Source organism: Aotus nancymaae, unplaced genomic scaffold (assembly GCF_030222135.1).
Source record: "Aotus nancymaae isolate 86718 unplaced genomic scaffold, 86718_ANA_hifiasm-v0.15.2.pri h1tg000010l, whole genome shotgun sequence".
Taxonomy (NCBI): Eukaryota; Metazoa; Chordata; class Mammalia; order Primates; family Aotidae; genus Aotus; species Aotus nancymaae.
In genome coordinates, this window is record NW_026988421.1 from 6,435,853 (window position 1) to 6,721,607 (window position 285,755).

The 285,755-nt window shown below is 51.0% G+C and overlaps 3 protein-coding genes across 7 annotated transcripts; 2 read left to right on the forward strand and 1 right to left on the reverse strand.

Moving 5' to 3' along the window:
- Positions 1 to 795: 795 nt before the first annotated feature.
- On the reverse strand, positions 796 to 152,572 carry LHPP (phospholysine phosphohistidine inorganic pyrophosphate phosphatase). Its single transcript, XM_012453399.2, has 7 exons — positions 152,413 to 152,572; positions 131,002 to 131,189; positions 126,816 to 126,969; positions 117,291 to 117,354; positions 116,286 to 116,378; positions 95,586 to 95,677; positions 796 to 1,556 (listed from the first exon to the last, which is right to left on the reverse strand). The coding sequence occupies exons 1-7, from the start codon at positions 152,535 to 152,537 to the stop codon at positions 1,460 to 1,462; spliced, it is 813 nt and encodes a 270-aa protein (XP_012308822.2). The 5' UTR covers positions 152,538 to 152,572; the 3' UTR covers positions 796 to 1,459.
- A 10,999-nt stretch (positions 152,573 to 163,571) lies between these two features.
- Positions 163,572 to 166,078, forward strand: NKX1-2 (NK1 homeobox 2). The gene is made up of 2 exons (XM_012453400.3): positions 163,572 to 163,785; positions 165,363 to 166,078. Exons 1-2 carry the CDS (start codon positions 163,572 to 163,574, stop codon positions 166,076 to 166,078), a joined length of 930 nt encoding a protein of 309 aa, XP_012308823.2.
- A 23,476-nt stretch (positions 166,079 to 189,554) lies between these two features.
- Positions 189,555 to 211,929, forward strand: OAT (ornithine aminotransferase). Of its 5 annotated transcripts, none has more exons than XM_012453401.3 (11): positions 189,555 to 189,649; positions 195,160 to 195,246; positions 197,524 to 197,751; positions 201,016 to 201,240; positions 201,376 to 201,471; positions 204,705 to 204,832; positions 206,347 to 206,469; positions 207,143 to 207,271; positions 208,323 to 208,436; positions 209,186 to 209,330; positions 211,133 to 211,929. In XM_012453401.3, exons 3-11 carry the CDS (start codon positions 197,553 to 197,555, stop codon positions 211,291 to 211,293), a joined length of 1,320 nt encoding a protein of 439 aa, XP_012308824.2. In that variant the 5' UTR covers positions 189,555 to 189,649; positions 195,160 to 195,246; positions 197,524 to 197,552; the 3' UTR covers positions 211,294 to 211,929. The 5 variants fall into 5 exon arrangements, with proteins under 5 accessions (XP_012308824.2, XP_012308826.2, XP_012308827.2 ...); XM_012453403.2 differs by having other exon boundaries at positions 195,160 to 195,229; XM_012453402.3 differs by having other exon boundaries at positions 189,621 to 189,639.
- Positions 211,930 to 285,755: the final 73,826 nt, after the last annotated feature.

Genomic DNA, 285,755 nt, shown 5'->3' on the forward strand with positions numbered 1-285,755 from the left:
CAGCCCCTCCAGGCCGCCACAGAACTGCAGCCGCCACCTGAACGTCCCGTGTGGTCTCCTGAGCAGCTGTGATCGGGGACTCCATCGAGGGGCCAGCCATCCGCATGTTCTCAGCAAAGGGGCCAAATGGCCCTCCCTCAGATCCAGTAAGTAACACCGGCCTGGCTGGTGGCCTCTCGTCTTGATGAAAATACTCAGTCACCATTTCCCCTGATTCTGACTGAACAGTGGCCGGCCTTCCTAAAGCTGCCCTCACCCCGGCTCGGGTCCCACACTTTCTCATCGTCCGCCTTCACGTAATGGAAATGCTGTTACAGGGACCCCTGGCTTCGCTCAGAAGCAGCGGTCTCCCAAGGGTTGGCAGTAGCTTCTGAACTGATTTGGGGAGAATTGGAGCAATCGAGTTATCTGTTCAGCTGATGGATTCTGAAACCTGAAACTTGCTCCCAGGGGCCCCGTGGGAAGGCCGCTGCGCCCTTGGTCGGGAAAGCAAAGCTTATCACCACCCACCACCAGGCTGCAGGCTGCTCCGTTAGGGAGGGCAGCGCCAAAGTTTGCCCTGGACTGCCTTGTTCCAGATGGGGCCAAAAGCAGCTCACTGGCCCCTCTGGGCCTCAGTTTCCCCATCTGCTAAGTGAAGGGGTTGCAGCAGGCAAGGTGTGTCAGGACCCTTGTCCCTTGCCCCTCTGATAGTCAGTGGCTGAAGCATAAGGCAGGACAGGGACAGTGGCCCAGACCCTGTTGGTGGCCTCCCCCATCCAGTTCTTCGTAGCAGTCAAAGCCTGAGTCAGAGGCTGCTGGTCAAGGCAGAGTTTATTGAACTGTTAATTTCCTCCTGCACATGGCAGGCATGACACCTTCAAGTCCATCCAGCAGTGGCTCCAGAAAGTACCCTGTGTGCCTTGGACACAGGCTGCAGTTCTTGCTGTGGCACTGGAGCCTCCACAGTGCCCTCGGGAGCTGCCCCTGGTCCCTGTCCTCAAAGGTGACTGTGGGGATAGAAAGTAGCGGGCTGGCGCTATTTCGGGGGTGGGGTGGTGGGTAGTGTGCTTGGGCAGTTGCAGGGAGGCTGACGTGGTTCTGGGCTGCAAGATCTGTGCACAGGAGGCCCCTGGTTTATTCCAGGCTCTTCACTTAAATGCAGAGATCTGAGGAGGAGGCAGTGGGCGAGTGCCTCTGAGTCCAGTTAGGTGGAGTTTACTGCGGTTAAAGGACCAGGTGCACATGGTAAGTGAGTGAGTTCCGGGATTTGGGAGATTCCCAGAGACCTGACAGGTCTGTCCCACCCTCCTGGACTTCACTACAGGGAGCTGAAGTCAGGGCCCAAGCGGGAGCAGGCCACCCAGGTAGGGAACATATGCCTGCCCAAGCAGGACAGAAGGCAGAAGGCAGGGCTGTCAGGGCCTTGGGTGGTCTGGGCACTGGGGCGGGGGGAGGTGGGGCTCTCCCAGGAGGCCAGTCACTTGTCCACGTGCTGCAGCAGCAGGTCCACAGCCTCTGCGAGGTTGTCCACGTACCCATCAGCCTTCACTTCCGGATGGTGTTCGTCACTGGGCCTGGAGAGGATGGTGGAGGTTAGTCCATGCCCCCATGTTGACCCCTCTACAGCTACACCCACCCAGCATCTAGCACAGGCCTGGCCTCAGCTTGAGGAAACCAGGTCTTGCCAGGCAGCCTGACCTGTGACCACTGGCCATCCCCCTCTTCCCCGTCCCCTACTCAGGCACACACGGCCCCTCCTGACTGTGCCCTCAACCTGGACACCTCCCCAGACCTGTCTCCCATTGGGAGCCTGCTCAGCCTCTGGGCGCAGTGACAGTGGCCCAGCGCCCTCGGGTCTCCAGCACAGGCATCTCACCTTCGATGGTGGGGACGTGAATGTACGCTGCTCTGGGCTCCCCGGGGGCTCACCCTGCATCCCTGGCCTGGCCTAGTGCCCGGTGGGAGGAGCCCAGGACATGTGCACTGTGGGCACTGCTGGGGGAGAGCCCCGGAGCTCCTGCCTGCCCTACCTTGAGGCCTCATCCACCCGACAGAGGGGGCACTGGGCTGCTGGGTAAACTGCCCTCTGGCTGGGATTCTGGGGGCAGGAACCTCCCCAGAGCCTTCAGCCACTCCCCAGGCATCTCCCGAGGTCTCACTGATGCTGAGGACACAGGAATGATTCCATGAGGCAGCATAGAAGCCTCTGGGCCCTGCCAGGCGACTTTGTGGAAGACTGTGGGATGAGTCCTGAAGGCAGGCGGGGGCTACGGGTAGACAAGTGTGTGGGAGAGGAAAGCCCCAGCCACAGGAAGAGGTCAGGTGAGTTAATGGGGACATCCCAGAGCCTTTTCTTTTTTTTTTTTTTGAGACCAAGTGTAACCCTTGTCCAGGCTGGATTGCAGTGATGCGATCTTGGCTCACTGCAACCTCCACCTCCTGGATTCAAGTGATTCTCCTGCCTCAGCTCGTGAGTAGCTGGGATTACAGGCTACTTTTGTATTATTTTTTTAGTAGAGACAGGGTTTCACCATGTTGGCCAGGCTAGTCTCGAACTCCTGACCTCAAGTGACTCCCAAAGTGCTGAGATTACAGGAGAGAGCCACCACATGCAGCCTGTACCCCAGAATCTTGACAGTCATTTGAGGAAGTGGCACCTCATCGTAGGGGCTGTGAGCCAGAAGACCCCTCCCCACAGCCTTGCATCCACAGAGGGGCTGCTGGAGCTTAGCAGGAAGTGGGGACCGGCCTGTCTGCAAACCTACCACTGCCGAGGGAAGTGTTGCTCGGATCACCCCATGGTCTGGCCCAAGCTCACTGAGAAGCAGGGAAACTGCAGCCTCCCAGCTGTGCGCCCCGCCTTGGAAGCTGCCACCCTGGTCTAAGAGGACGTGCATGAAGTTGGTTCCCACAACATCTAAAAGTTGTGTTGTCCCTTTCAAAGCGTTTGCTTTCTGCAAAGGGCTTTCTCTACCCTAAAATGACTGTCAGGGGCAGGGCTTTTTCTTTTAAGGGTTCTCAGCCCAGTGGCCTGGAGGCTACTCCTCCACTCAGGGACTGCTAAGGCTGTGGACCTGGATGGGGCCGCAGGGGCAGTCCCTGGGAGAGGAGGGCAGTGTGGTCTCCCCTGTGACTGGGGGGTACACCTTTTGGCTCTTGTCCAGGTCCCAAGGGAACCCTGTCCCCTTGCTCGGCCACCCACTTGTACGGAGCTGCGGCCACTTCCCCTCCTGCTGTCTCCGAGCACAGCACTCAGGCCTCACATCCCTCGCTTCCTTACACCCTCCAAGGAAGAAATGGCCTCCCCCATCTTGAACAGGTGAGGAAACAGCTCAGAAAGGTTCAGAGACCAGCTGAAGGTCACACTGGGGAGAGCAGAACTGGGATCTGACTGAGTTCTACTCCCAGCCTGGTTCTTTCGAGAGCTTCCACCACTGCTGGACCTTCCTGCCCCTTCCAGCAAAGGGTGGCTGACAGCACCCACTCCAAGCAGAGGCACCCACAGATGCCAGAACCAGTGAGTGTCGCTCTGTTGCTCCTGAATGAACACACACCAAACTAAGAGCCTTGGGGACCAAACAAGGACCAAACAAGTGTGTGGCGCCCTCACCTGAACTCCCACCCATACCCTCACCCACACCCCCATCCTCACCCACACCCGAACCCTCACCCACATCCCCGTCCTCACCCTCACCTGAACTCCCACCCATACCCTCACCCACACCCGAACCCTCACCCGCACCCCCGTCCTCACCCACACCTGAACCCTCACCCACACCCCCGTCCTCACCCACATCCGAACCCTCACCCACACCCCTGTCCTCACCCACACCCGAACCCTCACCCACATCCCCATCCTCACCCTCACCTGAACTCCCACCCATACCCTCACCCACACCCCCGTCCTCACCCCCACCCATGCCCTCACCCACACCATCTGTACCCGCACCCTTGACTGCACCTGCAACCCCACCAGCACCCCAACCCTCATTCACATCCTCAATCACACCCTCACCTGTACCCTCACCCGCACCCTTGCCCACTCTAGCACCCTCACCCACACCTTCACCCTCACTCCCACCCTTCCCTGCACCTCTCCCGCTTCATCAGAACCCCAGGCAAGAACAAAGAACAGCTCATGTCAGTCTCGGGGCTCTAGAGGCCTCGTTCTGTTCATGCCATTCTGTGCGTTCTGTGATGGCATAGGGTGTCCACGCTTTAGGAAAGGTGGCACTGAAGACGGGCATGATGCCACATCGGTGCTGAAATCTGTTCTGGGCACCGTCACAAGGTCTTCTGTGGTATGGGCCACTTTGGAAAACTGCGTGCCGATATCCCCTAACAACCTGCAGTCCCACTCCTAGGTATGTACTCGGCAGAAATGCGTCTGCACATTCACCAAAGGCACATACTAGAATGTTCCACACAGCTTTAGTTGCAATAGCAGAAGTCAAACACTGGACAAATGCCTGCCAGTGGGAGGATGGGAAAACAGACGGTGGCAGAATTGCACGCTGGAACGCTCCGCAGTGGCTCAGCCTGGGGTGAGCTCCCGCCGCACGGCAACGTGGGAGCCCCAGACCTGAAAAGAGCAACCTAAGCCACGTGAGGAACACACAAGGCGTGGCCGATCCACAGACAGCTCCAGAGCTGGCAAGGGCAGGCTAGTGACAGAGGGTGGGATGGCGGTTTCCTCACGGAATGGTGAATGGGGTGCCAGGAATGTTCTAGATCTTGGCCAGGGCGGGGCTAACATCCTGCTCTTCACTTTTAGAGCACTTTACTAATGTTATTTCTAAGATTTAATTAAAAAGCCACATATGGGCCGGGCGTGGTAGGTAGCTCATGCCTGTAATCCTCGTACCTTGAGAGGCTAAGGCAGGAACATTGCTTGAGCCCAGGAGGTCAACACCAGCCTGGGCAACATGGTGAAACCCCATCTCTACAAAAAATATAAAAATTATTAGTCGGGTGTAGTGGCAGTCGCCTGTAGTCCCAGCTATTCAGGAGGCTGAGGCGGGAGCATTACCTGAGCCTGGGAGGTTGAAGCTGTGGTGAGCCGTGATCACACCACTGCACTCCAGCCTGGGTGACAGAGTGAGACCCTGTCTCAAAAAAAGAAAGCCACATACGATGCTCACAGATGCTATTATGTAGCCCAGAGGGCCAATCCTACCTGTGGCCTGTTTTTATATTTTTTAAGGGACGTAAAAAGAAGAGAATAATACCCAAAAGAGATCACATGGAAGCCTGCAGCGTCTGCAGTGGTAAGGATCTGGCCCCTGGTCTGGCCTGCCCACTCCGCTGTACCCCAGGTCTCCGGACAGGCCCTCCTGGGAACAAGTTCTTGCTCTTGGGAGCCAGTGCTTCCACTCAAGTGCCCCTCGCCCGCTGCTGCAGGGGATGCGGTGGCTCTGGGCTGGGCAGGGCCGGTCCCGGTTTCCTGGGGCTGCCAGCCACGCCTGGCTCCAGACTGTGCAGATACACCGTGCCCTGGTACAGAACAAAGGGTGGGCAGGGGTACAAGGTCCCCTCAAGGCTGCTGACGCTCCCCTTCTTACTCGGGTCCCTCTTGGAGGACAGATGCCAGAGGGGAAGTGCTGCTCCCCTCGGCAGCTCCACCTCTGAGACTGTGCTGGCCCTGGCCGAGGGTACGGCAGGGTGGGTGGGCAGGTGGGCAGGAGGGGCCCCCTGACTGAGACAGAGACAGCACCAGATCAGCTGGCCGGCTCAGTAGATCAGATCAGCCCCCTGGCAAAATACCTCTCGGCCTCAGTTTCTTCATCTGTGCCTTGAGTCCCCTACCAGCCACGTGGCCTCAGGCAACTTCCTGAGGCCCCTATGCCTTGGCGTCCCCACCTCTAGACTGAGGTCATAATAGCATGCGCCACGGGCCCCCGTCAGGAGGGCAGGAGCCGACATTCGTAGCAAGAACAGGTTGGTTGGTGCAGGCGTGGGCGCAGGCGTGGGCGCTGTTGTGGCTAAAATCAGGAACTCAGCAATGCTGTCTGGGGAATGCACCGTGGGCTGGGGCTGGGTCGGCCAGGGAGGTGGCTTGTGACCGGCCTTAAGCCTTCCCCTGGGCACACAGGCTGGGTGGTGGGGACAGGCAGGCAGGCGGATGGACACACCCTGGTGTGTGCGGTACAGCGAGGACAGGGTGAGGTAAGTGGGGACAGGGTGAGCCCACCACAGGCTCTGGAGTGGGGGGGTCAGGAAGGCTGCAAGCAGGATCCTAGGGGACGTCCCAACAGCCTGGAGTCCCAGCAGGCCTGGCACTAGGGAGGGTGCCTGCAGGCTCGCTCCTGCGCCACGGCTCTGCCCCTGTGGCACCACGCCTCCCTGGGCTCACCTCTGCCTGGCCTGTGTGCATGGCCTGGGCTCCCCCGGGGTCTGGGAAGATGAGCTCGGAAGCCTGCTCGCTGCCACCGAGTGTGCCCAGCCACACTACACAAGGAGTCCAGCGCTGAGGCCTCGCCGGTACCAGTTCTCTCAGCCAGCTCCCATCTGATTCCCAACGTCTCTCCCCATGGCGGGGAGAGGTCTGGGCTCCTCGTTGCCCAAAGCGGAACAAACATTTTTCCAGCAAACACTGCCCACAATTCATCATCCAAGCCCCCTGGGGACTGGCCCCCAGGACCCCCTCCTTGGGCACCTCCCGAGCCAGGCTTACTGTCCAGGCAAAGGAAACCAGCCCCGAGGCTTTGTAATGAGAATCCAGCCAGCCCCACTCGGTGCACGTACCTAGCCAAATGGTGTCCATGGCTAATTATGTTTAATTACATATTTAAATTCAAGAATCCACTAAAAGAAAGGATTGCATTAGCACCCGGCCAGTGTTTCCCCACACGCAGCAGAAATCGTGGACTTTTATGTCTTAATGACGTGACGCTGCTGTGGGCTGCGGCTCCCAGGGAGTTGGGGTAGGCGGAAGGGGACCGTTCCTGGCCTGCTGGCCCCAAACCCCTGAAGCCGCTCTGCCTGGTCCAACGGCCTGTGCCAGAGTCATCCCTGCCCCACACTGGCCAGTGCCCTGTGACCTACGGGCCTCAGGATGCCATGGCACAAAAGCTGAATCAAGAAGCCCAGCAAAAGTGCGCCCTTGGTGGTGGGGACAGAGCCGGAGGAGGAAGAGAGACAGGAACACGGCCACACACGGAGGGAGGGAGGGCAGGGACAGGAGGGACTGCAAGACAGGCAGAAACAGGGAGAGAAAAGAAACAGAAAAGGAGGGCGGAGAGGGCAGGTGGGTAGAGACAGACACACGGAGGTGACAGGCCCGGGACGCAGGAACAGAGAGCACACCATGTGCAGGGCACAGGTCTTCACCAGGCAGGGAGGCGTCGCTCGGGCCGGGGCTGCCCCGGGGTTCTGTGTCCAGGCCGTGTGGGCCTGCGTAAGCCCCTCTGCCCTTCCCTGGCTGAGGGCTCCCTGTGGGGGTCCCAGCACTACTCCTCCTCTGCCCCAGGCCCAGCCCAGGCCCTCACACAGGTGAGCACCCTGCTCTGTCCCCAGTGAACTGCATGGCCCAGGGCACGTCTCTTTACCTCCCTGAGCCTCGGGTTCCTCATCTGTAAAGTGGCAGGGGGCCTGGCTCCAGGGGCCACTCTGAGATGAAACTGAGATGAAACGGGGCGAGACTGAACATGAACCTGGCATTTCCCCTGCACCTGGGGACTCTGCAGCCCACACTGGCGCTGGCTCCTGCCCCCATCCCACCCCCACCCTCTGCCCTCCAGGTTTCACAGGCCAGGTCCACACTGACGGTTCTCATCACTGCTGGGAAGGAAAGAAAAGGGCCTGGAGTCAGGGCACTGATGGGAGAGGGGGGAGGGGTTGGCAGAACTGAGTGGGGACGTTTCCAGAAACGGACATGAAAGCGAGCACCACTCCCATCCATTGTCCCTGCTGCTGTCCTGAGAATGGCGTGGAGACACCAGGCCTTTGCAGGCGGCTTCCTCTCCAAGCCAGAGTGCCCGGCCCTCGGGGCCTGGCTGGGAGGTGGAGTCAGTGGGAGATGTCTCCAGGTGCACCGAGTGGCTGTGGGCTCTCCTCTCCTGGGTGTGGCCTCCCTTGGGCTGCATTTGGGTGTCTCTGGCTGAGGACCTGCTTCCGGTGTGGGGCGCCCTCCAGGTACCTCCCCCATCCTTGCGCAGCACCCTGCAGGTGGGTCCTACAGTCCGTTTCGGAGGTGGAAGTGGAGGGACATGGCAGTGAAGTGTGTGGGCAGAATGACCAGGAGGCTGGCCTGGAGCTCACATGGCTTCCTCAGGCCCCACAGGGTGACCTGGGCCCCTTGGGCCCCTTGGGGACAGGAGGTCTTCTGCTAAACCCTCTTCCTTTCCTCCTCCCCCTCCACTGGCTTGTCCATCCAGCCTGGCCCCCTCTCGTCTCTTTTGCAGCCAGAGTAGCTTCCCCAAATGCTCACCTGCTCCCGCCTCCCCCTGTAAACTGCTGTGGCTCCCTACTGTCCACGTCATAGCCCAGTTCCTCAGCATGGCAGACGAGTCCATCCTGCCTGGGCCTTACCTGCGGACCTCCCTTCCCATGCTAGCCACTCAGTGCCTGGGCCGCCGCTCCACAGACGTCCCAGCTCTCCCTGCCACTGCCCATGCTATGCCCTAGAATGCTCTTGAAACCTGCTCCACCTGCAAACTCCTACTCATGCTTCAAGACCCTACTCACTTGTCCCCATCTCCAATCTATGTTCCTTTCACTGGGCAAGTTGCTGTCTCTTCTGCAGAATGTGCCCCCCACACCACCCCACGCCACCACAGCTGGGTGGTGCTGTGCCGCTTCACCTGCAGGTGATGGCGCTGACTTCGCTTCCTGGAGGGACAGGCCAGGTTTCCTGCACTCGGTGCTGCCCCCCGCAACCACAGGCCTGGCCCAGAGCAGGCACCCAGGAAGTCTCCACCAAATGAGTGAACAAAGGACCCCAGCTGGGCCAGGCGATTCCTCCCCCATGCCCTGTGAGTTGAAAGCAGGGAATGAGTGAGTGAGAGGCAGAAAACAAGGCGGTTCTGTGCCTGGCCAGCTTCATAGGGACAGTCTCAATCGAAGGAAATGGTGGCCAGACCCCAGCAAACAAGCCTCATGAGGGCGGTCTCCCTGCCACTATCTCCAGGGCACATGCAGGCCAGCACCGCCTCCTGGGCAACATTGACCAAGGGGAGACGGCGGCCTCTCCCAGAGGGGCTCGAGGGTCCTGCCCTGCCTGGGGCTCCCACCCTACAGGGTCACGGGCAGGGGCAGGGTGGGGAAGAGGCTCTCACAACTGGAGGCCGCAACAGCTGCCTGCCCGTGGAGGGCCACGTTCCCCGTCCCCAGTTGCTTTGGAAAGGCAGTAACTGAGAGCCAGGTGCTGGGGGCGACTGCCCAGTGAACTCAGGGATCCGAGCATTGGCATCAGAGGGTGACGTCAGCTCGGCCGTGCTGACAGGCTTGCAGAATGAAGAGGCTGCCGATTCATGAGGTGGAGGTGGCAAGGCCGGGCATGGGGCAGCCTCCGTCGGAACCCCAGGAGCCCAAGAGCCCTGGGGCCTGGGGGGTTGTTTCTAGAAGGGTGTTCACCAGAGCCTGGCCCTGGCAAGTGCCGGGAGGATGTGGCTGGGAGGCCTGCCTCCACCTGCACATCGCAGCTTCTCTGAAGGCTGATTATCAGATGCCTGCAGCAGCGCAGCACAGACACTAGGCCTGTGCCCACGGGGTTCCCTGCTGTCCACGTGCTGCCTCAGCACGGCCACCCTCAGGACAGCAGCTTGCTGGGGCCCGGTGATGGGGGAGAACAACCCACATGCCACCCGTGACCTGGCCTGAGCTGGGCTCCTGGCAGATGCCCGAGGGTCAGTGACCTCCTTACGGGGTGGCAGGGCCGGGGGTCGGCGGCGGGGTGGACATGGTCACAGATCTCAGGCAGGCTGCTCCAACCCCTCTGTTCCCTGGGCTATCACTGGGCCTAGGTTCTGGAAGTGTTTCGGGGGCTGTGACATGTCCAGACCCAGGTACCTCTAGAAAGGTGCCGTGTCCTGCTGCTTACAAAGAAACCCGAGCCAGGAGCTCCTTCCCATGGAGCCTGTGCATCCAGCCGAGGCCTCCGGCCCAAGAGGGACACAGGACTCTGACCTGGTGGCTGCTTGCAGAGATCACATGGTGCCCGGACCTCAGAAGGTGCTGGGGACACAGGCTCCAGCGTCAGCTGCCTCGCCTCACTCGGGGACTGCTCAGCCTCAGCCTGGCTCTTCCCACAGGCCTGGGGACTGCTGTGAGTCAGCCTGGGGACCCTGTAGCCCAGGGCATCTCCTGCCACGGAGGCCAGCTGGGTCCAGGTGGGAAGACCAGTCTGGAGGGACCAGAGGGTCAGGCCACATGCCAGCTCCACGGCAAGGACTGCAGGGAGGCTCCCATCCTGGAGACCTGCCCTCCCCTTGCCCCCCCACCCCCCGCTCACACATGCGGGAGCTTCTTGGGCTACCTCAAAGCCACTTGGCAGAAAAAAGAAATCCAAATAAAAACCCAGGCCTGAAGGAGTCCTCGCCCTGGGCCTCTCTGGGGCCCTCAGCCCTGTGGCCAGGAGCAGGGATGGGGACACACTTCCCCCACTGGGCCCTCCCTTGGAGGTGCCATGCTCCCTTTCCCACTGGCCCAGCCAAGAGCAGAGCAGTGGCCGGCTTGGGGGGACCACGTGCTGGTCCCCCATCTATCTGGCCATCTGCTCCTCTGCAACCAGGAGGGGTGGGGTGGGAGGAGGTGACCTGTCCCCCGGAGCCCCTACCCATAGCATCTGTGTGTGACTGGGAAAGTTGTGCACCCTGGCTGAGCTTGCCCAGCCCAAACCACTCATGCCCGTCCTTCCCCCCACCTAGGGTGAGCCAGACACCCACAGAGGCTGGGCATGAGGGCACTGCAGATGTCCGGCCAGGCTGCAGCCCCCAGGTGGCACTTCGTACAAAGACAGCCAGGGCAATGGTGAGAGGCCTGGATTTCCCAACTCTGTCCTGCCCCGGCCTGGCCCAGCCCCAGTGCCCCTCCCAGGGGCTGTAGCTGGCCACGCCCACCCTGCCCCACCTGTCCAGGAGGTCTGTCAAGGATGTCTCAGAGCTAAGAGTGAGGTGGGGTCCTGTGCCCCCAGCCGAGAGACACACCTTCCCTGTGTGCACGTGTGTGGGCAGGTGCAACCCAGCGATAGGAGAGGGCTGCACCGTCTCCTGCCCCTCGGCCTTGGGTCCCTATAGTGTCCTGGTGGTTTGACACCCCCATGTGGATGTGTGAAGAGCTGGGGTGGGGGCAGGGCTGGGCTAGCTGAACCACAATTTTCTTCCATTGTGAGGGCAGTGCTGCCTAACTGAACCCCCTTTCCTTCCAGTGGGTGGTACCCAGAGCCTGCCTCTGCTGACCTGTCTTCTAGCTAGTAAGTACAAGAGTCTCTCCTCGCAGAAGGAGGCACTCACTGGGCTGTGAGCCCTGGTGGGTAAACTGAGGCACAGAAGGGCCTTGCCCAAGGTCTCACACATCCCCGAGAGCCCCAGACTCACTGGAAATAGGCCTTGCCTGCCGCCTGCAACCCAGAGCTCTCACCAGCCAGTGGGCAGGCCCTGGGGTGCAGGTGAGACTGCTCTAGCTAGCAGACGCATGGCCGCCACAACATCAGCAATACCACAATCGGCCCACACCTCTGCAGCAGGCCAGCTGTGGGCGGCATCTCCACGTGCTCTGCACAGCACGCCGTGGGGTGCGTACTGTGATCCACTTCTCTGAGATAAGGAGACAGACCCCAGAGAGGAAGGGCTACGCCCAAAGTCACAGCCAGAGGCAGCGAGCTGGGGTTTCAACCCAGTTGGTCTCCCTCCCACAAGAATGGAAATCTGGGCTCACATTAGTGATTCCTCCCTGGGCACATGGGCATAGCCTGCATCTGGGGGTCTCTGATAGGCTGGTTGGCTCTGGCCAGACCTGGAGACCTGTGGGTAGGGGTCTCCCCTCCCAGCCACCCCCAGATGGAGCCAGGGTGCTAAGAAGAGGCAGTGGAGGGGCAGCCTGCGTGGAGGCCGACGGGGACCTGGAGAAGAGGAAAGGTGCATGCTGGGAGTGCACGTGGGGCTGGCAGCCCACAGCCTCCCCATGGCTGGTGCTCTGCATGGGGCAACCCAGATGCCTGCGTTCCTTGGGATCTGCCGCCTGATGGTCAACAGGACCCAGGGGCCAGGGCTGAGGCAAGGGTGTGTGAGGCAAGCCAGCCAGAGGGCAGGGGGGCCTGGGCAAGGCTTTAGGCTCCCAAGCTGGAGCCTGGCGGGGAAGGGCTTTTGCTGCGAACTTTGGAACCCGCCAGTCCCTGTCCACAGGGAGGAAATGGGGCTTATTTACGGCTGGGTTTAGCCAGGTGGCACCCTGTCAACCAGAACTGACACCGTGGCGCCAGCTATTTCCTGCGCGGTCCTCACCGCCCCAGTGACTGAGGCCGAGGGCAGACGTGGGACGCGGTGATGCTTGGCTGCCCAGCAGCGTACGGTGGTCTCCAGAGACTCCCTCACGTGGCAGATGTGGTCCCTTGAATCCCCGACCCTGGCTGGAGTGTGGGGCAGCTGCTACCACCCACCTGTCTTCACCCGATTCACGTACACATAAGGCCCCGGTCAAGCGCACAAAACCAGAGCTTTTCAAAACCAGAAGCTGGAAATCTGGCTTCTTGAGAAAATCTGAAGACCCCAGTATGGGTGGACAAGCCACGGGCAGCATTGTGCCGCAGCGTGTGATGTGGCAGCTGTCCCCTTGGAAGGGGCAAGGCGCGCCCGGCTGCCACGCTTCCCACCATTCTCCCACGTCTCCCCATTCCCACACCAGGCACGCGTCACTCTAGCTCACTTCCCCCTGCCCTGAGGTGTCTCTGAGTCTGCTGCCCGGCCCTAAAGCTTTGGCTACCTGAGACCCATTCCCCGGGAGCGAGTCACCTCCTTGTCTTCCCTGAAGCCTTCCTCCAACCCTCACCTCCTCAGTTCGGTGCCCGCTCTGCACTCCACGGCAACTGTGTGGACCCCGTCACAGCACACATCGGTCTCTAGAATCTTTTGGTTACCTGTGTGCTGCCCACTCCACACTGAGATCCCTGAAATCAGGGACATTCCGTTGGTGGCCTCATGGCCTTGGCTCGTACTGGGCACAGGAGCAGTCAGCCAACTACCTGAGTGGATAGGCAGGCAGCCTCCTTCCTCCTAACCACTGGGGACTGTGGCTCCCTGTGAGCCCCGACCCTCCTAGAAATATGGGCTGCGGGGTAGTCCCTCCCCATGACTGGAGGGGTGATGGGCAGACAGGCAGGCCCCTGGGGCTCAAGGCCTTGGTACCCTGGCCTGACTTCACCCTTCTGGTCCTCCCTAGAGCCCAGCTCCAGCACAAGGGGCCACATGTACTTCACCTCCTTGGGGGAGGCCCCGCTGCTTGAGACCCCGGACACCTAGGCTGCAGTACCGGTACAGAGAACTGCCTTCTGGAGACTAACTCCCTGGATGGAACACCCTCTCCCACATCCAGACTGGGAGGTGAGAGCATGCTGGCCACCCCACCCAGGCCAACACCCAAATCAGGCCAGCCCTGTTTATGGCCAGCGAAGCTGAGCCCTACGCGGCAAGCCCCCCACCCTGCCCCGGCCACCTGCAGCCCTCTGTGGTTCGGTGAAGCGGGCATCAGTGCTCCGGGGCAGGGGCCTAGGAAGAGCCGAAGGCGCCAGTAACGGAAATGAAAGCTCACAGAAGCCAGGGCGGCGCCAAACCAGCAGCCAGAGTCCTGGAGGCCTGTCGGGGAACCCATCACCCCAAGGGGCCCCACTAGCAACCGGGCCAGACCCAGTCTCCCTAATGTGGCCCACAGGGGGCCCTGGACTGGCCCCTGCTTACACATCAGCTGCCCCCCTCCCCACCCCCCAGCACTCACCTGCCGCTGCCTCACCTGGTGACTTTCTCAGCCACCTCCTCTGCCTGGTACACCCTCTCACCTGCCTCCCTCCACAAGCCCCAACTCAGAGATCCCTGCCCCGTGGTCTCCAGGACCTATCCTACCCCCTGAATAAATGCATGCTAAATGAACGAAGACCTGGAGGGTCTCTGGGACACAGGCCTGGGGATCTAGCTGGAACTTCCAGAATGGGGGCTGGCAGGGAGGAGCACCCCCAGAGTGGGTGGCTCTGTCCACAGAGCATGACACCCGGTTCAGGGCCACAGCGTAGATGCAGCTCCTCGGCACCCCAAGTCAAGCCCAAGCAGTTGGCCATCACATCCCCCAGGATGCCCACAGGATGTCCAGACAGCAAAAGTGGCTTCTCTTTTTCTCCTTTTTTGTTTACAGGAAGCTTTGAGAGCCAGGCCTCCCTAATTCCAATGACTCGAGGACTCGGGCTCCCACAGCCTGGCTGCTCCACCTGCACACCGGGAGGCGGGGCTGGCGGAGGGGCCTGGGCTTCGGCCATGGGAAGGGCTGGCCCTGACCTCTGTGTGACCCTGGCCAAACAGCCAGTCAGAGCCTCCCGTCTCTCATCCTGAAAGTAGGGCTGGGAAGAGCCCGTCCTAGGGCTACAGTGGAGATTCACGGAAATGATGCAGGTGGTGGCCACGGCAGGTGCTCACCAGGGTGGTGGCTGGACAGGTGGATGGGGACGGACAAATGGATGGTTGGAAGGATGAACGGATGGGCAAGGATGGATGGATGGATGGCTGGGGACGGATGGGTGGGTGAGTGGATGGGTGGATGGACGAGTGGACAGATAGATGGATGGGTGGATGGAGATGGATGGATGGGGACAGAAGAGAAGGGTGGATGGCAGGCCCTGCATCAGGGTGGACAGGTGGAAGAATGGACAGGGGACAGATGGATGGCAGGAACTGCATCGGGGTAGACAGGTGAACAGAGACAGATAGATAGATGGACGGATGGATGGACAGGTGGGTGGGCCGCTCCCAGCAGGTCCTCATACTGGCCCTGGCCTCATCAGAACTCACATTAGCCTCACTGTCTGGAGAGCAGGCTCCATCTCAGGAGATGGTGGGCAGGTCCAATGCCCAAACACCCCAGGGGGCTTTCCCCATGGGGCTCTCAAGAGAACCTCAAGGCCACGCCCAGCCAGGCCACCAGGCTCAGAGCGCCGCACTCCTGGCCCTCAGTGCCAAGCAGGCCCTGGACAGCTGACGCCCAGATCCTGCAGAGACACCTGTGTGGCTGTGCCCGGGAACCAGTGGCAAGGGGCCACCCTGGACTCGGAGACAGAGAAAGGGAAGCTCCTGTGGGTGCAGAGCCAGCCCACGTCCCCTCCAGGCTGATGGGACACTCCTCTTAGAACACTATTGGCAGTGCCAGTCACAGAGAGTCCTCTCCCTGGGGACCTGGTGAGGGGCTGTCACACTTCTGCTCACTTGGTTTTCACAGCAGCTGGGGAGTGGGTGCCTCGCCCCATCTTACAGCTGACCAAATGGAGGCTCAGAGCCGGTGCGGGGAGCCCTGCCTGCCCTGCCGCCATGCGCTTGGAACTGCCTGCAGCCTGGGCCAGGGCCCACCAGAAGCTGGGGCCTAGGCCAGCAGGTGGCCGGCAGGGCTCACCTAAAAGACTTTGGCAGAGGGATGGACCTGGGCACAGGGCCTCAAAGCAGAAGAGCTTCTTGCAGCTGTTCACAGTATTTTGATAAAAACATGTTAAGCACCTGGTGTGTGTTTAGATTTAAAAGAGCTGACTCCGCCCCTCCCAATGTGCACTACAACAGCCAGATCCCCCAGAGTTCTGCACGCACCCTCATCCAGGGGCACAGGCTGGGCTCAGGGCGGGGCACTCACTTGAACTGCCCCAGAAGTGCCACCCCACCTCCTCTCCTTTTCAGGCCAAACCACGTGGGGGTGGAGAAGCCCCATGTCTAGCCTGGTGGCCCAGGACAAAGCAGGGGTGCAGAGAGGTGGGGCCGTCCTCTCCCAGGGCTCAGTGTGCCCCTGCTGGTCCTGGGGACGCTGGAGTCACTCAGCTCCACTATTTCAGAGCCTAGTGTCATCACCACCACCACTCACAGACCCGAGTGGTAGGCTGGGGGATCTTTTTGACAGGTGGCAGTGACACTGATGGGGACTTGCTATCCTGGGCGGCGACCCCCATGTTCTGCCCAACGGGCAAAGAAGCTGAAGCTGAGGGACGGGTGAGGGGCCTGCCTGGAGCACTACGCTGCTGTCTTAGGCAGGACTGACGGGATGGATGTCTCTGTGAAGGGAGCTCATTAGGAGAACTGGCTCACACCGTCACAAGGCGGGTCCACAATAGGCCGCATGCAAGCTGGGGAAGAGAGAAGCTGGTAGTGGCTCAGTCCGAGTCCAGAAGCCTCAAAAGCAGGGAGACGGGCACTGCCCAAGCGTTCCCAGAAAACCACTGGTGCAAGTCCCAGAGTCCAGAGGTCGGAGAACCTGGAGTCTGACGTCCAAGAGCAGGAAACATCCAGCACGGGAGACGGATGAATGCCAGACGACCCAGCAAACGAAGTCTCCACCGCCCTCCACCTGCTTTGTTCCAGCCGTGCGGGCAGCCGATGGGATGGTGCCCACCCACACGGAGGGTGGGACTCCCTCTCCCCGTCCACCGACTCAAATGTCAGTCTCCTCTGGCAACACCCTTTACCAGCCCAGCCATCCAGGCCTCTTTCAATCCAATCAAGCTGACACCTCATATTCACCAACACAGTGGCAGGGCAGGGCTCACACCTGCAGCCTCCGTCCTGGCCTGTTTGTGGGGAAGCAGGTCCCTGACAGTCAGGCCTCCCCACCACCCACCCGGCTTCATGGTGCCCCCTGCTCATGGGCCAGGCTGCCCCCCAACCCGTGTTGTTTAGGGTCTAATGTGTAGAGCCCTCATTCCAAGAAAAGCTCGGCCCCTGCTTAGCGATGTGGCTGCGCTAACTCCACGCTCTCCAGGGATTCACACGGGACCTCTGCGGGTGTCGGCCCACTCTGCATGTGTCCACCTAAAGGGATTCATGCAGGCGCCTCAGGAAGGAAATGACACTACTACACGCCCCCCTGAACGGCCAGTGTGGAGAGGTCCAGCCACACCGTGTGCTGGAGAACGCACAGTGCCGTGGGAACTCGGGAACTGACACGAGGCTGATGGGAGCGCATCATGACACATCGGGCACGCTGGACAAACATTTGGCGAGAATCTCCCACAGAAACACATGCACACCACGGGACCCCGCAGCCCCGCTCCAGAGTCACATGCATGAAATGAGGCTACGTCCACCAAGAGCCATGGACAGGCCTTTTCTGATCAGCTCTGTTCACAGGGACCCCAAGCCAGAAACCGCCCAAGGGTCCAGCAACAGTGAAATGATGAATACATCGTGGTCCAGCCTCGTGATAAAACATTGCCCACGGATGCCGCAGGACGGAGCCTGTACTAGGACAGATCCAGAGGAAGTTTGAGGGGTGGCTCAGAAACCGCAGTAAGGAAGAAAGGAGGTATCCACACCAGGGGCCTAGGAATTTGAGTAAAGAAAACACTTAGCTTTGAGTTCCCTAGGAGCCAAAGCAAAGATGGAATCCCTGTAGGTTACACAGAAACAGAAACTGTTTAGGAGGGACAGCCTTCCCAGCAGCACGGGCCAGGGTGTGAGGGGCGCACGTGGCCTTCTGTGGCAGCCAAGGCTCCGGCACAGGCTCTGGGAGTCAGAAGCCATTCTTCCCACATGGGCAGACCCCTGGCCATCTCCAATACATGCAGACTCGAAGGTGCCTGCCGTGGCTCCCTGGGGGACAGCTGGGTTCTGGGCCCAGATTGCAGTCCTCCTCCTGCCCTTGGCAGCCTGCTGGGTGCCCTCCTCATGCCCCCACCCAGGTTGCAGTGGGTGGGGAAGAACAGAGCTGGGGCTCATCCCTCTCCAGTGCCCACCCTTACAACCCTGCTCAGCACCCCCAAGCAGGAGAAGTCACTCCAAAGGCCAGTGTGATGGCAGAGGGGACCAGAGGCCCTCACCTGGGGAGGAGTCATTCCAGCAGAAAGAGGCAGGCCCAGTCTCATTAAATGACATGGTGTATTAGTCTGTTTTCACACTACTAATACAGACATACCTGAGACTGGGTACTTTATAAAGGAAACAGGTTTAACGGACTCACAGTTCCACATGGCTGGGGAGGCCTCACAATCACGGCGGAAGACAACAGAAGAGCAAAGGGGCCGGGCGCGGCGGCTCACGCCTGGAATCCCAGCACTTGGGAGGCCGAGGCAGGCGCATCACTTGAGATTAGGAGTTCCAAACTAGCTTGGCCGACATGGTGAAACCCATCTCTACTAAAAATACAAAACTTAGCCAGGTGTGGTGGCACAGGCCTGTAGTCCCAGCTACTTGGGAGGTTGTGCTCCCTGGTGAGGGTCCCAGGGTGAGGGCCCAGCACACACTAACCATCCCTGTGGGTGATCTGAATGTTGCTGCTAAGATCCACAGGAAGACCATGCTCTTCCACGCGCTCCTGGAAGTCTTTCCCAGAGACTCGGCTCTAAAGGGATCCACCCACAGCCTGGGATGTGGAAAGTTTTCCATGAAGTTTCACTGAGACAATTATTATTTGTTGATTAAAAATAAATATATTTTTAATGTAAAAGTTTACTGAATTTGGCCAGTGATGGTGGCTCACACCTGTAATCTTAGCACTTTGTGAGGCTAAGGTGGGTGGATCACCTGAGGTCACTTCTAGACCAGCCTGGCCAATATGGTGAAACCCCATCTCTACTAAAAATACAAACATTAGCCGGGCATGGTGGTGGGTGCCTGTAATCCCAGTTACTCGGGACGCTGAGGCAGGAGAGTTGCTTGAACCTGGGAGGCAGAGGTTGCAGTGAGCCGAGATTGCACCACCGCACGCCAGCCTGGGCAACAGAGTGAGACTGTCTTGAGGAAAAAAAAAAAAAATGTTTACTGAATGGAAGGAAAAATGCCATAGGAATTGCGGAGATAGTTACAACAGGAAAGGAGATGTTTAACCCTGGGGAGTAATTAAGGCTGGTAGAGTTTATCTGTTCTGCAAAATATTATGCAGCTACGAACAATGAGCAGGGTGAGGGCGAGGAGACAAGGCTTATATGTGCCCGTGCCCACTGGAGGAAATAACAGCTGTCTAAGCATACACTTTTTTTAAAAAGTTCCCTTGGCTACAGCGATGCTTTTTTTTTTGAGATGTTGTCTCGCTCTGTCGCCCAGGCTGGAGTGCAATGGTGTGATCTTGGCTCACTATAACCTCCGCCTCCTAGGTTCTTGCCTCAGCCTCCCGACTAGCTGGGATTACAGGTGCATGCCACTATGCTCGGCTAAGTTTTTGTATTTTTAGTAGAGATGGGGTTTCCTCATGTTGGCCAGGCTGGTCCCAAACTCTTGACCTCAAGTGATCCACCTGCCTCGGCCTCCCAAGTGCTTGGATTCCAGGCGTGAGCCACCGCGCCCGGCCAATGCTGTCTTAATGTGTATAATAACCGCAAAATCTCTAGTTTGGTCGTGGCGCCATTCCACAAAGGTACTGAGGAGGCTGAAAGGTCAAGGGTGTCCTGCAGCCCCGCCAAACTCGATGAGGGCCTGGTGCTCGACGGCCATGGGAGGGACGATCCAGGCAGCCCTGGCCCTGGGCAGCGCAGGCATGGCAAATGTCACCTGCTCCACAGACCATATCAGTAAATTATGGAGTGAGGGACAGCCCTGGTCAGCCTTGGAGGCCCTGGAGCCGGTGAAACCTCCTGCGTCAAACACACATGACGTGGAGACTGTCCAGGGCTCGTCCTCGCCCCAGACCCTCTGCTCAGCCACGGCCGCTGGGAACGTTGTGTTTGGGTCCCAAGCCCGCCACCCTCTGGACAGGGTGTCCCCGGGGTCTGTCCAGCAGGTCCATGGTCGCTCCTCACTCGGGGCCACTTGGGGAAGACCTCACGTCACCCCACCCCCAAGAGGAGGACATGGGAGGAAAGCTCAGGTCATGTGGCCAGCACACGGGGGCTGGAACAAGGAGCCCAGTGTGACTCCAATGCTGGAAACAACTGCAGGGAAAGAAGAGTGAGCCCCCAGCCTGAGAGCTGGAGGGCCTTAGGGTGCCACTCCTCACATCTCAGATGTGGAAACCGAGGCCTGAGAGGGGCAAATGCCCACCCAAGGCGGCCAGGGACGCTGCATCTGAGACAATAAGTCCGTGTCCCGCCCGAGAATGCAGCCTGGCTCTGGGCTGACAGGGCTACCTGCCTGCCACCCACGGGCTGCAGGACCCAAGCAGAAAGAGGTGCTCTCGGCTGGCTTCCCAGGACGCTCCCTCCTGCCTGGACTTGCAATCCAGGGGCCAGGACAGGGGGCATGTGCTGTCTTCATCAGTTCCTCCACACAGATGGGGAGACTGAGGCATAGCACAGGGACCCAGAGCAGGCCAGTGGGGAGGGCAGCACCCTCCCCCTGTATTTACCCAGCAATTTGCACCCGGTTCCCCGAAACGCTGACTGAGGCCACCTCATTAATCATAGCTGCAACGTCATCACCTCATAAATTGTCAAAGCGGCCCAGTGAGGGTCCATTCATTCCGGCCCCAGGGATGCCAGCCTGCCCGGGGCGGTGTACCCCACACTGGGCCGATTGTGCCCGCAGGGACCCCATCCAAGCTGCCCCGGCTCCTGGCGGGCCGCCGTGTCCTGGACGATTCCTAGACGGAATCTTGTTTTCTCCAGTTTTCATCTCCAGGCCAGGGAGACAAGCTGCCCTCCAGGGCACTCAGTCAACACTGCGTTGCTTTTCCTCAGACCTGGTCCTGTCCCACCATTTACTGGGAAGCCATAAACCAAGTAAGACAGCCCCGGGGCCTCCGGGAAGGCCTGGACGCAGCTCCACAGCTCCCACATCCTGGCCGCCAGCCATGGGCGTGGTGGTGGTTGGGGCTCAGTGGTCCTCAGGAGGGCGCCGGAGAGAAGGGGAAACTGAGGACTGGAAGGGAAATTGGGTACTTGGCAGCAATTTAGGCTCAGGATTCTAGGCCAGGGCTTTTCCCAAGTTCGGGGAACACCCCAGTGACTCATTTTGCCCGCTAGTGACCTTAGGGTCTCACCATGAAAACTCAAACCTGGGCCCTAGGTCCAGTGTGCTTTAAGGGCTGTGCTATGCTGCAATTCGAGCTGACAGGGCCAGCCTGGGGCTGGGTGAGTGCGGCTAAGGGACCTCCCTCTTCGGGGTGCTAAGAGGGTTGAGGCTCCATCAGGCCCAGGTGCCATCTGCCAGGTTTTGGCTTCCCAGTGAGAGATGCAGTGCACAGAGCCTGGCGTTCCCAGGCAGGCCACCCCTCACTGTCCCTCACCTAGTCACGTGCCAGACCACACCGTGCCAGCAAATGGGGCTTTATACTGCAGTTAAACATCCACAGGACTCGCCCAACCCCAAGATTTCATTTCTTGACTAATTTTACTTGCTTATTTAATCATATAAATTTGAGTGCTGACTCACTCAGGGCGCATTACAAGGTAGGGAGGAGAAGGGAGGAGAGCAGATGAACCTCCTGGCATCTTAAATTGTCCCTAAACAAAGTTCTTCACCACCAGGCAGTCTAATTTGCTCCTCAGAGCCCTCAGAACCGGGAAGTGTTGCTAGCTCTATTGTGAGAGACCCAAGATCAGAGAGAAGATGAGAATGTTTCTCAAATGTGGCTGCTCTCTGGAATCAGCTGCAGAGCTCAGAACAATTACTCCTGCCTGGTATCAGAAGTTAGGATGCAGCTAAAGCAGGACTCAGAGGGAAATTCATAGCACCACATGGTTGTTAGAAGAGAGGAAAGATCTGAAATCAATCACTGAAGTTCCCATCTTAAGAAAGTAGGAAAGGGGCACAAATAAACCCGAAGCAGAGGAGGGAATAACAGAGACGCCGGCACAATGCCGGCCACCTGCTGTGTGGCCTTGGGCAAGTCCCTTTTCCGGGCCTCAGTGTCCACAGTGACTGTCCTAAACCTGATGTTCTCTGCCTGGGCTTCCTGGAACCCCAGGCTTCCAGAGAAACCAGGGGTAGGGGGACAGCCCAGGGGTAGGAGCCAGGCTGCCTCGTCCTCAGAAGCCCGCCCCCACACTGCTTCCATGGTGGGGGAGGTGGGGTAGGGGGTGGTGTGGACTCTGTCCTCCAGCCCCAGGCCTGCACCTGTGGGAGAGCCCCTGACTGCCCTAGCTCTGTCCCACCTTCAGGGGCACCCCAGCTTTTGTCTCTTCTCCCTGAGGCCCTCCCCTTCACCGGCTGCTCAGGCCATGCCTGTTGGAACCCTAGTAGCCGCAGGCCGCTGGTCGGGCACGGGAGTCTTCCCTCCCTGCCTCACCCCGGCTGACCCTGAAGCAGCAGTTAACACCCACCCGCCGTGCCCCTTCCCCCAGCTTATTTCCTGCACATTCCACACCCGCTTTGGGAGGCTGCTCTGCGCTCCCCACTCGAGAGAGTTGAGGAAACAGGAATTCCTCACGTTTGGGTCTGGTGGAAACTTCACAAAGGAATGATGCTCTCAGGCCCCGGATGGGCGAGACAACTTCTGTCTGGGACGGGGATCCTGTTTCCTGGGAAGGAGGCCCATGGCAGTGTTTACCAATGACACAGTCCCAGCTCTTGAGTTGACAGGGCACAGCCAGATGGATTCAAAGCCATCCTGCCCCTCCAAGTGTGCATGCTAATGATCTGGCCTTTGTTTTGTGGACAGAGAAGCAGGCTGAGGAAGAGGACATCGCTACCCTCAGTCACAACGAGGCTCAGCTGAGGCTTGTTGGCGCCTCTGTGGGAAAGGTGCATTGTGCGGTAGGGAACGTCCTGGGCAGACAGGACCAATTCTGTCCCCTCACCTGGAGCTCCGAGCCTAGAAGTAACAAGTACAGCCATGACACGGGACAGGTACTGCGTGGGGTCTTGGCAGGAGAGCCAAGTCCCCTAATGGGGTCACACAGGCTTTCTCGGGGCAGCCTGGAGACGTTCCCCATCGCCCATGCCTGCATCAGACCTCCACTCAGAATACTGGGTCAGGAGACATCTTTTTGGCTCAGAGCATGAGAGGCACCTTCAGAGCCCAAGAAAGTTGCCCTCAGGCGTAGGGTCTCAGCACTTCCCCGTGGTCAAGAGTGGGAGCCGCTCCCGAGCAGCCTGGCAGTGGGGTGCTTTCCTTTGCAGACCTCGCCCAAAGCCAATGCTTGTTCCGCACCCACCCCGATAACGCTCACACACCATGTTCTCCCACTTCCATCTCATGTGGCTATGGAAGGAGAGAGAGAGGGACTGGGAGCGGGACGTCACGTGGACGAGCGAATGAGCTGTTCACACTATTCTGTGGAAAGAACCATGGATTGAAACCTGCAAAGCCACTCAATCACACATTTATTTTTCTAACGGCGGGGGGCGGGGTGGAGTGGTGGGATGGAGAGAGCTTTCCTGAAAGGACTTGGCCTTGGAACGTGAAGTCAAACAACTGGATTTGGCAGGCTGACAGCTCCCGGGCCCCGCCAGCCCAAAGAACTGCCAGCCTGGCGGCCAGGGCGAGCTGAGAAATAATGAACTCATTCAGAGCTGCGCGGGGCTTGAGAGCGGGGCTGCACGCAGGGCCTTCCAGCCAGAGGGGCTGTGGCACCAGGGACCCTGCAGGCCTGAGTGAGAGCCGACCTCACCCCTGGAGAGTCAGGAAAGACGGGTCTGCCCGGGATGGACAAGAAAAGGTCTTCTTGAGTCTCTAACGCAGCAAGGAAGTCCCAGAGAATGGGAGTGAAGGAGGCCAATCTCAGATGGGTGATGAAAGCCGGGGGCCGAGGAGCCCTGCCCACCAGAACCTGTACACTGAACCTGGCCCTGCTCTCCTGGCAATGGTCCCACTCCTCCTGGCTCATTTTGCTGAGCCTGCGTGGCCACCTCCAGGACCTTCTCCTGGGTGGAATCCCGCCGTGGGCCTGCAGGGTTGTGAGCTGCATCTCAGCAACTCCATGGCTGAGCCCGTATCAGCTTTATGTATTTTTTATTTATTTTTTTGAGATGGAGTCTTGCTTCGTCACCCAGGCTGGAGTGCAGTGGCACGATCTCAGCTTACTGCAAACTCCTTCTCCCTGGTTCTAGCGAGTCTCCTGCCTCAGCCTCCCGAGTAGCTGGGACTACAGGCACACGCCACCATGCCTAGCTAATTTTTTTGTAATTTTAGTAGAGACAGGGTTTCACAGCGTTAGCCAGGATAGTCTCGATCTCCTGACCTCATGATCCGCTGGCCTCAGCCTCCCAAAGTGCTGGGATTACAGGTGTGAGCCACTGTGCCTAGCCCATGTCAGCTTTTTAAAGCCAAGTTTTCATTTTCATTGCCTTCCAGGTGGCTCAGAAGTCTGAATGGTGGCAGGGCTCCAACCAGCAGTGGAAGCTTTTGTGGCTGGAACAGATAAGGCATTAGGACCTGTGGTACACGCTCCAAGTGAGACCAAGGTCCCATGTCTCAGGCTGCGAGCACAGTCACCACCAAGGAGGTGCTGTAAGCTCTGAGATGCTTTATGCAGAAAAAGGCTCCTGACATTTCTGCAGGGACTGTCCCCAAGGCTGCCTGACCTTGCAGCAGCAGGAACAGGTTCTGCTAGAGTCCTGGCAGAAGCATTGGTTCTTGAAGGTGACAGGCCAGCTTTCTCTGGGATGGTTCAAGGGAGGAGCACCATGAGATCATCTCGGAGCCCTCACAGCCTCGCTGCTGGGGACAGCCTTGATTTGTGGGCCCTCCACCAGGCCTATAAATAACTGCGCTGCACCGGCTGTGGCTGGTCAAGAAATTGACGTCTGGTTTTCCCTAACCTTTGCCCTTCCTTCCTCGTTGCCAGGGCACTGTGCAGCATGTGTGGAGGGTGGGCCATTGCCCTCTCCAGAGCCTCCTGGACCTGACTGTCAGAGGAGGGAGGAGACATGGGAGGCCTCGGGGTGGGGCAAGTCTCCCTTGGAAAGCAGTGTTGGGGGAGCTGTGTCCTCTCTGCAGCTGCTGTCACCTCAGATCCTGAGGAGCTGGGACCCACCGATATGGATATTTTTGTGCAGACATTTGTAAAAATTTGCACTGATTTCAAAATAAAAAAGCAGGGCCGGGTGCTGTGGCGTATGTCTGTAATCCCAGCACTTTGGGCGGGCAGATCACATGAGGTGAGGAGTTTGAGACTAGCCTGGTCAACATGGCAAAACCCTGTCTCTACTGAAAATACAAAATTTAGCGGGGAGTGATGGCAGGTGCCTGGATCTCCACTTACTACTATCAATTGTAATCACTGAGGAGGTCTTAGGTGATTAAAATTGACAGTACTAAGTGGAGGCCCACGGCTCCAACTCAGCTACTCAGGAGGCTGAGGCAGGAGAATCACTTGAACTGGAGGTTTCAATGAGCTGAGATTGCGTCACTGCACTCCAGCCTGGGCAACAGAGTGAAACTCACTCAAAAAAAAAAAAAAAAAGAAAGAAAGAAAAGAAAAGAAAAGAAAAAGCACAAGTGGCTGCTCCAGAAAGCAGTGCTTCCGGTCAGCTGGATCCAGGGTCACCCTGGAGGGCAGCAGAGGTGGCAGGGCTGAGGGACGCATGCTGTGCCTGTGGCCACATCTGGGCCTGATACATTGAAGCCCCGTCCTCAGCAAGTGCCTGTTCACTGGGTCCTGTCTTCTCAAACTTCTGCTCTCCGTACAGAGCACCTGTGAGTGTGGCCTGCCTGGAGGGGGCAGTGGCAGTGGGGCTGTCCGTCAAAGCTGGCAGCCAGTGGAGGTGGGCACTGCCGGGTGAGGCTGTGTTTATCACGGCCAGCAGCCCCAGCTCAACCGGGTGGGTCTGGGGTCCCCACCCTTACAGAGGCCAGCAGCCCCCGTCCCCAACCTGCATTCAGCACTCGGCCAGGGCCTCCCCATCCTCATCTGTGGGAGGCATGGGAGCTCCGTGGCCACCCCGAGACAACCCAGCAAGCATTTCTTAGCGTTTTTCTTTTAAACTCAAGGTGGGTTTTCATTTGTTTGTCTTGAGACGGAGTCTCACTCTGTTGCCTCGGCTGGAGTGCAGTGGTGTGATCTTGGCTCACTGCAATCTCCACCTCCCAGGCTCCAGTGATTCTCCTGCCTCAGCCTCCCGAGTAGGTGGGATTACAGGTGTGCACCACCACACCTGGCTAATTTTACCTGGCTAATTTTTGTATCTTTTAGTAGAGATGGGGTTTCACCATATTGGCCAGGCTGGTCTCAAACTCCTGACCTTGTGATCCGCCCGCCTTGGCCTCCCAAAGTGCTGGGATTACAGGCGTGAGCCACCGCTCCCAGCAATTTTTGTATTTTTAGTAGAAATGGGGTTTCATCATGTTGGCCAGACTGGTTTTGAACTCATGACCTCAGGTGATCTGCCTATCTTGGCCTGTCTTGGCCTCCCAAAGTGCTGGTATTACAGGTGTGAGCCACCGCGCCCAGCCTCAGGGTGGGTTTTGGCCATGTTTGCAATAAACGAGCAAAGACCATGGAGGCAGAAGTGGAGGGGACATGGGCTCCTGGGAGGCAGCAAGCAGAGCTGGCCCTGGTGGCAGGGCCCACCTCCTATTGGCACTGGCCACAGCGCTGTCCTGATCACCCTGGCTAAGCAGGGAGCCCTGGCCTCTGAGGTGATGGAAGGAATGGAACAGTGGTGACTCAGGAAGTTCAGACTAAATTGAGACACTGAAGGTCAAGGTATAGGGGCCGGTGCCAGAGGAAGAAGTGTCATGGAGTCCCCCAGGAAGCGCCCCCTGCCATGAGGTGTGGAGTGGGGGGACCCCTCCCTTGCTGTCCAGGTCCGGTGTCCCAGCCTGAGGATCCCTGACATCTGGACAGACCTCCTTACTAGGAGGAGTCCCTGGTGGTCAGGAGGTGGGAGAACCAAGGCGAGGGCTGTCTGGGACCCTCTTAAGCACGGCCAAGGCATTGCTGGGGGTTGCTGTGGGGCCTGAAGCCACGCTGGAGGACTGACAGCCGGAAGGGGCACTCTCTGCGACTCTGTGTGCCAGCTCCGATGTGGGCTCCAGCTGGAGTTGCTCTGCCACATGGTCACAGAGACCCAGGCCTCAGGGGCACTGCTGGCAGGGATGAGGGTCCAGAGGTTGAGAGCAGAGATGTCTGACTTGGGGCAAATCTCCCGACCCCCAAAACCTTGTGAACTTCTTGCGCTGTCTGCCAGATACCAGGCAACCCTTTCAGAAGGAAACGGGGGAGTATCAGAACCTGGAGAAGGCTCCTGCTGGGCGGCCCTTCTCACACGGTGAGGACTTCCCTGCTCTTTCTATGTCCTGCCCTGCTCTTCTCTGCAATCCACACAGAAATCCCTTTGCTTTGTCCACTGCTGACCTCAAGCTCTGCAAAGATTAGACAAAAACAGTCCCCTCTCACATCCATACAGCCTTCTCTCCCAGGGCTGTGTCTGCACCTGGAGATGAATTAAAACCAGTTTCGCCCCAGAAAGAATCACGAGACCACATGCTCCTCCTTAGAACAAAAACAAAAGGGGCTGTACACAGCGGCGTGCGAGGCTGGCTCGTACAGGAGGGCGGGAGCTGTCGCGCACATCTCTTCACTCCCTGTTCAGCGACATCACAGTGGCTGCTTGAAATCAGCCACAGTGGGAGTATTTACGCCACGCAAAGTGGCAAGCGCTACAAATTAGGGCTTCCTCTACCCCAGCCTGAAGAATTGTTTGTTACATTCGAAGTGCACCACTTGAACTTGATAATACCCAAGTTCATCTCTGTTAAAAAAAAATCCATGAGATGATGTATATACACATATATATAAATAAGTCTGTGCTCACAGGTCCACAGCGAGGCAATTTCCAAGATAATGACGATAAAAACCTAATTACTATTAATCCAGGGAAGGTCTGTTTAATTGAGCAAACCTTAAATTATATAATTTCTTAAATAATTAAAATTGATAGAACTGGCCAGGCATGGTGGCTCACGCCTGTAATCCCAGCACTTTGGGAGGCTGAGGCAGGCAGATCATTTGAGGTCAGGAGTTTGAGACCCGCCTGGCCAATATGGCAAAACTCCGCCTCTACTAAAAATACAAAAATTAGCTGGGTGTGGTGGCATGCACCTATAGTCCCAGCTACTTGGGAGGCTGAGGCAGGAGAATCACTTAAACCCGGGAGGCAAAGGTTGCAGGTTGCAGTTTGCAGTGAGCCAAGATCGTGCCACTGCACTCCAGCCTGGATGACGGAGCAAGACTCCGTCTCCAGAAAAAAGAAAACACACATCTAGCCAGGCACAGTGGCATACTCCTATGGTTCCTGCTGCTCAGGAGGCTGAGGCAGAAGGATTACTTAAGCCCAGGAGTTTGAGGTCAGCCTGAGCAACAGTTCTTTTTTTTTTTTTTTTTTTTTTTGAGACAGATTCTTGCTCTGTCACCCAGAGGCTGGATTCAAGCAATTCTCCTGGGTTCAAGCAATTCTCCTGCCTCAGCCTCCCGTGTAGCTGGAACTCACATGCTCGAAGCCATGCCCAGCTATTTTTTGTATTTTAGTGGAGACGGGGTTTCACCGTGTTGCCCAGGCTGGTCTTGAACTCCTGAGCTCAGGTAATCTGCCTGCCTCCGTCTCCCAAAGTGCTAGGATTACAGGCATGAGCCACCACCGCACCTGGCCTATATCTCCATTTCTTAAAAAAGAAAAGAAAGATTAAAAAAATCTAACAGGAATGCAGTCCCATTTATAGCAGCTCAAAAAGAATAAAATAGTAGTAAATTTAACAACAGAAGTGCAAATTGCATATTTTAGCGTATATTGTTTATATTGTATTACAGTTTATATTGTGAACACTACAGAATACAAGAATACCTTATCAAAAATGTGTGGGTCCAAAAGTGTTTCGAATTTTTCTCTATATATATTTTTGATTCCGGAATATTTGCATATACATGAGAAATCTTGGAGATGGGACCTAAATCTAAACAGAAAATTTATTTGTGTTTCATATATGCTTATGCACATAGCCTGAGAGTAATTATACAATATTTTAAATAATCTTGTGCATGAAACAAGGTTTTGATTGCGTTTTGACTGCGAGCCATCACGTGAGGATGGGGGTGGAATTTTCTACTGGTGCTGTCATGTCAGTGCTCAGAAAGTTTCGGATTTTGGAGCATTCTGGATTTCAGATTTTTGGATTAACACTTGTTAAAAGAAATTAGGCCAGGCGTGCTGGTCTATGCCTATAATCCCAGCACTTTGGGAGGCCAAGATGGGTGTATCATGAGGTCAGGAATTTGAGACCAGCCTGGCCAATATGGTGAAACCCTGTCTCTACTAAAAACACAATTAGCTGGGCATGGTGGTGCATGCCTGTAGTCCCAGCTACTTAGAAGGCTGAGGCAGGAGAATTGCTGGAACCCGGGAGGCAGAGGCTACAGTGAGCCAAGATTCCACCACTGCACTCTAGCCTGGTGACAGAGCGAGATTCCATCTCAAAAAAAAAAAAAAAAAAAGGAAAGAGAAAGAAAGAAAGAGAGAGACGGGGGCTGGGCACAGTGGCTCATGCCTGTAATCCTAGCACTTTTGGGAGGTCAAGGCAGGCGGATCATGAGGTCAAGAGATCGAGACCATCCTGGCCAACATGGTGAAACTCCATCTCTACTTAAATACAAAAATTAGCTGGGCATGGTGGCACGCACCTGTAGTCCCAGCTACTTGGGAGGCTGAGGCAGGAGAATTGCTTGAACCCAGGAGGCGGAGGTTGCAGTGAGCCGAGATCGCGCCACTGCACTCCACCCTGGTGCCTGGCGACAGAGCGAGACTCTGTCTAAAAAAAAAAAAAGAAATAAGAAAAAAAGAAAGAAAGGAAGGAAGGAAGAAAGAAAGAAAGAAATTAAAGAAGATCTAAATAAACAGAAAAACATCCCATGTTCATGGAGCAAAAGACTTAAGATTGTTAAGATGGGAATAGGAATACTCCCTGCTATGGTCTGAATGTCCCCCCAGAATTCATGTGTTGAAACTAACCTGGTAACATGATCATATTAAGAGGTGAGGCCTTTAGGAGGTGATAAAGTCATGAGGGGTTTGCTCTTGTGAACACGATTAGCAATTTATATATAAAAGGGCTGCTATGAACACTGTTTGTCCCTGTTTCTCCTTTCCCTCCTTTGCCATGTGAGGACAAACCACAAGGCACCATCTTGAAAGCAGAGAATAGCCCTTTCCCGACATCAACCTACTGGTGCCTTGATCTTGGAATTCCCAACTCCAGAACTGTAAGGAAATAAATTCCTGTCATTTTATTATTTGTTTTTGAGACACTGTCTCACTCTGTCGCCCAGGCTGGAATGCAATAGTGGGATCACGGCTCACTGCTACCTTGACCTCCTGGGCTCAAGTGATCCTCCCACCTCAGTCTCCTGAGTAGCTGGGACTACGCTACCACGCCTGCTAATTTTTTGTTTTTTGTAGAGATGGGGGTCTCCCTATGTTGCCCAAGCTAAATTTCTCTTATTCATAGATTACCCAGTTTCAGGCATTTTGTTATAGCAGCACAAATGGACTAAGACACTCCCCAAATTGAGCTACAGACGTCACACAATCCCCTTCAGAATTCCAGCTGACTTCTTTGTTGAAACTGACAAACTGAATCTAAAATTCATATGGAATTATAAAAGACCCAGAATTGCCAAAACAATCTAGAAAAAGAAGTACAAAGTAGGGGGATTCATACTTCCTAATTTCAAAACTTACTACAAAGCAACAGTAATCATGTCAGTGATCAATGAAATAGAACTGAAAGTCTAGAAACTTTGGATTTCTAGAATATTTGTCCCCACCCAAATCTCATGTTGAATTGTAATCCTCCATGCTGGAGATGGGGCACGGTGGGAGGTGTTTGGGTCATGGGGCAGATCTCTCAGGGCTTGGTGCCATATTTGCGATAATGAGTGAGTTCTCATGAGATCTGGTCATTTAAAAGTATATGGCACCACTCTTGCTCCCATTCTTGCCATGTGAGATGCCTACTCCTGCTTTGCCTTCCACTATGATTGAAGCTTCCTGAGGCCTCCAAGAAGCAGATGCTGCTATACTTCCTGTGTAACCTGCAGAACTGTAAGCCAATTAAGTTTCTTTTCTTATAAATTACCCAGTCTCAGGTATTTCTTTATAGCAGTGCAAGAACAGCTTACTACAATGGTCAACTGATTTTTGACAAGTGTGCCATAACCATTCAAAGGGGAAAGAACAGCCTTCAACAAATGCTGCTGGGATAACTGGAGAGCCACATGCAAAAGAATAGAAGTTGTACCCTTACCTCACACCATATGCAAAAGTGAATTAACAATGTATCAAAGACCTAACTGTTACAGCTAAAATATACAGTTCTCAGGAGAAAACACAGGGGTAAATCTTCATGGCTTCAGATTTATCAAAGGATTCTTAGAGATGCCACCAAAACCATAAGCAACAAAGAAAAGATAAAATGGACTTCATCAAACCTTTAAAAACTTATGTCCTTTAAAGAACAACATCTTGGGAGGCTGAGGCAAGTAGATCACGAGGTCAGGAATTCAAGACCAGCCTGGCCAAGATGGTGAAACTCTGTCTCTACTAAAAATACAAAAATTAGCCAGGTGTGGTGGCACATGCCTGTAATCCCAGCTACTCAGGAGGCTGAGGCAGGTAAATGGTTAAACCTGCAAGGCACAGGTTGCAGTGAGCTGAGATTGTGCCACTGCACTCCAGCCTGGGCAACAGAGTGAGACTCCATCTCCAAAAAATATATATAAAAAATGAAAAGACATACCACAAAATGAGGGAAAATACAGATGACCCTTGACAATTGGGTTTGAACTGCATGGGCCCACTTATACGCAGTTTTTCTTCCACCTCTGCCACCCTGAGACAGCAAGACCAGCTCTCCTTTTCCTCTGCTTCCTCAGCCTGTTCACAGCCTACTCAATGTGAAGACAATAGATAAAGACCTTCATGATGATTCACTTCCACTTCATGAACAGTAAATGCATTTTCTCTTCCTTATTTTTTTTTTTTTTACTAGAAAGAGGGTTTCACCATGTTGCCCAGGCTGGTCTCAAACTCTTGAGCTCAAGCGATCCACCTGGCTTGACCCCGCAAAGTGCTAGGATTACCGGCGTGAGCCACCACACCCAGCCCGTTATGCTTTTCTTAACAACATTTCTTTTCTCTGGCTTCCTTCACTGTAAGAATATAGGGTATAATACATATGCAAAATATGTGTTAACCAACTGTTTATGTTATCAGTAAGTCTTCTGGTAAACAGAAGGCTATTTGTAATTAAATTTGGGGGAAGTCAAAAGTTACATACGGATTTTCTGCTGCACAGGCGGCAAGTACCCTTAACCCCCATGTTATCCAAGGCTCAGCTGTACCTGTAAATCATATATTTGATAAAGCCCTAATGTCCAGAATATGTAAATAACTCTTACAACTCAATGATAAAAAGGTAACTAATCCACTTTTTAAATGTGCAAGGGAGGCTAGATGTGGTGGCTTACACCTGTAATTCCAACACTTCAAGGGTCCTAGCCAAGAAGATTGCTTGAGGCTAAGAGTTTGAGATCAGCTTGAGCAACATAGCAAGACCCCATCTCTACAAAAATAAAAATAAATATTCACCAGGAATGCTGCTGTATACCTGTAGTCCTAGCTACATGGGAGGCTGAGGCAGAAAGATGGTTTGAGCCAAGGAGTTCAAGGTTGCAGTGAGCTATGATGGTGTCACTGCACTCCAGCACGGGTGACAGAGATCCTGTCTTTTTAAAAAATAAATATATAAATTAAAATGTGCAAAAAAATCTGCATAGACATTTCTCCGAGGAAGACAAACAGATGGCTAATAAGTACAAGAAAAGAGGTTTCACATCACTAGGCATCATTGTAGGGAATTGCAAACCAAAATCTGAATGAGATACTTCAGCCTAGGACGGCCAGAATTAAAAAGTCGAAGAAGCAGCACTGGTAAGGGCATGGATAGATCAGCTCTCATACACCACTGGTGGGAATGGAAAATGGTAGAAAATATAATAAGGGATCATAAACAAAGTAGAAAGACCAACCACAGACCGGGAGCAGACGTGTGCACCACACATCATGGACAAAACAGTGGGAGTGAAATGCATAAAGAATGGTTACAAATCAGTAATAAGCATTCCACAGTGAAGCTACAAAGGATATGAATAGGTAATCCACAAAAAGGAAGTTTCAGTGGTCAAGGTCATCAAGCATTTGAAAAAGTACTCAAGCACAGTAATAATATCGCGAATGTGGATTATGTTACAACATACCATCACAGCCTTCAGAAAAGAAGTTTAAAAATCTCACAATACCAAGAACTGGCCAGGATGTTAGATAATGGGACTCTTTCCCACTGCTGGAGGGGACAGAAATGGCACGTCCACTTTGGAGTCATCAGCAGTGTCTATCTAATTAGTAAAACAGAACATGTACATTTGCTCCAGTGAGCTCTTCCGCATCAGGGCTTGCAAACTTCCTGGACCACAGGAATCAGTTAAGTATCTGCTGAAAGAAAGAAAAGATTCCTGGGTCCAAACATCAGACCCGCCAGAGCAGACCTAGAAATAAGTATACTTAACAACCTTCCCTAGGTGACCATATTACCTGGCAAGTTTGGAGAACGATGCTCTGAAGAACACCTAGCACCATATTTGCACAAGGAGACACATCCAGCGCTGTTCACAGTGGCGTGATCTATGATCGTGAAAAAACTGGAAACCGCCTACCTGTCCATCAACAGGAGACTGGAATATAGATTGTGAGACAGCCATACATTGAAATGCTACAGCACAGCTCTGGCCTCCTTCCTGGCCAGCGCTGAAATGCTGACTTCCCAGCCAGGCCTCAGAATGAATAGGTGCTATGTAAGTTTCCCCTGTTGGCACCGTGTCCACAAATGTAGTCAAGGGGAAACTGGATGGCGCTCAGTGCTGGGATTCTTCTGCCTTCCCCAGGGTTGACTGCCTCCCAGGCAGGACTGACTCAGACTGGCCAGCGCCCCGGTGGCGGGCTGCCTGCTCAGAGGGCGCTCAGAACACTGGGTCCAAGAGATGTTCTTAGAGAGGGGCTGTTGTTAAGCTCCTCTGGGGAATGAGATACACACCTGCTCTCAGCTCATTACAGCATGTATCTGCTTGCTGGTAACTGGGAAGACCTGCCTTACAGCCACTCCAACATAAAGACCCAGTGACCATGCCTGGAACAGCCTCAGGGGCTGCAGGCAGAGGAGTGTGCCAGCCTCAAGCAGCCAGTATTTCCCAGGCTTACACCATGGACCCCCCTGTCCACGCTATCCTGCCACTGGGAACCCACCCCTTCTGGCCTCAGGCCTCCCAGCCGCCTGAGATGGGTGGGGCCGAAGCTAAAGCAGCACTTAGGGCTGTGAAGAGCTTTCTTCCAGTCAGGACAAAATGTAGCAGGCACTGGCTCCTGCCCCGCAGGTGCTGGGCTGCACTGGGTGGTGGGGGTGCAAGAAGGAGGGCGGAGATGCCGCTTAGCCCCTGCCAGCTTCTCATGCGTGGCACAGTGTAAGCCCTGCAGCCAGCAACTGTGCCTGTGTCCCCTCAGCTCTGTGCCGCCACGGCATCTGCCACACACAGTTATGTCCTTCCTGACCCTCTCCCTCCGCACCCTGCCAAGGCAGGGTGAGATGTCACCTCTGAGCTCCCCCAACCCCCGTGCCTCCTGATCAGAGCCTGTCACACCAGTGATGGCTCAGAGGGTGATCAGAACAGTCTACGTCCTGCCCTTCCTTTAGAGCAGACGTTCCCCCTAAGAGGCACTCAAGAACCCCTGCTGAATGAATGAATGAATGAATGAGTGAGTGAGCAGATAGGAGAAGGACACAGGAGAGCCAGTGACACAGAGGACCCCAAACCATGCCTGTGCCCCGTGGTTCACCTGTCAGGTGGAGACTTGCAGAGCTGCCCCTGAGGCGGTCACGGGGTGCGTGCTCAGTACACAGCCAGCAGTCTCTGTACTGACTTAGTCTGTGTTCTCCTCCCTTGCAAATGCCCTGGGAACCAGGTGGAGGATATCAGCAGGGAGGAATCTATGAAGGCTTCCTGGAGGTGACAGCATCTGGGGGGGCCTGGGAAGGCAGTGGGAACGCCAACTGTGCCTATGGGAGGAACAGCGACTCAGGTGTGTGCCGGACCGCTGTCCTGGGCTTTGGAGAGCCAGGCTCTCAGCTGGGGCCACGCTAGCACCACACCTGGCACAGAGGAAGGGGTCTGCCCAGACCCCAGAAAGCACAGCTAGAGAGAACCCGGGTAGCACTCCAGGACATGGCTGGGTGTGCTGCTGCACCAAGGTGGGGACCAGTGTGGCCCCACCTCATCTCAAGGAGCTCAGAGCCTGGGGGCCAAGTGGTCACATGAGGAGATGGAGTAGGTACGCAGAGATGTGAGGGGCCACAAGGCTCAAGTCCCAATGTTGTCAGGGTGGGGAAGGGGCAGCCCTGAGGAAGGCCTTCCCTTGAGAGATAGGGAGGTGAAGGTATGTACATGTGTGTGCACATGTGTGCATATGTGTGTGCATGAGTATGTACATGTGTGCAAGCATGTACATGCATTTTGTGCATGTGTGTATACATGTATGCATGTGCATGAGTATGTACGTGTGTGCGCGTGTGCATGAGTATGTATGCATGTGTGGGCATGTGTGTACATGTGTGTGCACACGTGCATGCATGTGTATGCATGTGTGCATGTGTACACACGTGTACATGCATGTGTGCAGAGTATGTACATTGTGTGTGCATGTGTACGTATGTGCATGTGTGTACATGTATGCACGTGTGTGCATTGTGTGCATGTGTATGTACACGTGTGTGCATGAGTATATACATGTGTGTGCGTGTGCATGTGCACACGTGTGTGCATGTATGTGTATGCGTGTGCACACGTGTGCACATGTGTGCACAAGCACGTACATGTGCGTGCATGAGTATGTACATGTGTGCATGTGTGTGCATGAGTATGTACATGTGTGCATGCACGGGTGTGTATGTACACACGTGTGTACATGTATGTGTGTGTACACATGCATAGGATGGGGCAGAGCTGGTCAGGGAAGGAAAGGTAACCACAGGGCGACATTTCAAAATGAGGAAGGCAGGGTCAAGGCCTCTAAGGTCACCTGGTGCTGGCTGAAGACGGACCTGGCTGTCCACCTGCCTCAGACTCCCTGGGGAATCTGAAAGCCAGAGGTGTGTCCTCTGGAAAGTCTCAAGTGACAGTTTAATGAAGCTAATGTTTTTTCTTTGGATCAATAAAATCTCAGGGTGGGCTTATTCCAAGGGATGTCTTGCTTTAAAGAAAAGGTTAGATGGGGAAAAGGCTATGTGGGTTGGCTGGGGGTGGGACATGACCTCTGTGTCCAGGAGGCTGGAGTGGTCCAGTCTTGGGCTGGCGGGGCTTGGCTGAGCCACCCCGGCCTCGGCCATCGGGACACACAGCCTGGAGGCCAGGAGCACAGGCTCGGGGCCCATCAGCCCACCTGGCTCTTCTCCTGGCCCAGCACAGACCCGCTTGGGTAGGTTATGGAAACTTTCTGGCCTCTGTTCTCCTAGCTCTGAAATGGGATGACAAGGGTACCTGCTTCCTAGGGTCTGGAAAGACTGAAGTCAGCACAGTGTCCAACAACAGTATGCACTCAGAGACTATCACTCAGTGTCCTTGTCCTCAAAATGCAAATCACAGTGCCTGCTTTATTTCTGGGTCGAGGCTGTTGGGTGGCTGGAGCAATGTACCTGGGCGCTAAGGATCACAGCTGGCCAAGCCCCCTTCTGGAGGCAGGATATGAGGGGGTCTGGGGGTAGCTAGTGGAAGGAGTCTGGGGTGGGATATGGGGGTGCGTAAGGGGGGCCTGTCCCTGCTGCCACCCCAGCGCCCCCACTTGCTGCCTCACACCCCACACTAGTGTGTAGGTTCCTGATGGGTTTTTCTTCGAACGTGTTTCTGGGAAACCTGTATTCTCACTCCTGCCTGAGCGCTCCCTTAAGCAGTACAGTCATAATCTCACATGAAGTTGCCCTCAGCAGCTGATAATCAAGTCCGGGGTGTTCAGTGAACACAGAAGAAACTGGACAAAGCAGAAACGACCAATCCAAGGGGAACCCCCATTTCTTTTGGCTTATACCTTTCTCATGAGCCCCTCATTTGTATGCATCACAGCAGACCCCAAGGAGTGTGAACCTTTCAGGGGGCCACCAGGCTGCCCAGACCCCCCACCTGGTACCCAGGTCCTCGCCCAGCCCTGGCTCTCTGCCATCCAGGCATGTCACGCCCCTGCGAGCTCGCACAGCCAACGTGCCAGCCTTTCCTTCACTCACTCATCCACATGCACGATGCCTTTGGGAGTCAGGGTGTAGGGGACCGGGACACAGGTTTGAGGCGGTGACAGTGGCAGTGGGTCCAGGGAAGCTGGTGCAGGGAAGGCGCTGCCGGAGTGGACAAAGGGGGCCAGGATGAGGGGAAGGACCACACAAGGGCCGGTCTGACCTGCAGACACCGACGGAGGTCTCTGCTCAGAGCCTGGACCCAGGAGCTGAGGTAGGAGCCAAGAAACGCTGTAGCTCCTGCCCCCAGGAGAGGCTGCAGGATGTGGGTGCAGGGGACTGTCACAGAAAATCAGGGGCTACGCATCCCAGGAAGAACAAAGCAGGGGTCTGGCAGGAGAGGACCTGGAGCTTCTGCCTCAGGCAGCCGGTGAGGGCTTCTCCAAGCAAAGGGTGCGTTAGGGAGTGAACTGTGCCCCACCCCGGCTGAAGCCCCAACCCCCACTGCGCCTGTCCTGGGAGATGCGGCGGCTTCGTTTTGTCTGATGCCCCCCATGGCGAGGCTGAGTGGTGCATTGGGGGAAGGGTGCCCGCTGGGGGTGAGCTGCCCTTCTCAGCACACCAGGAACGCCGGCCACCTCATGACTGGTGCCGTGAAACTTGGTCACCGGGCCAAGCCTGTGTCTAGCAGGATTCTCCACTGTAAACCTCCTATTTTGCCCTTTGTAATTGTTAAATATTTGGGGTGAAGGGAATTACTTTAAGACTCTGCAAATATTCTGTTTCTGCTTAAACTCCCAAAGGGCTGTTTTGAGGCTGCCAAGTTTGAGATAGTTCATGATGGCAAGGGGGAGGTCACGTGGCTGCCAGTAGCAGCTCCTGAACTCAGGGGAGGGCCCGGGCGGAGGCAGAGGCTGGAGAAGCATCATCTGGCTGGTTTTAAAACCACAGCCCAGGTGGGTCCCCTGGGGAGAGAGTGGAGGAGGACAGCAGCGGGCTCAAGCCAAGCCACCCTGGAGCCCACGACATAGAAGATCAGGAAGGGACGGAGGCTGTAGAAAGACTCAGGGGCGGTGCTTCAGGACGGCGGCCCCTGTCCTGCCTCTGGACCTCCAACCATGCCCTCCCCAGGCTTGGGCTCCACTCCCTCCTGCTCTGTGCCTACAACCCCCACTCTGGCCCTACAGAGCCAAATCAGAGGCTGCGCCTCCAGTGCCATTCTAGGCACCCTCGGTGCAGCCGAACTCAGGACTTTGGTTGACCTTTGGGTCAGCACAGGTGCGGAGTGCGAGTCAGCCCAGGAGCAGCTCCACATTGGAAGCTTTGCAGCCCCCAGTGCCCACTGCTTCTGCACACAGCACCTCCCACAGATCAAAGCTGCGCTGAGCTTCCGCCCATCTTGGAGCCAGGCTCTCTGCCTGTGAAGTTCTGGGGACTCGAGGGGATTGTGCCAAAGGCCCTCTGCGGGGCCTTGCTCTGGGTGGCGAGTGAATCCGAATCTGTGAGTGCCCTCATGGGGGGTGGCACTCCTGCTGCTGGCGATGCTCCTGCCTCCCACTCCCCAGCAAACCTGCGCCCCCGGCGCCACGCTGCCTGTTTGCTGTGGCTGCGCACTGAGATCCATATGTCGGAAACGACTAACTGTTCTGTACAGCAGCAAATATTTTGGCAGGCGGGTGTCACACATGTGCACGCAGACAACACGTGGTCTGATGGGAGGCAGAACTCACAGGGGCACTGGGAGGAGCCAGCACGGGGGGGCCTCACGTCCCCTGTGCCATGCCAGGCGTTCCTGCAGTGGCTCCAGGGAAGCTGTGCCCCTGGAGGCTGCGGGGTGGCTTTTTGATTCTCAGGCCTCAAACATAAACTCGGACCCGTCTGAGTCTCAGGTAAACAAAATCAGTGTTTGGGAACAAAAATTGCCGGGTGTCAGACATGGCAACCTTTGTCCCCCCACAGCCGCCACAGCTAAGCCTTGCTTTCCTCAGCTACACAGAGGCTGGGTTGGCCTAGGGGGCCCAGAGCTCCGTGATGTTGCCTGGTCACACTGCTCAGCAATGGGGGACAGTGGGGCCCTGTCTCCTGTGGGATGATGATGTGGCACCGGGGATCAGGCCTGGTATTCCCACTCCAGGGACTGTACCTTAAACAAACAGTCACACAAGTATACAGAAGTGTATGTTTACAGTAAAATCCAAATAAAGACTGGACATAGTGGTTCACACCTGTAATCCCAGCACTTTGAGAGGCCTAGGCAGGAGGACCCTTTGAGGTCAGGAGTTCAAGACTAGCCTGGGTAACAGAGTGAGACCCCATCTCTACAAAAAATAAAGAATTAGCTGTGCGTGGGGGCGCGCACCTGTAGTCCCAGCTACTTGGGAGGCTGAGGCGGGAGGATCATCTGAGGTGGAGACTGCAGTGAGCTATGATCTGCACCACTGCACTCCAGTCTGGGTGACAGAGTGAGACCCTATCTCAAAAAGAAAAAATTCCAAATAAAGTCTGATGTCCCATTAATAGTGTAGGTACCAATGTCAGTTCCTTGGCTGTGACAAATGTACCATGGATGTGTGAGGTGTTCCTAGAGAAAACTGGGTGAAGAGTGGATGAAAACACCCTAACTCCACAACTTTTCTGTCCATATGAAATTATGCCAAAATAAGCTTATTTTTAACACACACACATTTACATAAGGATGTTCACTGTGTCACTAAGTAGTGACAAACTAGAAGGGACAATGTGCACCGATCTGGGAACTGTGAGACACACAATGGCACAACCGCATTACACACATTGTGCAGTTGAGTGCGAGGCAACTCCATGTGCACCGACACGCCCCAAGTGCACGGGCGTCACCTCTGGGAACCAGGAATTGGTGGAGCCGATACTCTGCCACGATTCCAGCAAAGTACAGAGTGTATGTTTCCACACACGACGGAGACCGTAGGGCTGATGTCGGATGGGCCAGCAGCGATTACTGCTGGGGAGCGCAGTGATGAGATGACGCCCACTGTCAAACGTCTGTATTTCTTTATTACAGGAACAGAGTATTTTCTTTATTTTTTATTTTTTTGAGATGGAGTCTCACTCTGTTGCCCAGGCTGGAGTGCAGTGGTGCGATCTTGGCCCACTGCTACCTCCACCTCCTGGGTTCAGGGGATTCTCTCTTGCCTCCGCTTCCTGAGTAGCTGGGATTACAGGCACCTGCCACCATGCCCAGCTAATTTTTGTATTTATTTATTTATTTTTTTTTGAGACGGAGTTTCGCTCTTGTTACCCAGGCTGAAGTGCAATGGCGCGATCTCGGCTCACTGCAACCTCCGCCTCCTGGGTTAAGGCAATTCTCCTGCCTCAGCCTCCCGAGTAGCTGGGATTACAGGCACGTGCCACCGTACCCAGCTAATTTTTCTATTTTTAGTAGAGACGGGGTTTCACTGTATTGGCCAGGCTGGTCTCGAACTCCTGACCTCAAGTGATCTGCCCACTTCAGCCTCCCAAAGTGTTGGGATTACAGGCGTGAGCCACTGTGCCAGGCCTCCTGAACACAGTATTTTCTTTGCAGCATGTACACGACTCGGTGCCGGTGACCGCCACCACTCCGTGGGTTACTGCAAAAGCCTCCTGAGCCATCCCCCTGCTTCGCCCTCATCCCACTGTGACCTTCTCTCAAACAGCGGCCAGAGGGACCCTTTGAAACCTGAAGGAAGTTCATGGGTGTCCTCTGGCAAGGCCCGTGATGGCCAGCCTGGCAGAAGAGAGGCAAAAGCCTTCGGAAGGCCTGCCAGCCCCTGGCTTCTCCCTGCCCAATGCTTACCCTCAGCCCTCCAGCCACTGAGAGTCTTTCTCCAGCACCCGAGGGGCTTTGCAGTGGCTGCCTCCTCACCTGGAATGTTCCTTCCCCAGAATTCGCATTAATCTCCCTTTCTCAACCCCTCACGCCCCCAGGTCTTGGTTTAAATCTCACAGTTCAGTAAGACCCACCTGAACCCACCTGTGTAATGACAGCCCTTCTCATCCTCCTACAGACACCCACCCTCCTCCTCCACCACCATCTCATCTGTCTTCCTCTGCTGGCACGTGAGGCCACAGCAGAAGCCTGTGTCTCTCGCTGATGATGCCTCCTGAGGGCCAGTGTGGTGCTGGCAGGGTGGCCACGCAGGGAATGCGGTTAAGGAGCAAAAGACTCAGCAAAACACAAAAACACCTGTAGTATAAGAGGTCCAAGATCCCACACATGAAGTAGACGGCATTACCAGAGTCACATTACTTAACCTTTCCATCTGAAACACGGGGGGCTCTGCCCTTTGCCGGTCCTCCTCCAGGCAGAGGGGCCACAGCTTTCAGGAAGCACATCCTGGACGCCTCGTGCAGGGCATTCGGCCAGGCCCCTAAGAGCTCCCATTCAGCCTGCTGTTTGGTAGGTACATTTCCTGAACAGAAGCGAATAAACGTGGTTTCTTCCTTGCGCATTCCTATCCAGTCTTTAAAAATGGCCGCTCGTTCTTCAAAAAGTTAAGCATGAATTACCACATGAGCCAGGATTTCCACAACTAGATATATATCCAAGACAACTGGAAACGTGTCCACACAAAAACCCATACGTCAGTGTTCACAGCGCCACTGTTCACAGCAGCCAACAAGTGGAAGTGTATTAGACGGTCTTCATGCTGCTGATAAAGACATACCAGAGACTGGGCAATTTACAAAAGAGAGATTTATTGGACTTACAGTTCCACATGGCTGGGGAGGCCACATAATCGCGGTGGAAGATGAAAAGCAGCACGTCTCACATGGGCACAGACAAGAGAAGAGAGTCTGTGCAGGGAAACTCCCCTTTTTAAAACCATCAGATCTCGCGAGACTTCTTCACTATCACGAGAACAGCACGGAAAAGATCCGCCTCCATGATTCAATTACCTCCCACCGGGTCCCTCCCACAACACGTGGGAATTCAAGATGAGATTTGGGTGGGGACACAGCCAAACCGTATCAGAAAGCAACCCAAATGTCTATCAACTGATAACAGATCAACAAAACGTGGCCTATCCACACAGTGGAATATTACTCAGCCACAAAAAGAAGTGAAACTGATGCACACCAACACACAGATGAACGGCGAAGACATGATGCAAAGCGAAAGGAGCCAGACACAAAAGGTCACATATTGTTTGATTCCATGTATATGAAATGCCCAGAGCAGGCGAATCCACGGAGATTGAAAGAGGCTGGAGGCTGCTAGGGGCTGAGGGTGTGGAGAGTGGGAAGTCACTGCTAATGGGTACAGGGTTTCTCTTTGGAGTGACAGAAATATTCTGAAATTAGAGGTAACAGTTGTACAGCATTGTGAATATATTAAAAACCTAAAGACAACCAGATTGTGTGTTTTAAGAGGAATTTTATGGCATATGAATATCTCAATTAAAAAATTTAAAACCTGGCTGCTCACAGGGTCACACCTCTGATTTAGCGACAATCTCAGCTCACCGACTGTCCCCTTCAGCCCACAGGCCCTTGGGCCAGCCCAGTGCCCAACTCGCTTAAGCACCTAAGGAATTCTGGCTGCACTGAGCTAAACCAGGCAGATCCAAATTAAGGAGCTGTGCACAGGTCAGGGGGAGGGCCCAGAGGACGGCTGTGAGAGCCACTGTGGGTGCCGTGGGGACAGAGGGGGGCTTTTCCTCCAGTCCCTCCTAAGATTAATCCTGGAAGCCCCCAAAGAGATTGAAGCCAGGGAGGGACTTGGTCAGATCTGCTGTTACCAACATATTTTAAACCAAAATTAACAGTCACAGTTTTTCCCCGGAAAAGACCCTCCTCACCTGCTATGAGGAAGAGAGGAAGTGGCCAGGTGGCCTCTGCGCTGCAAGTCAGGGCAGTGGTGACCTGGGGTCGGGGGGAGTGACTGGGAAGGGGCACGGGGAAACTTCCGAGGGCTAGAACATTCCACATCTTGATCTGTGTCGGGGTTACATGGGTGTATGTATGTGCAAAAATTCACCAGACTGTACACTTGATGTCCTTTACTGGGTGTTACCCCTCGATAAACACGTGGAAGAAAGAACAGAGAAATCTTGCTTGTGACTAGCGACACTCACCAGCCCCATCACGGTGCCGCTGCCTTCAGGTCTGTTTACCTTCACAGCCATTGTGGCATCTGTGACGGTGGAGGTGGCAAGCGTCTCTCCCCTCCAGGCTGTGTGCTTTGTGAGACACACATCCCCGAGGTCCCCCAGCCCTGGTTCAGGGCCACCAAGCCACTCGGCAAATCCTGGTTGAGTGAATGAGTGGCCTGGGACAGAGAGTGTGTGTCCCGGCTTCCCTGCCCGCTGTGTTCCTGTCTGCCTTTTCCATTTGCTTTGGAAACGCTGCCCTCCCAGCTCTGCCCTCAGACTTTCCGCGACAGAACTCAGCGCCTGGCCCAGGACAGCAGAGCCAGCAGGCCCCGAGGCAGCGCCTGGAAGAGACAGCTGCTTTGCGGGCTGCCCCGAGGAGCCACCGTGCAGTGCAGCCCGACAGACAACTGACGGGGCAAAAGGCCTCATTCCTACGCTTGCACAACCTCAAAACCTGATCCAAAACCAGGGAGAGAAAAAAATCCCCACTTGTGCAAGAGCCTGGGCCTCCCAGCAGCCTGTCTCACCATCTCAGGCCAGGTCAAGCCACCAGCAGCTCCCTCCGGGCAGAAGAAAGCCAGCTATTCCTGATCTGGGGCCCTGCCCGCAGAAATGGGCCCCACCCGGCAGTGTACGTGTGGAGGGGACAGGAGCCCAGGGCACAGACCTGGGGCCTATCAGACCTGCCGTGGAAACAAGGCATACCCCTCACCCCCATCACCAGCAGGTCCTGTGCTGGCCACGCCGAGCCCGTGTCTTAACAGCTCGAAGCTGTGGGAGGGCGCCGGGAGTGGTGCAGGCAGAACGCGCTGGTCGCCGGCACAAGCTCATTACAAATACCTGAGGGGCATCCTAGTGTCCCTCGGCACCTGCCTTCACTTCTGCAGAACACAGAAAAGTTAAATTAAATGAAATGAGGTGTGTAAAGGGGAGGTGAGAGTGACCGCTCCAAAGGTGGCCTCCTCCCCACTGCCCTGGGGACAACAGCCTCCTGCACAGAGCTAGGATGAAGAATGCCAGACAGAGAAGCCCAGTGCCAGCACATGCCAGCATCTCACTGTACCACAGGACCTGTATGAGAACATTCCAGATCCCATTCCACGGTCCGGCACTGTAAGCCTCTCCTGGCATACAGAGAAAGGGCATAACTCAACACGCCTTGGAGCGGAAGAAGCCACACCTCCCCACAGCACCACAGAGGGACTGTGCAAGCGCAGGGCTGAGCAAAAGCAGGCAGACACGAAAGGGTCCTCACCGCATGGCTCCACCTCAGTAAAGCAAAGGAGCGAACACTGTTTTCCCAGGGGCAGAGGCCAGGGAGCGGTTACCCCTGGGATGGGGGTGGAGGGAAAAGGGCAAGAAGGGGCAGGAAGTGTCCTGCTTCTCGATCTGGAGCTGGTTTCAGGATGTCTTTCACTCTGTGAACACCTATCAAATTGTACCCTTATGATATGCACACTTCTCTGTAGGTATGTTATTCTTCAATAAAATTAAAGAAATAAAAAAGAACCGGCCAGGTGTGGTGACTCATGCCTGTAATCCCAGCACTTTGGGAGGCTGAGACAGGCGGATCACGAGGTCGAGAGATCAACCATCCTGGCCAGCATGGAGAAATCTTGTCTCTACTAAAAATACAAAAATTAGCTGGGTGTGGTGGTACACACCTGTAGTCCCAGCTACTTGGGAGGCTGAGGTAGGAGAATCCTTGAACCCAGGAGGCGGAGGTTGCAGTGAGCCCAGATTGCATCACTGCACTCCAGCCTGGCAACAGAGCAAGACGCTATCTCAAAAAAAAAAAAAAAGAAAAAAGAACCATGAAACATTACATAGCTATTAAGACCACGCATCAGAGCAGATCATAGTGAGCCGCTGTGTCTGTGTACTCATGTGTGCACGTGTGTACAGTGTAGGAATATGTACATGTGTAGTGTGTATGAGTGTGTGCATGCATGTGCATGTGTGTACAGTGTATACTGTGTGTGAAGTGTGTGCATACATGTGCATACGTGTCCATGTGTTTGTGCACTGCATACATGTGCACATGTGTAAGTACATTGGTGTACATGTGTGTGCACATGCATGTCTAACCGAGGAGAGTAGCAGCTCAGTCAGCCACAGATCACAAGCCACAGGTGGGAACACCAGTGGCTGCTGTGGCTGGCTAGGCTGCTGACCAGCAGTGTCAAGCCAGAGCGTTGCCGAGTGGTCACTCGGTGAAATTAAGAACTCCCACAGCCACAAAGGACGCCTCCACTCATAACACTGGTTACTATCTATCAAGCATTGCTCCGAGCCAGGCGCTCAGCCAAGAACCTCACTTATATTTTCTATTCTCTTATTTATTCCCACTCATGAGTGGCGGGGACCGAGGCTGAGAGGGTCGGCCAGGGGTGCGTGAAGGGCGGTCAGCGGCCAAGCAGGGATGTGATGCCCACAGCCCTGGTCGGCCCGGGCGTGCGCTCACTCCCTGGTTTGTGTCTTCCCTCTGATTTAGTAAATGCTCACCACAGTTTGCTCTGCCCAGGCCTGTGGACACAGCTGACCATGACAAGGCCTGCCCACCCGGAGCTTCCAGTCCACTGCAGGGACAGGTCCCGACACGATCACAGCAGAGATCTGGACAAAGGGCCGGGGCACCCCAAGGATGGGGCTGCAGGGACGCCCGCCCTCAGGACTCCTGGAGCAGGTCGAGGGCCTGCCTCTGAGCTCCTGGAGTCCCGGAAGTCCCCACAGCTGGCCTGCACCCCTCTCTGCAGGTCACCTGGACCCCCCCCCTTCCCTCTACACTGGGAGCTCTGCAGGCTGAGCAGGGCCTGCCTCTGCGGGGTCCCAGTACCTGGAGGTGCCATCTGGAAGAGAGCTGGATGGTGGCGGGTGCAGGCTGCTCACAGGGGTGTGTGACCAGCACTGCCAGAAATGGGGCCTGACCTTGGTAGGGAGATTCCTGCCCCTGGACAAAGTGCAGGGAAATCCAACAGAACCCCAAATGGCCCCCCAAGCCCGGCTGTCCCTCAGACTCTCAGCCTCCTCCCTCTGTCTCAGGTGCCCCCGACCTCCCACCGCACAGCCTCACAGTGGCCAGGCCAAGTGTCTGCTGGGACTCCATCCATCAGCCTGCATGAAAGATCCCACAAGGCAGGAGTGTGCTGGTAACTGGCTCTCCAGGGGGCTGGGGGAACCCTGGTCTGTGCATTTGCCAACCTCCATGGTGTAAATACTTCCACCATGGCCAATTTCAAGCTACAGAACAGAGTTGGCAAGAGACGTCACAACTGACTCCTGCCAGCTAGTCCAAGCAGGCTCCAATACCCCAAGGCCTAAATCACAGGCATCCACATGCTGCTTGAGGCCCCGACTTGGTGACAGTTCGGGGGACACCAGAGGAGGCTGGGCAGAAGCTGCAGGGGTGGCCAGCGCCCGCAGTCTTCCTGCCCTGCACCCCCAGGGGTTAAGTAAGTGGTGTGTCCCCTGGGGAGAAACACAACCCTCCTGAGAGTGGGTCTCCTGGGGGTCCCATGGTGCTACCCAGACTCCCGCAATCGGGAGGCGCCAAGAAAAACCACACGCCCGTTCTCCAGGCCCTGGCCCGTGTCGAGTAACCGGAGAAGGTGCAGCCGGGAGTCCAGGCTGGGCTGGAACCGCCGGGCGCTGCCACACCTGTCCCTGCTCTTGCTGCCGCCTGAGTGGCATGGCAACTGCCCACAACAAACACTGCGGGGCAACCAATCCCAGCTCTGCGGGCCACCCAGGGGCAGGTGGACGCCTCCAGGCCACCTCCGTAAAGGCCCTCCGCGGACTGCAGGGGGCACTCTCCGCTCTGCTTCCCCCATCTGAGGGTGTCAACCCCGATTTCTCCTTAGCTCCCGCAGTGACACCCCTTCCCCCTCCCGGCTCCTCCGCTGTAACCCAACGCCGGGCTGGAGCAGGGCGGATCCACAGGGCCCTCGCCAGCCGTCCCCATGCCTTCCTGTGACCTTGAGCAAAGCCAAAACGCCCTCCAGGTCCCCAGCTGCACGTTGGGATGATGGGAACCAGGCTGCTTCTGCCTGTGCCGAGAAGTGACACCAGAAGAGACCTGGAAATTCTTGGGCGACAGTGGCCGCCTGGGGCGCATGGCATGGGGCAGCATTCCTTCCCTGTCAGGCTCCATCCTGAACAATGTCCTCCCCAGGGCGTCCCCAAAGGGCACAGGGTCAGACTGATACCCTAGGCTGCACGGCTATTGATTTATGTCCTTTCTAAAACTAGGCATCAAATCCGGAACCCCAGCTCCGTTGATCCTCCTCCACCCAAACTAAACCGAATCCTCAACATAAACGGCCACAGAGACTCACAAGTGAATTCTTGGGGACTGTGGCCTGCACGCAGAGCCTGGAGACACCTGTGTTTCTCGATCCTCAGTAAGGGATGGCAAAGGAGACCAGTCCTCTCTTCTGCAAGTAGATGAAGAACACACACAAGAAAGCAACAAACCACAAACAAAACCCCCTATCGCAACCAAAAAACGCCTTCTCACGCTTGCTTCTCAGCTTCCGCAGAAGCTCAGGTTGCCGTGGGAAGGCGAGCTTCGGCTAGTGGAGCCCTTGAGTATCTCGGGCGGCCTCACTTATTGCTGGGCGCTGTGTTTTTGAACATCAGAGCAGAGTGCATAAAGATGCATGGGGCCTGGCACGGAGCGCCTGCTGGATAAGGACACCACTGCTGGACAGACACACGGGCTCCTGCAACAGCCTCCACGTCACTCCCGCATGGACACGGCCTCCTGGCTTATTGCCTAGTGGGAGGACAGGCTAGAAGAGGTGGGTCTGGCCCAGCTGAGGATGCAGGTGTTGGAGAAGTGCAGGGAAGAGCCCCAGCAGCAAAATGGCCAGAAACAGTTTCCTTCCACCCTGGCAAGTCCGACCCTAGAACCCAGAGTGGCTGTCAAGTGACTTTCTAGAAACTCGGTGCACCCTACGAGCTCCTTGAGAACGGCTAGCACAGGAGCCTGACTTGGCCCATGCTCCTTTTTAAATATATGGCATAGCTTTTATTTAATTTTGTTTTTCCTTAAGTTATTGGGGTACAGGTGGTATTTGGTTACATAAGTTATTTGGTGGTGATCTGTGAGATTTTGCTGCACCCATCACATGAGCAGTATACCCTGCACCCTATTTGTAGTCTTCTATCCCTCGCCCCCCTCCCAATCTTCCCCCAAGTCCCCAAAGTCCATTGTATCATTCCTATGCCTTTGCGACCTCATAGCTTAGCTCCCACATATCAGTGAGAACACACGATGCTTGGTGTTCCATTCCTGAGTTACCTCACTTAGAATAATAGTCTCCAGTCTCATCCAGGTCACTGCAAATGCTGTGAATTCATCTAAATACATGGTATAACTTTTCCATCATAAAAATGTAACATAAGCATGACAGACACTGGAACTTAAGAGATATGAAGAAAAACTCTCCATAATTCCACAGCACAGTGCGCTGCCCCCTGCCCAGACTCAACATCCTTCCCCGTGCCTGCCTCCTGATGCATCCGTCTCCCACTGGGGAACCAGGAGCTTGTGCTCCGAGTACTCATGCCTAGCAGCGGCTCTGTTCATATCTGTAGGAAGGACGTCAGGAGACTGATGTTCAGACAGATAGACCACTAAATGACAATCCAAGGCTGGGCACGGTGGGGCACACCTGTAATCCCAGCACTTTGGGAGGCTGAAGTGGGAGGATCACCTGAGCCCAGGAGCTCAAGACCAGCCTGGGTGCCATAGTGAGACTCGTCTCTATAAAAAAAATTCGAAAATCAGCTGGGTGCTATGATGTGCACCTGTAGTTCCAGCTACTCAGGAGGCTGAGGTGGGAGCATTGCTTGAGCCCAGGAGTTCAAAGTTGTAGTGAGCCATGATCATACCACTGCACTCCAGCCTGGGTGACAGAGTGCTCCATCTCTAAAAAAAAAAAAATTGTTGGCTGGCTGCGGTGGCTCAGGCCTGTAATCCCAACACTTTGGGAGGCCAAAGCCGGTGGATCACAAAGTCGAGACCATCCTGGCTAACATGGTGAAACCCAGTCTCTACTAAAAATACAAAAAAATTAGCCAGCCATGGTGGTGCGTGCCTGTGGTTCCAGCTACTTGGGAAGCTGAGGCAGGAGAATCGCTTGAACCCGGAGGCAGAGGTTGCAGTGAGCTGAGATCCCACCACTGCACTCCAGCCTGGCGACAGAGTGAGACTCCATTAAAAAAAAAAAAAGTTAAATATAAAAAGCAAATGTTGGACGTTGATCCATTCCAACTCCCCACCCCCACCCCGCTGCGTAAGCATCTGCCTGGGTGTGCAGCAGCTCCCAGCCTCTTCCTCCCAGTGGCATGCTTGTCCCGGAGTTGTCATTGCTCTGAACAAAGAACGCCTGTCATCAGCTCCTGCACTTATCACGGGCATTCTGGGTTGCTAGGTATGCAGGCTCTTCTTGTTGCACTGTTGTTTTAGTAAACTTTTAATTTGGGGATAACTGTAGATTCACATGCAGTTGTAAGAACACTAAGTGACTCAGTTTCCTCTAATGGTAACATATCGTAAAAGTATAGAATAATATCAAAGCCAACATACCGACATTGATACAGTGAAATAAAGAAGCTTTCCATACCACCAGGACACCTCAGGCTGCTCTTTACAGCCACGCCCACTGCCCTCCTGCCCTGCCCCATCCAACAGCATCTGTGATGCACGATAGATTTTTGTCATTTTTTTTTTTTTTTCTTTTTTTTTAGAGAAAGAGAGAGAGAGAATAGGAAGGAGAAAAAAGGATGAGAAAGAGAGAGAGAGAATGGGGAGGAGGGAGAAGGAAAAGAAAGAGGGAGAGAGAATGGGAGTATTGCTTTCTTGCCCAGGCTAGAATGCAATTTAGTAATGGGTATTGAAAACCTCTTTTATACTGATAATTATACTTAATGATGTAATCAGGAAGGAGTAAGGGAAGAAGATAACAAACAAACAGCCAACCAATATTTAATTTAAACCTATGAAATGCTATGCGATTACTGAGGAGTGATTTACTTCCAATTATATAGTCACCTTTGGAATAGGTGTGAGGTGGTAATGTATGTTTTGTGTATTTGAAGTGGAGAGTACTATAAATATTTATTAAGTTTACTTGTTCCGGGTCTGAGTTCAAGTTCTGAGTATCCTTGTTAATTTTCTATCTCGTTGATCTATAGAATCGTTAGCTCTTCTTGTTGCATTGATCCTTTTGCCATTATGTAATGTCGTTCCTCGCCTCTTTTGATCTTTGTTGCTTTAAAGTCTACTTTATCAGAGGTGAGAATTGCATCTGCTGCTTTTTGTTTATTAGTTTATTTTTACTCTCTGTTCAATTGGTAAATCTTCCTCCTTCTCTCTGAGTCTTTGTGTATTGTTTCATGTAAGATGGGCCCGGATGCAGCATACCGATGGGTTTTGGCTTTTTATCCAATTAAAATATATGTAAGTTTAATACCAGCATTTGATGCTAGCTGGCTGTTTTGCCCATTAGTTGATGTGAATTTTTTATTGTGTTAAAGTTCTTTGCTTTTTGATATATTTTTGGAAAGGCTGATATTGGTTGTTCCTTTATATGTATAGTGCTTCTTTCAGAAGCTCTTGTAAAGCAGGCCTGGTGGTGGTGAACTCTCTAAGTACTTGTTTGTTCGCAAAAGATTTAATTTTTCCTTCGCACATAAAGCTTAGTTTGGCTGGATAGGAAATTCTGGGTTGAAAGTTCTTTTCTTTAAGGATGTTAAATATTGGTCCCCACTCTTTTCTGGCTTGTAGGGTTTCTGCTGAGAGATCTGCTGTAAGTCTGATAGGTTTCCCTTTATGGGTAACCTGAACTTTCTCTCTAGCTGCCCTTAGTATTTTCTCCTTCATTTCAACCCTAATAAATCTGGCAATTATGTGCCTTGGGGTTGGTCTTCTTGAAGAATATCTTTGTGGTGTTCTCTGTATTACCTGGAGTTGAATATTACCCTGCCTTGCCAGGTTGGGAAAATTTTCCTGAATGATATCCTGAAGAGTATTTTCCAACTTGGATTCATTCTCTTCATCACATTCAGGTACACCTATCAAACGTAAATTAGGTCTTTTCACATAGTCCCATATTTCCTGGAGACTTTGCTCATTCCTTTTTATCCTTTTTTCTGCAATCCTGTCTTCTCGTTTCATTTCACTGAGCTGGTCCTCGACTTCTGATATCCTTCCTTCCGCTTGATCAATTCGACTGTTTAAACTTGTGCATGCTTCGCGAAGTTCTCGTGTTGTGTTTTTCAGCTCCATCAATTCACTTATATTCTTCTCTAAATTGTCCATTCTCATTAACATTTCGTTAAACCTTTTTTCAAGGTTCTTAGTTTCTTTGCATTGGGTTAGAATAAGTTCTTTTAATTCACAGAAGTTTCTTATCACCCACGTTTGGAAACCTGCTTCTGTTATTGGAATACCGGTGTAATCTATTAAGCCTTGTTCCGTTACTGATGAGGAATTGCAATCCCCTGTAGAGGGAGAGGCATTCTGATTTTGAGTATTCTCTACCTTTTTACGCTGGTTTCTTCCCTTCATTATATATTTGTCCGTCTGTCGTCTTTATAATTACCGACTTTCTAACTGGGTCTCTGACGTCCAACTTGTTGATTCCCTGCGCCGAAATCTGAGCAATCCACTGAGCCGGCCAAAAGAGCGGTGTTAAGATTGATGGTGCTTTTCTGCCCGGGAATATCCGGACTCTGCACCAAGAACTGGCGTGCTAAGGCACCAGCAAAACCGCCACGCCGGCCACAAGAGTCGCCCTGGCGACCCGTGGAGCTCCTCCACTGGGAATCTCGTGGTCCGTGAGCAACTAATATTCGTCTGAAAGTGTGGCGTCCTCTCGTTCTTTGCGCTTTCACTGGGAGGTACGTGCCCGAGCTGCTAATCATCAGCCATCTTGGATCTCGATTTTTGTCATTTTGAGAATGTTCTATACATGGAATCGGAAAGTACATAGCCTATTAGGATAGGCTTTTTTCACTGGGAATCCATCCAAGTAATTGTGAGTATCAAGTTTGTTTCTTTTTTGTGCAGTATCTGGATTTTATGCAAAAAAAAAAAAAACCAGAGAGTGTGTTTCTTTTTATTGCTGAGTACTATTCCATGACGTGGATGCAGTTCCTCTCATCACCCACTGAAGGACATTTATCTATCTGGGTTGCTTCTAGTTTGGGGCTATTATCAATAAAACTGCCATGAAATTAAAAGTTATAATTCACACAAAACCCTATACACATAGGGGCAGTTACCTCTGATAACTGCCCAGGAGTACCCTGCCTGAGTTTTAAGACATTGCCAAGCTACTTTCCAGAGAGTTGATATCATTTTACCTTCTTACCAGTGATGTGTGAGCGATCCAGATTCTCATTGTTCTCACTGGTATTTTTTAGTTTAGCCATTTTTTTTTTTTTTTTTTTTTTGAGATGGAGTCTTTCTTGCTCTGTTGCCCAGGCTGGGGTGCAGTGGTGTGATCTTGGCTCACTGCAACCTCTGCCTCCCAGTTCAAGCGATCTTCCTACCTCAACCTCCCAAGTAGCTGGAATTACAGGTGAGTGCCACCATGCCTGGCTAATTTTTATATTTTGAGTAGAGACATGGTTTCACCATGTTGGCCAGGCTGGTCTCGAACTTCTGGCCTCAAGTGATCCACCCACCTCAGCCTCCCAAAGTGCTGGGATTACACGTGTGAGCCACTACCCCCGGCCTATTTTAGCCATTCAGATAGGTGTGTAGTGATATCTCATTTTTACTTTAAATTGCTTTGTGACACCTTTCTATGTGCTTTTTTGCCATTTGCATATCATATTTGGTGAAATGTCTGTTCATTCTTTTCAGTCTATTTTTTCTCTGTTCTGATTGGGTCATCTCTATTTTTCTGCCTTCAAGTTCACAGACTCTTTCTTCTGTCCCCTTGATTCTGCTGTCAAATCCAACCATGGAGTGTTCTATTTTGGCTACTGTGTTTTTCAGTTATAAAATATGCATTTGGTTCTTCATTTTATCTTCCATTTCTTCGTTTGTTTGAGACAGAGTCTCATCCCGTTGCCCAAAATGGAATGCAGTGGCATGATCTCAGCTCACTACAGCCTTGGCCTTTCAAGCTCAGGTGATCCTCCCACCTCAGCCTCCTGAGTAGCTGAGACTACAGGTGTGCACCACCATGCTCAGCTAATTTTTTAATTTTTATAGAGATAGGATCTCCCTATGTTGCCCAGCCTGGTCTCGAACTCCTGGACTCAAATGATCCACCCACTTCAGCCTCCCAGAGTGCTGGGGTCACAGGCATGAGCTGCTGGGCCTGGCCCTATATTTTCTATTTTTTTGCTGAGATTTTCTACTTTGTCATTGGTTTCGAGCGTGTTTGCAATTGCTGGTTGAAGCATTTTTCCAGTAGCTGCTTTAAAATCTTTGCCCTGATGTGAGTCAGCTCAGTGCTGGCGTCTGCTGGTCTTTTCTCATTCGCGTTGAGGTTTCCTTGGTTCTTAGCATGACAGGTGGTTTTGTATCACAAGCTGGACGTTCTGGGTGTGTGGTGTGAGACTCTGAATCTTCTTGAAACCTTCTCTTTCAGCTGGTCTTCTCTGGACACAACTCTGGCAGGGGAAGAGGGCGGTGCTGCCTTACTCTGCTTGGGTGGGGTGGACATCCGGGTTCCCCACTTGGCCTCTGCTGACACTGAGGTGGGGGAGGCGCTCTCATTACTGCTGGTCAAGGGGGTAGTTTTCTCCTGGTTGGGAGGTGCAGAACCCCTCATCACTGTGTCCCATATGAGCTCCATTGACACTGTTGGGGGGGGATGGCCTGGTGACCTCTGAGTGGCAGTGGAGTCCTGACTCTTCAGTATGACACAGCCCATCCAGTGGGAGAGGAAGGGATGTCTTGTTCCCACTGACTGGGGGAAGCACAGGCTTACCATGTGGTCTCCACTGATGCTGCAGTGAGGGCGCCTCACTCCCACCCTGCTCCTGGCTACCTCCTTGGCCTTCTCTGACGCCCCCCAGTGGTCGGGGTTCATTTCAGCCTGGTGAGTGCTTTGGTGCAGGCTCCCCACTGAGCCCTCGCTGACACGGATGGAGGTGGGGCCGCAGGGTTTTCTGCGGTGTTTGGCTGGAGTACCACAATTACTGCCTAAGTGTTTTTTGTCTCACCAGGTGCCCCTGGCTTGGTCCTTCGGCCTGGGAGAGCAGGCTCCTGCAGAGGCTCTTGCTGGCTTCTTCAGCTCCATGTCTGAGATGTACAAGGCACAAAGGAAACCCAGGGAACTCAGCCCTCCATGGATCCCCAGGTCCTGAGGTCTCTGGCCAGTCGGCCTTCTCCTGTCTTCCTTTCAGCCTCTTCAGTTTGTTTCATAACTGCGTCCAGGGTTTTTCGTTGCACTTGGCAGGAGGAATAAGGAAAGGCACTTGTGCTCCACCTTGCTGGAAGTGGGAGTCTCTAAGTTGCTCTTCATGGCTTGGATTTTCTCCTCTTGCAACCAGGGTGGGGCTTGGTGAAGCAGCATCGTGTGTCTGACAGATGATCCCCTGAATGTGTTCATTTTGCAGAACACCCTGGAGAGCCCCAGAGGGGCTCCTCAGGCAGCAGCTGAACCCCAGGCCCCTCTGTAGCTGGGCCGGCTGGGCTCCAGCCCCTCGTCCCCGGCCAGTGTCCCTGCTCACCTGTGAGCCTGAGTTGGGAGCACGCCATGTGCTCTGGAGGCAGAAACACCACGGAGGCCCACTCTGAGTCATGGCTAATTCCGCTGTATTGACAGGGAGGGGAGCAAGAGGCCATGTGCTCCCTGAGCAGGCCGCCGAGAAGGGTATTTTTAGATTTCCTTCTCCTACAGCTTTAGCTAAGACTCAGCAATCTGGTCTTTTCCCTGCAGGCCAAATTGCAAACGCAGATGGGTCTGTTTCAAAGCTAACAAGTACATGCTATAAAATTGTACATAAAACACAATTTCAATTATGTTTAAGAAGTCCAGAAAAATGGGAGTGTGGGAGACTGAAGGAAACAGGCCACGTGTTAACTGATGTTGCGGGTGGATGAAAGGGCTTTTTTTAGCTGCTTCTTTTTGATTGTTTATAATTTCCAAATTTTCCATGTTAATATATTACATTTATAAAATTAAAAACAAAACTTAAAACCAAGAAACAGTCCTCTTTCCGTACACAACAACATAGTGACCATATGAGGCCATCACAGGCTGCGTGTCTCACCTGGACCTGGGCTTACTCCTTAAGACCACGAGCTGTGTCAAGGCAGGACTCCACTGCCGTGGCACAGGCAACACACCAGATCGCAGGACCTGGAAAGTGGAAATGATGGCTCTTCTCGGCTCCTGAAAGCTGCTGTCCTGCCCTGCCCCAGGGCTTTCTGGTTTGGGTGGCACCTCAGGTGACACCACCACTGCAGGGAGCACTGGGCAGCTCTGCCCAAAGATGTGCCCGATTCCATGGAACCTACTGTCTGTGGACTACTGAGCCAGTGGCACACCCCAGACAGGTGCCTCAGGCCTGCAAGAGACGGCCTGTGCCACCAAAGGACCAAAAATACAGGAAAGCCAGCACTTCCAAGAACTGATCTCTCCAGCTGTGGCTTACTCCAGGCTGGCCGAGGAAGTCCTTCAGGACTGAGAGAAAAGAACCCACTCATTACCCTACATGACACATGCAGCAAGGTGGCTTCCAGTCTGGGCAGCTGAGCTTTCGAGTGTCGCGGCATCCCCAGCGTACATCCTGGACCTCACCACCAGATGCCCTCTGTGGCCAGGGTGGTGGCTTCTATTTCCACACAACTCGAGTTGTGACTTCGCTGGTAGGGCGTGGCCATGGGGAAGCCAGGCAGGTCCGTGGTTGGGAGCCTGGGACCCAAGTGTACGCCAGCGCAGGTCTCTGGGTGTAACCGAGACCAGCTGGTAGGCATCACACAGGCAGGTGCTCTCAGAGCCTGCCCATGTTCCACCAGCAGATGGTCAGCGCCAAGAGAGCCAATGGGCTCAAAAGAAAGGATGCTTCCAATATCCAGGCCAACTCAGCAAATATTCCTGACCTCAAGCTCATCTTCAGACGGCACTGTTTTGCCAGAAGCCACCCCTGTAGCGTGTCCTCTGCTGCTCCTCTCCCTCCTTGAGGCTCCTCTGCCCTTAACTAGCCCGGGATGGAAACCTTCCCCTCTGTACCTCTGCTACCCAGACATCACTGCCAACTTCCCTGCACAGAGGCGGGGGCCACAGCCCAGCCCTTGTGCTTGGTAACTTCTGCAGAAACCACCAATGGTCAGTTGGGAGAACAAGGCCAGGCCTGGCACTGGGGCTGTCCCGGGAGCAGGAAACCAGCCGCATCTTCTAACTCCTTTTACTTCTAGTGTTAAGACCCCATAATTCCAACAGAAAAGGCCGAGAGAAAAAGGAACGCCTTGATATTCTTTCCAAATATCCTCCCAAAGAATGCGTGGCAAGAAGGCCTGGTCTCACCGTGCGTGGGCGTGTCTATGGCCGCAGGGCCCTGCTCCGATGGCCCCCATTTTTGTTGGCTGAGACATCTGTGTCCCGCTAGGCTTGACACTGCGACTATAAAGTAAAACAAAATGTGGAAATGGGGACTCCAAGCTCTACCAAAAGAAAAGTGAGTCCTGAGCCCATGTGTTCCACGCTGGGGATGCCGTAGCGGGTCAGGTAGCATGGCGAGTGTCCCTGCCCACCGGCTCTCAACCCCAACAGGCTGACCAGTGTGCCCGCTCAGGGCTTCCACCCAGGTCTGTCCCTGCAAGCCTTCTGGCTTCTGAACCAGCGACGCAAGGGCACACACTCTTGGGAGAGGCTGAGACGCTCCAACGCCAAGGGGCGACAGAGCAGCTGGGAGGGCCACGCCCAGGCTCAGAGCCTCTTGCCTGTGGGACCTTGGGCAAGTGACTGATGCTTCCTCCTCCTGTCACCCTCATCTGGAAAGTGGGATTCCAGTAAGGGCTGTGCACAGCTACATGCGGCTCTTGGCACCCACTGGGAGGGCCAACTAGATGGTGGCTGGCTGGGGACGGGGAAGCTGAACAATCATTAGAGGACATCCACTCAGGGAGGCTGCAGGCAGCCTTTCCAGCTGCTCCCTAGCCGGGGCTCAGCTTCCAGACTAATTACTATGACTCCCTGCCACCAGAAAGGCACTTCCTAGTGGAAGTGGCCGGCCACCCCCAGGTCCGCTGGTTCAGCTGTGGCACAAGAATATGGGACCACACGGCTGCTTCTCCCTCACAGCCTGGTACCCCCTCTACTGTCACTGAGAGTCATCAGGGTGCCTCTCTACTGTGACCACAAAGCACCAGGCAGACGGACAGGAGAGGCAGAGATGAAGCAGGTACAAGAGGACAGGCTCCCTGTGACCATGCACAGTGCCGCGGTGTCAGGACACGCTGACATGAAGGAGCTGAGGCCACCCAGGCTGCAGGCAGCGCACCCCACCCCTGCCATGCCCTAAGCTCCCTAGATGTCCACAGGCTCATGTGTTGAGGCGACATGCTCCACCACTCAACCCACGGCCCCCAGGAGGGGTCCCCACCCTGGATCCCCCAGGTCTGCTCCCGTGTAGCCACCCCTCCCCCGGTGTGCCCTGAACCCCTTGGCCAGCCTCACCCAGCAGCACGGTGACTTCCACAACGGCCCCGCAGTGAGTGAGCCCACCAGCAGGGTAACCACAAGCCCACGAGAGGCTTCATTCCCAGCCTGACCCCGAGCCCTGCGTCCCCCGCCCTCCTCTAGGATGGAGATTTTCCAAGTGGACTGTGATTTACTCTGAGACAAAAATCATTTTATTACGTATCCTTGTCTCTTGAATTCCTGAGGATACAGGGATTTGGGTAAAAAGTCAAACGAAGCTATGTAGTGACTCCTACTCCAAACACAAACAAACAGGGCTAGTGTGTCCCAACAACGTCCCTTTGGAACTAGTCCAGTGGCTCTGGTTTGTAGCTTACCCAGGTTACCTGGGCACCATCTCTTGTGCAACAGGCATTTGCTGAGCACAGCTGAGCGCCAGGCCCCGGGGAGGCCCAGCTCTGCCAACCGTTCGCGTGAGCCTTCTCTCTCTATCAGCTCAAAACCAGATCTGCCTACTGAACATTCAGAACTACCCACACCACAGCCACCCAAACCTCCTTCCAACTGCACACCAACACCTCGTGGTACAGCCCAGAAAGTGAAGGTTTCTGGTGGCTGAGGGACCTCCCAAAGTCATGCTGCTAGAAAGTGGCCGAGCGGGGATTTGAATCCTGGTCCCTGTTGACTCCAGGCGGCCTCACCACTTTGAGGGAGTTGGGACTAAAATGTGATTTCCTCGGCCGGGATCCTCGTGAGCATCGACTGCCAGTCTCGTGTGCCTGAAATTAATTTGCCAGCATCTTCAGGCGGGTGTCTGATTGGTTAGAGAACAAAAAAAAAGAAGAAGCATCTTCTCCAGAGAATAAATGAACCACAGACTCGGCGCTCCATCTTTGATGAAATGCAGATTTCCCATTAAAGAAAAGCCTTCATTTAAAAAACATACAATAAAGACTAAGAAAGGATATGAATATGCAATTTACAGAAGAAACAAATATCAGCGACTGAGGAAGACAGAAAAAGCCTTTAGTCTCATTATCAAAGAAGATCCCATTTTTTCCTATCAATGGAAGCACATTTTCAAAATGACACTACTCCTCCTTGGTGTTATTTGTTGGTGAGTGTGTGGAGAGCTCCAAGATTAGCCACAGTGCAGACGGGAGAGCAACTTAATGTCTGGAGGGAGAATTCTGCAGAAGCACCAAAACCCTTAGCATTTGCATACCCTCTGACCCAGCAATTCCATATGTGAGAAGTTATCTTAAGCAGAAATCCAAAATAACTGCAAAGCCACGCTGTGAGAATGAGCAATGCAGTCGGGTTTACAACAATTAAGAACTGGAAGCAAATGCAACATGCAACCATAATAATGAGGGACTGTTTGGGATGTGCCCACACATGGGAGCAGGGTGCAGCCATTAAATGGGGCCCCGGAGAATGTGTGGCGGTGTGGAAGGGTGTTCTGGAACCAGGCCCTGGGAAGAGACGTTCCCCAACAGCACATGGTCCCGACCCCACTGTGGAATAGAGCACAGAAGGCACATGTGAGCACAGAGTTTGGGAGGGGGACACCCAGTGGTATCAGAGGTCACCTCTGGATGGGGGGCTGGTCGGTGGTTTACTCTCTGCCTTTCACTTCTTCAGTTTGCCCAAGTTTTCAACAGGGAACACAGACACAAGTTTCGGGGCCTGAGTTTGAATACCGCCTCCGCCACCTCGTAACTGTGGCCTCTGCAAGGCTATAGGGACAAAATGAGCCAGTGCGTGTAGGTGCTCAATAAACACTGGGCACTGTGGTCAACCAGCTAGCGCCCAGCCTGGATGCACCACATCCCAGCTGCGTGACCTCGGGCCAGTGACTTCACTCATCTGTAAGGGAGAATAATGGCCTGGGGACGGGGTGTGCAGGATCAGCGAGGTCACATCTGTAGTATGTGCAAACAGCTCGGGGCAGAGCTGGGCCCAGAACAAGAGCTCAGTGATGTCAGTGGTTTTATCATCAATAAGAAAAAATGCAAACTATGATACTGAAATTTTTTTTTGAAAAATAAAGAGGCTAACAGTCATGATAGACAAAGTACCTTAAAGCAACCAGAAAACCCAATGAAATACATGAAATGATGACATTCAGGTCCCGCATACAGGCAGCGCAGGACTAGGGGCCAAGAAAGGAGGGACTCGAATGAGGCCAGCCTTATAGGTGCCCTCTGCAGAGCAAGGGGACCTACCCCATGCTGACCTCACAGCTGCGGGACCCTTCCCAGACTGAGGGAGGGTCCAGGAGATCAGACGGGGACACCAGTTGGGTGGGCAGGACAGGGAATAGTGCAAAGCGCTGACACACCAGGACCCAGTCGGGCTTTGGACAGGTGGTGAAGGCCAGGCCCTGTAAGACAGGGACCCTCCCTTCCTGCAGGGAGGAGCTGTGCCTTCTCCTCTAGGGTCTCCAGACTATGGTCCTTATTTCTCCTGACAAGGGTGGCCTCCTGCAGGCCTGTGGCTCTGATCCAGTCAGGAGTTCACCCACCCCCCCTGTTCTCCACTACTGGGGTGAGGGAACACGGACACACTCACCCCTCACCCAGCCTCCCTGGCCCACCCAGGGAGAGAGCAAAGGATCAGAGCCCCCACTCGGGAGGCAGAGAGCACGAAGGCATTGAGAATGGCTGGCTTCAAATCCGGGCCCAACTGTCCCCTTGCTAGACGAACTCAGATCAGAGGTTCAGCCTCTTTGGGTCTCAGTTTCCTCAACCTAAAATGAGACTAAAATGCCAGCCGCATCAGAGTGTTGTTGGGAATCAGTGAATTATGCCTGTGCAGTGCTTAGCCCAGAGGCTAAAAGCACACAGTAGGTGCTCAATAAATGACAGCTGCTATTTTGAACAATCTCCTGTTCACGTTTGCCTCATTCCTCCATGAAAGAACCTAGTCCTGTCTAGAAATTTGTTAGAGCTGCAAAGTCTTTGGAAAGGTCCCGAGGCCCAGAGAAGGAAAAGTGTGCAGAAATGATGATGGGGGAAAAGTGAGCCCTGGGACCCGCCAATAACAGCCTACCCAGGAGTCAGCATGCTGCAGACAGCCCGCCTGGCCCCGCCCACCCTGCCCGCCTGGCCCCGCCCCTTCAGCTCCTCTAGGGCTGTCAAGGACAGTCGCAGCAGCAGCATTCATGAAGCAGTGATTGCACCAGGCACTATGCTAAGCACTTTATGCACATTATTAAATTGCCACATCCCCATTATAGAAACTGAGTCCAGGCCAGGTGTAGTGGCTCACGCCTGTAATCCCAGTATTTTGGGAGGCCAAGGCAGGAGGATCACTTGAGCCCAGTTCAAGACCAGCCTGGGTCACATAGGGAGAACCCGTCTCTTCAAGAATTTTAGCTGGGCACGGTGGCTGAAGCCTGTAATCCCAGCACTTTGGGAGGCCGAGGCGGGTGGATCATGAGGTCAGGAGATCGAGACCATCCTGGTCAACATGGTGAAACCCCGTCTCTACTAAAAATACAAAAAAAAATTAGCTGGGCATAGTGGCGCGTGCCTGTAATCCCAGCTACTCAGGAGGCTGAGGCAGGAGAATTGCCTGAACCCAGGAGGCGGAGGTTGCCTCCTGCACTCCAGCCTGGGTAACAAGAGCGAAACTCCGTCTCAAAAAAAAAAAAAAAAAGAATTTAAAAAATTGGCCAGTGTAGTGACGCACACCTATACTCCCACCTCAGGCATGCATCCTGCCCAGGAGGCGGAGGTGGAAGGATCGAGGAGGTCAAGGCTGCAGTGAGCCATGATTGTTACCACTGCGCTCCAGCCTGGGTGACAGAGCAAGACTCTGTCAATAAAATAAATAAATGAGGCTTAGAGAGGTTGAAAAACCTCTACCTGGCCAGGTTGTCCCAGCTGTAAATGTCAGAGCCTGAATCCAGGCAGCCCAGGCTGACCACCAACTCCCAACTAGAGGCTCGAGGCCTCCCTCTATCTGCAGTGGAATCCCTCGCAGCAGACCCACATGGAGCTGTCCACAGGAGTGCCCAGTTCCCAGAGCACGGTGCTGCAAGGACAACAGGGGGGCTCTGTCCCTCCTGGAGCAGGAAAAGAACAGATGCCAACAGCTTAGCCTGCGGTAAGGGCCGCTTACCTCCTCCCATGGACAGAGGAGGGGCCTGGCCAGGAGGTTTCTCTCTGCAGCTCCCAAGGTGACAATATCACCGGGAGCCACACAACATTGGAGAATGGATGTAATCCTGGCCCTTTAGTGCCACTGTTGGGATTTTCCTGGGGTTTCAGGGCAGTCTGAGCTCAGGTGCATCCCGGCTGCAGGTGCAGGGGTTGGGTGGGAGGAAAGCGCCATATTCCCCCCACGTGAGAACCCCACTTGGGCTCCGTCCCGGCTCAGCACATGGATTTCTCGTTCTCTTTCTCCAAGTTCCCCTTTGTTGGCCTGAGTCCACTGAGCCAGAAAATCAGCAGCATTCCAGGGACGGTCATGTCACAACGACCTGGCTTCCTGTGGTGCTGCCACTCATCGGCTGGGTGCCTGTCTCGGAGTCCCAGGGTGCTAACAGCAGGTGCTGACCCCGCCACATCAAGGTCCCCAGAAGGCCCCCTTGTGCAGAGTAAAGGAGCGCTAGGAGGCCGTGGAGCACTGAGCGGTGCTCATTATCAGCTCAGAAGGCCAGCTTTAAGGATATTCCAGTAATTGCAAGGTTTTTTGTAAATGTTAATTACAGTTGCCTTAATTAGCTCCAAACCCATTGATCTATGGATTATATTAAGTTTATAGGTGTAATTACCTTAACAGGCATATGGATTACAATTACGCTCCAATTAAACCCCAAACGTATAGCATATAAATTAGCAAAGGGATTGTCCTGATTGTCCAGGGTTAGGCTATTGAAATGTTGCCACTTTCAGGGCCTCACGCTGGGGCTGGTCCTTTGCAGGCTGCGAGACTTTGAGGAATTTGAAGGTTGAGGGGGCGGTTCAGTCTCTCGCAGTCACGCGTCCAGTCCATCTAGACCCGATTTAGAAATGACTATAGGGGCGGGGCTGGCAGGCCCTGCCTGGCGGGGGAGGGGGGGCAGTGGCTGGAGGATGAGAGCTGTGCCTGCTCAGCCCCTGTCTTCTCTCAAAGAAAGCAGGACACCCAGCAGCCCATTCATGATGTCTTCACTGCTGTCCCTCCAGGTGGAGATGGCTTTCTCGCCTCGTCTGGGGAGGGGCAGGTGCCCCTCTAGATAGCTCCATGTGGATCTGTGGAGAGGGATTCCAGCACTCACAGGAGGCCTGGTGTCCGTATATGACGGAGGGGTGTGCAGTGGCGGGGTGGTGATCAGCCTGGGCTGCCTGGATTCAGGGCCTGCTCTGCCACTTACGGCTGGGATGACCCTGGTCAAGTAGCTTTTCAACCTAAGACTCTGTTTCTGTAATGGGATCCGGCAATTTAAGAACGGGCATAAAGTGCTTAGCAGAGAGCCTGGTGCAGGGTGACTGCTCCGTTAACAATGCTGCTGCCATTAACGTCATTAACTCTCTTTCAGGGTGAGGAAAGGCCCCGTGATTTGGTGAGGGAAGTGAGGGAGGGGCTGGCAGGAGGGCAGGGGGAGCCCGGAGTGCCAGGCCCTGCCAGCCTCCCAGCCCCTCTTCTGACAAGCAGGGAGGGGGCAGGGGAGGGACACTGGGAAGCCCCATGAGGCCCGACAGACAGACAGGTGACAGGTGGAGAAGGGGAGGGGAGGGAGTGCCTGTGCCCAGTGGGGAGGCTGTGATGGGTCTCAGCAGGGTCCCTGGTGGGTCAGTGCTGTTAGGAAGCTGCCACCTGGGGCACAGAGCCGGCAACCCCGCCCTGGGGCCTGTGGGCATCCTGCATGTACCTCCACTTGAGCCAGGCTGCAGCGAGGTCAGAGGTGGCAGCCCTGGGCCTTGCCTGGTGCTCCCTGCGGCCAGCAGGTGGAGGGCGCTCTGGTTCCCCACATGCCCTGCATGAACTGCCCTCCAGCCGTGGGTTTTCTTCCCAGGGCGGCCAGCCAAATCTGCAAGGGCTCAGGGGCCACAGCACTTCCCCCACCCTGGCCGAGGCCTCTCTCAGCCCCAGGGACCCTGGCCCTCGACTTGTTGGGCTCCAAAAGCTCTGGGTCTCCCACTCTGAGACCCCTGCTGAGGATGGCCTCCCACCACGTGACCCTTACCTCCGCACACACTGGCCTCCACCCCGAGGGCCCCGTGATTTGGTGAGGGAAGTGCGGGAGGGATTGGCAGGCTCTGTCCCCTACAGCGGGCAGCGTGAGCAAGGAGCCCACCGGAGCCTGGGGAAGGGGTGCTGGGTCAGTGTGAGGGCAAGGATGGGTGTCTAGAGAGGCTGCGGGTGCAGGGCTTGCTGTGGTGAGTGGGACCACCCAGGGCACAGAGGGAGGGGTGGGGGTGAGTCCAGGGCCCTGGGGGTGCCCCGACAGGATGGGATCGGGCCTCTCTGGGGCAAGCTGCTCATCAGTCCAGCTGCCTTCCTTTCTGCTCAGTCTCTGAGGCACGGAGGAGGTGAGGCTGGGGGAAGCTGTCTCCCCAGGAACCCCAGCTTCATGGAGAAAATGGCGCTGATGCTGGTGGAGATGCCAATGCTGACAACAGGTCTGGGGAAACGCTTGATTTCGTGGAGGTCGTGGCTCCAATGGCCCCACTGGGCAGGGCCTCTGCACCCAGGCCAGCAGGAGAGGAGCTCTCATCCACCACCTGGACCAGCCCCCTCTGTGGGACCCAGGGCTGGTCCCTGCTTTGGAGCATGGATGTTATCCTGGGGATACACGGGGATGGCAGAGCCGTGAGCAGGAGGGCTCAGCTGCCTCAGACCTCTGTGGGCCTGCCAGGTCCCTCCTGGCTGACGGGGCTTCCCTGCCCCCAGCTGGCATTCTAGAGCCTCCTTTCCAGAGTCGCTGGAAAAGGGAAGCAAGTCTACCCTCCCCACGATCAGCCAAGGCAGGGAAAAGCACGGGGCACATGCCTGGGTGAACACATTTGTGCACCGGTGTTCACACGCCGGACAGGAAGGGAACGGCCCTGTGCACGCAAACACGCCGCGGCTCTGCCTCTCTGGGGCCGCCTCCCACGCCACTGCAGCCAAGCCACCCGGCGCATGAATGCTCCACACCCTCCCCCACCCACACGTTTTCAGAAATCCTAGGAAGAAACAAAAGCAGACGCACTCACTTTGAATGCAGTGCCGCGGGGCGCGGGGGCAGTGTGGGCGCGAAGGAGGACGGGCCCTCTCTCCTGACAGCTACAAGAAAGGCTGTGCCTTGTGTGAGGGGAGTGACAGTGGGGACAGTCACCCTCCAGCAAGGGCAAGGGCTCAACAACCAAGACGGGGGTCACCCCACAGCTGCCTGGGGTCGGAGGTCACGAGACACAGGTCAGGAGACAGAGTATGAGGATACCGTGCCGACAGCTGACCAGGCTCCCTCGGCGAGGACTGAGCCCCCTGTCACAGGAGGTGTTCAGGCCCAGTTCACAGGCACGCAGAGGAGTCCATTTGCAACAAGGAGGCTCAGAGGACCTTAGTTCTCTAACCCCTGGGCCTCTGAGATCCAACACCAGCTGGAAGCCTGGCCCATCCACCCTGCATGCCAACGTCAGAGCATCTGTGCCACCCAGTCCCTGTGAGGCCAGTGTCGTCCTCACGGCCACCGATTACCTTCCCAGGTGCTTCACAGATATGACTCCATTTTATTTAACATCCAACTAGGTAGGCATCTCCTCCCTCATTTACAGATGAGAAAAGTAAGTCCCAGAAAGGCTGTCATTTGTCCCAAAATGCCCCACTAGGCTCTCAGCCAGGATTCAACCCAGGCCTCTGATTCTGGAGGCCATGCCCTTCCCAGCCATACCGACAGGGCCAAAGACAGGCCCCGCCTGGCAGACCTTCCCTGGACATCACACCAACGGGCCACTGTGGTGATCCCAGATGCAGTGCTCACATTAAGGGAAAAAAGGAAAAAATGATTTCATCTATGAACTGTAAGGTTTTGCTAATGAGACTGAAGTGGAGAAAGAAAAAAGAAAGCTTTTTCAAAACCAGGGCTCAGAAATTAGGAGTTCCTTCCTTGCTCTTAAATAGCCCAGTTTAGCTGATAAAACTCATTGGCCAAATCTTTTTTGTTTTTTTGAGACAGGGTCTTGCTATGTTGCCCAGGCTGGAGGGCATGGCTACTCACAGGTGTAATCATGGTGCAACCTCCAGCTTCTGAGCGCGAGTGATCCTCCTGCCTCAGCCTCCCGAGTAGCTGGGGCTATACGTGCTCACCGCCATGCCCTGCTAATTAATTTCTTTTATAGAGACAGTCTCACTATGTTGCCCAGGTTGGTTTCAAATCCTGGGCTCAAGCAATCCTCTTGCCTTGGCCTCCTAAAGTGTTGGGAGACAGATGTGAGCCACTGGACCTGGCTGTACATTCATCAAATCTGTATGTCCACAATGCATTGTGGGAAAACTGTGGGAAAAATCTAATTAGATTTTCACTTTAGACTTACTAGTTCCCATTTAGGTCTAACCACAAGAATCACTATTGCTACTTAAAAGTTAATAGATGTCAAGTGTTTTACGTGCATATATTTATTTTACAATGGCCCACTGGTTGCCCCCCTTCTCCACTGTCTTCAGGTCAGGGAGACTTCAAGGCTACCAAGGCTGTGATCCGAGCATGCCTCAGTGTCTGGGGACCCGGACTCCTGCCGAGACTCTGCCAGACAAGCTGTGTGGCCCTGGGCAGGCCTCAGGGTTTGCTGAGCTCGGCCAACCTGTCCCTTGGAGCTCCATTCTCAAAGATCCACCTGCTCACCCGCTAAGGTCTCCACCTGGGCACTAACAGGCCTCTCGATCCGAGGCACCCACAGCAGGTCCCGCTCAGTGAGCAGCATCACCACCCATCCCCTCCTCCCAGCCAGCTGGGCTGGCCAAAGCCAGAACCCCAGAAAACATGTCCCAGCCACAGAGGCACAGTGGGGACCCCGAGGCAGGAGGGAGCAGCCTGCAGTTCTCACACCCACCCACCTCGACAGAAGGCCTCTCTGGGGTCCAGGCTGATCGATTACACACTGCAGACAAAAATCAGTAGAGCAAAATCGGGAACTTTGAAGGAGGTGACTGGAGCCCTCCCTTCCCTGGTTGTGATGGAGCTCCCCGGAGCCCTGGGCAGGGGGTTCCAGAGAGAAAGAGAGGAGAGCGAGGCTAACACCAACCGTCCCCCTCAAGCAGGAACCTGAAGATGAATGAACCGGAGGATCATGTTCATGGTAGACAGAACCAGCGTGGAGCCCCCACTCATTTTACCGTCACAGAATTTTCCCCACTCATTTTTCCTTGAGTTCTGGAGTGGCCCAGGCCCTGAGAGAAGCAGTCTCACCATCTCCAAGGCTGGTCGGATTTTCTGAACTTTTGTGCTTACAGAGGTTTTCTGGGTGATCCTGTGGTCTGAAAGCATTCCGCTTTACCTCCCAGGAACTCCCCCAGAGGCAAAGGTAGCTTGCTGACCAGGAAACTCCAAGCATGTCCACCCACAACAAACAGACCCCAGCCCAGACTCACCAGGCGCAGAGGCACCAGGCGGTGGGGGGAAGCCCAGAGGCTGCCCTGCCTGGGCCGGGCCACATGCAGAATTCTAAAGGGACAGTGTGGCCTCCCCACCTCCACTCACTGCTAGAAGCCAGCATCTGAGACTGTGCAGTCTATGTGGACAGCTGATAACCAACACTGACCACTCAGTAGTTTAGAAGCAAGGAAGGTACTGTGTCCCTGGAGGGCGATATCCTGCCAGGGCCCAGGATGCCCGATGGTCCTGCTGGCCAGGCCTGGGTCCAGCCTGAGCAGCCCTACCCCTGGACTGTTTCTCCTGGAGGGGTAGGGCCAGCCCTGACCTCCGCGAGGCAGCCAGAATTCCTCCGCTTTCAGGCAAGACTACAGCATCCAGGCCAGGGGCCTCAGGCACCCAGGGAGGGACCTTTCACTCCCGCAGCGCAGCCCCAGGGAGGCCCCGAGTGGAAAAGACACCCAAGAGGCAGGAGGCAGAAGCTCGCCCTCCCTACGTGCTCGCACCTCTGTGGGTGTGCAGCGGGGGCAGGGGGTGGGAGAACCAGCCCAGACTCTCCCACAATTTCTCCTTCCTCCACAAAGCCTTATACTAACAGACCCATTCACAGAATCTAAAGTTGCAATACTTACGAGAAATTAGAAAGTTTAAAAACATGAAAAGAAGTTAAAGAAAGCAAATCTCTTTGTAATGAAAAGGGTAAAAAAGGGAGGCCGTCTAAACATCTGTTGACAGGGGAGTGCAGGGAAGAGCTGGAACTTCACACTGAGGACCGGCGTGCAGCCACCACAGCTGGCAGCCATCGGGATGCACGAGGCCCTGCTTCCGCCGGTGACTCGGAAGCGGGTATCTGGGACGTGCCATGAAGTGAAACGGGCGAGGTGCAAAGAAGAACAGGTCCATTCCGTTTCTAAAACCAAACGGGACAGCACTCGCTTCGGCAGCACATATACTAAAAACCAACAGGACAACCTCCTGTGTGTGTGCACACGCGTGTGAGTGTGTGTGTGCGAGAGCACCGAAAAAGATGCCTGAAGGGTTAACAGAGCTGAATGGAGGGGTGGGTAAGAGGGAGGGAGGTACAGAAAACATTAAAACCATCGTAAGAGAGTAACATATGCATGACATGATGCTCCTGGAAAATGTAGAATACAGAATTCTACCTGTATTATTTTTGTGTCTAAAAAGTGATATAAAACAAAGTATGTGTGTGGACAAACAGCAAGAGAAGCATGGTGAGGCGGGGAGCACGGAAGACGGGCTGGCAGGCGGGGCACAGAGAGATCCGCCTTACCCACCAAGACACAACCGCATGAGATCATTCATTGTCTTCTTTAGTTAATAACATGAGCTCATATGAAAGGGAACAACCAGGGCCTGGCAGGGGCCTAGCACAGGCCCTTGAGAATACGTGAGTGGCTGCCACCCAGCAAAGGTCACGTGTTCAGACCTGGCATGGCCCCAGCCACAGCTGGTGCTAACAACCCTCCCACCCTGCCCACCAGTGGCCAGGGATGGTCTTGGAGGGGCCGGCAATCCTTAGGGTCTAGGGCGCACCCCTTCCACCTCCCCCGCAGGCTGTGAAGGAGTCTTGTGCACTTTGGCGAGGGCCTTCCCACCAGCTTGGCAGAGGGAGGGAGGACAGCACCCTGGCAAGCCTCGGGTTCTCACTTCACGTGCCTGAGCTGCACACCTGGTCAATACCACCCCCCACCTCTGCTCTGAGCTCCGTCAGCACCGTGACTGTCGCTAGCTACCACTGGACTTAACGACAGCAAAAGCGCTGCATTTTCCCCCAACTGAACTTCCCGGCCTCTTTCGCCAGAAGGACAATTGACAACATTGGCCTTTACAGACCCAAATTATGCCTGTGGTTGGTTTGTATTGATTTTTGGAAAGATTTTAAAAAATCAAAAACTATAGGAGACACATTTAAAAAACTCATCTTTATCCTGCAAGCGTGCACACTCACATTCGCCCTAAGACTCCCAGGCCCCCCTACACACACCCACTGGGCCTTTCACGCCCACACAGAGTTCAGCCCTTCCCCCTGCTACCTGGGGGCAGCTGCCAGCCGCTGACAGCTCAATAGGCGCCCAGACAGTCCTGTCGCTAACGAGACTGCCAGGCTCGCCCACGCTGCCCCTGCACAAAGACCCTCCTGCACAAAGCGGCTTCCTGCCTGGGCACATGGGCAGCCATGGGCACCAGTCCAGGCTGAAACACCAATGTGTTTGGATGCGGCAATGATCATTTGGGGAGCTGTGACCAGGGGCCAGGCGCAAGTCTATGTTATGGGCATGATCTCATGTCATCCTGGGATGCCCTGGGAGGTTCGCACAGTCCCACACCCCCACGTTCCAGATGAGGAAAGGAATGCTTAGAGAAGCGAGGGACCCAGCCGAGGCCCCGGCATGCAAACCTGGTTTCTGTCCATCTGAAGGGAGCTGCACATGGGAGCCCCCCTTTACCGCAAAGGGGCAGTGGGGCCAGCAGAGGCTGTGGCCCTGTAAGGACTGCTCTGCTCCGGGGGTGGGGCTGCTGGGGAGGTGGCAGACAGAGCTCTCCTGGAGAAGTTCCTCCTTCACTCGGCTCGAAGCACCCACATCCCTGGGTTGGGGGGCAGAGACAGGGAGACGCCCACTGGGGGAGACGCCCACTGGGAGCCACTGTCCTCCCAGGCAAGCGGAGAAGGAAGCCAGCCCAGGCTGCCCATGCACAGCCCTGCACACATGCACACGCACTGCAGTGGCCAGCACACTCGACGTGATCGCCTTCCACGTACTGGTGTTTGCGCCAAGAGGGATGGCCTCACCCTGACCGGGCCTGCTGGGCCCCACACCTGGGCCTGCCCTGTCCCCACTAGAACGATAGCTCTGGGATGGGGACAGACCAGCCCCTGGGCCGACCGGGGGTGTCTAGGGTCTGGAGGACAGGCAGTGTCTGCCCTCAGGTTGGCCACAAACTCCTGTCCCTCTGGGGCACGCGCCCTGCCGCCCCCATGGGGGCCACACAGGAAGCAGCAGCCATGCAGCTCACCACCTTGACCCCACAAAGGTGGAGTTTGGGAGGACGGAGGCTTGTACTGCCCAGGCTGGAATGGGGACATTTTCTCTCTTGTTCAACCCTTGGAAAAGGGCCTGTCCATGTATCTATCCCTGACAGGTACAGCCTGAGGACCCACCAGGCCCACACCCTGAGATGGGCATGGGTGGCAGTGAGGTGTGGTGCAGCAGGCCCCACTCCCAGGGCACACGCAGCACAGTGGCAACAACAGATGCTAAACCCAGAGCAGCTGCATCCCCACTGCAGCAAGAGCCACTAGCAGGCAGGGATGGGGAGGGCGACCACCACGGGGCCCAGATGCACAGGGCCCTCAGCCCTAGTCAGGGAGACAGCTGGACACCACTGGTGAAAGGCAGGCAGGCGCAGCCACAAGACCCCATGAATGTGAGGGGAGGTGAGACGGCAGAGGGGAGGGGAGGAGCAAGGAGGCGATCAGGAAGGGGAGCAGTGTGGGGAGAGCCCCTGGAAGGAGGCAGGGAGGCAGGCTTCTGGGAAAAACGGGCCTCCAGCCTGGTTGGGCCCCAGTGTGCAGAGGGCCGGGATGGGGGCCGGGGTCTCCCAGTAACTACCCCTCCCCCAGGCTGACACCAGCCTGCCCCTCTTGGTGCTGGTCAGCCCTAACTGTGGTCCCAGGCACAGTGGGAAGGTCACGGAGGCAAATGTAGGACACAGACTTTGGTGAGGCAGCCACTCAGTCTGCAGGGGCTTCCAAACCCAAGTCTCAGCTGGAGATGTGTCTCAGGAGAGACCCCTCCTACTGTCCGTTTCATGTCTGGACAGGGACAGTGTGGCCACAGGGCACTCTGCCAATGAGCAGATGACAGTATCTCCCCAGGGCCTAAGGAAAGCAGCACCCCTGCAGTGGGGAAGTGGGGTGAAGGAAAGGTCACCCCATCTGGGCCAGGGCCTGGCCCACCCGCCCACCCCACTCTGGTCTCCAGCATCACAGATTTGTGCAAATACCATGAGCTCCCTCCCTGATGTCCAGCGTGTCTGTCCTGAGAAGCCCTGGTAGCTGGTACTGAGGGATGACGCCATGGGAGCTCCGCCCACTGGAGCCCTCCAGGGCCTCAGTGCCCCCTTGAGTGCCCAAGGTATTTCCCTGGCAACACACTGTCCCCACAGGTGGTCCCAGGCTCATGCGGGGGTCCTGCAGACAGGCATGAGAATTTTGAGCCTCAGCCTGCCATTCGAGATGGCCAGAGACACCAAACGCCCAGGTGGAATTCCTCGGGGTGGCCACGGGCCCAATCTCCATTAGGTCTGGGGCTGGCAGAGGGTGGCTCTTCTGCCAAGTCTAAGTTCAGGAATTGCATCCCATGTGGCCATTTTGAGCCACAGACAATGTTCCTGCAAGGTGGAGAGCTCCTTCCTGGGCTCTTCCCATGATGAATGCTCTCTGCAAAGCAGCCCTCAATCAAAGTCAGCCTCCCTTTCATCAAGTGTGGCTCCAGCCCAAATTGTCCCTCCTGGCACCACAGGCTGGTCAGGCCGGCTGTCTCCTCCCAGAACAGCGGGCAGGGGCGGCGGCCCACCTCCAAGCTGTCTCCTGGTGACTCTCCATTCCGGTGGCTCAGGTTACATCACACTCCAGGACTCAGGCACGCCTCATCGGTATGGCTGGCTCTCAGCCGGCCACCCCAATGCCCAGGGCCACTTCGGGATTTTGGGGGCCCCTTCCTCCATTAAAAAGCAGTTAAATAATTTAATAGATTTTCATAGGCCTTGAAAATAGTATTTCTAAAGTGAGAAAAAACATTAAAACATTTTCTTTGGCCCTAAATGTTCCAGAGACTTTTTCCTTCTAATTTTAAAAGAAATTTAAACATTTTCATGAGCCCCTAAAGGCATCATGTGGCCAGAGCCTGATAGGCAAGTGAGCCCGGTTTCCTCTGGCCCCAACTCCTGGGAGATTTGGAGCCTGGAGCCCAGACCTGTGGCCACAACTTAGGAGGACTCTGTCCCTGGTCTTGGTGGCTGTCTTGGTGCAGCTTTCGGGGTCCTGGGGCTGTGTGGGTCCGGTTGGAGAGGATGCTCTTTCTCTCTGTGGCCCCTGGGACCCTGCCTGTGAGAGTCAAACCAGGGCACATTGTGAACCCCAAGCCGTGTTCCAGGCAGCCAAAGTGCAGGGTGTGTGAGAGGCGACTCCAAGCAGCCCCGGATCCCCAGCAAAAACGTCACTCGAGGGGCCAGCAGCGGTGGCTCACGCCTGTAATCCCAGCACTTTGGGAGGCTGAGGCAGGTGGATCATGAGGTCAAGAGATTGAGACCATCCTGGCCAACATGGTGACACCTCGTCTCTACTAAAATACAAAAATTAGCTGGGGGTGGTGGTGTGTGCCTCTAGTCCCAGTTACTCAGGAGGCTGAGTCAGGAGAATCACTTGAACCTGGGAGTTGGAGGTTGCAGTGAGCTGAGATCACACTGCTGCACTCCAGCCTGGGCGACAGAACAAGACTCTGAATCAAAAAAAAAAAAAAATTCACTCAAACTGCAAAGACAAAACTAAGCCAAAGGGAGCAGACTGGTGGGGCCGGAGTGAGGCTGCGCTGCACTGCAGGGAGGGCTGCACCCAAGGGAAGGGGGACCGAGAGCTCGCGGTGGGCTGGTGAGCGAGCAGCTCCAGGCAGTGGTGAAAAGGCCCCTCCTGCACAGCTCCCGGGCCTGAGCCTGGCCACAAAGCAGGAAAAAACAGGCTGGGTCCAGTTTCCCTGGTGGGAACCCACAGCCACGTGGACCCAGAGGGATGGGGCAGGGCTATGTGCCTGGGCTGGGGGGCCCTGCATGGGTGGGAGTCCACCTTGTCTCTGGAGGCCACAGCACAGGGCACACCTGCCCACCCACCCACAGCATCTCCACAGAGGCATACAGGCACAGAAACAGCACGGCGCTGCAGGAACAGCTGGGCCAGAGCACCTGGAGGCAAAGCCCTCCGCTCCTCACGGTTATCTGGGGCCACAAGTTTCCCCAAATAATCACACTGATAAGAACACCGAGACAACGAGCAGAAGCTGGCATCGGCTGAACCCCCGCTGTGTGCCAGGAAGTGCAGTGGGTGCTTTCACGAGAGCTCACTCTGGTCTCCCCAGCCCCAGGTGGCAGATCCTCTTATTGTGTCCATTTTACTTTATTTTTTTGAGACAGAGTCTCACTTTGTTGCCTAGGCTGGAGTGCAGTGGTGTAATCTTAGCTCAATGCAGCCTCAACCTCCTGGGCTCAAGCAATCCTCCTACCTCAGCCTCCCAAGTAGCTGGGACTACAGGTGCGTGCCACCATGCCTGGCTAATTTTTGTACTCTGTCACGCAGGCTGGAGTGTAGTGACGCGATCTCAGCTCACTGCAACCTCCACCTTCCAGGTTCAAGTGATTCTCCTGCCTCAGCCACCCAAGTAGCTGGGATTACAGGTGCACACCACCACACCTAATTTTTGTATTTTTAGTAGAGGCGGTCTCAAACTTTTGGCATCAAGTGATCCGCTCTCCTTGGCCTCCCAAAGTGCTGGGATTACAGGCATGAGCCACCATGCCTGGCCAAATTTTTGTACTTTTAATAGAGACAGGGTTTCATCACATTACTCGGGCTGGCCTCAAACTCATGGGCCCAAGCAATCTGCCAGCCTTGGCCTCCCAAAGTGCTGGGATTACAGTCATGGACCACCTCACCTGGCCAACTTTGTCTATTTTACAGATAAGGAAACTGAGGCCCAAAGTACCCTGAGCAGGAAGCGGCCTTGGGCGAGCAGCTCCAGAGCTGGGCTCATCTGAAAGATATGCCATGCCTCCCCTTAAGCATTCCAGGTCCACACCCTGGAGAACGCAGGATGAGGGGAGTCATTTTGGTTTCCTGATGGCAGATGAGCCACAAGAAGAACTTGGGGGTCCGGTGGTATGCCTCAGGATACCCCACATTTCCTCAAATCACCTGATCCTCTCAATAAGAGGCCCCGAATCACCACTCTCCACTAGAAGCCCATCTGCCAGCGTTGCTGCAAGCTGATTCTCTGATCCCTTGAGGCTGAACTAAAAATAATTTAACCCCTCCAATATTTAGAGAAATGAAGTGCCCTGAAATGTCGGGGGAGGCGGCACAAACCCGAGGAAGTGCTTCCCTCCTCTGCCACACTGCGGCTGCAGGAGCTGAGTGACTGTGAGGGCCTGCGCCGGCCGGCAAACCCAGGCTCTGAGGACCACAACTGTCCAAGCAGCTACGACCTCTGGGCAAGTCAGAAACCACTTTGGGTCTTATGTTTCTGCAAAATGGGATGGGAGAGAAAACGCTAGAAAATTCCTAGGATTCTCCCAGGCATGCGAGTCTCAAAACAAATGGAATATCCGGCAACACAACTGCATCCTCCGTCTCTTCCGGGTCTCAGCAGCACACTCTTTGTGGCAGCTACACGCCCAGGGCATGGTGCGTGGCCCCCATGTGTGGAGCCGCAGCGGGCAGGGGGTGCACCCCACCACTCAGGGGAGGGAGGCCTGTCCACTGTGTCCCCTCCGGCAGGCACAAGGTGGAACAGCTCAGAACGAACAGCCAGCTGCTCCTGTGAAGCCACCGGAGTGGGCAGTGCAGACGCTCCGTGGGATCAGGCCTCCCTTCCTCATGCCAAACAGCCCACGGGGCAGAGAGAAGGCTCCCAGGAGACCACGCTGCCAGGAAGTGGCAAGGCAGCAGCAAGGCTGGGAGCTGCTCAGGTTCAGGGAGGCTTACAGACCCCAGGGAGACCGACCATGAGTGGGGAGGTACTCAGCAGGCCCCTGTGACCCCATGTGGTGAGGCCTGCAGGGTGAGCCCCGCCTGGTGACCCCTGCAGATGGGAGGACCCAGCAGGTGGCTGGGCCTGGGGTGAGAGGCTTGGGAAGGGGAACTGGAATGGCAGTGCCTTGGAGCAGCGCTCAGTCAGAGTGAAGGGGTCAAGGACACCGCCGACCCCCCAGAAGGTCTTCTGCCCACCTTGGCCCCTTGGCTGTGTCCTCCACTTTCAGCATCACTCGTGGGCCCTGTGGCAGCACGACAGGGACACAGACCACATACGTTCATAACAGGGCGACTCGAGCCTGCAGCTTGTGTCCGTGCAGCCTAAATTAGGCACGCCCGCTAGAGCTCTGAGGTCTCGGGTGTCATTGGCCCAGGCCCGCCTCGGGTACTGCAGTGGGGTGCACAGGAGCAGGAAACAGGAAAGCCAGCTCCTGGGCTGGCCTTTGCACCAGCCACCTGGCTCTCTGGCCTCAGTTTCCTTGTCTGAGAAGCTGGGACAGCCGAGAATGGGTGCCCCGTGGGGACTGCCTGGCTGCCATCACTCACAAGTGCGGTCCGCAGACATCATCTTGTGGGGCTGGGGAGGGGCTTTGGGAAGTTTGGGGCTCATGGTGTCTGCTGCAGGCCTGGTGCTGGAGAGTTAACTGAAGTCTCCACAGTCCTACCGGCCTTTGATGGAGCCCGGCCTTCCCGCATCGCCAATGGCACAGCTTGCTCCAGGCTGGGCCTGCCTGCCGCCCACTCTCTCTCAGCCCTGATTCATGAGGCTACCCACAGCCGCCAGTCCAGCAACTTCCGGCAACAAGGAGGCTCTCAGGCACATGGGCGGAGCCCTGACACCCCAACAGCTCACTGGGCCCCATGGACCCCACAATCGCCATGCTCCCAGGACCTCTCAAGGCAGCTGGGAGGCGGCCAGGGCAGGCAGGGAGACTGGGAGAGCGAGGTGGGGCTGCCAGCATTGGTGCTGGAGTCGGCCAGGCTCTGGGAGCACCAGGTTGCAGTGAATGTCTCCGATTCCCAAATTCTTTACTTAAAACCTGGAGACGGCGATATTTACCTTCAGGCTTGCTGTATAAGAAAAGTGCTTGGATGCTCCCTGGTACATTCTAAGTGCTAGATTATTTCTGAAAAGATGGCTGCTACTTTCATGGTTTATATACTACATATGCTGTGTTTATTATTTCTGTTGCTGGAGAGGCTGGGGAGCCTGGGTAACTGGCATCCTACAGCAGAGCCAGGCCTCCGTCCCTCCATCTCTCAGCAGCAAAGGGACCTCAGAGGGCTCCCAGCACGGCCCACCAGGAGCCACAGCTCCAGCCAACCTCCCCAGTCTGTCTGGCTCCCTGGGCTTGGCATTACTGCAGGGAATTCGTTTTATTAAGTATATCGGGATCCCAGAGGTCTTCTGCCAATGGGGTGGGGGAAGGGGGGCGTCTGTCCTGATTCCTGCCTTCAGGTGTCCCTTCCAAAATGACACCAGGCACCTCTCCCCTCACTCTAACCTGGAAGCCCTGCCCTGCCCATCCCTGGACACACCCTCCCCAGCCTTCTGGCCCACAGAGCCCTCAGGGAGGTTCTACTCTCACTCTGGGACACACAGCAGGGACTCTGGGTCCCTGCAGCTCGGTCTCCCTGGAGCCCAAAGCCTTGGCCTGCCCATGCCCTGCCCTGGGCCACCAGGCTGGGGGCTCTCCCAGGCTGCAGGGAAAGGGGCGGGAACAATGGCCCAGCCCCAGAGCTTCCATCCAGGAGCGCAGGAGTCTATTTGGGACACTGCTGCTTCCTCTTTCCTGGTTCCAGACAAGTCAACCCCTTCTCCCTCCCAAAGGCTCCTGCCAGGACAAAACAAGGGCAGACTTCCAGCTGCAGGCAGCGTCCCTGAGCCATAGGCCTCTGGGCAGAATACTCGGAGCAAGCCCAAGGACAGGCCCAGGCCCAGGCCCAGGCCCACGGATGGCGGCGAGGCCAGGCTGCAGCATGCGCGGGGGTGGGGGGAAAGCCGGGGACACGCAGCCGGCGCCAGCCTCCGCCTCGCAGGCCTGCTCCGCCCCAGCTTCCTCGCCTGTAACAGGGCAGGAGATCAGTGGTTCTCAAGCCTTCCAGGAGTTTTAAAGCAGCAGAACCTCCCACCCCAGCCCAGGCGAATCCTGCCAGGAACCCTGAAAGAGATGAGAGCTGCTCTGGCTGAATTAGGGGAGGTCCAGGAGCCCCACATTGGTCTCCCCAGTTCCCTTGAGGGAGCAGAGCAGAGCTGGGGCTCAGGGGCCCACAGCCTGCGGAGCCGGAAGCAGCTGCTCTCTCAGCCCTGAGGCTCTGCGCTCCTTCAACAGGCACGAGTGTCTCCTCCTGGCACCTGGTCCCTGGCCCACAGGTCTTCACAGCATCCACCCCTCAAGGCCAGCACGACTGAAAAACCCGCTGGATTAGGCCAGGCATGGAGGCTCACACCAGGCTAATCCCAGCACTTCGGGGAGCTGAGGTGGGAGAATCATCTGAGGCCAGGAGTTCCTGACCAGCCTAGGCAACATAGCAACACCTTTGTCTCTACCAAAAAAAAAATTTTTTTTCTTTTTTTTTTTTATTTTTTGTGTTTTTTGAGATGGAGTCTCACTCTATTGCCAGGCTGTAGTGCAGTGGTATGATCTCTCCTCACTGCAACCTCTGACTCCCTGGTTTAAGTGATTCTCCTGCCTCAGTCTCCCGAGTACCTGGGATTACAGATACATACCACCACACCTAGCTAATTTTTCTATTTTTAGTAGAGATGGGGTTTCACCATGTTGGCCAGGATGATCTTGATCTCCTGACCTCGTAATCTACCCGCCTCAGCCTCCCAAAGTGCTGGGATTACAGGTGTGAGCCACCATGTCCGGCCAAAAAAAAATTTTTTTTTAATTAGCCAGGCATTGTGGCATGTGTCTGCAGGTACTTGGGAGGCTGAGATGGGAGAATCACTTGGGCCCCAGAGGTCGAGGCTGCAGTGAACTATGATCGCCCCACTGCACTTCAGCCTGGGTGACAGAGCGAGACCATGTCTTAAAAATAAAACCAAACCACAGGACTAACTTAAAACAGTGTGGAAACACGTGGACCCAACAGTAACCACCGCACGTGGTGGAGTGGATCAGAGCGCAGATGACGGAGTTAGACTCCCGGCGTTCAAAGGCTGTGTGACACTAGGCAAGTCACTCAACCCTCTGCAAAGTGAGGACAATGTCAGTTCCATCGCATACAGACATCTGGTGGGTAAACGGGCTCATGGAGCAATTTCTGGTGGAGCGGGTCCTGCGTCTGTCGCTGTGGCAATCGGTGTTTTCCCAACAACCTTAGGAAGAAGACAGGCTGCTACCACCATCCACAGTGGCAATGCTGAGGCACAGAGAGGTTAAGTAGCCAGCTATGGCCACACAGCCGAGCGAAGTTTCACCTCCAGGCTGAAGCCCCGGTGCCTGTGTGCTCTGACAATAGGCGCCGAGGACCCAGGATGAAATGTTTCCCATGAGGAAATCTTTCAGATGGGGTCCAGGACACCTGAGAAAACGCCAGATTCCATCACTCTTTCTTTTCCTTTCCTTTCCAGGCCTGGAACTGTTTGTAAGGCCTCACTGCTGCCTTATGCAGTCAGGTCAACGAGATCCTCCCAACCCCGTGCCAACCAAAGCCACACCACCGACAGCGCCAGCCTGGGCAGGGCCGCCCTTGCCGCAGCAGTGCCCCAGCCTGAAGCCCTGAGAGCGCTCAGGCACCTGCCAGGCACGGGAGGGAAGGACCGGTGCTCATGGCGGGCTCGCCTGTCCCCACGGGGCCCTCGCCCGGCTTTGGAGCTTCCTGCAAGGCCCTCATGTGATCCGCTTTTCTAGACAGGAAAGGAGGCATGCAGGGGTGAAGTGGCCCAGGCAGGTCACCATTAGGTGGTGGGTCCAAGATCTCATCCCCTGCCCTCCACCCCAAAGCCTGGCCTTTCTCCGGCCCTGGGCCAGGGCTGGTCAGGCTGAGAGCCCCAGACCTCCCGTCTAAGCCGTCCTCGGCCTCCGAGGAGCCAATGGTGCCCTCTTCCCGCCGCCAGCTCTCTGCACAGTCACAGATACAGGAGATTAAAACAACAAACTAAAAGACAAGCCCCCTGCCCTGCGGTGGTAGAGAAAGAATCCAGCACCTGCCTCCAGGGGCTGAGCTCCCCAGCACTGGAGGAAAGACAGTGATGCCAAATTCCCGGCAGGGGCCGCCAAGCCTGTGACACGCAGGGCACCTTCTCTGCTATGGTAGGCGGCCCTCGCAGTGGCACTCTCCTGCATCACACTCACTTACCAAGCCCTAGGGCCTCCGAGGGGTTTCTGACACAGCAAAGGCTCTGCTCTGCCCGGCCCACTGTCCCTGAGCTCCCCTCTCCAGCCCCCTGAACCCCCAACCCCAATCCCTAAACTCTGCCGTTAGAGCCTGCACGGGCAGGGCATCAAGCAGGGCAGATGTGGTCTCTCCAACCCAGTGAGCCCCGACTCATGGGATGGCCCTGAGCCCCTGCGCCCCCTCCACGCCTCAGCCCTGCATTCCGCATCTCACTGAGTCCTCCTGAGTCACCCCAGGCTCACACTTGTGGCGCAGTGCTGGGCTGGGGGCTCTGCACTGCGGGACCCTTGGGGCCACGTGGTCTTGCACATCTCATCACCCTGCACGCTGCTGAGCACACGGCAGGTGCCTGCAAAGCTGGGCTGTGTCTCGGATGCAGTGCAGGTGGCAGGAGCAGCCACCTGGGCAAGGACGGGGGGTTTGTTCACTCACACAGGGGCAAGGGAGGACAGAGGCAGAGAAGAGCCATCCCCTCCTAGCCATGCTGTAGGCCCTGACCTTTATTTATTTAAATGAAAAGTCAACTTTTCCAGTCAAGCACCTATCCTTCTGGGAGAGGCTGGTCCCCAAGGCGTGCCACACTCTGCCCGGGCCACGCCAACTGGAACAAGGTCACGAGCGGCAAGGGAAGCCTCGACGCTGTGCTTGGGCAGACACTCTCCACTCCCCATCTGAGGACACAAACTTCTGGGTACCAAGATCCACCCACCCTCTACTGACACCCCACCCCACCCCGCACAAAGTGAAGGCAGGGAGCCACTCTGGGGGCTGCATCTTGCAAATCAGAGCACATGGTCGCTGGTAGAGTTTCCCAAGCCAAGCGGCCCCCTTGATGGTCTCAGTTTATGTCCCAGTGATTCTATCCAGGAGTATAGGCCCCACTGAATCTGCCCTCAGGAATATCTCAGGTGCCTGCAGAGGCCAGGCCGACAGCCCCAGGCCGGGATGCCCCTGGCACTCCACCCCTCCCCTTCCCTGAACTTCCTCCTGCAGTCAGGTATTCACAGAGCTCCTCTAATAAAGGCGCTGAGGATACCCAGGAAATAAATCCAAAACAAATCCATTTTACAGATGAGAAAACTGAGGCTCAACAGTTTTCCTGCCAGCAAGCAGTAGGGCCAAGATTTGAACCTGGGGTTCTTCTCACTTCCAGAGTACAAGTCCTTCCATGGTAGTCCCAGCCCAGACGAGCACCTGGACATCCCAGAATGCCCCTTCCCTGGGACACTTTGCCACCATTTGGCTAATCTTCCATAGGGGCCATAGGGACAATTGGGGCAGATATGCTGGCACTGTCCCGCAACACCCTTGCCAGCTGGGTGACCCTGGGTGAGTCTGCTGCTTCCCTGGAAAACAGAGAAGACTTTCTGTGCCTACCCACGAGGCTTGGATGAGAACCACAAATGCAGAAATGGTCTGGGAAGCTGAAAAGACGTCTCCCGGTAGACAGAACTGTTGTTACTCAGTTTAACAAATGCCGAGTGTCCACCACAGGCAAGGTCAGGGACTTGGGTTACACGGGATGGAGCAATAAGCAGATGGAGAGAGAATGAGGATGGAAGGAAGGCGCGAACGTGTAAAGGCACGAGGTGAGAAGGGGCCCTGTGCTGCTGGGCTGGAATCAGACGCACTGGTGTGAGCTCGAGGTTTTGGGTAGGCCAGGTGGGCCGGGTCAGCATGGGCACGTGCGTGTGTCATGCCTCCATACCATGCCCACCTTTCCTGCCTCTGTCCACTGCCAGGGCAAGAGCAGCAATGCCCAGAGACCACTGGAAGGAACTGTGGCTCCCTGAAGGAACAGCTGATTCTGGGGCTGAAGTAAAGACAGAACAAATGCGCCTGAAACATCTTTTTGTGCCAAAAAGCAAGGAAGAGCTCAAAGAATGGTGAGGACTGCCCACAGGACGCAGGGCCAGCTTGGAGGGGCTGCCCGTGTCTGTGTCGGGACCTTCGGAGTATCCCAGTGATGATGCTAACAGATGATAACCCACTGAATTACATGGGAAGCCAGGAGCCCAAGCCGGCAAACGTAGATCAGTGGAAAGAAGAGAACATTCTTCTTTAAAGTAAGATGCCAGGAGTAAATATGAGGAATGAGAGTTACTTGGCGACCATCAGATAAATCATTCAAACAAGAAATATTAAGGGCTACTAAAACTGGCGGATGAAGTGGGACTTCGCATCGCCTCAAAGCATCTCCCCGCAAATATGTATCAGTCACAAAGGGGAAAAACACAACATTATGTGGTCACCATTAAATAAGAGGTCAAAGTTAACATCACCAGTATCTGGGCAAGCCAACATCACGGGCCTGTGAGAGCAAGCACAGCACCACTTCCACGCCATTCCAGCCCCAAACGCGCCACCTGGGTTGCATCGTGAGAAGACATCTCATAAAATGACTGTCTCGTAACCTTCAAAATTGGCAATCTCTGAGCGCTGAGGCGAGGACAAGGAAGTAACCTGGGGCAGAGTGCAGAGACAGACCACAGAGCTGCCCGGCCCTGGACGGGGTCTTCCTCTCTCTAGAGGAGTTCATGGAATAATTGGCAAGTATGGGGTCTGTGTCTAGGAGAAGGGCTTATGGGATTTCTTTCTATTCTGGAAATCTGAAAAATGATTGGAAAACAAGAAGGCTGTGGGAACTCCAGGGAGTTCCAGGTAATTCTTCTGGAGGCGAGACCATGTATTGGGTGTAACAGAAATGAGCTTGGCACAGCAGCCAGCCCCCACCCCAGCTCGCACGGGATTAGCACATGGCCTTGAGATGGGCTGGAGGGTTGGGGGAACAGCGGATTCCTCAGGCCCTTGTGATTGGGAGGACTTGGGAATTCCATCACCAGGGAAGGCCCTGAGGACACGGCAGGCTGAGGAAGAGGTTGCGGGACAGGTGAAGGGCGCAGACAGCACGCATGAAGGCTCTAGGTGGGATGGGCAGGAGGGGAGCTTGGTGGGTGGGGGGAGCGCAGGGAACACTGGGAGGCCTCCAACACCCGGAGCGTGTTCTCAGGCCTCTCTCTGAGAAGGTGCCAGGGGGACAAGGAGGATGGGCTGGTGAGGCTGGTGAGGCCGGTGAGGCTGCCTGGGCCCCTCTGCCTGCTTCAGGCCGTGGGACTCCAGGGCTGCAGGACTCTGATGGTGTCCCTTGGCCCTGCGAGCCATGGTGTTCTCCACACTCATTGTCTATGCCTGTGAAATGTGGCAGAGGAGAGCCGGTGTCCCGAGGGGTGGGCAGGCTTGAGGAGGCCTCAATACAGCAACCCTGTGGTTCTTGGAACCGGAGCCTCCAGGACCATGGGAGGTAGAGGGCACATGAGGGCACAAGGGCACGGGGGAGTCTGTGAGGGAATGAGTGGGGTGTGAGCAGGCCCATGTGTACGGCCTGGGGTTTGGGGGGGCTGGGTGTGACAGTGTGTATATGTGTGTGTGTGTATGCAGTATGGGGCCAGTGTGAGAGTGGGCGCCTGTGGGTGTGTGGCCTGGGCCTGAGAACCCGTGGGACCTGGCACGTGCACCTGTGGATATGGGAACATGAGGGCATGGGGGCCCCTGGTGAGCACACGTGGGCTTGGATGAGCCTCTGTGGCTGCGCATGCATCGGCCTGGCTCCAGCAGGCCCGGCCTGTCCCGTCTCCGGCAGCAGGGCGCCCTCTTGTGGCCTGAGCAGGCGGTGTGGGGAGGAGAAAAAGAGTGAACTCTGAGACCTCACCAGGGTGGGACGCAGGAGGAGGGGTGGGGCGGGAGGAAAGAGGCGGCAGGGAGGATGCCAGGTGGGCATTCAAGAAAGCCGGATGCACACTGCCCTAGGGGCCTAGGGATCCTTGCTGGCCCCTGCCCACCACTCCTGGCTTCACCAGGCTCCTCCCTCCCTGCAGGGGAGGGGCTGGGGGGGTGTCCTCTCTGATGCAGGGCAGGCGGGCTTGGACGGCCTCATGGGAAGCGTGTGGGTGGCCTGGGCCCTGTGGCAAGGCACCTCTCCAGTCGCACCCACTTGGGACCATACTGCCAAGACCAGCGTGCCAGGGCTGCCCCTCACACCGCATCTGCAGGGCTGATTTGCTGCACCCCTCCCCTGCTGGGGCAGCTGGGATCCTGCCCTGCCCCAGGCCAAAGAGAGAGCACGTGTGCATGTATATGTGTGTGTGTATGTGTGTGTGCATGAGTCAGGGTCTATGACCCCCATGTGAGTGTGGCACGAAACGAGGCCATCCCTGCACGTCTCCGGGGAGGGGGACGCTGTGACAGAGCACAGGGCACAGTCCCTTGTCCTTTCCCGGCATGGATGGCTGTGGCCCAGGAGATTGTGTTGAGTCTACAGTCACGGAGCCCCTGGCCCTGAGCTCCCGGATTAAACCTTTGTAAAGTGCAGAACACTCCCTGCACGAAGCTTAGTAATGAGGACAGATGTGGGGGACATTGCAGTCAGAGCGCAGCCTCAGTGACACTGACGGGGCTGGCTGGGAGGTTCCTCACTAGGAGGCCTATTCTTAGCAACTTTCCCTCGCCCGTGAGAAGGGGCCCTGGTCAAGTGGGAGCTGTGCAGGCTCGGGAGTGGTGGGTGTGTGGGTGGGTTTCTGTTTTTAAAACCAGGTGGTTTTCCTTTTTAAGAATCCCCCAAATTCACAAACCCAGGGCAGGTGCGATTGTGCCATAAAAAAAAAACTCTTATTCTTACAAGAGTGTTATGAGGTAGCCTCAGTGTCACTCCAGGGGACCAGCAGAGCAGAGATCTGAGATGCTGGGAGGCCAGCCAGGCGTCAGGAGAGGGGCTTGAATCTCCCTCCCTGGAAGGAAGAACAACCACATTCACTCCATCCCCACATCCTCAACAGCGCCTGGCCATACATAGTAGGTGCTCAGTAAACATCTATGGGGACCAGGGAGCTGTGGGGAAGGCCAGGCACTGTGATTCATGCCTCTATTTCCAGCACTTTAGGAGACTGAGGCGGGTGGATCACCTGAGGTCAGGAGTTCAAGACCAGCCTGGCCAGCATGGTGAAACCCCATCTCTCCTAAAAATACAAAAATTAGCCCGGTGTGGTGGCACGCACCTGTAATCCCAGCTACCTGGGAGGCTAAAGTAGGAGAATCACTTGAACCCAGGAGGTGGAGGTTGCAGTGAGCCGAGATCGCGCCATTGCACTCCAGCTTGGGTGACAGAGTGAGACTCCAAGAAAGAAAACAAAAGAAAAAAAGAAAAGAAGAGAAAAAGGCAGGCAGTAGGGAAGGTCAAGTCTGCCCTGAAAGCCACCGTGACCTTCTAGTGAGCCGCACCCATGGGGTGGACAGCACCACAGAGGCGGCGTACGTCCCGCCAGCCCAGTCTAGCAGGATAGGCCAAATGGGAACCGTCAGGGAAGTGCGCCGTGTGCAGTGCAGCAGCCACACCATGGCGCGCCCTCACCCTAGGGGCCGAGCTTAACCCGCTCCGGTCCAGCCCGCACAGCTGGGGCTCAGCCCCCCTTGACACGTGAGGAAACCAAGACCCAAGCGAGGTGAAGATCGTGCTCAAGCCAGGCGCGGTGGACCACGCCTGTAATCCCAGCACTTTGGGAGGCGGAGGCGGGAGGATCACTTGAGCCGAGGAGTTTGAAACAAGCCTGTGCAACACAGGGAGACAAAACTATTTTTAAAATTTAAAAATTATCTGGGTGTGGTGGTGTACACCTGTTTCCCAGCTATTTGGGAGGCTGAGGCAGGAGAATCCCTTGTGGCTGGGAGTTCGAGGCTGCAGTGGGCCATGATGGTGCCACTGCATCCCCGCCTGGGAAACAGAGCAAGACCCCATCTCAAAAAGAAAAAACAAAAAAAGCACAAAGAGACTATGTCTGAGTTTACATGGCTAGCACGTGGCAGACGACTGGGTCACACACCCAGCTTCTAGGGTGCTCTTGGGGTCTCTGTGCGGCTGGGCTCTTCTGTCTCCCTGCTACTCTGGTTTCAGCCCCCGGGCACAGGCAGTCAGAGAGAGACCCGGGGCTATCAGGCTGGGCCTGCGCGCAGGGCACTCCAGCCTGGAACTACGTTTGGAGGCTGGAGTGGGGACCTTGTCCCTGGCTGTCCCCAACCTGAGGACAACGGGGCTAGGGGAGCACACTGGGTCCACATCCGGGGCTCACATCCTGGGTCCCACCCGTGACACAGAGGAACTTGTGCACAAATACAACCACTGTTACAAGATGGTTGAAAATGAGAACTATGTCAAGCTGTGTCTGCGAGGGCAGGAGTCGGGGCTCTGGGCCCCTTTCCTTCCTTCTTCACTTTTCCAGGCTGGAAGAGATGTAGCAATGAAAGGATGAAAAATGCAGGTTCCCTGATGGTCAGAACGCAGCAGCAACGGTGGATGCTGTGGGGGACATGCCCTCTGCGCCCTGGGCAGTAAGTGCCACCAGCCCTGGCCTCGTCACCGAGCCGCAGCGCAGCAGCAGAATGGCAGAGGCCAGCCCTGGGGCAGCGAGAGGACTCAGGTGCGACTCCAGGTCTCATGGGGTGGCTGTGGCGGGCAGGCCCTGGGCCCTGGGCGCATCCAGCAGAACCCAAGTGGCCCAGGTTCAGGTTAAGGTTAGACGGCATTTTGGGCAGGCGGCCAGCCCGGCCAGGACGGTGGCCACAGCGCCTCTGCAGGCTCACCGCGGGCCCTTCCTTCCCTGCTTGCTGTGGCCCAGCCAGCTGCCCAGACCTGCCCAGGTCCCCTCCCACCTTGACCCACACACTGGAGAGCACTTGGGCTCAGTGGACTTTAACCACAAAGGCAGTGACAATGGGACTCCTGGGGCTGTCACCTGTCACGTCTCCGCCAGGCCCTCAGGTGGGGGTGGGTGGGGTCAAATGACCGACCTCAGGGCCTTCCCTAGGTCAGAAGTCCCCAAAGCCAGGTCCCGCTTACGTCCAGCTCAGCAGCAGGTTGTGTGTGAGGAGGGGGCCAAAGCGGGGGAGGGCAGGAGCTCACCAGCCCTGTGACCCCCACACTGGCTACTCGTTTCGTGAGGCCTGGTCCTTGCTCAGCGCTCCGGCAGGACTTGGCTAATTGGGGGGTGATTTGAGAAGGTTCAGGGGCACAGGCCTTGGAGAAAGGCAGAGGTGGGTTCGAATCCCGACTCACATTGGCAGGCTGTGCGGCCTTGGGCAAGTTACTCCACCTCTCTGAGCTTCCATTTGCATATCTAAATTGTCGGGGTAAGAAGGTGGGCACCTTCTCTGGGTTGTTGCGGGGGGTAGATGAGCCAAGGCCGGGTGTGTGAGCGTGAGCGCTGGCCCCGCCACGAGGCACACAGGGAAGCGGGATCCCCCTGCGACTCCTGGGAACACGCTTCAGGGAGTGTCTTGGGAGGAGAAGAGCAGTGTGAGCACCAGGCCCAGAGCATGCGCCTCGCGACGTCTGTTGAGCAGCTCTGGGGAGATGAGAGGGCCCTGCAGACCCTCCCTCAACCCTGTCCCACCACTCCAGAGCCTTCCAGGACCCTGGAGAGACCTGCATGTCCCCAAGACGCAAATTCCTGGGGCTGGGAGGCAGCCTACAGGGGTCCTACCTTCTGGGCCAACTCCAGGCTTTGTGGCCTCACTCTGCGGCCACCTCCCAGCCTCCACCTGGGACCCCCTTCCTCAGCCCAGAGCCCACCATCCCCCAGCCTGCTGGTTACCACACAGGCCACACGAAGCCCAGCAGGGGAGTTCAGGTTTTAAAATCTTTCCCCTTTTGCCCTGGACACAAAGCAGTCTTGGTCAGGAACCAAGAACGTTAATGAGGGTCAGGAACCAGAAGGGCGACGGTTCCTCATCCTGTCTCCCCCGCCCCAGTGCCCCAACCAGACAGAGCCATGGGGGCCATGACAGGGTGTCTACCCCAGCTTCACCTGCTGAGCCACGTGGACCCACCAGCCTCGTCTCACACGCCTGCCTCCACCTCAGGTCTCCTCCCCGCTCTCTCAGGAGGCCCAACGTCCGGGACTGCTGGGTGCTGACAATGCCCAGAGACCTCCCAGGACCGTAAACTGGGAGGCACACGGGCCTCCCTCCCAGAACAGCCAGTGGTGGCCGGCGCGGGGAGGGGCACATACACTTCTCCATGACCCAGCACCACCACCTCTCAGCAGATCTGCCCCAGAAGGACATGCCCACGTGTGCAGGAGACAGAAACCAGAACGCTCCTGGCAGCCTGTGCAGACAGGCCGAACTGGGACCCACCCAGATGTCCTCTCCAAGGGATGGGCGAAGAGGGGTGTTCGAGCCACAGAGGACGCGATGAATAAGCCACAGCTCAACGGTACAGTGTTGGATTCCATTTGGATAAAGCTCAGAGCAGGAAGAGCCAGCGCCATGTTTGAGGGAAGCGGCCATGTGGGAGAACACAGCAGACCCAGTCACTGTGGCCACCGTGCCCGCAGCGGGACGGGGCGTATCAGTCAGGGACCAGGCCTTCTGGGGCGCCAACAGCCTCCTAGCTCTCGACCTCAGAGTGTTCACTTTGTTATTCACTATGATATGCATTCAGATTTTATTCACGTCATATCACAATTGTTTAATGGCACACTTTATGTTATATGTATTTTATCACAATTTATAAAATTTCCTTTTGAGACAAGGTATTGCTCTGTTGCCCAGGATGGAGTGCAGTGGTATGATCATAGCTCACTGCAGCCTCCTGGACCTTTTGGATTTAAGAGATCCTCCTGCCTCAGCCTCCCAAGTAGCTGGGACCACAGGTGGGTGCCACCATACCTGGCTAATTGTGATTTTTAATAGAAATGAGGTCTCACTATGTTGCACAGGCTGGTCTCAAACTCTGGGGCCAATTTTTTTTTTACATTTTTAAAATGAAAGTATGACATAAGGCCAGACTTTCATGCCTGTAATCCCAGCACTTTGGGAGGCCAAGGCGGGCGGATCTCCTGAGGTCAGGAGTTTGAGACTAGCTTGGCCAACATGATGAAACTCCATCTCTACTAAAAATACATAAATTAGCCAGGCGTGGTGGTGCACATCTGTAATCCCAGCTACTCGGGAGGCTGAGGCAGGAGAATCGCTTGAACCTGGGAGGCGGAGGTTGCAGTGAGCTGAGATTGAGCCACGGCACTCCAGCCTGGGCGACACAGTGAGACTCTGCCTCAAAAACAAAAACAAACAAAAAAAGTATGACATAAAGTAGACTAGTGATTGTCGGGGGCTGGGTGGAATGTGGGGGGGTGCTTTGCCAGTAACAGCTAAACGATCTGAGGCTTCTTTTTGGGGTGATGAAATGTTATAAAATTGATTGTGGTGACGGCTGCACAACTCTGAATGCATGAAAGCCACTGAGTTATACAGCATGGGAATTATTTCTCAGTAAGTCTGCTACAGAAAGAGACAAAAGAAAAAAGTATACAGGCTTAAACTGGGGTGTGTACCCTTCTGTGCGACCTCAGGTGCACTACGTGACGCCTCTGAGCCCAGAAGTGCCCACCCACACCCCAGAAGCCATAGCCTCTCCCGGGCAGGACCAGAGCGCCACCTCAGGGATGTCAGGATTCATGGACTCACTGCACGGTGGATTTTTCTGCAGGCCTGTTCCCTTGCCCTTCCCTGCACTACCAGGATGAGTACCTGAGGAACCTGGGGTGAGCGCCCAAGCCCAGCACTGGCCCTTTCTCTCCACCAGGGCTGGCTCGGACTGCCCTGGCTGGTCTGTTTACACACGAGGACAAAAGGAGGGTCCTGACTCCTGGGAGACTGAGCAGGGCCACCAAAGCCTGGACCCCCTGCCTTTGCTAGCCACTCACTTTGACATGTGACTGCTGAAAAGTGAACACCAGATTCACTTCCTTCCCTCACACTCCATGTGGCACAGAAGAAAAATCTGCCGTGTTCCAAAGAGAATCCACAGCCTTCTCTGAACAGGGAACACTGTGATGTCAGTTGCTGCGAAGTCTGGGAAGACCCAGGACAAGGTGCTGCTTTGACGGCAGTGCTTCCAAGGTCAAAGGCCAGGTGTGGGGGCACTCTCCCTCCTGACCTGCCCGCTCCGCAGCCCTGCAGCCCCTTATTGTCCAGCGTGGTGCAAGGCGGCTGGAATCCTAGATCGGCCAGCCGCCCCACTGGGGGAAGCCCCTTCATCACCGAGACCCCAGCTAGAAGGGACTTTGCAGTACAGCTGGAATCCCGGTCCAGGAAACTTTCCCTCTCAGGAGGGCAAACTGTTTGTCAAGAATGTTCTGGCTTATAAAACATCTGCCAGACTTGGGTAAACAGTAAGAGAAGACCCAAGGCGAGTTCGGCGTAGCTGGTTTATTTACACAGCAGCTCCATGACCAGCATGGGCGCTTCTCAGGCAGTGGCACCTTTGTCCGTGCTCAGAAAACAGGGTGGTGGCTGCGCCGTGTGGCGTGGAACAGGGAACAGAGTGATGGCGGACAGCGAGGGGCGACACTGCCTGGTTTCTGGCATGTCCGTGGGAAGACGGGGTTGGTGGGGAGACATGAGGCAGGAATGGTCTGCGGCTCAGACGTGCCGGCAGCTCTTCCTTCGCCACTGAGGACAGAGAGGGTACCTCGGAACTGGGCAAGACGTCCCTTCCCTGTATTCATTTGTCAGAATGGGAGGACACAGGGTTCCAGCCCAGTCCACCCTTCAAGGAAGACGAGGGCTGCCTTGACAGCAAGAAAGCAAGGAGAGGCGACAGTGCTGGGGGGGCATGGGCGACAGTGCTGGGGGGCATGGGCGACAGTGCTGGGGGGGCATGGGCGACAGTGCTGGGGGGCATGGGCGACAGTGTTGGGGGGCATGGGCGACAGTGCTGGGGGGCATGGGCGACAGTGCTGGGGGGCATGGGCGGCAGTGCTGGGGGGGCATGGGCGGCAGTGCTGGGGGGGCATGGGCGACAGTGCTGGGGGGCATGGGCGACAGTGCTGGGGGGGCATGGGCAGCAGTGCTGGGGGGCATGGGTGACAGTGCTGGGGGGCATGGGCGACAGTGCTGGAGGGCATGGGTGACAGTGCTGGGGGGCATGGGTGACAGTGCTAGGGGGCATGGGCAGCAGTGCTGGGGGGCATGGGCAGCAGTGCACTTCCTCGCTGGGCCCCGCCTCCAAACACGGAGCCCGCCTGGGCCCTGGAGTGAGGCCTGGCCCTGTGGCTGCTGCGGAATGTGCCCCAAGGGCAGGACGTTCCAGGAGGGAAAAGTAGCTGCCCAGGGGAGGGGCGGCCAGGCTCCAATCCAGCCTCTGTGAAACCTCACCAGGACGACGCTGTCCTGGGGAGCAGGCCCTACAGAACATTCCCTCTGCAGCTAAGGCCCAACCCCGAGGCTGCACTCTCTTTGGGCCGTTTTATAATAAAAGTGGAAGAAAGCAAGAGGAATGGATACATCCACGGTGACAGGGAAATCTCATCGCCAGTGAGCAGCCGAATCCCAATCCTCAGCCCCCTCTCCGCCTCTCAGACTCCTGATGGTCGCCTCAGAAACACAATGGTGTGTGCGTGTGTGTACATGTGTGCACATGTGCATGCTCCACACTAGAAGACCTTGACTGAGGGCACACCCCGCAGCAGAACCAGTGGGAAGCCTCAGTAGGCCCCTCGGGCTTCCCTCCCTTCCCGGTGCCAGTGACTGGCAGGACTGGCTGAACTGCCCCCATCTGCCAGTCGGCCCAGCCTGGACCGCCTCCCCATCCTGCCCTGGCCTCAAACCAAGTGTGAGCGCAGCTACTCACCACAGGGCTCTCTGCCCAAGACAAGGCCACTGCCCCTCCCTCTTCACTCTCCCAATTCAGCCAAGGCTAGGCCAAGGCCACCAATGGAGGACGGAGCCTGGAAGGCCGCCCGACGCCCAGCTGACCCAGCCAGTGCTCACTGGCTCCTGTAAGGTCTCTCTTTGGAGAGGAGAGGCGCAGCACAGGGTTGTGACAACATGTCTCTGCTGCAGCAGGGACACAGCTGCTGCCCCTGGAAAGCTCACCTCAGTGTGGAACGGGGCTGTGCTGACCGTCACAGCTAGTGCTGCCCCTCACAGAGGTGCCAAGAGGGCTGGGCGGTGGCCCCAGAAGGGCGAGGTGCTGCTTCATAGAGCCTGGCTAGGGGCATGTCCTGGAGGGAAGGGACTCTGGCCCAGTGGCAGGGTGCCCGGCTGACTCCAGAGGCTGTTTGCTGGCCCCGGGCCTGCCCCACACCCACAGGGAGCACCACACAGGCACTTCCAGTCCCAACACGGCCCTCCAGAGAGCGAGGCCCCATCAGGCTCTGCAGCCCGGCTCATCCAGGGCCTCGTGCCCCTCCAGCGCTCCAGTGCATCCGTGCACCGAGAGTGCCATCTGGAGGGAGAAGGGGACAGTGCAGGAGGAGGGCAGCTGCCACCTGGGGCCACCAACACCCTTGCAGAGGCCAGCGAACCTTTTCTAGTAGCCACATTAACAAAAGTTTAAATAAACGGGTGAAATTAACATGAAATTTCAGCATTTAAACACGTAGCCAATATAAAAAACTACTCAGGAGCTCTTTCACAGTCCTTTCTCCCCACTCAGTCTCTGAAATCCAGTGTGTGTTTTACACTTCCTGCACGTCTCACTGTGGACGCGCTACGAGTCACCCCCTGCGGCTCGCAGCTACTGTGTCTGACACAGCACCTGGCCGTTCCGGGGCTGCCCCCAGCCCTCTGGCACCTCTGTGAGGGGCAGCACTAGCTGTGGCGGTCAGCACAGCCCTGTTCGGCACTGAGGTGAGCTTTCCAGGGGCAGCAGCTATGTCCCTTCTGCAGCAGGGGCAGGTCCAGAGAGTTGCCAATGGCTGGAAGACCTCCCATCCCTTTAACCGGGGCACACCCACACACACAAAGCCCCACCACCTTCGATGCCCGTGTGGTCCCCACCTTAGCCAAGCTAACACTCTTCTCCCTTTGTCCTGCATGTTAACAAGGGCAGATGTAGATCCTGACAAACACATCCAAAGAGCTGATGTTTTAAATCTCTTTAGGAACAAACAGACTAAGTTCCATCCTCTTCAACCGAGGCAGGTGACTCCATTCCTGGAGCTAGGCAGACAAGGACGGTAGTGGCCACACATGCTCCCCACCCTGGCCATTTGCTGAGGGCTTCCTGTGTGCCCGGCACTAAACTGATTACTTTCCTATAGCACCTGAACACATGGACGCACAGGATAACACACTGGGGCCTACTGGAGGGTGGAGAGGGGAGGAGGGAGAGGATCAGGAAAAATAACTAACAGGTACGAGGTTTAACACATGGGTGATGAAATAATCTGTACCATAAACCCCATAACACATGTTTACTTATGTAATGAACCTGCACACCCTATACATGTACCCCGAACTTAAAAGTTAAAAAAAAAAAGAAAAAAATGTGGTATATTTACACTATGGACTACTACTCAGCCATAAAAAGGAACGAAATCATGGCACTCACAGCAACCTGGATGGAGGTGGAGACCTCGAGGAATGGAGGGGCCTCAGGTCTCGAAAAGGAAACGTCGCATGTTCTCACTTCTAAGTGGGAGCTACATTATGAGGACGCAAAGGCGTAAGAATGATACGGTGGACTCTGGGGACTCGGGGGGAAGGGTGGGGGGGTGAGGAATAAGACTACATATTGGGTACAGTGTACACTGCTCAGGTGACGGGTGCATCAAAACCTCAGAAATCACCGCTAAAGAACGTATCCATGTAACCCAAAACCACCTGTTCCCCAAAAACTACTGAAATTTTTTAAATTATCAAAAAAAAAGAAAAAGATGAAGATGCTTGTAGAAAGATGCCATAAAACAGTGTTCAGGAAAAAAGGAGGCTGCAATACAATATCATCTCATTTTTTTTTTAAGAGAAAAATCCAAAATATTACCAGTCTTTATCTACACAGAGAAGGCAGCGTGGAAGGATTCAGCAAACCATTGATAGTTTCTCTCTCTGGGGCCAGGTGCGGTGGCTCACGCCTGTAATCCCAGCACTTTGGGAGGCTGAGGTGGGTGGACCATCTGAGGTCAGGAGTTCAAGACCAGCCTGGCCAACATGGTGAAACTCCATCTCTACTAAAAATATAAAAATTAGCCAGGCGTGGTGGAGCACATCTGTAGTCCCAGCTACTCAGGAGGCTGAGACAGGAGAATCGCTTAAGCCTGGGAGGCAGAGATTGCAATGAGTCAGGATTGGACCTCTGCACTCCAGCCTGGGTGAGAGAGGGAGACTCCATCTTAAAAAAAAAAAAGTTCCTCTCTCTGGAAGACACCATCATGGGGATGCCCACCCCATACTCTTCTTTAAATGGCACGCAGGTAACTGGAATCTGAAAAGCACCAACCCTTGCTGGTGTAGGGTGGGCACAGCCCCTCCATGGCCACCTGCTCATTCGTGGGCTATGGGGGGCCTTCTTCAGAGGCCCATTCTCAGTTTATAGGGGCACCTGGCCTAGGCTGGCCACAAAGACCCCAACTGAGGTTGCATTCAGGGCAGACATGTTTTTCCTCCAAGGAACCGGAAGCAGCCCAGTGCACAACGCTGTATGGTTCTCCCTCCCTCTCCACCTGCTGCCAAGCCACACCTCTGTGTTCCCAAGCAGGGAGGCCTCACTTGTGCTCACGGGTCACAGATATGAGCTGGGCTGGTCTCCTGACGGCTGACGCCAGGCAGCACCCGGCATCGACTATAGGGCCCCGAGGTCTGATGTCAGTGGGGAGCCCTCACCTGGGAGCAGCAGCAGGACCAGGCTCTGCCACTTTGGCAGGAAAGGCAGGAATGGGGACCTGGGGGCCCTGGCTGGCCTCTTGGAAAACATGTTCCTGTGGCTTGTAAGTGGGTCTCCCTCACTCCCTTAGGCCAGGCCTCACCACCGGGAGCCACGAAACCAAACTTCAAGGAAGAAAGAAGGCCCATATGTCACGGACGTCAGAGGCTCCATGAGGCCCCCAAGCCTGGGAAGGTCTGGGAGGTGGCTGGAAGGGACCAACTTCCTGACCCTAGACCCAGGTGCGCTGAGCCTTCCTCACTCACCTTGTACTCAGCCACGGCCCCCAACCCGCAGGAGAGCCCTCAGAGCGATGGTTGGGCCCTCTGCTCTGTCTTCTCTGGTCCTGTCTAAGCAGATCTCTCAGGACAAATGCAACCGCCCCTTCCCCAAATTCAAGTACTCCAGGTAACCATGTTTCAACCAAGTTTCCCCAGCATCTACAAAGATGTACTTTCTCTGAATGGCCATAATCGAAACTATCGAGCATAAGGCAAGATGACACTCTGATGTCCAAGATCCTCTCTACGACAAAGCAAGCTGGAGCCCGGGCACCACAGGGCCCTCCACATGCCCCAGAGCTCCCAACACCTGGCGGCTGCTCCAGACCAGGCAGACTTTAGACCCCGCAAATAAAACACAATCTTCTTCTCAAGATGGGGGTTCCGTTCCAGAGCACCCCTGAGCACCCTCGTGTCATCTCCAGGCTCTCTGTCTGTCACCAGTGGAGAAGGTGAACACAGGAGACGGAGGCTGTCCAAGGGGCTGGAGTGCCCATAGCTGCAACTGCCACAGCGCAGGGTCTGATCAAACTTTAGAAAGGATAGCAGCACAGATCCTCCCAGCTCCCCGGTGGGCGGCCGCCACGATGAACAGTGTCTTTGCTTATTTCTCTCTGCACCGCACACCATTTCAAAACTCAGACCCTGTATCAAAAGCCACGCTACCTTATCACTGTCTGCTATGAAAGACCACCCAGCCCTGTTCTCAGAGGTCCGTTACATACGACATAGTGAATGCCCACACCCTGCTCTTTGATTTGGAAAGAATACCCCCTTTACTTTGAAAAACAAAACAGAATGAGAACGTGGCCATCCCCTGGAAGGAAGGTGAATGAGTGCATCCAGCTGGCACTGACCTGAACTTCCCGGTCCGCACCTGCAGCGCTCTCATTCCACACCGCTGAGCACCGCCGACGTCGCCCACGATATCGTCCCCAATCATGACGGCCTGTCACGGCAGTGAAATATGCTCAGAAGTGATGTCAGGAGAGTTTTATTCCTGAGCTCCTTCATCTTCTATTTGACATAATAAATGGCTTGATTTGATGTTTAAAACCACCATCATACAAATTAAACAAGATAATATTGTCATCGTATTGATTAAAAGTCAACCCACCTGGAATATATCTCACACTGCCCCCGGAGGCCATGGCTTTGAAAGGTATATATTTGTGCAATTTGAAATCAATCAGCAGACATCAAAGTGATTTGGCACCGCAAGGACACGTGGGGATGCTGAACGCTGCCCTGGCCTCTGCTGAAACACAGGCTGAATTTTACCTGACCCTAAAGACTCTGTAGCCTGGTTATTTGCCTTGGATTCTATGAAAGTGAAGCAAATCTCTGGCAAATCTTTGTAAGTCTGGCTTTATATAGGTTTTGCTTTCAATGGTGAAGATATTGCCGTAAAAAATATATTATACAGCCGGGCTCGGTGGTTCACACCTGTAATCCCAGCACTTTGGGAGGCCGAGGCAGGCAGATCACGAAGTCAGGAGTTCAAGACCAGCCTGACCAACATGGTAAACCCATGTCTCTACTAAAAATACAAAAATTAACCAGGCGTGGTGGTGTGCGCCTGTAATCCAAGCTACTCAGGAGGCTGAGGCAGGAGAATTGCTTGAACCTGGGAGGCAGAGGTGACAGTGAGCCAAGATGGCATCACTGCACTCCAGCCTGGAGGACAGAGACTCTTGTCTTAAGAATAATAATACTAATATACAAACCAAAATACACACATGCACACAGATGAAATGCTCACAGCCTATCATTTTAAAAAGTAGCCTCTAAGATACACTCTCCCACCTGAAACACCCAGAAAACCAAACTATGAAACAACAGCTTTCAGGACACTGGACATCAAGCAGTGAAGGACAATGACTTCCGAGATGCAGGAAGCAAGCGAGGTGGCGCCTGTGACTGCCCCCAGCGTACTGCCTTTGACGCTTCCAGACTGTGGGCACGGGGGGATGGACTGAAGTGTGTCCCCCACAAATTCATATGAAAAAGAAGTGCTAGCCCGCAGTATGACTGTATTTGGAGGCAGGGCCTGTAAGGAGGTAATTAATTAAGGTTGAATGAGCTCAGAGAGGGTCCTGATCTGAAAGGACTGGTGTCCTTATCAGAGGAAAAGGCACCGGAGTACCCTCTCCATGCAAGCACAGAGGAGAGGCCATGGGAGGACACAGCAAGAAGGCGGCCGTCTGCAAGCTGGGGAGAGAGCCCGCATCAGAAACTGGACTTGCTGGCACCCTGATCTCAGGCTTCAAGCCTCCCAAACAGTGAGAAAAAAAGTTTCTGCTATTGTATGACAGTCTGAGCTAATACAGAGGGAAATGCAGGTGGAACCCTGTAGGATCCCTGAATTGGGAAGACAGAGCTAGGACCCTGGGGAGACCCAGGAGCGGAGTCCACAGGACAGAGAATCAGAGAGGAGAAGGCTGCATGGAGAAAGAGCTGTGGAGATTGTGGAGGGTCCATTCGGTACTCAGCAGACCACTGCCTATGCACGTAAGGGCAGAAACTCCCTGAGCCTGGGAAAGAAGCACACCAAATAACTAGAGAAAATGGTGCCTGTGTCTCACAAGGGACTGCGTGTGTCCTACCAGCCCGGCTGGGAAAGCTCACTCATGATACACAGGGCATTGGGTAGGATCTCAGAAGCCGCTGGCTTCGCTGGTGAGGAATGATTCATCCAGGGCAACCCCTGCTCCAGTGCTGCCCCCAAATCTTAAAAGCAAGATCTGGAAGGATCAAACTGTTTCCAAGTAATTCAACTGCATCCTAGAACAAAGTTTGAAATTATTTATGGGCCCACGAAAATATCCAGAACCCAAAAAGAAGGTAAAATTGATCATATCTGGCACCCAATAAAAAAACGATCAGACATGCAAAGAAGGAAAATATGCAGGAGGAGGAGAAAGATCAGGCCATCCAAACTGAGCCAGAGCTGAAACAGATATGAGAATAAGCAGACAACAGCATTAAATTAGCCCTTGTAATTGTATTCCATAAGTCCCAAAAGTAGAAAAGTGGAAGATAAAAGAAAAAATCCAAATCAAGCTTCTAGAGATGAAAACTAAAATGTCAGGGATCAAAATTCGCTGGGTGAGGTCAGTGCCAGAAGAGATACTGCAGAGGAAAAGATTAATGAACTTGAAGACATGGCAATAGAAACTACCCAAAATGAAACAGAGGCAGAAAAATTATTTTTAAACGTGAACAGGCATCAGTGAGCTATGGCACAACTTTAAGCGGCCTGATTCAGATGTAATGAGAGTTCCTGAAAGTGAGATGAGCTGGGGCACAGTGGCTCACACCTATAATCCTAGCACTGTGGGAGGATCACTTGAACCCAGGAGTTCAAGGGCCAGCCCAGGCAACATGGCAAGACCCTGTCTCTACAAAAAAATTTTTAAAAATTAGCCAGATGTGACGGCTGAAGCCTGTAGTCCCAGCTACTTATGAGACTGAGGAAGTAGAGGATCACTTGAGCCCAGGAGGTTGAGACTGCAGTGAGCTGTGTTCGTGCCACTGCACTCCAGCCTGAGAGACAGAGCAAGACCCTGTCTCAAGATTAGAAAAACAAAAAAAAAGTGAGATGAAAGAAGACACAAATATATTTGAATAGTGAATGAAAATTTTCCAAACTTGATAAAAATAATAAATCCACAGACCCAACAGCCCAGTGAACACCAAACACAAGAAACATGAAGAAAACTGTATTAAGGCACATCATAATCAAATTGCTCAAAACCAGTGATAGGGAGAAAATCTCAAAAAACAGTCAGACAAAAATGACACACGTCTTTTTTTACAGAGAAACAAAGATAAGACGTTAGATTTCTTGTTGGAAACAATGTAAGTGAGAAGACTGTGGAGTGCTGTCTTTTAAGTAGTAAAAGAAAAAAATGCCCATCTAGAATTCTATACCCAGCAAAAATATCTTTCCAAAACAAAGATGAACTAAAGATATTTCAGATATTGAAGTGGAAAGAACTCATCACCAAGAAATCTACCCTACAAGAAATGTAGAAGGAAGTCCTTCAAGCAAAGGGAAAATGACAACAGCTGGAAATACACATTTATACCAGAAAGGTGGCTTGTGGACATGTGCTGACCTTCTGCCTGCTCACCTCTCTCCTCTGCTGGCTAATTCCTTCCAGGCCTTCAGGACTCAGTTCTGGTGACCACTACCTTTCCTCCACCCCAGGCTGGGTTGTGTGGCCCTCCCAAAGCACTCTGTGATCACTCCCTAGTGCCACCCATGTCATACTGCAGCGTTAACGGACTCTGCTCATCCCATTCTTCCAGAAGTAGGAGCTCCTACAGGGCAAGGAATCTGGGCTGACAACTGGCACTTGGTTGACGCTTAGCAACGGTGTCTTGAGCAGATGTGTGCTCTGCATTACGGCATGGCCGGCTGTGTCTGGACACACTTAGGAGGCACAAATAAGACTTCCCATTGGTCACCTATGTAGAGTGTAAGAAGTTGCACAGTCCATGCCAGTGTGGCTGAAACGTCAGTCATTTGTGGGCCTCCTTTTGCCACATTAACATGTTATTGCTTAAATGGACTCATGCTCTTTTTTTTTTTTTTTTTAACATAAATATATGTAATTTTAAAGAAAAAACAGCTGGGAGTGGTAGCTCACATCTGTAATCCCAGCACTTTGGGAGGCCGAGGTGGGTGGAAAATTAGCTGGGCATGGAGGGCGAGGCATGTGACTTGCTTGAACTTGAGAGGTTGAGGTTGCAGTAAGCCGAGATTGTGCCACTGTACTCCAGCCTTGGCGACAGAGTGAGATTTGGTCTCAAAAAAAAAAAAAAAGTAATAATAATTTTAAAGAAAAAAAAAAACCAACCAGCCTTTCTCTCTCCCCTACCCCAAAATCTGATTAAGAGCTTCAAAGTAGGCTGGGCACGGTGGTCCATGCCTGTAATCCCAGCACTGTGGGAGGCTGAGGCAGGCAGATCACTTGAGCCCAGGAGTTCCAGACCAGCCTGGGCAACATGGTGAAATCCTTTCTCTACTAAAAATACAAACACTAGATGCGTTTGGTGGCACACACCTATAGTCCCAGCTAACTAGGAGGCTGAGGCATGAGAATTGCTTGCGCCCAGGAGGTGAAGGCTGCGGTGAGCCAAGATTACAGCATTGTACTCCAGCCTGGGGGACAGAGTAAGATCCTGTCTCAAAAATATAAATTAAAATAAAAACAAAAAGCTTCAAAATAGTTTGAGGGGAAGATGCTGCCAGTGCAAGGTTGGCCAGCACCATAGACATCAAATGTCAGATCTGTCCTCAACATCAATCAGGGTTTTCCTTGGCTGGGGACCAGACTTGAGCAACTGGACTCCAGTGACAGAGGAGTATCCTGAGATGACCGGAACAGATGCTTTGAAACCACAGGTCTCGGCCGGGCACTGTGGTTCATGCCTATAATCCCAGCACTCTGGGAGGCCAAGGTGGGTGGATCACCTGAGGTCAGGAGTTCAAGACCAGCCTGACCAAACATGGTGAAACCCTGTGTCTACTAAAAATACAAAAAATTAGCTGGGTGTGGTGGCCCGTGCCTGTAATCCCAGGACTCTGGGAGGCCGAGGCAGTGGATCGCCCGAGGTCAGGAGTTCAAGACCAGCCAACATCGTGAAACCCTTTGTCTACTAAAAACACAAAAAAATTAACCAGGCATGGTAGCCTATGCCTATCATCCCAGCTACTCAGGAGGCTGATGCAGGAGAATTGCTTGAACCCAGAGGTGGGCGTTTCAGTGAGCTGAGATTGTGCCACTGCACACCAGCCTGGGCAACAAGAGCAAAACTCTGTCTAAAAAAAAAACAAAGAAAAGAAGAGAAGAGAAACTACAGGTCTCCTCACTGGAATTCAGATGCTAAGTGGGGCTAACTGACAAATACACAAACCAAAATCAAGACAAAATGAAACGACGACTGTGAATGAAATCAGCCTGGGGACTCACTGAGTGTGGGGCCATCGATTTGGACTCTGCCTGCAAGGACCAGGTCCAGGTGGAATTTCCTCTCTATCTGGGGGAAGGGGCCTCAGAAAGGGAGGTGGGCCTGACGTGGCCAGCAGATGCACAGACTCACTCCTGTGTCACGTTGAGCTAGAGCAGCGGGGTGGAGATCCCAGCACTGCTGTTTGCTGGCTGTGTAACCTTGGGCCAGCCTCCCCTTCCATCTGTAAAATGGGTATAACTGGTTTAAACCAAATCATTGCAGTGAAGCACCCAGCACAGGGCCAGGACGTATAAGTTATCTAAACATGTTAAAAAGGAAACAGAAACACCAGGAAATGTTTTGTTGAGGAAATTCCCTCAACGTCAGAAGGCCCCATGGCCTGCAGCAGGCGCCCTCGCTCTGGTCACTTGATGCCTGTGCACTGGGCCTTTGCGGGCCGGGCCAGGCAGTGGGCACACAGTGTGAATCAGACAGATGGGGGCCCAGCCCTTGGGGAGCTCACGACAAGTACTGAAGACAGATGTTAACCAGCTATTTTCACAGTCTCATCATCAGGGCCTGTGATAATGCAGAGGCGGCTGTGAGGCCCAGCCTCATGCCCCACTGGACTTGGGGCGGTCAGGAAAGGCTTCCCAGAGGAAGTGAGGTTTTGAGCTTTGATCTGATAGGCAAAAGGGACCAACCAGCCTGGAGGGTGTGGGTGAGAGGTGGGACACGCCCAGCAGGGAAGACCACACCTGTGCTTACTCTCCATCTGCTGGGGAGCAGTCACCAGGGCAGGCCATGCTGTGAGTTCCACAAAGCACAAATAAGCCTGAAGCAACTGTCCTTGGAACCGACTCCCAAACAGGCCTTCAGATAACCAAAGAACCACCAGCAGCCGTGAGAAAGGATGAAGACAGAGCCGGTGAGGTCCCTAGGCCAGGGAGATAGTTTCGGGTGAACACAGAGCTTTTCTGCCACTCAGGATGGACTTGTCATGTATCATAGTCAGGAAGAGGCCAGAGGGGCCTCCCTCAGAGAAGCCACGGGGGATGGTGGCACTGGAGGCGAGGGTCGCAATGCTGAGAATTCTGCCAATCACTCGTAGCCACAAGCCACTGCGAGACATGAGGTGCTTGAAATAAAGCCACGTCTTCCTAGTGCGGTGCTCTATGCTTCCTACTCTTCACGGAGTTTCTCTGATCCTTCCTCCACCTACCCCTGTGCCTCCCAGAGTGTGTCGTGCACACGGGTGACATACTATTTGACTCCAGGCAGTGCAAGGACATACATTTTAATGTCATCATGTGGTCTTTATTTTTAGATTAATCTATTATGGTAAGTGAGAGATTCTGGTTTTCCATTTATAGGAGTGATCAAAAGTTCCTTTTAAAATACATTTATTTAAGTAATAAAATGAATCAATTTTAGGAAATGTGAAGTAAATAGAGCTAGTGGCAAGTACCCAGATACGGTAAAAATACCCAGATATGGTAAAAATACCCAGATATGGTAAAAATCCCAAGTGTTTTTTCCAGAATGACTGATGCTGGGGAAATGCTGCCAAATCCAAATGAGGTTTTTTCCTGTCAATCAAACGAGCACCTGGCCAGGGAAGAACAGCCAGTGGTACCACGTGCTCCCTGGAGTGGGACCAGCACCAGCATACATTGCAGGCATACAGGGCGCTTTAAGGGCCAGGCAAAGCCAGGGCTGCCCAGGCAGTCCCCATGGCTCCTGGCATCCGGCAGCAAGGCTGGCCATAGCCCCCGTATTCAAGTCTCCTCTGCCCTTCTCAAGGAATTGTCTTGAAACTGTGAGGTCAGGCCGGGTGTGGTGGCTCGTGCCTGTAATCCCAGCACTTTGGGAGGCCGAGGCAGGTGGATCACGAGGTCAGGAGTTCGAGACCAGCCTGGTCAACATAGTGAAACCCCATCTCTACTAAAGATACAAAAAATTAGCCAGGCCTGGTGGCACACGCCTATAATCCTGGCTACTCAGGAGGCTGAGGCAGGATAATCGCTTGAACCAGGGAGGCGGAGGTTTCAGTGAGCCAAGATCGCGCCATTGCACTCCAGCCTGGGTTACAGAGCGAGACTCTGTCTCAAAGAAAAAAAAAAAGAAACTGTGAGGTCACTGGTGAACATTTACAGCGCTCCAACTCAGGGCCATGTCCACTGCGGCCAGAGGCTCCGGGGCCATCCTGCTAGAAGGTTCCTTGGAAATGGAACGGGTTTTCCAAATATTACATGTCGTCCTACATCTCCATGCTTCTAGGGAAAACTGTGCGCATGCTCCTCCCCCAGATACAACCAGACAGCACAAATGTTTCCCTCCCAGAATGGAGACTCTCAGTTCCTCCTGGGCCAGGACATTTGTGGATGTGGCCCGCGGAGATGGGACAGGAGGAATGTGGTCTCTCGGAGGAAGAGCTCTCATGCAGGAACAGCGTGGAGGTTCTGCAGGTTAATGTGAGGCTGCATCCAGGCAGAGCTCCGGGAAGTTGTCGGGGAGCCAGGCGCAGGCTGGGGGCCAGGATGCCGGGGCCGGTGGAGTGCGCAGCTGCCCAGAGCAGCGATGCCTGTCCAGGCCAGCTTGTGGGCTCTGCATAGCAAAGTGTGCTCAAGACCCCGGGGGATTCCCAGATTTACTACCGGTGAAGGGCAATAATCACGCAAGGAGGAGCAATTATTGCCAAATCATTTAGGATTTAAAAAATCACTGGCAAGAAGATAGAGGTCAGGAGGTGCGCTGTCGGGGGAAATAAAAATACTCCACCTGCCAGGCCTGGCTTCACTTCCTTTCAGACACAACATGGTTGTGGGGGGGAGATGGAGAAAAAAATGAAAGGTCGGATCCCCCAGATCCCAGATTCCAGAGACACGGAGGGAGGCGCCACAGTCCCAGAGGCAGGTTTCCCGGGTTGGATTCCACATCAGTTATTCCTCCCTCGCCTGCGTGCCCTGGTCTCCTCTTCAATGTCCTAGGTGCTGAAGGGAAACCTCGTCTAACAGGCAGCGATGCTTTGGACTGCAAACTTCCAGTGCCGACGAGCTTCCACAGTTCACAAATACTTTCCTATCCTGGGGCTCCGCCAGGATTAGGGTGGGAAGAGCAGGGCTGGGTGGTGAAGGTGGAGCGAGTTCAGTGTCTCTATCTGTAGCCTCAGAGAGCACATATCCCCCCAGAAGACGCCTTGAGATGATAGCTCACTCTAGGACAAGCCCTGGACCCAGGCCCCAAAGGAACCCAGGCTCCCAGAGACCTGGAGACAGTGCGACGCTGAGTGATTTCCACTGTGGCCTGACACCTTCATAAGGAACAAAACTAACAGCAAAACTCAAAGACCACTTTTTAAAAAAGCCAGAAATCATGGTGTTGGTAAGTAGGACATGGGCAAACAAGCATCCCTGTACGCAGCAGGTGAGGAAGGTGAACGGACACACCTTTCTGAAACAGAAATAAGCAACATGCATCACAGCAACCCGACCACATCACCAGGATTTGCAGCAAAGAATTAGAGGATGTACACACAAGATGTGTTCATCAGGGTCATGCACAAGAGCAGAACTGGAAGCAGCCTCATCTCCATCAACAGGGAATGGTCAAGAACGTTACGGGAGTGTGAAGAGTGGAATACTATGCAGCCGTGAAAACTGCTTTGTTAAAGTGCTTTAATAAGCACAAAGAAAGCTGTCCCCTAAAAAGAATAAGATCATGTCATTTGCAGCAACAGGGATGGAGCTGGAGGCCATTATCCTAAACAAACTAATGCAGGAACAGGAAACCAAAGACCACGTGTTCTCATTTATAAGTGGGAGCTAAACACTGAATATACATGGACACAAAGAGGGCAGCAACCGACACCAGGGCCTACTTGAGGGTGGAGGGTGGGAGGAGGGAGCAGATTGATAAACTGCCCTATCAGGTACTATGCTTATTACCTGGGTGATGAAATAATCCACACCCTAATCCCCCAAGACACACAATGTACCAATATCACAAACCTGCTCACGTAGCCCTGAACCTAAAACATAAGTTAAAACAATTGTTCCCCATAGGATATTAAGGGGAAAACTCAGATTTCAAATAGCAGATACAAGATTATCCCGATTTTGTGTTTAAAATGTATATATAGACATGAAAAATTGGCAAGATCAAGCATGATTTGTGTTATTCTAGGCTGGTGGAATGAGGAGTGGTTTCTTTTTTTCTTGCCCTTTTCTGAATTTTTCCTAGCTCCTTTAATGAGCATGAGTTGCTTCATAATCAGATTTTTAAAATACTTGTGTTTTGAGAAGAAAATAAAATCTAAAAAAAAAAGGCTCCAGGAAAGGAAAAGCCTGAAGGAAAACTAATCCATGAGATCTCACAGCACCTTATGACTGGGACACATCACAAGGATGATGCCAGGGCCGGAAGTTCCGGCAACTCCCATCAGTTTCAGACACAGAGCTGCAGGGCTAGGTGCCAGGTGCCAGGCATCAGTGGGTGGACAGAGTTTCCAATTCAAACCAGGGCTGCAGGAGGGCTGACCCCCTCCCAGGCCCACTCTTTCAGGGCTGAAGTGGGCACTGCCCAGCAGGCCAGGGCTAAGCAGGGTCATCCCCACACTGACATCCAAAGAAAATGCCCACGGCCAGGAGACAGGGTTCAGCCAACACAGTTCCCCGGGGAGGCCTCAATGGGGGAGGGAGGCTGCGGCAGAAAGAACTGGCCCAGAGTGGCCCCCATGTGGATGGACATGCACTCCCCACCCACCAACCTCCCAGCCAGGGGTACAGACTGTCCCCAGACCCTATAGTTAGGACTGATGCCCTGAGAACCAGGGAACAAAACGGTAGGGCAACATCCAGCTTTGATGGCCAGGCTTCTGGATAAGCCTGCAAACCTCACCCCCATTTTTCACAGGAGGTCCTGAGGGTGCGAGCCATGAGGATCATGGCAGCCTCTGCCTACCCTCCTCACCTGAAATCCTGCCTCACTTGATTTTCTCCAGTTTGTATTCTGCCAACAATATGTATTGCGATATTTTTCAAAATAGAAAATGATACCACATTCCTAAATACGTCTTTCAAACTTCATTCACAGAACCTCAGACGTTCTGCTGCAACGCTGGCCCTCCCTGAGAGCTGCGCTATGACAAAGAGCCCTGGGTGGGACTGGAAGACGAAGGTTTGCAGCCCGGCCTCACTCCTCATTGGCAAGATAACCTTGGTTCAGACCTGGACTTCACACGACCATTCGCAATGCTGCGGCTCTCCCCAGGGCACGTCCGGCAATGTCTAGAGACAATTTTGGTTTCACAGCTTGGGAAGGGAGTGGTCCCATGCAGTGGGTGGATGCTGGGATGCTGCTTGGCACCCTACAACGTACAGGACGTCCCCTCACAGAATCACCCAGCCCAAAAACGTCAAGTGTCGAGGTTGAGAAATCCTGGGGTTTTTTCGGTCGTTTTTTTGAGACAGGGTCTTACTCTTTTGTCCAGGCTGGAGTACAGGGGTGCCATCTCAGCTCACTGCAACCCCCACCTGCCATCGATTCTTATGCCTTAGCTTCCCCAGCAGCTGGGACCACAGCGGGTGCCAGCCACCACGCCCGGCTAATTTTGTATTTTTTGTAGAGACAGGGTTTCACCATGTTACCCAGGCTGGTCTCTAACTCCTGGGCTCAAGTGATCCACCTGCCTCAGCCTCCCAAAGTGTTGGGATTACAGGTACGAGCGACCGCGCCCAGCCTGAGAAATTCTGTCTTAACCTCATGGTGGGAATGCAAGCAGCTATGACCTGGTATTTGAGGTCCTCCAATCTCTAAGCCTCAGGCTCCTCACCTGTGAAATGAACCCCTCCAGACCAGGCTCCTTGGCTGCCACATATAAGTAAGCGCTCTGGTTTGAACAGTCTCAATCTCCATTAAACCTGCGCAGTGTGCAACCCACGGAACTTCTTATGATGATGGAAACTGCCAAAACCTTCACATCACTTGGGCGTTCGTATGAAGCTATAAAACCATCCACTGATCCAGAAGCTTAAACGGTGAGAATTAGATATTTCTAAAAGTAACCTTTAAGGTATGTTATTCTTTGCTTTATTACCGAATCCTAGAAAGGGCCAGGTTGCCTCTAAGAGGGTTGAATAGCGTAATACCAGCAATCTGTGATTTCTAGGCTACTGAGGAAAGGTTAAAATGAAAATTGGATTTGGGGAGTTCTATCTATTCCACGTGCAGACTGAAAACTCAGCAGCAAGAAGCAGGTCAGGGTGTTGGGAAGCAGCAGTGATCAAGGGAAATGACTGGTGATAACTTAATTGATTAAAGCAGCTTGAAAAATTTAAGGTTTGCCACAGCCTGGCAATTCAGCAGCAAGAGAGCTCCTCGCAGGCATTTTTCATTAAAAACAAAAAAGCCAGGAACAGAGAATTATTACCCTGCGCATCAGACACAGTTCATTTGAAATGGCCTTATCTTAGCAGCCACGGTGACCCATCAGGAATCCACAGCGCCCCTCCCTTCCGGATGCACTGTCCCAGCATCCGAAAACGACAAACCCAGATTCACCAGACCCCCATGAGGGCTCCACTTTGTGGGGTGGGGTGAGCTGAATCTCATTCAAAACGTGAAGGATGCTGACTGTGAAACTGAAAATGCCAAGAAGGAAAAGGCAGGGAGATCACCCAAGGTCAGACCACCTGCATATCACCAACGAAGCATCTGGATAGCCAGTTCCTTCCGCTCTTCTTTTGTTCTTTTTTTTTTTTTGATACAGGGTCTTGCTCTGTTGCCCAGGTTGAAGAGCAGTGGTGCAATCTCAGCTCACTGCAACCTCAACCTCCTGGGCTAAAGCGATCTGCCCACCTTAGCACCCCCAAGTAGCTGGGACCACAGACAAATGCCACCACATCCAGCTATTTTGCATTTTTTGTAGAGATGGGGTTTTGTCGTGTTGCCCAGGCTGGTCTCAAACTTCCGGGCTCAAGTGATCTGCCCACCTCGACCTCCCTAAGACTGGGATTACATACAGCATGAGTCACTGCACCCAGCCAGGTCTTATTTTCCAGGCAGTGGCAGGGTTTTGTTTTTGTTTCAGTTTTGGGTTGGGGGAAGGGTGCTGTTTGAGATGGTTGTGATCATACCACTTATATTATTTTTTGAGATGGAGTCTCACTCTGTCACCCAGGCTGGAGTAAAGCGGCGTGATCTCAGCTCACTGTAACCTCTGCCTCCCGGTTTCAAGTGATTCTCCTGTCTCAGCCTCCTAAGTAGCTGGGATTACAGGCGCCTGCCACCACACCCAGCTAATTTTTGTATTTTCAGTAGAGATGGGGTTTTGCCATGTTGGCTAGGCTGGTCTCAAACGCCTGACCTCAGGTGATCTGCCCTCCTTGGCCTCCCAAACTGCTGGGATTACAGGTGTGAGCCACCACACCTGGCCTAGTTATATAATTTTAAATACTGATTTTTAAACTCAGATTACAGCATTAGCCTTTCTCTCTATATATAAATTATTTTTGAGAATGTATTGTCTCTTAAATTCATCCTATGAATGGAATACAAATATATACATAGTTGCTTATTTTTTAAATGGAAAGATAAGCTATAATATTTATAAAAATGGCTACCTACGAGACAGGTAAAAACAAAATAGAAGGAAAAGAACAGAAGTTAGACTTTCTTTTTTTTTTTTTTCTTGAGACAGAGTCTTGCTCTGTTGCCAGGCTGGAGTACAGTGGCATGATCTTGACTCATGACAACCTCTGCCTCCCAGGTTCAAGCCTCCTGCCTCAGCCCCCCGAGTAGCTGGGACTACAGGCAACTGCCACCACACCCGAATCATTTTTTTTTTGTATTTTTAGTAGAGACAGGGTTTCACCGTGTTAGCCAGGATGGTCTCGATCTCCTGACCTCGTGATCTGCCCGCCTGAGCCTCCCAAAGTGCTGGGATTACAGGCATGAGCCAACATGCCTGGCCAGAAGGTAGACTTTCTTGAATATGCCTTGCTTTGTGGTTTTGATTTCAGAATCATATATTTTATGTAACTACAAAACAAATGTAAATGTTAAACCAATTCCCTAAACATTAAAATGAAAATGAATTCAAAGAGTGTCCACTTGGGGAAATACCACCCACAAAAAAGAATGATTCCTAGCAGCTTTAAATATAGTATTTTGGTAACAAACCTCTAGAGCAGGATGTCCAATCTTTTGGCTTCCCTGGGCCACATTAGAAGACGAAATGTCTTGGGCCACACATAAAATATGCTAATGATAGCTGATGAGCTTAAAAAAAAAATCGCCAAAAAATCTCGAAATTTCAGAAAGTTTGTGAATTTGTGGTGGGCTGCATTCAAAGCCATCCTGGGCTGCTTTGGACCAGAGGTTGGCCACAGGTTGGACAAGCTTGTTCTGGAAGAATATGCTGTAAATTACAGGAAGAAAAGAACTGTCAAAAAAAGAAATCTTAACCAGTACCAGCCATCAGTTTTATTTATTATTATTATTTTTTGAGACAGAGTTTCACTCTGTTGCCCATGCTGGAGTGAAGTGGTGCAATCGCAGCTCACTGCAACCTCCACCTCCCAGGTTCCAGTGAATCTCCTGCCTCAGCCTCCAGAGTAGCTGGGATTACAGGCATGCGCTATCAAACCCAGCTAATTTTTTTAATATTTTCAGTAGAGATGGGGTTTTGCTATGTTGGCCAGGCTGGTCTCGAACTGCTGGCCTCAGGTGATCCGCCTGCCTTGACCTCCCAAAGTGCTGGGATTACAGGCATGAGCCACCAGGCACAGCCCAGCAATCAGTTTTACTATGTTCAGTATTTAGTCATCACATTACTGAGTATCACGGCACAGGACCCTCATGGAATGACCACAGTGCTGTGCTGTACTGGGTGGGGACGGGCTGGCGGTGTCAAGCTTCTTCCACACAGCATAACATTTTGGACATTCGTGACTTGTGTGGGTACTAGAGACTAAAGCAAATGGCTGATGATGTTGGTCTTCTTGAGAATCAGGATTTTTGACATGTTAAATGAAAATACAAGATTGGTAAAATGAAATAAAAACCCAAGGCCTGAATCTCAATCAGAAATTTCAGTATGAACTCAAGATGTGCTTCATGTTTAAACACATTTTTCTCCAAGTCTTATCAACTGAAAGGGCTTAATGATGACTGAACTAGTAGCAATGAGAATCATCACTATCTCAATGATGGCTTCTAAAGAGTATTTTCTACTAAAAGTTAAGCATGGCTCCTTATTAGGATGGTGAATTCCAGGCCTAGGGCAGGAAATGCATGAGACAGGTCTGGAACATTCTGTTAGAACAGAGAGTAAAGAACTGGACAACTGGGATCAGGTCAAAAGGATCCAAACACCAACTCAAGGAAGCGCCCATTAGTCAGAGATGAAATAACTTGAACATCAGTAACACAATATTTGCACTGGAGCTAACACATCAATCATTTTTAAATCTACTGATGTAGAATGATAGGTGTATTTTAAAATCTCATTTGTCACCTTGGGAGGATGCTGGAGAATCAACTCATTTTTAAAAACTAATAAATAAAGGGAAAGGAACAAGAATTTGTCTAGCATTTCCAATATGAACCTCAGGGTATCAAAGAGTTGATGAAGAGCCTTCCCGTGTAGAAGTAACCCAGGGAATAAAGGAAGGAGGAAAGACAGCAACCAGACGTCACCATTTCGCAACCATGAGTGAATTAATGTCATTAACAGCTGCTAACCCCACAAAAGGAGGTAACTGGACATTCTGCACCTTCTAGTGGAGGAAAATGACATCACCTGTCGAGTAGTCTGGTGAAAAAGAAACAACCTGTCTTTGATCAAGCTTCTAAATCTAACCACCAAAACAAGAAACAGACAGAACAGAGGAGTATGTCCGAAGCCACCACTGAGATGCAATCAACAAAATCCAGACCATGAGAAACTTGACAGGACAAACCACCCAGTTTCCTTCTTCCAAAAGTTTCAAGAAAAACAAAAGGCGGAGGGGAAGTGAGAGGATCAGGGGATCAGTAGATGAAAAGACACTTAAGAATCACACTGACCGATCACAATGGAAGGAATTCACGTGGATCCTAATTCAAACACATTGTAAACGGCATATAACATTTACAAGATAAGCAGGGAAATGTGAACGATGATTGAATATTTAATGCTATTGAGGAATTATTGTTTTATTTAGTAATAATACTAAATAATGGTATTATCTATGCCTTTAAAAAGAATCTCTTTTAGACATATGAAGAAATATTTAAAGATGAAAAAATATAGGCTGGGCGCGGTGGCTCACGCCAGTAATCCAAACATTTTAGAGGGCCAAGGCAGGCAGATATCTGAGATCAGGAGTTCGAAACCAGCCTGACCAACATGGCGAAACCCCATCTCTACTAAAAATACAAAATTAGCCGGGCATGGTGGTGCATGCCTGTAATCCCAGCTACTTGGGAGGCTGAGGCAGGAGAATCACTTGAACCCAGAGGCAGAGGTTGCAGTGAGCAAAGACTGCATCACTACATGCCAGCCTGGGCAACAAGAGTAAAACTCCATCTCAAAAAAAGAAAGAAAATAAAGAAAGAAATACGACTTCTGGATTTTGATTCAAAATAATCTAGGGGAGAGGAGTGGGTTGGGGTCTAAGTTAAACATTGAAGGAGGTCCCAATAGCCAAATGTGAGACAATCTGAACAACAAAATAATAGGAATGGACGGCACGTCATGGAAAACTCAAATATCCTTGAGTCCAGGCTGGTATAAATACATACATACATACATATTAATGCACATATATATAGAAACATACATCAATGGGAGAAGAGAGGAAACTCTTCCGTAAATTCCGAGTAATAAATATAGAAAAAATGATGGGAAGAGAAAAATAGCCATTTGGCTGGACATGGTGACTCATGCCTGTAATCCCAACACTGAGAGGCTGAGGCAAGAGCATCCTTTGAGCCTAGGAGTTTGAGACCAGCCTGGGCAACATAAGGAGACCCTATCTCTACAAAAAATTGAAAATTAGCTGGGTTCACCATATTTTTAGTCTCAGCTACTTGGGAGGCTGAGGTGAGGATCACTTGAGCCCAGGAGTTCGAGGTTGCAGTGAGCTATGATCGTGTCACTGCACTCCAACCTGGGTGACAGAGCAAGACTCTGTCTCAAAAAAAAAAAAAAGAAAAGAAAACCAAATCATCATTTGACAAACACAAACACCACAATAATAATTGAATAATTGTTTCAGATAAGAATTATCAGCCGGGAGCGGTGGCTCACGCCTGTAATCCTAGCACTTTGGGAGGCCGTGGTAGGCGGGTCACCAAGTCAGGAGTTCAAGACCAGACTGGACAACATGGTGAAACCTGTCTCTAATAAAAACACAAAAAGAATTAGCCAGGCATGGTGGCAGGTGCCTGTAATCATAGCTACTTCGGAGGCTGAGGCAGGAAATTCGTTTGAACCCAGGAGGCAGAGGTTGCAGTTAGCTGGGATCACACCATTGCCATTACACTCCAGACTGGGCGACAGAGTGAGACTCCATCTCAAAAAAAAAAAAAAAAAAAAAAAAGATGCCAAAATTAGAACTAATAATCAGAGAACATTTACATAGTATCAGAGTACTTTCCCCTAAGATACTTATTAAGGTTGGGTGCGATGGCTCACACTTATAATCCCAGGACTTTGGGAGGCCAAGGCCAGCAGATCACCTGAGGTCAGGAGTTCAAGACCATCCTGGCCACCATGGTAAAACCCTGTCTCTACTAAAAATATAAAAATTAGCCGGGCATGGTGCTGGGCACCTATCATCCCAGCTACTCAGGAGGTTGAGGCAGGAGAATCACTTGAACCCGGGAGGTGGAGGTGCAGTGAGCTGAGATCATGCCACTGCACTCCGGCCTGGGTGACAAGAGCAAAACTCCTGCTTAAAAAAAAAAAAAGAGATACTAATTAAGAGGGACAAATAGTAACAACAGTGGAGAACCCTGGAAGACACCTCCTCAACCGGTGATCAGAGTTCACAGATAAAGGACACTAGGGACATGACTGCTACATGCAGTGTGCCCCCAGAAAGCCATGAGCGGGCTGACTGATGGCGTCTGAATGAGGTCTCTCGGTTAGCTAACCGCCTGGTTTTCTGATCATTCTATGATGACGGGGAAGCTGGTGAGGGCACATGGGAACGCTATATGCTATGTTTGCAACTTTTTGTGAGTGTCGCTTTACTTCAAAATGAAAAGTTGAAAACAATTTTTGAGTGGTTATTAATTGATATTTATTTATTTATTTATTTATTTTTATTTTTTATTTTTTGAGACGGAGTCTTGCTCTGTCACCAGGCTGGAGTGCAGTGGTGCAATCTCAGCTCACTGCAACCTCTGCTGCCTGGGTTCAAGTGATTCTTCTGCCTCAGCCTCCCGAGTAGCTGGGACCACAGGCGTGTGCCACCACGCCTGGCTAATTTTTTTGTATTTTTAGTAGAGATGGGGTTTCACCATGTTGGCCAGGATGGTCTCGATCTCTTGACCTCGTGATCTTCCTGCCTCGGCCTCCCAAAGTGCTGGGATTACAGGCATGAGCCACTGCGCCCGGCCCAGGTGATAATTATTAAAGCACAGTGATGGGTACCTAGGCGCTCCCTGGGCTGCCCTCTCTATTGACACAGATATTTGAAATGTTCCATGATGGAAGATTAAAAAGAGAGGTTTAGGAAACCTAAAAACCACGTGCAAGTTACGGAGCTTCTTCAGACCGGACTCCAACAGATCAACGGCAAAAGGGCATTTCTGAGACAGTCGAGGACATTGAAGTATGGGTTGATATTAAATAATATTAACAAAAATCACTGTTGGCTGGGCACGGTGGCTCACGCCTGCAATCCTACCACTTTGGGAGGCCGAGGCGGGTGGATCACCTGAGGTCAGGAGTTTGAGACCAGCCTGACCAACATGGTGAAACCCTGTCTCTACTAAAACTACAAAATTAGCTGGACATAGTAGTGTATGCCTGTAATCCCAGGTACTTGGGAGGCTGAGGCAGGAGAATCACTTGAACCTGGGAGGTGGAGGTTGCAGTGAGCCAAGATCACACCATTGCATTCTAGCCTGGGCAACAAGCGTGAACTCCGACTCAAAAAAATAAACAGTTAATTTTTTTATGTAGTTTTAAAATTTTTATTGTGGTAAAATACACGTTACATAAAATTTCGGACAGTGGCCAAAATATCAGCTCACTGCACTGAGCATATTTACAATGCTGTGCAACCATCACCACTGTCCAGCTCCAGATTTTTCTTTTTGCTTTTTTCTGGAGAAGGAGTCCCACTCTGGCACCCAGGCTGAAGTGCAGTGGCATGATCTCAGCTCACTGCAACCTCCACATCCCGGGTTCAAGTGATTCTCCTGCCTCAGCCTCCCGATTAGCTGGGACTATGGCACTTGCCACCACGCACAGCTAATTTTTTGTATTTTTAGTAGAGATGCGTTTTCACCGTGTTGTTCAGGTGGTCTAGGTGGTCTCAATGGTCTCAATCTCCTGACCTCACGATCTGCCCACCTCGGCCTCACAAAGTGCTAGGATTACAGGCATGAGCCACCGCACCCGGCCTTTTTTTCAGACAGAGTCTGGCTCTGTCACTCAAGCTGGAGTGCAGCAGCTCAATCTAGGCTCACTGCAACCTCCACCTCCTGGGCTCAAGCAATTCTCCTGCCTCAGCCTCCTTAGTAGCTGGGATTACAGGCACATGCCACCACGCCCAGCTAAGTTTTGTATTTTAGTAGAGATGGTGTTTTACCATGTTTGCCAGACTGGTCTTGAACTCCTGACCTCAGGTGATCCACCTGCCTCAGCCTCCCAAAGTGCTGGGATTACAGGTATGAACCACCACGCCCAGCCAGTAAATTTTTTAAGAGGAAAAAAAGAAGAGGATAGAACAAAGGAATGTTGCAAAGTCTTAACCACTGAATCTGGGTGATGGAGATAATGGTGTGGGGGGGCGGTGGTCGCAGACGTCACTCCATCATCCTCTCTACTTTTCTGTATGTTTGAAATTTCTCATAATAAAAAAGAGAAAATGTGCCCTATGAAGCAAGGTAGTAAAAGCCAGGTAACTTATTGCTGTAGTTCTCATTCATTCAAAACACAAACCTTTCCTTCTCTAACAGACTAACGTGACGTTTCCCAGGTGTTTTCTGGGGCCTCCAGAGAGCCTGCATCTTCCAATATCTCTAGACTTTGGCAGCTTTGGGCCATCGTTCTCAAAGCACCATGAGGCACCAGCGTTCTGGACCAAAATGCGCTCAGGGGAAACATGCACCAGGCTTGACACCTGGGGGACCCCCCACCCACGCTTCTGCTGCCCACTTCCCAGGAGGCAGCAGGACAGCCTGGGGCAGCTGTGGATTCTGCCTGTTTTTTTTGTTTTTGAGATGGAGTCTCGCTTTATCACCCAGGCTGGAGTGCAGTGGTACGATCTTGGCTCACTGCAACTTCTGCCTCCCAGGATCAAGCAATTCTCATGCCTCAGCTTCCTGAGTAGCTGGGATTACTAGGCATGTGCCACCTCACCCAGCTAATTTTTTTTGGCTTTGCTGTATTTTTAGTAGAGATGGATTTCATCCTGTTGGCCAAGCTGGTCTCAGACTCCTGAGTGATCACCTCAAGTGATCCACCCTCCTCAGCCTCCCAAAGTGCTGGGATTACAGGCATGAGCCACCATGCCGGCTATCTGCTGTTTCTTATAACCTTTCAGAAAACCTGCTGGAGGGGTTTGTGTGTGGTGGCTTATGCCTGTAATCCCAGCATTTTGGGAGGCTGAGGCAGGAGGATGGCTTGAGTTAGGAGTTCAAGACCAGCCTGGGCAACCTGGTAAAACTCTATCTGTACAAAAATACACAAGTTAGCCAGGTGTGGTGGCATATACCTGTAGTCTCAGCTACTCCTTGGGGGCTTGGGGGATAAGGGGGCACTGAGGTGGCAGGATTGCTTGAGCCTGGGAGGTCCAGGCTACAGTGAGGCATGACTGCACCACTGCACTCTAGCTGGGGTGACAGAGGGAGACACCGCCTCGATGAAGCCACACTCACGTAGGGTGGGGGTGGGGTGGCCGCAGACAATAAAATCATAACCGATTCTTTTTCCTTTCTAAAATTTGGAAGTTTGGAAGGCACTCTATCCCCAAATAGTCAAAATATAACAGTGGCAAAATGAGTGACTTTATTATTTCCGCCATATTGTTGTAATCTTGCCGTTATACTGTCTTGCCAGTGAAATATATTAATACACTGATAGGACTTGTCAATTCTTATCCTTCCAGAGAAGCAGCAAAGACTCACCCTGGAAACGCCACAGCATTTCTGCTTCTTGCTCTCACATTGAAAGTAACTTCACAGTTGAAACTAGTTAGTGGATTTCGTTCGCTCTCTTTCCCCTCCTTCCCAGCCGGGTCAGCTCTCACAGGGAGCCCACACTAGTCTGCCCCGCCAACCCCGCAGTCTGCCTGAGTCCTGTGATCTGTTCCAAGCTCCAGGGCCCCCCTGACGGGGCTGCCTCCCACAACCCACTTCACACGGCGCCAACTTACCTGGTGGGCTTCCACACCTATTGCTTGCAGGGCAGACTTGAAAAACTCAGGAGAAGGCTTCCCCACAACCTCAGCTTGGATGCCACAGGCATACTGGGAAAAGAGAGAGGGACGTGGCATGGGTTGGGGATCAAGGAACAGGTGTATGCCCAGGTGCAGAAACCCTGTCCCAAAGGTGCCCCCAAGGGCCTTGAAGAAGCAAAATGCTGTGGGCCTGAGAACACATCTCACAGGCAGGAGCGTCATGACCCCCTAAAAGGCTGCCTGGGTCCCTTAGGTCACCTAGCACCAGGCACCCTGCCATGCGCTCAAAGGCCTACCTACAGCAGGAGGCACCCAAGAGCTGGCAAAACTGCAGGGCTCCCAAGGGCCAGGAGAGCAGTGCTCTGCTCACTCAGCTGCAATTCTGTTCTCTCACCCCTTCTCCCGGTCTCGTCCCCGGCCCACTCCCAGCTCATCACAGGCCTCTCCCTCCCACCTGACGGCAGGCAGGCAGGAGGAGCTGCTGCAGCTGTGACGAGGGGATGGATGTGAGGCTGACCCGGGGCAGCTGATGGGACGTGGGCCAGAGTGGACCCGGGGAAGCCCCACCCGGAGGCCGGGCCACAGATGGCCTTGGAAACTGAAGGGGGAGTCGGGAAGGAGTCCAGTGAAGACCCGTCAAGCCTGAGGTGCTGCAGATGCCCAGGGTTAGGAATGAGGCTGGTGATCAGCACCCACACAGGCGCCACGAGCCCGGGAGGAGCGTGGCAGAAAGCAGCTGGGAAAGCTGCAGGGCCCACGGTGGGCAGGGGGCTGTGCCCACTGGAGGACGGGGAGGAGGTGGAGGGAGGAGGACAGCTGAGGACCCGGCCAGGGGTGCCCCCACAGGAGGGTGGTCTTTGTGGAAACACAAAAGGCCATTTGTAGGTTAATTACGCACAGCCTCTTCTCAAGAAAGACCCCCCACATGTCCCAGGTGCCCTGAGGTCTGAAGAGAGCTTGGGACAGAACCAGGACCGGTACCTCAAGCGCCTTCATGTAGGGACCAACATCCAGCATCAGGCCAGAGGTCTCCTTGTAGTAACGCCTAGGAGAGAGCAGAGGGAGCGCGGGGAGCTGAGTGCGGCGGTCTAACAAACGGGCCAGGTGCCACACTGAGAATGACTGCAGGGGGCCAGCACCACACGGCAGGGACGGCACAGCAGCCAGCAGCTCCAGGGACACCGCCACAGGTCACACAGAACACACCCCTGCCGTCAGCCTTGTGGGGACCCTGCTGCAATGATTAATAGGGGACTCCAAGGGCAGATGGTTCCAGTTGCTAATACAGAGAAAGATAAGTAACCTGTGTCCTGGGAAGGAACAGCAGGTCCACAGAGCATGTGGTGAACCCCTAATTGCTAATAATTAACCCCTAATTGCTGGCTGCAGAAGAGAACTCCATTAGTTCCACAGCACTCTGCTGCAGCATCCCCTATTAGCCGGAGGTCAAGCGAGGTGCCAGGCTTCACGGGCGCCAGAGGCTTTCATGAGAAGACAACTATTTCTTCTCCTGTCTCATGGAGGTCAAGACAAGCTCTGAGCGAGGGAGCATTCCTTTCTCAAACGGCAATGCTGAGCCCCGTGCTGGCTTGGTGGCCAGCTGCAGCCCAGCCTGGCCCACCCCACGATCGCATCACACTGAACCTCAAGGCACCTCCAATCCAGACGCACAGTAGGCCAGACCCAGCTCTGGCTGAACAAAGTCAATTGACTACCACGAGGGGAGAAGTGGTTTAACCTGCGCTGCTCTGAAGACGCAAAGAATACACAAGAGGGCTTGATTTTGGAATCACTAAAAGGTGTTGCCCTCCACCATCACATTCGTTTCCCTCTCCTCCTGCCATGCCCTTTGGATTTGGAGGCGTGGAGAAAGCACGTACGCAGACAGCGAGAGACAAGAGTGCACACACGGAGTTCAGTGCTCAGACCTTCTAACGGTGTGACTTTGGGTTTATACCTGTGAGCCTCAGTTTCCTCATCTGTAAAATGGGCAAAATGAACAATAAACAATACCTATCTCATGGATTGCTGTGAAGCTTGAACAAAACAGTGCATGCAAATTTATTAACTGGGTACCTTGCACGCAGAAACTGCCCAGATGAGGTAGCAAACATGACTATAAATAACTGTTCACCCAGCTTGAGTCTCAGGCAATGACATATGAGCTGGGGTAAGGGAAACATGAACACAGCCCTGTTCAATTCGGGGGCTTGAAATGTGTTCCGTGCCCACCTGGGCTGTGAGAACTGAGCTCCTCGGAGCTGCCCCGGGCCTGGGGACCCTGCCTGTCCCTTTCTGCCCCGCCTGACGCCTTGAAGCTGTAGGAGCCTGCGCGGCACACCAGCCACTCCTGTGGGATGACCGCTCGCCCTGTGCATTCTCCACTGCCTGCTCAGATGCTTCCTGGCTAAATGCAAGCTGGCTGCAGGCACGGGCTTCAGCCAAACCTGGGCCCTGCCAGGGCTGGTCCTGTGCCATGCCCGTTAGCCGGCTTTGGAGCTTGGAGTCTGTTTGTTGAAAGTGTGGGCATCTCCTGTCGTGACGGGGCTTGGGACTCTCCACGTGAACCCCAGGCCTGTCCCACAGCTGCCAAGGCTCTGCTTTGGGGCCACAGCCCAGCGATCTGTGCCGGCTGGGCCACTGTGCATGCTCACAAAGGGGGGCCTGCAAATGCCCCCTCTTTCAGAGAGTGACCCCCAAAACAGGCTTAGAAATCTCTAAGTTCCTGTCTTAAATGTAGACTTCAAATGTATATTTTGCATTTATATGGCCTCAAAAAAGCACTGCCTTTTTCCCAGTTGGACAATCAGCTACTTTGCAACAGTGATTTCCTTAGGGGGTTCCAGAGTTCTCGGGAAACGGTGAGGGGACACCAGGTCCTGGGGCCTGCACTGGCTGGAGCTGCAACTGGCCCAGGTTACCCTGGTCCCCTCGGCATTAACGACCCCAGATGCTCCACAGCCCTTTGCAGGACTCGGGGACACTTCCAGCCCCAGGCCTGCTCCCAGGGACTCACAGTCGGTGGGGAAGCAAGGAAGCCCACGGACAAACTTTAAAGGGCAGGACCCAGGTGATGGGCAGTCTGCTTGTACAGGGCGGGGACAGGCTGGGGACAGGGAGGGAGGAGAGGCACAGGAAGCTGAGACCTAAGCTAAAAGGAAGTGAAGGAGAGGTCCCGGTCCAGGGAGCACCTTGGAATCCACTGAGCACTCTACTGAGCACCATGGTGGCCACGTCACCCCAGGCAAGGCCCTCTGCAGCCCTGGGAGGCCACGAACCTCGTCCCCTCCTGCCCATCTGTGCCAGGAGAAGGAGGGCACCGAGGTAGGTAGGGAGGGCCTCCCTAAGGAAGTGACGTGTGGAAGTAATCCAGGATGGAGGAAAAGAATATACCCCACACGGTTAATGCTTACCCAGCAACGAAAGAAAACCTTAAATCAACAAAATGACCCCACTGCGACAGGGACAGCTCTGTTTGGAGCTGAGGATTCTGGGTGGGCCCAGATCCTTGTCCCTCAGCTGCCCTGGGGCTGGCTGGAGGAGGTGCAGCTGGGTGGACGGTTGCAAGCACCTCCCATCAGCTGGAGAAACCTCCCAAGGGGACCCATGTGGCGCCACTTCTGCTGGACTCACGTTCCCTCAGCGTCTTCTAAAGCGAAAGAAACTTGGATTTTCTTATGTTTAAATTTAGTCCTGGATGGGATTTTAAAAAACTGAACGTGCAACTTAAAATACACAATCAGCACCTTGTCTTTGCTATGCTAACCTTCAGAGTCCAAGGAGAACACTAACTTCCAGAAATTAAAATTAGAAATTTTAATACTTCTATTTTAAAAAACTGAATCTGGGCTTGATTTTATAGTGCCCTGAATTTTTCTATATTCTTTATTCATTCAGAAAAACAAAAAGGCATCTTGAGGCCAACTGTTAGTTGAAACATTTTTTAAGAGATACAGCAAATAAAGGCACTTAAAAAAATTTTTTTTAATATAAGGACCTGGTAATCGCCACACACTAGAGATGCAATGTATTTCTCCTGTTACTGGTGGAACCCAGCCAAGGCAGCCCCACTTAGGAAGCGAAGGTTCTAGCCACAATGAGGAAACCGTGGACGCTGGAAAGAAAGGGGGAAGCCGGGAGGAGGAGTCACATGTGATCTGATGCTTTATCCTTCTGCCGGTTTGATTATTCAGCACAGCCTCCCTGAAAATGACCACTTGACCTTTCCCAGAAGAGCCATTAACCTTCCATAGTCTGTCCCGTAAACAGCTTAATTTTCTGAGGGCGGCATGACAGAAGAAATTACAAAGCCAATTCCCACTCTCGGGTCCAAACAGATGCCAAATGTAAATCACTCCGTTTCCAGGAGGGGGACAGTCTGCCCCGGCGCCTCCACCCGCTGCTCCTGCCTCCTTGGGGGGCACCGCTCAGCCTGCACCCCTGAGACCTGCAGTGCAGGACAGCCTCACCAGCGGTGACCCACAGCCGAGGACAGCACGGTGGCAGCACCTCTTCCAGCGTCCTCGGGCTGTCCTGAGAAGCTGGGACCTAGCCCCCAAAACCACTGGTTCCCCCTGTCAGCAGAGACCCCACTAATCTCCTATTGTAAACAAAGCCTGTCTACTATGACATTTGCTGCAGTATTACACAGCTAAAAGCGACTGCTTCCGTTTTTTCAACACTATACCTATTCTATTATTCTCTATAATGTAAAATAGTGATTTTTAATAATTACGAGACTACTTTATTTTTATTTTTTTGCTTTTCTTTTTTGTAGAGATGGAATCTTACTATGTTGCCCAGCCGGTCTCGAACTCCTGGCCCCAAGCTATCTCCCATCTCAGCCTCCCAAAGTGCTGGGGTTGTAGGCGAGTGCCACCAAGCTCAGCATGAAACATCTTTAAAGAAAAAAGTGTTGCCAAGCATGGTGGCTCATGCCTGTAATCCCAGCACTTTGGGAGGCCAAGGTGGGTGGATCACCTGAGGTCAGGAATTCAAGACCAGCCTGGCCAACATGGTGAAACCCCATCTCTACTAAAAATACAAAAGTTAGCCCGGCGTGGTAGCGTGCACCTGTAATCCCAGCCACTTGGTTGGCTGAGGCAAGAGAATCACTTAAACCCCAGAGGCAGAGGTTGCAGTGAGCCAAGATCGTGTCATTTTGCTCCAGCCTGGGTGACAAGAGCAAGACTCTATCTTAAAAAGAGACTGCAATGATTAATTTTACATGCCAACTTGGCTGGGTCATGGTGCCCAGATATGTGATCAAACATTATTCTGGATGTTTCTGTGAAGAGGTTTTTGGACGAGATTAACATTTAAACTGCATCCAACTAGTTGCAGGCTTTACTAGAACAAAGACTGACCCTCCGGGATCAAGAATTCCACCAGCAGACGGATGGCCTCAGGACTCAGCCGCAGCTCCTTCCTGAGTCCCAGCCTGCCAGCCCTACCCTGCAGACTTTAGACTCACCAGGCCTCACAATCAATCTCTCTACATATCTATATGCCATAGCTTCTGCTTCTCTAAGGACCCTGACCCCACACAGGACACATTTTATCTATATGATAAACAGACTAGAAACTTTTAGTCACTAACAAGAAAATCCTCTTTTATTTCTTGAAACATCTTTCACTTGCCCATTTTTGATAGAGATACAGCATGAAGAAATACTTCTCTATGAAAACAACGAACGGAACACAATAAATGGGAGCTGACTCTGCCATCTGGAGATGGACAACAGGGCGGGTGGGGTCTGTGGCTCCAGCTACGTCGCAGCACGTGCAGGAATGTGAGGCTCGGTACTGTCAGATCTTCTGATGCTTCAGAAGAATCCAGAAATCTGGATATTTTGTGTAAAATCTCCCAATTTTTAAACACAGCCTCAAAAATACATTTAAGGTTTTGTCTTTTGTTTTTTTTCGAGATGGAGTCTTGCTCTGTTGCCCAGGCTGGAGGGCAATAGTGCGATCTTGGCTCACTGCAACATCTGCCTCCTGGGTTCGAGTGATTCTCGTGTCTCAGCCTCCCGAGTGGCTGGTATTACAGGCATGCACCACCATGCCTGGCTAATTTTTGTATTTTTAGTAGAGACAGGGTTTCACCATGTTGGCCAGGCTGGTCTCAAACTTAGGTGATCTGCCTACCTCGGTCTCCCAAAGTGCTGGGATTACAGGCGTGAGCTACACGCCCGGCTCACATTTAAGGCTTATCTGGGTGAAAAGTCTGCTCTAGAATGTAGCTTAGAGGTGACAAGCACAGGGTCTGGGGTTGGCCATGCTAAGTGGCATTCCTGGTCCTATCAGCACTCAGCAGCTGGGGGACAGCAGCTGGGGGACAGCAGCTTATCTTATCTTCTGTGGCCTCAGCACCCCACCCGCAAAACGCCACTGACCTGCCCAGAGCACACGGGGTTGTGGTCAGAATTACACAAAATGGGGCACAAGTGCGTGGCAATTGCCAGTGGCCAGATAAAAAGTCCCTCCCTGTCCGTTCCATCAGCTGGCCCTGTGCGGCAAGCAGAGGTGGGAGCGCTGTCACCAGAGCCACCGAAGCTGGAAAACACTTCCTCCGCCGTGGCCTCGCAATTCCCACACTTCGTGAGAAGCTGAGGCAGACACTCCAAAGTGTCCTTGCAACTTTAGGGGTCTGTGATTCTAGAATTCTAGGCGTGCAGAACCAATCTGTGTAGCTTTCTGGAAACAACTTGGCGGCATGCCTCATGCGTCTCAAAAATACGTGTTCTGTAACTGTATCCAGAGACATCATCCGAAATGCAGCGAGATGCTCATCACAGCCCGACTGCGGGGAAAATCCAGAGAGAGCCCAGAGGCCCGTGAGCAGGGATCGGTTAGAAAAATCGCGCTTTCCTGACCCGGCCCTGGCCCCGCCCCTACAGCTGCAGAGATGTTCATGCCTAAGAAGAACCAGATTGCCATTTATGAACTCCTTTTTTTTTTCTGAGACACAATCCCTCTCTTGTCACCCAGGCTGGAGTGCCGTGGTGCAATCTCGGCTCACTGCAACATCTGCCTCCCAGATTTAAGCAATTCTCCTGCCTCAGTCTCCCGAGTAGCTGGGATTATAGGCACCTGCCACCACACCCAGATAATTTTTATACTTTTAGTAGAGACAAGGTTTCACCATGTTGGCCAGGTTGGTCTCAAACGCCTGACCTCAGGTGATCTGCCCGCCTTGGCCTCCCAAAGCGCTGGGATTACAGGTGTGAGCCACCGCACCCGGCTTATGAACTCCTCTTTAAGGAGGGAGTCATGGTGGCCAACAAGAACGTCCCCCTGCCCAAGACCCAGAGCTGGCGGATGAGAATGTGCCCAACTTTCACGTCATGAAGGCCATGCAGTCTCTCAAGTCCTGAGGCTGCGTGCAGGAAACAGACTGCCTGGAGACACTGCCACTGGCACCTTGCCCACACCGGCATCCAGAATCTCTGTGATTACCTCTATCTGCCCCTGGGGAGTGTGTCTGCCATCCCATGCCACAGCTGTCGGGAGACTGGCAGGCTGCAGCCTAAACGTCTGGAGCATGACCAACCTGCAAGACCCACAAGAGGGGAAGCCGGCAAAGACACCCACAGACAGAGAGACACCCACAGACAGGGAGAGACACCCACAGACGGGGAGAAACATCCACATATGGGGAGAGATACCCACAGACGGGGAGAGACACCCACAGATGGGGAGAGACACCCGCAGACAGAGAGCCACCCATAGACAGGGAGAGACACCCACAGACAGGGAGAGATACCCACAGACGGGGAGAGACACCCACAGACGGGGAGAAACATCCACATATGGGGAGAGATACCCACAGACGGGGAGAGACACCCACAGATGGGGAGAGACACCCGCAGACAGAGAGCCACCCATAGACAGGGAGAGACACCCACAGACAGGGAGAGATACCCACAGACGGGGAGAGACACCCACAGACAGAGAGACACCCACAGACGGGGAGAGACACCCACAGACAGAGAGACACCCACAGATGGGGAGAGACACCCACAGACAGAGAGACACCCACAGACGGGGAGAGACACCCACAGACGGGGAGAGATACCCACAGACGGGGAGAGACACCCACAGACAGAGAGACACCCACAGACGGGGAGAGACACCCACAGACAGAGAGATACCCACAGATGGGGAGAGACACCCACAGACAGAGAGATACCCACAGACGGGGAGAGACACCCACAGACGGGGAGAGATACCCACAGACGGGGAGAGACACCCACAGACGGGGAGGGACACCCACAGACGGGGAGGGACACCCACAGACGGGGAGAGACACCCACAGACGGTGAGGGACACCCACAGACGGGGAGGGACACCCACAGAGAGACACCCACAGACGGGGAGGGAAACCCACAGACGGGGAGGGACACCCACAGACGGGGAGAGACACCCACAGACGGGGAGAGACACCCACAGATGGGGAGAGACACCCACAGAGAGACACCCACAGACGGGGAGAGACACCCACAGACAAGGAGAGAGGCCCACAGATGGGGAAAGATACCACAGAGAGAGAGACACCCACAGACAGAGATGTCCACAGACAGACGGAGACACCCACAGAGGGAGACACCCACAGAGAGAGACACCTAAAGAGAGATACCCACAGACAGATGGAGATACCCAGATACCCACAGAGAGAGAGAGAGACAGTCACAGACAGAGACAGCCACAGAAAGATGGAGACACTCACAAACAGAAGAAGATACCCACAGACAGAGACACCCACAGAGAGAGACAACCACGGACAGACAGAAACACCCACGGACAGAGATACCCAAAGATGGGGAAAGACACCCACAGACAGATGGAGACACCCACAGATGGGGAGAGACACCCACAGAGAGATAGCCACAGACAGAGACACCCACAGATAGACGGAGATACCCACAGACAAGGAGAGACACCCACAGATGGGGAGAGAGTCCCACAGACAGACGGAGACACCCACAGATGGGGAGAGACACCCACAGAGAGAGATAGCCACAGACAGAGATAGCCACAGACAGACAGAGACACCCACAGATAGACGGAGATACCCACAGATGAGGAGAGACACCCAGAGACAGATGGAGACACCCACAGATGGGGAGAGACACTCACAGATGGAGGGCTGTGTCTCCCGGCACTGATGAGAAAACTGGGGCTGGGGCTGGGTCAGCAACTGAATTCCAGTTTAGAGGTGTATTTGGTCGTGGATGTGGTCAGCCACCTCAGTACAATTGGAGAGGGCTATTTTGCATTGAATAAACTTAAAGAAAAAAAATTATAAGAGGCTGGGTGTGGTGGCTCACACCTGAAATCCCAGCAGTTTGGGAGGTTGAGGCGGGTAGATCACGAGGTCAGGAGATCAAGACCATCCTGGCCAACATGGTGAAATCCCGTGTCTACTAAAAATACAAAAATTAGCCTGGTGTGGTGGTGCACACCTGTAGTCCCAGCTACTCAGGAGGCTGAGACAGGAGAATCACTTGAACCCGGGAGGCGGAGGTTGCAGCAAGCCAAGATCGCACCACTGCACTCCAGCTCGGGTGACAGAGCGAGACACCATCTCTAAATAAATAAATAAATAAATAAATAAATAAAAATGACAAGATAGCCACACAATAGATAACCATGCCCCAAGACACACTCATTTTCTGCATGCTAAGTCATTCACAAATATTGTTTGGTGAACAATAAAAAAAACAGGTGACAAAACAAGGTCAAGTGTGACACCAATGCTGTGAACACCCCCATCCCTAATGGAGTATTCGCACAGGAAACCACTTGCAGGGACATACACCAGAATAGTGACAGGTGTTCTCCTCGTGCGGCGGGACTAAAAATACTTTCTGGTTTCTTCTGCTCGTCTGTATTGTCTAATTTTTCTTCAATGAACATGTGCTATCTCAGTATAAGAAAAACGTTAAAAATAACCAACACTGTTTAGTTTAAGAGATGGCAGGGCACGTGCTAGAGGCCCAGACAAAACGCCGATCACAAAATCACAACTTTACAAAGACAGGGATCTGTGGCCAGACACTGACTGTGGCTGCCCAGACTGGAGCCGACGGGGCCGTAAGCCTACTTTTCGCTAATTAGGCAACACCTGAGAGCATCCTCCTACAATATCTACATCCAATGCAAACGTATCTTCTCCTTCTTTGCTCTAAACTTGGGACAATCAACACTTGGCCTCTGAGGTCTCCAGGGGTCTCCACCTGCAATGATGCCCCTCCTAGTCTAGACTGCATATGGAAGCTTGATCAACCAGCTCCTGAAGACCGAGTGTTCCTATTCCCTAAAGAAATGATTAAAGGAGAGGAATAAAGAAATGAAGAGAGAAAGCATGAAAAAGGGAGGGAGGGCAACGAAGGTCACCGGTGCTCCCCCCACACCCCCTTCTGCCCCCTTCTCTGCCTGATTCCACAAGCCAGAGACCGGCACGGGCAAAGCAATGAGAAGTGACTCTCCCTAGAGCCGACTTACCCTTTTCCCAGTGATATGAGCACAGGATTCTCCAGCTCCATGAGCACCTGGAAGGCGCTATTCATGTTTTGATAAGAAAAGCTTTCTCCCGCGTCTGCAATTACCACACAGTTTGGGTTGGATGTGTCGATCTGATCAAATTCTGAGCGGACTCCTGGAAAGAGAAAGAGAGTGTGACTGTGACTCAGCCTTGGGAGAACGTGGCCTACCTCCCCATCTCCTACTAGGAACACCTTTCACATGTCCTCCCCTTCCTCAGATGCATTTCTGTCTGATCCTCACAGCTACCATGGGAGGTGGACACAGGAGGGTGTTATTCCCACTTCACAGAGGATGGACTTCGGCTCCTCACCGAGAGCATATAAGGAGAAAGGTGGACCCACCCCCAGGACCCTCCATCCCAACAAATCAGCCCAGGAGCCTCCTGAGTTCACTACCACAGGCAGGAAACCCACAGCTTTGCAACTAAGAAGGGAAATCTCAGAAGACACTGAGACCTGCAGCAGCAGAAAACGGGGTTGCTTGCAAGCCTTGGAGGGCTGGCACTACTGGTCCCAAACTGGAAGAACCGTTGACACATTTCAGGCAACCCCACACATATGTCCTGAAGAAAAGGAGCGGGATTCCATCCTCACAGGCCTTGTTCACCAACTCCCTTAGAAAACTCTTCCTCCTTCTCCTTTGTCCTCCCCATTTTTAATTAAAATAGGAAAATTTGCAAGGATAGATCAAATCACTGGCTTTGTGTCTTCAGGTCCTAGAAGAAACATGCTGTCATCTCTCTTAGGATTAGATGTTGACCTTTCTAAATTAAAAAGAAACTGAGGCCAGGTGAGGTGGCTCACGCCTGTAATCCCAGAACTTTGGGAGGCTGAGGAGAGCAGATCCACCCGAGGGTCAGGAGTTCAAGACCAGCCTGGCCAACAGGGTGAAACCCCATCTCTACTAAAAATACAAAAACTAGCCAGGTGTGGTGGCAAGCACCTGTTATCCCAGCTACTCAGTAGGCTGAGGCAGGAGAATCACTTAACCCGGGAGGCGGAAGTTGCAGTGGGCTGAGATTGCGCCACTGCACTCCAGCCTGGGCAACAGAGTGAGACTCTGTCTCGAAAAAAAAAAAAAAAGAAACTGAAATACACAATGAAATACCATTTCATACCCACCAGAATGGTGAGAATTAAAAAGACTGATAACACCAAGGGCTGGTGAGGATACTGAACAGCTGCAATGGATGGAGAAAGTGTAAAATAGTAGAACCCCCCTGGAAAAAGGTCTGGCAGTATTTTAAAAAGATGAACATACATGTACCCTATGACCCAGTAATTTCGCTGCTAGGTATTTGCCCAAAAGAATTGTGTAAGAATGTTCATAGCAGATCTGTTCGTCATAGACTAAAACTGGTAACAATCCAGGTCAACAACATGTGAACGGATAAACTGCGGTCTCTTCACTCAATGGAATACTACTCTGCAATAAAAATGAACAACACTGCTGATACATGCAACGATATGGATGAGTCTCAAAAACATGATGTTGGGTAAAAGAACCCTTACACAAAAGACTACTGTGAAGAAAAGGCTTAACTCACCAGGACTAGGTTGCTCAAACACTACACATTCCGAAACAGGTTGTCTTCAGGACTGGCTCCCAGGAGATAACCCCTGAGCCCTCACAATGTCCGACCTGGTAAAAAGTGTTTCGTATGCCCAAGGCATTGGGCCCTGCTCTCTTGGTCTGACCAGATTGTTCATGCTAACAGCTTGGCTTGCAGTGAATGCCTGTTTCTGTATGCCTGAGGCCCTGGCCAAGCTGTACCAGTTTGGACTCTGGAGGGCTGGAGACTGAGTCACTAAGGTCAGTCACTCAGGTGCTAATGCCTACACGAAAACCCTGGACACTGAGGCCCCTGTGAGCGTTCCCAGTGGCCAAGACTTCCCAGATTGTCACACATCATTGCCGGGAGAATCAAGCGTGCCCCAGTAGGATTCCACATTGAAGGGACAACTGGAAGCTCACGCCTGGCTTCTCCTAGGCTCTGGCCCACGTGCCTCCTCTCTTTGCTGAATTTAATCTTTATTCTTTCATGGTAATACATCTAACTGTGAGTGTAATAGCTTTTCTGGGTTCTGTGAGTCCTTCTAATGAATCATTCAGCCTGGGGGTGGCACTGGAGGCCCCAACACAATTCTATACTGTATGATTCTATTTACATAAGATTCTAGAATAGGAGAACTTATTTATAATGGAAAAAAATCAAAACAGTGGTTGCCTCCAAGGAGGCAAGGGGTGGAGGCCGCCTGGGAAGGGCACAGGTAGCTGTCAGAGCCGTCAGTGACGGTGATGGTCCACATGTGGCTGGGGTTGGGTTCCACGGGTGCATGCATTTGTCAACACTCAGCAAAAGTACCCTTGAGGTTTGTACGTTTCATTGTTTGTAAATCTCACATCAACAGGAAAAACTATAAACAAATACCAAACTCTAATGATATGCTGAAGTGTTTACGGGTGTATACCTATGTCTGCATTTTACTCTGAAATGCATCCAAATATAACATGGATAGATAGATGGAGGATGGATGGATACAAAGTGAAGAAAACATCAAAAAACATCATTGACAATCTAGGTGAAGGGTATAAAACTATGCCAAGTAAGGCCAGGCACAGTGGCTCATGCCTGTAATCCTGGTACTTTGGGAGGCCAAGGTGGGTGGATCACCTGAGGTCAGGAGTTCAAGACCAGCCTGGCCAACAGGGTAAACCTCATCTCTACTAAAAATATAAAAATTAGTCAGGTGTGATGGTGCATACCTGTAACCCCAGCTAGTTGGGAGGCTGAGGCAGGAGAATCGCTTGAACCCAGGAAGCAGATGTCACAGGGAGCCAAGATCACACCACTGCTGCACTCCAGCCTGGGTGACAGAGTGAGACTCTGTCTCAAAGAAAAAACTATTCCAAGTAAAAATTCTTTGAACTTTGCTGTATGCTTGAAATTTTTCATAAAATGTTAGACAGAAAATCCATCAATGATTCAAAAGAAATTCCAAGTCTGAAAACACACGTGTAGTTATTGAAAACACGGAGCAGGATTAGAGCTGAGGAAGGGCGTCTTCCCTCCAGCCTCCCAGCTGTGCCGTCTGCTTGTCTGATTCACTGGCCAAGGCCACCCTCCAAGCGGATGCCCACTCCCTCTCCTGCTGGCTTCAGCTCCACTCCCAGGTCCAGCAACCCTTTTCTGGAGGCTGGGGGAAGATAATTTGTCCTAAATCTTCTTTCTTTGAAGACACTAGCAGGGATCCTAGATTACAGGGAAAGAATTTTGAGAAACATGATTTCTAAAGGCCAGGCGTGTCACCCTTAACCAGCCCCAGGGCTATGAAGTCGACATTTGGGCTTTCCAGGGAGCACCCGCCACTTCTTGAGAGCCCCCACCTTGCCCTGGAAAGGCAAAAAGCACTCTTGCCTCTGCCTAGTGGTTTGTAAAAATAAGAATATCAAGTGCGCAGGAAGGAAGAGAGTGCAGTGGACCAACGGAGAAGTGTCCGGAATCGCTAATGTCTGCTCTTTTTAAATATTCAGAAGGCACCAGATAATATTGTTCCTTCTGCTTCATTCCAAAAAAAAAAAAACTCCCCACTGAGGGTCAAATGGGCTCTGTTCTCGCATTCAGACTAAAATCAGGATGCAAATCTTGTTCTTACGGCCGTTTGCAAACTGTTTCAAAGAGCAGGACTGGTTTTCACATAGTTCAAGGCTATAGCGCCAGACATTAGAACATTAGAAGCTATGGAGCTCAATGTAGCTTCTCATTTATATTCTCTCTCTGTCTCTTTTTCAACGTGAGCTAGAACTCCGCCCCCTTGAAAAATTCCCTGGACCCTGGTCCATCGTAGATTAGGAAAGAGAGCTTAGGGTTTTCCTCCCAGGAGCCATCCGGAACCTGCCCTAAGGACCTTCTGGTATGAGGCCAAGGAATGGATGGGGCTGGGTCCTAACTTGCCCCCAGCCCCAGCAGAAAGTCTCATGAGGTTTCCACTCCTCCACCCATGAGCACTGGTGGCAGGAACCAGGTGTTACTTCTGTGTCCTTCTCAGTGGTCCAGCCCAGTGACAGAGGACCTCTGCACAGCCCCCACCCTGCGAAAGGGGAGCTTTCACCCCCGTGAGGTCCTGCTGCCCGGCAGGCCTACCATCATGGATGAGCAGGTGCGGTCGCAGGCCTCGTTCCTTCAGGATCTGGCAGGCTGCCGGTGCCGGGGCGGTCACCTCCCCTTCAGAGATGTCAAATCCCAGCCGCCGAAGCTGACCCACCAGCTCTGCCCGGGACTTCTGCGACTCGTTGGTGCAGAACCTGACCTTCAGCCGGGAGCGCTTCAGTCTGTGGCAGGGAGACACAGGGCCGGGGAGTCAGCACGGGGAGGGTGGGGCCTCTGAAGGAGGCTGAGCGGTGCTTCTTCAAAGGCAGCCAGCAAAGCCCAGAGCAGGCCAGGCCACTGTGAGCCTGGGGGGCCCTGGCTGACCCCGGGTGTTTGCACGCTGGGATTTCTGAGCTGAAGCAGACCCCTTCTCAGAGGACCCAGACCACGCCCTGACAACCCTTTTCCATCCTCACTGGACTTTACACACCTGAGGCTTCCCGAGGTGCCCTGCCTGACCTCCCTTTGCAGTGCCTCTCCCCCTGCCTGGGATGCAGTTCTGTCCCCCCGCCTCTCCATCTGGGCCACTTCTTGATTTTTTTTATTATTTTTGAGAAGGAGTCTTGTTCTTGTCACCCAGGCTGAGTGTAGTGGCACAATCTCAGCTCACTGCAAGCTCCACCTCCCAGATTCAAATGATTCTCCTGTCTCAGCCTCCGAAATAGCTGGGATTACAGGCGCTTGCCGCCACAGCTGGATAACTTTTTGTATTTTTAGTAGAGACAGGGTTTCACCACGTTGGCCAGACTAGTTCAAACTCCTGACCTCAGGCGATCCACCCGCCTTGGCCTCTCAAAGTGCTGAGATTCCAAGCATGAGCCACCATGCCGGGCCCACCTGTGCCACTGCTACCCAGCCCCTGAGATCCACCCAATGCCTCCTCTCCACAATCCTCAGCCTGGCTATGAGTGTGATTTAGCCAGGCTAAATCCTCACTCAGCTCTGAGTGTCCACAGCTATTTCTCTGTCTCTTCTACCACACTTAGCAATTCCACTGCAAAGTGAGCTGTGCACGTCCACACTTTACTAACTCTGGATCCATATTTCCCTAAAAGTACAAAGGCATAGGGCCCGAGACAAGGTTTGTCTTCTCATCACTATCCATGGAGAAAGGTTTGCCAAAGTCATCAGGGACACTTCCAGAACAGACAGACAGGACGTGGACCTGTCCAAACCCAGCCTGGAGGCCTCGTGAACCTGAGATGCTGCCAATGGCCGGCGGCACCGGGCTTCTTCCCTCCTGTCTTCACAGGAGATCCGCGAATCCGGGCTGCACCGGGGCAAGTTCTCAGAACGCACCAAATGAGACAATACCCACCCTTCTACAAACGGTCACTGAGCGCCTACGACGTGCCTGGCACAGGCCTGGTGCACAGAGCTGTAGTCGTGAGCACGGACAAGGTCCTGATCTCCAGGACACCATCCAGGGTGGAGTGTGAGGCAGGCACAAACAAGAGCCCCCGCAAAGGAAGGACAATTTGTGACTGAGAAGGGAGATGCGCTATGCCGAATATAAACAGGGTGAGCAGAGGGTGACCAGCTGGGCTAGGAAGGTCGGGGTCTGGTGTTTCTGTGCTTGGAGAGGAGGCTAGAGGGCCTGGCACCCACCAGGAAGGGACCCAAGCGTGTTACAGGAACCTGCAGAGGAGGATGTGTTGGGTCACTCGGACCTAGGGCGAGGGTGACAAGGAGGACCTGGCTCCCTCGCCCAGATCACAGAACCCTCCCTGGACAAACTGGCCCCTACAAGGCAGTGGTCATACTTGACATCTGCATCAAGCTGCAGTGTGGACTCATGGAAAAGACATCCAGCTGCAAGTCCGAGGGCCAGGAGGCACTTTAAAGAAACCCTAGTGAAATTAACCAACAATGCTAATTGCATATAGCACTGTTCTCAGGTCCCTAAACAAATACATTTCACTGATCTCCAAAGATGCAGACATCTTGACTCTTCACCCATTCTTTCAAGGTGCATATTTTTTATGTTTTTTAAGAGATGAGGTTTTACCATGTTGGTCAGGCTGGTCTCGAACTCCTGACCTAATGATCCGCCCGCCTCAGCCTCCCAAAGTGCTGGGATTACATGCGTGAGCCACCGCACCTGGCTAAGTTGCACACTTTTTATAATCTAAGCAATACAGTAATGCAGTGTTAAATGTGTAATTTAAAATGTATAGAAAATACACAGAGAGGAGGTATATGCTCACGTTTTGTTTACAGATGTGGCCCCAATAAAAGGAATACACGTGGAGTCAACCCAGTTACTAGAACTACGGCTTGAAATCAACTTCTATTTGAGCAAGTGAAATCCAGCCAAAAATTCAACTCAAGCTCATCCCAGTGTGAATGTGATTTATCCCAGGTTATGGGTGAGGGAACTGAATCCCAGAAATGTCAAGAGCTTTCTGTTCCTCCCCTTCAGTCTGAGACTTTGGAGACAGAGCTGATATCTCCTTAAAGTGGAGTCGGAAACCGGAAATCAGCACTCCTGGAGCTCTTTCACATAGTGGGGAAAGGACACAGCCCAGTGTGGGGTCTTAAAGATTGGAGGATTCAGCCTGGAGACCTGAGAGACAGACAAGGAGATGGCAGGAACGGGCAGGCCAGGTGGTGGGAAGGGCACTCACCTTGCGAACAGGCAGGTATGCACTGGCCCCATCCTCTCAGATAGAAAGAACTCGAGCAGCATGGGGTATGTGGATGGTACAGTCAGAAAATGAGACTGGAGTGGAGGACCACTGAGAGGGCAGATAAGGCGGGGCACGGTGGCTCGTAATCTCAGCACTTTGAGAGGCTGAGGCGGGTGGACCACTTGAGGCCAGGAGTTCGAGACCAGTCTGGTAAACATGGAAAAACCGTGCCTCTTTTAAAAATACAAAAAAATTAGCCACGTATGGTGGCTGGCACCTCTAGTCCTAGTTACTCGGGAGACTAAGGCAGGAGAACTGCTTAAACCTGGGAGGTGGAGGTCGCAGTGAGCTGAGATCACGTCACTGCACTCCAGTCTGGGTGACAGAGTGAGACTCTGTCTCAAAAAAAAAAGAGGACAGGTAAGCCAGGCATGATTCCCCACTACTGTGGGAGGGCCCCAAATACAGCCCCAAGTGGTGGAGGTGACGGCAACTGGGAAAAGGTGGCAGGACTCAGGACAATGTCCCCTCTTCCCACCATCCTGTGTAATGTTGCCCCCACAGTTTTTCTTTGTAACACGAACCAGAGTCTCCAATCACCTGATTTATGCATTTGCTGTCTTTCTCCCTGGCCTACAAGCTCCATGAGTTCAGGGATAAATCTGTTCGGGTCTCCAAAGCATCCTCATGACTTCCCACAGGACTTGGCAAGCCACAGTCCCCAGAAACATTTGCTGAATGACTGACTGATGGAGAAGTCTAAATGAGCTCACTCACTACTTCCCTGAGGGTGTACTGAGCCTGCAGCCTCCTTACAACCCCCAACAGAAACAGATAGGCTTCAGTGATGAAAACACGTTTCTGCACTGAAATGAGCCTCCAGACCCCCAGCCCTGGAGGTGACAGGTGCAACTGAGGCAGCTTGCATCTACTGACCACGTAGTGAACGCAGATGACAGGCTGGCAGCGTCTTCTCAATAGCACAGGTGATTCATTCCCTTCTTATTATTTGTCTTTCCTAATCAGAGGTTTATGAATGATCACTTACACTTAGTGGTTAATTGCCCTTCATAAAGATAGCTTTTTTATTTTTAAATTAGGCAGTTAATATATTGTAACTAATAGCGTCACCTTGTACATTATGGATTGACTGCCATTGATTGGCACCTGGAACGTGTGATTTGCACCCAAGTTAATGGAGCAGGTGAGTGAAGAAGTGCAGGGGGTCCCTGGGGACTAATTATTGCTAATGAATGATGATGTGACCTTCTCAGAACAGTGAGCAATCGGTGTGACAGTGAGATGACAGTGCCTCACATCTGTTATCCCAAACACACCTTCAGATGTGGATGAAAAATGAGTAAATCACAGAACTCACTTTGGGACTCTTCAGCCACTGGCCTCCTTTGAAATCCCAACATAAGTTCATCTAACATATATGCTCATAATATCAAGCACTAGTTTTAGAGAAGGAATCTGTCCCTGAAAAATCTGATTCGAAATGCTGGGGTAAGTCCCCTCCCGTTAGGTTCCATCCTTCTGTGCCCCAGACCACACACCCCCTTTTGATCCGTCACCGGAGATCCTTTCTGACCAGGGACCAGACCCAGGTTGCCTCTTCCTTATTTTAAATTACTGAAAATAAAGAGAGTATGCACTACTGTTTAAAGAGTAAACTATTAATGCAACATTATATTGAGCCTTGCCTCTGGGTAAGGACGGCGGTGTCACTCAGGATCCACGATCTGATTTGGTCCTCATGCCCAGGGTATTTGCTGTCCCTTAAGCACATTCCCAAGGGTCAGGTGCCTGGCAGGTGGCCCTCAGGAAGTAGCACCCATTGGGTAAATGAGCCCTTGAGGCAAGAACCATTATCTCCACTCTAAAGAGGAGATGATGGAGGACCCAGGAGACAGAGACCTGACCAAGGTCACACAGTTTGTAAGCAGCAAGGCCTGCGAGCCCAGACGGGGAGTCCTAACCCACAGTGTGACAGCATCTGGAGATGGGGCCTTTGCGGAGTAATTCAGGTTAAATGAAGGCATAAGGATGGGACTCCCATATGATAGGACCAGTGTCCCAGGAGGACGAGACACCAAAAAGCATTCCTGCTCTCTCTTTCCTGAACACACAGAGGCCACATGAGCACACGGCAAGCCAGCACCTGCTTACAAGCCCAGAAGAGGGGCCTCACCAGAAACCGGCCACACTGACCCCGTCATCTCAGCCTTCTAGCCTCTAGAACTGTGAAAAAATAAATGTCTGCTGTTGAAGTCCCCCATCAATGGCACCTGCTGTGGCAGCCCAGGCCGACTGGGGCAGCTGAGGAAGCAAATCCTTGTCATCCCTTGGTGGAGCCCATGCCAGATGTCACAGACTTGGCCTTGGAAGGCGTGGAGTACAAGAATTCCATAATGTCAGGAAAGCCCTAGGCAGGCACAGCTCTGGGACCCCAGCAAGGCTTGCAAAGAGCTGCAAAAAGAACCCCTGCAAAGAGGGACAAGACAGCTCTGGGATGGGCTGTTCCCCACCCCACCACCCAAGAACCTTGGGGAGGGGCCCTTCTGTAGGGTCCTGGCTGCCAGACAGCCCCTCTGACCACGGCTCCCGCCTTGACACACTGCCTCCTCCCCGAGTCCCATGAGAGTGAGTGGGGATTTGCTCCCACTTCCTGTGGCCAAACTGGATCTTTTTTTTTTTTTTTTTTTTGAGATGGAGTCTCGCTCTGTCACCCAGGCTGGAGTGCAGTGGCATGATCTCGGCTCACTGCAACCTCTGCCTCCCGGGTTCTAGTGATTCCTCTGCCTCAGGCTCCCGAGTAGCTGGGATTACAGGTGCCTGTCACCACGTCCAGCTAATTTTTGTAATTTTAGTAGAGATGGGGTTTCACCAGGTTAGCCAGGCTGGTCTCAAACTCCTGACCTCAGGTGATCCACCTGCCTCAGCCTCCCAAAGTGCTGGAATTACAGGCATGAGCCATTGTGCCCAGCCCAAACTGGATCTTTGAACTGACCTTTACCTTATCCCAGCAGGCCAGGACGAGCCTCTGAGTGACAACGTCGCCCGGTGCAATTACCGTGCATCAGATGAACTGGCCCTTACAAATCACCTCGGACTCTCCACATCTGCTGGCTGTCGGCATCTGCCAGGAGCACTCACCCGCAAATAATGAAAACCCTCTCATTACTGTTCCATAGCAGGTAAACTGTTAGGACAATTATTGGACATCCTGAGTGACCTTGGGACAGCTCAATAGCTGGCCCTCTGGGGACCACCGAGGGTCCTGAGGCTGCAGACAGCAGGGGCTCCTTTGGAGGGGAGGCTGGGCAGGAGGTGGGGGGATGCAGGAAAAGAGCAGCACGACCCCCTCCCAGCCAGGCCCCCTGCCCTCTAGCCCCGGTACTGGTCACCTTTGTGTGACCCAGAGGCCCTCACAGCACCCTGAGTCTTTGCCTTCACGCTCCCCTGGGACCTGACCCTGATCATCCTACAAAGCAGGGTTCATGTGCCTCTTCCTCCTGGAGGCCCCCAGGCCGTGCACCCGGGCAGAGCGCATCCTCCCAGCTCGGCCCACACAGCCCTTGGTGCTGCTCTGGTCCTGCTATCACCACCTCCCCCTCCTGCCTTCTCCGCAAGCCTGGGGCTCGGGAGGGCAGGGCTCTGTCTGCTCAGCACCCGCCCCATGCCTGGTACCTAACCACAGCGGAGCCAAGGTCAGCACCTGAGAGCTCCCTGGTGCAAAACCAGTGCCATCCTCAGCGACCAGAGCCTTGGTTTACCAACAAAGGGGTCACCCCAGCATCTCCTGTGTAGGGATCAGGGGCAGCGGGCACCCAGGCCAGGACCTCGGAGGCCAGGGAGGGGCCGCCAGGTGCTCGGGAGGACACAAGGCCACAGGGAACCCTCAGGGTCAGTGCCATCAAAAGGCTCAGGGTGGCAGCTCACCGGTCAGAGGGGCTGCCTGGCCCACAAAGTGAGGCTGGAATTTGGGAAATGTCAGCTCGTGGCTCACACTGAGGCTGGCAGGCAGTGACTGGCCCTTTTCTGCAGCAACTTCGCTGGATGCTTCTAGAATCCCGCCCCAAATCTACCCAGCACAGTACCAAGTACCCAGCGTAGTGGGAGCTTTACTGGGAGAAGCACCTAACTGACCGAAACCCCACATCTGATGGGCCCACTTGGTAATGGAGAAATTCACAGCAGGAAGAAAGGGGTGTGGAGGCAGCGGGGTAAGGGGGTGGAGGGTTGGTTGGTGGGGGCGGCGCTTTCCCACAGGAGGCTTCAGCCTCCCTAACCCCTAGCCTGCTCCTGCCTCCTGGGGCCACATCACAGACATCACCTCATATGCTGGGAGGGTCCCTATTACGACTGAAATGGGAACCAGTGCAGAGAAATACAAGCTCAATGCTTCAGTCTCCTCAGAGAGGGGAAAGGACGCTGACCACCCCCCGGGGTTGTAGTGAAAGGAAATGCCGCAGCCCCAGCCCCAGGCCCTCAGCAGCCCCAGCACCACCGCTGGGCAGCGCTAGCCACTGTCTGATTTTCGGATCTCTGGAACCTTGCCTTTTGGAAGGCAATAGAGATTGAACATGCACGTTTGGAGAACTAAAACTTGCAGAGTGCTCATTTCCTCTAAGAATCCAATTTTTCAAAACAGGAGGTCAAGCAGGAGCCCTGTAAGCAGAGCAGAGTTGTTTTTTCAATAGAAAAATACGGTTATTCCCAGGCCAGGTGCCGTGGCTCACACCTGTAATCCCAGCACTTTGAGAGGCCGAGGCAGGTGGATCACCTGAGATACGGAGTTTGAGACCAGCCTGGCCAACATGGTGAAACCCCATCTCTACTAAAAATGCAAAAATTAGCAGGATGTGGTGGTGGGCGCCTGTAATCCCAGCTACTCGGGAGGCTGAGGCAGGTGAATCACTTGAACCCTGGAGGCGAAGGTTGCAGTGAGCCGAGATCGCACCACTACACTCCAGCCTGGGCAACAGAGCAAGACTCCATCCTCCCCCACCAAAAAAGAAAAGAAAAGTACAGTTATTCTCATATGCCCAGAAATGCCCATGCTGATGTGGGGATGAGCCCACCCTGTGCCCTGATGGGCAGCAGTTGTGCCAGGGACCACCTGCAGGTAGGACCAGCAACAGATCAGCATTGCCCTCCTGGGAGTGGGGTCTGGCTTCCCACCGGGCACCTGCACCAGGCTCGTGGAGTCTTGGAGCCCCAGCCATAAATGGGGTGATGGCAGTACCCAGCCTTCCAGCTCCCCAGGGCTGCCATGAAGGAGACGAGGTAAAAGCTGGGCACAGTGGAGACCCCCTGGGCCCCTGGCACAGGGCACGGCCTTCACACTGGCTCTGCTGAGCCTGCTGCACTTGTTCCTCCTTCTGGATGACGGTCGAGGGCAGCCCTTGCAGTGAGGTGGGCAGCCCGCTGCTCCCTGGCTCCAACCCGCACACCCCTCCCCATGGTCCGCTAGACACTGTTGAGCAGCCACACACAACTTTGTGTCATCAGAGTTCAAAGTCTGAATGAAGAGAAGGACGCAGTGACGCAGTAGCCAGGCCCTAGCTGGACCTCTTGGTCTGGGTCAGCAGGGCAGTGACCTTAGCCAGGTGGGGAGGTCAAGCTGGAGCAGGCCTCCAGCTAGGTCCTTATAAAACACGAGGCACACCCTCCTGTGCCTGCACCTCCTCACCTGCCCACAGAACACCCATCTAGAGTGTTCTCTGACGTGCCTGTGCCACAGAGCCCAGATCACAGGGACATGTTGATCCCACGAGCATCGATGTCCCAGAAATCAATAAACACAATTTAGAATCAAGAGCATGGGAATCTGCAAGCCAGAGACCTTGGAGATCACACAGCCCACGTGTCTCACTTCACAGAAGGGATACCAAGGCCCAGAGGGACAGGAAATGCCTCATGGCACGTGGGGGTAGAGGGGTGGGGCATCTTGGGTCCTTTCTTCCACTCTCCAGCCTAGGAGTCTCAGCAGCAGCTGGTTGTCCCTGAGGGCCACGGTGGCTACAGGAGACAAAGGCCAGGCCTCTGGAAGTAAGGTGGGAGCTTGGTTCGGGAAGCAGACACACCTCCTCCCTGTGTGACTGTTGCTTGTCACCTAACCCTCTGCAACCTCAGTTTTCTCACCTGTAAATTGAGGCACGAACAGTAGCTATTAGACAGGGCTGTCATGAAGATTCTATTTTTTAAAAAAGACATGAGGCCAGAGGCTGTGACTCACACCTATAATCTCAGTACTTTGGGAGGCTGAGGTGGGCAGACTGCCAGGGGTCAGGAGTTCGAGACCAGCCTGGCCCACATAGTGAAACCCTGTCTCTACTAAAAACACAAAAACTATCCAGGTGTGATGGCGCACACCTGTAATCCCAGCTACTCGGGAGGGTGAGGCAGAAGAATCACTAGAACCCGGGAGGCAAAGTTTGCAGTGAGCCGAGATTGAGCCACTGCTCTCCAACCTGGGTGACAGAGCAAGCTCCATCTCAAAAAAACAAACAAAAAGACATGAGAAGCACCTGGCACATTTCGAATACTAAATAAATGGCAGAAATTGCTGTGGTGGTGACAATGACAACCCCGTCTCTGACAAATCCAGTGTTGGGGCAGGTACACTCTGAGAGGAAGCCAGGTGCCCAGGGAAGCAGGAGACACCCAGAGTGTATTGCCCAGGGGCATTTTTAGAAAGAGGGGAAAGTTCACACCAGCATGGAGCCCCGGGAAGAACTGAGGACAGAGGAAGTCCCAGCAGTGGCTACAGTGACTGGCGCCCCACCCCCAACACACACCGAGCTTCACCTGCATGTTCATGTGGAATCCTCTTGACAATCTGAGAGGTGAGTTCGTATTCCCATTTACAGATGGGACCTGCAGTTTGGAGGTGAGACCTGTGGTTTGGAGGGGCTGAGTGACTCATCCAGGGACCCAGCTGGAATGAGAATCTTTTCATGTTGGCCTCATAAAAATAGAAACAGATGTGGAAAATACAGCACCTCGAGCAGAACCGTGTGCTTCGGCTTTGCATGTGCACCAAGTTCAGCAACTAAAAGACTTTGTATGGCCGGGCACGGCGGTTACACCTGTAATCCCAACACTTTGGGAGGCTGAAGTGGGCAGATCTCTTGAGCTCAGGAGTTCAACACCAGCCTGGGCAGCATGGCAAAACCTTGCCTCTACTAAAAATAGAAAAATTGACCAGGTGCAGTGGTATGTACCTGTAGTCTCAGCCACTTTGGGGGCTGAGATGGAAGGGTCACTTCAGCCCAGGAGCTCGAGGCTGCAATGAGCCAAGATTGTGCCACTGCACTCCAGCCTGGGTGACAAAGTGAGACCCTGTAAAAAAAAAGAAAAAAAGAAAAGAAAGGAACCCACTCTTCAAAATTATTCGACCTTTCGACAACAAAATACTCCTTTGGCTCCCAGATATGGAATAAGTAAAACGTTGGCTTTTATCTCTTAATAGTTAAAGGTAAAAAGGAAAACAGGTACTTTAAGAAAAAGGAAAACGTTGGCTTTTGTTTGTTTGTTTTTGTTTTTTTGAGACCGAGTCTTGCTGTATGGCCCAGGCTGGAGTGCAGTGGTGCAATCTCGGCTCACTGCAACCTCCGCCTCCCAGGTTCAAGTGATTCTTCAGCCTCCTGAGTAGCTGGGACTGCAGGTGCACACCACTGCACCCAGCTAATTTTTTAATATTTTTGATAGAGACAGGGTTTCACCATATTGGCCAGGCTGGTCTTGAACTCCTGACCTCAGGTGAGCCTCCTGCCTCAGCCTCCCAAAGTGCTAGGATCACAGGTGTGAGTCACCTCGACCAGCCCAAAGTCTTTTTGTTTTGTTTTGTTTTGCTTTGTTTTTTGAGACAAAGTCTCGCTCTTGTCTCCCAGGCTGGAGTGCAGTGGCGCGATCTTGGTTCCCAGCAACCTCTGCCTCCCTGGTTCAAGCCATTCTCCTGCCTCAGGTTCCTGAGGAGCTGGGATTACAGGCATGCGCCACCACGCTTGGCTAATTTTTGTAATTTTAGTAGACACGGGGTTTCTCCATGTTGACCAGGCTGGTCTTGAACTCCTGACCTCAGGTGATCTGCTCGCCTCCGCCTCCCAAAGTGCTGAGACTAGAAGCGTGAGCCAATGCGCTCGCCCCAAATATTGGTTTAAGAGAAAATATTTCACTTAATTCTTGCAGCCTGGGTACAGGTATTACATATGGGAAACCAGGGCCCTTGAACCACAGCCATAAATGGGGTGATGGAAGGTAAGGGACTTCCTCGAGGCCACATTCCAACTATGGGGCAGAGCAGGAATTGGAAATCCAGGCTCTCACACTAGAGCTGACACCTGCCACTTTATGTGACACGATGAAGCTCTGCGACAGGTCAGAGGTGGCGCCTGCCCTGGCAGAAGCAGCAGCCTTCACTCCTCCCCAACAGGTGTCTGAATAAGTCCTATCACTTCTGGGAAGCTTAGGCTCCTCCTCTACAAGCTGGACAGCAACGTGACTGTCCCTGGGGGGCCTGGGAAGTTACCCTGCACACCACGGTGGGCAGGTGTGGCAAAGCTTTGACAACATGGCTTATCTGTACATTGCGGGATGCTGGGGGCGGGGGCAGGACTCCATTCATGAGCTTTGTAACCTGTGCCACACTCATTTCACAATTGGCCAAGGGCTTCCAACCAGAGGCAGCACCTGCAGGGTAAACCAGTCATCCTGTGCCAGAGCCGCCCTGGCTGCCCTTGATCTCCACAGGATGACCCCTGCCCACTCAGGCTGAGATCAGAGACTGAGAAGCAGACCTTACTCCCAACTGCAGAGCCACAGGAGAGCTTTCAAGTATCCGTCAGGTGTTCCTCAGGCTCCTTCCACACAATCCAAGTTCATCGTGCTATTATGACTCTAGCCCAGATACATGGGGGTGGTTGTGCTTCCTCGCTTTGTTTATTCTTAACAAAAATGGAAGTTTAGGCCGGGCGCAGTGGCTCACGCCTGTAATCCCAGCACTTTGGAAGGCTGAGGTGGGCAGATCACGAGGTCAGGATATCAAGACCATCCTGGATAATGTGGTGAAACCCTGTCTCTACTAAAAATACAAAAAATTAGCCAGGCGTGGTGGCGCGTGCCTGTAGTCCCAATTACTCAGAAGGCTGAAACAGAAGAATCGCTTGAACCCAGGAGACGGAGGTTGCAGTGAGCCAAGATCGCACCACTGCACTCCAGCCTGGCCACAGAGTGAGAGTCCATCTCACAAAAAACAAAAAACACAAAACACTTCCATCTCATCAATCGACCCCAGAAGAAACATTATAAATTTGAACATAGAAAACATTTTCCATTCTGAGCTAGGCACAGTGGCACACACCCATAATCCCAGCTACAGGGTAGGCGGAGGCAGGAGGACTCCTTGAGGCCAGGAGTTTGAGACCAGTCTGGGCAATATAGTAAGATCCCATCCCCATGAAAAATAATACACTATTCAAACATTGTTCATATACATATGTGTGTATATTTAATTTTGGAGTTCTACTCAAAATTTCATCTGATGGGATAAGTGCTCTGAGTACTAAGAATTCAGAACCCCTGGCTCGGGGACCTGTAAGGGGTCTCCAGCCTCCAGTGATCTGTGCACTAGCAAAACACATGCCTGGAGCAACGGTGGCGGCGGCATTCTAGAGAGACGGGGCAGGTGCCTGCAGAACCGCACAAGAGTCAGGGAAGGGAGGGGGCTGAGTCTCAAAATCCTCTGTGCTTCCAGGGAATAGAAAGGAAAAAGTCTGGAAGGGTGCATCTTGTCACCCGGGGGAAGTGACTGGGACAGGGTCGAGGACAAGGACTTGGACTTTTCACTCTGCATATTCACAGGCTGGTGAGAATGTTTACATAAGGAGGCCACCTATTTCTTATGAAACTGAAAATGTTGAAATGACTGCTGAAACGACAGAACCCAGGATGAAAGCGCAGCGGCTTCCGTCTCTGAAGACAAAGTGCTTCACCTCCTGACAGCAAACGGGGCCACAGGTGACAGCACGTTCTCGACAAACACCCCTTGTCCAAGGTCCAGGCTGCGTCAGGAAAGCTCCTGTTGGCTTAAACGAACTCAAACAAATGGACCTCTCCCTGCAGTGTCCTGCCGACCCCTCTGGCAGGTGCCACGCCATGTGTGGGGGTGGATGAGGCTCCAGCCCAGGCCCACGGCCCACGTGATCATTACTATTATTGTTGTTGTTGTTACTACTGCTGCTACTCCCAGGGACCTGTGCCCCTAGGGCCGGATGCTGCCAGGGAAGCCAGGCATGAAGGAGAAGATTCTACGGCGCCAACACCAGCCGCACTTCAAAGATCCCCTGGCTCTGGCCCCTCGCTGCTCTAGGCCTGCTGGGAGGCACCTGTGTTTGATCAGGATCTCCAAGGCACCTGCACACATGGGGGACTGAGGGGTGCTACTGGAGGGATGGGCTGTGGCCTGGCTCCACAGCACCAGGGCCATCGGGGCGGTTCTGGGTGGGAATTGCTTTATGAGGCTGCCCCAGGCCAAGCCTGCTTCCTTCCGCCGGCTCCAAAAAGGCCTGGCTGGACCTGGGCTGGGCCCAGCAGATGTGCTTTAGTGGCCCAAGACAGGATGCAGTAAATGCCCACTCCCTTTCACATGCAGATGCCTCCTAGCCACAGGGCCAGGACCCCGAGGCCGGCCTCTGCACCCCTCGCTGTGCCCGGCCCTGCCTCTGAATGGCTCCCCTCGGGGAACCCAATCCGCCCATGAAAGGGCTTCAATAAAGGGCCTGGTGGGGGGGGGCCCAGCCAGTTACAGATGTCCTCCGGCCTGTGACCACGCCCACCCACAAGTCCTGGAGCAGCAAGTGGGCCCTGCCCAGCCAGCAGCACCAGCTGGCCTCAGAGGTTTGGGCCTCCTGCTCCTCCATCTGGGATGCTCTTAGCCCAGATGCCTGCCTGGCCGGCTCCCTCAGCATCCTCCAATCCCAGCTCCCTCAACATGGGATCTGGGAGGCCAGGCAGCCCCTGGTTTCCCCACCTTGCTACGGGTCTCAGATGCTCTAGCCTTCTGAAGTGCATGCCGTCACCTGCTGGACCCCCAGGACGGCAGCATCAGCTCCACCAGGGCACGGGCTGCCACCTGCCTGTTCACTGTCGTACATCCCCAGGGCCTAGGATGGGGTTTTTAGTACAGCAGAGGCACTCAATGCAGGCTTGTTGAACGTGTGTGGGAAGGAATGAATACATGAAAAATAAAAAGAAATGAATGAATGAATGAATGTGTGTGTGCATCCATCTTTAATAAGGGCTCAGCAACCTTTTCTACTTCTGCCAGTTTCTGAATCTCTCCGATTTTTGGTCCTCACTTTGAAAAGAGGAAGACCCCCACGTCAGGGGCCGGTGTGAAGGGAAGGTGGGCAGTGAAGCACCTGCCTGGCGCATGACAGCCTCCCTTGACACAGGGTGACTGCTGTGGCTGTGGGTATTATTTTAACAAGCTGAGCTTCTACTCCCCCTGTCTTCTGTGGTCCTCAATAAAATCACCACAGAAAATCCGAGAAGAATGGTGACAGTGGGTCGCCCCTTGCAGGCTCACAGAACGGACGATGCTGCCTGGGAACCCACGGTGCTGGGAGCTGCCACGGAGGCATGTGCTCCCCCTGCCAACCCTAAGACCCCCGCATCACACTTGTCCCTCTGCGGTGGCCGGTCTCACCCCAGGAACTTCCTTTGAGCTCCTGCAGGACTTCAAAGCGGGCTGTGCATATCAAGGAGGCCACAGCATGAAAGGCGCAAGGCCACCGTGCTCCCGTGGCCGCAGGCCACACAGGCTTCCCCTGGCAAGCAGGGCCTGTTCTGTGAAGGCTTCCTGGCTCCATCACCAGGCGAGGAAAACAGGCATCCTGTATCTCTGGAAAATCCCTGGGGAAAATTCCAAAAGCAGGGACATTTTCCTGGAGTGGGGAGTCTCCTGCACCGCCTTTGCAGCACTTTGGGCCTCTGTCACGGCCCCCACGGGCTCGCAGGGGAGGGTATACAGAGCTTCCCGGGGCCTGAGCATGGTGATCTGGCCCTAGAGGCACTGGGTCTTCGTGGAGGGGCCTTGCCCTCAAAAGCCAACAGAAGAGCTGAAGGGGGCCAGAAAGGTCTGCCGAGAGCCGGAGGGCACGCTGGGGTGGCCGAAACCAGGTCTGTGGGTGCTGGGTGGCTCAATGGCTCCTTCAGTGAAAACCCCACCAGGAAGTCTGTGTAACTGGGGGCCAGTGGGAGAGGCCACAGAGGTCACTTGAGAAGCCCCCAGAGGACAAGGCGGGGCATGGGGACTTGGTCCTATGGCATGGGAAGCCCATGGCTTTCAGAGACCAGGCCATCAATTCTGCAGGCCCACAGATAGCACAATAACAAAACCTCCCAGACCACCGGTGTGATGTCCCCTCACCAAAAATAATCCCATATGCTTTTGGGAAGGGAGCTCTTAGCCTCTCCCAGCTACATCACAGGCTGCTGGTGTATTTCAGGATTGTTATTATATTGCTGTTAGATGTATACAGTGTAGCTGCTACCAGAGGGACCCCCAGCTAGACAAATCTGCAGGAGTCAAAGCAAATCAAAACAAAACCCTCTAGTGACCAGTCAGAAAATGCCAGCCCAGAACCCACAGAGGTTAACAGAACACTTTCCAGTGTCACAACCTGGAATCTGCGCATGTTTGTTGGAGAGTTCTGTATCCGGTGGGGGCCATCTGCTCAGAATAAGCTGTCAGAGAAGCCTGTGATCTTTTCCAACTCCCCCCTCTCCCTCAAGGATTACAAGTAGGGGTTTGGGTTGGGCAGACCAGAGCTCAAACTGTCCCTGGGGGGCTGGGCATGGTGGCTCACACTTATAATCCCAGCGCTTTGGGAGGCCAAGGCGAGTGGATCACTTGCAGTCAGGAGTTTGAAACCAGCCTGGCCAACATGGTGAAACCCTGTCTCTACTGAAAATACAAATATTAGCCAGGCATGGTGGCGAGCACCTGTAATCCCAGCTACTTGGGAGGCTGAGACAGAAGAAGTGCTTGAACTCGGGAGGTGGAGGTTGCAGTGAGCCGAGACTGCACCATTGCACTCCAGCCTGGGCAACAAGAGTGAAACTCCATTTCAAAAAAATAAAAAAGGCCGGATGCAGTGGTTCACACTTTGGGAGGCTGATGTGGGTGGGTCACGAGGTCAGGAGTTCAAGACCAGCCTGGCCAACATGTAAAACCGTCTCTACTAAAAATACAAAAAATAGCCAAGTGTGGTGGCGAGCCCCTGTAATCCCAGCTACTCAAGAGGCTGAAGCAGGAGAATCGCTTGAACCCAGGAGGTCGAGTTTGCAGTGAACCGAGATCGCACCACTGCACTCCAGCCTGGGCGAAAAGAGCAAGACTCCATCTGAAAAAAAAAAAATGTTTTTTAGAGATGGGGTCTCACTCTGTCACCCAGGCTGGAGTGCATTAGCACATTCATAGCTCACTGCAGCCTTAAACTCCCGGACTAAAACAATCCTCCTGCCTCAGTCTCCCAAGTAGTTGGGACTACAGGTGTGCACCGCCATGTCCAGCTAATTTTTGTACTTTTTGTAGAGATGGGGTCTCACTGTGTTGCCCAGGCTGGTCTCAATCCTCCTGCCTCCAACCTCCCAAAGTGCTGGGATTACAGGCATGAGCCACTGTGCCCAGACGTTAATATTTTGAATTTTAATATTCAATTCAATATTTGAATTTCAATATTTTGAATAGAAAATACATTCACATGGTTCAAAAACCTTAAAAATGTTGATAGGCAGCCGGGCGCGGTGGCTCACACCTATAATCCCAGCACATTGGGAGGCCGAGGTGGGGGGATCGCATGAGGTCAGGAGTTCGAAACCAGCCTGGCCAACGTAGTGAAACCCCGTCTCTACTAAAAATACAAAAACTAGCCAGGTATGGTGGCAGGTACCTGTAATCCCAGCTACTCTGGAGGTTGAGGCAGGAAAATCACTTGAACCCAGAAGGCAGAGGTTGCAGTGAGCTGAGATTGCGCCATTGCACTCCAATCTGGGTGACAGAGCAAGAGTCCGTCTCAAAAACAAAAACAAAAACGTTGATATACAAAGTTATACAGTGAAGAGTCTTTCTCCTACCCTGTCTTAACCACAGAGGGGCTCCCACTTTCCTTATCCTCCAGCTCTTCCCAGACTCTGAAGCAGACTGCGTCCTTCCAGTGTCTTTATGCAAACACCAGGAGGAATACATTCTAGCTTTTCTGCCTTTTCTACACCCGAAACGGCGCACCGTGCACGCTGCTGTGTGCTTGCTGTCTCCACTACTAATATGTCTATAGACGGGGATGCTCATGCCTTTTTACACTGCATGTTATTCTGCTGTATAGACAGACCCTAGTACTCCCCTACTGATGGCTATCTGAGCTGCTTCCAGGCTTTTGCTATTTAAAAGGCACTTCCAGGAATGACCTTGTACTTGCGTCATTTCTCACGCACGAGACAGGGCAAGTTCCCAGAAGTGGAACCACTAGTAGATAATGTCAAATGTATCTTCCACAAGCAATGTGGCAGGGTCTGTTTCCACAAACTCTCACAGAGAATGTGTTCTCCTACTTCTGGATTTTGGCCAGTTTTGTCAAATTGATGAAACACGGCAGCTTGGTATAGTTTTAATTTGCATTTCTCAGGCCAGGTGTGGTGGCTTACGCCTGTGATCCCAGCAGCTTGGGAGGCCAAGGTGGGTGGATCACTTGAAGCCAGGAGTTCGGGACCGGCCTGGCCATCGGTGCAAAACTCATCTCTACTGAAAATACAAAACTTAGCCAGGCGTGGTGGCACCCACCTGTAGTCCCAGCTACTCAGGAGGCTGAGGCACGAGAGTCATTTGAACCCGGGAGGCAGAGGCTGCAGTGAGCCAAGATCGTTCGCACTTCTCTTATTTGAGCAAGGCTGAGCCTCGTCCTTCCTTTCCCATGAACCGCTTCTGGCCTTGCTCACATTGCTATTGGGCTGCTTGTTTGTTGTCTTTGCTTTCTAGATTTTGAGGCACGGATGTAAAGGCCTCCTGTCCAAGATTTCAAAGGAAATCTCCCTTGCTTTCATTTGCATTTGTATGTCTCACGTTTTACATTTGTATTTCTTTAAAACGCAAAAATCAGGCCAGGCGCCATGGCTCATGCCTGTAATCCCAGCACTTTGGGAGGCTAAGGCAGGTGGATCACAAGGTCAGATTGAGCACATCCTGGCCAACATTACGAAACCCTGTCTCAACAAAAAATATGAAAATTAGCTGGGCATGGTGGCGTGCACCTGTAGTCCCAGCTACTGGGGAGGCTGAGGCAGGAGAATTGCTTAAACCTGGGAGGTGAAGGCTGCAGTAAGCTGAGATCACGCCACTTCACTCTACCCTGGGCAACAAGAGTGAAACTGTCTAAAAAAAATAAAGAAATAAATAAAACATAAAAGTCAGACCATGTGATATGCCTATTTAAAGTCTTCACTGACTTCCTGCCACTCAGGATAAAGTCCGGACACCCCTCGGTGCCCCTCAAGTTCCTGCCTGGTATAGCCACTCCCTACCCCCACACTCCTCCTGGGCACACAGGACTCTTCAGCCCCTCCAACTCGCCAAGAGCTCTCTTCCTCAGGCCCTTGCAGCTACCATCCTTCTGCCTGGAATGCGCTTCCTCCACCTCCTCCCGCAGACGGTTCCCACTTGTCCCTCCAGTGCCTTCTCCTCAGAGCTGCCCCACCCCCTCTCTAGCACAGACCACCCTCGCCCATCACGCTGTCAGTACCCTCCCGTCTTCACAGCCCTCAGGCCCACCTGTGCTGAGGTGCTTTACCTGTGTGCCTGCAGCTTTCCTGTGCCTCTCCCCTCGACACGCCAGCCTCAGGAGGCCTTGTGTGCCCCAGTCACAGCACTGAGCTCTGGCCTCCTGTTCCCCGAATGAGGCCCACTTCACCCCAAATCACTGCCCAGAGCCCTCTGCTGGATTCCCATCAGTGCCACCCACAGGATGCTCTCATCTGTGACGGAGCCAGTCTAAAGCTTTAGGGTAATGGAGAATAAGGTCAGGAATGCATTTAACTCTGACCTTCAGCCAACACTGATGGCAGACCCAGGACCCAGGGGAGTGTCCTAGGTCTGGGCTGCCCTTCACGCTTGCTCCTGGAAGCCAAGTATCCCTGTTCCCAGTTCCCTGCCTCCCAAACACCTCCAGCTTCGCTATGCAGGACTGTTTGGGTTCCTATTATCTCAGCAGCTCCCAGACATACAGATTGGTAGGATGGGGTCTCTAAGCAGGACCAAGAGGCTCGCTTAATTGCCATCTACAGGTAGGTATATTGAGTCCCAGTGACATCAGGCCACCAAACCAGGGTGCCCCAGCTAATGACTCTGGGAGGCCAAGTCCTGGCAATTAGCCCTTCCCAACTGCCTGTCAACATATGGCAGTGTGGCCTGGGATGCCAACAGGAGGCCTTACAAAGCCCAGGTTCAGTGGTGCCAACCATGCTACTGAAAGTGTCCTCCTGGCTGGGCACTGTGGCTCATGCCTGTCATCTCAGCACTTTGGGAGGCTGAGGAGGGCAGATCGCTTGAGCCCAGGAGCTCAAGACTGGCCTGGGCAACATGGCGAAACCTCATCTCTACAAAAAATGCAAAAATATTAGCTGGGCATGGTGGCGCACACCTGTAGTCCCAGCTACTTGGGAAGCTGAAGTGGGAGAATCTCTTGAGCCCTTGAGGTGGAGGTTGCAGTGAGCTGAGATTGAACCCCAGCACTCCAGCCTGGGCAACATAGTAAGACCCTGTCTCAAAAATAAATAAATAAAATTAGGCCAGGCGCAGTGGCTCGTGCCTGTAATCCTAGCACTTTGTGAGGCTGAGGTAGGAGCATTGCTTGAGCCAAGGAGTTCAAGACCACCCTGGCAATATAATGAAACCTTGTCTCTAAAAAAAATAAAAAAAAAAGAAAAGTGTCCTCCATGGTCAAGTCTTGATGGGCATGATGTTCTCTTCCTCCTCCTCTCACCTAAGCCAATGCAGTCCAATAGAATTATAATGAGAGCCACAAAGGTAATTTAAAGTTTTCTAATAAGCACATTAATAAAAGTTAAAAAAAAAAAAAAGGTAGAATTAATTTCAAATATTTTAACCTAAAACAGTATATTGGCTGGGCGCGGTGGCTCACGCCTATAATCCCAGCACTTTGGGAGGCCGAAGCGGGCAGATCATGAGGTCAAGAGATCGAGACCATCCTGACCAACATGGTGAAACCCCTTCTCTACTAAAAATACAAAAATTAGCTGGGCGTGGTGGCGCACGTCTGTAGTCCCAGCTACTCGTGAGGTTGAGGCAGGAGAACTGCTTGAACCCAGGAGGTAGAGGTTGCAGTGAGCCAAGATCGCGCCACTGCACTCCAGCCTGGCACCTGGCCACGGAACAAGACTCTGTCTCAAAAAAAAAAACAAAACCTAAAACAGTATATTAAAAATATTATCAGCCAGGCACGTGGCTCACACCTATAACCCCAACACTTTGGGAGGTGGAGGCAGGCGGATCACCTGAGGTCAGGAGTTCCACAGCAGCTTGGCCAACATGGAGAAACCCCATCTCTACAAAAATACAAAAATTAGCCGGGCATGATAGCGTGTGCCTGTAACCCCAGCTATTCGGGAGTCTGAGGCAGAGGTTGCGGTGAGTGGAGATAGTGCCATTGCACTCCAGCCCGGGCGACAGAGCAAGACTCTGTCTCAAAAAAACAAAACAAAATTTTACAAACAAACAAAAAATACATTGTGATTTCAACATACGAACAACATAAAACCGTTTTCATGTTATTTTATATTTTTCTCACTAAGTCTTGTGTTTTTGAGGGTTTTGTTTTGAGACGGTCTTACTGCAGCCTTGACCTCCTGGGCTCAAGCGAACCTCCTGTCTCAGCCTCCCAAGTGGCTGGGCCTACAGGCGTGCACCGCCACACCCGGCTTATTTTTAAATGTTTAGCAGAGATGGGGTCTCCCTATGTTGCCCAAGGTGGTCTCCAACCCCTGGCCTCAAGAGATCCTCCTTCCTCCGCCTCTGAAAGTGTTGGAATCACAGGTGCAAGCCCCCCTGCCAGCCAAGTATTGTTAATCGGTGTGCATTTTTTTTTTTTTTTTTTTTTTTGAGACGGAGTTTCACTCTTGTTACCCAGGTTGGAGTGCAATGGCACAATCTCGGCTCACCGCAACCTCCGCCTCCTGGGTTCAGGCAATTCTCCTGCCTCAGCCTCCTGAGTAGCTGGGATTACAGGCAAGCGCCACTATGCCCAGCTAATTTTTTGTATTTTTAGTAGAGACGGGGTTTCACCATGTTGACCAGGATGGTCTCGATCTCTTGACCTCGTGATCCACCCGCCTCGGCCTCCCAAAGTGCTGGGATTACAGGCTTGAGCCACCGCGCCCGGCAATCGGTGTGCATTTTACCCTTACAGCACATCTCAACTCAGATTGGCGACATGTCAAGCGCTCAGCAGTGCACGTACCAAGTGGCGGCCCTGTCTAACCGCGCAGCCCTAACCATCAGAGGCCTGGTGAACGCCCTGGGCAGCAGTGGGGTCCTCCCGGGCCAGCTCTGTGCGCGCACCGGGGTGGTAAGGGGAGGACGGGGCGGGGTCTGAACCAAGGCCCCGCCCCTTCCGCCCCGCCCCCTGCCAGCAACCGAAGGACCTGGCTGAACGTAGAGCCCGGCTACCCTAGCGGCACCCCGCGACCCACTCACCTGGCCACCGCCTCCACCGAGCCGGCGATGGCCATGCCGCCGCCCGCGCCGCTGTCGTACAGCACGCCCGAGATGTCGAGCAGCACTCCGCGCACGCCAGCCAAGAGTTCGCCCCACGGGGCCATGGCGCCCGATAGTGCTCCTCGGCTCCGCGTCCCAAGAGGCGTGGGTACCGCGGCCGCGCAGGAGCGCCTGGGAAGTGTAGTCCCGCGGGCGAGGCAGGGCGGGGCGGGGCGGGAAGGCCGGGCGGAAACCCGGAACTGGGGCGCGGCCTGGGCATCCCGGGGCCGCGCGCCCCAGAAACGGTGTCCTTTTCGGAAGTTTTCTTTCCAGGAGATCAGCGGACAAAGAGCAAGAAAAGCAGAAAACAAGTAACTAAGAAAGATCAAAAGCAAGTTGAGACAACAAGAAGGCACCTGTAGCCAGGGGCGGTGGCTCACGCCTGCAATACCCGGACTTTGGGAGGCAGAGGCGGACGGACCGCTGGAGCCCTGGAGTTCTAGACCAACCTGGTCAACATAGTGAGACCCCGTCCCTATTAAAGAAAGAAAGAAAAAATACAATACAAAATTGAGGTCGGATGCAGTGGTTCATGCCTGTAATCCCACCACTCTGGAGGCCGAGGTGGGAAGATCACTTGAGGTCAGGAATTCGATACCAGCCTGCTCAACATAGTGAAACCCCTATCTCTACTAAAAATACAAAAATCAGCTGGGAGTGGTGGCGCATGCCTGTAGTTCCAGCTACTCCGGAGGCTGAGGCGGGAGAATCACTTGAACTTGGGAGGCGAAGGTTGCGTAAGCCGAGATTGCACCACTGCCCTCCAGTCTGGGCAACAGAGCAAGGCTCAGTCTCAAAAAATAAAAAAAATGTGTATGCAGATAACAGCCCTGATAGATGAAGATGCGTAGGGACTGGGCGAAGAAGAAAATGGGACTATCACACTGCATTAGGCCCAGGAAATTTTTTGATAAGCTATAAAATACCCCTCAATGCTACATTATTTTTGCAATAAATACAAATTAATATTGAAAGGGAGGAGTTTCCTTGATGGCCCCTTGGAACCTTTCAAGTTATTAAATTGAAACAAGAACACTTTACTTCTGGTCCAACTTAGCTTTGAGCTTTCAAAGAAGAGAGGATCATATTTCACTACTTCATGTCAGGTTTTTTTTGTTGTTGTTTGTTTGTTTTTTTGTTTTTGAGATGGAGTTTCACTCTTCTTGCCCAAGCTGGAGTGCAATGGCGCGATCTCAGCTGACATCGGAACTTCCGCCTCCTAGGTTCAAGTGATTCTCCTGCCTCAGTCTCCAAAGTAGCTGAGATTACAAGTATGCACCACTATGCCTGGCTAATTTTGTATTTTTAGTAGAGACGGGGTTTCTCCGTGTTGGTCAGGCTGGTTTTGAACTCTGGACCTCAGGTGATCCACCCGTCTCAGCCTCCCAAAATGCTGGGATTACAGGTGTGAGCCACTGCACCCAGTCCATTTCAGGCTCTTGCTTCACAGAAAGGATGAAGAATTCGTTGGATTGTTATAGCTTTAATCCAGTTCAATGAATTCTGCATATTTTGTTGATATTAGGGGAGCTGTTTACAAGAGAAATAAAATATAGTTCCTACCCTTTAGGGATTTCCACTAATGGGGTTGGGGAATCGTACACCTTATATAAGGGTTCTTAAACAAAGATAATAGAAACCACTCCACCTACAGCGGTTTTGTTGACATGGGGCATGAAGGAGCTTACAGATTTCCTGGGGAGATGGGTTTAGGAACTACACAGCCAGGAGCCATGCAGCTATGAGAAACACCTGATTTTACTGCTCCATTGAAATCACTGCCCCCAATCACTTACTGCAGCCCCCAGCACAGCTGCCCCCAAATGAACAGAACATATCCACCACTATGCAATCTGAAGTTTCTCTTTCTCCACCTGTGGCCACCCACTCACTTTCACTGTGTCTAGCTTGGTGGAACCTAGCCCACGCTGCAAGGGATTCTGGGAAATGCAGTTTTTAGTCTTCCAGGGGCTGAGTGAGTCAATTTGGAGAATCCGCCAGGACTGTCATGAACCATACATATATTGAGACCCTATTCTGTGCAGTGGGCACTAGACGTGCAATAAGTTCTAAGATGTGATCCTGGCTTTCCAGGATCAAGACTGGGCAGAGAGCAATGGACCTTCATGATTGCTGACCAAATGTGTGCCAAGTGGCAATGAGTGACACAGACACAGTCAAGAGTATGACCTCTGCAGGCCTTGGAGGGCAGCAGTGGCTTCTTGGCAGGGGGCAGCCTGAAATGGACCTTGGAGAATGGCTGGGCTTTAGCTTCATGCTAAGGAGGAGGAAGAAGGGTGCTTCTGCCAGCGGTGTGAGCCTACCCATAGTTCTTTCTTTTCTGACAGCTCTGTGGGTACTCTTGGGAAAGTCACTTTCATCTCTAGGACTAGGGTAAACAGAATAATGCCCCCTTGAGATGTCCACATCCTAATCCCCACAACCTTTAAATATATAACCTTCCATGGCAAAAGGGACTTAGATCTTTCAGAGCCTAAGCTCCTATAGGGAAATTATCCTGGATGGCCCAGATGGGCCCCATGTAATGACATGAATCTCATAAGGAGGAAGCAGGAGAGAGTCAAGTGTCAGAGAAGGAGGTGTGACAGCAGAAGCAGAGGTCAGAGAGAGAGAGATGTGAATATACTGCACTGCTGCCCTTTAATATGAAGGAGCCATGAGCCAAGAAATGCAGGTGGCCTCTAGAAAAGGCAAATAAATGGATCCCCCCTAGATCCTCCAGAAGGAATGCAGCCCTGCTGGTACTTCAGTTTTAGGACTTCTTACCTCCAGAACTGTAAGCTAATAAATTTGTGGTTTTAAGCCACTAAGTGTATGGTAATTTCTTGCAGTAGTGACAAGAAACAAATACAAGGATCCAGGTTCCTCACCTGAAAAATGACAAGTTGGTCCAAGGTGGCAAGTCTCTAAGTGTGGGCCACTGATAGGCTAAAACCTGATCTGAAAGTTCCAGGCCTTTCTTGGGATGCAATGAGTGTGGGACATTGTCTATGTTAGGGTTGTGTTTGGCTGCATGTAACAGAAACCCAACCATAGTTGCTCAACCAAATAGAATTGCTTTTCTTCATATATCAAGAAACCAAGAGGAAGGCAACCCTGGATGGGACAACAGCTCCCAGGACCGTCAGGCAGCAGGCTGCCTCCTGCTTTCTGCTCCACCACCGTCTGGCCTGTGGCCTTCCCCTAATGCTAGCAAGATTCCTGCTGCATGTGAGGCATCACGACTGCATTTCAGGCAGGAAGGAGGGGAAAGAAAACAAAAAAGGGCATGTGGCAGCTGAGTCTTACCCTTTATATCTGGAAAGCAAAAGCTTCCCCAGAACCCTGATTCAATGGACTCTGATTCGCATCTTTTGGGCCAGAGCTAGTCAGGTGGCACACAAACACCACAGTGTGCCAGGAAGCATACACCACTGACTGAGCTTTCGGCCTGTTATTTTTCCAGTAACAAATCTACAACCTATGTCTGAATTTCAGCTCAACTATGAATCCATCAATCATCTATTGCTGTACTAGACATATGCCTCATCCTTTCAGATTTGCTTGTTGTAGTCAGGACTCTTCAGTTGCCAGTGACAGAAGCCAAATTTCAAATGGCTTAAATTTAAAACGGAAGTACTGGCTCACACAATCAGATAGTCTAGCAATTGACAGCTTCAGGCATGGCTGGATATCAGCTCTGGGCTCACAGAGTCTCTGGTACACCACCTGGTGAAGATCCTTTTCCTCAACTTGGTCTGGCTGTTCCAGAAAGAACTCTGGCTCTCTTGGGACAGTGTCCCCCAGTGTCTGTGTTCCAGTGGAAGTGATACTGTTACAAGACACCCATCCTGACTTGTGCCCTTACCAGGGCTGGAGGTGGGGCGCTTGCGTACAGTCCCAGCATGACTACAAGGAATGGGAGAGGAAAAGTCCGCCAGCAAAAAGCAGGGTACATTAGCCAGGCGCACTAGCACATACCTGTAGTCCCAGCTACTCTGGAGGCCGAGGCAAGTAGATCACTTGAACCCAGGAGTGGGAGGCTATAGTATACATGACTGCAACTGCACCTGCAAATGGCCACTGCACTGTAGCCTAGGCAATATAGCAAGACAAGAAAGAAAGGAAGAAAGAAAGAAAGAAAGAGAAACAGACAGAAAGAAGGAAGGAAGAAAGGAAGGAAGGAGAAAGAAGAAAGAAAAAGAAAGAAAAAAGGAAGGAAGGAGAGAGAAATGAGACAGGAAGAAAAAGAAAGAAAAGAAAGGATGGAAGAAAGGAAGGAAGGAGAAAGGAGAAAGAAGAAAGAGAAAGAAAGAGAAAGGAAGGAAGGAGAGAGAAATGAGAGAGAAAGGAAGGAAATGAAGGAAGAAAGGAAGAAAAAGAAAGAAAGGCAGGCAGCAGGGCACTGGGAAAGAGGAATGAGGAAACAACGTGGCACAGGCAAAAGTAGCAGGTGCCCGCCAGTCACAGAGACCTTTCTTATTATTGAAGTCCATCTCCCTGGAAAGTGAGACCAGACCAAGTGAGGCCCATATGAGCCAAAGAATATTCTGCTTTATTGAGCTGGGCTATAGTGGAAAAAAAAAGTTGAAACACCATTGATGTAGAAATGCTTCTCAGGCCAGGCGCAGTGGCTCACACCTGTAATCCCAGCACTTTGGAAGGCCAAGGTGGGCAGATTACTTGAGGTCAGGAGTTTGAGACTAGTCAACACAGTGAAACACCATCACTACTAAAAATACAAAAATTAGCTAGGCATGATAGTGCAAGCCTATTGTCCCAGCTACTTGGGAGGCTGAGGCAGGAGAATTACTTGAACCTGAGAGCTGCAGGTTGCAGTGAGCCAAGATCGTGCCACTGCACTCCAGCCTGGGGAGAGACTCCATCTCAAAAAAATAAAATAAAATAAAATAGCATAAGCTTGTTCCACAGATGCTCAGCATGGGAGTCAGACCCCTTATGAAGCCATATCCATACCTAAACATTTCTTGATCCGATTTTTGTCTTCAGCCTATATGGTCTCTTAAGGAATGGGTTTCCAGTCCATCCTAGTGAAACTGTGGCACTTTGGGTTTGTATTATTGGGCCACCATTTACTGCTTCCAACTTTTCAACCTACTGAACACCAGGGTGCTGGTGGGCACAGGGGCACATGCTCTCCGTGCTCCCTGAGGTTAAGACAATCCGAGGACCAGAGTCTGTATGCCAGGCAGCGTGATAAAGGCTGTGCCTGGCAGGGTGCTTTAACTCTGGCTAATTGATTTCCAAAATGTGAAGGGGAATAGAAGGTTGGGAAGAGTGTAGGCAATTTACAAAATCAAAGGAAACGCTAACAACCAGACCTGGGCAAGAACTGGAACCATCAGCAGCCAGAGTGGGAAATGCCAGAGTATTTCGTTTGGGCACCACTGCCACAATGAAGCAGCATCGCTCTGCTTCAGATACTTCCGGGCAGAGAGTCCAGTAGGACTCTGGTCCTGCAGGAGCTCATGCTCGCCTCTTGGCCAGAAGAAGGTTGGGGGGCCTGATTAGCAATCCCCTCCCTACCACATACAAGGGTAGGGACCCGGGGGGATCTCAGCAAAATCAACTACGGAGACCAGAAAAGGGGGAGTGGATCCTCAGATCAGGCAAAGCCAGAGACGTCCATCAAAGGCTGTGATGGCAGCGTGCCCCAGAAACAACATGAGAAGGAGTGCTCCAGTCCGCGTGGGGTAAGTCAGAGAAGCCCCCAGGAAGAAACTGTTGTACGGATGCAGTGAAGCTCCCAGGGAACCCAGAATGGAACAACTAGCATCAGGAAGAGGCAGCAATGGCAGCAGCGGCTGGAACCTGCCAGTCTGCCCGTCTCTCGTGGCTTCTCTGCTCTGCACTTGTGTTTCTGTTTTTGAGTTTCACTCTTGTTGTCCAGGCTGGAGTGCAATGCTGCGATCTCGGCTCACTGCAACCTGCACCTCCCAGGTTCAAGCAATTCTCTTGCCTCAGCCTCTCCAGTAGCTGGGATTACAGGCATGTGGCACCACAACAGGCTAATTTTGTATTTTTAGTAGAGACAGGATTTCTCCACGTTGGTCAGGCTGGTCTCGAACTCCCGACATCAGGTGATCCGCCTGCCTTGGCCTCCCAAAGTGCCGGGATTATAGGCATAAGCCACTGTGCCTGGCCTGGCTTTTTAAAACTTTGGTTTGGGGTCAGGTAGGAAGGCTCTACTTTGAACTCAGCTTTTACAACCAAGTCTACAAGGTGTTGTTTTTTTTTTTTAATACTTGCTGTGCTTGGCAGCCAGAGTTCAAAGCTCTGGTGGGAAATGGTAAATGCTAGCCTTTAATTGTAGATGACCTCTCCAACACCAAGGGACATAGAGTCCAGTAAACAAACCACGGCTTCTGCTATCTGCAGCTTCCTTCTAAAATCCAGTGCCTACCCTCCCCCATCTTACAGACAGATTTGAGTTGAAGCAGCACATCTCGGCGAAGGTGGCTGGGTACTGGGAAAAGGAGTTGCCCACAGGCTGTCTGGCAGTCGAGGTATCCCTCTTTGTCATCAAGCTGTGTCTTATGAAGCTGTCTCTTTGGCATATATATCCTACCCTGGGGGCTGGCTCAAAATGCAGGGTTTTACCTAGAGAATTTCAGTTGTATTTTATCTCAGGAACATAAGATTTTATCTAAGATGCTTTAACATGGCTCATAATATTACCCGTTCTCCCTCTCTCTGCATAAACTGCCAATTCTTTCCATTGGAGCTCTGCATGGCACGCAGCAGCTCCTCAAGACTGTGCTGGAATTATAGGCACCTTTGTTTGTGGAATACCTTGGGAAGCTTGGCACCATTGATTTGCATCAGTGCCTCCGGAATAGCCTTTGCCTTCTCCTTAAAGATACTATCTAAACTGTGAAATTCATTAAATAGCCCCAGAAATGGATCAGGTTATTTAACACAACATCCCTAATGGCGCAATATCTCAGCTGTCTGCACTGATAGTGAACATTGTCTTGGACAGTGTTATCAGCCCAGGACACCCGCTATGAATATTGATCCTGAGCTTGTTACAGGCATCACTTGCCATCAGGACAGGTCAGGGTTGGAACCCACCTAGCATCAAAGCAATTTAAAGACAGCACTCAGGCAGAATTTTAATGCCCAGGCCGAAAAAAACAAAACAACTCCATGCACAGCGGGAAGGTGGCTTGCTGGATCTGGATATATTATATAGGAATACCGTGGGTATAAATACACATGTGAGGATGGTAGTGAGCCAAACACATGGCCAAGTGTTACTGAAAGGGATGCTCATTGCCTCCTGGTCTTTTACAAAACAGGTGGCCAGAAAAAAAATTACCTAGGACCTCCTCCTCCACTGCCCCCCACGTTGAAGAATGTATCCTGTTCTTTGGGTAGCAGGTTTCTCTTTAAGTTGGATGAGTAAGAGAGGGCATTTCCATTCCTCCAGTGTCTATGGGAGACCCAGCGGAGTTTCTTGTGTGTCATCTACTGCCTGCAGCCAAGTACTAAGCATGAGCATTCACATTACCTCATGCCACACTAAACACACAGATCAGAAATATCTGGCCGGGCATGATGGCTAACGCCCAGCACTTTGTAATCCCAGCACTTTGGGAAGCCGAGGTGAGTGGATCATGAGGTCAGTAGTTTGAGACCAGCCTGGTCAACATGGTGAAACCCTGTGTCTACTAAAAATACAAAAATTAGCTGGGTGCAGTGGTGCATGCCTGTAGTCCCAGCTACTCAGGAAACTGAGGCAGTACAATCACTTGAACCCAGGAGGCAGAAGTTGCAGTGAGCTGAGATTGCGACACTGCACTCCACCTGGGTGACAGAGGGAGACTCCGTATATAAAAAAAAAAATAGGCCAAGCACGGTGGCTCACGCCTGTAGTCCCAGCAGTTTGGTAGGCTGAGGCGGGTGGATCACATAGGGTCGGGAGTTCGAGAGCAGCCTGACCAACATGGTGAAACTCCGTCTCTACTAAAAATAAAAAAGTTAGCCAGGGTGGTGGCGCGTGCCTATAATCCCAGCTACTCTGGATGCTGAGGCAGGAGAACCACTTAAACTGAGGAGGTGGACATTGCAGTGAGCCAAGATCGTGCCACTGCACTCCAGCCTGGGTGACAGAGTGGGACTCTGTCTAATACAAAACAAAACATCAGCCCAGCATGGTGGCACGCGCCTGTAATCCCAGCTACTTGGGAGGCTGAGGCATAAGAATTGCTTAAACCCAGGAGGCGAAGGCTGCAGTGAGGATTGTGTCACTGTGCTCCAGCCTGGGCAACAGAACGAGACCCTGTCTCACACACACACACACACACACACACACACACACACACACACAAATCTGAAAAATAAGGGGCAAGCAAAATAGAAAACCACTAAAAGAAGGAGTTTGTAAGATTCGCAGGTTTAAGGAATGTGGCCTCCACACGTTCTTGGCGTTCTCGCCAATTTGTTGCTTCTTCCTTTTTCGGCTCCTTCCCTATATTTAACATCTGTGAACCTGAAGGGAAAGATGATTCATATCATTTAAACAAAAATTTTTGAGGTAATCTATGGAGTGCAATGGAAATGATTCAGGTTCGGGTTGCTCTTGGCTGTCTGAGCCTTCCTTGTCCTTCTGGCTCGGGGTTTAGGATGCCCCCTGGCATGCCCACCATCCTGTGAAAATAGAGTCTTAAGGTTTCTTACAGGAGAATGAATAAGAGGGGCAGTGGGAAGCCACATACTTTCATCTGGGGCTAACTTAAGGAAATCTATTCCTAGCTACTCTGAAGAATCTAAGCATTTAAAAATGTAAACATGGGCGGGCACGATGGCTCGCACCCGCACCCGTAATCTCAGCACTTGGCGAGCCCCAGGTGGGCGGATCACTTGAGATCATGAGTTTGAGACCAGCCTGGCCATCATGGTAAAAACCTGTCTCTACTAATAGTACAAAAATTAGCCGGGTACAGTGGCATGTACCTGTAATCCCAGCTACTCAGGAGGCTGAGGCAGGAGAATTGCTTGAACCTAGGAGGTAGAGGTTGCAGTGAGCCGAGATCGCACCACTGCACTCCAGCCTGTATGACAGAGGGAGACTGTCTCAAAAAAAAGAAAGAAAGAAAGAAAGAAAGAAAGAAAACATCGTGGGAAAAGGTAGAGGGGCGGCTAGGATCAGAAGGGTAAAAGGGGAGAAACAAAAAGGAAGATGGAAAAAAAATCAAGAACTGGGTAAGAAAGTGTTGTCAGAACAGAAAACAAAATACCCTCTCGGTATTTCAGGAAGGCTCTGTGATTTGTAGTCCAGGATCCCGGTGCCACTTTGAGTTTCAGGGCCATCTTTTCTTTGGGGTTTTCATATGGTGTGCATTCACTTTGGTGGGAGGTAGTCCAGTGGGCTTGGGAAGGGCACTTCCTCTCCTGAGCTTTAAAAGCACAATCCATCTTCACTTTAGGACTGGAGCTAGCTTGAATTTCGGCAGGGCTTTAAAGTCCGCAGGGAATACAGTGACCATCTCTGGGAGGGGCAGCAAGGTTTGAATGAGAAAAGCTACAAGGAGCTGGCCTCTAAGGATGCCTCTTCAATAACAGATGGGATTAACAGCCCCCAGCACTTTAATGAGAAGGTTTCTCCTCCTCTTCCTACTGCTTACCTGCTCAGACAATATTAATTGCCAAGTCATTGTTTGTAAACCCCATGGGGCAGAGAAGAAAGGAAAGGCAGAGTCAGAGGTGGTTCTGGGCCAAACACTAGGAGAAGCCTCAGAATTTGCCTGAAACAAAATGCTTAATGCTCACAGACTGCTGTGTGCTCTCTGAGAGACAAAAGAAGAAATTTAGGAAGGGTGTGGTCAGTGGAAACTTCTCCAGCCACTGGTGATCACCTTCCCAGGGGTAGGGCAGATGAGGGCCATTTCAACTGTTTCTCTTATCTGACTTTAAATTCAAACCAGACAGGCATTTTTGAATCTTCTGTTTCTGGGGCTGGGGAGGAATGGGGGTCAGAGATGCAACCTAATTCCCACATCCAATTTCTGTTACACACGATCGAATTTGTGTCTCTGGAGAAGGCCTGAAGTTTGTGCATCGAGGGCTGTGCTCCGGGTCATAGCAAACCACGGCAGACACCCTCAGCCATCTCCCTTGGCTCTGTGCCTGAAGCCACCAAGGTTTCCAAAGCCACAGGCGTCCTGGTGGGGGCTCATCACCTCTACAGACCGCTTGCTGGCCTCTGGCCTGGCTTGGCTTTGGGGTGGAAGCAAAAGACTAACACTCCGGGATTTTCTCCCTCCGTTTTCGAGTGAGCAGAGTGTACTGAAAAAGCCCTGGTCCAGAAGACCCAGGTCCAAACCCAGACTCTGTCACCAACTCACAGTGACCCCGGGCAAATCTCTTCTTATCTTTGAACCTCGATTTCCTTATCTTTAAAATGGGGACACTGGTCTGTGCCAGGTGACGCCCATCTCACAGGGATGCTCAGGGAATGAGATCGTGCAAGCCTCAGGGTTTTGTGAACCCTAAACTGAGAGAACGTGAGGGCTTTTAAATCCGTGATAACCGGGTCTAAAGCTATTACTATCATTCACTGGCAGGGCAGGAGATGCGCTGAGCATTTCCTGGATTCATCAAAGTAATCAGTCCTGCCCTCAATTGCATCCGCAAGTGGAAGGCGGGTGCGCTGGAAAAGGCACAAACTTCAGTAACAGAGGTGTGTGTGTCGGGGGGAGGGGTCCCCGGGGTGGAAGCCTCCCTGGCACCCTCCGAGAGTCCCAGAGGGTTGGGCGGAGGCGCGCGGAGCCGACTGCACTGTCCCCGCGGGCGCGCGCACCGGGCGCGCGGAGGCTTCCTCGAGCCCAGGCAAGCGGCCTCCGCACGGCGCCGGGTAGTCCCGAGGCTGGCCCGGGCTGCGCCGGTGCCAATCGGCACGCAGCGCCCCGCGGCTCCCTCCCCGCCCCGCCTCCCCACCCCCCTCCCCAGCTTCACTTGGCTGCGCGAACCCGGCTCCCGGCTGGAGAGCTGCGGCCGAGCCACAGCCGAAGGCAAGCCCGAGCGCCGCCATCCCAGACCCCGCGCCGCAGACCGCCGGCCCGCAGGCGACGGGCATGCTGGCATGGCAGGACGGCGGGGCCAAGGCGGCTCCCTCCCACCACAAGATCTCCTTCTCGGTCCTGGACATCCTGGACCCGCAGAAATTCACCCGCGCCGCGCTGCCGCCCGTGCGCCCGGCTCCCCGGGAAGCCAGGAAAAGTTTGGCGGAGGTCGAAGCGGGGAAGGATGCCAGCTCCGAGGACCCTGACGGACAGCTGGAGACCCCTGGTAAGATGCAAGGCGGCCCCCGCCCCGACACTGAGGAGTGTTTGGGGAACAGCTGGGTCTGGTGAGTGGCCCTTAACTGCGTCTTCCTCAAAGAGAGAAGGCGCACGGGACCGGGTGCGAAGTGTAGCCCCCGCCTCGGAATTGGAGAGATGCGGAGAGGAGGCTCCCCGAATTCCAGGGCAGGGATTTGCCGCATCCCTGCTCACCCGCCAAGCTTACCCGCACCACAGCTCTGACGCTCGCGGTGGAAACTTCACTGACCGGGCGCCTACCTTGCCAGGCTTATTTATCGGACATTTAATTCGCTTGCCACGTGCAACGACCTGGGCTAAGGGTTGAGATAAAGGTGATGAAAATTTCGGAAACTGAGAGATGGACAGCATCATTCACATCACCCCCATTTTATGGTTGGGGGAGCTGAGGCTAAGGCTTGCGCCAGGGGTCCTGGTGAGTAGCGAGGTCAGGCGCCTACTTCAAACCACCCGGAGACGCCTGCGAGGCTGGGCTGCCCCAGACGCTCAGGCTCCCCAGACCCAACTGTTGACCCTGGCTGGGGGCGGGGCTCTGATGGGGTGTTGGGAAGCTTTTGGTACTTTTTCCTCAAAACCCTTTGACTTACCCCCTGCGCTGGCGGACACCTGATAGAGGGGTCAGGAAAGTTTGGGGCTGGAAGGAAGGACGAAAGACAGCAGGAGTCCTGCTGGGTGGGGCTTGGGATAAGACCAGGAAAGGCGGCTCCCCGGAGGGTCAGAGGCTCAGGTCTCCCGGGAGGCTGGATGCTGCGCAGCCCCCCGTTCACCTCCCCAAGTTTGGAGATGATTGCCTGGGGCCCCGGGCGCCTCTGGCGGCGGCACTTAGGCCCGGGCCGGCGGCCTGGTAATTGTTCGGATCTTCTCTCAGAGGGGCCGTGCTCCCTTCCCCCACCCTCGTGATCGATATTCTATTACTGGTGCCTGCATATCTCCTGCCCGCAGCTTGCAGGTACCGACTTCAAACCCCTTTCCCTGTCTGATCCTAATATTGTTCGATTAAAACTTACCTTTAATAGATGACATCTATCGATCCGGCCCCGCACAAATCTGAAACTCTATTAACACGGCGGGAGAGAGAAGATGGGAAAGGGGGAATTTCACTTTAAAGCGGGGGCGGGGGGGGGGGCAGAGAGCTTAATAACTTCTATTTTAATTGCTAGGAGTCCTAGACCAAATTAGGCTTCTAGGGTCTGGGGAGGCACAGCCCTAAAGGCGTTTGATATCTAGATGTCTTAATACAATGATCCCAACCCCTAATATGGTTACTCGATAAGGTCACTATTATTTTTAATGCGGGGTGTCATTCATTCATTCAGCAAACATTTCTTGGACCCCTACTTGATGGCAGATTTGTAAAGGACAAGAAGACATGATTCCCCTAAAACCGCTGGCGAGGATGTGCAGTCGGGCCTGAAGGAAGCGAGACGTGGGGACAGTAACAGCACCGGGAGTTGGGTTGAGGGGACAGCCGCTTGCTCTGGGGCGGACGGGGAGGAGGTTTGAGGACCCCGAGAGGCTTCTGTTCACCGCCCCCTTCTCGCCTAGATGCTGCGGTCCGAGGCGCCGGCCGGGCGTCCCCCCTGGAGGGTTCCGAGGCGGAAGAGGAGGAGGATGCGGAGCATCCCGGGAGGCCGCGGCGGCGGGAGCAGGCTGCGCGCATGCTGCCGGGCCTGGTGCGCTCACCTGACGCCCCGGCCGCGGTGTTGGCGTCTGGGGAGCCCTGCGAGGAAGGCGGGGGCGGCCCTGCCGGGTCCCCGGGCTCCCCTGGCTCCCCGCGGCCCCGGCGCCGGCGCGTGGAGTCCAGCTGCGCCAAGCCGCGGCGCGCGCGCACCGCCTTCACCTACGAGCAGCTGGTGGCCTTAGAGAACAAGTTCCGGGCCACGCGCTACCTGTCCGTGTGCGAGCGCCTGAACCTCGCGCTGTCGCTCAGCCTCACCGAGACGCAGGTCAAAATCTGGTTCCAGAATCGCAGGACCAAGTGGAAGAAGCAGAACCCGGGCGCCGACGGCGCGGCGCAGGTGGGGGGTGGTGCGCCCCAGCCAGGGGCTGCAGCCGGGGGCGGCGGCGGCGGCGCAGGAGGCAGTCCCGGCCCTCCCAGCACTGGGACTCTTCCTTTCCAGACTTTTCCCTCCTACTCCACGGCCAACGTCCTCTTCCCGGCCGCCGCCTCCTTCCCGCTGACGGCCGCCACCCCCGGGAGCCCTTTCGCGCCGTTCCTCGGGCCTTCCTACTTGACTCCCTTCTACGCCCCGCACCTATGAATCCGGAGCTTCCGGCCCATCATTGGCATCGTCGTGTGCCCTCGGCTCCTTCACCGGGGTGCCGGTGCGCGGGTGTCAGCGCGTCCCTTCCCTGTCAGCAGCCGGAGACGCCGCACCCCTGTCCGCCGCGTGCACCCGCGATCCTCGCGGGCAACCAAGGGGTCAGGGATCCGCCCCCGAAGTGTCGGGGGACCGAGACGGACCTCAAACCTTGCCGTTTCTGGACCTTGCTGTTCACTTTGGTTCAGGTTTAATTCAGTTCAGGGGCTACGTTTTGAGGGTCTGGATGGAGGTTCAGTTCAGGGGTAACTAACAAAGATTGCAGGAGGGAAACACCAGGAGCAGCGACGCGTTGGCCGCCAGCTGCTGGCAGCTAGGATGGAAGCTTCAAAGGTTCTGCCTCACCAGAGGGTGAGGAGCAGTCTCTGTTCACAGCTGCTGGCTTCCCTTCCTCATGTGTGATAGTTCGGCCCATACCTAGAGACGTCTTCCAAATTCTGAATAAGGCTGGGGAGAGCTTGGTCCTGGAGCACACATGAGCCGCTCTGAAACAGACTATTTTTAAAATGCATACCACTTGGCCGGGCATGGTGGCTCACGCCTGTAATCCCAGCACTTTGGGAGGCCGAGGCGGGTGGTTTGCTTGAGGTCAGGAGTTCAAAAACCAGCCTGGCCAACATGGTGAAACCCGGTCTCTTTAAAAGAAAAAAAAAAGCGTACAACTCCATATCTCTAGATCTTTACTTAAGATTCGGTCTGGAGCGCAATACTTGTTCCAAATAACCTCCCCAGGTTGTTCCTGAGAGAAGGGGTACCTTGGTTTTCTGAGTAGGCCAGAAGTTTGTGGTAGGAAAGGTGACTCCACTTTGTAGCCAGACTAACCTGCTGAAATAGACACAGGTCTGTTGCACTGCAAGTTTTGAGAACAGCTTGGACCAAACCACACAGTGGCCCCAAAGGCATAGAAATGATACTGAAAGCAGCGATGGCTCAACTAATATCATGAGGTCTGTGCATGAGGCTGCCTACTTTGATTTGCAGAAGTTGATACTTTAAAACTTCAGTCCTGGCTCATCTACCTGTCTGTCACAGGGATTCCAGGTCTTCCAACGCTGAGCCAGGGAGAGCTAGCTCCACCAGCAGCCCGCACTACTACTACATGTGGACAGTTGGACTGTTTTTTAAAAGCACAAACTCAACATTTTTAGATCTTCATCTAGGATTCTGACTTGAAAACAATTCTTGTTAACAAACAGACTCTCCATGGTGAACAAGGAGGTGAACAAGCCAAGATTGTAAGGGCCAGTGAAAGCAGTACTTGGCTGTGAAACGCTGTCCTGTTCGTAATGGATTCACCTCCAGGAACCTAATACGTGGACATACATTTTAACTGCTGCTTTTATGACCTCCCTTAAAAAATTAATTATGTGAAATTCCCTTGCCGGTTTTGCTTGGAATATGCTTCCTTTAGTTTTCTGCGTGATATAATCTTGTAGCCCACATCTCGGAAACCCAGACATCCCCAGTTTGTTGTGTATATTTCATTCTCACTTTTGATTACTTGAGGCCAGCTAAGATCTACGTGGATACCAAATTTCTTGCTATTTCTTGGTAGCCTGTGCTATTAGCAATTAAGTTTAATGATCAATGGCTTCAAAGTAAAGCACACTGTTTGGTGTTATGACCCATTCCATTACTATAATCTTGAAATATCTAGTTCTTTTGTCAGGAATGATAGAAAATATTCCCATTTTCTCCTAAATTAAATGAAGACTTCATGTTCATGTGACTCTCATAGGAGTTGATAGTATATATTATTTAATTACTTAATATCCACTAATTAGACTCTTTTCCTTCTAAAGAAGAATGTCCTCCAAATGACACATTGTAACTTTCGAAAAGACAGTTGGTGCCAGATGAGATTAAAAATGCAGTTACTATACTAGATATTACTCACCTTATGCTTTGGTAAACACTCCTTTAATAACTATTCTCAAAAGCAATATCCCATATTAAACAGGCAATTCAAATGTGACAATTCCTCTGTAACAAAGAAGCTGAATTTCTGTAATAAGTGGGAAGCATTCATTCCAGTCTTCTCAGGTACCAGAATCATAGACTTCAGTAGAAGAGAGGGAATAGGGAGGGAGGTGGGAGGCTGATCTGTTCCTGGCCTAGCAGGGTGCCGTAATTCCTGACCCTTCCGGTTTCTACAGATCGTTGCAGAGTAATGCTTGAAGCGTGTGACTTTGGACGTCTGCTGCTTTAAAAGGCCCGGTGGCTTTCCAACCAAATCCTTAGACTGAATCTATCCATGTGTTTGTCTAATAAATTCTTTTTGTAATAAATTCATTTTTATTTCTTGTTTGATTATCCTTGTTCTCTATTAACAAAGCTTTAAAATAATTTTATAATTATCAGAGGATGTATACGTGTATCTCTCCCTTCTCCTCACTGGCTATAGAATATGCTTCCTTTAGTTTTGCATAAACTCCCAAATAGGGAATATTTCTACACTAACACTCCTTTCTTCAGCCATTTCAGACTTATACCCAGGGTGGCTACATTTGCAGGCAGTATATACAGACAGATTTCAAGCCATTTTCTTAGCGAAACAAAGCATCTTCACAGTATTTGAGTTACATCAACACCAACTTACCAGATTTCTAGGACATTAACTTCTTAGCCTTAACCTTACAAGTTCTACCCCAAAACAGCCCGGTAGGTAACTTTTCAGACTTGGGGCATCTGCTGGTCATAGATTTCTGATGTTAAATATTACCATTTTTGAAACCACATAGCTAAGGAGCTGTATTTATAGGAGTGACTGGAGAGCATTTCTTACTGTGAGAGAACCCCAATCCAATTTATGGGCAGAAATTAATTTAGTGTGCTTATCTTTATAGAAATAACTTTTTTTTCCCCCTTTGAGACAGCGTCTTCTTGCCCTATTGCCCAGGCTGGAGTACAGTGGCACAATCATGGCTCACTGCAGCCTCAACCTCCCAGGCTCAAGTGATCCTCCCAGCTCCTCCTGAGTAGCAGGGACCACAGGCACATGTTACCATGCTTGGCTATTTTTTTTATTTTTTGTAGAGACAGGGTCTGGTTACCCAGGCTGATCTTAACCTCCCAGGCTCAAGCAATTCTCCAACTTCAGCCTACACACTACAGGGTCCCACCACCACACCTGGCTAATTTTTTCCCTGGATGCGATGACTCATGCCTGTAATCCCAGCGTTTTGGGAAGCTAAGACAAGCAGATCATGAGGTCAGGAGATCGAGACCATCCTGGTTAATATGGTGAAAACCCATCTCTACTTAAAAAAAAAAAAAGATAGCCGGACATGGTGGCGTGCTCCTGTAGCCCCAGCTACTCAGGTGGCTACAGCAGGAGAATCGAACCTAGGAGGCAGAGGTTGGAGTGAGCTGAGATCAAGCAAATGTACTCCAGCCTGGGCAAGAGAGCGAGACTCTGTCTCAGGAAAAGAAAAAAAAAAAGATAAATTAATGCATAAATAAAAAACAAAGAATATTTTTGTTTTTACATCTGTTTATTTATTTTTGAGACTGTGTCTCCCAGGGTGATTGTAGAGGCCCTATCATGGCTCACTGCAGCCTCAGCCTCCTGGGCCCAAATGATCCTTCCACCTCAGCCTGCTAAGTGGCTGGGTCTACAGGCATGCGTTAATACTCTGGCTATTTATTATTATTATTTGTAGAGACAGGTCTCACTATGTTGCCCAGGCTGGTCCTGAACTCCTGGGCTCCAGAAATTCTCCCACTTCGGTCTTCCAAAGTGCTGGGATTACAGGCACGAGTCACCGGGCACGGCCCTGCTCTTGATTTGTATGGATTAACTTTATTTTGGATATTTCATAGGAATGGAATTATAGAATACATGTCCTCTCGTATCTGGCTTCTTTGACTGAGCATAATGTTTTCAAGGTTCGTTCATGTCGTAGCACCTATCAGGGTGTCATTCCTTTTTATGACTAATACTTCATCATACCGACAGACCACATTTTGTTTATTCATTCATCGGTTGGTGGACATTTGTATTGTTTCCATGTCTTAGTTGTTGAGAATAGTGTTGCTATGACTATTTCTGTACAAGTTTTTATTTGAACACCTATGTTCAATTATTTGGGGCATATACCTAGGACTGGAAATGTTGGATCACATGATAATTCTATGTTTAGCTTGTTGAGGAACAGCCAAATCGTTTTCCACAGTGGTTGCACCATTTTACCTTTCCACGAGCAATGTGTGAGGGTCGCGGTTTTCTTCATATATTGGTGAATACTTGTGATTTTTTTTTTCTTTTTCTTTTTTTAAAAATTAAAACCAGGCTGGGTGTGGTGGCTCATGCCTGTAATCCTAGCACTTTGGGAGGCCGAGGCGGGTGGATCATGAGGTCAGGAGTTTGAGACCAGCCTAACATGGTGAAAACTCATCTCTACTAAAAATTAAAAAAAAAAAAAAAAAAAAATTAGCCTGGAGTGGTGGCACATGCCTATAATCTCAGCTACTCAGGAGGCTGAGGCAAGAGAATTCCTTGAACCCACGAGATGGAGGTTGCAGTGAGCCAAGATCACACCACTGCACTCCAACTCGGGCAACAGAGCAAGATTTTGTCTCAAGAAATAAAAATAAATAAAAATAAAACCATGGCTCATGCCTGCAATCTCAGCACTTTGGGAGGCCGAGGCAGGTGGATCACTTGAGGTTGGAAGTTCAAGACCAGCCTGACAAACATGGAGAAACCTCATCTCTACTAAAAATAAAAAATTAGCTGGGTATGATTCCATCTACTCTGGAGGCTGAGACAGGAGAATCATTTGAACCCAGGAGGCGGAGGTTGCAGTGAGCCGAGATGGTGCCACTGCACTCCAGCCTGGGTGACAGAATGAGACTCCATCTCAAAATTAAATAAATAAATAATGTAATTTTTTTTTTTTAAAGAAAAGTCTTCCCAGACTTTTTTTTCTTTCTCTCTCTCTTTTTTTTTTTTTCTTTTTGAGACAAGTCTCACTCTGTGCCCAGGCTGGAGTGCAGTGGCACAATCTTGGCTCACTGCAACCTCCTCCTCCCGGGTTCAAGCAATTCTCTGCTTCAGCCTCTTGAGTAGCTATGAGTACAAGCACCTGCCACCACGCCTGACTAATGTTGGTATTTTTAGTAGAGAACGGGGTTTCACCATCTTGGCCAGGCTGGTCTTGAACTCCTGACCTCACGATCCACCCGTCTCGGCCTTCCAAAGTGCTGGGATTACAGGCGTGAGCCACTACATCCAGCCTTCCTAGACATTTGTACCTCCCAGAGTGTGGCAAAATATTACTCACAAAGTCAATCATATTACTTATCAAAGCAATTTTAAATACCAGAGTTACTTTTTTCCTCAGATGAACCATAACTGGTGCTTTTCACTTATTAAGCCATTAGCTTCCATCATGGTTTTCTAAAATAAGTTGAATTATAACCACCTTCACTGGGTTTCGGCGATCTGTATATCTCTGTCTTCCAGGTAGCGAGATTCCATATGCTTATGGAGTGCAGTGGCACTCCAGCCTTCTGGGTTCAAGTGATTCTCCTGCCTCAGCCTCCCAAGTAGCTGGGATTACACGTACAAATCACCATGCCTGGCTAATTTTTATATTTTTAGTACAGATGGAGTTCACCCTGGTGGCCAGGCTGGAATTGAACTCTTGATCTCAGGTGATGCACCCAGCTCAGCCTCCCAAAGTGCTGGGATTACAGGTGTGAGCCACCTTGCCCGGTCTTTTATTTATTTATTATTATTATTTTTTGAGACAGGATCTCTCTCTGCCACCCAGGCTAAAGTGCAGTGGTACAATCACAGCTCACTACAACCTCCACCTCCTGGATTCAAGCGATTCTCTTGCCTCCGCTTCCCGAGTAGCTGGGACTAGAGGTGTATACTGTAAGGCTGGTTGCCGGTTGCCTCACCGGGAGCTCAGATCCCCCACCTTTTTCTCCGAGAGCTCAGACACATCCACCCCCTCGCCCCCCCTACACACAGCCTAGCCTTCCCTTAAAGAACACTGCCAAGATGCAAACGAAGTCTGGTAACTCTAGCCAATAGCAGTCAAGTCTTGTATGCAAACGAAGTCTTGTAACCCTAGCCAATAGCAGCCGAGTCCTGTATGCAAACGAAGTCTTGTAACTCTACCCAACAGCAGTCTTGCCTTGCCCACACCCTGCTCTCCCACAACCAATCGAACGCCTCCACTCCCTATAAAACTCCACATCTGAGAGGAGTCCATGTGACTTCTCCGGCCCCTCCTGTCGGACTGCAGAACCTCTCCCGGGAGCCAAATAAATTCACATTGGATCTTCTTGTGCTGGCTTCAGTTTCTTCATTTTAAACTCAGCAAGAACCCAACAAACCTTACAAGTGGTGCCGAAGCCCGGGGGGAGTTGTAAGACCCCTCCTGGGGGAAACTGACTCCTCCACTCAAAGCTGGACCAGGGACCGCCGTTCCACCACAAGGTAAGCCTTCTGTTGCCCACTACTCCACCCACTGTCTCGTAGAGTCCCTGTTGAAACCGCTGCAGCGTCAGGGATTCTTGCTTCGGGTCCAGGACCCCGGCTTCCTGTCGTGAGTCCGGGACTCTGGCTTCTCAAGGACCTGAGTGTTGAAGAGACGTCCCTGCACTCTTGTCTTCTCCCCATGAGGGGTTTCTTAGGGTCAGGATTTTGAGGGAGACGTCCCCACTTTCCTGAACCCTCACCAGCGACTGAGGTGTGGGTATTCAGAAGCCCCATTCTGCCTCACAGCAGAGCAAACCCCCCAGCTTACGCCACCAAAACCTTTATTTTGAACCAGCTTGTTGGCATAAGAGCTCCCGTTAATTAAGTAACTGTACTTTCAGTTTCTTATATCTCTTTCTCTCTCTCTCTCTCCCCCACACCTAAGATGGCAGACGCTTCCCGCTTTTAACTCTCTCTCTCTCTCTCTCTCTAGATAACGACTGTTTCCTGCTTTATGGAGTAGCTGTACCATCAATTTCTCTTCCTAATCCCGATGCGAGTGAGTGAGTGAGTGAGTCTATGTGTAGTCCCACGGCCTAACAGCTACGGGGCTTGTGTGGGCCTCAACCCACGGTTCCACGGAGACGTCATAAGGCATAACGGTGATTCACCTCTGGACTGAAAGTTCTGAGGTGACCAGGCCCGGGGGTTATATGGGTACACCTTAGCCAAGATGCCCCTGAAATATCCCTTCAGAGACGTGGCCGGGAAGGCATCAGACTGGTCTCCCATCTGGGGAGCACCCACCCTTTGTCTGTCACTCATATATGTGGTACTGTTTTTATTGTGCCCTCTAATTTTCCCATGTGGCAGATAGCCCTAGCCCTGTCTATTTTTATTTTCTTCCTTATTATACTCATTGCTGATGACCTAACCTGGCATGACACGTATGTAATCCTAACCTCCACCCTCACGCCAGATGAGTATGACTGGGTCTTTACAGCAGCCCAAGCACACGCTGATCAGGTACACCTAACTAACAACCAGATGCCGGTAGGCACGGCAGCGGTCCCCCAGGCCGACCCTAATTGGGACTATCAGGATGATCAAGATGGCTGCCACCGCCGAGACCAAATGCTACAGTGCCTCCTAGTGGGCATGCAAAGCGCAGCCCAGAAGGTAGTTAATTACAACAGGTTGAGGGAAATAACTCAGGAACCTGATGAAAACCCAGCCGCCTTCCTTGACTGATTGACTAATGCTATGATCCTCCATACATGGCTGGATCCAGCCTCCTTAGCAGCGGCTACAGTCCTAGCCACCCACTTCATTTCCCAGTCGGTGGCTGGTATAAGGAGGAAACTTAGAAAGCTCAGGAGGGCCCCCAAACTCCCATACGGGACCTGGTAAACATAGCATTTAAAGTTTTTAATGGCTGAGAGGCTGTACTGCCTTCCTATGGCCTAGCATACCTTCCCAGGTCTCAGTCATGGGAATTAATAGAAAGCCTTCCTGCCCTAATCAAACTCATCCTTTAACCTGTGTCCTTGAAGGACACCCCTTTTCTCACTCTTTTCTAATCATATCCTCATGCCTAGCTCCCCTTTTAGGATGAGATATTCTCCAGACTCTGGGGGCCGCTCTCCAACTTACTGGCCCCCCCCCATACTCAAGCCCATCTCCCGCACACCTCCTACTGCCCCTCCTAACTGACACCATGCCCCAAAAGTCGTCCGGTGACTACCGCCTAGTTCAGGACCTACGCTTTATCAACAAGGCAGTGGTACCCTTTCACCCTGTAGTCCCCAACCCATACACTCTGCTATCCAACATTCCCTCCACTACCTCCCTTTTTACAGTTCTCGACTTCAAAGATGTCTTCTTTACCATTCCTCTACACTCCGAGTCTTACTTTCTCTTTGAAAATCCTTCACTCAGCCTTCATCTCACTTCTCTACTCAACTCAGCTACTTTGCTTCCTCTTCCATCCCATTCCCCCTCCCCAGCCCATTCCTGTCCTAAACTAATGGATACATTTGTTACACCTTGGGAGGGCCTGTCTAACCTTCCTCTCTCCAGCCCAGACCTTACCTTTTATGTAGATGGGAGTTCAGAAATGACGGCAGAGGGGCGACGAAAAGTGGCCTATGCAGTAGTCACAGATTCAGCCAACCTTGAGGCACGCCGCCTCCCCATGGGACAACATCACAAAAAGCAGAGCTCATTGCCTTAACCCGAGCTCTCACGCTAGCAAAAGGGAAGCGAGCAAATATCTATACAGACTCCAAGTATACTTTTCTTATTACCCACTGTCACTCTGCCCTTTGGAAAGAGCGAAGATTCCTTGCCATAAAGGGGACCCCCATAGTCAATGCTACCCAAATCTCAAACCTCCTGCGGGCCCTGTTACTGCCCAAAGAAGTTGCTGTCATCCACTGCCGGGGGCACCGGGCCCAGCAGGATGCCGTTTCTTGGGGCAATGCAACGGCAGATGCGGCAGCAAAATCCTTAACCAGTACCAGGCTAGCTCCCACTCCGGTCCTGTTCCTTACCACAGCCATGTTGCCAGTTTACTCGCCATTGGAAAAACAGGATCTCATATTAAGAGGTGGAACTGAGTCTAATCAGGGCTGGATCTTCCTGAACAACAGGATTGCCCTTCCACGGGAACAGGCTCCTAAAATTATTGCCGAAATCCACCAATCCTTACATAAAGGGCCCAAGGTGTTGCACTGCTTTGTGCAACCCCTCTTTTATTCACCAGGTCTACAACAGACAATTGAGCAGAGACACAAAATGTGCATTACTTTCTCTAAGGTCTCGTCTCAGGGAAGCTTAAGGCCACAGTTTCCCACCCACCAAATGCGTGGCAACCTGCTGGCCCAGGACTGGCAAATCGATTTTACTCACATGCCCACTCACAAAAAGCTTCGCTACCTCCTAACTTTTGTCGATACCTTTTCAGGTTGGATTGAGGCCTTCCCCACTTCCTGGGAAACAGCAGACATGGTGGCCTCCCTCCTTACTCAAGAAATCATCCCTCGCTTTGGCCTACCTGCCACCATCCAGTCAGACAATGGTCCAGCATTCATAGCTCAGGTGGTCCAGCTGGTCGCCAAGTCTCTCACCATCTCCTGGAAACCACACATCCCCTACCACCCTCAGTCATCGGGTAAAGTTGAACGCGCCCACGACATCCTCAAAGACCATTTGGCCAAACTGATCATCGAGGTAAAACTCTCTTGGCCCACACTCCTACCTCTTGCTCTAGCCCGGATCTGAGCCACCCCACGGGGGCCAATGGGCCTCAGCCCCTTTGAATTCCTGTATGGCCGGCCCTTCCTGGTCTCCCATAATTTCCTGGTGCAACCACCTCCCCTAGTCTCCTACCTCCCCTATCTCTCTCTTCTCCGCCACTTACTCAGGGAGCATGCAGATCACACTCTCCCCGTTGTTCCAGGGATTGGAGACTTGTACCCAGCAGCAGCTCTTCAGCCAGGTGACAGTGTTCTCCTCCGGGAGCTCCAACCAGGATCTCTGCAGCCCAGGTGGTCAGGACCCCACATCGTTACCCTAACCACCCCCACGGCTGCCAGGCTCCTGGGTCACACTCCATGGTATCATGTGGCACCTCAAAATGATCAGTGGAAATCTGAATCCCTGGGCCCCACTTGCCTCCGCCTCACCCGCGGCCCCTGCCCATCAACTCCTAACCCTTCAAATTCTCCTCCTAACAATCCTTCTAGTATTTCCCCTTAAGGCCAGCCCCTACTATGTCTGGCAGTTCTACCTGCAGGAATCCTGGAAACAAGGCATCACCACTAAAACCCAATACATTGCTCAAGCAGATTGCCAGCTCACAGGCTGCAAATCCGCCATACAGTTCGAGTTCCCAAAATCCAAGGCCAATACTATTAAGAACTCCGGGAATAACTTTGGCCTCTGTTTCCTGCATGACCAAACTAAGATTGCTTGTCACAAGTGGAGCACTACCTATGGTGGATGCCCGTACACATCTTGTGTCATGCACAAGACCCTCAGAACAGACACTACTCCAAAAAGTGAAATGCTCTCCATTGATAATCAAGGTAAGGTATCCCTTATTATCCGCGACCCCTGGGATGCTCGATGGGAAAAGGGAACTGCAGGTAAAATATACACCAGGTTTACGGATAGCCGCCCCAGTGGTACATGGCTAATATTTCGGTCCTATACCCGCATTGTGCTAGTGGAAATAGACCGACTCAACTCGTTAGGCAACACCATCCTACAGAATGAGGCCACTTTAACCAACTTGGGCCCTCAAGCAATAACCCCCAACCTTTCTCTTGGTTAACGCTAGTACGGCAAGGTGTTAACATGTTAAGCTTAACTGCAGCCATAAACTTCACTAGTTGCTTTTTATGTGCCTCCCTTAACAAACCCCCCTTAGCTGCAGTTCCCCTCCAGACTGGGTTCAACCTGTCCCGATCATCTACTGGGCTTGACACCACCCTAACAGGGATCCCGCTGTTCAAGGCACACTCCCAAGGTCTCCTTTTCTGCTATGGAACAACCGACAGCTCCAGCTGCAACACAACTGCAAAAGTAAGATCCACCCTTTAAGCGCCTCCGGGAGGATACTTTTGGTGTAATGGGACCCTAACCAAAGTTATAAATGCCTCCTCCCCTCCCCCTGTGTGCCCATTACCCTAGTCCCGCAGTTAAAGGTATACGGGCAAGCCGAGCTCCTATCCCTCCTTACGCCTCCCCCTGCTCACTGAAACAAATGAGCAGTCATCCTCCCAATGGTCATTGGTCTCTCTGTAGCATCCTCTCTAGCAGCAGCCAGACTCAGGAGTGGTGCCCTAGGGTACAGTGTCACTTCAGCCGCTCAACTGGAAGACAAGCTCCTTGTGGCCATTGAAGCATTAGCCGCCTCCCTGGCCCAGTGACAAATCATGTCACTGGCCCAGGTAACTCTCTGAAACCGATGGGCTCTTGACCTACTAATGGTGGAAAAAGGGGGTACCTGTCTGTTTCTCTAGGAAGAGTGCTGCTATTACATCAATGAATCAGGCCTAGTAGAGGAGAACATCAACACTCTCCACTGCCTCCAGGAAGACCTCCATAAAAAGCAAAATACAGGAGTCTTGCCTCTAAGCTTGTGGCATTCTCCCATGCTTACCTGGCTAACCCCTATCACTCCTATCATCGTAATCTGTTTGCTGTTATTAATGGCCCCTTTCCTTCTCAGGTTCCTACAAGCTCATATGTGAGAAATTGGATGAGTGGCTGTTAACCAAATGCTGCTTCATCCCTAAGTCTGATTCTCAGTCGAGGCACCAGCCAACTGACCTGTCCCCCTCACTCCGCCCTTATTCAGCAGGAAGTAGCCAGAAAGAGCGGTGCCCTCTATCATCAAAAAGTCAGAGTGTAAGGCCGGTTGCCTCACTGGGAGCTCGGACCCCCCCCTTTTTCTCTGAGAGCTCGGACACGTCCACCCCCTCACCCCCACCCCCCGCACAGCCTAGCCTTCCCTTAAAGAACCCCGCCAAGATGCAATCGAAGTCTTGTAACCCTAGCCAATAGCAGTCAAGTTTTATATGCAAATGAAGTCTCATAACTCTACCCAACAGCAGTCTTGCCTTGCCCACACCCTGCTCTCCCACAACCAATTGAATGCCTCCACTCCCTATAAAACCCCACATCTGAGAGGAGTCCATGTTGTAAGGTATATTGCCAAGTTAAAATGAGGAAACTGAGGCCAGTGTGAGAAAATGAGAATCCAATTTATTCAGCTCCCGGGCGAGGTTCTGTGGTCCGGGAAGGGGCCAGAGAAGTCGCACTGGGCTTCTCAGGGTGTGGGGTTTTACAGGGAGTGAAGGTAATTGATTGGTCTTTAGGGAAACAAAGAGCAGACAGTTTCATTGGTGAGGAGGATTGATTGATTATTAGGGAAACAAAGAGCAGAGAGTTTCATTGGTGAGGGAAAGTTAAGGTGCTGATGGTGCGAGCTGCCATTGGTTGCCAGGTGGGACTACTGGTGGGCTGACTGGCTGGGGAGGTCAATGTTAAGCTGCAGTTGGACAAATCTTTGGTGGGCTTTTTAAATTTTGAAGGGGTCGAGTGAGGAATGCAGGAGTGGGTGTATAGAGCCTGCATAGAGAGAACAGATAGGAGTGGGTGTGGGGAGCCAGCATAGAGAGGCCAGCATGGGGAGAGATAAGTGTGTCCATTTAACTCCCGGTGAGGCAGCTGGCCTTACACATGTGACTTCTCCGGCCCCTCCTGTCGGACCGCAGAACCTCGCCCGGGAGCTGAATAAATCCTTCGCATTGGATCTTCTTGTGCTGGCCTCAGTTTCTTCATTTTAAACTTGGCAAGAACCCAACAAACATTACATATACCGCCTTGTCCAGCTAATTTATTTATTTATTTTTGAGACCGAGTCTCTCTCCTTTGCCCAGGCTGGAGTGCAGTGGTGTGATCTCGGCTCACTGCAAATCTCCGTCTCACAGGCAATTCTCCTGCTTCATCCTCCTGAGTAGCTGGGACTGTGGGCATGCATCACCACACCCAGCTAATTTTTTGTGTCTCTTTAGTAGAGATGGGGTTTCACCATTTTAGCTAGGCTGATCTTGAACTTCTGACCTCAAGTGATCCTCCCGACTCAGCCTCCCAAAGTGCTGGGATTACAGGCGTGAGCCACAGTGCCTGGCCTAATTTTTGTATTTTTAATACAGATGGGGTTTCGCCATGTTGGCCAGCTAGTCTCAAACTCATGACCTCAGGTGATCCACCCACCTCGGCTTTCCAAAGTGCTGGGATTACAGGCATGAGCCACCACGCCCGGCCTTGAATTTTTCTTTCAACTCTAGAAGATGAAAACGCTATGTTTGAGAACTCCCTTGAAGGACAAATATGGGATGTTTTGCCTTATCCCCGTCTTTAGAAGATGAAATATTTAGCAACCACCCTGGCAGAAGCATGCTGGCTCTTGATGCGGGTACTAATTTTCAAGGCTGTAAACAGCCACAAAACCATCTTGGTTTGCTGTGTAAGCACTGTGCTAGGCCTGGGGGTGCAATGGTCAGCAAGAAAGCCTGGTCCTTGCACTCCATTCCTGCCACGTATCTAATCCAGTGGACTTTCAGCTTAAAACAATTGTTCTAAATTGATGCATAATAACTGTACATATCTACATGGTACATGTGATGTTTTGATACATGCATACAACATGTAATGATCGAATCAGGGTACTTGGGATATTGAGCAACTCAAACATTTATCGTTTCTTTGTACTGGAAACATTTCACATCTTCTCTTCTAGCTAGTTCGCACTATACAATAGATTGCTGTGAACTAGAATCACCCTACTGTGCTATCAAATACTAGAACTTATTCCTTCTGTCTAACTATATTTATTTGGGGTCGTTTTGTGTGTTTTTTGTTGTTGTTTTTAAGACAGGGTCTCCTTCTGTTACCCACGCTGGAATGCAGTGCCGTAGTCATGATCACAGCTCACTGCAGCCTCGACCTCCCAGGCTCGAGCGATCCTCCCATTTCAGCCTCCAGAGTAGCTGGGACTACAGGCACACACTACCATGCCCAGCTAATTTTTTTTTTTTTTGGTAGAGACAGGGTTTCACCATGCTGCCCAGGCTGGTCTTGAACTCCTGACCTCTGGCGATTGGCCCACCTCCCCCTCGCAAAGTGCTGGGATTACTGACATGAGCCACCATGGCTGGCCCATATCAGCTTTTTTGATCCCATATCATTCAGAATAAGAAAATAGTGACCTGCATCATCCCCAATATAGGAATTTATCTAAACTATGTGTATATGTTTACGTATGCTACAGTGCTAATAGATGATCTACATTAGAAAGTAAAATGTACATTTAAAATGATAAGGTTGGTGGGGTGCGATGGCTCCAGCCTGTAATCCCAGCATTTTGGGAAGTCAAGGTGGGCGGATCGCTTGAAGTCAGGTGTTTGAGGCCAGCTTGGCCAACACAGTGAAACCCCTGTCTCTACTTAAAATACAAAAATTATCTTGGCGTGGTGATGCGTGCCTGTAATCCCAGCTACTCAGGAGGCTGAGGCAGGAGAATCTCTTGAACCCAGGAGGTGGAGTTTGCAGTGAGCAGAGATCACGCCACTGCACTCCAGCCTGGGCAATAGAAAAAAAGAAAAAAGGAACACATCCTCTTTTTTTTTTTTTAAAGGTAGGCTGGACTCAGTGGCTCACGCCTATAACCCCAGCACTTTGGGAGACTAAGGCAGGAGGATCACGAGGCCAGGAGTTCAAGACCAGCCTGATCAACATGGTGAAACCCCATCTCTACTAAAAATACAAAAATTAGCCCGATGTGGTGACTCGAGCACCTGTAATCCCAGCTACTCAGGAGGCTGAGGCAGGAGAATTGCTTGAACCTGGGAGGCAGAGGTTGCAGTGAGCCGAGATTGTATCACTGCACTCCAGCCTGGGCGACAGATACAGACTCCGTCTCAAAAAAAAAAGCTTTCTAAGTATGTGTACATGATTTCTTTAGATTTCAGTAAGAATCTCTGTAGAAGAGGGAAGATTCAAAGGTAGAGGACTTGGACAAGGGCCTTTTCTTGTCGTTGTAAATAATTACACCACCTTGAGCAGCCAGGTGGCTTAGATTTAGCTGGAGAAGGATGGGTGCAGTGGCTCACGCTTGTAATCCCAGCAGTTTGGGAGGCCGAGGTGGGCTGATCACCTGAGGTCGGGAGTTTGAGACCAGCCTGACCAACATGGAGAAACCCCCATCTCTATTAAAAATACAAAATTAGCCGGGTGTGGTGGCACTGCCTGTAATCCCAGCTACTCGGGAGGCTGAGGCAGGAGAATCACTTGAACCCGGGAGGTGGAGGTTGCAGTGAGCTGAGTTCGAGCCATTGCACTCCAACCTGGGCAAGAAGAGTGAAACTCCTATTCCAAAAAAAAAAAAAAAGAAGTAGCTAGAGAAGAGTGACACGTGTCAGTGATTCTCAGAACAACCCCTTTTACACGATGGGGTAAGTGAGGTTTGGGGTCTCAGGTTACCCAAGTAACTATGGATAGAGTCAGGATTTGACTTCTGGATTGCCTCAATCCAAAGCCTGCTCTCTGATGCACTCTATGGTACAAACTCTGGGGCCTGGCTAAATATGTTTCTTAGAGTATCAGCCACAGTCAAGACTCACACCAGTATGTGTCTCCGAGAGCCAGGGCTGAAATGTATTTAATTGCTTTGATTTTCCTTGGAATCAAAGGGCTGTGCACTGCTCTTTGCAAGTTAGGAGCATTGCAGAAACAGTTCAAAATTGAATTACAAATGGGGAGAGGCCAGGCATGGTGACTCACACCTGTAGTCTCGGCTACTCTGGTAGGTATAGGCTGGGTGTGGTGGCTCACCTCTGTAATCCTAGCACAGAAGGCTGAGGTGGGCAGATCATTTAAGGTCAGGAGTTCGAGACCAGCCTGTCCAACATGGTGAAACCCCTAAAAATACAAAAATCAGCTGGATGCAGTGGTGTGTTCCTGTAATTCCAGCTAATTTTTGTATTCTAAAAAATTAAAATACTACTACTCAGCTAATTTTTGTATTTTTAGTAAAGACCGGGTTTCACCATGTTGGCAAGGCTAGTTTTGAACTCCTGACCTCAAATTATCCACCTGCCTTGGCCTCCCAAAGTGCTGGGATTACAGGCGTGGGCCACCGTGCCCGGCTTCCTATACCACTGTTACGGATGTGGCAGCCACAAAAGCAGAGTATATTGATGACCCAAATACCAGGATGGGCATTGCTTTTGGTGAACTCGATTATCCAAAACAGTGAAACTCTCTGCAAAGTTCTGTGCAAAAAACATTAAATGTTTTCAGCAAAGATGAAATGATTTGCAATTCTCATTCTATTAATATATTAATTTCATAGCATTTAGCTTTGAAATTCAAAGAATTAAAAGCTTCATTTATTTAGGTCAATAATCTCAGGAGGCCGGGTGTGATGGCTCACACTGTAATCCAAGCACTTTGGAGGCCAAGGTGGGCAGATCACCTGAGGTCAGGAGTTCAAGACCAGCCTGACCAACATGGTGAAACCCCATCTTTAAAAAAATAATAATAATCATCTCAGGAATAAACCCTGGAAATTTTTCTTTTCTGGTTTGTTTTTATTATAGTCCAACTTCAAAAAGTCAGAATTCAGGTCCTCAAAATAAAAGTGCTGGGTTCAGTGGCTCACGCCTGTAATCCCAGCACTTTGGGAGGTTGAGGCGGGTGGATCATTTGACATCAGGAGTTCAAGACCAGCCTGGCTAACATGGTGAAAACCCATCTCTACTAAAAATACAAAAACAATTAGCCAGGTGTGGTGGCCCACACCTGTAATCCCACCTACTCAGGAGGCTGAGGCAGGAGAATCACTTGAGCATGGGAAGCAGAGGTTGTGGTGAGCTGCGATCACACCATTGCACTCCAATCTGGGTGACACAGTGAGACGCTGTCTCAAAAACAACAACAACAACAAAAGAAAAGTAATTAAGCTGGGCATGGTGGCTCATGCCTGTAATCCTGTAATCCCAGCACTTTGGGAGGCTGAGGCGGGTGGATCACAAGGTCAGGAGTTCAAGACCAGGCTGGCCAACATGGTGAAACCCCATCTCTACTAAAAATTAAAAAAAAAAAAAAAAATAGCCAGGCATGGTGGTTTTCGCTTGTAATCCCAGCTACTCAAGAGGCCAAGGCAGGAGAATTGCTTGAACACAGGAGGAGAAGTAAGATTTTTTTTCTTTGAGACAGTGTCTCTAAAAATGTCTGTATTTTTTTTAGAGGCAGTGAGCCAAGATTGCGCCACTGCACTCCAGCCTGGGCCACAGAGCAAGACTCTGTCTCGGGGAAAAAAAAAGAAAAGAAAAGTAATCAAAGTTATCTAAACTTTGGCACTCAGTTTGCCATCATGGAATCAATACAAAAAAATCATTGCAAAACACACTGATCTTCTTAGTACCTAAATAGATAAGGATATAAAGTAAATGTTTAACTAGGACTTGAGGTTTATTTGTCTAAATTAATGAGCAATGTAATATTCTTTAAATAAATACTGCTGTTCAGTCCTTAAATTTTTATCAAAAATTTTTATTTCAACCTTTTTTGTTCTTAGTCAAAATTCTTACTTCTGATTAAACGTCTCAAATGTGGAACATGATCTGTAGAACACGTAGTTTCTCTGCTGCCTGCATGACCTATTTCGTAACACTGGTGGGGGCTCTTTACTTTGGAATCTTGGATTCTTGGATTTCTGTGTCTTTAAAAGGGTTACATTAGTTTTTTTTTTTTTTTTTTTAAAGAGTCTTGCTCTGTTGGTGCAGTGGTGCGATCTTGGCTCATGGCAAACTCCGCCTCCTGGGTTAAAGAGATTCTCCTGCCTCGGCTTCCTGAGTAGCTGGGATTACAGGCACTCACCATCATGCCCAGCTAATTTTTCTTTTTTTTTTTTTGTATTTTTGTAGAGACCAGGTTTCGCCATGTTGGCCAGGCTGGTCTTGAACTCCTGACCTCAGGTGATCTGCCTGCCTTGGCCTCCCAAATTGCTGGGATTACAGGCATGAGCCACTGAGCCAGGCCTAGATTAGGTTTTAAAGACTCTCTTCAGCTCTAAAATCTACTCTGTATTTGCATCTCTATGTTCATAAGAAAGAAAACATTTAGTGCCGCACAGTTGAGAAAACAAAAAAAAAGAAAAAGAAAAAAGAAAAAAAAAGAAAAAACATTATTTTTCACTATTGAGACTTAGCTGACTTACACAGCTCCAGGAGCCTAACGGCTTTTTATACATTTGCTTTAGGGCTGATTTGAATAGCCCTGACCCCCTGCTTGGTGAGCTGAATGGGCCTGGTCCTCCTCCATCCCTCTTCTGGCATTTTCTGTTCCTCTCTGCCCCATACCCAGTCTTTCAGGCACACAGTGTCCTCAGCCCCCCAGCTCTCAAGATCCTCACAGAGGCTCCCCTCCAGATCTCATGCCACATCCAGAGAATTGTCCAACTCCTCTCCAGACAACTGTACATGTGCCAGGCCCAGGTGACATTCCTTCAGCAGGACAGTTAGCAAAGCGTAAATGGGCAATAATGCTTTGAAGTATCCTCCTGCCTTCAACTCAAGCTTCTAGGGCTTTAATTTGAATAGCTGTTACTATTCTAGGGGTGAGGAGAGGCTTTTGGGATCTCAGAACCACTCCCATAATGCCTACCTGCTCTGCCTCTAATTCCTGACCAGAGGAATAAAGAGAAGTAGTGATAAACGAGCGTAGACTAGTAATTTCTACTAGAGCTATATAGAGATGGGCACTGGGAGGCTGTGAAAATCCTGCAAAACAAGCTCTGCCTTTAAGAATTTAGATCTGTTGGGGAAGATAAGACACTGTCAACCTTAAATAACTAGATTCAGAAAATGCTGTGACATGTAGAGTTGATTCAAGCCTAAAGCTTGGAGGATGGCCACCTGGGAGCATCCATTCCAGTTGCCCTGACTATATACTCTGATTGACATCAATTATAAGTGGGTATTTTGTTTTTGTTTTTTGAGACAGAATCTTGCTCTGTCACCCAGGCTGGAGTGCAGTGGCGTGATCTCTGATCACTGCAACTTAACCTCCTAGGTTCAAGAGATCCTCCTGCCTCAGCCTCTCGAGTACCTGGGATTACAGGCATACGCCACACCCCCGGCTAATTTTTGTATTTTCAGTAGAGATGGGGGTTTCACTGTGTTGGCCAGGCTGGTCTTGAACACCTAACATCAAGTGATCCTCCTGCCTCTGACTCCCAAAGTGCTGGGATTATAGGCTTGAGCCACCACCCTGGCCCCTGAGTGGGTTTTTAAGGAAAAAAAGAAAAGGCAATTCCTAAATTGTTTACCAATAATTTACATTAAAATAACAAACTACTCAGACTTCGTGAGAACCTGAGAAATTAAAAACAAAAACAAAAAGAAGCTACTGATTGTCTCTACCAAAAAGATACGAAAATACATTTTTTTTGTAACATAAGTTCCAGGAAATTGAAGATAATAAAGAGTTGTGGGGAGTGGGGGACTGATGTCTGGTGCTGGTGTGTCTCTGGACTGGTTTTGCATACCTTGCATACCTGCTATGGGTGAGTTTTCTTTTCCCAACATTGATAGTGCTATAGAGCTAGAGAGATATTGTAGGTTAAAAAATGACTGTAGGCCAGGCATGGTGGCTCACACCTGTAATCCTAGCATTTTAGCAGGCTGAGACCGGAGGATCACTTGAGCCCAGGAGTTCCAGACCAGCCTGGGCAAGATGTCGAGACCTCGTCTCTGTGTATATTTTTTAATTGGAAAAAAAAAAAAAAAAAGACTGCAGGCTGGACCTAAGTGGACAGGAAGTGCTCAGGAGGAGAGGGGAGGCCCTGCAGCCTCAGCCATCAGGGCAGGGGAAGGGAAGGAGCTGCAGCCAAAGTTCTTAGGTGGAGCTTACCTCAGGGGAGAGAAAAATTAATACTCCTGTCAGGCACAGTCTCATATTAGGACCCATAGATGAACAGCAAAATTTCTGAGTCACTGTCTATAGTTCCAAGTTCAGAACTTTTACCACTGATCCCTCTCCCACCTTCCTCGGTGCCTTGCTCAACTTGCTCCTCCCAGATCCCTGCTTTTCTGGACTTAAAGGCGGTTTGTGCTCCACCAGACATAAATACCTGCCCTGACTTGGTGCACTGAGAGCAGGAAGGATGAGTTACACATGCTCCCCAGACTTCTGCTGCGAAGACATCTTTTTAGGGTAAATATAATCTGGGAAACAAAATTCCTCCTGCTGGGTAAAAACCAAACACTGATTTTCTCTGTGTCATTATCAGTTTTCCTCCCTGGCTGTCAGCTTGGAATTTCCTTTAGAATCATTTGAAGCTCAGGTATATGGAGGCTATACTAATAACAAGTCAGGACAAGATGGACAGTGAAGGATGTAATGAAAAGCAAGAGACCTGCATAGCCCACATGTTGTTTTTCTGGTCTCTAAATAATAGAGAGTTGCCTGTATAAGAAAATCAATGATTCTTTCCTTTTTTAAAAATATATACATATATATATCTAGTTGCAGCTTTTTTAGATGGCCAATGTTGGAAGATTTTTGTTCACACCTGTTAAAGACACGTTTCTGAAACTTCTCCCTCCTTACTGAAGAGACTCATATGGGTCGGGCATGGTGGCTCATGCCTGTAATCCCAGCACTTTGAGAGGCTGAGGTGTGCAGATTGCTTGAGTCCAAGAGTTCAAGACCAGCCTGGGCAACATGGTGAAATCCTGTCTCTACCAAAAAGATACAAAAATCAGCTGAGTGTAGTGGCATGTGCTTGAAGTCCCAGTTACTCAGGAGGCTGAGATGGGAGGATCCAGGAGGTGGAGGTTGCAGCGAACCATGACCATGCCACTGCACTCCAGTCTGGGCACCGGAGTGAGACCCTGTCTCAAAAAAAAAAGGGACTCACATGGTCTTGCCTGATGTGAAACCCCTTGTCAGGTCAGGTTGAGGTACTCAAGGGACATTTGTAGAATGAACTGATGAAATGAATGTAGGTCTTGGATGTCTGCTATGAGGGCCACTCTTTTTGTTCTTAGGTTTTATTGTCCCTGTATAGTTAATTACTTGACTTATTAATAGTTAGAGACTCAAAAACCTTTGTAATGTACATTTTACCTTTATGTTTCTAGATTGCACCAATAAAATGCATACAAATAAAGCAGGTCTGTTGCTTGGTTGAAAAGAAGCAGGTTTCAAGTTCAGGTCTCCCTGTCAAGGCCACATTATGCTGAAAAACAACTGCTAGTACAGAAACCATAAAATGTTATCTTGCTCTCTGGACCTGTTGCATTTTTCTGATAAGGGAAAAGAGATAAAACCAAGACATTCTTGAAAACTCCTTAGAGTACCTTGTCTGTGAGCCCCAAGCCATTGCAAAGTACTTTGTGTTACCCCTGGATCCTGGGTGTCATGTGCCTCTCCTGAACCCACCTGCTCCTCCTTGGCAAGGCATAACTGGGGATTCTTGCGCTCTATTAGAGTTCCAAGAGCTGGGCATGGCCCCACATACCTGCCCAGGTTTATAGAGCAGGTCCATGGAGAAACCATTCCTTTCTAACCCCTTGGGCAGCATAAACTAACTTCCAGGAAATTAATCACATTGTATTGGGTGCTGTGGAGGAACATCAAAAAAATAAAAGGCAATGTTCTGACCTCAGTGAGTTCCAGAAAGCCCATGGCCACAATGTTCTGAGACAGTCTGAAAGAGTGACCTTGGTCTAGGGGAGATTGAGCCCAGGAGGACGGAATCCCTTTCGGTGTCTTGCTCTGCACATCGGCAGATGTTAGCTCTGCTGTTCGCAGCTCTGCACCCATATCACTTGTTTACCCCTACCATTCAGCATGGCCTTTACTTTCTGCTTAGTCAAGACTTACCTTAGCCAGTTAAGCATATTGAATGTCTTCCAGCTGCTCCCCTACCCGTCTCCACCCTTTTCTACCCTGCTGTGTGTCCCAGGAGGCTGATCTGTCTTAAAGGGCTCCCCTGTCCTCTGGCCTCCCAATGGCTTCAGCCCATGTGGAAGTCTGACAGGAGATGCTTATCATCCAGCTGCCTCCCATGCAGTTGCTGATGACTTTGGTGATCAGGTAGCCTTCCCCATACTCCTCTTTTTGGATTCGGGAATTCTGGAAATCCCTTTGGAGCCCTTTAGGCCTAGGGTAGATAATGGCCCTCTCTGATGCATGAGAATCAGGTTATTTATCCATTCCTTGTGGTTTACTTGCCTACATTGATTGATTGATTGGTTGATTAAGATGGTCTTGCTTTGTTGCCCAGGCTGGAGTGCGGTGGTGCAGTCATAGCTCACTGGAGCCTAAACCTCCTGGGCTCAAGTGATCTCCCACCTCAGCCTTTGGAGTAAATAGGAATACAGGTATGCCATCACACCAGGTCAATTTTTAATTTTTTTGTAGAGACAGGGTCTCACTGTGTCGCCCAGGATGGTCTGGAACTTCTGAGATCAAGAAGTCCTCCTGCCTTGGTCTCTCAAAGTGCTGGGATTACAGGCGTGAGCCACCGGCGTCCACCACCACGTTTTAGGAAATGTTCAAATTGGAGTGTGCCCTGTTTCCAGCTGGGACCCTGACTGGTCGCTGTGGTCTAACGGCAGCTGCCAGCGCCTGCCCCCTGAGAGGGGTGGTGAGAGGCACACAGGACCAGACTGCCCCTATCTGTTGGATGACTCTGGGTAAGTCGTTTCTCCTCTCTGGGTCTCTGTTTCCCAATATTTAACATAAATGTCGTAGGCTAAGTGAAGCCCGAGTCCCTTCCGATTCTAACATGAGATTGTCCCGGAATATCTATTTTGTGTTCTAAACTTAATAACAGGCTGTGGAGGACACCACAGGCAAATCTGTACTCTAAGTGGGTTGCTGTCACTCAAGTATTTGACAGCAGCCGCTAACTGGTGGCGGTGTGTTTTCCAGAGGCAGCGACGACGTCTAGAGGTGGGTTCAGAGGCACAACTAAGCCACTTGGCTCAAACAGGGCTCAAGGGCATGGGGCTCCCGCAGCTGTGGCTGGGGCAGAGCTGGGGCTGGTCCCTCCCTTCGGGAGCGCAGGGCTGGCGGTCCAGCTCAGGTCTCTCGGCCTCCAGCCACACCCAGCCCGGGCAACGGGGGCCCAACAGACTTTTCCTTTTCGGGCCTCAGTCTTCTCGCCAACAAAGGGCGGACAATGACCCTTCTCGTTCCGCCAGAGGAGGCGACCGAGGGGCCTGAGCTCAGGGACAGGCGGGCGGGCCCAGGAGGGGCGAGAGCTGATCGAACCCGTGGGAGGGGCAAAAGTCCGTGATGCTCGGCCGGGCAGGCGCGGCGGAGGACGGGGCCCACGGGATTGGTACCCTGCCCTCCGCCCCAGCCAATGAGCGGCGAGGATGTCTTGGGGGCGGGGCGGAATCAGCCTTTAAGCCGCCGTGACCCGCCGCGTCGCCGCTGCGCTTCGTAGACATCGTGTGCTCCGGATCGTTCTCAGGTGCCGTCAGGTACCGCGCGGGCGCCGCAGTCCTGGGGCCGTGGCTGGGGCCTGGGCCGGGGTACCCTGACGGCGGCCTGGGAGGCGGGCGGGCGCGGGGTGGCCGCGGTCCGGGTTCCGGGGAGCCAGCCGAGGGGGCGCACTGGGCTCTGGCCGGGGAACGAGCTCCGTCTCCGCGGCCCGTTTACTCCGCGGACCGCTCGGATCCGGGCGACCTGGAGTCGCCGGCTGGCGCGCAGCCTCGGCGGGCAGGGGTGTGGCGCCCCGGCAGCCTGCAGGCCGGAGTCCTGGATCCCGCCCAGAGCGGCCGTTGGGCGGGCCGTGGGGCGGGAGGCAGGGAGAGGCTGAGGATGTGGCAGCTCCGCCTGCCAGACCGGGCGGATCGGCAGCCCCCTGCGCTTGCGGCCTGTGCAGGCGGCCCCACCCGGCCTGGAGCCCCCAAGACCCCGAAGCGCCCCGGGGTTCTGGGAGGAGGTCTTTGGGTACCCTCGGTTCGTGGGGTCTGTGTGGAGGCTGCGTTCTGGGGAGCGGGGAGCTGCGCAGTAAACTAGTGGCCCTGGTCACGCAGCGGGGTCACTGATGGAGCCTTGGAGGGCTCGGTCCTCCCGGCCCGCCCCTGCGCCCTGCAGCTCGGCCTGCCCGTCGCTCCCCTCCTCCAGCCTATGATTTTTTTTCTCCAGCCTCTGTCGAAATAAATAAAATTACAGAAGTAGAACCTTTCCTATAGTAATGTGCAGGTTAATTATATGGTGTGGGGGGATGGGGACCAACAGGACTTTCCGAAGGAAAACCTCCAGTTGAGGTTTTTTTTTTTTTTTTTTTTTTTTTTTCCAAACCCTGCTGATCATCAGTAAATGGGCCTTCGAGGAGGGTGGGACGGGAGGGGTCATTGTTCGCCCTTTGATGGCGAGAGGACTGGGGGGCCAGAAGTCTTCTGGGCACTCACCCTGTGACTCACCGTCTCCTTCTTTGTCACTCTGCATCTTACCTTCTTGGTGTTCAGTTTTACCTCTTAGATAAATTATGGTGATAAATTAAGGGGGAAAAGAGATTCACTTTGGAATGAAGTGGCTTTACCTTAAGAGATAACTAATGTTCAGTTGTTAAATTCTAAATTTCTCCTTCTGGGATTGCAAGGGTTTCTGTAGCTAAGCTAGTTCTTTCAGTTAAACCCGGAACTGCTCTTTAGATTGTAATCCGAAACTCTTACCTATGTGAAATAACAATAGATTCCTTTCATTAGAATATCCTGGTTCTGTCTTTAGGTGAATTGTTTCATAAAAACAAGAGCTACCTATAATCCCAGCACTTTGGGAGGCCGAGGCGGGTGGATCACGAGGTCAAGAGATCGAGACCATCCTGGTCAACATGGTGAAACCCCGTCTCTACTAAAAATACAAAAATTAGCTGGGCATGGTGGCGCACGCCTGTAGTCCCAGCTACTAGGGAGGATGAGGCAGGAGAATTGCTTGAACCCAGGAGGCGGAGGTTGCGGTGAGCCAAGATCGAGCCATTGCACTCCAGCCTGGGTAACAAGAGCGAAACTCTTTCACACACACATACACACACAAAACCCCCCCCCAAAAAACCCTCGTTAAATTAAAAAGCTTACTTTTGGTCAGGCACGGAGGCTCACACCTGTAATCCCAGCACTTTGGGTGGCCGAGGTGGGCGGATCACCTGAGGTCAGGAGTTTGAGACCAGCTTGGTCAACATGGTGAAACCCTGTCTTTACTAAAAATACAAAAATTAGCCAGACGTCGTGGTGTGGGCCTGTAATCCCAGCTACTCGGGAGACTGAGGCAGGAAAATCGCTTGAACCTGGGAGGTGGAGGTTGCCCTGAGTTGAGATCGGGCACGTCCCTTGGGCGACAGACTCCGTTTAAAAAAAGAAGCTTATAGTTTTGGGTTTAAAAGTTTTCATGGTGTTTAAGAATAGTTTTGCATCTCCCACCAAAGAAAAACCCAGTATAACTTTAAATAGTAAACATTTTTTTTTTTGGCAGTCATCTTTGACTAATAAATAGTAAACATTTTTTAAAAGACATTTTTTCCCTCAAAGTGGCTGTCTTAATATGTATTGTTCCCATAGCTTGCCTTTATTACAGTTATTTGTGTGCATATTTTACGTCCTTTAGTGAGTTTTTGAGGACCAGTCAAATCTGAAACATTTACAAACAGCGATGAATGGACTGCATTTGGATGTGTGTGGAGGATGCGCTGTAGTTGACCCTAGTCCTTTTTAGGTAGTAAAACTAGCTGTTTGCCAGTAATGCACTTGACTTGGATTTAAGCCAGAATACTGATTATGCAAAAGAGACTTCTGTTGGTAGGCCTGTATTTGTGAATAGTTACCTCAGGAAAAGTAAATATTTGTCCAAATAGCAAGAACAAATTTACTCCTCAAGTTGAATATTTCAAATGGCTTTTGAATGACTTTATACTATTCTTTTAGAATAAGAAAATAATTTTTAGGAGTGCAGGCTAAATTAACTTCAACATTAAGCCTTTTGTGGAAATCCTACTGTTAAAGTAAGTATGTTCTATGTAGATGGATGGGCTAGATGGAGGGAGGGAGTAATAGTAGCCTGGAGGACTCTGTTAATTATGTGGATAAAACCTTCAGTGTTAGAATGCTTGCTTGCCAATAGCAATTTGTTCTCATTTCCAGGACCTGAGTATGGGCCTCAGGTCAATGCCTGATAGCAGCCTGGAACACATTATTTTGACCTTTGAAGGCCATTAGATTAAATGAAGTGAACTTTTGATGAAGAGATGAGTTATTCCAGATGAGGTCAGAGAGTGACCACCCCCTTTTAGAGTTAGACTCAACTTAGTTAGGGACAGGTGATCCCATAGTCTTGATCACTTGCTGTCTTGACTCTCAGGAGTCCTCAGTAAGACTGACCTCATTTATTTAACAAAGGCCCACAGAATGCCTGAACCTGGGCTAGGTTCTAGGAATGCAAAGTGAATTTTACTGTTTTTTTTAAGGAGTGTATAGACTTGTAGGCTTTAAAAACAAGTGACCTGAAGTGTTGGGACCTGTTAGAAGCCTGCAAAGTTCCTGGGAGTCTTTAAGAGGGACTTAAATAGTAAATAGTATAGGGGAGGGTGAAAAAAAGCTACTGTGGATGGTAATTATGCTTAGAAAAAATAACCAAACCTTAATGGTTATCTTGCAATTGTAAAATTGCAGGTAATTTTTTTGTCTGTATTTTCTAATTTTTTTATCAACTGAAAAATGGTGTGTGTATGTTTTTAAACAGTTTAAAAAGGAAATCATGGCACTGTTGATTTTTATAATTTAGAAACTGGCTAGTTTTAAGGACAAAAGGGAACTGAGTGGCCATTTTGTGCTGGATTTGGCACAGTAACATTAACCCATTTAATCCTCAGTAACACTTCAACCTCATTTTACAAATGGGGAAATTGAAGCTCAGAAAGATTGACGAAACACCCGAAGTTACCCTTAAGAACTACAAACAGAATTTAAAATCCAGGTCTCCAAACTCCGGATTTTCCACTTGATTCTCCTAATTTTGAAACCTTTTTGGAAGAGGATATTATTGATGTTGGCTGTTTTTAAGTCCATCTTAATTCTGCTCTAAGATTTCTCATACAGTGCCAAGAACAGTAACTTGAACACAGAAGGTTCTTTGATAGAAACGTGTTTACAGGATTTTGATACATCACGGTGCATTCAGTTTCTGACCTTTCCCAGTTGAATCAAATATCCAGACTTTGTCTTAAAAACCTTAAGAATAAGGCCAGGCGCAATGGCTCACACCTGTAATCCCAGCACTTTGGGAGGCTGAGGCGGGCAGATGATCTAAGGTCAGGAGTTCAAGATCAGCCTGACCAACATGGAGAAACTCCCATCTCTAAAAAAAAAAATAATAATAACCTTAAGAATTGCTGACCCAGTGGTGTGCGCCTGTAGTCCCAGCTCCTCCTGAGGCTGAAACAGAAGGATCCCTTGAGCCCAGGCGTTTGAGGCCAACCTGGGCAACATAGCTGAGACTCCCATCTGTGAGTGAAAAGACACAAAAACCTGAAGAATGAGTATTGGTAATGTTTTGAATGTTACTATTTATTTTGTCACCAGTTATTCTGTAATAAAACTGCCTAAACTTGACAGGTAAATGATTTTTTCATCCCATTTCTATTGGAAATCAGCTGAGCAGATAACTTTTTTTTTTTTTTTTTTTTTGAGACAGAGTCTTGCTCTGTCATCCAGGCTGGAGTGCAATGGTGTGATTTTGGTTCACTGCAACCTGCGCCTCCCAGGTTCAAGCAATTCTCCTGCCTCAGCCACCCGCATAGCTGGGATTACAGGCGACTGCCACTATGCCTGGCTAATTTTTGTATTTTGTATTTTTATTTTATTTTTTCCCTACAGCGCCCCCCAATTTTTGTATTTTTAGTAGAGATGGGGTTTCACCATGTTGGCCAGGATGGTCTCCATCTCTTGATCTCATGATCCACCCTCCTTGGCCTCCCAAAGTGCTGGGATTGCAGGTGTGAGTCACTGTGCCTGGCCTAGATAACTTTTGTATAAAATGATAATGTTGAATTTAGATAATCTCAGATTTTCTTTTTTTTTTTTTGAGATACAGTCTCACTTTGTTACCCAGGCTGGAGTGCCAGTGCAGATTGTGACTCACTGCAGGCTAGAACTCAGGGGCTCAAGAGATCGTTCCACCTTAGTCTCCTGAGTACCTGGTGCTACAGGTATGCGCTGCCACACCTGGCTAATTTTCATATCTTTTGTAGAACTGGGGTTTCCCTGTGTTGCCCAGATTGATCTTTAACTTCTGAGCTCAAGTGATCTGCCTTGGCCTCCCAAAGCGCTGATATTAATAGACCACCTTGCCTGACCCTGGAAAGTTGTTATAGTTTAGAGCACCACTAAGTATTGCCTGAGTGTTTTAGTGCTGATTTGATAGGCAAAAATTAATGTTCTAATTTTTTTTTTTCTTGAGACGGAGTTTCGCTCTTGTTACCCAGGCTGGAGTGCAATGGCGTGATCTCGGCTCACCGCAACCTCTGCCTCCTGGGTTCAAGCAATTCGATTCTCCTGCCTCAGCCTTCCAAGTAGCTGGGACTACAGGCACACGCCACCATGCCCAGCTAATTTTTGTATTTTTAGTAGAGACGGGGTTTCACCATGTTGACCAGGATGGTCTCGGATTTCTTGAACCTCGTGATCCACCCGCCTCGGCCTCCCAAAGTGCTGGGATTATAGGCGTGAGCCATCGCGCCCAGCCCTAATTTTTTAGTTGATCAAACAATACTGAATAAAGCATAAAGAGCCCAAGAAAGAAATCATAAATAAATATTTTAGACTTAGTAGTATTTTGGGGGAAGTTCTGTATAGTGCAATTAGGTATTTTTGCTAGCAGCTAACCTCCAGTTTGATGATTCTTACCCATCCCTTTGTGATACAGTCTGATGAAAGTTATGGACCTTCTTTTTGGAAAAATACATGTCTGCATATAATTCTGCATTTTATTTCAGGAGATTTTGGACTCTCTGAAGACTGTCCCTGGATCTTGGGTTAAAAATCTATATTCTAGTCTGAACTGTGGTAAGAAAAAATAGTTGGTGAGTCTTTGGCAAACCAAGTGCTGGATTTTGTTTAGTAATTGCAAATTCCTGAACATGCTGTATTTACTGGGTAGTGCCAAGTTTAAAGGGAAGTAAGCCAAACTCTGAGTATTATGTTTTGCTAATTTGGCAGCTTAAATCAAGAGTGCTGTGAGATTATACATGGTTTGCCTTGTCATTGGAAGACTTCTGTTGAAACATGAATTAACTAGTCTTTTAGAAAGTAAATATAGATAGAATAAGTATGCCTAGTTTTTGGCATCTTTCTCCTAATCAGGAATTTTAAGTTTTTTTTCCTTCCGGAGGTGATGCCTATGCACACACTCTAATTTCCTTTTAATTATTAATTTCTTTCATAGCTTAGTTTTTACTTCTTGGCTTATCAGGATGCTTAATGGTAAATTGGGTACAAAGAGGGGTGCGAAGCCTTGTGGAGGGGCTGGTTTTAGGGTTGAGGGTGACTGAGGGGAGTAGCCATGACTCTGACTTATGTGACGGGGTGGCAGGGTAAACACCAGTGTGCTCACTGATGTTTAGACTTTAACGTTCACATAAGTGATGGATTGTAGTTTGATGCTCTCTAGTTCCCAGTTACCTTTTGCTAACAATAGCTTTTATGCCACAATTTTTGGGGGGATAAGTTTTGTAGAAACAACCCTCCTAGCAGAATAGATTGTTTTGTTTGGGAATCCTATCTATCTATCTATGTATGTATGTGTTTGGTCTATTCAACTTACTGTGAGCACTCTTTAAAGCTATTATAAATTTACATTTTTTCCTAGTCTTTTTGCCTTTCACCTTTGTTTATGATCAATTTGACCTACAGAAGTTTTAGATATGTGTGGCTAAATAAAAGATTTTAGGCTGGGCACAGTGGCTCACACCTTTAAATCCAAAATTTTTGGAGGCTGTGGTGGGTGGATTGCTTGAGCCCAGGAGTTCGAGACCAGCCTGGGAAACAGGGCAAGACCGCCATCTCTACAGAAAATACAAAATTAGCTGGGTGTGGTGGTGTGTGGCTGTAGTCCCAGCTACTGGAGAGGCTGAGGTAGGAGGATCACTTGAGCCAGGGAAGTTGAAGCTGCAGTGAACTGTGATCACTTCGCTACACTCCAGCCTGGGTGACAGAGCTAGACCCTTGTCCCCCCTTACAAAACAAAAAGATTGTACTTTTTGTAGTTTAGATCTTAGGTGTTAAGCTCTTCCCATCCCCTAGAAGTAAACTTTTTCCTCTCCACACCTGTTGTTTTTGTTTCAGGATGGTCCCTTTTATCTTGGTAGAAACCAGATTCTTCCTTAGTTGCTTTACCCTCTATAGACAAGGACAAAATAGTTGCCAGTCCCTCCATCTCCTGCCCCATGAATAGTCTCTGGCAGCCTTTTCTGATTTGTTCTCCCTGCCTCTGGTCTCTGCCCTACAGTTGTAGCTGTCTCATAGCATCATGCCTGATGGTATTGGACTGTGGTAGGTGCTTAACAAATACTTAGTGTTCAGCAGTAGTCAGTCAACACAAAGTGCAGCAGCTCTGGAAAGAGTCTCACTCTCACTATTTGGTTGATCGATTGACTGATTGACAGTCTATCACTCTGTTGCCTAGGCTGGGCTCAAACTCTTGGAGTCAAGTGATTCTCTCATCTTGAGCAGCTGGGGGGGCTATAGGCACAATCCACCACACCTGTCTCAAGAGTCTCACTGTTTCTTTTTCTTTTATAGAGACTAGGTCTTACTATATTGCCCAGACTGGTCTTGAACTCCTTGGCTCAAGCGATCCTCCTGTCTTGGCCTCCCAAGGTGCTAGAATTACAGATGTGAGCCACCACGCCTGGCCATTTTTTTTAATAGAGATGGGGTTTCTCCATGTTGGTCAGGCTGGTCTTGAACTTCCAACCTCGGATGATCTGCCCACCTTGGCCTCCCAAAGTGCTGGAATTACAGCCATGAGCCACCATGCCCGGCCCCATTTTTTTTTTCCTTGAGACTGGGCCTCAGTCTGTCTTCCAGGTTGGCACAATCTCAGCTCACTGCACCCTCAATTTCTCAGGCTCAAGCAGTCCTTCCACTTCAGTCTCTTCAGTAGCTGGGACTACAGGTGCACACCACTACATCCAGCTAATTTTTAAATTTTTTGTAGTGATGGAGTCTTGCTGTGTTGCTCAGATTGGTCTCAAACTCCTGGGTTCAAGTGATCCCCTGGCCTCAGCCCCCGAAGTGCTAAGATGACAGGCATAAGCCAAGGATTCTCACTCTTAATGCGTTCTCTTTTCTTTGGACAGATCTGTAGTTTTTCTACTTGAAGGACACAATGTTTTCCAAACTAGCACATTTGCAGAGATTTGCTGTACTTAGTCGTGGAGTTCATTCTTCAGTGGCTTCTGCTGCATCTGTTGCAACTAAAAGAACAGTCCAAGGCCCTCCAAGTTCTGATGACATTTTTGAAAGGGAATCTAAGTATGGTGCGCACAATTACCATCCTTTACCTGTAGCCCTGGAGAGAGGAAAAGGTATGTTTCAAATTACTCTGTCTCCTCCCTTTTCTTAAAACTTTTTATAAAAAAAAAATTGCCTGCATATTTTTTCAATATACATTTTTCTAGATGTATTTAATGTATATATTGCAGACACAGTGAATTCATTCTTGAGTGTCTAGTGCTGCTGTGTTAGGTGCTATGGAGGCTTCAAAGAGGAACGATTTAGTCTTTGTCATGTGGATCTTACCAAGAGGGAATGCAAGAGAAATAAGAAAGTACTGTCATTTTTTTCTTTTAACTTTTATTTTGGCATAATTTTAGACTTAAAAGTTGTAACAAGTAGTACTAACATTTTTCTGTTACTTTTCTCCCAGATTTTCCAAGTGCTAACTTTTTACTGCTTTGCTCTTAGTATGTTCCCTCCCTTCTCTCCTCTCTCCTCCAAAGTCCACATATTGTACATTTGTTTTCTGAACTGTTTTGAGAGGAAGTTGTAGACATCCCGTCTTTTTTTTTTTTTTGAGATGGAGTGTTGCTTTGTTGCCCAGGCATGAGAATCACTTGAACCCAGGAGGGAGACCTCCTGGGTTCACTGCAACCTCTGCCTCCTGAGTTCAAGTGATGCTCATGCCTCAGCCTTCAAATAGTTGGGATTACAGGTGCATGCCACCACATCTGGCTGATTTTTGTATTTTTAGTAGAGATCGGGTTTCACCACGTTGACTAGGCTGGTCTCAAACTCCTGACCTCAGGTGATTCACTCGCCTCGGTCTCCCAGAGTGCTGTGATTATAGGCGTGAGCCACCGGGCCCAGCCGTACATAACACCTCCCCCCACAACTTTTTTTGAGGAGTTTCGCTAGTCGCCCAGGCTGGAGTGCAATGGCGTGATCTCAGCTCACTGCAACCTCCGCCTCTTGGGTTCAAGTGATTCTCCTGCTCCAGCTCCCGTGTAGCTGGGACTACAAGCCCATGCCACCACGTCCCGCTAGTTTTTGTATTTTTAGTAGGATGGGGTTTCACCATGTTGGCCAGGCTGGTCTTGAACTTCTGAGCTCAAGTGATCCACCCACCTCAGCCTCCCAAAGTGCTGGGATTGCAGGTGTGAGCCACTGTGCCTGGCCACAGGGCGTCTCTTTATCCATAAATACTTAGTGTGTCTTTTCTAAACACCATGACTTTTTGAGATAGGGTCTCACTCTGTTGTCCAGGCTGGAGTGCAGTCCTGGGTTCAGGTGATTTTCCCACCTCAGCTTCCCAAGTAGCTGGGACAACAGGTGTGCCTCACCGTGCCTGGTTTATTTTTTGTAGAGATTAGATTTTGCCATGTTGCCCAGGGTGATCTTGAACTCCTGGTCTCAAGTGATCCTACTGCCTCGGCCTCCCACAGTGCTGGGATTGCAGGTGTGAGCCACCATGCCCAGCTGACTTTCTCTTTTATAACCATAGAGTAATTATAACAATGAAGAACTTAACACTGGTACAGCACCATTATTTAGTCTAGAGACCTAATCCAGATTTCATTCGTTCTCTTTTATAACAAAAGAAAAAACCTCTGATGAGTTGCATTCAGTTGTCATGTTTAGTCTTCTTGAACCAGAACAGTTCCTCAGTCCTTCTTGGTTGTTGTGGTCTTCTCTCCCTTTGTATTGAGTATCTCGTGGGGACAGCGTGTGAAACTCTGTAAATACCCAGTTACTCATGAACTTTTACTCACAATTTTAACATCTACTCTTGATTCCTGCCTGAATAAATGATTACTGTGACAGTTGCCAAATGGTGATTTAATCTACAATTTGGAATAAATAACAGCCTTAATCAAATAAAAAAAATTTATTACTTAGCTTTGTACCAGAAAATGACAATGTCAGAGTATCACACATTTTTGTCATTTGCCTGTATTTTATTTGGCACTAGTATTACAGACATACCTTCTTTTGAACTAATAAAAATCTGTTTTGTATTACATGACATGGCAACATCATTTTACATTCCCACGAGCAATGTGTGAGAGTGCCAATTTCCTCAGATACTTGTCAACACTTGTTTTTTAATTATAACCATCCCAGGGAATGTGAGATGTTGTCTCATTGTGGTTTTAACTTGCATTTTCCTAATGATGTGGTGTTGTTGAACATCTTTTCATATCTTAGCCCTTTGTATATCTTCTTTGGAGAAATAGCTATTCAAGTCTTTGCCCATTTTTAAATTGGGTTGTTTGTCCTTTTGAAATTGAGTTGTAAGAGTTCTAGATATTAGATCCTTATCAGATACGTGATTTGCAAAATTTTTTTTCCATTCTAAGGGTTATTATAGTCTACTTCTCATGATTTTTGTCTGTTATGTGTAACTTCTGCTTTTTTGTTTTAAAATTTTATTTATTTTATTTACAGGCAGGATCTTACTCTGGTGCTCAGGCTGGAGTGCAGTGGCACAATCTCAACCCACTTCATCCTCCATTTCCCAGGCTCAAGCAATCCTCCCATCTCAGCCTCCTCAGTAACTGGGACCATAGGCTCACACCACCATGCCTGGCATTTTTCTGTAGAGTCAAGGGTTTTGCCGTGTTGCCCAGGCTGATCTGGAACTCCTGGGCTCAAGCAATCCCTGCCTTGGTCTCTCAAGGTGTTAGGATTACAGGTGTGAGCCACCCCTCCTGGCCAAATTTCCGCTTTTAAATTTTAATTTTGGGTCCTAAATCTTAGAATTAGGTAAAGGTGGCCAAGTGTGGTGGCTCACGCCTGTAATCTGAGCACTTTGGTAGGCTGAGTTGGGTGGATCACGAGGGCAGGAGTTCAAGACCAGCCTGACCACCATGGTGAAACCCTGTCTCTACTAAAAATACAAAAATTAGCCAGGCATGGTGGTGTGTGCCTGTAATCCCTGATACTCAGGAGGCTGAGGCAGGAGAATTGCTTGAACCCAGGAGGTGGAGGTTGCAGTGAGCCAAGATCATGCCACTGCACTTCAGCCTAGGCTACAGAGTGAGACTCCATCTCAAAAAAAAAAAAAAAAAAAAAAAAGTATTAGGTAAAGCATTTACTCCAGAGTTTATAACCTTTTTGTGTTATTTTTGTTAAATGTGTATTTTGAGGCCAGGCAGATAAAATACAATTCTTAGTAATTTCTTATAAACCAAAGTTTATTATGCCTGAGCTAAAACAAGCTTTAACTACAAATATATATTAAATAGAGGTCCACATATAAGCGTTCAGAGGGCTTGCTAGCAGTCTTAATTTTTGGACATTATGCCACGTAGTAATTATCTAAAATTATTTTCCTTTTTTGTGTATTTTAGGCATTTACTTATGGGATGTAGAAGGCAGAAAATATTTTGACTTCCTGAGTTCTTACAGTGCTGTCAACCAAGGGCATTGTCACCCCAAGATTGTGAATGCTCTGAAGAGTCAAGCAGACAAATTGACTTTAACATCTAGAGCTTTCTATAATAACGTACTTGGTGAATATGAGGAGTATATTACTAAACTTTTCAACTACCACAAAGTTCTTCCTATGAATACAGGTAAAGCATTTCCTTTTTTTGTTCAATACCCTCAAAAATAATTGTATTTTCTGGTAGTTTAAAATTTTTTGATAGTTTAAAATTTAAAAAAAGTTTAAAATTTCAAAAAATCTGGATGTTTTTCTCTCCTGATAGGAGTGGAGGCTGGAGAGACTGCCTGTAAACTGACTCGTAGGTGGGGCTATACTGTGAAGGGCATTCCGAAATACAAAGCAAAGGTTGTTTTTGCAGGTACGTAAAATTAAATATTCTATGATTGAAACATACAATATAATTTACTGTGGCCAGGCATGGTGGCTCATGCCTGTAAACCTAGCACTTTTGGGAGGCCAAGGCAGGAGGATCCCTTGAACCCAGGAGTTTAAGACTAGCCTGGGAAACATAGGGAGACCCTGTCTCTATTTAAAAAAAAAAAAAAAAAATATATATATATATATATATATATATTTTTTTTTTTTATTTACATATGTATATAAAATTTACTGTTTTAAGTTACTGATGAAATACTTGTAATATATTTTGCCCAGTACATGATAGATATTTGCTGAATGTTTTATAAAAATTAATGAGGGATTTCCTCTTCTTGGGATTATTTCTTCATGTATGGAGTTTTCTTTCTGAACTCCCCATTCCTCTAATTTGCCCGTCAGATTTTTTTCATAGCAGTTATCCAGTTAATTAGATAGTCTCACTGGTGGAGGGTTTTTGGTGGGTGTTGGGGTTGGGTGAAGTTAGTATGGGGCCACGTTCTACGTAGACTGTGGTTTGAATCTTGATATTGGAAGTACTGTTGTGCCATGTTCCTCTTAGAAGCTGTTGGAAAGAGGAGGCTTGGAGTTGCCCTTGTTAGGCTTCTGGGACTGGATGAAAGGAATAACTTGAATTCTGGTTAGGGAGACTAGCAATTAATTGAGAGGATGTAGTTTGTTGAATTCTTTATATTATGTTCAAGTGAGAGATTCTGACTTGTTTTTTAAGTTTTTTTTTTTAAAGTATGTATAGATTTGTCACTATAATGGTCAAAGTTATTCTTGTGATAGTTGAAATCATTAAATATTCTGCCTTGTGAACACATGCAGTTAAATTATAAACCCCATAACATAATAGAATCCAGAGTTCAACTGAAGGCCAGAGGTAATTGGTATTTGAGGTGACAGATTTGTATTTCCAAAGAAGAAATCTTTGCAAAACTCTAACTTGCCATTTAAAAATCTTGTGCTTTCATTCTAAGTCAATATAACTGTCTCTTGCAAACAAAAATGGTGTTTCTGGTGATTTTCATTCTTATAGACTGTGTCCAGTCTCTTTCTTAATAGCAAAGGGTGCAAAGATGTTTTCACCTGAGTATTGAAACAAACTGGTGAGTCAGTGGGGTGGAGAGACAGAGGAAGACTGTCCCTTACTGTAAGTCTCTTATGCCTGCAGGGTAAGGGTGAGTTTCCTGAGGCTAGGCAGGGGAGAGCAAATAGGCTTATGGTCCTATCAGTGCATTTCTTAAACAAGCCTAGTCAAAATCAATGTGCTATTGTTCGTGGACAAGTGAAAGATGAGATTACTTGTAGGTTAGAGATGCTTGTGAAAGAGGCTTTGCAAGAATAGTATTTAGAAATTCGATGAAGCCAAAATAGATAATCTAGTACTGATTAATTGAGTTGTTGCTGGCAGAGGTGGTGAGAAGATAAAAACATTCATGTCATGCACTCCCAACCTCTCTGTTACTCTACATGATTTCTTCTTGAATTTAACCCTATCTGAAATTATTCAGCTCACTTGCTTTACTGGTTTATGTTAGGTGTTTCTTTCTTGCTAGAAAGGAAGCTCCCTGAGGACAGGGATCTTGCCAGTTGTGATCATGATCTGTTCCCCAACATTTTTTTTTTTTTGAGATGGAGTTTTGCTTTTGTCACCCAGTCTGCGTGCGGTCTGGAGTGCAAAGGTGAGCTCTTGGCTCACTGCAACCTCTGCCTCCTGGGTTCAAGTGATTCTCCTGCCTCAGCCTCATGAGTAGCTGGGATTACAGGCACCCACCACCATGACTAGCTGATTTTTATATTTTTAGTAGAGACAGCGTTTCATCATGTTGGCCAGGGTGGTCTTGATCTCCTGCCCTCAGGCGATCTGCCTGTCTCAAAGTGCTGGGATTACAGGAGTGAGCCTCTGTGCCTGGCCCCCAACATCTTTATTATTATTATTATTATTTTTAGTTTTTCAGACAGAGTTTTGCTGTTGTTTAAGCTGGAGTGCAGTGGTGCAATCTCGGCTCACAGCAACCTCCACCTCCCGGGTTCAAGCAATTCTCCTGTCTCAGCCTCCCAAGTAGCTGGGACTACAGATGTGTGCCACCATGCCCGGCTAATTTTCGTATTTTTAGTAGAGATGGGGTTTCATCATGTTGGCCAGGCTGGTCTCAAACTCCTGACCCCAGGTGATCTGCCTGCCTCGGCCTCCCAGAGTGCAGGGATTACAGGCATGAGCCACCGTGCTTGGCCTATTTCCCACCATCTAAAACAATGCCTGACATAGTAGATCCTCAGTCACCTTTATTAAGGATAAAAAATGTCCCAGAAGAAAGGCAGACATCTGTCATTTAGCATCATGAAGGATTATAATATCAAGGAAGGCAAAATGGAAATGTGTTTGGATCACTTGAGGATCTTTTCTCCAAATGAAATTGGAAATGCATTCTGTTGTTAGCCTGCAGCATTGGAGTTTTGAAAGGAAAACTGCTAATTGTCTATGAAGGATACTTTCTTTCTCATATCACCATCATACATGCACCTTCTCTAGAAAACATGCATTGAAGACCTCAATTAGGGCTTGGTATTGGGTTGGGAATTATTGAAAGAAAAGTAAGTTTTCTGTCTTCAGGGGCTGTATATTCCAGTCAAGAGGCTCAGTAGAGAGAAATGCCTAAAATAGGAATGACAAGGCTAGACCTAGTAGTCTTCTGTCATAGGAGCCATGGTGTTTAATTGATTTTTTATTATTTTTTTGAGATGGAGTCTTGCTCTGTTGCCAAGCTGGAGTGCAGTGGTGCAGTCTTGGCTCACTGCAACCTCCGATGCCCGGGTTCAAGCAAATCCCCTGCCTCAGCCTCCTGAGTAGCTGGAACTACAGGCACTTGCCACCACGCCCTGGCTGATTTTTTTTTTTGTGTGTGTGTGTTTTAGTAGAGACAGGATTTCACCATGTTGGCCAGGATGGTCTTGATCACCTGACCTCATGATCCACCTACCTTGGCCTCCCAGAGTGCTGGGATTACAGGTGTGAGCCACTGTGCCTGGCATGGAGCCATGGTATTTAATATCTGACTTTGTTTTAAGAATTGAAAGCCCACTAGAGGTGCATTAAAGCAAGTCCTTAATTTATTTTTTGAGTCAAACTTCTTGTGGTGTTTTGCGGGGATAGTGCTTATTGAATTTTGAGTTTCTTTGAAATAATCACTATTTGTTTCCTCTTTCTAGCTGGAAACTTTTGGGGTAGGACATTGTCTGCTATCTCCAGTTCCACAGACCCGACCAGTTACGATGGTTTTGGACCGTTCATGCCAGGATTTGACATCATTCCCTATAATGACCTGCCTGCACTGGAGGTATTTTCTAGTGTCATGCTGCTTAGCTCACTGTGAATAGCAATTAAAGCTGTTGAATATATGAATGAAAAATACATCATATGACAGTAATGCAAATTTATCTCACTTAAGTTAGGCCACGATTTCAGACTTGTTCTTAGTAACAATCAATTAGTTTCTAACACAGAGAAAGCTGATTTCCATGATATACGCCGTACAGCCAGCCAGCTGCTTTAGATGTGTCCTTCAGAACGATTAATGTGGGTATACCTGCTTAATTGCTAGGTAAAATTTCTGATTTTAGCTAGCTTCTTAAATTTTGAAGTCAAAGACTTTTTAAGAAAGCCTTAAGTTGGCTTTAAAAGGCTATTTACTTTAGATTTAATTTAATTAATTTTTTTTTGAGACAGAGCCTTACTCTATCGCCCAGGCTGGAGTACAGTGGCACAATCTCGTCTCACTGCAAACTCCGCCTCCTGGGTTCAAGTGATCCTCCTGCCTCAGCCCCCCAAGTAGCTGAGACCCACAGGCACACACCACCACACCCAACTAACTTTTCTATTTTCTGTAGAGAATGGTTTTGCCATGTTGGCCAGGCTGGTCTCGAACACTTGACCTCAAGTCATCCGCCCACTTCAGCCTCCCAAAGTGCTGGGGTTACAGGCATGAGCTGCTGTGCCCAGCCAGATTTAATTTCTAATACATGTATTAGAAATTATGTATTAGAAAACAGGCTGGGCATGGTGATGCATGCCTGTAATCCCAGTGCTTTGGGAGGCCAGGGCTGGAGGAGCACTTGAGTTCAGGAGTTCAAGACTGGCCTAGGCAACATAGGGAGAGCCTGTGTCTACAAAAAAATTTAAAAATCAAGGCCGGTGCAGTGGCTCATGCCTGTAATCCCAGCACTTTGGGAGGCCGAGGCGGACGGATTGCTTGAAGTCAGCAGTTCAAGACCAGCCTGGCCAACATGGTGAAACCCTGTCTCTACTAAAAATTCAAAAAAAATTAGCTGGGTGTGGTGGTGTGCGCCTGTAATCCCAGCTACTCAGGAGGCTAAGGCAGAAGAATTCCTAGAACCCACGAGGTGGAGGCTGCAGTGAGCCAAGAGTGTGCTACTGCACTCCAGCCTGGGCAACAGAGCGAAACTCCATCTCCAAAAAAACAAAATAAATAAAAATTTGGCTGGGCATGGTATACACCTACTTGAGAGGCTGAGGCAGGAGGATCACCTTGAGCCCAGGAATTCGAGACTTGAGTGAGCCACGTTTGTGCCGCTATACTCCAGCCTGGGCAACGGAGTGAGGAAAAGAAGAAAATAGGCTAGTGTCACTTAAAGCTGAAATATCTGGAGCTTCTGATGATTGGATGGTGGTGAATTTGAAGTCTTCCACTTCAAATTCTTCTGACGTCAGAATTTATGTTAGTGCAAAACTTGATTTGCATACTTAATAGGAAAATATGTGCGATGTATGATTTCACATTTCCAAGTATGGTAGAAAGAACGTTACTAAAACTTATTCCTGTTTCTTTTGTAGCGTGCTCTTCAGGATCCAAATGTGGCTGCGTTCATGGTAGAGCCAATTCAGGGTGAAGCAGGCGTTGTTGTTCCGGATCCTGGTTACCTGTTGGGAGTGCGAGAGCTCTGCACCAGGCACCAGGTTGTCCACTTAGCTGTTTGTGATCCTCCCCAACTTCTCTCTCTGAATCCTGCTGGTAGGATAAATGCAAAGGTTAAATTACCGTCCACTAGAGGGCGATGGCATTCTAAGAGCTGAAGTACTTTCTAGTGCTTAGAAATCTACACAGAAGCTGACTTTCCTGTCTCTGGCCGTGTCCTGGGCCCTGTGCAGAGCTGCAGACCTGGCCTTAACAGCGTTTCCCTCCTCGCCACTCTAAGAGCCTTTTGCTCTGAGCCCCTCCCAGGCCCTTTGTTGTATTCTTCTCTCCTCCTTTCCCCCAGGGCTAAAATTAATGTATTTTGTTTACCATTTGAGAGTTCCTGACACATCTTAAATGTTTGTGGAATAAACAAGTGAATTAATTTGTTCCCAGAGGGTAGTTATGTCCAGAAAAGCTGTACAAAATCCTCACCTTTGCATCAGCACTTTGGGCCTCTAGGGAGATAGCGGCCTGACAGGAAATAGTTGGTGAGTCTTCAAGATTCTCATAGGATACTCTTGAAATTATGTGTGTGTTAAAACATTTTTACAAATCCGAGGGCACGTCAGAGTTACACATTAATTGTCAGGGAGGGCAGTGAAATAAAGATGGGTATTTTCCCTTTGGAAACAAAAATGATCACTAATGCTTTTACGTTTTTTTCCCCAATAGGTTCTGTTTATTGCTGATGAAATACAGACAGGATTGGCCAGAACTGGTAGATGGCTGGCTGTTGATCATGAAAATGTCAGACCTGATATAGTCCTCCTTGGAAAGGCCCTTTCTGGGGGCTTATATCCCGTAAGTTTCATGTCCCCCCTTTCCATTTCCTGTTTATATAAAATACACCGCCAAAGTGTTTTTACATCAACTGATTGTGACAGTTATGCCTTTCAGATGGTTTGATTTTTACCAAGTGTGCTGTAGGTCACCTGGAATATATGTAATAAAAACATTTAAGGGACCAGTGTGTGCCCCACTTAGAAGAATTGAGTGTGCCTTGGAATTTGCTATGACATTGGATTTGGGTGGAAACAGTTTACCCTCAAGACTCCTGTAGACTCCTGTTCTTTTTTCCAGTGTTCAGAAACATGGCATATTACTGATTGTTTAAAACCGTGACTGATGAACATAGAGAGTGAAAAAATTAATGTTGGTTGTAGTTCATGTCTTGGGTTTACCATTCAGAGCCAGTAATTGTTACTGGGTCCAACATCTCCAAAGTATAGATGTTTTTGCTGAATAGACAAAACTTTTGCAAAAAAGAATGCTCAACTTTGTTTTCTAAGCATTTAAACAAAGCATTTTATCTTGATGTTGGAAGGAATTGTGAAATTATATCATTGCAGAAATAGCTTTTCTCTTTTAGTTGCAAAATTATATTTTTGTTCTATTGAAGTCTGCCTAATGTATTTGTAATGTTTTAGGGTATTATTTAGGTTGTCACTGGTAGTTAGGCTGGCAGATGTAAACTCTTGTTGAAGTCATTAAGTGTTAGCTTCTTGGCTGGGTGTGGTGGCTCATGCCTGTAACTCCAACAGTTTGGGAGGCCAAGGCGGGTGGATTGCCTGAGGTCAGGAGTTTGAGACCTGGCCAACATGGGGAAACCACAGCTCTACTAAAACTACACATACACAAAAAATAGCCAAGCATAGTGGTGGGCGCCTGCAATCCCAGCTGCTTGGGAGGCTGAGGCAAGAGAATTGCTTGAGCTAGGGAGGTGGAGGTTGCAGTGAGCAGAGATCCTGCCACTGCACTCCAGCCTGGGCGATAGAGTGAGGCTCTGGGAAAAAGAATGCTTAGTAGAATGCTTAGTGCTGAGAAATGACATGATGAATTCACTGTCTTTCAGGTGTCTGCGGTACTGTGTGATGATGATATAATGCTGACCATTAAGCCAGGGGAGCATGGGTCCACATACGGTGGCAATCCACTAGGCTGCCGAGTGGCCATTGCAGCCCTTGAGGTAAAGCTGATACAGCCCTACAGTGACTATTCTTTAAAGTAATGTAGAGGTAATTTTTAATTTGGCCCACTGGTATAATAAGAAATTCAATAAGAATGCCAAATACTAGAAAACACGAAGTATAGAGGAAAATTTTTAGGAAGAAGACATTTTCAAAAAGTAATTTAAACTTGGCCTAGTAGACTGGATTTCCTCTGTGGGCTTCTGGAGTTCACAGTCTCCTGGGTGCTTTGGGCTCTTAGGCCCTGGCTGGCCCTCACAGAACTCTCACCTGTGACCCACCTACCAGGCCCAACTTTTTGCTTATTTTAGCAAGCAAGGCTTTTTTAAAAAAGTGTAGATTTATAAAGTTTTCAAACTGATTTTTTAAGTGCCTGCTGAAGGCCTAAAATTATGATGTAATCTCTGAGGATGGATCTTTGTGAGCGGGAAGAAACTATTGCAGTTTAGGAATTTAGTCCATTGATGCATTCAACTAATGACGGTATGTGAGTTGCATTAAATAAACTTTAATCCTGTTTTTGCCATGAAAGATTGGCAGTAGATTCATGACTAAAGCAAGGCTCTGAGCTATTGTCTGTTTAATTAGAAATTAAACTAATATAGGCTTTGAAAAATTGCAATGAAAATTAAGTTCCTCTCGTCTTTCATCTAGTCATGTTCTTCCTGTGCTTACAGGCCCTGTTGTCCTCCAAAGAACAACAAAAAAGGGAAGTCTTAACGTTTGTATAATTTTTCCTTTAACGTAGGTTTTAGAAGAAGAGAACCTTGCTGAAAATGCAGAAAAAATGGGCATTATCTTGAGAAATGAACTCATGAAGCTGCCTTCTGATGTTGTGACTGCTGTGAGAGGAAAAGGATTATTGAACGCTATTGTTATTAAAGAAACCAAAGGTATGGAGATAAAACGTTTACTCAAGTTTTTTTTTAGGAAGACACTTGGTATTTTATTTTACTTTTTTTTGAGACAGAGCCTTGCTTTCTCACCCAGGCTGGAGTGCAGTGGCATGATCTGGGCTCACCGCAACCTCCGCCTCCTGGATTCAAGCAATTCTCCTGCCTCAGCCTCCTGAGTAGCTGGGATTACAGGCGCCTGCCACCATGCCCAGCTAATTTTTGTAGTTTTACTAGAGACAGGGGGTTTCATCATGTTAGTCAGGCTGGTCTTGAACTCCTGACCTTGTGATCTGCCTGCCTCGGCCTCCCCAAGTACTGGGATTACAGGTGTGAGCCACTGCACGTGGCCACACGTGGTATTTTAATTGGTTGTTGGGATGTTCTGTTTGAAACTGTTGACTGACATACTGACCAAGCCTTTTAGACAGATTATTTATAATTATATTAAGAGTATAAAAATTATAGCTCTTTTCTAAATGAAGGCAAATTTAACCAATTTGATTCTTGCTGTTCCTTTAAGAGACTTGTTTTTCTGTCTTAAGTAGTCATGCAATATTTAGAGAGTTCAAGATTTTTTGTTGGTGAGTCTGAACAGAACGCTATCCTTGAAAGTGTCCTCTTTGCTATTCTTCCCTCCCTCACTTTGATGCTTTATGTCAATAGAGGTTAGAGGAGCAGCAGTAATACTGATATAAATGACAGTGATGATGTCGCTAATAAAAATAAAGCTGGCTGTCCCTTAGTTGGGTGTTTGATGTTTTAGTACATCGTTTGTAACCCTTAAGTGTTCCTTGTTGGATTTTCTTGTGATAACTCTTCCTTTTAAAGTGATGATTCCAGCCTCCCAACTTTGGCTGCACTTAAAAATCAGCTGGGGAGCTTTTTAAAAAAATGAGTCAAAGCCTGGCCTTACCCCAGGGAGTCTGATTTGATGCATCTGCGGTGAGGCACAGGCGTTAGCAATAGCTTTTAAGGTGATTCTGATGTGCAGTCAGATTGAGAATCACGACTATAAAATGTTGAACTCAGGAAGTGAATCCCATTTTTAGGAATATGTAGTGTTCACTGGGTTTTGAGCATTGCCTTTTTTTTTTTTTTTTTGAGACAGAGTTTCACTCTTGTTGCCCAGGCTGGAGTGCAATGGTGTGATTTCGGTTGACCGCAACCTCCGCCTCCTGGGTTCAAGTGATTCTGCTGCCTCAGCCTCCTGAATAGCTGGGATTACAGGCACGCGCCACCATGCCTGGCTAATTTTGCATTTTTAGCGCAGATGGGGTTTCTCCATGTTGTTCAGACTGGTTTCAAACTCCCAACCTCAGGTGATCCACCCACCTCAGCCTCCCAGAGTGATGAGATTACAGGGTTGAGCCACTACGTCCAGCCAGAATATTGTCCATTTTATGTTAGTTAATCATCTGGATCATACCCAAGTTCTTTTACATTAGTTCCTCATGCGATTATTAATACAGCAGCCTTAACACATTTTTTTTTTGGCTTGCTCTTTTTCATTTATGAAAAACCATGATATGTCTAATCGTATCATTCAAACCTAGTTGTGTTTATGAAAAACCATGATATGTCTAATCTGATGATATCATTCAAACCTAGTTGTGTGCTTGCTGAAAAGTGAAGAGTAACTTCATTTTTAGGGATAATAAAGCAAGCTTGCAGCTCCAAGCTTCCCTTTTTTGAGCAAGTTCTGGAATATTGTTTTGCCAGGCTGCACTTCGCCCATACATGTGGCAAGGGACATTTAAATGTTAATCTTTGAGCATGTATGTTTTACTGTTTTTCTTTAGATTGTGATGCTTGGAAGGTGTGTCTGCGACTTCAAGATAATGGACTTCTGGCCAAGCCGACCCATGGTGACATCATCAGGTTTGCGCCTCCACTGGTGATCAAGGAGGATGAGATCCTAGAGTCCATTGAGATTATTAACAAGACCATCTTGTCTTTCTGAGGATAGCCAGCTGTTTTCAGTGGTCACTGGGAGCCAGCTGCAGACAGGTGGTCCTGTGAAAGCTTTGTTCTCAATGCGGGCACATTTCACTCCCATGAGTCTTCAAAAACTTTCTTTTTGAATACATGTTTTTTTCAGTTGATACGTAATAGAACAATGTTTATGAACCTGCCGTTTGCTTTGTAATGTAACTAAGAGAATGTATTGGCATCTATATTCAGTGACACTGTGTTGATATGCGTGTGTACTTTCTAAGGGGAAACACATCTATATACAGACAGCCTTTAAATCAAGTCCTTCAGTATAATTTATACATGTTTTTAAATTTCCTTGCTGGTATAAGTGTTTCGTATTTGAAAAAGTTGTCTCTGGGGTATTACATAAACGACTTCACCTTATAAAGTGAAATCATTGTTATAAAATCTTAGGAAGGATTAGTGGCTAAGCATGTATAAAATACTGACGTTAAGTAACCTTCATATTAGCCAGCACCAGGGTTGTGTTCTATGGATGTCATTATTTTCAATTAAGAATTAGTGTTTAACATTCCTAAATTGTTTTGGTGCTTGATTATCATTTGTAAAAATGTTTATTTTAAACATTTCTTTGAATTTAAAATAAAGCTTATATTTCAGATGTCTGTTTTGTGATGAGTATTGACCTTAGAAGGAAAAAGCTGAGGCAAAATTAGTATAGAATGTTCTGGTGGGCCAAGGTTGAGGACTGCAGCTTGGGATGCACTTCCAGGTTGCCTTGGGGAGTGCTCCAGAGAACATTTTTTAAAGAGAAAAGGACGGCTCAGCTGCTCCTATAACCTCTACTGACACAAGGCGAAGGGGTGTTACAAATATTGTTTGTCAGGCATTCTCATTGGTTTACAGAAGTAACCTTGGTTAGTGATGGGTTATATGCTGTTGAACTATAAGGTGTATGGCATTTTATAGCTACTTGGCTTCAAGAGGTAATTATTTAGCTCAGGAGGGAGTGACCTGACTATGGTTTCATTCTATAATGCCTCTCTGGGCCTGATTATTATTTTTTATTTTTTGAGCTGGAGTCTCACTCTGTTGCCCAAGCTGGAGGGCAGTGGTGCGATCTCAGCTCACTGCAACCTCTGCCTCCTGGGCTCATGTGATTCTCCTATCTCAGCCTCCCGAATAGCTGGGATTACAGGCATACCCCACCATGCCTGGCTAATTCTAGTGTTTTTAGTAAAGACAGGGTTTCATTAAGTTGATCAGGCTGTTCTTGAACTCCTGACCTCAAGTGATCCCCTCTGACTCAGCCTCCCAAAGTGCTGGGATTACAGATGTAAGCCACTGTGCCTGGCTGGGGCCTGATAATTTAAAGGGACTCATGTTCTTCAGATAAAAGGTTTCTTTATTCCCCATGTCAGTATGCTATTATTGCGGTATCATCAGTCACATTTTTAAGCTTTTTGAGACTCTCCCTTCTTTATTCCATGTGTTTTCTTTTTCTTTTTTTGAGATGGAGTTTCACTCTCGCCCAGGGTGGAATGGAGTGCAGTGGCTCAATCTTGGCTCACTGTAACCTCCACCTCTTGGGTTCAAGTGATTCTCCTGCCTCAGCCTCCTGAGTAGCTGGGACTTCAGGTGTACCACCATGCCCAGCTAATTTTAGTAGAGACGGGGTTTTACCACGTTGGCCAGGATGGTCTGGATCTCTTGACCTCATGATCTGCCTGCCTCGGCCTTGGAGTGCTGGGATTACAGGCGTGAGCCACCGTGCCCAGCCTCCACGTGTTTTCTAAGAGAAACATTTCAACTCTGGTCTACAGAAAACTAGATAAAAAGAGGACGCCTAGATGTTAGGTCTCTTATACTTCCCTTTCAAAATAGTGTGTTCCCAGTGCATATACTAATATTTGTCATTTTTAGAAGTTATCCTTTTTACATGTGGTGTTTTGCAACTTTTTTTTTTTTTTACCTGAACAGAGTATTTTGGATGTTTTTCCATGTCATTCTCAAATAACTAGTATTTCATCATATGTGGGTATACTGTAGTTTCATCTCATATCAGGGGACCATTTGACTTGAATAAAAAAAAAATAAAGCTAGGGACCACTTTATATCTTTTCATGATGGTGCAAAAGTGCACAGTGTCTCTATGGAATAAATCCCTAGAAGTGACTGCTTTTCAAAGAGAATAAACTTCTCAAGTTAATTGTGTCACATTTCTCCCTGCCTCCGCCAGGTTCTAACAAGTCACCCTCTTCACAGTATGAGAGCTGGGTCTTTGGCACTCTGTCAGGGTAGTGTTCCGTCACTGAATGACTATGTTTAAATGAGTGAGCAGTTACTGGGTGGCCTCCTCATACCAATGACAACTGGGGTGGCACCCAGGCTGGGTAAGCTCTCCAGGGGATTCAAGGTTGAGAACCTGTCTTAGGAATCTTATTAAGATGCAGGTTGTTTTTTTTTTTGGAGATGGGTTTCACTATCACCTAGGTTTAAGTGGCACAATCTCAGCTCACTGCAACTTCCGCCTCCCAGGCTCAAGTGATTCTCCCACCTCAGCGTCTCTACTGGCTGGGACCATGGGCGTGTGCCACCTGATTTGGCTAATTTTTTGTATTTTTGGTAGAGACAGGGTTTTGCCATGTTTCCCGGGGTGGTCTCAAACTCCTGAGCTCAAGCGGTCCACCTGCCTCGGTCTCCCAAAATGCTGGGATTATAGGTGTGAGTCACAGCGCTCAGATTTAAGATGCAGATTCTAATTCAGTCTGTGTGTGTGTGTGTGTGTGTGTGTGTTTGTGTGTACTGGAGATTCCCCATTTGCAGGTTGCAGAGGCTGGCTACCTTAGGGCATACAATTATTATCAGGAGTCAGTTTAATTTGCATTCAGAGATTCTCCTCAGAGATGACCTTAGGGCTGGGTGATTTTTAACAAAACTATTTTTCTGCTAAATTATTTGAAGGCTTTAATAGTTGGAGAGGACTCAGAGGTAGGAAAGCACAGGGAGTTGTTGAGAGGGTGGCCAATGACGAACGAGGGCCTTGGGTAATTTGGGCTTAATTTGGAGAGCAGTGGGGTCATTGAAGGAAGGGGTTGAAGCAGTGGAGTGGTATGATCCTATTAGAAAATTCTAGGCCTGGCTCGGTGGATCACGCCTGTAATCCAGCACTTTGGGAGGTTGAGGTGGGTGAATCACCTGAGGTCAGGAGTTTGAGACCAGCCTGACCAACATAGAGAAACTCCCGTCTCTACTAAAAATACAAAAAATTAGCTGGGCGTGGTGGCGCATGCCTGTAATCCCACCTACTTGGGAGGCTGAGGCAGGAGAATCACTTGAACCTGGGAGGTGGAGGTTATGGTGAGCTGAGATTCCACCATTGCACTCCAGACTGCATAGCAACAGCAAAACTCGGTCTCAAAAAACAAAAACAAAAACAAAAAATCCTTTCTGGTTGATGGTTTAGGGTTTACTCATGCAGTACCCATTGGTTGTGGGACCTCAGGGCCTATGTCCAGTGGTGAACAGGTGGGCAGGAACTTGCAAACTGCACTTAGTGTCCTGGGGATGAAATGGAGGGGAGGTGAAGCAGGAGACAGGGAGAGTCAGACACAAGCTTTGGATTCGGGGTAGAACATCAGGGCTATTGCTGTGGTTAGAGCCTCCCTTTCCTTATCTGTGAGGAAGTGGGATGCTGTCTACCTTTCAGGGGACTTAGGAGGATTAAAAAAGATGGAGTAGGTCAAGCTCCTGGTGGAGGACTTGGCATAGAGTTGCAAATCAATAAATGAGTTGCTAGCTCCTCCTCCTCACCCCCAACACACACAGTTAGTTGAAGGAGTTTGGGAGAGAGGAAGTTTCTGGAGAAGGAATCTTTCAGATAAGGGTGACATCTGGCTAAGGAAGAGATGGTGCAGAGCTGATAGGTCTGGCTGTATCATGAAGGGGATGTCAAGCTAAAGGAAGAAGCTGAGGCAAAATTAATAATCATAAAATTATTTGTGATAGCAGCAGGAGGCAGACAAAATGCTTAGGCTGATAGGGGCGGGTCCCCAATGAAACCCCACCTTCAAGCCCAAAACAGCCTGAAGGCTAAAAGACTGGACTGCTGGTTCTGGATGAAACCTGAGACCCAGAGTGAAAACTTCTGTTCCTATTTGCCTACCCTTTCCCAATTGGTTCTTTCTGAATAATGCTTTTTGACCAATTGAATGTTGCCTTTTCTGATACTACCTACGGCCTGCCCCTCCCACATCCTGTGCCTCTAAAATCCCCAGACTCAGCCACCCTGGAGGAGACCACCTTCCCCTCTCCTCTCCACTGAGAGCTATTTCATCACTTAATAAAATTCTCTGCCTTCATCAACCTTCAATTGTCAGTGTTACCTCATTCTTCTTGGACGTGGGACAACAATTTGGGACCCACTGAACACGGGTACTCAGAAGGTTATAACACTGTGGCCCTCTACCCTCAATCGGCGGAGGGCAGCTGCCTCACTTGATGGGAATTAGTAATGGGGCTGAGCCAGCCCCAGAGCTGTGGGGTGGAATGGGGCAAGGGGGTGACTGAGCTGTTAACATGCCACCATCTTTTGGGCTGCGGATGGTGGGACTAAAAGAGCTAATGAGCATGATGTAACACCTTTACAGGGCTTCGGGGTCATGGGCACCCCTGCCTGGGCACCACTGCATTCCCCTTGGGGCGACACACCTGGTCCAGCTGTAAGCCCTGCATGGAACCCACCCCTGTACCAGCATTTGGAATGGCTGGCCCAACCCCACACTCACTCACACACTCCCTCCCACCAGGGCCTGAGCGGGCAGTAGTAGCTGCTGTGGGATCTGCGCCCGAGTGCAAGCCAGAAGCTGCCTGGCAGGCCCAGCGGACAGGGTGCCTCCTGCCACGTGCCCAGCAAAGGGGCTGAGAAAAATCCTCCATCATTTGGGCCAAGCTTGAGAACTGCAGCCCAGGATGCATCATCAGTTTGCCTTGGAGAGTGCTCTGGAGAATATTTATTTATTTATTTATTTATTTTTTTTATTGCATTTTAGGTTTTGGGGTACACGTGAAGAACATGCAAGATTGTTGCATAGGTGCACACGTGGCAGTGTGATTTGCTGCCTTCCTTTTTTATTTTTTATTTATTTATTTATTTATTTATTTATTTTTATTGCATCTGGAGAATATTTATAAAGAAGAAAAGACAGATCAGGAGAAGAGGTGATGACAAAACTTATTTATCAGGAATTCTCATTGGTCTACAGAATCGGCATTGGTTAGTGATTGGCTATTTTTGTTGAAGTACAGGATGTATGGCATTTTTGTGGCCATTTGGCTTCAGTTAGTCTAGAGCCGCATGGCAGGGGGCTTCAAGAGATAATTATTTAGCTCAAGGGGGAGTGAGACCTGACTGCTGTCATATTTTACATGCTTTTCTGGGCCTTATAATTTAAAGGGACTCACATTCTTCTGATAAATAGTTATTTTTCTTCTTCAAGGAGGAGTGGTTCCAAGTAGAGGAGAACTCACAGAGCATGAGGTGCCCAGATATGGTTAGTTGTGTGCAAGAGAAAGATGATAATCTTGTTACATGTTTGCACTTTAAATATTCACCACCCTCACTCTTCACACCCCCTAAGGATGACTTGTTCTTCGGATTCTGACCTTCCAGAATACCTCATAAATTAATTATTGCACGTATAAGAAAACTGAGGTTGGGACAGGATGTCTGATGTACCCAGAATAACAGGCGAAAGGGTTACAAAGTGTGTCAGGCACTAGGACTGTGAAGTTCCCAGCATGCTCTCTGCAGTACATCCCTACATGGGGAAGCACCATGGCGGTGGGGGGAGGCGTGTAGGGGACATTTATAGGTTTAGATCTGTGCTGCTCAATGCCAGCTGCACTTCAGAGTCACCTGGCTTGCTTAAAAAATTAATATCAGCCAGGTGCGGTGGCTAATGCATGTAATCCAAGCACTTTGGGAGGCCAGGGTGGGTGGATCACCTGAGGTCAGGAGTTTGAGATCAGCTTGACCAACATGCTGAAACCCCATCTCTACTAAAAATGCAAAAATTAGCCAGTTGTGGTAGTGCACACCTGTAATCTCAGCTACTGGGGAGGCTGAGGCAGGATAATTGCCTGAATCTGAGAGGCAGAGGTTGCAGTGAGCCGAGATCGCGCCATTGCACTCCAGGCTGCGCAACAAGAGCAAATCTCTGTCTCAGGGAAAAAAAAATATCGATGGCCAGACCTCACCTCAAATCAATTACATCAGGATCTCCTGGGATGGGGCCTTGCACCTGGATATCAAATGCTCCTGGGGATTCTAATGTGCAGTATTTACAAAGTGGGTATTGCACGTGAGGCAGGGTGTCATTCACTTGACCATGCTGGGGCACTGACGTCTACCGGTGAATAAGGCACATGATCCCTGGCGTCGTTGGGCTTTTTAATAGGTGCATTTATTTCAAAAATGTTTATTGAGTACTACTTGGCTAGTCCTGGAGGATAGACAGTGGTTCAAAGAAATAGCATTTATTCAGCAGTCTGTGCCAGGCACGATTTCAAATGCCGTAAGTCTCATCACAGGTATTATTACCCCCATTTACAGTTGAAGAGACCAAGACTCAGAAACACCAGCTTGCTTTAGGTCTTTGAAATAGTGGTGATGCCCAAGAGCCATGGATGGGCTGGACAAACCTCCTGAGGGAGGCAATAGGTGGTCCTGGTGCCTCAGGGACTGGGGGCTTTGAGGACGCCCCTCCCTTTGTCTCAGGAGTTTGGCTGAGAGGCCCCTGTGGCCTGTAAAAGCATTTCAATTTGTTTTGAACTTGGGGGATGGATTCTTAAAATACCAGCAGGAGGCATCAAAATGAATAATATATATGTACAAAAGCAGCTTGGTCCATTTAGGAAAAAACTCTTTAAAATATATTTCAGGGCTCACTCCAGTGTTCCATGCATGTATAATGGCTCAGAGGAGGTTTACTGGCTCCCCAGCCTTTATTTTGATTAACTTGCAAATGAGATTTTTTCTCTATACATCAGCCTATTCCTTCAAATTGTTAATGAGATATCTGAACTAATACGGCTTTTATAATTTGCATCACAATGCTTAAGAGCCCAGCAGATGATTGCTACAGATAAGGCTTGTGTGGAATGGCGGAGCATGGCTCAGGTTCATGGCTCAAGGCAGGGTTCAGGACTACCAACAGCTCAGGCTTGTGCCTCCATGGGGATACAGGGTCTAGGGGCCTTTGATCTTGGTGGCTTTCCACCAGACCAGTCTCTGAGATGCGCAGTGAAGGGCAAGCGGAATCCACCAGCCCCTAATCTCTCCTGCCTTCCTTTTTGTCCCAAAATCTCTTTAATTTATGACTCCTGAGTGCCAAGCCTTGTACCTGTGGACAAATGGAGTAATCACTCCTGGGAGAAATAGAAAAACACGTATTCAGGCTATACAGAAGGCTGCAGGGCTTCAGCGGGTGACCTGAGAGTGGGCACTGGGTGAGGGTGTCCTGCCAGTGTTCTAGGAATCCTGGAATCATGGAGGCCCTTCCGCCAGTGTTTTCACGTTGCTGGAGGCTCAGAGAGTGGAAGGGACTTGTCCACCAGCTGCGTTCCCTGGGACAGAAACCTGGGGAGGCCACCTGATGATGATGGGAGGGGGAGGAGTGGGTAGCTGCCACAAGGCTCAGAGCTTCAGTTTTGCTCTTGCCTGACAACCAGGATGACTTCCGGTAACTGAACGCCTCTCTGTCCTTTATCGAATGAGGGGGTCGAATTAGGACAGAGCAGTCACATGTGGCTTAACAACAGGTATATGTTCTGAGAAATGTGTCCTTTGGTGATTTTGTCGTTGTGTGAACATCATGGCGTGTACTCACACAACCTAGATGGCACCGCCTGCTGTGCACCTGGGTCATGTGGTGTCACCTATTGCTCCTGGGCTGCTCACCCGTCCAGCACGGACTCCACTGAACACTGGCCATTGTAACACAATGCTAAGAATTTGTTTAGCGAAACACAGAAAAGGCACAGTAAAAATATAATATAATCTTTTGGGACCTCCGTCATATTAGACGGGCATGACTGCCTGGTCTCTGGAGGTGGGGGTGAGGACTGACCAGGTGAGCCTGAGCCCCCATCCAGTGGGCACCGGGCTCAGGTGGGCGCTTGACAGGTCTTGGGAACTGACAGAGGAGCCAGGGTCTGAGGCCCCCGGCAGGTTTCATACAGAGATGGCCAGAAAAGCGCCCCCATGTCCTGTGAGGTTCCCATTGCTCCGTCTTGGGTTTTAAGATCCCCTTGTGACTTAGTTTCTCCCAAAGTCAGTTTCCCCAAGAAAAAGAGGCTCCATTTCAGCATACGGGTTTCGAGCTCTAGGGAGAGGACAGGGGTGTGGCGAGTTGTTCTCTCGCCTCTGATAATCAGCGCCCACGTGCAAATCAACAAGCCCAGGGCGGGGTCCTGGGGGGTTTGGCCGGAGCTGCTCGCAGCAGCAGGGCCCCAGGCGCGTTTGGACGGCAGGGGGCGCTGTCCGCAAAGTGTTGCTTCCCGGCCGACCCGCAGAGGCGCGCGTGCGCGGTGCTGGGGCTCGGTGGCTGGGGCGGGGCCGTGGGCGGGGCCAGGAGCTGGGTTGGGGCCACGCCCTCCTCTGCCGAGGCCTGCAGGGCGCTCGCTCTCCGCGGGGCTGGTCCCCCGCGTTGCAGAGCAATGTGCTTCTGCAAAAGTTGTTTATTATTCTGACGGTGGAATGTGCTCCTTGGAGACAATCAAAACATGCAGAAACCAGAGCCCCGCGGCCGCTCCTTTCGGAGACTGCGGGCGGCTGTCCCGGTCGTGGGCTGCGGCCCCGCAGGCCCACGCGTATTCTGGGGCTCTGGTTTAGTCCCGCGTGTGTAGGAGTCGTGTTCACTTCCTCAGCGCCCGGCGCCGTCCGCGCACCCCTCGGAGCCCCTCGGTTCTTGGTGCGGAGGTGCGGGCTCCGGGGCAGAGTAGGGTCCGCCCCACCTCCCGCGCCACGGCGAGCTCGGCAGGTGATAGTCACCTGCGCATCCGTTGGGTCGAGGGCAGGGCCTCCCAGACTGCCCGGAGCTCCTGGCTGTGCTGGGCTGTGCTGGGAGGGATCTGAATGGTGGTCCTTGGGCCCCCTGCGGGCTTCAGTGTTTGCCACTGTGCAATGGCCTTACTCATACCTATCCTGGTGATGGGGGAAGGGAGTTGTGCAGGGAGCGGGAGGATGCGGGGCCTGGTTCCTGCCTGGTTGGGGCCCACCTTGATCCGTGTGGTCCTCCTGACCCCTGTCCACTGGTCACTGAGATAGTGACAGTCCTGGGCTGGCCGGGTCTGGCAGGCCCTGGGTATGTGGATTCCAGAGCGAGGAGAAGTAGCTTTTTCTCACCGTCCTGGGTTCCTGCCTGGGACTCATATAATAAGAGTCACACTAACAAGAGAAAAACACATTTATTTAATATAAATTTTACCTGAGACAGGAGCCTTCATAAGGAAATGAAGACCAAAGAAATGGGTAAACCTGTGTGTTTTTTATGCTTAGTTTGATAGAACAGTGGATAGTTCTAGAAAAGTCTGGATAAAAATGTTTGTGGTAACGGTAATAGAGACTTGGCCAGGCCTGTATGTTCACTGTCTCCTCTGTGGCCCTGTGTCTTCAGAAGTGAGGATGTTCCTCTCTTCTGGGGCTAGGGAGGCCAACACCTGAATGAAGGTTTTATGTCTTGCTTCAGGGAAGAAGGGAGGGCGGGAGGTGAAATTGACCTTTCTGCTTCTGCTGTTTCCTCAAATGCCAAGGTGCCATATTTTAGGGTATCATGTCCAGAACCCCATCAGTGCCAAGGGCAAGGCTGCTGCCCATGGCCCAGTCCTGGATTTACCTTGGACTTTGTGGGTGGGAGGACCTGAGGAAGGGTTATACCCATAGGTGGAAGCTTGTGTCTGTGTCCCAGAAGGCAAGTTACCAGCTGTGTGACCTGGGACCAGTCACATAACCTCTGGAGTCCCAGGGTCCTCATGTAGAAATGGGAGTGGCGGGCCGTGGGGAGGGTGATCTTGGTGCTTGGTCATGCCTGTAGCTCCCTCTGCCCCCGACCTGCGCCTTTGAAGATTCTCACTCTTGAGCCCTCTGGGATCACCTGAGGCTTGATAAACACACAGGTGCCCTGGCCCTGCTCTGACAGGTGGCTTCATTCAGTTTGGGTGGCACCAGGAATCCTGCTGGGAACCCTCTTAGGGTCTGGTCAGGGACCCCCCAGCCCCCAGCACAGGGCAAGGAAGTGCCAGGGCCATGGGACATCAGGGAGGTACTCACCCCAGACCCACCAATCCCACAAGGTTCTGTTGAGAAAGATTTTAGGGGTTTGGGTGAGGACGCTGAATCGGTGTTCCACTTAAGAGGGGTCAGGGAAGCAAGGACACCCCGGGACATCTCGGGGGGTAGGTCCCAATCCTGGCTTCAGTTGACTGTGGCCTGGTTTCTTTTTTCTTTTTTTTTTTTCTTTTTTTGTAAAGAAACTAGTTTGAGCACACAGTAACCCAAAGCTAAATACTGAATGTGTAGTAACAAAATCGCAAAACTGGAAACCAGGAAGTCTAAATTATTTGTTTTTTTTTTTTTTAAAAGGAAGAAAAAAAGAAAAAAGGAAGGAAGAAAGAAAAAGAATGAAGAAGAGGAAGAAAAAGGAAGAGAAAAAAAGAGAGAGAATGGGAGTATTGCTTTCTTGCCCAGGCTAGAATGCAGTTTAGTAATGGGTATTGAAAACCTCTTTTATACCAATAATTATACTTAATGTCGGCAGGAAAGAATAAGGGAAGAAAATAACAAACGAGCAGCCAACCAATATTTCATTTAAACCTATGAAATGCTATGAGATTACTGAGGAGTGATTTACTTCCAATTACGTAGTCACTTTTGGAATAGGTGTGCGGTGGTAATGTATGTTTTGTGTATTTAAAGTGGAGAGTTCTATAAATGTTTATTAAGTTTACTTGTTCCAGGTCTGAGTTCAAGTCCTGGATGTCCTTGTTAATTTTCTGTCTGGTTGATCTATAAAATCGTTAGCTCTTCTTGTTACATTGATCCTTTTGCCATTATGTAATGTCCTTCTTTGCCTCTTTTGATCTTTGTTGCTTTAAAGTTTTTTTTTATCAGAGGTGAGAATTGCATCTCCTGCTTTTTATTTATTTGTTTATTTTTACTCTCTGTTTGGTTGGTAAATCTTCCTCCTTCTCTTTGTTTTGAGTCTTTGTGTATCGTTGCATGTGAGATGGGTCTGGATGCAGCATACTGATGGGTTTTGGCTTTTCGTCCAATTTGAATATATATGAGTTTAATACTGCCATTTGATGCTAGCTGGCTGTTTTGTCCATTAGTTGGTGTAAATTTTTCATTGTGTTGATGCTTTTTGCTTTTTGATGTATTTTTGAAAAGGCTGATATTGGTTGTTCCTTTATATGTATCGTGCTTCTTTCAGAAGCTCTTGTAAAGCAGGCCTGGTGGTGGTGAAATCTCTAAGTACTTGCTTGTTCGCAAAAGATTTAATTTTTCCTTCGCTTATAAAGCTTAGTTTGGCTGGATATGAAATTCTGGGTTGAAAGTTCTTTTCTTTAAGGATGTTAAATATTGGTCCCCACTCTTTTCTGGCTTGTAGGGTTTCTGCTGAGAGATCTGCTGTAAGTCTGATAGGTTTCCCTTTATGGGTAACCTGACCTTTCTCTCTGGCTGCCCTTAGTATTTTCTCCTTCATTTCAACCCTAATAAATCTGGCGATTATGTGCCTTGGGATTGGTCTTCTTGAAGAATATCTTTGTGGTGTTCTCTGTATTACCTGGAGTTGAATATTACCCTGCCTTGCTAGGTTGGGAAAGTTTTCCTGAATAATATCCTGAAGAGTATTTTCCAACTTGGATTCATTCTCTTCGTCACATTCAGGTACACCTATCAAACATAAATTAGGTCTTTTCACATAGTCCCATATTTCCTGGAGACTTTGCTCATTCCTTTTTATCCTTTTTTCTCCAATCTTGTCTTCTCGTTTCATTTCACTAAGCTGTTCCTTGAGATCTGATATCTTTCTTCTGCTTGATCAATTCGACTATTTAAACTTGTGCATACTTCGTGAAATTCTCGTGTTTTTCAGCTCCATCAATTCACTTATATTCCTCTCTAAATTGTCCATTCTCGTTAGCATTTCATCAAACCTTTTTTCAAGGTTCTTAGTTTCTTTGCACTGGGTTAGAACAAGTCCTTTTAATTCACAGAAGTTTCTTATCACCCACCTTTTGAAACCTGCTTCTGATAATGGAACACACTTGTTCTCCATTAAGCCTTGTTCCGTTGCTGATGAGGAACTGCGATCCCCTGTAGAGGGAGAGGCATTCTGATTTTGAGTATTCTCTGTCTTTTTAGGCTGGTTTCTTCCCTTCATTATGTATTTATCCCACTGTCGTCTTTGTAATTACCGACTTTCTAAGTAGGTCTCTGAGCGGACGTCCAACTTGTTAATTCCCAGCGCCGAAATCTAAGCAATCCATGCGCCAGCCAAAACAGCGGTGTTAAGATTGATTGGGGCCTGGTTTCTAATCCTGACTCACTTGCCCAGTGCCTGTCTCTCCCCAGTCTCAATTTGAGGAGTGAATGAATGGTGATGATTACCCTTCCTTTATAGAGGGCTGGTTCATGCATTGGATTCCACAATCCCCACGCCAGCCTTGAAAAGCCGTCGCTCATAGGACCCAGGCCCAAGGAGCTCAGACAGCTCTTACCAGAGTCTTCAGGTGGGGCGCTGAGGCTGGATCCCTTAGCCCTGGCCCCAGACAGGCCGGGCCGTGCTGTGAAGTGGAGCTCCAACCCCATGTTCTCCACCTGAGAGTGGGCCTGGCTGGTTTGGTAAGTGTGGCCGGGGGATTGGGCTGAGGCCAGCGTGTCCGGAGGCCTGGGGTAAGGGGAGGGCAGCGTCTATCCCTGGCTACCCCATCCCCTCACCTGTTCCTGTTGCCTGGGGTTAGGGTTGGTGAGTTGTGACTCTACCCTCCTGCCTGGGTGGGTGGCCCTCTCTGGAAAGGGTCTGCCAGCCTGCCCTGTAGAGGAGTGGGTGTGCTCTCCTGGGGTGGGAGGGGCCTTGCCTTTCTGTTTGGAGGAATGCCTGCCTCAGTGGTGCATTTGGGAGAGAGCAGCCCCTCCCGCTTCTTTAGGCTTCTCCACCTTCAGGTGAGCAGAGGGCGGTGTGGGGCCTGCATCAGCTGCACCTGACCTCTGTGCCAGGACTCTGCCTCCTGCCGGGGCTGTTGCTGGTTTCATCTCCAGAGCATGTTTGTCTGGGTCACCACACCCACTGCAAGCAGCCCTGTCTGCGGTGGCCAGACCAGGCCCTACCCATGGTCAGCCGCTTTTCCAGCAGAAAACTCAGCCCCGTTGGAGTCCTCCGCCACAGCCCTGCTTGGAGCTTTGAAGGTGGGAGCCAGAGGGGCAAAGTCAACATTGCAGGGAGAGTAGACAGCTGAAGACCCAGTTTGGCCTGGCTGAGACGCTGGGCAGCTACAAAGGGACGGTGTGAGGGAGGCCTGGCATAGAAGGGACCCCTTCAGTTCTCCAAGAAAGGGATTTGCCTGCTAATTAGGCGGGAGGACCCTAGTGGTGTGTGGCTGCAGGAAGGGGTGGGATGGGTGGTGGAGCTGGTGACTTTGTTTGGGGAAGAGCCTGCTGGTTCTCAGCTTCTAGAACCTTTCAGTACACACCTGACCCCACAGACCAGCTGCTCCAGAGTCAGGCAGGGAGCTCCTTAAACAGTGGCGGTGTGCCAGCCTGAGCCCAGGCCTCCTGGCTGAGCCACAAAACCCATCACTGGATGGGGGTCCAATATACCAGGCCTCTGCCCAGTGCTTTGCAGCCATCAGACCTTCCTACCCCTGCCCCTCAGCCTCCTGCTGCCTGATATGGGGGTGCCTTCGGCCCGAGGGTGACTGGAGGCAGGCTTGCTCATTTACTCGGTGTGCTGGGTAAATCTGTTCACATTCTCCACATATCCTGTCAGGAGAAAGGCTGAAGAACCAGTCTCTCATTTCATCTCACAGCTGGAAGGTCTATTATTGGCCCCATCCTACAAGTGAGAAACTGAGGCTCCAAGAGGTTAACTGACTTGTGCATGCACGCTGGGGCCGGACTTTTCCCCACCATTCCACCTTCTGAGTGTGGGTGGGGACTGTGCATGTGAGGTTCTGAAAAGCTCCTGTGGTTGGACTGTGTAGCCCTCTGCTCCAGGTAACCTCTTGCCACCATGTCCTGTGGTCTCACTGCACATGGGACACCCTGGTTCTGGGGGAAGTGAAGAAGAGTCCTTTAAAAGTGCTGATGGGGGCTGGACGCGGTGGCTCATGTCTGTAATCCCAGCACTTTGGGAGGCTGAGGTGGGTGGATCACGAGGTCAGGAGTTCGAGACCAGCCTGGTCAACATAGTGAAACCCCGTCTGTACTAAAAAATACAAAAAAAAGTGGCCAGGCATGGTGGTGGGCACCTGTAATCCCACCTACTTGGGAGGCTGAGGCAGGAGAATCACTTGAACCCGGGAGGTGGAGGTTGCAGGGAGCTGAGATCACGCCATTGCACTCCAGCCTGGGTGACAGAGTGAGACTGTCTCAAAAAAAGAATAGTGCTGATGGATAACGTGAAGCCAGGCCCAGGGAGGGACGCCCTCTGCAGGATGGCCAGGCATGCACATGATATCCTGTTGTCCCATGCAGCAGTGATGGCAGCTGACAGTCATTTCCAGACCCTTCTGGAGAGGTTCCTATCCTTGTAATGGCAACAACTTGTTGGTTTAAGAATGGTCTGAATGCATCTTGGTGGGCATCTGGTGGGTTGACGGGAGGTCACCTGACTTTGTGCCCACTGTCGGTGCCTGGCATGGAGACTGGCCCCAGTGGGCATTTGTTCTGGGTTGGTTAAGAGTGAGGGAAATGGATTGCAAAAGATGGGGCCAAATGGGCAATCACCTATGTGCTGCTGGAGGGACGGTCCTGGGGTTGAGCAGGGGTCAGTGGTCTTGCCAGAAGCTAAGAGGGGGTGCTGGGATCAGGTCGGACAGAAGGGTCCTGAGCAAGGGGGGGCCTGGGAGACTCCCTCCAGCACTGAGGGGCTGGGCAGTGCTGGGCTAACCACGGGCACAGGCCTGGGGCTTGCAGGCTAAAGCTGCTGGAGCACCGCCTGGTCCCCATCATTCCCTGTCCTGCCTGTGGGGCAGCAGACTGGCTATGGGGCAACACGTCCCTCCCTGCAATGCTGCTGACTGGTGTCAGGCAGGGGGTTTGGGGACGTCCCTACTGCAGGCCCCTCACCTCTCATGGGGGTCCTGGCACCATGAATTCCTGTGTAAATTATTCTGTGGCCAGGGTGAAGGGAGAACTGTGACTCCGATTGGTCCTCTCTCAAGGACTCAGAAGAATGCGCTTGGACAGGTAAAAAATGGAAAAGCTTTGCTTAGCTAGCAGATTGCTCCCAAAGCAATTCACAGTTTGGATTGAAAAAGCAGGCTGCAATTTCTTAGGCTGTCCCTTGGGATCCTGCCCTCCGAGGCCTGGCAGGTTTTTCATTCCGGCGAGAGAAGTCTTGGCTGGGGCCCTGTGAGGCTGAATGGAGCTCAGAAGGGCCATCAGGTGTCCTGATTGTGGAGGAATTCAACAGTGTTGGTTCCTTGCCTCTGCTTTGGTTTTTAAATGAAGGACCAGGGGCCAGAGAGATTCTGGAAATAAACGTGGCTTCCTCAGCCCCTGAAGAGCTAGCCCAGGCTGGGCACAGTGGCTCACACCTGTAATCTCAGCACTATGGGAGGCCGAGGCAAGAGGATCGCTTGAGCCCAGGAATTTGAAACCAACCTGGGCAACATAGTGGGACCCCATCTCTACAAAAAAAAAAAAAAAATTAGCCAGTGTGGTGGCATGCACCTGTGGTCTTAGCTACTGGAGAGGCTGAGTAGATCGGCCTACTCAGTCAGCGAGTAGATGAAGAGATGGCCACCCACTATCTTGAGTTATTCATGAGGTGGGAGGACCACTTGAACTCCGAAGGAGCTTGAGGCTACAGTGAGCCATGATTGCACTACTGCACTTCAGCCTAGGTGTCAGTGAGACCCTGTCTCAAAAAAAAAAAAAAAAAAAGGCCTTGAGCTGTGTCTGTCATTTTTAGGATTGCAAAGACTCAGAGTGATGGCTGTCGATTCCACAGGCTGGCCAGAGGGGCTCGCAGAGTGGGTGAGGTGCCCGCCTGGGACTGTGGCATGCAGCTGACTCGGTGGTGCGTGGACTGTGCCTGAGTCGGACAGGTCTGCCTTGTGGCCAGCAGGCAGGCACGGTGGCCAAGCCGGGGTGTGTCAGGAGCTCAACTAGATTTAATTTTATTTAGAAAAACCATCGCATGAGATATTTCTCGAGTCTGAGTATCATGGAGCAAATTCATGCTTGTCACACAAATAAAAATAATATTTGTGGGCCAGGTGTGGTGGCTCATGCCTGTAATCTCAGCACTTTGGGAGGCTAAGGCGGGCAGATCACTTGAGGTTGGGAGTTTGAGACCAGCCTGACCAACATGGAGAAACCCCATCTATACTAAAAATACACACACACACAATTAACCAATTAACCGGGTGTGATGGTACATGCCTATAGTCCCAGCTACTCAGGAGGCTGAGGCAGGATAATCGCCTGAACTTGGGAAGTGGAGGTTGCAGTGAGCTGAGATTGTGCCATTGCACTCCAGCCTGGGCAACAAGAGTGAAACTCTGTCTCAAAAAATCTACATATATTTGTGACTGGCAGCTGTTTTATAAGTCTGTAGAGTGGATTCCTGTGCTTGGGGTGGACCTATGTTGTCAGTGGGGGCTTTGGGTTTTTTTTTTTTTTTTTAGATGGAGTCTCACTCGTTTCCCAGGCTGGAGTGCAGTGGCGCAATCTTGGCTCACTGCAACCTCTGCCTCCTGGATTTAAGTGGTTCTCCTGCCTCAGCCTCCTGAGTAACTGGGATTACTGGCATCCGCCACCACAACTGGCTAATTTTTTTTGTATTTGTGGTAGAGACGGGGTTTCAGCATGTTGGCCAGGCTGGTTTGGAACTCCTGACCTCAGGTGATCTGCCCTCCTCAGCCTCCCAAAGTGTTGGGATTACAGGCGTGAGCCACTGCGCCTGGGCCCTTAGGGTTTTATTATGTTTGTTTTACAGACAAGGGATCTAAGGGTCTGCCTAGCACCAGCTTCACATGGTGTCAGAGGCAGAGCTGGGGCAGGGTCCCCACCACTCGGCCCCTCTGTGAGGCTAGTGGTCCTCAGGCTTGGAGCACTCCAGGGACATGTGGGCACTTTTACAACATCTGCACATCTTGCCAAGGGTGCGTCCGACACATACGTGTGTCTATATATATAATTGTTATTTTTGGAGACAGGTTCTCACTCACTCTGCCACCCAGGCTGCAGTACAGTGGTGTGATCATAGTTCACTGTAACCTCAAACTCCTGGGCTCAATCACTTCTCCTGCCTCAGCTTCCTGGGTAGCTGGGACTGCAGGTGTGTGCCCACCATGCCTGGCTAATTAAAAACAAAAATTTTTTTTTTGAGACAGAGTCTTGCTCTGTCACCAAGGCTGGAGTGCAGTGGCGTGATCTCAGCTCACTGCAACCTCTGCCTCCCAGGTTCAAGTGATTCTCCTGGCTCAGGCTCCCGAGTAGCTGGGACTACAGGCATGTGCCACCATGCTCGACTTTTTTTTTTAGATGGAGTTTTTTTTTTTTTTTATTGTGTTTTTTTTTTGATGGAGTCTTGCTCTGTTGCCAGGCTGGAGTACAGTGGTGCGAACTGGTTTCACTGCAACCTCTACCTCCCGGGTTCAAGCGATTCTCCTGCCTCAGCCTCCCCAGTAGCTGGGACTACAGGTGCGTGCCACCATGCCCAACTAATTTTTGTATTTTTAGTAGAGATGGAGTTTTACCATGTTGGCCAGGATGGTATTGATCTCTTGACCTTGTGATCTGCCTGCCTCAGCCTCCCAAAGTGCTGGGATTACAGGCTTGAGCCACCATGCCCAGCCAAAAAAATTTTATTTTTAGAGATGAGGCCTTGCTATGTTGCCCAGGCTGGCCTCAAGTAATCCCCTGTTCCTGGGCTCCCAAAGTGTTGAGATTACAGGCGTGAAGCACTTACCTGGCCTCCATGCATATTTTAACAGACTTTCTAGGTGCTTCTGCTGCACGGCCAGGGTTGAAAACCCCTGGAGTAAAGTTTCAGTGATCAAATCAAGAAGATTCAGTTGGATCAGCGAGTAGATGAAATGTACCATCCACTGCCTTCAGTTAGTCCTGACTTCCTCTAGTGACAGCTGTTGACCAGTTTGTTTTCCTGGGACTGCACCAGACCATGCAGTTGAGACGATGTGTTCAGTGCTGACCCACTGCCACCATTATGTGTTTAGAACCCATAATTCGGCCACCTTTATTGTGTACCTGCTGTGTATGAGGCCGGGGATGCTGAGGTGGGTACTACAGAGAGAACCCTGAACGTCGGGACACTCATTTTAGCTTTACACATTCTGTGGCTCTGCCAGCGGACACCCATCTGTGGCATAGCCGGGGCAGGGTGATGACAGAGGCTTCTGGTGCTTCCATCTCTAGATAGGGTCTTGTCTGTACCGTCTTTGGGTGCCCATTCTGGCTCTGACGTTGTTGGCTGGAAGCCCAGGGCCCCCAGCTAAGTTTTCCCCTGGTTTGTCCAGTCTGCATTGATCAGTCTGTAATCCCTGGTATGCGGCACATCAGTTAAACAGCGATCTCCCTCCCCAGCTCTGACAGGCGGCTTTCTGATAGTGCTTGCGAAAGCCGTTCCTGTTCTCCGCCGCGAGAGGTGCCTCGTTTCCAGCGATTTATTGCACTTACAACGTTGATGTACGCAAAGAACCACATATTTATTCAAGCGCAGAAGTTCGTTTTCCACAAATACACATGTGAAGGAAAACCAGACGAGTCAGAGTGTGGGAGGCCTTCCCAGCAAGGGGGAGAAGTTGGTTTACTTGATTTCCACAGCACACCTGCCCCTGCTCGGCTGTGCACCTTGAATCAATTTGCAGACAGCTGCCAAGAAAAGCTTGAGGTGCATTAATTTCAGAAATTGATGAGCAATTCAAAATTGAACCAGGGTCTACTGGGTGTTTACAGTGCCAGGATCCGAGCCAGGGCCTGAGAATGAAAGCTAATGAAAGACAGATAGCATCTCAAGGTTGTGGGTCAGGAGAGACAAAAACAGCAAAACTCATACGAGTCAGGATGAAGAAGCGGCTGGGATAGAGCTGGGGACGAGCACTGAGGAGCTGGGGTGTCAGAGGAGGAGCTGGAGTGTCAGGGCATTGCATGGAGGAGCTGGGAAGTCAGAGGAGGAGCATGGAGGAGCTGGGAAGTCAGAGGAGAAGCATGGAGGAGCTGGGAAGTCAGAGGAGGAGCATGGAGGAGCTGGGAAGTCAGAGAAGGAGCATGGAGGAGCTGGGGAGTCAGAGAAGGAGCATGGAGGAGCTGGGGAGTCAGAGAAGGAGCATGGAGGAGCTGGGGAGTCAGAGAAGGAGCATGGAGGAGCTGGGAAGTCAGAGAAGGAGCATGGAGGAGCTGGGGAGTCAGAGGAGGAGCATGGAGGAGCTGGGGAGTCAGAGAAGGAGCATGGAGGAGCTGGGGAGTCAGAGAAGGAGCATGGAGGAGCTGGGGAGTCAGAGAAGGAGCATGGAGGAGCTGGGGAGTCAGAGAAGGAGCATGGAGGAGCTGGGAAGTCAGAGAAGGAGCATGGAGGAGCTGGGGAGTCAGAGGAGGAGCATGGAGGAGCTGGGGAGTCAGAGGAGGAGCATGGAGGAACTGGGGAGTCAGGGGAGGAGCATGGAGGAGCTGGGGATTCAGGGAGGAGCATGGAGGAGCTGGGGATTCAGGGAGGAGCATGGAGGAGCTGGGGAGTCAGGAGGAGCATGGAGGACCTGGGGAGTCAGGAGAGGAGCACGGAGGAACTGGGGAGTCAGGGGAGGAGCATGGAGGAGCTGGGGATTCAGGGAGGAGCATGGAGGAGCTGGGGATTCAGGGAGGAGCATGGAGGAGCTGGGGAGTCAGGAGGAGCATGGAGGACCTGGGGAGTCAGGGGAGGAGCACAGAGGAGATGGGGATTCAGGGAGGAGCATGGGGGAGATGGGGAGTCAGGAGAGGAGCACAGAGGAGATGGGGAGTTGGGAAGAGATGGGGAGGAGGTGGGGAGTCAAGGAGGAACTAGGGAGGAGCTAGGGAGTTGGGAGGAGCACAAAGGAGCTGGGGAGTCAGGGAAGGAGCATGGAGGAGCTGGGAGCTGGGGAGTTGGGAGGAGCTGGGGAATCAGAGGAGCTGGGGAGGAGCTGGGGAGTCAGGGGAAGAGCAGGGAGGAGCTGGGAGCTGGGGAGTCGGGAGGAGCTGGGGAGTCAGAGGAGCTGGGGAGGAGCTGGGGAGTCAGGGGAAGAGCAGGGAGGAGCTGGGAGCTGGGGAGTCGGGAGGAGCTGGGGAGTCAGGAGCTGGGGAGGAGCTGGAGAGTCAGGGGAAGAGCAGGGAGGAGCTGGGAGCTGGGGAGTCGGGAGGAGCTGGGAAGTCAGAGGAGCTGGGGAGGAGCTGGGGAGGAGCTGGGGTGTTAGGAGGAGTATAACTCATGGGAGGAGCACAGAGGAGATGGGGAGTCAGGAAGAGCAGGGAGGAACTGGAGAGTTGGGAGGAGCATGAAGGAGCTGGGGAGTCAGGGGAGGGGCATGAAGCAGCTGGGGAGTTGGGAGGAGGAGCTGGGGAGTTGGGGGAGGAGCTGGGAGGAGGTGCCATTAAATCGGGCCTTGCAGCCTGGGAGGAGCGTGACCCTCAAGGGAAAGGGAGTCTGGCCCAGGGGCTTGGTGGTGGGACATGACTGCTTCTGCTTAGCTGCAGCGTGGGCAGAGTAGATTGGAGGGAGCCAACCGGGCAACTTCCCCGGGCCCTTGACCTGTGAGGATACAACAGAGTCACAGAAAATAGGCTGAATTGGCAAAATGTACAAAGACTCCGCCCCTGACACCTTGCAAGGCTCTGAGAAGTGGAGAGAAATTAACAGCCTCTCAAAGTGCCTCTGCGGCAGTTGCCTGGGCTGGGAAGTCCCATGTCATCGAGCCTGTACTTTGCACATGACGTAGGCAGTGTCGGTTTCTTCCTGCAGTCAACAAATATGTCTGGACAAATAGATGAAGAATATCAGTTGGAAGGTACCAAATTATAAACCTTCTTGGGTACCTGCTGTGCATCTGGCTCTTAGAGAGGGGGGCGTGCTCTGAGCTATGCGACCCCTTTGGTCCCCAGGCTGAGGGCCCGGAGCACTGGATGGATCTGCCACTCATCCTCACGCCTGTAGTGAGGTGCCTGGGCAGGCTCTCCAAGGCCTGTGCTGTGGAATTCAATGGCCTGGGGGAGAAGCTGGATCCGATATGGGCCCTCCTGGCTGGTACCAGTGGGCCCTGGGGCAAGCCCGTTGCTATCTGCAAGGCCTTCTCAGTAGCCTTCCTCCCTCTTCAACAGCCTTTTTACTGGGCTACGACTCCTGCCACCCTTGGAAAGGCCAGGGAGGGGGTCGTGCACACAGCGCCTGGGATTTTTGATGCTTAAAGGGGTGAGACACTCCCTGCTTACTGTTCTTGGCAAATGCCTCCTGAATGAGGGATGCCTGCCTGCCAGCTCCCCACGCTGAGATCTCTGCTGGCAATTGGGGAACAGCGGGGTTAGGCTGGAGACTGATGACTAAATCTCTCGGAAGTTTCAAGTCACAGGTATGCCCTTGGTGTTGGAAAGGCCAAGGAAAGCAGCCTCATTGCTTGCCGATGGAATGCTTCCGGGTGCCAATCAGTGGGCTTCGCCCAGCTCAGGCTTCCTCAGCTGTGGCTTTGCCCATCAAGTAGATCTGCTTGGAGTGAACTAGGGGCTGAAGGAAAACTGGTGTAATAGTAATACATGCTCCTTGAAAACCCCTTAATAATAAAAATATATACAGGAGGAGGGAAGAATCATCCATAATCCCGTCGGCAGATAGAACTCTTGGAGAGGCTCACAGCTTTCCTTCTGGGTCTTCTGTCCACACCTTTGTGTAACTATTCCTTCCAAAATGGGCCCCGTGGGCATCACGGAGTCTCGTAAGGCTGAAGTGAACTCACCTTCCAAGGTTACCTGAAGGGGCACATTCGTAGCCGCCCTTTGCTCTGCAGATGTAGAGCAAGCAGGCCCTCAGGCTGCACGGGTGGGCAGGTGTCGAGGGAACTGTCCGCCCCTCCCTGCTGAGCCGGGGTGGGCTAGAGGGGCATCTGCACCATTGGCCACACCCGGCATCTTCACATCTGTCCTGACCCTTTCCCGCCTGGCCTCGTCTACAAAACCTTCTTCCTTCTTGGGCTTAGGGCTCCTCCATCCCTCCTCGCTGCATCCTCCATGGGGTATGATTCTTTCCCCAAATGGCATTGGCGAGTCCATGCCACCAGGTCTGCAATAAACATACAGGACCTAGGCTGTGTTGGGCGGGGCAGGAGTTGGCAGTCTTCAAGGGGACAAGCCCAGTGCCCAGTTATTCTTCCCTTCCCCTGCCGTCCGCCTCTCTTTCCTTCCTTCCCTCCTTCCCTCCTTCCTTCCTTCTGTCCTTCCTTCCTTTCCTCCCACCTTCCCTCCCTCTTTTTCTCCCTTTTCTTCTTTCAAGACAGGGATCTTGCTATGTTGCCCAGGCTGGTCTTGAACTCCTGGCCTCAAGTGATCCTCCTGCCTCAGCCTCCTGAGTAGCTGGAATTACAGGTGTGCACCTGGCTCCCCACACCATCTCTGAATCACATTCACTGGGTGCTGAAGTATCAGGTTCCAGAATGGTCCTCACCACCAGGATCTGACTTCATCTTCCCAGGATCCCAAGGCGGGCACTGCGGTTAGCACCAATGAGTATGTGTGACTCAGCAAGTTCTCTCAATGTTGCCCTCCTGCGCTGAGAGGGCACTGCCATAAGCACACTGTGCTGGACACCTGCCACGCAGCGTTGGGTCTCAGTCTCACAATAGCCCTGAGAAGGCAGCATCATAGCGCCCATTTCACAGATGTGGAAATGGAAGCTGGGAACCAGGTCAGTGCTGGCCACGCAAGGGTGACGAGGTGCAGTCCCGAACCCGGAGGAACTCCTGGTCCACTGAAGGCATTCTTCCTGACTCTAGGGCACTCTCCGACCACGTCAGCAAAGAAGCCAGACAGGGCCAGACATCCGCCATCTTCTTCCCCTGCCTCCCCTTCTCCATTTCCTAATCCGTCAATCCCCAGAGCAGGTGCTGGACCCGCGGCCTGTGCCCGTGACCACTCAGCTGATTTGAGGGGAGCAGGGTGGGTGCTGCGATGGGAGAAGGGGGAGAGAAGAATTGAGAAAAGGGCACAGGAGGGTGGTCTTGAAGCCTGGCATGCCCCCCCGTGTGGCCTTCACTCCAGAAGAGGGCACAGTGTGGGGGGCCTACCTGGTGCCTACAGCCGGGCTCCCTCCAAAAAGAAGCCTGGCAGCCAAGAGGAAGAGGGGCTGCTGGCAGGGAACCCCATGCCCTCTTGTTGCTCGGAGACCCGAGAAGATCTCAAAGAAAGGGGCAGAGCCACAGTCTTCCGAGGCCTCGGTAGGTGCTTTCTTGTGAGAGAAAACTCGTGCACCACCTCTGTGAACAAGCGCCATGGGGACTTAGCGGCTGGGAGAGACACCAGCTGCCACCGCTTGGAGGCTGTGCCCAGGGGTGTGGGCTGGAGACACACCGGCTCTTTGAAATGGAATTTTCACAAAATTCCTTTGTACCCAAGTTCACAAATCTGTAATCTCACCTGGGATGATGGGGTAGGGGTCGGGGCAGGAGAGGATTGCAGTCCTTGAGACTCCGTGGGGCTTTGTCTGCCACTGGCCGGCACTCTGGGGAGAATTTGAATGGGCCAAGGGGATGAAGGCCTCCCGTGGACTTGACTTCCGCTCCCCTGCCTGCAGGAGGCTGATGGCTCTTTAATAACAAGCGTTTCTCCTGTCCAAAAACCTGCAGGAACTATTGCGGGGATGACAGCACTTCCCCCAGTTCCTCACCGCATCCTCTGCCTCCCGTCTGGCTTGCGTGCCGTCATCTGGAAGGAGGAAGTGATATGATGTGATGTCTTTATTAACAGTGCCTTTGGGAGAAGCAGGAGGGGAGCCGGGGGTACTGGGAGGAACTAATGTGGCCCTACAGAGCCCGAGTGGAGGGACTCCAAGGGCACCAGCAGGCCACGTGGCCTTACGCAGCGCCAGAGCCCCGGGAGCAGACAGACGTGCTGTGGGTATGGGTGTCGATGGAGGGAGGATTCTGTTCTCTCATTGGCTGAGGTTTGCCCATGTGAGCCACGGCACTCCACCCCTTCCTCCCATCTCTACGAAGTCTCTGTTCCAGATGCCATCTTTATTTTTTTTTATTTTCATTTTTGAGACAAAATTTCACTCTCGTCGCCAGGCTGGAGTGCAATGGCGTGATCTCGGCTCACTGCAACCTCCACTTCCTGGGTTCAAGCGATTCTGCTGCCTCAGCCTTCTGAGTAGCTGGGACTACAGGCACCATGCCCAGCTAATTTTTGTGTTTTTAGTAGAAACGGGGTTTCATCATGTTGGCCAGGCTGGTTTCATACTCTTGAACTTGTGATCCGCCTGACTCCGCCTCCCAAAGTGCTGGGATTAAGGCATGAGCCACTGTGCCTGGTCCCCAGACAACATCTATTCATTTTATTTTTATTTTATTTTTTATTTTTATACAGAGTCTTGCTCTGTCACCCAGGCTGGAACACAATGGTGTGATCTCTACTCACTGCAACCTCTGCCTCCCAGGTTCAAGCAATTCTCAGCCTCTCGAGTAACTGGGATTACAGGCCTCAGCTACCACACCCAGCTAATTTTTGTATTTTTAGTAGAGATGGGGTTTAACCATGTTGGCCAGGCTGGTCTCAAACTCCTGACCTCAGGTTACCTGCCTGCCTCAGCCTCCCAAAGAGCTGGGATTACAGGCATGAGCCATCGCGCCCGGTCCCCAGATACCATCTTTAAAGCTCCCTGGAATCAAGAAGTGCTAGCCTGGTCACACCTGGCCTCAGTCCCCAGGTATTTGCTGATGTACTGCTGGGCCCAGCACTTTGAGGGGCTGTGGAAGGGCAAGTGATACATGAGTCCACTGGAGCCATCTTTGGGCTAGACCATGCGACGTCCAGTGTCTCCTGATGCCCTGTTCAGCAGGAAGGTGCCCCGAGGCCCAGGCAGGGATGGTGGGGTGGGGTGGGGGGAGCTCATACAGATTCCACTGTGGACCAAAGGTCTGCGGAGCCACTCAACACACAACTGCCTGGGACCTGCATGGACCTGCATGGGGAGAGTCTCTTTAGCTATAGTCAGATCCTGGGACAGGTCCGACTGGTGGAGCTCTGTTTTCCTGGCATGGTCTTCAGATGATACAAGACATCGGGGTGCCACTGGTTTCACGTGGAGCAGCAGAGTGGGTGCAGAGGACCTGCTCCCACATGTCCCTCAGGGACAAGCATGCCCCTTCCTCTGCCCACCCCACTGAGAGCGCAATTCCTCCATCAACAGGGAAACCCAGCAGGGGTGAGGCTTGGCTCAGTACAGGGGAGGCTCCAGGTATGTGGCTATCCAGGTGGGTCCCAGACCAGATGGGAACCACAGCCTCTCCCAAGTACCAGCTTCCTGTGGTGATGAACATGCTGGCCCAGCCACCCACAGCTATCCCTGGGAGTCATGTGGACTCTGCACTGTCCAAGAGAAGAGTGCCTCCAACCCACTCACCGTCAGGGGCCGGGGAAAGAGCAGCTCATTCAAAATGGATTGAAGAGAGGATGCAGAGGGTGGGTGAGAAGTGAACACAACCTGTCCTTCCACAGGTGACAGCACCCAGACTCACTGTCCTGGTCTGAGGTTTCTGCACCCCATTCTTTCTGACATAGTTGCTGAAACCCCTAAAGGCCCTTCTCTGTCTCCCTCAGTCCCAAGGGAGCGCTTGGTGAACTCTGCCGGCTTAGCATCTGCTCTTCTCTTTGTAACTCTGAACTTGCCATTGAAGGAACAGTAGACAAGAGCCCAGGCTGCTGCCCTGTTGTCCCAGGGGTTAATTCGCTTCTCAAAGACTCCATAGTAGGAGACACACCATTCATAGGTCCATGCAACTATGCTTGCTGAGAAAGATCCTCAATGCAAATAACTCTGATGTTGTTAAGATGTAAGCTGCATGATCTAGGACCCAAAATAATTTAGAATGTGCTTCTACTGGGATATCTCATGGGATGACACAGGAAGTGTCCAGGCACCAGCTGGGGGAATTATTTTCAGGTAGGACTCCCAGTAGGAAGTGATCCCTCCCTCCCAAGAAGGTTTCAGGCAGAGCAGTATAGGATTTAGGCAGGCAAACCTAGAGCACATCTTGCCTTCCCTCTTTCTAGATGTATTGCCTTAGGCAAGTTGCAAACCTTCCTTGAGCCTCAGCATCTTCATCTCTAAAACTGATAATAATGTTATCCAAGCAATTGGCTTGTTGTAAATGGGTGCTTACAACAGTACCTAGTCCACAGCACTAAATGTGTGGTAGCCGTGGAAGAATTTCTGGCAGTGGATGTTGGTTAACAGTGGAATGAGGCATTTAAAAAAGGGTACAGATACTCTTTCAAAACTGAGCATTACAAAAGGTATCAAGAACTCTAAAGACATCATGACTTACCTGGTCATTCCACGTTTAGAAATGCATCCCAGGAAAATAATCTACGATGCAGTCAAAGGCTTGTGCACAAACATGACTTAACAGCACGGCTTCTAAAGTGAAAAATGGGAAATGACCTCAGCGTCAGGCTGTAGAGGATGGCTAGAAAGAGTGATGAGGAGTCCTCCCGCTGGATTGTTAGACATTGCACATCAGGCTTTCAAAGAGTATTGATGATATGGAAAAATGACTACAACACATTGTGAAACCATACAAAATTGTGTGTAGCCAGGGCCCCAGACTGAATCGAAGCTTTGTCTAGCCCTGAGACTGAGGCCTGGGCATGCCTGGCAGGCTGGTGAGACTCCTAGCAGTCACCTGGAGTCTACTTGCATCCTCAAGTGTCCTCGAAAGAAAATCTGGCAGATTCTATCCTGGGATCCATGCTCAAACTCTCTCTGTTTTCTCATTTAATCCTGCTCAGAGACTTGATTGAGATGAAGAACCCACTTTACACCAGCTGAAGGGAAAAGAAAACTGATTGGCCGATTTTCATGTACCTTCAAAACCAGCTGGATCCAGGAGTTGGAAGGTGTCATCAGAATCCCCTCTCCCCAGCTGGCATTTAGAGGCTGGGCCACCCCAAGAGGCTCTCCCTGCATCATGGCAGAGATGGCCGCCTGCAACCAGGGTTGCACCTCAAACTTCATATCCACTCCACCCAAACAGACAGTCCTGCTTAACCAGAAACATTCTGGGAGCACATAGATGAGCCCGTTGGAGACCCATGCACATCTTCTCAACAAGCCATGAGTGAATTCCCCCTAAGAAAGAAAAGGCTGTATCACAGGACGGAAGAAAGCATTTTTGGGGAGAAAATAAATCCTGATGTCGATCACAAATTCTTAGTATTATTATTCTCATTCCACAGATAAAAGTTCAGAGAGGTGGAGGAGGGGAGAGAAAAAAAAGTTCAGAGAGGCTAAGTAACTCACTCAAGAGCCACCAGCGAGCCAGGATTTTAACCCATGCCTGTGGCCGCCGAAGCCTATGCTCCAAACCACTGTCTCACTTTGCTCGTGAGAAAGAGGAGAGAGCCAGCACCCCAGCCTTGAAAGTGGGAGGTCACCCTGAGATCAGCTCCTGGCTCACTCCAAAGCTTCCCACCGAAATCCTAGAGGAGCTGCAAGCAAAAGAGGGGAGAGCTGTGTCCACAAAACTGCCAATCAAGGAGCATAGCTGCAAGGAGCTGCTGCTAATTTCTGCTCATTAAAGTGAAAAAGAAATGCACTAGGGATCTCAGGCAGCTCACAGGATCTCTGCATAGGTTGGACAACAAGGTTTGAAGGCTATGCAGCCTGGAAAAAATGTTCAAAATCATTTTGCAGAACCAGGGGAGATGCCCTGAGACCTCTGATAGGTACTGACATGTCCTTGTGTGCTGCTGACTCCACCCGTGTAAGGACTGGCCATCCCTGCTTCAACCCAATTCTGGAAGCCTCTAGAACTGACAGTGAGTATCTCCGCTCTCCCAAGGTCCCCAACCTGGCATCCGCACAGTGACAGACTTTTTGTGTTACTGGCTGTCACATGCATCTAATTGGCAGAACCCTTATCAAAGGTCTATTTGCCTGGCTGCGAGGGAGGCTACGAAGGTAGGTTTCTGGTATTTGCAGGCTTTATAATGGGTTGAAGTTTCTGCCTTCCACCAAGATATGTGAAGTGGCCAAAGAGAATGACATGTGTCACTCAAGTCTCAATTGGAGGAGAACCATGAGAGAGTGTATGTATTAATATATACATGTAGTATTAATTTCCTAGTGCTGCTGCACAAACTGGGTGACTTTGAGTAGCACAAGCCCAGGGTTGTGCTCTCCCTGGCTTCTCGTGCTTGCTGGCGGTGCTCAGTGTTTGTGGTCTGGCAGCTACACTGCTCTCATCTCTGCCTCCGTCTTCCTATTGTGATTGTGACTTCATGGGGCATGCTTCTCTGTGTGTGTGTCTGTGTCTTTTCTCCTCTTCAAATAAGGACACCAGTCATATTGGATTTAGGGCTCATCCCTATCACAGGATCCTAACTTACAACTTATTTACATGTAAAGACCTTGTATTAGTCTGTTCTCACATAGCTATAAGGACGTACCCCGAGACTGAATAATTTATAAAGGAAAGAGGTTTAACAGACTCACAGTTTCACATGGCTCTATGTCCTTATGGAAACGTATAGACCATGGAAGGAATCACAGCCAAGCAGACACTGCCTAATCAGACTGACCCCACAACAGAAAACAGAGTCCAGTTGGAAATTCCTGAACCCGGGGAGGCTGTCAGTGCCGTGGCCTCACAATCATGGAGGAAGGTGAAGCAGGAGCAAAGGCACATCTTCCATGGCGGCAGGCAAGAGAGCATGTGCAGGGGAACTGCCCTTTATAGAACCATCAGATCTCGTGAGACTTACTGTCGTGAGAACTGCATGGGAAAAACCCACCCCCATGATTCAATTACCTCCCACAGAGTCCCTCCCATGACACATGGGGATTATGGGAGCTACAATTCAAGATGAGATTTGGGTGGGGACACAGCCAAACCCTATCAGATCTTAACCCTTAATTACGCAAAGACCCTATTGTGAATGTGCAAATAGGTCACATTCACAGGTACTAGGGGTCAGGACTTGACACCTCTTTCTGGGGGACACGATTCAACCCCCGTCACCCTCTCTGCTTTTCCATCTTCCCTTGTGCTTCCTGGGCTGCCTCCCAAATAAACTACATGCATCTGAATTCTTAGCTCTGGTTGTCTTTGGGGGAGCCCAAACTAAGAAAGAGGGCAAAGACTCTGGAGAAATAAAGAAGAGGGAGCAAAACCCAGGGATGGCGAGAGTTAGGAAGAAAGTTTGCTTTGGCCAGGTGGTGAAGAAACAAATTCAAGTTTGGGGGGACTTCCAGGAGATGGAGGAGCAAGGAGGAGCCTTAGAGCCTCAAGCAGAAAGGAGCTTCGTTTTTCAGAATCTGGGATAGAGGAAGCAGGGAGTTGGGAGAGCTGGCCAAGCTCTAGCTTGGGCTGGGGCCATATCTGGAAGAAGGTGCGCAGAGAGAGAAGCTCCAGGTGGAGCTAATCCTGAGCCTGGGGACCTGGGTAGGGGAGCCTAGACCTCAGGTTGGGTCCCTTACCCCAGCTGACTCTGGCTGTGGCTGGGGAAACTGAGGCCTAGAAATGACCTGTGACTTGCCTTGGCTCACAGCAGGGACTGTGAGACTTCCCATTTTGGCTTTGCCCCCGCTGCACTGAGGGGCTTCCCTGTCAGGGTTGTCAGAATGCAGGCAGGACTGTTGAGTCTCAGTTTACCAAATCCATCTGTGCTTGGACCCTAGTGGAGAAGGACGGACCCCACGGTCAAGCACTGACAGTCTCCCTGGTTCAGGAACATGCATGTGGGCTCTTTTCTGTTTGGGAGTTTGATGAGGCAGCTTTTGCTTGGCTCTGATTCCTTCCACGGCCTATACGTTTCCATGAGGTTTGTTAATATAAGAGGGCGGCATCCTGTGTGCACAGTTGACTTGTTATATTCATAACTCTTAGGATGCTCCCTGCCCCACAACCTTGAACCCTTGACCCTGTCAAAGCCTGAAGCCCTTGGCTGCCCAGCCTGGCCAGCGTGGCTTCTTTCCCTGTGCTGTGATTTCAGCCTGGCCCTGGCCGGTGGCAGAGTCCACAGGCACATGGGGTGATTTGCTGGTGGGCAGTGGCCTCTACATGAACAGTGCTGGCTTTGTCAGAAAACACCTTAAAATCACTCTTTGAGAAGAAAATGTGTTTGATTTGGGGGCAGCAGGAAGAGTCTGGTGTCATTTAGAGTATATAGTTTTCAGCTCCTACTCTTTAAACCCACTGCAGGAAGTAGAACGGAATTATCTGAAGCCTCTTTTCTGTTCTGCAAGAATGGAATTTGCAATCATTTTTCCCAGACCAAAGAAGACACTTCTGTGAAATCTGCAGGGTTCAGGGTTGTGGATGGAATTGCTTCCATATGAGTGGGTGTTTGAGCCACTCTGTGAGTTCACTGTGGCTGCCATGGCAAATTACCACAAACTTGGTGGTATAACACAACCCAGATTTATTATCTTACAGTTCTGGAGGTCAGAAGTCCAAATCTCTCACTGGACTAACATCAAGGTACCAGAGAGTTGGTTCCTTCTGGGGGCTTGAGGGGACAATCTGTTTCCTGCCTTTTCCAGCTTCCAGAGGTGGCCCCAGCCTTGGCCCCTGGCCTCTTCCTATATCATCAAAGAGCATCTCTCTGGCCTCTGCTTCTGTGGCTGCATCTCCTTCTCTGCCTCTGATCCCCCCAACTTATAAGAACCCCTGTGATCACACTGGGCCCTTGCATAATAATCCAGGATAATCTTCCATCTCAAGATACTTAATTAATCAGAACTGCAAAGTCCCTTTTGCCATGTAAGGTCACTGTATTAGTCTGTTCTCATGCTGCTAATAAAGACATACCTGAAATGGGGTAATTTATAAAGGTAAGAGGTTTAATGGATTCACAGTTCATCATGGTTGGGGAGGCCTCATGATCATGGCAAAAGGCAAATCAGGAGTAAGGGCACATCTTACATGGTGGCTGACAAGAGAGCTTGTGCACAAGAACTTGCCTTTATAAAACCATCAGATCTCATGAGACTTATTCACTAACACGAAAACAGCATGGGAAAGACCCACCTCCATGATGCAGTTACCTCCCACCAGGTCCCTCCCATGACATACGGGAATTATGGGAGCTACAATTCAAGATGAGATTTGGGTGGGGACACAGCCAAACCGTATCAGTCACATAGACTCAGTTTGAGGGATTAGTTCTGGGCACTTTTGGGGGCCATTCTTTGGCTACCACTGCCAGCAAAACACTTCCCCTGGCTCGGCCCCTCCAATCCTGCTCACTGCCCTGCTAAGTGGAGGGAAAGGGGCTGCATCCCCATTTCATGGAGATGTCCAGAGGTTGTAAAGTGAGTGTCAGAGCTCAGTGGAACCAGGGTGTCCCTATTCCAAGTCCAAAGCCGTTCTGCCAGCTCACACAAACCCGTCCTGCCAACAGGCTCCTGCCCCGTGACTAGGCACGTGGCCACTGGCTGCCAATGGCGCCATGTTTTAGACCTGGTGCCACTGTCTGCCTAAGGTTGCACCTTTAGCAAGTTTCTTAACCTCCCTGTGTCTCAGCTTTCTGTAGATAATCGACGTTCTCTCATAGGTTATTTGTGAGGATAAAATGTAAATTCTCTAAAGCACTTAACGAATGCTGGGCATGTGGTAACTGTCACTGTTATCAATAACAACAGGGCAGGTCAGTTGCAATGGCTCATGCCTGTAATCTCAGCACTTTGGGAAGCTGAGGCAGGAGGACTGCTCGAGCCCAAGAGTTTGAGACCATCCTGGGCAACATAATGAGACCCTGTCTCTACCAAAAAAAAAAAAAAAAAAAAAAAAAAAAAATAGCCAGAGTTGGTGGTGCAGGCCTGTGGTCCCAGCTACTGGGAAGACTGAGGGAGAAGGATTGCTGGAGCCCAGGAGGTTGCAGCTATAGTGAGCCATGATGGTGCCACTGCGTGAGACCCTGTCTCTAAAAAAAGGACAGAACCTCAAATCTCAGAGTCTGCAAAGATATGCACTGTGGCTGGACTCCTCTGGTCCCTTCCTGCCATGCCTAGCCCCTCTGCATGCCCTATTTTTTTTTTTTGATGCTCTTCATTTTCTTCCTTTTTTTGAGACAGGGTCTCACTCCATCATCCAGGCTGGAGTGCAGTGGTGTGATCATGGCTCACTGCAGCCTCAACTTCCCGGGCTCAAGCAATCCTCCCGCCTCAGCCTCCCAAGTAGCTGGGACCACAGGCATGTGTAACCACATCCAGCTGATTTTTTGTAATTTTTTTTTTTTTTCTAGAGATGGAGTTTCACCATGTTGCCCAGGCTGATCTCGAACTCCTGGGCTCAAGCCATCATCTCACTTTGGCTTTCCAAAGTGCTGAGATTACAGGCGTGAGCCAATGCACCCAGCCTCCTCCTCTCTCTTAGCTAAACTCTCCCATCACTCTAGGCCTGACTCAGACATCACATCTCCAGGAAGCCTTTCACTGGCCAGGTGTTGCTGAGCTGGTTGCTTCTTCCTTGGTTGGCGCTTCTGTCACCTCTGAGGAGGCCGCCTGTGTGGAGGAGGATGTGGAGGGCTGGAGGAGGCTGGCATTACCTGCCACACGCCTGGGGTGGAATGCTGGCCTGACACACCAGTACCTGGCCTTGGGCTATCCCGAACCTGATTCCTTAGCTGTGACATGGGGTTGATGATTGCATGCTCACCTCTAAGCTGCTGTGAGTCCTTAATGAGAGATCCAAGAGCAGCCCTTCCCCCGGGCTCTTGCATTCATTAAGTTCTTAGTACACAGTAGCTGCACACAAGTAGAATGTGGAAATCTCACAGTCACATGAGATGCATGAACCAACACAAGCATCTTTGCTTTCGGTTGGAACTGTATCAACACGAGGGCTCATCTCGCTACACTGGTCCCTGGTTATGGCCACTTTGATGAGCAGAAACCAGGACAACAGATGAATTGCTCTGTGATGAGGTACACAGGCTGATGGAAACAGTGGGGCAGTCTGTGGGAGCCCAGGATATTCCCAGGGTGCTTGGTGCTGCTGGGGGCAGTGACTCAGGGACCTGACCCCGGTGGTTTAGTGCCCACTGTGGCTATGCTTGAAAATTGATGTTGGTGTTGGTGGTGGGTGTCCCAGGCCTGGGAATCTGGTTCCAGTGTGTCCCTACCCCCTCCCCACCTCTATGAAGGTGATGGCCCCCCAGGACTGAGCCCAACTGGCTGCGTTTTAACAGGGTGGGGGAGGGGCCATCCCTGCACCATGGGGTGAATGGCCTCTCAGTTCTCCTGCCTTCCTGGCCTTGATCACTGGGCCCTTGTGCTGACCCGACTCTGTGCCTGATTGTCTGGGCAGCCGGCCCCTTCAGCCGAGTGCTGTCCTGAGGTTGCCTCGGGTCCATAAATGCCTTGTTAAAATCGCTGGGAACAAGAATACTTTATGTTGGTGGCGACTCCAGCCCAGGCCGTTAAGTCTGTCCCGACACAGGCTGGGGCTCACGTGGGCTGGCTGCTGGGCTTTGTGTAATCCTGAGGCTAAGCCCTTTGCAAGCCCCTAATTAGGCCTCCCATGTCTCTGCCCCAGGCTGTGGGTCTCCCCTGGCCTGGCCCTGCTGGGCTCGGCCCTGGAGACAGGCAGTGCTGTCTCGGGCTTCCCTTCCGGGGCTGGTCGATACTGTTCATTACCTTCCACCCCTTCCTGTGCAGGGTTCCTCTGCCAACATCGTGTCCCTTGATTCCTGTCCTCGGAAGCAACATTCTCCCACTGGGTTCTGCTTTTCTTTCTGTTTCACCGTTTTTCTTGGCTTATTCCTAGCTCAAACAAAGCCCTGATTCCCAGTGAGGAGGGGCTTCAACCGTGACACAGGGCAGGCCATGGAGGGCCTGGCAGGCGGGACTGGACCTCTGACGCCCCTAGGCTGGAGAACAGGGGTGTGCCGGGTAGGGGTGTCCATGGGGCAGCGAAGAGGGGGACTCAGGGTCTTCCTCCTCTCAGGTGGAGCCAGGCATGGAGGAGAAGGAGGTGGGTGTGGAGGAGAGTCCACACCCTGTTGCTGAGTTCTGCAGTCCATCAGGCGCCCTCTGCTTTCCAGCTGTGTGACCCCGGCCAGTCCCAGCCCTCTCTGAGCATGTTTTCTGATCTTGACATAGGAAAATGACAAACAGCTCTGCGTGACTCGCTTCACTGGGCTGCTCCCACGGCTGCTTCACGGTGTGTGACCTGTGCAGGCGGCTCACAGGGCCCCAGCCTCAGGGGTCCCGCACTGGGGTTCATTCTGCCCTGTTGCTGTCCTGAAATGCTTGGTCATTCGGAAGAAGGGCCTGTGTTTTTGTTTTGCACAAGGCCCTGTGAATTATGTAGCCAGTCCTGGCTAGGGGATGGCGGGGGTCTTGCTGGATGGAAGGCCAGGGTGGGCGAGCCTGGGTGGCTGCGGTGGGGCCAGGACTTGGCACCATGCAGAGCGGGTATGCGGTGGGCTGCAGCCGGCACAGGGCCCTGCACCATTGTAAGGGCTTGGGCCTTTACTCTGAGGGAAGCAGGAAGCCACAGGAAGGTCCGAGCAGAGCCCCCTGACCTACTCTCTGGCCCAGAGCACTGAAGGATCCACCTGGCTCTCATGTGAAGAGGAGACTCTAAGGGCAGAGGCAGGGAGGCCGTCGGGGCTGCTGAAGAACCCAGAGACAGACATGGGGCTCAGACTTGCTGGGAGCTGGGATGGTGGTGAGAAGGGGGGTTTTGGGATATCTTTACAAGGTGGAGCCAATAGGACTTGTAATGAATTAGGTGTCACTCAGCGTTTCCAGCTGGAAGCCTGGCTGGTTGGAGTTGTCATCTTCTGGGTTCCTGTGGAGGAGCATGTATGCGGGAAAGATCAGGAGCTTGATTTTGGCAGGCTGGTATGAGACGTCCTGGTAAGAAGCTCCCCAGGGCACTGCTGACAATTCCACCCCTCCTACTCCTTTCTCTCCCTGCTCCTTGAATTAGGGATGGTCTCCTAACTTGCTTTGATTGACTGAATGTGGAGGGAGGAGCCAGATGTAGTGGCACATGTCTATAGTCCTAGCTACTCAGCTACTGTGGCAGGAGGATTGCTTGTGTCCAGGAGTTTCAGTAGTCAGCTATGATTGTGCCACTGCACTCTAGCCTGGGTGACACAGCAAGACCCTGCCTCTAAAAAAAAGGAAAAAACAGAGAACGTGGAGGAAAGGAAGTCATGCCAATTCCTGGCCTCACCTTGAACTTGAAGAGGCTTAGCAGCTTCCCCTCTTGCTTTCTTGGAAACCAGCTGCCATGCTGTAAGGAGTCTGAGGCAGTCTATAGGAGGAGGAGAAGCCATGTGGAGGAGAGCTGGGGCCAACAGACAATCAGCTCCAACTAATATGCAGGAGAGAAAGAGCTTCTAGGTTCAGCTGAGTTCCTAGAGAATGCAGCTATGGGAACAACTCCAGCCAACATCATACGGAGCAGAAGAACCACCCAGATGAGCCCTGCCCAAATTCCTAACAGAATCACGAGAAATAACACATCATTCTTTTGGGGCTCTAAGTTTTGGGGAGTTTGTTATGCAGTGATGGATTACCTGCACAGATGTTTATTAGTCATCCAGGCGGAAATACATCAAGTAGGAAACTGGATACATGAATCTGAGAGTCAGGAGAGCGATTCAATCAATTTGGGAGTTTCCAACATCTAGATGACATTAAGCCTTGAAACTGAGTGAGATTAACAAGATTGAGTGTGGACAGAGAAGAAGAGAGGACCAGGGACTGAGTGCCAGGGCTCTGGGGTCTTTAAGCATCAGGGGAATGAGGAAGAGCTGGTGTCGGGGAGACCTGGGCTGTGCTGAGGCCCTGGACCCTGGGCACACCTGTGCTGGCCTCTACGTGCAAAACTGATCACACCTGGCATCCAGCCTCCTTCCCACTGCTTTTGCTCGTGATAGGTTTTCTGATTTATCCTTGCTTCTGTCTCAGATGAACACAAAGACCAGCAGCTGAGAACCTCGGGTGTCCTCTAGGCCACACCCCTTCCTGTCTTCTCTGAGTTGGGGTCCCAGTGAACACCTCATTCATCCTCACCCCATTGCAGCCCAGAGCTTGCTGACGATTCTGCATCCAAGCTTGAGGCTGAGCCCCGAGTCCTCTGTTGGCCCCTCTGGGGGTGGGATGAGGTCAGGTCCCTCCAAGGAGCTGTCCTGCTCAGCAGAGCCCTCACTGGGAACACCGGACTCCCTTCTTCCTGGTGGAGAGAGCAGTAGCTGCCAGGTCCCAGGGCTCTGAGAGGGAAGAATGAGGTGTGGAATAGAAGAGTGGGCCGGCGGGTAGGCGGGCAGGCAGAAAGCAGGCTGGTGGGCTGTAGGGCAGGCCAGTTGGATGCTCAGGCCTCATCAGCTCTGAGGTCCTCGTGGTGTGACAACAGGGGAGACACAAGTTACAGATGATGACTTCTGTGGGAAAACATTACACTTGGTATCCTATGGGTAATTAAATAAATAATGGAATGAGATGAAACGTGGGGAGATTCAGCTCACTCGTCGGAGTGTTGTTATTTTAAATGTTTCAATAATAAGACTGGTGCTTGAAGGGATACATTTTATTTGCCTGGAAGATCCTAAGATGCGCTTAGCTCACTCCATGCTTTTATGAAGCAGGCTTGTTTATACCACAGCCAGGTGTGTGTGGGGAACAGCTTGTATTGTCAGGGAGCCTTCGTGTCCCTTTGCTCAGCTGGCACCTGGGAGGCCTGCTTTGTTTGCACGTAGGTGTGGTGGCTCCTGTCCTTCCTCAGGCCCTCCCTCCTCCCTTCTCCCTCCTCCCTTCTCCCTCCTCCCTTCTCCCTCCTCCCTTCTCCCTCCTCCCTTCTCCCTCCCTGCTCCCTTCCTTCCTGCCATCCTTTGCTTCTTCTATGGATTCCACAGGCATCCCTCAGCCCCTGTGGCATTGGAGGGGCATGAGCCAGTCCTGAGGCCTTGATGCAAATGAATGCTACTCCTTGTCAGTGCCCCTTCTCAAGGTCCTGAGCCCATCCACTCCCTTGCCCACTGCTGCTGCTGCAGGAGGTAGATGGCCACCCCTCCCCATCTGAGCATGCTTGGGAATCCCTGAAATCGAGGATTATCTCTCTTTCCTCTTACTCTGTAATTAACAGGACTGAAATTCAATGAGCAAGAAATAAGACTCTGAAGTTATTCAGATAGCACCTGGACTGTGGCTGTCACCTGGGCGACATCTGGGGCATCTTTCCCAGACTCCGTGCTCCCAGAGACTCTGGGGCCCACCTTCAGTGTATGCTGGGTTCCAGGGTGCTTTGCTGAGAGGTGGAGTGGGTGGGGTGGGACAGGCAGAGCACCTGCCACCCAGGCACTGCTGCTGTTCGCCTGACTGGGTTGCTCTGAGTCACCACCTCCATTTCTGGTTGGCGTCTCTGGCAGAGGTCTAGACGGGTGGGTGGATGGAAGATCAGGTGTGCCAGAGGCCTCAGAGGCAGTCAGACAATGTAGATGAGCCTTGGTGACACAAGGGCCTGGGTCTGAGCTGTGTTGTTGAGGGAAGCTGGGCTGAGGACAGGCGAGCCTGCAGGTGCTGAGCTGGGGTGGTGGATGAGGGAAACATGGAAGGGGAATGCTTTTGAAAAGGGAAGGCCCTTTGGCGCTTACCTGGCTGCAGGTAAGATCCCGACTTCTGCATTGCAACAAAGACCCTGGGTTTGCGTGGTGGGAAGTGTCTGGGTTGGTCCTCACTCATGTGGCCAGTGCTGTCTGCAGGTCGCACACGTATCTTCTTTCCCGGGGTCTGCATGTCTGCTGAACCGAGCTGACCACCCAGCTGAGGACCTGCCCCCTTCCCCAGCAGCCTTGCACTTTGGTTTTATTTACTTTATTATTTTTTCCCTTCCTCCTTCCTCCTCCCTCCTATTTCCCTCCTCCCAGTAATACCCACTTACATGCATTTGTGTTCTTCCAATCCACTTTCAACACATTATACCTTTATTTTAAAATAAGTGACTCCTTGAAAATATATAGTGCTATTTTGTGTGTGTTTTAAAATTTACATAAATAGTATTAGCCCATAAATCTCATCCCATTCTTCCTTGTTCTGCCAGATATTATGTTTTTGAGACTGGGCCTTTTGCTATACGTAAGTCTGGTTCAGTACACCTGACAACTGCATGGAATTCCCAAGGTGGGACTTAAAAACAAAGTCCAGGCTGGGCTTGGTGGCTCATGCCTGGAATCCCAGCACTTTGAGAGGCCGAGGTTGGCAAATCATGAGGTGAGGAGTTTGAGACCAGCCTGGCCAACATGGTGAAACCCCATCTCTACTAAAAATACAAAAATTAGCTGGGCATGGTGGCAGGTGCCTGCAATCCCAGCTATTCGGGAGGCTGAGGCAGGAGAATTGCTTGAACCTGGGAGGCGGAGGTTGCAGTGAGCCAAGATCGTGCCACTGCACAGTGAGACAGTGCGAAACTTGGTTTCAAAATAAATAAATAAATAAAAACAAAGTCCAGGTACAGTGGCTCATGTTTATAGTCCCAGCACTCTGAGAGGCTGAGGTAAGAGGGTCGCTTGAGGCCAAGAGTTCAAGACCAGCCTGGGCAACATAATAAGACCCCCGTCTCTACCAAAACGACAGACCAACCAACTAAAAATTAAAGTACCCACAAACCTTTTCCATTCCTGGGCGATGGCCTCTCCATTGCCTGCTACTCTTTGTACAAAGCACTGCTGTGCAGAGCGTCCTTTTCTGTGTCTTCGAGTGGGTCATGTGACAATGTCCTTGGGATGGATAGGTAGGAGTCACATCTCTGTTTTGCAGGGGATGCATGCCTCCAACCTATGCTCCTAGGTGGCTCTGTGCAATGCCTGCACGTCTGTCCCACCAGCAGGAGATAAGGAATTCCATTTTTGCAAACCACAGCTGCACTTCCTAACATTTGACCTTCTACTTTCTGCAGAGGTGGCAGCAAGGCGAGACCTCCTTTTCATTTCCATGTCTCTAGTGAAGGTGGAGCTCCTCATTTACTATGTGGCAACAGGATTTCCTCTGCTGCTGATTGTCTGTTCATAACACTTTTTTTTTTTTAAATTTTACTTTAGGTTCTGGGGTACACGTGCAGGTCATGCAGGGTTGTTGCATAGGTGTGTACATAACCAGGTGGTTTGCTGCCTCTATTCCCCCTTCATCTATATCGTCATTTCTCCCCATGTTATCCCTACCCACCATCGCCCCCCACTGTCCCTCCCCTAGCCCGCCCCCACTACCCCCAGTGTGTGATGCTCCTCTCCCTGAGTCTGTGTGTTCTCATTGTTCAACACCCACCTATGAGTGAGAACATGTGGTGTTTGGTTTTCTGTTCTTGTGTCAGTTTGCTGAGAATGATGGTTTCCAGATTCATCGAAGTACTTACAAAGGACATTAATTCATCGTTTTTTTGTGGCTGCATAGTATTCCATGGTGTATATGTGCCATTTTCTTTGTCCAGTCTATCACTGATGGGCATTTGGGTTGGTTCCAGGTCTTTGCTATTGTACACAGGGCTGCAATGAACATACATGTTCATGTGTCTTTATAGTAGAATGATTTATAGTTCTTTGGGTATATATCCAGTAATGGGATTGCTGGGTCAAATGGAATTTCTATTTCTAGATCCTTGAGAAATCGCCACACTGTCTTCCACAATGGTTGAACTAATTTACACTCCCACCAACAGTGTAAGAGTGTTCCTATTTCTCCACATCCTCTCCAGCATCTGTTGTCCGCAGATTTTTTAATGATTGCCATTCTAACTGGTATGAGATGATACCTCAATATGGTTTTGATTTGCATTTCTCTAATGACCAGTGATGATGAACATTTTTTCATATGTTTGTGGGCCTCATATATGTCTTCTTTTGAAAAGTGTCTGTTCATGTCCTTCGCCCACTTTTGAATGGATTTTTTTTTTCTTGTATATCTGTTTTGGTTCTTTGTAGATTCTGGATATTAGCCCTTTGTCAGATGGGTAGACAGCAAACATTTTTTCCCATTCTCTTGGTTGCCAGTTCACTCTAATGATTGTTTCTTTGGCTGTACAGAAGCTCTGAAGTTTAATTAGGTCCCATTTGTCTATCTTGGTTTTTGTTGTCATTGCTTTTGGTGTTTTAGTCATGAAGTCCTTGCCTATGCCTATGTCCTGAATGGCTTTGCCTACATTTTCCTCTAGAGTTTTTATGGTGTTAGGTTTTATGTTTAAATCTTTAATCCATCTGGAGTTAATTTTAGTGTAAGGTGACAGGAAGGGGTCCAGTTTCTGCTTTCTGCACAGTGCTAGCCAGTTTCCCTAACATCATTTATTAAACATGGAGTCTTTTCCCCACTGATTGTTTTTATCAGGTTTGTCAAAGATCAGATGGTTGTAGGTGTGTGGTGTTGCTTCTGGGGCCTCTGTTCTGTTCCATTGGTCTATGTCTCTGTTTTGGTACCAGTGCCATGTTGTTTTGATTACTGTTGCCTTGTAGTATAGTTTGAAGTCCAGTAGTGTGATGCCTCCGGCTTTGTTTTTTTTTGCTTAGGATTGTCTTGGCTATGAGGGCTCTCTTGTGGTTCCATATGAAGTTTAAAGTGTTTTTTTTTTCCAGTTCTGTGAAGAAGGTCATTGGTAGCTTGATGGGGATACCATTGAATCTATAAATTACTTTGGGCAGTATGGCCATTTTCACAATATTGATTCCTCCTAACCATGAGCATGGAATGTTTTTCCATCTGTTTGTGTCCTCTCTTATTTTTTTGAGCAGTGGTTTGTAGTTCTCCTTGAAGAGGTCCTTTACATCCTTTATTAGTTGTATTCCTAGGTATTTTATTCTCTTTGTAGCAATTGTGAATGGGAGTTCGCTCTTGATTTGGCTCTATTTGTCTGTTATTGGTATATAGGAATGCTTCTCATTTCTGCACATTGATTTTGTATCCTTAGACTTTGCTGAAGTTACTTATCAGTTTCAGGAGATTTTGGGCTAAGACGATGGGGTCTTCTAAATATACAATCATGTCATCTGCAAATGGAGACAGTTTGACTTCCTCCTTTCCTAACTGAATACCTTTATTTCTTTTTCTTGCCTGATTGCTCTGGCTAGAACTTCCAATACTATATTGAATAGGTGTAGTGAGAGAGGGCATCCTTGTCTCATGCCTGATTTCAAAAGGAATGCTTCCAGCTTTTGCTCATTCAGTATGATATTGACTGTAGGTTTGTCATAAATAGCTTTTATTATTTTATGATACATTCCATCGATACCTAGATGATTGAGAGTTTTTAGCATGAAGAGCTGTTGAATTCTGTCAAAGGCCTTCTCTCCATCTATTGAGATAATCATGTGGTTTTTGTCTTTGGTTCTGTTTATGTGATGGATGACATTTATGGACTTGCATATGTTGAACCAGCCTTGCATCCCAGCGATGAAGTCTACTTGATCGTGATGAATAAGCTTTTTGATGTGCTGTTGTACTTGGTTTGCCAGTATTTTATTGAAGATTTTTGCGTTGATGTTCATCATGGATATTGGCCTGAAGTTTTCTTTTTTAGTTGAGTCACTGCCTGGTTTTGGTGTCAAGATGATGTTGGTCTCATAGAATGAGTTAGGGAGAATTCCCTGTTTTTGTATTGTTTGATATAGTTTCAGAAGGAATGGAACCAGCTCCTTTTTGTACGTCTGGTAGAATTTGGCTGTGAACCCATCTGGACCTGGACTTTTTTTGGTTGGTAGGCTATTGATTGCTGCCTCAACTTCAGCCCTTGTTATTGGTCTAGTCAGGGTTTCAACTTCTTCCTGGTTTAGTCTTGGTTGAGTGCAAGTGTCCAGGAATTTATCCATTTCTTCCAGGTTTACTGGTTTATATGCATAGAGCTGTGGGGGACTTAGGTGGGAGGATTGCTTCAGTACATTTCAGGAGGTCAAGGCTGCAGTGAGTCATGATATTGTCAGTGCACCCCAGCTTGGGCAACAGAGCAATGCTCTGTCTCTCACACAAAAAAAATAACATTAAAAAAAATAGAAAACAAACTCTTTCTGATACCATAAAGTCTTTTCCTTTTTCTTTTATTATCTTTTTTTTTTTTTTTTGAGACAGAGTTTCACTCTTGTCACCCAGACTGGAGTGCAACGGTGTGATCTCAGCTTACTGCAACCTCCGCCTCCTGGATTCAAGCGATTCTCCTACTTCAGCCTCCTGAGTAGCTGGGATTACAGGTGCTCACCACCATGCCCAGCTAATTTTTGTAGTCTTAGTAGAGACAGGGTTTTGCCATGTTGGCCAGGCTGGTCTTGAACTCCTAAACTTAGGTGATCCACATGCCTTGGCCTCCCAAAGTGCTGGGATTACAGGTGTTAGCCATTGTACCTAGCCTTTTATTAGCTTTATAATTAACTTTCATCTGTAGTCCTTCAACTGTTTGGAATATGTGTGTGTGTGTATATGATACATTGTATTATAATGTATTAGTCCATTCTCACACTGCTATAAAGAAATACCTGAGATTGGGTAATTTGTAAGGAAAAGAGGTTTAATTGGTTCATGGTTCCGCAGGCTGTACAGGAAGCATAGTGGCTTCTAGGGAGGCCTCAGGAAACTTACAATCATGGTGGAAGGCAGAGGGGTAGCAAACATGTCTTACATGGCCAGAGCAGGAGCAAGAGAGAAAGAGAGGGGAGGTGCTACACACTTCTAAACAACCAGATCTTGTGAGAACTCGCTATGACGGGAATAGCACCATGGGAGGATGGTGTGAAAACGTGAGACCCACCCCCAGGATTCAGTCACCTCCCACCAGGCCCTACTTCCAACATTGATGATTACAACCGAACATAAGATTTGGTGGGGAAACAGATTCAAATCATATCATATAATATATTATAGTACTTTATGTAAGTGTCTTTCATTTTTTATATTCTTGCCTTTGTGTACAACAAGAAAATATTACAAATACCATTGATACTTGCATCTAAAGAGCTTTTAGTGTTTTTTCTGCTACATAACTTATCCCAATAATCCAAAATCCCCCCATTTCTTTAATTTTAAAAATGTATTATTATTTTTTGAGACAGAGTCTTGCTCTGTCACCAGGCTGGAGTACAGTGGTGTGATCTCAGCTCACTGCAACCTCCGCCTCCCAGGTTCAAGCAATTCTCCTGCCTCACCTTCCTGAGTAGCTGGGACTACAGGTGTGCACCACCACACCTGGCTAATTTTTGTAATTTTAGTAGAGATGGGGTTTCACCATGTTGGCCAGGATGGTCTTGATCTCTTGACCTTGTGATCCCCTGGCCTTAACCTCCCAAAGTGCTGGAATTACAGGTGTGAGTCACTGAGCCTGGCCAACATTTTATTATTTTAAGTAGAGAGAGGGTTTTGGCATGTTTCCCAGGCTGGTCTTGACCTCCTGGGCTCAAGCAGTCCACCTGCCTTGGCATCCTGAAGTGCTGGGATTATAGGCATGAGCCACTGTTCCCAGCCAAAATTTTTTGGTTTTGTTTTGAGACAGGATCTCACTCTGTCACTCAGGCTGGAGTGCAGTGATATAATCACAACTCACTGCAGCCTTGATTTGCCGGGCTCAAGTGACCCTCCTACCTTACCCTTCTATGTAGTTGGGACCAGAGGTATGCGCCATCATGCCTGGCTTATTTATTTATTTGAGACAAAGTCTTGCTGTGTCAGCCAGGTTGGAGTGTAAGGGCACAATCTTAACTCACTGCAACCTCCACTTCCTGGGCTCAAGCAATTCTTATGCCTCAGCCTCCTGAGTACCTGGGACTACAGACATGAGACCCCAATGCCTGGCTAATTTTTGTAGAGACAAGGTTTTGCCACATTGCCCAGTCTGGTCTCAAACTCCTGGGCTCAAGCGATCTGCCCACCTGGCCTCCCAAAGTGCTGGAATTACAGGCGTAAGCCACTTTGCTGGACCTTCCCTATTTTAAAAGAAGTAAATAGTCAGGATAAACACTTTTCTTCATAATTCCTTTTGTCTTCTTACTCTCGCAGTGCTGCCTTACTGGAGCTGGAGTTGTTCATCTTAGGTAGTTTACCTCTGTCTTTTTAGAAGTCGAATGCATCAGTTGCTCATCTTTGAAGCAGCCTGATTATTTACTTGCTTAATTCAGTGTAAAGAGTTAAGAAACCTATTTTCACTTAGAACTTGTTTCTTTCAATCACTTTTCTGTGTAGGAAAAGTTTGAATTACATAAGTGTTTAACATGCATTAAATGTTGAAAAATGTCATGAATATATGTGAAAATTATCAGACACACTGCAATGCCCAGACCAGTGATTGTAGCTAGCACAATATTTTGGTGGCACATGTGGCTGGTGAGTCCTGCTTGGGCCAGGGGCTGTTCCCTGGCAGTGTAGTCTGTGCATGCTGAGAGCCAAGCTCTTCCCCACATAGCAAGCTCATATCTCCAACATCAATTACTAAATAATTCATTTTTTCCTCTTTGACTTTTGATGCCACATCCATCATTTTGGTCTGATTCTGGAATTTCTGTTTTGTTTCTTTGATCTCTTTCTGTTTCTCATCTATTTCTCTTGCCAATACTATTTCTTTGATTTTTTAAAAAAATTGTTTTAGCCATTCATGAATCTTTCTTTTTCAGATGAATTTTTGAATCGATTTGTTACATTCCTGAAAATACGTGGCTGTGCTTTTGATTAGATTTAATTGTTTTTAATTTACAGATTAGCTTGAGGGAAATCACCCTTGGCAGTGCTGATTGTACCATCTGTCAATAGGCCATGTCACCACTGCTCACATATCATTTTGTACCTTTAGTAGATGCAAAATTTTCTCTGTACAGGTCTCATGCATTCTCTGGTGGACTAATTCCTAGACGCTTTATATTTTTTGCTGCCATGACCAATGCTGTTATGTCTTTGGCTGCATTTTCCCGTAGGATTTGCCGGAGTGGAGACGCAGGGTCCTTTTCGTATGTTGAGTCGGTGTCTGGTAAACATGCTGAAGCCTCCTGTTGTTTCTAACAGTTTGTTGTTTCCCTTGGGTTTTTATTTTATTTCACGGCTACTGATCTATTCAACTTTTTGATTTCCTCTTGTACCAGTTTTGGCACTTTATTATTTTTTTTTCCAGAAATGTATCCATTTAACCTGCCTTTAAGTTTTCATTTGTAGTTGTGAATAACATTTATTAATTATTTCATTTAAAACTATTGCTGTATGTGGTTGGGTGTGGTGGCTCATGCCTATAATCCCAGCAGTTTGGGAGGCTGGGGTGGGCAGATCACTTGAGGTCAGGAGTTTGAGACCAGCCCAGACAACATGGTGAAACCCCATCTCTACTAAAAATACAAAAAAAAAAAAAAAAAAGCTGGGCGTGGTGAGGTGCACCTGCAATCCCAGTCACTTAGGAGGCTGAGGCAGGAGAATTGCTTGAACCCAGGAGGTGGAGGTTGCCGTGAGCTGAGATCACACCATCTGCACTCCAGCCTGGGTGACAGAGTGAGACTCTGTCTCAAAAACAAACAAACAAAAACCAAAAAATCCGAATGAATGTTGTATGCGAGTTGTTTTCTGTTTTTATATTTTCATTTTATACATTTGTATTTTGATTTTTTTAACATTCCTGCTTTGTTCTTGATTTTATTGAATTCCGTCCTTGTCTATTTTCTTATGTCCTTCTTGTTACCTTGGGTTGACTGTTGCTTCTTTTAAGCTGCTTGAGTTGAACTCATTTGTTTTCAGTTTTTCTTGTTTTCTAATTAACATATGAAAAGCTTTGAGTTTTCCTCCAAGAACAACTTTAACCATTACTCATGAATTTCTACATGTAGTATATTCATGATTATTCAGTATTTTTGTAATTTCAGCTATTCAGTACATTATATTTCTCTACGACATTCTTGTGAACTCTAGTTTTTTAAGTGAAGGATTTGTCAAGCCTTCAGACTTAAAAAAAAAAATTTATTCTTGACTTGAAAATGACCTGCCAGAATAAAAACAAAAAAAAGAAAAAGAAAAAAAAAAGAAAAAAAGAAAAAAAGAAAATGACCTGCCAGAAGGTGATGTCAGCCCAGAGGTAAGTGTGGCTAAGGGGGATGTGGGAGGTGGAGTGTTTGCAGCCTCATGGGACCCCTGAGCCCTGACAGTGAAATCTCCCCTTTCCATCCTGGGGGAAGGCTGCCTGTGACCTGCAGCAGAAACACATCACAGCTTGGGGCTGAGGAAAGGCTCCGGAGCTCTGAGTCTGCGTATGCCTCCACTATCAGGCGTGGGTGGGCCCAGGGTAGCCCACCAGGTCAGGTTCAGGGGTGGGCTGGGTAGCACCTGCCCAAAGGGGGCTCCTGCAGGACAGGTGGCAGGATTCTTCCACACGTGGGTGGGAGCTGGAGAGCCGTAAACCTCTGGAGTGGAACCCATCCAAGGAGAGCATAAGCATTAATTATAAGAAGAACAACAGCAGCCACTGAAATCTCTTAAGGAGGCTAGTTTTGTGCCAACTACTGTCCTAAAGACTTTGCGGGTTTAACTTGTTTAATCTTCACAACAGCCTACATGATAGGGCGACTATATCCTCAGGTGCAGAGACTGAGGCCCAGAGAAGTTAAGAAAGTTGCCCAAGGTGATCAGCTAGCAACAAATAGAGCTGGGATCCTGGTAAGTAACCCCCATGCTGTCCTGCTTCTCTAAAGGATACTGAGCAAAGGCTTCCCCTTTTTGGCAGAGAGTCTCCCTCTGCTGCTCCCACAGTGAGCCCAGGTTCCAGATTGTCCCTTCCTTGTCTCTTTGGCTGAATGAACGCCTTGATTCCTGGCTGGAACCCTCTTGAGACTGGCTGTTTTCCACTTGTTTGGCCTCGAGAGAAGGCCCTCAATACACCACATGCCATTTGGATCTCTAGCTTGTATCAGAAAGCCCTGGCTTCAGCAAAACATGAGATTTTATTGGCACCTGAAACTCATCTATCATGAATGATTTGCTTCAGGGCTCAAATGAGGTAACCAGGACTTGGCATTGTCATGTTTTCAGCCAGATGCTCTCCTCATGGGCACAGAATGGCTGCCAAAGCTCCTGGGGCTACATTGTTTTTCATTTGTGTCTAGTGGGAAAGGTTGGGTCTCTCCCAATGGTTTTCTTATGGAAGAAGGGGCCTTGTTGACTTTGATTGGCTTGGGTCCCCATTCCAAAACCAATCAGTGAGGCATAGTAAAATGGAAAATGCTGATTGGCTTAGAAAATAAGATCCACACCTGGATCTAGGGGAGCAGGTCATTCCCTTGACATGTGAGATGGAGAATGGAGAAGGGGACACATTCGACAAAGAGAAACGCTGGTCCTTCTGGGGGAAGAGCAGACCCCAGATGCTGGGGAGGCAGCCAGTGGGTGAGGCCGCGCTCTGCTGTGGCTGACGTCGGACGGACGTGTTTCTCTCTGATTACTGAAGTAACACGTGGTCATGATTGAAAACTGGAAAATGCAGGGGAAGACAAAGAAGAAATTGCAAACCATTCCTTATTCCACTGCTCAGGGATAACTACCACTAGCATTTGTGCCTGTCCTTAGATTCTGCTATATTTCTCTATATTTATATACATATATTTTGTTTTTTTAAAAATTTATTTTTACTTTCATGGGTACATAGTAGATGTATATATCTATGGAGTGCATGAGATGTTTTGATACATGCATTTAATGCATAATATACTAATCACATTATGGAGAATGGGGTATCCATCTCTTCAAGCATTTATCCTTTGTGGTATAAACAATCCGATTCCACTACTTTAAAATGTTCAATTAAGTTATTGACTATAGTCACCCTGCTGTGCTGTCCAATAGTAAGTCTTCATTATTTCTATTTTTTAAAATTTGTGACGGAGTCTTGCTCTGTTGCCCAGGCTGGAGTGCAGTGGTGTGATCTCGGCTCACTGCGACCTCTGTCTGCTGGGTTCAAGTGATTCTCCTCAGCTTCCTGAGTACCTGGGATTACAGGCACCTACCACCACACCCGGCTAATTTTTGTATTTTTAGTAGAGACTAGGTTTCACCATGTTGAACAGGGTGGTCTCAAACTCCTGATCTCAGGCGATCTGCCCACCTTGTACTCCCAAGATGCTGGGATTACAGACGTGAGCCACTGAGCCCGGCCTCATTCTTTCTATATTTTTGTACTCATTAAGTGTCCCACCTCCCTTCCCCCACCCCCCACTGTCCTTCCCAACCTCTGGAAACCATCCTTCTACTTTCTATGTCCGTGAATTCAATTATTTTGATTTTTAGATTCCACAAATAAGTGAGAATGTAGGACTTTTGTCTTTCCGTGACTGGGTTATTTAAATACACATATGTTGAAAATAAAGCTTGGATCTTACTCTATTTTTTAAATTTGCTTTTCACTTAAAAACAGAAGGGGAATACTTTATCATTGTCATTAAATATTCTCCCAATTATTAAATTTATGGTTCTATCATATTCCGTCTTATTAATGGGTCACCATAGGCCAATCATTTTAATTTCCTTGGAGAAACAGAAAGTTTTGGTTGCATCAGTTCATTCAGTCATTCATTCATTCAGTCTGTATTTATTGAACACTCCCAGCTTGCACTGTGTTGGCTGCTATCCTGGGCCCTGCCTTCCCCGTGTCTGGCCCGAGGCGAGCAGGTCACTGGGTTCTGAACGCCGGCCTCCCTAGCCGGTGGAGAATGTTTCAGCACCGTCTGTAGCCTTTTGAACTCCACTGCAAAGAGTCATTGCCTATAACGAGTGCGATGAGACTTATTCTTCTATGCATTCTTAGAAAATCATAAAAACATTGCCATAAAAAAATTAAGAAGCACTGCGATGATTCAGCCACCAGCAGAGTTTACATTTCCGACTCTTACCCCACAGCTGCCTCCCCTGAGGAAATCAAATGTGCATCTCATTAGCGGAGCTGTTGAAGAGGAAGCTGAGCTCCGGGCTTTTTGACAAGTGGGAGATGAGGCTGTTTCAATGTGAGGGTTGAGTGGGGGTCGGTGTCCGTGGGAAGCTGAGGTGCCCGAGGCTTGCTGGGGGAGGGGTTGGGGCGATTGGGAGCATAAAACATGGTCCTCCCGCTGACCGCCTTCTCGTCAGTCCCAGGGACTCAGTGAGACTGTCTCCGGCCATCGTGTTAACTTCATGGAATGGTTGAAAATGTCCTGGTTCTAGAGAACACACCATTTCCTCCAGCTCTGCCTGCTTGCCTGGAAGCATCTGGGACCTGGGCTTACGTCAGTGACCTGAGTTTGAATCCCAGCTTCACCTGTCCTCCATGGCAAACCTGGGGCGTGTCTGAGCCTCAGTGGCTGCATCTGAGATATGGGAATAATACCACCTACCCTAATGGACCACGGTGAGACTCAAATGACACGGAAGTGCCTCCATTCTCTTTCCTCTATCGCGGGCCACGTCTTTGAATGAGTCCTTCCTTTGCCAGTCTCTCAGTCTTTGCCCTCTATCTTGGTTTGATTTCCTCACTCCTAGAAGCAGACCCTAAGACCAGGACTGGAGGGAGGGGGTGTATTTGGGAGGTGATCCTGGAAGCGCCTGGAGTGGAGAGGTGAGCCTGGGAAATGTCACTAGGGCAGCTGACCCCTCTCCCCCGGGGTCTCAGGAAGCAGAAGCCTGGGCATCTTGCCTGAGGGGTGAGGTTGCCAGCACCACCTGCTCGGCTCACAGGTTCAGTGCCGCACCCGGGGCTGCATTTCCAGGTGCTGCGGGCCTGCTGATGTCCTTGGCGGCCTGCATTGCCTGGAAATTCCCTTGATGGGCGCAGGGCTGGTTCAAATCCTCGCTGATTAAGTGCGCACAGCTAAGGAAGAAGCTGGAACAAAGGCAGGGGACCCAGGAGGGAGATGGGAGGCCACCGGCGTGATGGCGGCCTGTGCTCTTGGTAAGTGAGGAGATTAGATTTCCTTCCACCAGCCTCAGCGCTTCTTTGAGAATTTGCCTGTCTCAGCTGTGCTCCGAGGAAAAAGGATTTTCTCTTCCTTGCTGGGGCTGGGAGTGTTGGTGGCAGTGAGTGAGAGCTGAGGGGGCAGGGCAGGCCGTGGAGCCTGCAGGGGCTTGAGACCACAGCTGTGGCTGCGGTGGGGAGGGGGCACTCCCGCTGCAGGGACACTGGTGATGCTGTCTCACCCAGGGTGGGCCGCAGCTTCCTCTGCTCCCCCAGACTGTGCCTCAGTGGTCTCTGGCTGCAGCATGGAGCTTTATTGTGGGCATATGGTTTGCAGCTGGGAGGAACTATCCCCTGTGGTCTGGAGTATTGGGAAGACCTGCTTCCTGCACCCCTAAACCCACTCATGTGGTCCGAGGGGGCCTGTGCAGGATGAGGAGCCTGCTGTGGGCTGCCCTCGGGGAGGCCCTTACCCACCTTGGCCAGGACTCTCTGCACCCATGGGGCTCAGGCTCAGAGGGCCCCCCATGGTGGCTGAGGGGTAGGTGGCCATGTCGGGACTCTTGAAGGCAGGATCTCCAGCAGCTGCCTGACTCAAGGAGGAGCCAGATAAAAGGAGGACGGCAACAGGTGGGGGGAGGGAGCTGAGGGTGGGGGAATGCGCTAACACCTTCCCTGGACTGAGACTGCTCTGGAGACGGGCTCCTGGCCCACAAGGCAGCCTTGTGAGAGGAGAAGTAGGTCTACAGGGCTCGATGTTCCCAGAAACCTTCCTGTGTAGCTCAGGGGTCAGGGGAAGCCTTGAGGAGTCAGGTCCTTGCCCAGAGCAGGCAGCCCAGGCGGTGACTGTGGTCTTCTCTCAGGTCCGGCGACCCTTCTCCATCCTCTCGTGCTTACCCACGGATTGTCTTGGCTGTTCAACTGCATTTTAATAATCTCTGGGTCTTCCTGATTTGGTTGGGGAGGACACCCTGGCCTCTTGATGATAATGATAACATTAAGAAGACTGAAATGATTAACACATAGTGATGATGATAAGTCTCTTATTACATGGCCTTTAAGTGCAGAATTCTTTCTCATGAATTCTCATTTAATCTTCATAAGACTCCAAGAAGTTGGTATTTTTGTCTCCATTTTTTTTTCTAGATGGAGTTTCACTCTTTCGCCTAGACTGGAGTGCAGTGGCATGATCTCAGCTCACTGCAACCTCCACTCCCTGGGTTCAAGCCATTCTTCTGCCTCAGCATCCCAAGTAGCTGGGATTATAGGCACCTGGCACCAGGCCCCGCTAATTTTTGTATTTTCAGTAGAGATGAGGTTTTGTCATGTTGGCCAGGCTGGTCTTGAACCCCTGACCTCAGGTAATCCACCTACCTCGGCCTCCCAAAGTGCTAGGATTTTACAGGCGTGAATCACCTGGCCTGGCCTTTGTCTCCATTTTTGTATTGCAGAAACTGAGTCTCAGAGAGGTTGAGTAAGTTGCTCCAGGTCACACAGCATGAAGATGGCAGAACTGGTGCTGCCTCATCGGCATGTTGGTGCCCCACCTTGGGGGGTGTGTGTGTATGCACATGTGTGTGTGCACGTGTGTGTATCTGGGCATGTGTGTGTGATCACTGCAGCTCCCTACTGCAGTTCATCCTGAAGGTCAACAGGGGTTTCTTCCAGCTGGGTCCCCATGTTCCCTGGACACTTCTTGGTTAGAGAGGCACGAGGCAAGAGGGGACACTTCCAGAGGAGGACAGTTTGCCTGGGTGGGGCCTGCCCAAGGACACCTCCAGCCAGGGAAATGGATCTGGGCTGTCTGGGAAATGTGAGCAGGTGGGTGTCCAAGAGTGCACTGAGTACTTTGCATGAAGCAAATCTCTTCCCTTTGCTGAGTCTCCATTTGCTCATTTGTAAAATGGACACTGGTGTCTGGCAGTGAGGTTGTGAGGATTCACTGGGGTAACACATATGACTGTACTGTTGACCCGTAAACGACGCAGGGGTCAGGGCTACTGACCTCCCACACAGCACCAAATCCAGGTAGAACTTTTAAGATCCCCCAAGCTTAACTACCAACAGCCTACAGTTGACCAGTAGCCTTGCTAATAACAAACAGTCAATGAACACACAGTTTGTATGTTACATGTATTAGACACTGTATTCTTACAATAAAGTACAGTAGAGAAAGGACAATGTTATTAAGAAAATTGTAAGAGAAAATACATTTACTATTTAAGTGGAAGTGGATCACCATGAAGGTCTTCATTCTCATTGTCTTTGCCTTGAGTAGGCTGAGGAGGAGGAGGGAGAGGACGGGTTGGCTTTACTGTCTTGGGGTGGCTGAGGCAGAAAAGGTGGAGGGGGTAGACGAGAGGCGGAGGGGGTAGACGGCAGAAGAGGTGGCAGAGGCAGGCACACTCGTAACTTCTACTAAAAACAAATCTGTGTATAAGGAGGGGTGACTGAGATGGCCCAGGGAGAGGGCAGGCTCAGAAAAGGGTCCGGGACGGATCACAAGGAATCCCAACATTGAAGGAACGGGACCAGGGAACCTGCAGAGAGGTTAGGAAGGGAGAAGGGAGCTGGAGGGAGAGACCTGGGAGGGAGTGGAGCCCTGGGGCCCTAGGAAGAACAATTTCCAGAAGTCAGGCCTGGATGTAGGGGCATTTTACAAACTGGAACCCAGGCTGTTTTTAAAAAAATTTTACTTTAAGTTCTGGGATACATGTGCAGAATGTGCAGGTTGGGTACATAGGTATACATGTGTCATGGTGGTTTGCTGCGCCTGTCAACCCGTCATCTAGGTTTTAAGCCCCGAATGCATTAGGTATTTGTACTAATGCTCTCCTTCCCCTTGCCCCCCCCATCCCCCACAGGCCCTGGTGTGTGATATGGAACCCAGGCTATTTTGACCCCCTGTTCAGAGGTCCTTGGGACCCAGTGAGCTCTAATTTCATTTCTAGGGCTCTGCAGTGACCCAGAACCTTTGCATTTCTGCCCAGCCTGGAGAGGCACAAAGATCCTCACCTCTGGCTGGACGCAGTGGCTCCCGCCTATAATCCCAGCACTTTGGGAGGCCAAGGTGGGTGGATCACTTGTGGTCAGGAGTTCGAGACCAGCCTGGCCAACATGGCGTAACCTTGTCTCTACTATAAAAATTAGCCCGGCGTGGTGGCATGTGCCTGTAATCCCAACTACTCAGGAGGCTGATGCAAGAGAATTGTTTGAACCCAGGAGGCAGAGGTTTCAGTGAGCCAAGATCTCACCATTGCACTCTAGCTTGGGTGACAGAGTGAGAGTATGTCTGGAAAAAAAAAAAAAGATCTTTGTCACCTCCTTGGCTGGAAGCTGCGGCGGGGAGCTCTTCCCTTCCTTCCAGCCCTGCACTGTCCCGAGGCAGGTAGGACCCCTGAGGCGTCAGGAAGGACAGGGCCATCTGACGTATTTGTCTCACATGCATCCTTCACCCACAGGGAGCCCCAGGCTGGCCTTCTCGGAATTTTGGGGGAACAAGGTCAGGAGGAAGGTGGAAGAGTGACTGTCCTCAGAGGCCAGCTAGGCTGAGGGCTGGGTGGGACTGTGTCCTATTTTGAGGCAGATAATGTCAGAGGAGAAGGAGCTGGGGAGAAGGAGCTGCTGAGTGCAGGCCTGCTCTGGCCACAGGCTAGCTGACAGCTGTTCTAGCACTGTGCTGGCCACAGGCCAACAAGCCCAGGAACACGGGGTCAGCTGTAAACCGGGCCTGGCCTCTTTTCTTGCTGGTGGTTTCTGCACAGGGGTTCCCTGTCATTACCTGGAGCCTCCGCCCTGCCCTGGAGGTTTGAAGTTGAGGGGCATCTTACCAAGGCCTGGTTACATGTGGCTGCTGTGGTGTCCCCCGTGGCTCCTGGTGCTGCCTGAGGCCGTGTGTGTGTGTGTGTGTGTGTGTGTGTGTGCGCGCGCGCGCGCGCGCGCGCGCATGAAATAGAGACAGGGAGAACCAGCCTGGCTGTGCCAGTGGGGAGCTGGCCCCCTGCAGAAGCAGGGCAGGGGAGAGCTTATGAGTTCGTTCCAGGTCACTCTGCGAAGCTGCATGCCTGGTTGGTGCCCAGCTCACCTCCACTTCTTGGGGCACACTGATAAGAATGTGCAGAGTGTCCCTGCCAGGAAGCAGACAGCCCTCCATGCCCAGCAGGGACCAAGGCAGAGAGCGTTTGCCTTTCCTCCAGAGACAGAGTTCCCAGTGCAGACTGCCAGGTGCGGAGGCCTTCCCACTGCAGGGCGATTCGGCAGCTATTTCCACGTGATCTTCGTGTTAACATCCCCACTTTACAGATGAGGGAAGCGAGGCAGAGAGTGGCTCAGCCTTACCTTGGATCAAGCTTGAACCTGAGGGTGTGGGAGGCCTGTCTGCTCAGGATGGATTTGGCCCCATCCCAAGCCAGGTGGCCACTCCGTGCTGTAGGAAGCACCCAGTGTCCAAGTTTCTCCCAGTCAGTGAACCAATCTCAGGAGCACTTTTTGGACTCAGAGCAGGGAATGGCCAGGCCTTATTTTCGGGGAAGATTGGTGCCTCAGGGCCAGCTCCTCCAGACTCAGGGCCACATGCAGGGCCTTAGCTCTCTTCTGCCATCCCAGGGCAGAGATGCTGCAGGAGAGACCTCTCCCAGGCACTCTGGGGTCCCCTTGTCTGGCCTGCAGAGGGGAGGTCTTCTCAGCTGCTTGGAGCTGGAGCCCGCATCCTGGCAGATTCCAGCCCTGCAGGGCCTTAAGCTCTGGGAAGGAGGGTCCTGAGGGTCAGCCTCCTGCCATGGAGCTGATGGCCTCTCTGCAGAGGCAAAGGCTGGTTTCCTTGGCATTTCTCCAGTGTGAGATGATAGGGTGGTGTCAGGCTAGCGGCTGAGGGGCCCATTGCTGACCCACAGAGCCGGCCGGGACTAGGGGTGTGGCCAGGCTGAGTCATCTGACCGTCTAGTGGTGGGGCTGAGTTGCTGGAGGAGGACAGGGTGCTACCACCCCATTTTGTGAGGAGGCTCTGGAGGCTCAGATAGGGTAAGTACCTTGCCCAGGGTCACAGAGCAGGATGACAAGGTGAAACTGAAGGACAGGCCTGGCCCCAATATCGGTCCTCCTCGCCCTTTCCTCCCTGGGCACCTGGCCACTCCCCTGGGGCCGCTGCCCTGCTTCTGCAGGCCTCGGGGGCTTGGAGTAGGTGCTGTCGACGCTGTGAAGAACATGTGACCACTCCCAGCCTGGGACTGCCAGGCGTTCCTCAGGCAGAGGGTGTGAGGTTAGTGCAAAGGAGTTGGCTGTGAAGACCTGGGGAGCGAAGGCCAGCTCTGTCACACACACACAGAGGCGTGTGAGGACTCAGTGGTGCCAGCTCTGCTCTTCCCAACGGCCGCTCTGGGCAGATGGCTCTTCCTTTTCAGGCTGCTGTTTCCTCCGTGGCACAAGCCAGGCAGTGCGTGACATGCCCTGTGCACTCCACAGGGATCCGAGCCTGTCGGAAAAGGGCGTCCGTGCAGACGCAGCGTGGGAAAGACCGCAGACCTGGGAGTGAGAGGGTGTGAGTTTCCGCTGCACGGGCGCAGGCTCCAGCTGTAGATCCTGAGTGCCTGACCTGACACCTTCAGCCTCAGCTCTCTTAGGTTTGCATCAGCCCCGACTTGCGGGCTCATGTGGTTAAAGGAAATAATGGGCCTGACACGCAGCAGGTGCACACCTGTGGCCCCTGGGCCTTAATTTTCTCTGGCACACAGGGGTTGGAGCCAGAGACAGGGAGAGAGAGGAGACCAGGAGGCAGAGAGAAGGGCCGGCGGAGGGGCGATGGTGCCTGGACGTCGCGCTGGGTGCGGGCGTGGTCTGCTCCTGCTGTTTCCCCTTCACAAGGGTGTTTTCAGAACAGGCACCTGTGCAGCCGTCAGCACCTTTTCCTAGGTTAAGGGCAGCTAAAGAAAGCAGGGTTCGGCCAGCCACGGTGGCTCACTCCTGTGTTCCTAGTGCTTTGGGGGACCGAGGCGGGAGGATGGCCTGAGCCTAGGAGGTGGAGGCTGCAGTGCACTATGCTTGTGCCACTGCCCTCCAGCCTGGGCAGCAGAGCGAGACCCTGTCTTCACAAGCAAAAACAATAGGGTGGGCCGGGTGCGGTGGCTCGCACCTGTAATCCCAGCACTTTGGGAGGCCAAGGCGGGTAGATCACTTGAGATCAGGAGTTGGAGACCAACCTGGCCAACAAGATGAAACCCCATTCCTACTGAAAATACAAAATTAGCCAGGCGTGGTGGTGCGTGCTTGTAATCCCAGTTCCTCGGCTGAGGCAGGAGAATCATTTGAACCTGGGGGGCAGAGGTTGCCGTGAGCCAAGATCACACCACTGCACTCCAGCCTGGGCGACAGGGAGACTCGCAAACAAAACGAAACAAAACAAACAGGGTTTCCCCATGTCTGTGGGCAACATACTGAGGCCTGAGTGTGCTGGAGGGAGAGCAGGAGGGAGGGAAGGCCAGTCGGAGTGGCAGGGACCCAAGAGGCGGCCACTGCACATCAGCAGGGCCCTAGCGTGACAGTGCCATTGTCTCCCAGGTGTTTCTGGTACAACAGGAAAGAATCTTCCCATGGCGCTCAAGAGCAAGAAATATATATATGTGTGTATATATATATATATATATATATATATATATATATATATATATATATATATTTTAGATGGAGTCTCGCTCTGTTGCCCAGGCTGGAGTACAGTGGGACGATCTGGGCTCACTGCAACCTCCGCCTCCTTGGTTCAAGTGATTCTCCTGCCTCAGCCTCCTGAGTAACTGGGATTACAGGCGCCCACCACTGCACCTGGCTAATTTTTGTATTTTTGGTAGAGATGGGGTTCTACCACATTGTTCAGACTGGTCTCGAACTCGTGACTTCAGGTGATCCACCTGCCTTGGCCTCCCAAAGTGCTGCGATTACAGGCACTAGCCACCACACCTGGCCATATATATACATTTACATCCAGCAAAGAAGTTAAATGAAATTTGGCTCTGAGCCCAGTTGGGGACCCCTCCCCCTAAGACACCTGGGCTGTATATGATCCTGGAAACAGTGAGGCCCTGTCACTTTGACTGCCCTGTGGGGTGTGCCAGTGTGTGGGGTCCTGGGCTGGCCACTGCTCTGTGCTCCAGGGACTGAGGGAATTCCCCTCTGGGGGCCTCTCCACAGACCTCCTGCCTGGCTGGGGAGCCCCTGTGCCCTTCAGTGTCCAACTTCCACAGGCACCTAGGAAGCTGGGCCCTGTGTGTGAGACCTACTGGGTTCCAGGCACACAGTCACTCCTCACCCAGGTACAGTGCCAGTCTCTTCCCCATCTGAGGTGAGCAGGATACTGCACCCCTCCCCGCAACCCCACCACCCAAGAAGTTCCCGTCCTAATTCCCAGAACCTGTGAATATCTTACCTTGCATGGCAAAGGGGAATTAAGGATGCTAATCAGCTGCCTTAAGACAGGAAGATTATCGTGCGTTGTAGCTTTGAGAGAGATCCGACATACCTGACCCATCCTGCATCTAACCTCACAAGTTAACTGTCCTTGTGCGTTTCTGCACTGAGCCAAGCTAACTACAGGAGGAGTTTAGTTTATAGTTTAACTTTAAAGGAAGGATGGTCATGGTCCCTTCCCAAAACGAATCCCAACAAGATGAGGAGGGTTTACCTACAGGTCACAATGTTATGCTGAAGATTTGTAAGAACACTATGACCTGACCAAGGACAAAAAAGTTTTGTAACCTCCTTGGACCCCTGCTGACGCCCAGATGTTTGTGGTCACCAGTTACCTCCTGACCTCAACCCTCTGCTGGTTCCCCCTTCCCCATTATAAAAGGAAGCTTGGGATTCATGCCTTTTGAGATGGTTCTTTAGGACAGGGATCCCCAACCCCCCTGGCTGCAGACCGGCCCTGGTCCATGGCCTGTAGGAACAGGGCTGTGTAGCAGGAGGTGAGCGGCCTGCCAGCGATCCAAGCTTCATCTGTATTTACAGTTGCTCCCATCACTCCCATGATGCCTGAGCTCTGCCTTCTGTCATGTCAGCAGTGGCGTTAGACTCTCACGGGAGCATGAACCCTACTGTGAACTGTGCCTGCGAGGGATGTAGGTGGCACGCTCCTTAAGAGAATCTAATGCCTGATGATCTCTCACTGTCTCCCATCACCCCCAGATGGGACCGTCTAGTTGCAGGAAAACAAGCTCAGGCTCCCACTGATTCTAGACTATGATGAGTTGTGTAATTATTTCATTATATATTACAATGTGATAATAGAATAAAGAGCTTAATAGCTGTAATGCACTGGAATCGGCCACACCCTGTCTATGGAAAAATTGTCTTCCATGAAACTAGTCTCTGGTACCTACAAGGCTGGGGACCACTGTTTTAGGACACAAAACCGCCCTCTTCTCGGTTTGCTGGCTCTCCGAAACTGGCTTTCCTTGCCTCACCTCTTGTCTCCTGACTTATTGGCTGTTGTGCAGCCAGCAAAATGATTTGGACTCGGTTGTGTTATCTGGGTGGGCTCAGTCTCATCACAAGAGTCCTCAAGGGTAGAAGTGGAGGCAGGAGAGGGGGACAGGGATGGACCGTGAGAAGGACCCACTCACCGTGGCTGGCTACGAAGCTGGAGGAAGGGCCAGGAACACTATGGCTTTGAGCAGCTGGAGGCAGGTCAATGGGTGCTCCTCTTGGGCCACCTCGGGGAACACAGTCCTACTGGCTCCTGGATCTTGACCCAGTGAGATGGTGTTGGTCTTCTGACCTACGGAACTGGATTGTGATGAGTGTGTGTTGTTTCAGTATGTTTGTGGACATTTGTGACAGCAGCACTAGGAGAAAGAACACAGCCTCCATAGGTCATCCACCTCCTTCCCAGGCCTCCTAACAAAGGCTGGATCCAGGGCCTGAAACACCAACAGTGGCCTCTGGGCCGGGAAACCTGGACTCAGGAGCTTCCCTCCAGAGGGGTAAATTCTCTTTCCCGATTTGTGGAGGGAACCACAGCTACTGTGGACTCGGCTTGCTGCAAGGGCTTTGCTGCCAGAGAGGGGTGAGCCCCTCATGCTCCTGCTGGTCCTGTCCAAACCAGCAAAGGACTTCACCTCCCCCAGGAGCCAGATGGGCTGAAGGGACAGCTGCTTGGAGGCAGCTCCTGGACTCTCAGGTTCCCAGTTCAGAAATATCCCTGATGAATGAATTTGCATCTTGTTTATCCCCAAATGACTGAGAAAAACACAATTTTAGAAGCAAAGCAGTCGGCTATAAAAACATGTTGGGGGTGGAGCTTTGTGTTTGACTATCTTTGAGCTGGGCCTGGGTCTGGGGAGTCCGAAAGAGGCCCAGCCCCACCTGTTGGTCTGTGGATGTGGATGGGGGGGCCCTTGGGGTGGGGACCAGGCAGCTGTGCAGGAAGACCTGGTGGCTTTGGGAGGTTTTCACTGCACTTGGCTATCCCTGTGCACAGCTCTGTACATGGTTTCTTGTAGGTTGTGAGGATAAAATTAGAAGAGTCATGAGAGTCAGCGCAGCTCTGGGATGGCCCTGGGGCGGTGTTCACGTAGGGACTCAGTGCTGACCAAGTGTGTGGCCATGGGAGTCACAGGGCAATGTGGACACGGTGACAAGGTGGTATTGTGCTGACAGAGTGACAGTGATGATGTGACATTACGATATGGTGACAGGGCAATATGGACACAATGATGGTGGCAGTTTGCTGTGGTGACACAGTGACAGTGATGATGTGACACTGACACTGATACGGTGACAGGGCGATGTGGACACGGTGACAAGGTGGCACTGTGCTGTGACAGAGTGGCAGTGATGATGACACTGTGACACTGATACAGTGACAGGGCAATGTGGACACGGTGACAAGGTGGCACTGTGCTGTGACAGAGTGGCAGTGATGATGACACTGTGACACTGATACGGTGACAGGGCAATGTGGACATGGTGACAAGGTGGCACTGTGGTGTGACAGAATGGCAGTGATGTGACACTGTGATACGGTGACAGGGGAGTGTGGACACGGTGACAAGGTGGTACTGTGCTGTGACAGAGTGGCATTGATGTGACACTGTGACACTGATACGGTGACAGGGCAATGTGAACACAGTGACGAGGTGTGCTGTGGTGTGCCGATCCTGTCATGTGGTTAGGCTGTGACACGGTGACTTAGTGACACTGTGAAGGGTGACACGGCGTGATGGCTGTGACTTCTCTGAGTCAGCCTGCAAGGTCTCAGGGGCCTGTGGGTTGGAGCCAGAAGAAACCCTGCTGCTGCCATTTTGGCGTTGTGTGTGGCTCCCGTCCTCGCCCTCTGGCCTCTCTCTTCCTCTGCCCCCGTGTCTTAACTCTCTGTTCGACCTCTCAGGCTGCCCAGGACGTGGTAGGAGCAGGAGGGAAGTGCCTGGGCTAGGAGGCCGACCTGTCTCTTGCAGGTGCTGTAGCACAGCGTGGATGCATTACTTTCACCGACATCTGGAGACCCCAGCTCTCTGGGGTGATTGGGGCTGGGTGCAGTGGAAGAATGAGGGTGTGCGGGTAGGCTCTGTGTGACCCAGAGGTGTGGCCCCAGCACCCCCACGGTGTAGCCTCTGCTCTGAGCTCCTACCTTGGGAGTCCAGGTCTTTGCAGCTGGTGAGTATTTTGGCATCCATATTGCCCTCAGTACAGAGTGAGCTCCCTGTCTTCCTGGGGCCACACCCTGGGGATTTCTGATTACCCCAGGGGATGCCACACCACTGAATGGGCTTTACACTAGTCCCCGCCTCTTAGGGCTCTCAGGACATGAAGCAAGATAAAGTGCGTAGAGCATCTAGTGCAGCGGACGTGCTGATTGAGGGCAGCTGCCTGGGGAGGGGCCCTGGCCCCCAGCTTGCACGAACATGCTTTAATCACATTCCTGTGATCTGCAGGCAGCTCACAGCCATGGAGGCCCGGATCAGAGCGGTGCTGGCAATGGGATTTGGTTGCCTCTGTCTCTGGAGCATCCACCCCAAGGGAACAGGCCACACCTGCTGGACTCCAGCTCGATGCCAAGGCACTGAATGAACATCACGTAGTATTTAACTAAGTTAACTGACTGGCTGGTGCAGGAGGTCAGTGAGCCCTGCCTGGCCCCCATCTCCAGCGTTACGGCAGCACTAGCTCACATGCCAGGGGCTCTCACACTGCACCATGCAGTGTTTCACACTTGGCATGGAATCCAATCCTTCGGGCGGTGCTGCTGACGCCTTCTATTATGAATATTATTATCTGCAGTTGACAGTGGAGGACGTCGAGGTTCAGACTTTGAGTGACTTGCTGAGGTCTCCTGGCATCTGCTCCTCGCCTCTCTGCTGCCTTTTCAGAAGGGCTTGTCACCCGGACACGGATAGCCCCTTCCTTGGACTTTGCTGCCTACAGGGGCCTTCCTGGGTCTTGGAGCCCCTAGAAGGCAGATGGGGGCTCCCCTTCCTGCTTCTCTCGGTCTATCCCAGGCCACTTGGCTACAGTTGCTTTGGCAAAGAGCTGGACCATCTGTGCCGGGAAAGGGGGCAGGGATACTGGTGTCACTCTGGGGTGGCCTCAGACGGTAGTCAGCAAAGTAATGCTGAGCAGGGATATCATGGTTACTCTGGGGCCTGCACAGATGCACTCACAAGGGTGTGGAGAAGCCTGGTGCCCCTGCCAGTCGTAGGGCAGTATCAGGGTCAGTGCTCCAGGCTCGCTGCTGTGGCCTCCGCCTCCACCAGGCTGGCGTGGCCTGAGAACAGCATGCTCAGCTGTGGCCTGCAGCTGGCTTCTTGCTGGAAGCCCGTCAGCCCCAGAGGGTGTTTGCAAGAGTGTGCCTAGAGAAACACAAATGTTTTGAAAGTAAACAATTTGATGCAGCAAGCACACTGGGTCAAATCATGGGAAAATGGCAAGTCATGGCACAAAAATGTCTGTGTATGGAAAGTGTACAGGGTCAGGGCAAGATTAAACACAGCTTTACAGAGCCAGCCACGACCCCAAGCTCCCGTGAAAATCTGTCAGACATGTGGTCACTGTGGAGCAAAGATTCATGATGGAGAAATGGGAAAGGACCTTCGAAGAGGGTGGGAACTGCTTCAGAGGCCAGCGGTGGGCCAAAACAGAAGCTCCTTAGTGTCTGGACTCAGACCTGCGGGCCGATCTCAGTTTAGCCATTGGACAAGTGACTTCCCATCTTTGAGCCTCAGTTTTCTAGTCTGAAGAAAGGGGTGACAGTTGTGTCACATCAGGTATAATTGGCCCAAGCCTAGAAGTGAAGTTGCATGTGAACTGCGTACACTGTGCTGGTCCTGAGGTCCCTGCTTGGTGGCTGTCGCTGTCACTGTTTACATCAGTTGTAAGATTGCTGCCACCTGGCACCCGGATATGTGTGGTAGGGGGACCCTGGAGCCCATTATTCCACTGAGAGGTCACTGCCAAAACTTGTGCTGGCAAGCGTTGGGGTACCCGAGGGCATCTATAACACCTGATAGCATGTGATGTGAGACTGGTGGGCCCTCAGGGGCAGTAAGGGGCCCACAAGCCTTCCTGGCTTGTGGTGAGAGTGCTCAAGAACTATGGGCTGGAGAGATGCATGCATGGAGTGTCAGAGGCGCAGCAAGCCTACGTGTGTAGATAGAGCCTTCCCATGCCCCACCTTGTGCTATGCGCGGTCCCGGCTCCCCATCTCTTATCCAGCTCCAGCCTGCTTGGGGAAGCTCTGTGGTAGGCAAGCTGTTGACTCACAGTGGTGCCAGCTCCCCACTTTCTGCTCACCTTGCATGACTGGGGAGCACCAGGGGCGGCTCTGGTCCCATTGAAAGAGGAAGGGGTGTATGAGCCTCATGTGAGTTAAAAATGGTCATGATGGGCTGGGTGTAGTGGCTCATGCTGGTAATCCCAGCACTTTGGGAGGCTGAGGTGGGTGGATCACTTGAGGTCAGGAGTCTGAGACCAGCCTGGCTAACGTGGTGAAACCCTGTCTCTAATAAAAATACAAAAAAATTAGCCGGCCATGGTGGCACGTGCCTGTGGTTCCAGCTACTTGGGAGACTGAGAGGAGAATCACTTGAATCTGGGAGGCAGAGGTTGCAGAGCTGAGACTGTGGGACTACACTCTAGCAAGACTCTGTCTCAGTAAAAAAAAAAGGTGCGGGTCAGTGGATGGAAGAGCTCAACTATGGCTCTCAGCCTGGCGTGTGAAGGAGAGGTGTCCACGGCTTCTGCACAGGGGTGGCACACTCACAGTGACTGCTACGGACTGAATTGTGCCCATCGTCCAATTCATACAATGAAGTCCTAACCCCCAGTGTAACGGTATTTGGAGATGGGGCCTTTGGGAGGTGATTATGTTTAGACGAGTTCGTGAAGGTGGGGCCCTCATGATGGAAGAGCTTGCTCTTTCTCACTCTCTGCCACGGGAGGACACAGCGAGAAGGTGGTCACCTGCAAGCCAGGAAGGGAGTCGCACTAGACACCAATCATCCTGGCACCCAGACCTTGGAATTCCAGGCTCCAGAATCATGAGAAATCCATGTCTATTGTTTAAGCCCCGCAGTCTGTGGCACTTCGTTATAGCGGCCTGAGCGGACTGAGACTCAGACCCTCCAAGAAAAAAAGGGAAGGACTTCTGCTCGGGTGCCAAAGTGTGCAGACTGCTCTGCCTGGGACCCGTGTCATCCTTCTTCCGTCTCTTCTACACATGCTGGTCCCCTCCACCAGACTCTGGCCTGTCCCACCTGCAGGGTGAGTGCTGGGTGCTGCCAGGTGTCAGATTTGGTTGTGAGGGGCTATATTAGTCCATTCTCACAGTGCTGTAAAGAGCTACCCAAGACTGGGTAATTTATGAAGAGAAGAGGTTTAATTGATTCACTGTTTCTTGGGCTGTACAGGAAGCATGGCTGGGGGGCCTCAGAAAACTTACAATCAGGGCAGAAGGTGAAGGGGAAACAAGCATGTCTTTACCGTGGCAACAGGAGAGAGAGAGAAAGAGAGGAGAGAGAGAGAGAGAGAGAGAGAGAGAGAGCGAAGAGGAAAGTGCCACACACTTTCAACCAGCCAGATCTCATGAGAACTCACTCATTATCACAAGAACCGCAAGGGGGAAATCGGCTCTCACGATCCAGTCACCTCTCACCAGGCCCCTCCTCTGACACGTGGGGATTACAATTTGACATGAGATTTGGGTGGGGACACAAATCCAGACCATATCAGGGGCTCTTGCGGCCCTGCCCCTTGAGCAGGGTGTCCCCAGTCAGCGCCAGGCAGGGCGGAAAGCATGGTGCGGGGTGAAGCGTTCCAACACCATTGCTGAAAGGATTAGCCTGTGTGCATTAACTTGCTTTTGCACCTTTGCCAAAATTCTATTGGGCATATTTGTGTGGGTCTGTGTCTAGGTGCTCTGTTATGCTCCATTGATCTATGTATCCATCCCTTCACGGTACCACACAGTCTCGATTCATGCAGTTTTTATTTTTATTTATTTACTTTTTTGAGATGCAGTCTTGCTCTGACACCCAGGCTGGAGTGCAGTGGCATGATCTTGGCTCACTGCAATCTCTGTCTCCTGGGTTCAAGTGATTCTCCTGCCTCAGCCTGCTGAATAGCTGGGATTACAGGTGCCCACCACCATGTCTGGCTAATTTTTTGTATTTTTAGTAGAGACAGGGTTTAACACAATTCTAATTAAAAATCCCATGAGGATCTTTGTTTATTTATTTTTAAAAATTTATATATATTTTTTGAGACAGAGTCTCACTCTGTCACCCAGGCTGAAATGCAATGGTGCAATCTCAGCTCACTGCAACCTCTGCCTCCTGGGTTCAAGCGATTCTCCTGCCTCAGCCTCCCTAAACCCTGTGTTAACCAGGCTGGCCTCAAACTCCTGACCTCAGGTGATCCACTTGCCTCAGCCTTCCAAAGTGCTGGGATTATAGGTGTGAGCCACCGTGCCCAGCTGATTAATGCAGTTTTTAGTTAAGTTCAAAATTTAGGTAGTGTGATTTTCCCAACTTTATTTTCCTTTTCAAAATTGCTTTGGGTATTCTAGTTTCTTTATCTTTCTATTAAAATTTTGGAATCAGCTTGTGTGTGTGTGTGTATGTGTGTGTGTATATATATATATATATAAAGATCCTCAGCGGGGCATGGTGGCTCATACCTGTAATCCCAGCACCTTGGGAGGCTGAGGCAGGTGGATCATGAGGTCAGGAGATCGAGACCATCCTGGTTAAAATGGTGAAACCCCATCTCTACTAAAAATACAAAATATTATCTGGGGGTGGGAGCATATGCCTGTAGTCCCAGCTACTTGGGAGACTGAGGCAGAAGAATCACTTGAACCTGGGAGGTGAAGGCTGCAGTGAGCTGAGATTGCAGCACTGTACTCCAGCCTGGATGACAGAGCGAGACTCCATCTCAAAAAAAAAAAAAAAAAAAAAGATTCTTGTGGGATTTTTCATTGGAATTGTGTTAAATCTACAGATCTACATGGGGAGAATTGACTTCTTTCTTTTGTGAGTCTTCTCATTCATGACTATGACCATGTACACCCCTTGATTTATAGGGAGGTGCCAGGCTCTTTCTTAACAACCAGCTCTCTTGGTGACTAACAGAGTGAGAATTTACTTACCCCACTCCCATGTACCCCCCATTTCCACAGGGAAGTCACTAATCTATTCATGAGGGATCTGCCCCCATGACCCAGACACCTCCCATTAGGCCTCACCTCCAACATCGAGGATCAAGTTTCAACATGAGGTTGGCTTTGTTTCATCAGGGTTTGTAGTTTCCAGCATGCATATTCTCTACGTGTTTTGTTTTATTTATGCTTGGTATTTTTTTTTTGGAGATCTGGTAAAATGTACTGATTTTTCAAACTGTTGGTTTCTAATTACTCAGTACTGGTATACACATGTGTATGTGATTGATTTTCGTGTTGATCTTTTCTCTTTCAACCTTGCTAAAATCACTAGTTTTAGCAGACTTTATTTCTACATTACTTGGGATTTTCTATGCAGATAATTATGTCGTCTGTAAATGGGCAGTTTCATTTCTTCCTTTCCAATATGCATGCCTTTTGATTTTCTTTCCTTATTGCACTGGCTAGGATTTCCTGTATGATGTTGGAGAGGAGTGGTGAGACTGGACATCTTTGTCTTGCTATTTATTTGGGGGAAAAGCATCCAGTATTTCACGATTAAGTAGGATGTTAGGAATAGTTTTTTGTATTTGCGTTTTATTGAGTTAAGGAGTTTCCTTCTATTTCTTGTTTGCTAAGAGTTTTTTATTAAGACATCATAAATGGATGTTGAATTTTGTCAAATGCTTTTTCTGCACTGATTCATATGGTATGAATTTGCTAAGGCTGCCATAACAAAGTACTACAGATTAGATGGCTTAAATAACAGAAACTGATTTTCTCACAATCCTGAAGCCTAGAAGTCTGAGATCAAGTTCAACAGGGTTGTTTCCTCTGAAGCCTGGCTCCTCAGTTTGCAGATGCCCATGCTCTCCCTGTATCTCCACGTGGTCTTTCCTCTTCTTGTATCTGTGTTTTTTATGGACTGTGATTTTGTCTTCTAAAATTTCTGTGTTGAAATCCTAACCTCCAAAGTGATGGTGTTAGGAGGTCAGGCCTTTGGGAGGGTGGCGCCCTCATGAGTGGGAATAGTTCCCTTATAAGAAGAGGCTAAGGCTGGGTGTGGTGGCATGGTGGCTCATGGCTGTAATCCCAGCACTTTGGGAGTCCAAGGTGGGAGGATTTCTTGAGCTCAGGAATTTGAGACTAGCCTGGGCAACAGAGCAAGACCCCATCTCTAAAAAAAAAAAAAAGCCAGTGTTGTGGTGCATGCCTGTGGTCCCAGCTACTTGGAAGTCTGAGGTGTGAGGATGGCTTGAGCCTGACAAGTTGAGGCTGCAATGAGCTATGATCATACTACTGCCTTCCAGCCTGGGTGACAGAGTGAAACCCTGTCTCTCAAAACAAGAAAGAAGCCAGAGCTAGCTTGCCCTCTTTCCACCATGTGACAGGGAGAGGTCAGCTGTCTGCAGCCCAGAACAGGACCCTCATCAGAGCCCAACCATGCTGGCACCCTGATCTCTGACTTCCAGTCTCCAGAACTGAGCTATGAATGTTTGTCCTTCAAGACACCCAGTCTATAGTTACTTGTTATAGAGGCCTAAACTAAGACACTTCAAATTTCTTCTTCCTTTTGATGTGATTTGGCTGTGTCCTCACCCAAATCTCATCTTGAATTGTGGTTTCCGTAATCCCCACGTGTGGTGGGAGGGACCCTGTGGGAGGGACCCTGTGGGAGGTAATTGAATCATAGGGGTAGTTTGCCCCATTCTCTTGTCATGATAGTAAGTTTTCATGAGATCTGATGGTTTCATAAGGGGCTTCCCCCTTCACTCAGCTGTCATCTTCTCTCTCCTGCTGTCATGTGAAGGACATGTTGCTTCCCCTTCTGCCATGGTTGTAAATTTCCTGAGGCCTTCCCAGCCATGCTGAACTGTGAGTCAGTTAAACCTCTTTCCTTTATAAATTACCCAGTCTCAGGTATGTCTTTATTAGCAGCATGAGAATGGATGAATATACTTTCCAGTAGGACACCAGTCATATTAGAGTAGGGTCCACCAAAATAATATAATTTAACTTAGTTACCTCTTTAAAGACCCTGTCACCAAATACATTCACATCCTGAGGTGGTGGGGGTTGGGACTTAAATGTGATTTTTTGGGGGAAATAATTCAGCCCCATAACAGATACGATCATGTAATTTTTCTTGTTTAGACCCTTAATATGGTGAATTGTATTGCTTTATTTCCAAATATTGATGCAGGCTTGCATTCCCAGGATAAATTGCACTTTTACTTATGACATATAATTCTTTTATTGCTGGATTTGATTTGATAATATTTTGTTGTGAACTTTTACATCTCTCTTTATGAGGAATTTTGGTTTGTGGTTTTCTTGTATTGCCTGGTTTTGATTGCAGAGTAATGCTGGCAGCATAAGATGAGTTGGGAAATGTTCTCTCTGCTTCTGTCTCCTGGTAGTGATTGTGTAGAATTGAGGTTGTTTATTTTTTAAATCCTTTGTAGAATTCACCAGTGAAACCCTTTATGCTTGGAAATTACTTTTTTGGAAGGTTTTTAAAAATTACGCATTCAATTTCTTTACTAGTTATAGGACTATTCAGATTACTATTTCATCTCAGGTGAGTTTTAGTGGTTCCTTTTCTTAGTAAGTGTTACATTTCATCATTGTCAGTTTTATGTGCATAGAGTTGTTCAGAGCATTCCTTTATGTTACCCTTTTAACGCCTGCAGGGTTTGCAACAATATCCCTTCTTTCATTTCTAACACGGGTAATTTGTGTCTTTTCTCTTTGTTAATTTATCAACCTTGCTAGAGGTTTATCAATTGTATTGATCTTTTCAAAGAACAACTTTTGGTTTCACTGATGTTTCTTTCTTGCTTTTATGCTTTCAGTTTCGCTGATTTCTGCTATCTCTGTGATTTTTGCCTTCTGCTTGCATTGTTTATTTTGTCATTTTTTTTCTACTTCATAAGATGGAGGCTTAAGTTACTGATTTGATACCTTTCCCATTTAAAACATTTCCCAATTTAAAGCATTAAAATGTTTTCATGTCTTTTTCTGCCCCATCTTCTGTTATTTCTGGGTCTGTTTCCATCAAATGATTTTTATTTTGACCCAGGAGCACATTTTCTTGCTTCTTTGTATATGTAATAATTTTTTATTAGAGAAAGGACTTTGCAATTTTACACTAAGTGCTGGATTCTGGTGTATTTTTTTAAGCAATGTTGAACTTTTTCAGAAGGGCAGTTAAGTTACTTGTTAGGTTAAATTTGATTCTTTGGGGTTTGTTTTTAGGATTTATAGGTGGATATCAAATAGCCTTTATCCTAAGGCTAATTTAGCCTCTGCTTCGAAGGCATGGCCCTTCTGTATTCTCTTCCGAATGCACTCTGCAGATCAATCTCCCTGCAGACAGACTGCAGAGACTCTGTGTGTTGAATGAGTCTCTGCACTCTGTGTACAGCAAGCATGAGCATAGTCCTATGATGCCTGTTTTCCAATGTCTGAAAAGTTTCCTATGTTTTGTCCAGTTTCTAGGTCAAACTGGTAGGATGGGAATGCCAGACACTCTTACTTCCTCACGGCTAGCTTGAAAAATATCTTTATTTTGTCTTTGTCATTGAATAATTCCTTAGTTATGCATACTATGCTAGTGAAAACATATTTGCTCTCAGTGGTTTGAAAATGTTATTCCACTGGCTTCTTATTTCTGTTGTTGTCACTGAGAAGTTTATTGTCCATCTAATTGTAGGTAATCTGTCTTTTTCTCTAAATGCTTTTAAGACATCTTCTTGCCTTGGATGTGGCTTTCTTTGACTTTATTCTTCTAGAGATTTGTTACATTTCTTGAATATATGTATTTTTGTCTCAAATAAGTTCCAGAAAATTCTTTTTTTCTAATACGGCCTTTCTTTAATTTTCTCTATTCTCTTTGTCTTCTGGGACTGAAATTAGAAGTTTGTTCAACTTTTCTTCATATTCTTAACCTTTCTTTCTTTGCTGTATTCTGGGTACTTTCTTCATGTCTATCTTTCAGGTCACTACTTAATTCTTCAGCTCAGTCTAATATCTCTCACACACACACACTCTTACACTCACACTCTCACACTCCTCTATATTTTATTTGGTTCTTTTTCAAATTCAAATCTTCCTGGTATCTTTTAAGAGTGTCTTATTCCTCATGTTTCTGATTTTATCTTTTATTTATTTGAACATTTTAAACATGCTTATTTTGCACATGGTACTCATTCTGGGTGTCATTTCTCTTGATTCTTGCCTGTTGTGTTTGTGTGTTGTAATTTTAGATTGTGAGCTCATGTTGGTGTGGGATGAGGTGTTGTATACTCAGGGTATTTGGATTTTCTTCTTCCAGTTCCCCCAAGTGTTACTGTCTGGATGTCACTTTATAATTGTTTCTTGGCTTGCAGTCTCCTGCAATATACATATAATAGACATTTAAATCCCAAACTTATTTGAGGGTATGCTTACCCTCCTTCACCACTTCAATTTTAGGCTAAGAGAGACAAGCTTCTTTGTAATCTCTCTTTGATAATAGGCAGGTTCTTTTTTTTAATCCACTACTTCACTGAAGATGTGGAGTTTTGAAGGTCCTGGCTGCACATGGAGACTTAGGTGGGCCTCAGTGTAAGCCCAGAGCCTCATCTCTATCCCTATATGGTTCTTAAAACTTCAGCTCCTTGATGAATAAGATTCACAATGTTCCTAAGGTAGTTGTGGCATCATTGTCATCATTCTGGTTTTCATATCCCCATTTATATTTGACTGTTAATTTATTGTGAGCTCATTCGGGTCGGGATGCTGTTTTGTTTTAACTAACATTTCTATGTGTTTTATAAAGAAGATGTATTAGTTTCTCAGGGCTGCCATAACAAATTGCCACAAACTGAGTTGCTTAAAACAGCAGGAATTCATTCTCTCCCATTTCTAAAGAGTGGAAGTCTGAAATCAAGGTGTTGTCAGGGCCCTGCTCTCTTCTAAGGCTCTAGGAGAGCGTCCTTCTCTACTTCTTCCTAGATGCTGGGCATCCTTGACATTTCTTGGTTTGTAGATGCCTCACTCCAATATCTGCCTCCATTTTCATATGGCCTTCTCTTGGGTGTGTCTGTGCTCAAATCTTTTTCTCCTTATGAAGACACCAGTCATTGAATTTAAGGCCCACCCTAATTTAGTATGGTCTTACCTTAACTTGGTTACATCTGAAAATACCTTATTTCTAAATAAGGTCACATTTACAGTTTCCAGGTGGACGTGAGATTTGGAGGGACATGATTCAACATGCACAGAAGGTTTTCAAGCTGCCTAGTCTGCCATAATTTTAGAAGTTCAAATCCTATGTGGGAAACTGGGACTAGTAGACAGCTGGGTCTGTTGGAAGATCCCTGGGCTGGAAAGCACAGGCTGGGTTCTGGTGAGAAGGGAGGCAGCATGGCTGTGCCCTGAAGCTCAGGGAGGGTGGCTTCCCACCCTTACGGCAGAGATGGTGGCTATCTTTTGTTGGCACAGTGAGGGTCTTAGTTGTTGGCAGGCTTCTGGAAAAACCCAGGGTCTGAGGAGCAAAGTTCCAAACCAGAGACAGGACTGGGCTTTGTGGGTGAGTGGGTAGGGTTGGATGGGAGAGGGAATTTGGGGCACAGAAGATTCTAGAGACCAGAAGAAGTAGAGTGCCAAGTGCAGCTAATTGTCATCAGTTCTTGAGGAAGAGCACAAACACAGAGCTCTCTCGAGAGATGCAAGAGAAGAGGTTTGAAAGTGCTGGTATGTTCATCATTTTCCTGGAACTTCCTTCAGCTCATTCACTTCCCTTGGTGGCGCATACGGGGCAGGGCTGTTCACTGGGATGTAGAGTGCACAGGTGCCTGGGGCTTTCCTTTGAGTCCTGACAGACATGGACTTTTCACTTTTCCTGGTCACTTTCCAGGCACATGGAGAGCTGGCCTTTCGAGGGTTAGGTGAACAGGAGGGAGTCCTCGGGAGGGCAGAGCAGAGACAAGACTTGAGACATCGTCCCAGAGTTAAGGGCAGTTGGTCTGAGCAGGGCCAGGTGATACTTCTCCTGGAGACTGGACCTGGTCGGGACTCCACCCTCCATCCTTCCGGACACTAACTTATTTTCTAGTCCGCCTCCCGTTGCGGTCACATGGATGGGGCAAACTCAGTGCGAATGAAGGACTGGCTAGGGCCAGGGCTGGGCAAGAAGAATGGATTCCAGGGGATGGTGGAGGTGTTAGGGAAGGATGGGATGATGGTGGGGAAGAGGAGGGGAGAAGAGTCTCTTCTGCCCATGCAAGATGGGTTCACCTGGCCCAGTGGGAAAATTAAAAAACCATTTTGCTTCAACCTCTGGACTTTGGTGTGTTTAATGGTCTAATAGGAAGGTTTTGGGGACACAGTCTCTCTCTTGCTTAGCAAAGGGTCCTGCACTCACTCCCCAGCGTCATGGCAGGGGTTCTTTGTGCCCAGCTGTGAGCCCAGCTCTGCAAGGTACTGGAACATGAGATAAGCATGACTTCATTCTTGTCCTCAAGGAGCTCAGATATGCAACACTGTGTCAGACACTAATTTTACAAGCTCTCAGCATGATTGGTTTTTGGAACATTTCTGTGGACGGCTGAGTTTCCCCTCTCTTAGCTCCCTAGGGGATACCTGAAACATGGGAGGGAACTGGCACTTCTATTGCCCCAGCTCATTAACAAGTTTAATTAACCCAAGGCAACATTTGCCAACATTAATTCCAGATTAGGAGCATGAAGTGAAGCGTGCTGGCAAATTTCAGCCTCATGAGACTCCTCCAGGTTGCTCTCGATGGCCAAAAGTGGGTAAAGTCTATACCCTTGGGTTTTGTAACTGGTGACGCATACTTGCTCACTGTTGCTCACATGGACTCACTGATTTGCAGGAGACAATGCTGCCTAAATGTATCCTTTCAGGGTTGTCACTGTGACCTTCTGCAGAAGCATTTGCCCCTCTCTGCTGTGACCCTCCAGGCCTGTGAGCAGGGGCCCCTGCTGCAGACCTGCACCAGTGTTTCCAGCTGAAAGCCCAGGCAGAGGCAGTGTCCTGCCTTCCAGTGACCAAAGTGAGTCACTGTGAGGACAGACAGGCCCGCCTGGCAAGGCTCTGCCTGTGTTTCTTCTGGCCGTTCAGCCTGGCACTGTGTGTGAGGAAGGATGGAAACAGTGCTCACGGCAACCCCTGAATGTTGGCTGCTGCTCCATCTCACATTGAACCGTTTCCAATAGTCTTTTAGCAGACTCGACCTAACAGCTTTGGAAACTTGTCTGTGAATTCCATCTGGGCAAAGTCACGGAGCCCACCAAGGGAACTGGGGTCTGTAGAGATGGCTTTGCCAGAAGGCCTGGGCCATTCTCTTTGGCTGTGGGGAGTCAGAAAAGTGATGGGCTGCACCCATGACTGGGAAACAAAGCCTTACATGGGCAGAGGGGAGAGGTCAATGCCGAATGCGTGACGTGGGCCTGGGAAGGGCCATCCTACTGCTCTTTGAGAGGCGAGTCCAGCTGTGAGTGATGAGAAGGGAAGAGCTGCACCAGGGCCAGCCGAGGCTGTGCAGGCTGCAGACCACCTCCTGCCCAGCTCAGCGACTCCCTGGTCTCCCTGCCTTCTCTCAGCCTTGTCTGGGCAGAGACTGGGCTGCTGCTATGAGCTGTGTTTGGGATTCAGACCAACGTGAGAAAGGGCTCAGAGCTGGAAAATAAGTCAGCATGAACAGTGAAAGGCTGGCTCCGTTAACTCTTCATTTAAGTACCAGAAAACCCAGCTCAAACTGCTTTAAACAGTAAGTGTTTGAGTGAATGAAGAAATAAATGAAGAAGGCGTATATTGACTTAATGTCACTGGAACATCCAGGGATCGATTGATCCAGTGTCATCAGGGCTTGGTTTCTCTTTTCCACCTCTTTTCTCCTGTAAGTTGGCTTCTTTCTCAGGCTCTATTTGTTGGCAAAGTGGCTGCCAGCAGCTCCAGGCTGGAAAGCATCCCTGGTTCAAGCACAGCAGAAGGGAGAGAAAACCTCTAGGCAGCATTTTCTCAAACAATTAAACACAGGGTTACCATTAGACTCAGCATCCCAAGACTAGGTATGTGTGCAAGAGAACTGAAAATGCAGATCCACACAAAACCTTGTGCACAGTGTTCACAGCAGTAGAATTCATCATAGCCAAAAGTAGAAACGACTCACATATCCATCAACCAGTGAATGAATAAGCAAAATGTGGTTGCTCCATAGAATGGACTATTATTATTTGTCAAGAAAAAGGAATGAAATGCCTCTTTACAGGGATCCCATGGTAAGGGTAGGGAAGGAAGAAGGAATTTTATTTATTTCATTTTAAAAATTATTATTTTTTTGAGACAGGGTCTTGCTCTGTCACCAGGTTGGAGTGTAGTGGTGTGATCTTGGCTCACTGCAGCCTCGACCTCCTGGGCTCAAGTGATCCTCCCACCTTAGCCTCCCAGGTACCTGGGACTTCAGGTGTGCACCACCATGACTGGTTAATTTTTTGTGGAATGGAGTTTCGCTACAT

Coding starts and splice junctions, on each gene's coding strand:
- NKX1-2 (XM_012453400.3), top strand. CDS start 163,572: ATGCTGGCATGGCAGGACGGCGGGGCCAAGGCGGCTCCCTCCCACCAC. Junction 163,786..165,362: donor CGGACAGCTGGAGACCCCTG/GTAAGATGCAAG, acceptor CTTCTCGCCTAG/ATGCTGCGGTCCGAGGCGCC.
- OAT (XM_012453401.3), top strand. CDS start 197,553: ATGTTTTCCAAACTAGCACATTTGCAGAGATTTGCTGTACTTAGTCGT. Junction 201,241..201,375: donor AGTTCTTCCTATGAATACAG/GTAAAGCATTTC, acceptor CTCTCCTGATAG/GAGTGGAGGCTGGAGAGACT. Junction 209,331..211,132: donor TGTTATTAAAGAAACCAAAG/GTATGGAGATAA, acceptor GTTTTTCTTTAG/ATTGTGATGCTTGGAAGGTG.
- LHPP (XM_012453399.2), bottom strand. CDS start 152,537: ATGGCCCCGTGGGGCGAACTCTTGGCTGGCGTGCGCGGAGTGCTGCTC. Junction 117,355..126,815: donor CTCATATCACTGGGAAAAGG/GTAAGTCGGCTC, acceptor GCTCTCTCCTAG/GCGTTACTACAAGGAGACCT. Junction 1,557..95,585: donor GTGCGGACCGGGAAGTTCAG/GTCAGTGCCAGC, acceptor CATCCTCTCCAG/GCCCAGTGACGAACACCATC.